Raw genomic sequence first — 288,358 nt, 5'->3', positions numbered from 1 at the left:
CTCCTGAGAACAGAGGAAAAGGAGCACTGACTCCAACACTACTTAAGGGAAAAATAAGATTTACACCCACCGGCCTTGGCCTTATCCTCGCACAGCCAGAGCTGGCTCGTCAGGAGAACGGAGATGGGGCAGGATGGGCACCCAGGGGCAGGGTTACAAAAGGATGGTTCTTCCTAGAAGAGGCCATTTCCGTGGAATGTTAGGGATGAGAACTAATTGTGTGCCTAGAAATATCTAATTTTGTTTTTCCAAGGTCCATGCTTTTAGCATGAAACCTCTACTGCAGAGTGATGAAAATGGACCCAAGAGTCTGTCAGATGTGGGTTCATCAGAAGGTTACCAGCTTTTTCATTACTTAATATTTCCCAGGATAGGAAGAAATTTCCACTCAACTCTCTAAGAGGGAAGTCACTAGAGAAAGAGTTCCACTTTCTTTCTGCCCATCACTCACCTTTCTAGAGGAGGGGAGTGAGGTATGTGATGTGGAAGTTTGCAGGAAGTGCCTTTGGTATACAAGGAGTAGCCCATTCGGGCCTTGGGGCACCTGGCTCGTAAACTTAGAGGCACATGCTCTCCCGTGGTGGTGCTCGAGAGCCATGTGAGAGCTGCTAAATTCAACAGTGGGGTGGAGTCTTAGGACCCCCACAGTGGCCAGACATCTAACCTATAGTCTCCAATCAGCTTTATGTGGAATCAAGTTGGCATTTTGAATGCTGTCTTTCTCCCGTTCTTATTCCTCAATGACTTTTGAATGCTAGAAGGGAGAGGAAGTTGCACATCGATCCCCTCCTTCCCAACAGATATGTTACCTTGGCCCCCCACACACCCTCTCCAGGTCTCTGTTTCCCTGTCCGTAAAATGGGAATAACACTGCCTGTCATCAAAGTGTTGTGGAAAATAAATGAAACAGCATATGAAAACCATAGCACCGAATAGAATTTTAGTACCTTCCTCACCCCACTTTAGAAAAACAACATTTATAATCACATCCCACGATGTTCTTGCTCTCTTCTTCTTACCCAATTCCATTTCACTCCCTATCTTATATTCCCTATTCTAATTCAAGGAATCACTTTCCATCCAGGTGCCACAGATGGAAATTCATGCTGCTGACACTTAGACCCGTATCTCCAGCCCAGAGCTCTCCTCCAGGCTCCCAACTTGTATCTCTTCAAGGATACGCCAGGGACACCCCAAATGTAACATGTAATAGAAATCATCATATCCTTCCAACCAGGCCCCTAACCTGTGCTTTCTCGGCCACCTAAGCACCAAGGACACTGAGCTACGAAGCCAGCTCCAGATTCCCCCTTCTTACCTCTTTGGCCCTGGGTCACATCTTTGGCCGTTCCCATCTAGACTCATTCAAGGACCCCTTCTCCCTCCATCTGTCACACACAGTAGAAAGCTCTACCTCAAAGACTGGCAGAAGTGTTCCCATCACTTGTCATCTTCCCGGGCAGGCTGCCCATTTCCAGAGGCAGGACTGGTGCCTCCTGCTTCTCTGTGTCAGATGTGTTTCCTGCACAGACCCAGGCATACAGAAGCACCTTGACAGTGTTAGTTCAATTGAAAATGGATGGGTCCAACCTCTGTTCCTTATTTTCTCCCATGCAGAAATAACCTTATTTTAGTAGGAGCAGTCAAGAGTTGTCAGAGAAGTGACATTAGACATTATTAATATTATGAAGAGAAAAATAATGTTTACCTGCTCCCGGTTATACCCTGCGCCTGTTTTTTCTAACCCAGTGTTCTAGCAGCCAGCTGGAATGTTTATTAGATAAAGACCCAAGTGTATCTGTCCAGGTTAAGGTCAATATGATAATAACCAGAGTTTCCAAACTCTTTTTGCAGCAATCCCCCAAAGAACAAATCACCTCTGATCCTAAAATGCAGTATTTGGAAGACCTAATCCTCTGTCTCCAGCTCAACCATGGCTCTGATGCTTCCAGATTATTCAACGCTTTCTGTTTGTGAGAAAAAAAAAAAAAAGTGTGCATTCCCCTATCTGATTAAACTATGAAATGCCTCTCCTATCTGACACTTGTCCCATGTGCCCTCTGCATACTTTCCCATCTCCAGCTCACAGAGGTCTTGTTGAGTCTCAAGAGTAAGTCAAAGAATGTTGGCATGATTTAAAAAGAAAAAGAAAAAGAATTCTGACAGCTTCTTGATGCTTATTAGCATGAAAAACAATGATGTAGCATCAGCCTGGGAAATAAAAAGGAGCTGACACACCAGCATGCTGGCCTGGCCCCATGTGTATTTGAGGTAGAATCTGCCTTTTATTTCATTGTCAGGGTCTCATTAGAGGAAGTGCCTCCCTCTTCTCAAAAAGGACTTCTTCCCAAGGTGTGGGCCAGTTTCATTGCCATTCATTTTGCCACTTCGAAGGATACCCTTTTGTTTCCACGGGACTATTGGCAAGTCCAGGCTCGTGTGAAAGCAACAATGGTGACACTGGTGGTGACCCCTCACATCTGCTCGGAATCCAGCTGTCCACCTCTTCTCTCCCTGAACACGAGCTGGACAATCCTGACCGTGGCTCTCATCAAAGAAAGAAGCAGCGGTGGTGGCTGAATACCCCAGAACCTGGCACTCCAGGTAGGGTAACCCAGAAGTACATGTCCTACCCTGGCATCCAGAGCTCCTCAGGAGTGAGTTCCCACTGTCAGAAGGAACTTTCACGGCAACAAACATTTTGCTGGAGCCCTTCCCTTCCCTGTTTTACTTCACTCCTTCTTTGCTGGTGTTTCCTGGAATTATTTTAAGTAAATGACCAGCTTTCAGGGTCAGCTTCTGGAGGAGTTGAATGAAGACCAGCCTCTGAGCTGACGTGGACGAGGGTCTCGCATCCGAGCCCCTCTCCGGAGATCTGCCTTCCAACGAGCAAGACCTTGGTCACCTCAGCTTCTGGTCAGCACTTTATCCTGCAGGCTTACTCCAGGCATGGGATGGTTTCTCTTGCCTTGAGGTGCAGAGTTTGGAGCTGAGGAAGGGGACAATCTATAAAGCAATGATGTATGCACATGCCAAATCCAATACTCGTAACCAAAGCACCAGCATCCATTGGGAGTGAAGGGAGGAGGGATCATGACACCTCAAACTCAACGGCCCACCGGCATCTCATCCCACAATACTCACTGAGTACCTTCTACGTGCCGAGGGTGGCGCTAGCGACGTTCTGTCACATACAACATTCCTCTACATGAACCTTCCCACTACCATCTTCTTTTTTTAGTGTAAAATCATAATTTAAAAAATAATAGAAGAAAAGCAATACTCCACACTCTTCCAATGAAATGCAGGCAATGAACTGAGAGGGGGCCCTCTCCCTTGGAGAAGCTGTGAGGAGCAGAGCACGCCCCTGGACCTCCCAAAAGGCCTCCTGGTACCTGCCCTGTGAACTCAATGCCATTGGCATGGGAACAGCCTGTCTCTAAAACTCTGAGATGCCTCCAGCTCAGTGACATGAGGATATTACCCAACAGGCCACAAAGGTGACTCCGAGTCAACTCACCACCCTGATGGCACTGAAAAGAAACAGTATCTAGAAGACGCTAGAACTAAGCAAAGGATGAAGGAGGTTCTCATCCTGCTGCGGTTCCTCAGCTCGGGCGTGCTTCCTCCACCACGGGGTGCTGTGTGCCCACTGCCTAGACTCTCCTACTGTCCCCCCGTCTAGTCTACTATCCTCCTGCTTATTCCTCAGATCTCAACTCTTTGCCGCTCTTTCAAGGATGTTTCCTATACTCTCAAGACCAAATGCTACTCCCTCTTTATAAAAGTCTCTAGCTCTCCAGGCCTCGTTTTATACCATCTGTCATAGCTGAGAACTTGCATCTCGTCCACGTGGCTGTCTTTTCTGGGAGCTTCTTGAAAGTGGGAACCATGTCTCTTTCTGCTCACCATGGAATTCCCAGTATCTAGTCCAGGGTCTGACCCATAACTGGCCTCAGCCACAGTCACTGTGGAATTAATGCAAAACTACTGTTTTCCTCCACACCAGGTGGACTGCTGAGCTAGACCAGGTGCATTCCTAACTCAGGGTCCTTACTGGGTACCCTGTAGAACACTAGCTCCAGGTTTTACATGGAAAGAAAAACAGCGTCTCCTGAACCTGGATTAAATAAATCCAGAAATGGAAGTTTTAACAAAATTGTTCAGGTTTCTGTACCTCTCAGAGCACTTAAGATACTCGTGTGTGGTGGTGGCTGTTAAGATGGGACTACATTAGGAAAAATGCCCCATCCTGTCTTCTCTGGCTCCACCAGCCCCATGCTGCTGGCCCCGTGTGCTAGCCCATGCATTTCTATTACCTGTGTCAAAGCACCTAGCTCGGTGTGGGCAGGAAACAAGTGTTCATCAGTGCTGAAGGAAAGGATGGTGGCAGACAGATTGCGTGGGAACAGACACAGTCTACGCTTTGTAAAGCCAAAATCTTATACAACTTGGGAGACTACTATGAGAAAAAGAATACAGAAAGAGCTTAACGTCGTGACTTTTACAACAATAGATTATTATGTGAATACAGAACTAGAAACCTGCTTTGAGATCACACTCGAGCTTCTTGACCATCTCTGTTCACTGGCAGGGTATTCCCACAGGTGGGAGCTCAGTGTGCTCAAGCTTACGGCCGTCTGAGGTAAGGGTCATGTGTTTGTCCCCGCTCTGTGTCCACTGCTTCCTTCACAACCAGCATTTTTTATCTGAGCAACATCCTAGCACACAGTAGGCACTCAGTCAATGGCTGATTGATGATGAATTGGAAGGAAGGAAAGCAGGAAGGAAAGAATCTGAGAATGAGAGTCACCTGGGTCTCTAACCATCTCATTTTACTTGTGAGAAAACCATGATCGTAGACTTTTCTTCTACTGAACCAAGATGATAATACATCTTATAACAAATCAGTGATGGAGATAAAAATGCCTGTAGCTTCTGGACCCCAGTTTAAAATAGTCCATTCAATCATTCAACATGTACTAAGCACAAAAACTCACTCAAAATCACTGTTCTCGTGGCTAATACAAGACAATTTCCACTAGGCCACACTGTCTTTATGTATTTAGTTTTATGTCTCTTCAAAAAAATAAAAGGACAAATTTCCTGGGCTTCTTGAATGAAGATTAAAACCATTTTTTACCTCATTATGGCACTGAGGACTTTCAGCCTTTATTCCCTCAAGTGGTCTCACTTAGTATAAGAATGGACATTGAGCAGAGCTGAAGAGGGCACCGATATTACATGAACTTGACTCTGGTTGTCACAGCTCTGCCCTATCCCAGCTGTGTGACCCCAGATCTCTGCTTCCTTTCCTCTAACATACAAATACGTCTTATAATTATGTGAAGAGCAAACAGGATGCTGTATTTTAATTCCCTGGCATATAGCAGACATCTAGTCAATGTTGGTGGGAGGTACGTTTGAAGATTTCAGACCCAGATAAAGAATGTTCAAACAAAAACAAAGAATCAAAGGAGAATTTAGAGTTGAGCTTGCCCAACAGAATTGCTTTATGGAGGCTCTGAAACCAGGGAAGCATGGAGACCCATCCAGAGCAACATGACCGGCCAAAGCCCCTCTGCTCCTTGAACCTGGAGCTTGCGTTCCCAGCCAAGAGGTTTTGGTTGATGTCAGATTGGATTGTACCACGAAGGGTGGTCTAAGGAATCTGGGTTTTGTCCTCCTGACAATGGAGACCTATCAAAGGTTTCCGAGAGGAGACATGATGAATTGCCAATCAGTGTTTGACATCAAAAGTGTGTAATTATTGGCAAGGACCAGACTGGGAGACCCTGTCCTCCAGATGAGAGTTTGCATTTGTCTAGTGAGTTCTATTTCTAAATTTAATAAACCATGAAAACTTTGACTTCCAACAGACACCTTAAAATAATCACAGAGTCCACAAAAATGCTAAGAGATGCACAAATTCAGTTTCCACATGCCTGCCCCAGTCCCAGCAGGGTCCTGAGTTTCTGAAAGCACTTGGTATGCATTGAGCTGATCAAAAAACATCAGGGAAAACATATTTCATCTGTGGACATCATTTTTCTTTGGTACAGAGTCACTTTCACTGCTGACCAAAAAAAAAAAAGAAAAGAAAAAGAAAAAGGAAAAAAGTACCCCAAATAAAAAGAAAAAAAAAAATGAAAAGCAAAGTCTTCCTATCAAAGGCATATTGATTTTTTTTTCATTTACAAAAAATCAACCAGGACTGTCTATTAAAAATAGAATGTCTAAGGGCTGGAACTTATGTTGCACCAGGAACCCAAACTTTCTGCTGACTTCAAGGAAGCTTTCCTCATTAGAACAAAAGCAGAAGAGGCCAAAAGAGGGCTACAAAATTGAATCCCAAACTCAGCCTTTCAAAACCTTGCTTTCTTATTCTATCCCCACGCTACGCAAAGTTTGGAGTTGAAATATCACACAGGAGGTATCAAAGGGCTTTATAAGAAGTGCCATGTTGTGAGGGAAGGCAAGGCAGTTTGGGTCCCTATTGTGTCACAGGCCCTTCCCCCACAGAGGCAGTCGGGGAGGAGCCAGAACCAAGGGCAGTATTTACCATGTGCTTCAGATTACAGTCTACTCTAAGTCAAGAATTTTGGCCACCGGTGACAGAGTTCTAAGCCCAACTAGCAAGTTGCAATAAAGAGAATTTATTGACTCATGCAACTGGCAATTCCTGGGACAAAGCTGCCTTCAGGCATAGCTATATATAAGGGCTCAAATAATGACAGTAGCACTCCATCTTTCTGTCCACTTATGTTCATCCCTGGTTCCCTTTGTTAACCAGCTTTATTTTCTTACTACAGCCAAGCTTTCTCCACATGGGACAAAACAATCACCAGCAGCCCCAGGCCTACATGTTTCTAACCCCTGACTCAAAAGAAAAAGACAGCTCTTCATCTATTACCAATATGGAAAAGTCTAGAGAAGATCTCTAACTGGCTGAAAATCACTGGACTCTTCGAATCCCCTGGAAGTGTGAGGTATCACCAAAATTGCATGAAGGGGACAGGATACCCCAAACTGTGAGATATTGACAAGAAGTTGTCACTAGATCCTTTATACACACATGCATACAAGCCAACATTACACAATTCCAACATCCCCCAAATTAAATATTCTAAGTGATAAAACATGGAGCATTTGATTAAATAAAGTCAGCTAAATCACAATTATATCGTTCTGCTGTAGAAGAAACATCACCGATTTTCATCAAATAAGAAATCAAATCAAATATGAATTGTTCTGTCTTGCAGAGAGATAGGTCATCTCTATATCAGATTGAGCATTGCTCATTACGGTGCCTTGGTTTGTGTGAGCTTGGATGTGACTGGAATATTGAGGCATCGTGATGTCATGACATTTCTGCCCAACCCCCAAAGCTCTTTCAAGCTGTATCATCAGAGGACCATATGAAGTTAGCACTGAATGATGCTTACCTCTCATTAACTGAGATCTATAAAGTTACCCGAAGTTCTGGGAGATAACTGTGTATGTTAAACCGACCCTTCTGAAAGCATGTTTATATTCTATGGGGCAAGTGCCCTCAAGATTATAAATTTTAAAAGGTTCAGTGACCGAACACATGCCATAACATTCTTTTACATAATAATAATCTGAAATAGTGGATAAAACTCTGTGAGAACTCTGTAGAGAAAAAGAATTGTTTAGCTCTTCCTAAAACCATGGTCTTTGTTTAGATTTTCCTACAAGCAAAGTCGGAAACATAAATTTGCACAAGTCGCTTGGAAGACGATCACAGGAAACAGGCGGGAAGGAAAGGCGAGACAGGGAAGGAGGAAAAGGCTCTAAATGATACATCACTGAGCTACTTACCTCTGTGTCACGTGAGGATTGATCGCCAGAGAGATCCTGTAAGGACTGGGCGGAATGCCCTCTGACTCGTCCCGCCAACTGCAGGAAGCTTATATTTATCCACCACTTCTGCTCCCCTATTGATTGAGGGTTGACCCCCAAAGCATTAATTTTCTCGCACCTCCAGGCACCTTCAGCAGGCCACGGGATATTAAAATCAATTTTTAACTCATTATGGCATTGAGACCTTTCACCTCTGTTTCCTTAAGTGGTTTCATTTAGTAAGACTCCTAATATTGGACACTGAGCATGAGCCAAAAAAGCAGAGGAGTAGCACAAGACATCACTGAATAAGCAGGACATAGGACCTCCAGCAAGCGTGGAACTGTGCACCGAGGCTGTGCTGAAATCAAAGCTGGGAAAGAAAATACAACACAGGAGATTTTTTTTATTTAATCGGCTTATGTATTTTCTCCCCAAACTTTTTTGAACATAAAACCTTTGTATGAAGCACCTTTTAACATCACACAGCTCCTTGGCAAAGTGTGAGAGAGAGACTTATTGTTTCAAGGCATTTAAGGACACTTCTGTCCAGGCTCTCGTGGACCACTGAGCTAACCGGGCACAGACTTTGGTGGCTGCACATGAGAGAGAATACAGCCTTTAGACAATTAGTCTAGAAAAGTTGTGACATAAACAAATAACGTCAAGAAGAGCAACAGAGAGTAACAACAACAAGCTCTGGGGACGGGGGAGTCACATTTGAAGAGTAGCCACATTAGACTATTTAAAATGTACAGTTTCCAACAACAAAAGAAATTAGGATGCATGCAAAGAACAGGAAAGGATGACCCACACCCAGGAAAGAAAACTGTCAATAAAACTGTCTCTGAAAGAGTATAGATATTGGATTCACTGGGTGAAGACTTTACATGACTATTTAAATCAGTTGTTACAAATGTGTTCAAAGACCTAAGTGAAGGTATGAGAACCATGTGTTCTCAAATAGGGAATATCAGTAAAGAGATAGAATTTATTTTTTAAAAAATAGACGTTCTGGAATTGAAAGGTAAACTAACTGGAATAAAAATTTCGCGAGAGCAGCTCAGTAATAGATTTGAGTTGACAGAGACTCAGCAAACTTGAAGACAGAGCCCTGGCTTCTACATTTCACAGCTTGTGCGAAAAGAGATATTTAAACAGATAATCTATAGTAAAAATAATAACAACATGATGCTAACGAGAAGTGGAGAGGGCAAAGATGTTCCTTGAAAGACAGGAATTCGGAGGTTGAAAGACAAGAAGAACAGGTCATCTGCACCGTCATTTGTTAAGTACTCACAAACTTTGCCTGAGTCTGTGTTGTGGTTCTGACAGGGCAACAAGAGGCTTTGGTGTAATGCGATGGAACAGGCCTCTTGCTAATCCTTCATGCATTTATTTAAGGCCCTAAGCCTTTCCCAATCAATTATTGCTGGACGATTATTTAATAGGATGCACACAGAAAGTATCTTGGCATCTGTGTCACTGCCCAGAGGGGTGGTCAAGATTCTGACGCCCACAAACGATGAACACAGGAAAGGCAGCCCCCTTCGGAGCCCTGAATAACCACCCTCCTTCTCTCTCCCTTTGCTGCCTTCACACGTCACTGTTCAGAGCCCCAGGCTCTGGCCCCAGCCTTACAGCCCATCGGGGAGGACGCTCAGAAGTTCTGAAGTTCCTCTGGCTCCCGGAACTGGGAGCCAGCTGCTACGAGAGCTTTAACTGATGCACTGAGCCCCTGGGATGCTGCCATGCTGCCTCCTCCTTCACCTCCAGCCCAATTCGAGTCAGCCACCTCCAAGGCCTCGGATAAAAGTACACCTCGGCCTCTGTGGGCCCTGAAACTCTGCCCCCAGGAGCTTCAGTTACTCTCCGTGCTTTCTCTTGAAAAATAAGAATTGCTTTTCTATAGTTCTATAGAGGCCGGAAATGAGGCAGCGCCAGTAGAAGCCGTTACCTTGAGGACCTGAGTAAGACATGAGTTTTCATGTCCAGAGAATGGCTCAATTCCGCAAAAGTGTTCTCTGGACCTGCGGAGAGCCAGGCCCGTGGGCAAGCTCAGGTAGGGAAGGAAGGATGAGCAGGGAGGCTCCCTGCCCTCAGGGGATGTGTAAAGTTGACTCTGGAAAGACATGCTGCTGAAAAACGGGGGACCAAAGAAGTGCTTTGACGGTCCCGAGCAAGTCGAGAATGTACTCTGGGTTTCCAGGTAAAAGCGGCCACCTCTTGAAAGCCTGCGAGAATGACAGTGAAGGAATGTATTAAGTGTAAACCTATGAAGGCAAGAGAGGTAAGAGAGATGGTAGCCGATGAGACGTGGCCACCAAATTTTAGACAACGGGAAGCAGACACACAGGACAGCAGACTCGGAGTCGGTGAGCTTAGGGAGAAGCCAACAGGAAGCAAGGCGCCGCAAGTCAGCAATACAATATCTAACCCTCCTCGTTTGATGAGAACCAACCCAAGTGGTAGGTCACGATGCGTCCAGCCAAGCATGTCACTCAGGATTTCTAGTGTCCCAGCCTCCCTCCGGGAGAGGTCTGACCTCTGAGCCTGAAGCAGAAGTCTTCTGAGGCTGCTCCTGAGAATTATTTTGCTTTCTTTATAAGGGGGAAGGTACATAGCTGGGACGATCTCAGCTGAATTCCAGGCAGTTGCTTTGTTTTCGTATCTCATTTGATCTCACTGCCTTTGATACCATTTCCTACCCCTTACACATGAGGAAATAGGCTCAGAGAGGGTAAGAAACTTGCTGGTCATACAGGCAGCCAGTTGTGGAGAAGGATTGACACCCAGCTCTGTCTTACTTTGCATCCCTGTTCTTTCTCCCACCCCCCAAGCCTGGTTTGCAACACCCTGAAGGCCATGGGGTGGGGGGGGGTAGAACTCAACCTGGGCATCCAGACCCTCCTATCTTCGTGGTATCGAGCAGTAGAGGTGTGGGTCCTGATGGTTCAGTAGCTCACTGATTAGGAAATGAGCCGCAGGGGCACCAACCTCCAGGTAATGGGGTAGAGCAGAAATCAAATGAATTTTCATCCAACCCTCTAAATTATCCCTTTCCCCTCTCAGGAGACTTAGCAATCAAAGACACGAAGCAAAGAGGAGCAGTGAGCTTGGAAAGGTCAGTGGTACTACAAAGCACCGCATCTTCCTCCATTAATGTCCTAATTGTTTTTATCACCCGGTTTTCACTCAAACGTCAAACTTAATCTCTGCCTTGCTCCTCTCCCGGGTCACAGATGTTTAATATTCCTGACTTAGACATAATGAACCTTTTTATGTCACTGTAATATTTAGTCTCTTTAAAACATGATTAGCTCCCTCCGTTGTGTCATGCAAGGATGACGAGAAATTTTGGAGATGGGATGCCATTAGGAAGATATTATTACCAAGCCGCGCTGAAAGGGAAATTAAGCCAGGTGACAAAGTTCAGCAGTGATAAACCACACTGCCAGTCTGGAGTTGATTGTCTGTGAAACTCAGGTTTAAAAAAAAAAGTAGAAGGTTGGGGTATTAAGGACTTTGAAAAGTTACAATTTTCTAATTTTGTGAAAGTCTGCTTCCCAAATGAATATATCTATTTAGAATTCTAAAGTACTAAGACGTTTTAAGGAGTATCTTTAGTCTACGTTCTTCTAAATTCTAGTCCCCTACCTTGAATGGCTCATTTGGCAAAAATAAATTGGTATCAACGAGTAGGGAACAGCTTGTAAGACGTCAATGAAAAGTGTAAAGTGCATTCTTACGTTTTTGTGCAAAAAGCGTAAGGATACATCAGTCATTTCTTTTTCTTATTCTTTTTTCTCAAAATACCTTATATTGTCCCATGCTCGTGAAAAAAAACAAAAACAAAAAACACATCATATCTTGTAAGCACCCCAACAGACCGTGCAAGCGAGGATTGATAAAAGTGAGCCAAACATCCTCCAGAGCTTTTCATGACGATTACTCAAATTCTAAACTTTGTATTCCAGACCTGCCACTTCAGTTTCTACCTAGGAATTCACTCTTAATTTTTGCCTCCCATTTTTCTATTCCATCAATGACTTCAGACTTGAGACATGCCAGGAAGAACTAGGACAATATCTGACATCCACCGTGAATGACAAGTAACAGTGAATGCTACAGTTAATGGGGGTCATAGCTATTGAGAGGAGTCAGTGAAGCATTTTTACAATTATCAAGATATAAACACCAGCCTCTGCTTTTTTGTCAATTTGCCAAAATAATAATAATAATAATTAAAATGCTAATAAGACTATTAGAAGGATGACTATTGAAGACATGGCATTAGTTAGATTTTGCCTTCACCATGGGACAAACAAACTGTCCAAATCTGGCCAATTGTACTTCTTAAATATTTTTTGTTAATCCATCTGCTCTCTATCTAGTAGGACTGAGCTCCCCATGAGCTCTCAGCTGGACTGCTTCTGTAGGAACCTCTGCACTTCTCTCTCTGCCCCCACAAGGCCCCGAGTTCCCTTGACGGCTTCATCGCCTTCCCAAGGTCTTCACCATGTTATTCAAAACCCTCCAGGAGCTGACCTCTTCCCCCACGCTTCCTCTCCCAAGGGGGAAGCTTTCTTCTTGGCTCTGAAAATCTTACTGCTGTGCATGCACTGACCTGCAGTTTGTGGGAGAGGAGGGCATGGAGTGTTAACGAGGGCAGTCTGGCCTCCTGGAGACACCGAACCTTTGGTTCCCTGATGACACGGTCTCTGAGAAACGTGTAGAAGGAATGCTCTTGAAAATATGGAATGGACTAGACTGTCATATTTCAACTGATTATTTTCTTCCTTTATATATCACAATGTAATAGGTTATTATACGTAGCAGTGTGTGTGTGTGTGTGTGTGTGTGAGATCAATTTATTGATTTCTATTTATTAATTTTGAATCATGCTATCTTATTGAATTATTTCACTATTTTTATTCATTTTTGGTTAATTGCTTTGAATTTTCCAGAGACATAATCATACTGTATTTAGCTAGTGATTGTTTCACCGCCTCCTTTCAAGCTTTTGTACATATAATTTCTGTATCTTACTAACACATCTGCTATAATGAGAAAATGTTGTAGAGAAGGCATCCTTGCCTTTTTCCTGAATTTAGTGGGAATGTTTTTAGTGCTTCCTCATTTATCCTGGAAATGCCTTGGGGGCAAAAGAGATATCATTTACCAAGTGAGGAAACTATGTGAATTCCTATTTTGTTAAGTTTTTTTTAAAGCTAAGGATGGATATTCAATTTTGCCTAATGCCTCTTCAGCATCTATGGAGATTACCATAAGTTGTTTCCTTGGATGTATCAATGTGATGAATTGCCTCATAACAAAGCACTCTTGATTATTGGAATAAATGCCATATAGTCATGCTATGCTTTTTTTTAATGTGCTGTTGAATTGTTTGTTAAAATTTTATTCAGGATTTTCTGTTATCATGTGCTATGACAATTTATCGCTGGAGGGTTTCAGCACATCCTGTGTGACTCCATTGGGAGAGGACTCTGGAAGCTTACACCTGGCTTCCTCTGGCTTGTCCCCACATGCCTTTTCCCTTTGCTGATTTTGCCTTCTGTCATTTTGCTGTAATAAATTACCATAAATGCTCTGGGGATCTCTGGCAAAAGGAAGGTTGAGTTGGGGATATATTCAATGGGAATTTGTTGATCTATATTTATGTGATTTGCTTTCACTGCCATTTATAGTTATGTTATTGCTAGCCATCCTGGTATAGGAGTAGCTTCCAGAAGTTTCCGTGCTCCCTCTATGTCCACTCACCTTGCAGAGCAACTTGAGGATGCAGCTTGATCCTGAGAGGAGTCTGTCCTCTAGTCCCTGGTACTAGGTGTCTGTGGCTGGTGGAAGAGAAACACGGCGAAATGTACACATCCAGAACCCCAATGGGGGGGAAGTCTTCCAGTCATCAACTGTGTACAATCATAAATCTGAGTCTCTTTGATATCTAATCAAAACAGTTTTTTCCTATCAGCTATATGCTCAAAACCTCAGCAGTTACAATTATAAAGGTACTGTAGGTGTTTTTCTTTTGTGGTGGGAATTATATGAAATAGAATTAATCACAATTCCTGTGTTTGTAGAGTAGAAGCTAGTATGGAACACTAAACAGCAAGTGAGTCTGCGTGAGAAGCTGTGTGTTTTATGCATCCCAAAATATTGGATTGCATCTAGCACATCCAGTGCATTTTGTCCCGAGGAAGTCTGCTGGTTCCAGATGAAAGAGAATGCAAGATTGTCAGTGACACAGCAAAACAGCTTGAAGAAGCAAGTAACGAACTCCTACACGTTCATCAGTAAATCAATAGGTGTAGAATAGGAATAATTGGATTACTCTTTACATAGCTCAATACAAAGTAGTGGCAGTTTTTAAAAGTATTAGAATTGCTCTTGTGTATGCCTTGATTTCAGATTAATTTTATACATTTTAAGAATTATTCATCAAAGCAACAATTCAAATTTGATGGGAAGTACCTTAATAGAAGTCAAGAAAAAAATTAAACACACCAAGACTGGCAGAATCTTTAAGATGTCCAAAACTCTCTTATTACATCACAACAGGAATTAAAAATCTGATGGCCAAAGCCATAAAGATGCGGGGAAGAGTCCTGGCAGTCAAAAGTATAAAAAGAAAATGACAATTAAAGTGATCACAAAGATTGTGAAAATCAGGCCATTCCCAAAGAGAAACCAAAGTCAGAAGGGAGATGAAAATAAAGGCAAAGTAAGACGCAATTTGTACAAGTGACAAAACTACGTGAAGGTCAACAGTAGCTGCACTGTGCTGCATTCATGACCTTCAATAAGTTCTGTGATCTTTCATGATGGCCTGTTATGATAAGCAGCATTTTTATTCATGTATCTAAGTAAAAACAACTTTTTTCCCCAATATCATGGCCACAGAGATAAGAAGAATCATATTACAAATAAAAAGAATCAAACAAAACATAAAATGGATATAAAAGCTATTTCTGAAACAAGTGTTTTTCAAAATAATTAACAACCAAACTGCTGAGATCTTGGGTGTCCTATATGATGTCATCTATATGTGTCCTATAGGGCTTAGTGCTGTTTGGGTTGTAAACTGTGTTCCATTAAGAGACCCATCAAATACACCAAGCACTAGATAACTACCCCATGATGGTAGACTCCACATTCGATGTGATAAACATTGCTCTGTGATGAATATTGTGTGCTACTCTTTCAGCAAAACCCCTCTGAGAAATTTTTAACTTTTTTGCCAACTGACAGCTATCTACGACTTGATTCAACAAAGTGCAACAGTTTTTGGACTATGGTAGCCTGTCCTTGAATGTCATTCATAGTCAATTGTATGAAAACATTGCTGCTATGGGGAACAAAGTCCTTCCCATGTAAACATAATGGCACAATACATGCCGTGAATCCCGTTAAGAAAAGGCCACCTCCACAATTCTGAGGTTGGTGACAGCTTTGGTAGCTGTCGATGACATTGAATGTTTTCTTTGCCGGCTTGGATTGTACATGTTATTTTATATGCACGTGCCAACTTAGATTTTTCTTGAAAGAATTTAAGGGTGATAAAATGGTCTGGCTGTTACAAAGCTATTCAAAACTTGCACATGGCTACAAAGTTGTTTAAAGATTCTAACATACATGTTTGAAGACTCATTGGAGAAACCTGAGCACAAAGAAAACATTTAAAAAACTATTCAAAAAGTTGACAGAGCTTCAATACATCATTTCAACTGTAATTTGAAAAGACCTTTTGGAATGTTTCAAATAAAACAAATAATAAATTACAGGCTCCTGAACTGCATGTTTATGAAGGATACATTCTTTTATTTTCTTTAAGTTTATTGTTAAGGAGATGAAAGGAAATTTAATTTAAAATGACAGGAAACAAAAGAAAAATATGAGGGGGAAAAAACTAATAGAAATTGATCTGACATTTAGAAGCAAATTATAGCAAAAATAATGTTTAGATCACACTAAATGTGGTAATTCATTAGAAGAAAGAGTGACTCATAGATATAATACATAGATTCCTGGTTTCTTTGAGATTTTGACCAGTCTGAAAAAGTGAATCATCTGAATGTATTGGGAAGATATTGAAATTTCTGGCTGATTTAAAACAAAATGCTGTCAACCATGGAGGTCATACAAAGCTCAAAATATATCACTCAAAGAGGAAGTCATGACAAGTTGGCTATTGAGTGTCAGTAATTCAAAGGTGATTTAATATTTAGTTGTTACACAAGAAAAGTAAAAGTGGTCTGAAAACTTACAGCTCATATATGGCAGAAATTGGCTAGAGTCTTTCCCAAAATTGATAACAGTCCTAAGTTTGTAGGGTTAGGGTTCTAAATGTCCTTTTCTAAACTATCAGTAAAAACTACTTTAATCCCCCATGCTAGAAGGACTGAATAAGCTTTCTATTGTCTCATTAGAAATGATTACAAAATTGTCCTCTGAGGAGGCCACAGAAGAGTATGGACCCAAAATCTTAGGGAAAATATGTTATAGATGTGTGTCTGGAAGTTAATTTTAAAATATTAGGTTTCTTCCTTGGATTTTGTGTGATTATTTTGAATTTTGTAGCTATTCAACCTTTATAATTTACCTTTTTTTCTCCTTCTAAGTAAATATTCATTTTAATCTAATTTTCTGTTCACAATCTTCTGTCCTTTTTCCTAAAGAGATCTCCCGAAGGCGTATAAATCTTCAGGCGTCACGAAACTTTAAGAGCAGTAGTAACATCTTATACATAAAAACAACAATTCAAGACCTGAGGAGAGCATTAGTGAAGACATGAATTTGGGATAAAAATATTGAGCCATCATTTAAACTTGAATGCATGACAAAAGGCCTCTCCCATTGCCCCATCATTCAGAATCCGGGCTGGCCTTGGTATTCCATTTGGCAGAAGACCAGTTTATAACTCTGAAACTCCATCTATTATTCTATAAAATGTGTATAATACATCTTAGTTTCATTACATGGTCGTTTCGATGAGCTCTGTTGGGTATAATGAAATTGCTAATTATTACCATGAGATTAAAATGAGATCATCTCTTCTGATGCTTCTTAACCTGAAGTCCCCAGGTAATATCTAAGAGCTATTCTATTTTCTATATTTCAAAATGTATACAGGATGTCATTCTTCATACATACTCATAGGCCTTTACTTAACCTGTGCAGTGTGTTATACAGCATCTGTGAGACCAATCTACATTGCTGAGGCCACATTATTTAGAGAAGGAGTTTTAGGCCATCCTTTAGGATCATCTCTGGCCTTTTTTAAATCTAGATAACATATTAGAGCGGGGCATGCTTTTTATAATAAGAAATTGACTGCAGAATAAATTACTGGTCTAATGAATGCCCTTCCTGACTTCTATTAGAGCCTTCTGGGGACAAAAGATAATGTGTTCACAGCTAATAAGGATACGCAAAGGAGCTACCACAACTCGTCTCCCATGGGCCCTAATGAGCCATGCCTCCCAGTATTCAAAACCCTTGCCTCTTGAATCTAAGTTGATCCTGTGTCTTTAACTAACAGAATGAGGAGGACACGATACTGAATGACTTCTGAGGCTGGGCCAGAAGGAACCTGGGTCTCTTGGAACATTCTTTCCCAGGGAAAGCAGCTTCCATGTAAGCAGTTTGATGTCCTTATTGCTGCCACGATGTGAGGAAGCTCAAGCAAGCCGAGAGAAGCTACAGGAAAGGGAGAGGACTGGCAGGTCTGCCCCCCAGGAAGTCTCTCCATCCCAAGCAAGGCTCTAGACATGGGTGAAGACACTAGCTTGGATGCCTAGCCCACTTGAGTCTTCAAGTGACTCCACCTCCAGCTGTCATCCAACTTCAACCATATGAAAGAAGCAAGAGTCACCCACTTAACGCCCTGTTTACCCAGTAATGAGAGATATTACTAAATTATCATTTTAAGTCACTAACATTTGGGGGGTTTTGTCACTCGGTATTAGATGTCTGACTGACTGACACAGGAGCCATGTTGGACATTACACATAGGAGCTAGGTTGCCATGATAAACTCCTTTTCTTTTGTCCTGGAGTGGGTCACATTTTGAGGGACTGAGGGCTAGGACTTCAATATACCTTACAGGGGGACACAATTCAACCCATAACAGTAGATAGTCAGGATTTTTGTGGCTACATTATAATGCCTGTCTCCTTAATAGGAAATGAAGCTAGAAAGATAAGTGTCTAATCCTGACAGGCAGAGCACACCAGGCTAAGGACTTTGGGCTTTATGGTCAGAGAAACACAATGTGGCTTTAAGCAGAAAAGTCGTGTGACCAGACCTGGCTTTAGACTGGACAACCACGTTGGCAGCACAAATTGGGATAATTCAAGATAGGAAGCTGGGGGTGGGCACCAGGGAAGAGGCTATTTCAAAAGTCAAGGTGAACCTCACACAATACATAAAAATTAATTTGACACGGTTCAAAAATTTAAATGTAAAAAGTAAAGCACTGAAGTTTCTAGAAGAAAATATAAGAGATTATCTTCATGACCTTTGGGTAGGCAAAGATTTCTTAAACACGTCACAAAAAGCTCTAGCCATAAAGAAAAGATTGATAAATTGGACTTCATTAAAATGAAGAACTTCTGTTCATCAAAAGGCATCATAAAGGGAGTGATAAAACAAGACATGGACTCGAAAAATATACTTGCCGTACATACATCTAAAAAAGGGCTCATATACAGAATATATGAATAACTCCTACAAATTAAAGACTGATGACTCAGATTTTTAAATGGACCAAACACACACACACACACACAAGTCTACTGGCAATAAATAACCAGTGTTGGTGATGATATGGAATAACCAGAATTCTCCTAGATTGCTGGTCGGAGTGTAAGTTTAGTTCAACCTCTTCAGAGAATTATTTGGCAAAATCAACTTCAGTTAAACATAGATATTGTATGACCTGGAAATTCTGCTCCTGGCTTTGAACCTAAGACAAAGGAAAACTTATTTTCACCAAAAGACAAGGCAAGAATGTTTATTAATCTCAATAAACATTATTGAGCATTAATCTCAATAACCAAAAGTTGGAAATTACTAGTTGTCCATTAAGAGTAGAACAGGTAAATCATCTGAGATATCAGATATATATCTTATATACTTTAACTTTATTTTGAAATTCAATATTATTTTATATTAATTTTAGGTGTACAACATAGGGCTTAGACCTTTATATAATTAAAGAAGTGATTCCCCTAACTAGTACCCATGTGACACCATATATAGTTATTGCAATATTATTGACTATATTCCTTATTCTATACACTACAACCCCATGACTACTTTGTAACAACCAATTTGTACGTCTTAAACCCTTCCCATTTTTCACTCACCCCAAACCCCTTCCCATCTGGCAACCATTAAAATGTCTTCTGTATCTATGAGCTTGTTTCTGTTTTGTTTGTTTATCTTGTTCTTTAGATTCAAACACACGTGAAATCACATTGGATCTGTCTTTCTCTGTCTGACATACTCCACTCAGCACAGTACCTTCCAGGACCATCCATGCTTCTACAGATGGCAAGAGCCCATTCTCTTCCATGGCCAAACTATATCCCACTGTACATATATACTACCTACACTTTATCCATTCTTCCATTGACAGTCACCCAGGCTGCCTCTATATCTTGGCGCCATTGTAAACAATGCTGCCGTGAACATATGGATGTACACGTCCCCTTGAAGTAGCATTTTGGGTTTCTTTGGATAAATACCCTGAGGTGGGATTACTGGGCCCTTCTTTGTCTCTTGTTATAGCCTTTGTTTTAAAGTCTATTTTATCTAGTATGAGTATTACTACCTCAGCTTTTTGTTTGTTTGTTTCTATTTTCATGAAATATCTTGTTCCCATCCCTTTCCTTGTAGTCTGTGTGCCTTTCCATCTGAAGTGAGTCTCTTGGCGGCAGCATTTGTGAGGGTCTTGTTTTCTTATCCATTCAGCCACGCTATCTTTTGATTGGATCATTTAATTAATTTACATTTAAAGTAATTGTGGATAGATATGTGGTTATTGCCATTTTATTATTCATATTTTTTTATATTTTTATTTTCTTTTCATCTTGAAGAAGCCCTATAACATTCTTTGTAATACTGGTTTGGTAATGATGAATTCCTTTTGCTTTTTCTTGCCTCAGAAGCTCTTTATCTGCTCTTTCATTCTAAACAATAGCTTTGATGGGTAGTGTAATCTTGATTGTACATCCTTACTTTTCATCACTCTGAATATTTCCTGCCAATCCCTTCTGGCCTGCAACGTTTCTGTTGAGAAATCAGCTGACAGTCTTATGGGAGCTCCCTTGTAGGTAACTAACTGCTTTTCTCTTGATGCTTTTAAGATTCTCTCTTTGTCTTTAACCTTGGCATTTTAATTAAGATGTGTCTTGGTGCGGGCCTGTTTGGGTTCATCTTGTTTGGGACTCTCTGCACTTCCTGGGCTTGTATGTCTATTTCCTTTGCCAGGTTAGGGACCTTTTCAGTCGTTATTTCTTCAAATAGGTTTTCAATTCCTTGCTCTCTCTCTTCTCCTTCTATGACGTGAATGTTCATATGCTTCATGTTGTCCCAGAGGCCCCGTAAACGAGCCTCATTTTTTTCCCAGTTTTGTTTGGGTGTTTCTGCCACCTTATCTTCTAAATTGTTGATTTGATCCTCTGCTTCATCTAATGTGCTGTCAATTGTCTCAACTGTGCCCATCCTCTCAGTTATTGTGGTCTTTATTTCTGAATTTTTTACATATTTTCTCTCTCCATTTTTCTTTTTTTCTCTCTCTTTGTTGAAGTTCTCCCTGAGATCATTGAGCAGCGTTTCAACTCTGCATGTGGTAGGTTTCTTGTCTCCGTTTTGTTTAGTTCTTTTTCTGGAGCTTTGTTCTGTTCTTTTATTTGGGGCATGTTTCTTTGTCTCCTCATTTTGGCTGCCTCCCTTTATTTGTTTCTATATAGGGCTGCTATGCCTCCCAGTCTTAGTAGAGTGGCCTTATGTAGTAGGTGTCCTGTGGGACCCAGTGGTGCAGTCTCCCTTGTCACCAGAGCTGGGTGCTTCAGGTGTATCCTTTGTGTGGGTTGTGTGTGCCCTCCTGTTGTAGTTGAGACTTGGTTGTTGTTTGCACATCAATGGGAGGGATTGACCCTCAGGTTGATTAGTTTTAAGGACTAGCTATGACTATAGTGGAGGAGCTGTGGTGCAAGGGCAGGGTTTATTTCACTGAGGCTCTGATGACTCCCCAGTTTGCCCTTTGGGCATGTCTTTCTTGGAGGCAGCTGGATGATGCTCTGACTTGGTTCAAAGCTGGCCACTGCAAAGGACCATAAAGCAATCTGCAGATGGCTGCCTCCCACACAGGGCTTGGAGGTGCCTCGAGAGGCGAATTGGCAAACTGAGGACAGCTGTTGCTAGTGCTGGGCTGCTCAGCCAAAGGTACAGGACATGCTGAAGCCAGATGCTGCTTGTTTGGGTTTTGTGAACTTTGAAAGATTTTACAGAAGTCCACAACATGAGCTGTGACAGATTGTTTGTATGGAAAAGCCACTGGAAGTGGCTTGCATGTGCCTGAAAGTTGGGTGGGGCATGGTCTCCTATAATCACTACAGTGGGGCAGATGCAAGGTGATAGCCAGTTTGATGGAGACTCAAATATGGGGTCTACATCTTCATGCGTCTGCACGCAGAGAAGGGGTTGGGGCTCAAAAAAGAAAGAGTGACTTTCACCAGCTCCTCTGTCCAGGACAAAGCTGCCCCTCCAGCCTTTACCCTGAAACCAGACAACTCAGTTCCTCCCCGTATGTCCCTGGCACCTTTCAAGCCACTGCCCCAGCACTGGAGCTCAGAGCAGGTGAGTTAATCAGTAAGCGTGGGCCTTTTAAGAGGAGCGCCCGGGAGTGCAGCCATCCTCTGTCTCACTCAGCCACGATCTCTGCTGGTTTTCACAGTGTGGGGACAGAGCCCCAGAGAGCAGTTTCCAGGCTCTCGGCCTCACGTGGAGGGGTGCTGGCTCGGGTAGTAGATGGCCGTCAGCTGTAACCATTGAGCTATTGGCCACTAATATAACTGTCGCAGCTACGTTGGGGAGTCAAGGAGAGTCGAGGGAAGTCAGAGAGTCGGTCAGTTGGCAGAAAAGCGGACAGCAGGTCGCACGTTGTGTGAATCCAGCCTCCAGTGAGACTATAGTGATATGACTCCCCTACCTATGGCTCCGTGGGTGTTCCTTTTTGGCCTATCCATGTCCTGCGTTCTTATGTGGAGAGGGGGAACTGAGACCCTGCATGACACCCTGCATGACACACGGTTAGAAGTTATAGGGATTTCTCTCCCTGGCACTGAAGCCCTGGGCTGGGGAGCCTGTATGGGGCTAGAACCCCTCGCTCCTCAAGGGGGCTCTCTGCACCTGAGATATCCCTTCTGATTTTTAAAGGTCACACGCGGGTGTGGGACCAGCCCGTTCTGTGTTTCTGCCCCTCCTCCCAGTCTCGGGGTGTCTTCTGTATGTCTGTAGTGGTTGGGCTTCGGTTCAGCTAGACTTCAGGTGATTCTCAGCGATGGTTGTTCTGTCGTTCAGGTGTAATTGATGTGGTGCTGAGAGGAGGTGAGCACAGCATTTACCTACTCTGCCATCTTGACCAGAAAAATCTTACATGTATTTATTAGTGGATGCTACAGGCTAAATATGTGTATCCCTCTGCGATTCATATGTTACAATCTAGTCCTCGGTGTGAAGTTATTAAAAGGTGGGGCTGTTGGCAGGTGGTTAAGTCATGAGGGTGGAGCCTTCATGAATGGAATTAGTGCCCTTATAAAAGACACCCCAGACAGCTCCCTTGCCCCTTCCACCACATGGGGTCACAGTGAGAAGACGGCCATCTGTGAACCAGGAAGTGGTCTTTCTCCAGACCCCAAATCTGCTGCTATCTTGGTCTTGGACTTCTTAGAGTCAGCAACAGCAAGGAATACATTTCTGTTGTTTATAAGCCTCCCAGTCTATGTTATTTTGTTAGAACAGCCCAAAAGAACTAAGACAGTTTTAGTAATGGGGGAAAAAAAAAACACACATCTGCTAAACACAACAAATTGGATTTATCACACAGACATAATAGTGAAAAGAAAAACAACCAAACACAAAAGAGTGCATACTGTATGATTCCATTTGGAAGCAGTTTAAGAACAGATGAAAGTAACCTGCATTGATGTGATTAGTATAATTGAGACTTGGTGATGGATAGGCCACAGGGAGCTGCTGGGGTGCTGGAGATCAATGTCTTCATCTGGAGGTGAAGCAGGTCTGTAGACATATGTGTATAAAAATTTACCAAGGGAACACGTGGAGCTTGTGCACGGTCCTACATACAAGTAATTACCCAATGAGGGAGAGATAAAGCCCAGGTGAGCCGGGCTGAGAGTGTAAGGGGACTGGGGGTGGAGAGCAGGGCCACCTAACCACTCCTGGGGAGATGGGGGAAGCATGAATGGAAACCAGCCAGATGGAAAATAGTAGAGATGGGATAAGAGGCCCCTCTTAGTCCTAACTATGAGGGTACAGGAGGAAAGGGAGTGAGTTCCAAAGAAGCGGGACCTTCACCTGGGCCCTCCGTGATGGGCTGGGCTCTGCTGGGTGTGAACTGGTGGTCAGACAAGGAACCTGGTCCTGGAGAGTGAAGCCCTGGACATAGTCGTCGTGAAGTTGGAGCCATCACAGCCCATCACGCCCACCCCGGGGAGGTTGTTCTTTTTGCCCATTAGAATCTTTCTAGCTTTTTGTGATAAGGGTCAGAAGTTAAAAAGAGAGAGAGAGAGAGAAAGAGAAAGGAAAAAGAAATCACAGTGTCTATTTGGCAAAGAGGTGACAGAGAGGGCCCCGGAGCAGAAAAATAGCTACTATAGTGAAATCTTCCTCCTAGACAGGAAAATGTGGGGGTGGGGGGCATAGGGGCAATTGTATGGAAAACACACAATGCTGCAATCTTTCAGGAGAAACGCTCTCTGAATCTGAAACCCACTTTATCACAACTGTCAAAACAGACTCAGGCAGTACATAATTTATAACCCTGGGGTGGCAGCCGGGGGGAAGAAGCCTAAAAGATTGGTTTATTTTTCTTATTAATATTTATTGGCTAAGGAACAGCTCTTCCCCCACTAGACCAGACTGTGGGTTTAATTTGAAGCAGACACATTTGATTTGCATTTCTCTACCTCCCTGACTGGTCCTCGGGGCTGACTGGAGGAGACAGGTGGGTGACACCTCCTTCCTCACTCCTGGCCACACTACAGTGGAGACTGAGATCGAGAGAAGGAGAAGACTTGGGCCCTGCTGACCGAGCTTGTCCACGACAGGACACAGACAGGTGGATGGAGAGTCCTATGCCAGCAGGAAAAACGTCCCCAACAGAGCCCTAGGAAGAGGCACAGAAGCCTGAGAGAGCCCAGGGCCCATAGGCAAGGGACCAAGTGGCTAAGCTACATGGTGAAGGGCTGGCAGGACGTAGGGAACGATGGAGGAAGCATGCTCCCTTCAGGGGGAAGGAATACCTGACGAACTGTCTCCCTTTAGGAACAATTAATCAAATTGAAAAAACAAAAACAAACAAAAACAAACAAACAAAAAAAATCACCAAATCTCTCCCATTGATATTGAGGTAAAATGAGGAAGGGAGGTGACAGGAACAATTGTTGACGTCGTTAGCTCTTTTCTAGAGAGCTCAATGTTGAGCCAGGAGTTAGGAGGATTTGGACTACTGGGTCTACAATAGCATCTCTGTAAGATGGGAGGGGTGGGGGGCTCTTTCCAGCTTCCTACTGACGTATGAATGCATTGGTGACGGCGGGGCATGAAATGAGGACGCAAACTGTAAGATGCAAACTCTGTGCCTCACCTGAAGCAGCCTGCACAGAGCAGTGTCCCTCCCCCCTGCATCCCGAGAGGTGACGAGGGCAGGTGTTGCTGTCCTGCCCATCATAGGAGAAACAAAGAAGTCTGGAGAGGGAGCCATTGCGCAGGTTTCACTCCACACACGGTCTGGACCTGGCCCCCAGGCTCCTGACTCCAAATTCAGTGTTTCCCCCCCAACATTTCCGGTGCCATTTCAGCCCCAAACCTGGTCATGAACCCCGGCTTTGCAGAGAAAGGGAAGGGCTGAGGAAAAGGAGGGCAGGGAGGAAGGGGTAAGGAGGGGAGTGGACGGCGGTGGGCGATGGGCAATCAGAGCCTAGTCGGCTGGGGGTCCATCCGGGCACTATCTTGGCCAGCTGCGTGTGTTTGGACAAGGGACAGAACCTCCGTGAGACTGTGTTCAAACCTGTGGCAAGAGAATCATACCCATTGCACCAAGAGTTCATGAGGTTAAGTGAAGTCACAACAAGCACGACTCAGCACGTCTTATGTGCCAGGAACCAAGTGGAACCCTGTTCCAGCCTTATTTTATTCACTCTCTAGGCCATCCTGCAAAGCAGATTTTATTATGCCCATTTTCCCGATGAGAAGACTGAGGCCCAGAGTGGGTGTGAAACCTGCCTGAAGCTAGTGGCACAGTGTCTAGACGCTAATGGGGATACTCGCCCTCTCTTTAAAGAAGTAGGGGTGAAAATCAAACCAGTCCCAACCCGAGAGAGAGAGAGAGAGAGAGAGAGAGAGAGAGAGAGAGAGAGAGAGACGTTCCCTCAAACGAGCCCTGGCCCCGCGAACCTGGTTAGAACCCTCTTTCTCAGAGGATTCCTTCTCAGCTCACATTACTTTCCTTTCCTTTTTAATTGTTTTCTTTGTTGGGAGTCAAAATGCCTAGTGGGAAGGCTCCTGCTTTTAGGTGTGGTTTTTGAGAAGAGCTTTTAGCCATTGTATTAAAAGTCTTTTCTGGGAAAACTCACTCCCAGAGAAAAGTCTTCCTCTGGAGTAAGAGAATTACAGGGTGGTAAATGCATTCTGATCTCAGCAGCTCCGAGAAACAGTAGAGCCTGTCAGTTCCCAGGCCTTAATAAACCTGCCTGCCCAGCCCCGGGACGCACTACTGTGGCTGTGCACTGAGAAGCTTTCCCCAGTGGAAATTCCCACAGGAAGACCCCGAAACAAATGCTCAGGGATTAGGGTCAGGCCTGGGGTCCAGGCTGGAGAGAGGGGGGCGTGCAAAGGAGAGCTGGAGAGGTACAGGGGGAGGGGGAGGGAGACGGGGGGATGGGGGTTACCTTTACGATGACACACCCACTGTCCTGGGTTGAATTGTGTCCCCAAAAGAGATATGTCCAAGTCTTAACCCATAGCACCTGTGTTTGTGCTTTCACCTTATGTGAAAATGAGGTCTTTGCAGATGTCACTGAGGATGTTGAGATGCGGGGGGAGGCCTGTGAAGTGGGGGGCTGCACCTGGAGTGATGTGTATACCGGCCAAGGACGCTGGCAGCCAGCGGAAGCGAGAGAGCCACCTGGCGCTCAAAGCACCTCCTGGAGCCAGCCCGGTGGCACCGTGACTCTGGCCTGCTGGCCTCCAGACCTGTGTGCTCTCTCTTTGCAGAGCCCGTGCTGATACACCACGGCAGCTCCAGACAGAAGTTAGCCAAGGCTGAGAACATGGTTCAGAAAAAGACAGTGGTGGGATGGAGCCCCTTAGAAGTGGTCAGGAAGAGAGACGAGGAAGAAGGGAACACACCACGGGCCTAGTCCTGGCCAGTAGCCACGTCTTCATTTTGATGATTGGCTCCAGCCCTGAACCAGTTTTGAAACCACTCCAGCTCTCCTTTCTGGCTCCCTGAAGGGCAAAGGCTGAGCCAGAGAGCCAGAGAATATAGGCTGGAGTCAGGGTCACCCAGTGCAGGCGACCAGCTCTTGGAGTTGGGGAGGGGGTGTTCCTTAGGGGAAATTCAGTCTGAAACTACCGAGGTGACAGGAGATGCCAAGAGAGAAGTAGAAGTACGCTCTTCTCAGGCCTAAGCACAGACAACTCTCACTGGGCTGCAGGCCTGGCCATGGGACACAGACCATCTTGCTCCAAGTTGTGAGTTTGCTCATGACCCAGCCCCTGGATGGTCCAGAAAACAGACCAGGCTCCACTAGGAGGTAATTCATCACCAAAGTGGGGGGCCTGGGAGCGACCAGGGACTGCAGGAGAGGAGGCCGCCTACAGGGGCACACGGGCAAATAAGACAGAAAGTGGTCTCAGCAGCTGCAAACCCAGGCCAGGTGGACACTAGCCGGGTGCCCAGCCGCTCACGTTTTTCTCCCTCTCCGAAGTTCTCTTCCCACAGCCTGACCAGGTCCCCGCTCTGCCCTGTGACCCGCCTCCCCATCCTCCTCCCCTCCCGCCTCCTCCAGCCACAATGCTGACTGTCCTTCTGGGGTCCGATGTCTGGGACCAGGATGAGGTGTGCCTGTTGGCCAGAGCTCTCAGGCCAGGTGACCTCCTAGGACACTGGACTCCTAGGATGGCTGAGGTAAGGTTAGGTCCAACCTGTAACATACAGAACAGCCAGGTCACACGGACACAAAGAACAGGTACATTTTCCTGCCACCTCCTGCAACTGCTTTTCTCAGGAGGAAGTGGGACGATGGCATCACCGTGAGGCATCATGACTTCATAATACAGCGATCATTCATTCGTGTGCATGGGCTTATTGAGCACCTACTGTGTGCCAGGAACTGTGTCCAGGACACAGTGATAAAGGCAGTCCCCAGGGTGCTCATGGACTCATGAGAGAAACACACATTTAACAAATCAGCCCCCAAACATAAAACTACCACCTGAGGAGTGTTGTCTTAGTGTCAATGCCTCCAAAAGTAGACCTGAGACAAGGATTTGGGTGCACAGATCGTACGTGGGAGGTAGCCCCAGGAAGCAGAGGAAGGAGAGTGAGGCAGGGGATAAAAGGAGGAAAGGACGACGAGGGACATACAAAGTCATGGTAATTATGCCTTTGGGGCTCACGAAAGGTTTCAGAGGAGTGTTGCACTTTCAGGTAGTAATCGTGGGATAAACCTGTATAGTGAGGTGACAGGGATACTAGTAAGATGAGAAAAAGAGACAGAGAAATTCCCCTGAAAACCGTGGTCCAGGTTCATGTCTACATGTTTTTATCCGTAAGTGTACGAGTGCTACAGATACAAATGACTTCACATTTTGCTGACTCTCAAGTCCAAAGTAAATCATTCTGTTGCTTAACATTGGTCACCAGACAAGTAAACTATAGAGGGTGAAATATAAAAATATATTTTTATACCCTACAGGCAGGTTGAAACTGAGGTAGAACAAAGGAAAATGTAGCCCCTGTGTATAAAAAAGCCAAAACAAATTAAAGCAATAAATCTGGAACAATGACAGAAGGGAACTTAATAAGACTTTCCAACGAAAGTACATTTTGAACACACACACACACACACAAACACACACACACACACACACCCCTCCACCACCATCACCACCATCCCCATCACTACCATCACCACTCCTCCAGAAGAAAAGAGTAGCCTGATGACAAGCTGAGTCAGAATTAGAGGAGTTGGAACATTGCTTTTGATTTTCCTGATTGTCTTATTCTGTCCAAGTCATGAAATAATACATGGGTTGATTTTCTGACCTGTAAAATGTAGATAATAATGACGGCTTTGTGACTGTACCAGACTAGAAAATAAATTAGGAACCCCACTGGAAAAATAGAAATTCTTTATAAATACAAAATGTCTCCAGCAGTACCATAATCATTTTTTGTTAGGATTGAAATCTGATAAAAGCAACAATAATAATATAATAATAGTTAACACTTATTAACCAATTTCTCTAAGGACAATAACAAACATTTTATGGGTAAAGATAATGAGGTTCCAAAATACTGTGACTTGTCAGGGTCAGGGCCACCACATACAGTTGTAGAAGTTGTGCACTGCACAACTCTAAGGATGCCATTTACATGTGTTATTGTCACAGTTTGAGATACTTTCTCAGCAGAGAGCAGTCAGAAGTCTTGAGCAACAGGCAGAATCTTCGTATTCTCACAAAGATGCAGCACAGAGGGCTGGGCAGGAGTTCTATTTAGTTCTCCCTGACTCCAAAATGTATGTTCATCCCATGGATTTGAAACTTAAAAAAGCAAGAAATGACATGGAATCTTGATAACATAAAACGAAACAGTTTTCCCTGTCGCACCTTTTCTTTCTTCACTGCACCCTCCACCCCCAGCTGTCCCCAGGTGGGGCCGCCCTGTGCATTAGCCTGGATTGCTGGGACTGGGGAGAGGTCAGGGTTCTCCCTGCCCAGCACCCCACCATGGACGGGGTGACAACAGATGCTAGCAACAGCCATTTGGGGGGAGCTTGGAGGACAATCATGCATGAAAAACCAGTCCAAGGGGTCACTGGTTGATAACAGTGCAGAGCGGTGGGGCTCTAAGCAAGGATTCGATGGGGGCTGAAACCCAGTCCACCCTCCACCCACCAAGCCACACACCGTGATGGGGAAATGCATCTGACCAACAACAAGGAACCCTTCTCCTAATTCACGAAAAGGCACCCTAGATGTAGCTCGGTGCTGGAAGGGAATGGAGGGAGAACGAGGGCAGGAGAGAAGAGAGGGACCCCGTATTCATTTGAAAAGCCTGGCCTGGTGGTTAATGCCTGGGCTGTGTGGTCAGACTGTCAGGGGCCAAATCCTGGCCCCACCACCTTCCAACCACATGGCCTTGGCAGCTACTGACCTCTGTGACTCGGTTTCCTTCTCGGTAAAGGGGGATGATAACAGCTCCTGCCTCGGGGTCACTGTGTGGTTTGTGTGAGTTTGCAGGACAATGTGCTCAGAGACAGCTTGCCTGCGCTCCACAACAGTCTGCTGTTGTGACGGAAGTGTGCTGGACCCCGGCCCCCACTGATGACAAAGACAGGTGCCGGGAGGCAGGCTCATACACACAGCTGGACCTGGCCGGCTGCAGGAGCTGTGATGAAAGCCCAAGAAGCCCGGTCAGCCAGGAGCCAGGGCCTCAGGACACAGTGGCTCAGGCGATTCCCGAAGAAGACAAGCAGATGATGGGAGTGGTGTTTAACTCCTGTGCTCTGCAAGGTGGGAGGCAACGGCCTGTACTCGCCAACACTGTGAGCCAGCCCCAAATATCCAATAAAAGGAAAGAACCCCGCTCGGTCACTTGGTAACTTTGGTAAGATAAGTCAGAAGGGCGAAATGATTTTTCTAAGAGTCCATTAAAAGGATCAGACAACCACCAGGATGAGTTTTCCTGCCATGCCCCCCACCCAGCATGGGTTGCCCACACTGCAAATGCAAATTATTAGTTGCCATTTGAGTAGTCTTAATTATCTGGATCCATTGGAAACCGTGTCAGTGATTTGAAACCAAGAGGTCGATAGCTCCAATCAACGTGGGGCCATTAAGGCACAGCTCTCAGCAGATACGGCCACAGCTCCCCACGCACAGCTCCCGAGGCCTGAGGCGCCTGCATTCTCTGAAAAGAAACCAGAAAACTCTTCACGTTGGACAGTGTGGTCACTGACGAGGCCGCAACCACAGCTGTCAGGAGGATACAAAATTAGATGAAGATCTTTCATTTCAGATGGTTGGAAAATGTGTGCCTGTATTCCGTTTAGAAAACTTATTTATTTTCAAACTGAGCCAAACCTGGGGCAGGGAGGCGGGGAGGGGTCTTCTCTCTGTTTAACCCTGTAGTCAAGTTGGATTCCAAAGAGCCTCAGCTGGGAGGACACAACCCGCGCTCCACTCCTGATGCTGCATTGCTTTGCGGGGTGAGGACTGGATCCGGAGGCACAGCTGACATCCCCCTTGGTTGTCCTAATATGACTCAGACTTAGCACGGCCAAGCTCGTCTATGTGCTGTCCCCCCCGGTCTCAGAAAGTAGCACCCCACTGTGGGTGTTATCAACAATGAAAACAGTGGCACATAGAAGAAGCTCAACACGTGATACTGAGTGAGTGAACAAATGGACGATACAGGAGACGTTACGAATCTCTCGGAGGCGCCCTTCTCATCTGTAATGAAATGCAACTAATATATTCATTATCTCCAGGAGTTGTTTAGTGATTGGCCCAAAATATGTGGAAATCTTAGCACAGGGCCTGACACCCCTCGGGCCTGCTCCTTCTGCCAGTGGACACAGGTGGTAGCCATCTGCGCTCTGGGAGAGTGGGGCTGAGTGTTTTCCAGGCAAAGAAGCAGCAGGGCACTGAGAGTGCCAGAGTCACTCACGCAAGTTTACAACCAGCCAAGAATCCTGTAGAGACAGAACTGGGGGCTCTCGTGGAAAAGAAGTCGCCAGAAAAGTATTAAGTTTCCAGACTGTATGTAAGAGACCCACATGGACAGCTAGTGATGCCAAAAAATAAGAAGGCACTGCAGCTGGCAGTGAGTCAGGAATCTACTTATTGGCCAGATGCAACGTGGGGGCTGGGGTCCCAGCCACTACATCCTCATTCCAGGTAGCAGGAAGGAAAATGGGGAAAGACAGAAGCACTTCTGGAAGACTGTTCAATAACTTCTGCTTGTATATCTCATTGGCCAAACTTAGTCACATGGCCAAACCCAACTGTAGGCTGGGAGAGAAATGGAACATTTAACAGGTCATTGCTCCTTTTAACAAAATGGGAGTTTTATTGTTTTGTTGAGAGGGAAGAACCGGAGAATAGACGTGGGAAGGTGACCAGCAGACTCTGCCACAAGTGGTTTCTGCCTAGACAGCCATCAATATCCCCCCTGTGGTGGGCCAGTGATGCCCGGATCTGAGTGGTCGACCAGAAGGAAGGGAGGCACAGACACAGGACCAGTCAGGGCAGGTAGGAGTGGCTGTGCATCTGGGCTGACCTGGGCCTCCAAGGACTCCGGGAGGGTCTGAGCTACAGGTTGATGGCGGACAGGAGACTCACTGTGTGGCAGCTATACCCTGCTGGCTGGCCCATCCTATTAGAAGCAGGATGTAGGGGGTGGGGGCCAAGAGACACGTCTGGGAGGTCTAGGTCCCAAACGAGAGAGCTACATTCGGGGCAGGGCTCCAGCCCCACAGTTGGGGGACTTGGACCTTGCCAGGCGCCAGGAAGGGCATCTGCCCTCTGCCCCGACTGCGTGGGGTAAGCGTGGGCTCTGTGAATGAAGTGCCAGGGTGTGGAGAGCAGCACGGAGTTAATTTGCCATTATTTTCAACAAAATAGAGAACTTTTCATTTTATTTTTAGAACTTTTTAAATCTTTCTTTCCCCTCAATTTTAAAAGAAGCTAATCACAAGCACTGATAAGTGACGTAGCTGCTAATTTTTTAAGAAACCCAAGATCCAGCAACTGGAATGGACATCAGTAGGATATTCCCTTTTCAGGCTGGTCACTGAGTCCAGCTGGCTGTCCCCCTGTGGGGACAGAGTCCCAGAGAGCAGTTTCCAGGCTTTCGGCCTCACATGGAAAGGTGCTGGCTACTGGTTGGCCGTAACCAGTTAGCCAATTGGCCACTAATATAACTACCGTAGTAGCTATGCTGGCAAGGGGATTGGTTGGTTGGCAGAGAAGCGGATAGCAGATTGTGGATTGGGTGGATCCTACTTCCTTCCTGTGTCTAGCCCAGCCACCAGCGAGACTGGGGCGCAAGAAGTTCCCTCGTTGGGGTACAGGCAGATGTTTGTTTTTGTGTCTCCAACCCAGCCGCCAGCGAGAATATAGTGGTATGACTTCCCTGTCTATGGCTCCGTGGGTGTTCCTTTTTGGCCTCACCATATCCTGCGTTCTTATGTGGGGAGCAGGACCAGAGAACCCGTATGACACCCCCTTCATACCTTAGAGCTCAGCCCCTGCTCCCATCTTTACTGCTCTGCTCAGTCTGGCCCTTGTCTCTTGGGCCCTGGACCCTCCCACTTGCCTTCCAACTGCTGTTCCTATTTTCTTCTCCCTCTCCCTCCAGACCATCTTCTAGCAACTGCCAGGAGTGACGGTCCTAAAACTGTGGTCCTGGAGCCAGAAGCATTGTCCTGGGTAGAAACGTAGAACCTCAGGCCCATCTGGACCTACAGAGTTACTATCTGAATTGTCACACTGTCCCCGGGGATTCCCATGTATAATACAATAAGGTCTGAGAAGCACTGTTCTAATTGCCCCCCAAGCACACCATATCTCTGTGGCATCAAAGGGTGTGTGGGGACAGAGTTCCAGAGAGCAGTTTCCAGGCTCTCAGCCTCACATGGAAAGGTGCTGGCTCGGGTAGTAGATGGCCATCAGCTGTAACCAGTTAGCCAATTAGACACTGATATAACTGCCGTGGCTATAATGGTTGGTTGGTTGGCAGAGAAGTGGACAGCAGCCTGTGGATCGTGTGGCTCCTACTTCATGTGTCTCGCCCGGCCGCCAGTGAGACTGGGGTGTAGGAAGCCCCTTGTTGGGGTACTGGCGGATGTTTGCTTTTATGTCTCGAACAGCTGCCAGTGAGAATATAGTGGTATGAACCCCCGATCCACGGCTCTGTTGGTGTTCCTTTTTGGCCTCCTGCATTCTGGTGCGGGGAGTGGGACCAGAGACCCCACCTGACAGGGTGGCACCCAGCATCTTCTCACGACCCTGAAAGACACTGAGTCCCTCTTAGCCCTGCCACCCACCTGTCCGACTCATCTCCTTAGAACCTTCCACTCCACATATAGTGAGTTACTCACCATCCCCCAGAGGCTGTTGTCGCATATCTCCACATCTGGCCCTTTCATTCCTTCAGCTATATTAATTCATTCTTTCCAGTAAGATGCACTAATGCAGGGGATCCGGGCACTCGTCCTCATGGAGCTGCCAGCCTCCATAAGGAAGACACTAAGCTTAAACATCCCTGGCCTAATTGTGCACTGATTAATTCCACCTGTGCCAGACTGCCTTGCTGGAGTAGTTCTGGCTGATGAGAGATCACACGGGGGGCCTAACCTAACAGACCACTCTAAGGGTAGAAAGACAGGCCAGGCAGAGGGACGGTGTGTGAGGCCATGACGGAAGCAGTCCAGAGCTCCCAGAATGAATGACGCAGCACAGAGCAGCCCCACAAGGCTCTAGACCAGGGGTGTCCAAACTTTTTTCAACATTTTTCACCAAGGGCCATGTGCGGTAAAACACACAAACAGCCGGGCCACTCACTCGAGGTGAAGTACGTATTGCCTCACCTGGTTTATTTAAGTAAACTAAATATATTTTTGGAATTTGCTGTGGGCCGATTAACAATGGATTGCGGGCCACAGTTGGCCCGTGGGCCGCAGTTTGGACACCGCTGGTCCAAACCACCCCAGAGGCCATGGTAAGGAAGTGGCGGTGGAGAGACTGTATGCATCACTGCCTCAGTTTTCCCATCTTTGGGATGACCGGGCTGAGCTTCCTAACTTGCCTTTCCCCTGGAGAATGTCATGACTCTGCAGGACTCGCAGAGGAGGCTCCGAATGCCTTGGAGGGACCCCAGGTTTCCCTACGGCGACTACAAAAGAGCAGCCATTGCAGCCTGTCAGTTGGGTGAAAATATGGCCATATGTATGAAATGGATTTACTACCAGAGAAAGGGGCATTAATCCAACTGCAAATTCCCTCTGCTGGGACACGAGGCGGTAAATTTCAGCTTGCGGGCAGCGGCTCTGATTCGGCGTGAAATATGGTGCTTATGTTGTTTATGTGTGTGTGAGTTTTAATAAAGGGAACTCTTTTTCAGATTCTTAATTGACTATCACATTTCCCCATCTAAAAACTGTAGCAGATGATGAGATTGTAAAAACGTGCAGTAAACACATGCTTTGCCCTGCCCTTATTGACACTTCAAACCACAGACTTTGCTGAGGGAGCCTTTTCGTCTGTGGCCCGGACAGTCCCATGTTTTTGAGTATCATGAGGAAATGAAACCCACCAGGATAATTTATTGAACACCTATGAAATGCAAGGTGGCTTTTTAAGAACAGGAATAATAATATTATCGTGGCTATCATTTATTGACCACCCACCATGTCCTGGGAACTTGCTAGCGCTCTCTCTCCTGTAAATTCTGAAATACCCCTGAAAGGCAGGCTGTCATTATCCCCATGTTTCTGTCGCTGAGGAGACCAGTGTCTTGTCCATGGTTATTCAGGAAGACAGTGAGCCAAGTGGGAGCCCAGCCCCATGGGTTTTCCAGCACGTCATGTTCATTAGACACAGGTGGCCAAGATTGACACATGTCCTCATGCTTGCAAGTGGGAAGTCCCCCACTCCACTCCCTCAGCTAAACCTGCACCCCACACTCCCCACTTTCATGGATTGCAGGGAAAATTTGATAAGACCCCCAAGCACCAGCTGTTCCCTGATCCAGTTCTCTAACCCTGGACCTTACGGCAAATGTCCCCCCAGAACAAAGTCAATTTCAAAGGGCGTTTTCCTGGCGCCGAAAGGGTTTCCCCCTTTGAGCAGTCAGTTCAGCCCCAGTCTCGTTCATGTCCTTAATACTTGTTGAGCACCTGCTGTATGCCACACGATGCCCTCAGCACTGGGGAGACAATGGCGTTTCTCTTATAGTCTAGTGAGAGGGAAGGAAGTGAGCCAAGGCAAGAGAGGGGTGTCCTTCACCCACACTTCCCCCGCGCTCCAGCCCCAGCTGGCAGCCATGTCCAGTGTACTTCCTTGGAGAGCCTGTGGCTGAGATGGGCAGGAGTGGGGTTGGCCAGCAAGTGCTGGGCACACGCTGCTGCGTACACCCACGAGCTATCTTTCCCTCCCTTCTTCTTGTCCAGAAAACCTGCCTCCGAGGGAGAGAGAGAGAGAGAGAGAGAGAGAGAGAGAGAGAGAGAGACAGAGAGAGAGAGGCTGGAATGGCCGATCCTCATTTTCCCAGACTCCCCTGCAGCTAAGAATGGTCATGTAATCCGATTCCAGCCAATGAAAGTGAAGGGGAAACGCAATGAGGGGCTTCTGAGAATCATTCTCTCTTTTAACCAGATAGAGAATCACAGGAAGAAAGCGCCAGCCTGGTCTCCATCTTATCTTGAGTTTTATTTTGTTATGTGAGGAGGTTAGCCATCCTGTGACGTGGAGGAAACTTCATGACACACTGAGGAGATGGCGTGGAAAGAAAGAAAGAACCCGGGCACTTGATGGCATCATTAAGTCGTCTCCCCATCTGTAAAAATAAGAGTGGAGGCTGTAAATGGATGGTATAGAAGCCCAAGAAACCTAGACACCAGGCAACAACGGAAAACGGCCAAGTAAACCATCACCGTTTCTGTACAGAAGCGAGCAGGTGGCTTTTTCGGAGTGGAGACTATGTCCATAGCACCTACCGTGTTTCCCCCAAAATAAGACCAGGTCTTATATTAAGGTTTGCTCCAAAAGATGCATTAGGGCTTATGTTCAGGGGATGTCATCCTGAAAAATCATGCTAGGGCTTATTTTCCAGTTAGGTCTTATTTTCGGGGAAACACGGTAGCGCGATACTGGCCGGTATCACCCGCTCGGCAACGCTCCTTCTGTCCCTGAAGTTTCATTTTTGTCTTAAGTGTCCACAGACAGCCCCAACCCAGGACGCTGGGTGTGATCTCAAAACAGATCCCAAACACTGGATCCTGCCTGCGCGCAAGCTAGCACATTCCCCAGCGGCTTCTAGGATTTAAGAAGGAAAGAAAACAAGAAAACCCACCCTGACGTGCTTTCCTTCAGCAGCGAGCGAACAAGGACTGAATCAAGCAATCCATCAAGGAGGAAATGAGGACACGAAAGGAGGGAATTGAAAATGAAGCTGAGACTGACAAGAAAGTAGATGAAGTATGAAAAGAAGCTCTCTTTTTTATGCATTTATACATGAGAACATCAAAAATACCACATGTGACAGAGGCCATATTTCCATTTGCAGCAGGAACTGAAGGACTAAAAGTCAGGGATGGAGGTGGCAGTGGCAGAAGCCCTGGGCCACTCTGAGGTCTGTGTGTTTTTTCCTTGTTTTGCCAAGCCAGCGAGCTGCTTCCAGCGCACAGGTCTGATCTACCCTTTTCAGGCCTAAAGATGGCTGTGAAGTCTCCATCATCCTGGGGACCAGAAATGGCCCCTTTCCCTGGAATCCTGAACTCTCTGGGGTCTGACCTTGGCCTCCTGCCCCCACTGCCTGTTCCTGGCTCTGCTCCGTCAGTACCAACCCACTCACTTCCACCCTGCTTTATGCCTCTGTGCCTCTACCCATGTGGTCATTTCTTCATGCACACAACAGGCATTTATTGAGTGCCTTCTGTATACCTGGTACAGAAGCCAGGAATGATACACAGAGAAGAATTATACTCATGCCAAGCTTTGAAAAGTTGCTGAGCCCAGAAGGGAAGAAGAATACATAAAGAGATCATTAAAAAGCAATGTGCAAAAGGCAACTTTCATGTTTGGAAGGGGAGCCCGTGTGAGGTGTGAGAGTCCAAAGCGGTGAAGAGGACACTCAGGCATGGGGAGGGCCAGCATGAAACCCAGGTGGGGGAGGAGGGCAGCTGCGTGGAGGGGTGGCCTCATGGAGAAGCCCAAGCCTCAGCAGGCACAGGAGGGCTTCAGTTGGGGGAGAGGGTGGAAATGGACAAGAGAAACTTCACATATGAGAGGACTGATCAAATAAGTAAATGTACTAAGGAGGATGGAAGCCAGCTTTCTCACTGTGGGAGAAGGACTCACAAATACAGAAAGGGTGAAAGCTAACATGTTTCCCCGAAAATAAGACCTAAGCGGAAAATAAGCCCTAGCATGATTTTTCAGGATAACATCCCCTGAACATAAACCCTAATGCGTCTTTTGGAGCAAACATTAATGTAAGCCCTGGTCTTATTTTTGGGGAAACACAGTACGATAAACTCTCTGATATTGGATCAGAAATGGACATATCAGCATAAACTTGGGGTTGTCAATACAGACAGACAGATACAGAAATAAGTGTAGATGTAAATGTCTGAGGAGTGCCTGGTGGCCACGCTGCACTGGTGTCAAGCACACTCTCCCCTAGATCTTGGCTTCTAGGCACCATTCTCTTCTCAGAGGAACCAGGCCTTCCTGAGAAAAGGCGAGGCGCTTGTTTTGAATGCGACCTCCCCACTAAATGCTTATCACTTGAAGGGGGAAGTCATTACAGTGCAGAAGCTCAAGCCATCCCATCTTACTCAAGTGTTCAGAGTGATGGGACGAGCACATTGTCACTTCTGTGATATCCCTGCCAAAGGTGCGTGGCCAGGACCCAACCTTCGGAAGACATCAGCCCGAAGTGAGGGGTACTTACAAGAGAACTGGCCTGACATTTCCAGAAGGTCAAGGCCATCAAAGTTGGGGAAAGACTCAGATTTGAGTCCCCTGAGTGCCCCGTGGGGCCTCTTGAAGCACCGTGGCCTGCCCTTCCCTCCATTCATGTCCAACCACCTCTCCGAAGCCAGTGAGACAGAGAATTTAATATTACTGGGGTCACCTCGTCCCCACCTAACATAAGGTTACCAGAGGAACAAGAGAAATGAAAGAGGCCAGCAAGGAAAATAAATACTGGGCCCTAAGACTTGTTGATTGTCAAATGATTGACGTTTGCGGAGAACTAGAACAATGGCGATTGGCTAATTGATCTCTTGACAAGGGTTAAGGAACAGCGTCACTACCTGAAGCAACAACTGCAGAGTTCGTTAGTCCTGGGAGGGAAAAGCGAGATTCTGCTCCCAAGAAAGTGAACCGTGTGCTTATGCAGATCGATACGATTATGTCTTCTGTCCAGAGCCCCAGGCAGCAGCAGCACGGCGGGCAGGTGTGGGTCTAAGCTCGGGGCTCAGGTTTCTGAGTTGTCATCAGGACCCTTACTGGCTGCGTAGCCTGGGGCAAGTTCTTGTTTTCTCTGAGCCCAGTTTTCTCCTCCATGCAATGGATTTACACAACACAAATATACAGGGTAGTGAAAGTGTGAAATCAGACGTACCTCAATGATCACAGCGAGGGCTCAGTGAGGACTGGCCTCCAGGATGGCCCCGCTCCCCAAGGAGGTGCGGGAGCACCAGGGAGGGCTGAGGAGCCTGGGTGTTCGGACCTGCTGCCCAGCTGGTCCCCTGTCTGCACCACCAGCAGCTGGGCAACATTTGGCGCACTGTCCATCAGGCTAATGATATAATGGCCACAGGAGCTGCCGCAGAGAAAAATGACCTGAGAGTTTGCAGGAGTCGGCACGGGCTCACTGCTCCCAGAGTGCAGGTGCAGTCAGCCAAGCACGCAGGGACAAGGCCAGAGGCACAGCAGCAGGTGGCCCACCTGGGCGAAGGCGCCTGCAGAGCACAGATCCTGCTCGTGGAGTGCATCTGCTGCCATGTCTCCTTTCAGAGGGACCGTGCCTTGGCCACCTCTGTCTGTGCCCGACCACTGTCCCGCCGGTGGCCAGCATGGGGTACCCAGGAGCCCTCACAGCCGATCAGAGTCCCCCACCTACTCCTGCCACACTGCGGACACCTCCCTAGTGACAGACACCTTACAGGCGCTCTACAACCAGCATGTCATTGAACCAACGAGAGCCTTCAGACCCTGGAAACTGCCCCCAGTGTAGTGCCACCAGCCAGGGTCATCCTTCATCATTACAGTCCGGTCACCCTGCCCTCAGAGGCCCTGCCCTGGAAGCTTCCAAAAGGAGCCAGACTCTAGACTCCGAGACGGATTCTGTGGCCTTGCCTGTTCCTTCTAATCAGAAAAGGGCTGTGTGACACTGAGTCTGCTCGTCCTAAAACACACAGGGCTTTTTGAAAGGTGTGCAGGTGATGATGAATTGGGGCCTGAGCCCAGACTAATCAAGCCCATGCATCTTCATAACCTGGGATGGAGCAGCGGCCACAGAGAGAATGGGGCCCAGTCCATCTGCTCCGCACTGAGCACACGGCTGGGCCAGTGGTGAGTGGCACCTGGGCAGAGCTGGTGGCCGAGGCCTGTCCCCCCACCCCACCCCCTCAGTGCATGAGAAGCCAGAGGAGTGGGACCATGGCACATCAGGAGGGGTCAGGAACCTGCATGTGGATCTGGGCTCCCCGACTTACCAACTCTGTGACCTCAGTGTTCTCACAGATAAAAAACGGATTGCCTGGGCCCCATCCCAGACCTGCTGAATCAGAACCTGCAAGGTGGAGCCCAAGCATGAGTATTTGGCTGCACAACTGATCCTGCTGTGGGGCCGTGACTGAGAAACCCAGGTTGGAGCTTTGGATGGAGGTTCACTTGCCTCAGAGCTAATGAGTTCCCCGTCACCAGGTGTGTGCAAGCAAAGGTAGACCATTTTCAGTGCTGTTTTAGGAGGAGGAGTAGGAGAGGGGTGGCACTCTCACAGTGACGGTTAGATAGGATGGTCACTCCTCAGGGTGACGGGTTATAGTCAAAGGTGGGTGATAGACCCTGCACCCCACATGTGGTGGGCGGGACTGCTGATTGGCAAGCAGTCCCGGCCTTCCAGAGCCAGAGAGCTCCCTGGCTGCTCCCCAACGGAGAGCCCTTCATCCCGTCTTCATTGCCTCCTAATGGTCCCCACAGATTTCCTTCAGCTGTGGCTTGAGTCCCATGGGGGAGGCTCCTCCCACAGCAGTAGGAGAAGCCCAGCTCAGGGGCAGCTCCTCTCGCCAGGTTCCCATCACCCCTCCGCTCCCTCGCACCCCACATACACTGGGGCATTTCCTGGTCACACGGGAGCTGTGCACGTGGGCCCTGGCCATTCTGACAGCTCCCCAGTGAGCAGCACCCAGGACACAGAGGAAGAGCCTCAGCCAGGTCCTCAACGCCCTTTCCCAGCCTTTCCCGGGGCTGCCTGTGCCCGTGGGAGGGGGCTGTCTACGTGGCCCGTCACCAAACTGAAGAGCCACTCGGACAAGTGCTGCCACCTGTTCTCACTAAAAACCCTTCACTGGCCTCTGATAACGAGCCACGGTGATGCTCTTCAAGTTGTTGTCAATCATTTTAACAAAGAAAAAAAGAAAGAGACGCACAAGCCTTGCCGTGTAAACTATGACCCGTCACAGCGTCCCGGGGGCACGTGCTCCCCACAGCTGGTCGTCACAGGGATGAGAACCGTTGCACTGGACATTTCACGTGCAACATGTCACCTCGCCCTCCCGTCATCCATGACAGGAAGGAGGGGCCGCAGACACGCCGATGAGTGACAGCCAGAGCTGGGGCCATGGGGCTGGGTGGGTGCAGTGTCCCTTCGGCTCCCCTCCACGAGCCAAGGCATGAGTGATATGTCTGCTCTCGCTTTACCTCCCAGGTACCTGGGAGCTAAATTAACAGCTCAGAGGCACAAGCGACTTCGGCCTGTAACATGTACTTTTTCTGCTGCTTGTAAATGATCTTTATTTTGTGTGGGATTTTTTTTTGGGGGGGGGCTCCTTTTGTGTGTGTTTTAATATTGTAAGACTCCTCAAATCCTTTCCGAGGGGTAGACAGAATATAAATGATAAATGAGTAAACACATAAATAAGTAAAGAGGACACAACTGTCTTTTCCACAGCAGTTTCTCATTCCCTCGTGGGTGTTTGTCACCCAAGGCAAAGACGCGTTAAGTGGGCCCCGACCATAACCCGTGAGGACCTCGCTCACCCAGCGTGAATGAAGCACCTACTATGTGCTGGTGCATGCTGGGCCCTGAGGGTACACAGTGAGGAGGGAGGGTTCTCCTGGGGAGGCAGCTTGCTCCTGGCCCTGGGAAGGGAGGGGCTACCATTCAGAATGAGCTCTCCCCTGAAGTGCGTGCACCTGGGGAGTTATTGCTAACTGGCCCCCAAGTGGGTCTCTTCTGGTGGAAGGCCTAGAAGTGGCTGGGAACCCAAGATGCCCAGATCCATGCTCCACACACCTCCTCCATTTGCCCATCAAGGAGTCCAAGGGAACCAGATGGAGACAGACACAACCAACAGCCGGGCCTCCAGCTCCCCAGCCCAGGACCTGAACCTCGTGAGCTGGACGGGATTAGCTAGAATTTGAAAGACATCATTGCTAAGCAGACATAAAGGGCCACGATAGGGTCGCACCCTCCGTTCTCACAGCTGTTCAAGTGAGTGGGGCAGGGTGAGGAGGCCACCTTCTCTCAAGTAGGAGTGGGGCTGTCAAGACAGGGTTTAAGGACCCCAATGCCGACAAGGGCAGGCAGGGCACGGGGGAGACTGTGGCTTACAACCCTTACTTTCTCACAGGAAGGAGCCATACCACCTCAGACTTCACCCCAATCCCAGGGCGGTGCTCTCTGTGTCTTTGGCCTTGACCAAGGGGGAGTTCTGAGCGCCCCCTGGAGTTTTATCTTTCAATGGCATTCAGTTTGGCAACAGTGAAATCCTAATTCCAAAGCTGAGCCCTGAGGGATCCTCTACCTCTAAGCAGGGCACCTCATGATAGAATCTTCCAGAAAATGGGGAGGCCTCTCTCTGAGCTCACTCTGGAGGAAGGAGCCCCTGTGGTCACCAAGCCTAAAAGTCATTAGACTTCGTATGCGGGGGCCTCTGAGTTTGGCGGGTCCAACGATTTCCCGGCTCTCTTCCTGCAGCCTGGGTTTGCCAGGGATGAGCCGACGAGGGCGTCCTAGGTGAGACCCAGGGCATGAACTTAACCAGCTCAGTTCCGTTTCACCAGGTGTTCATGCAGGTAAGATTTCATTTGGAGAAAATGTTGTAAGCCTGCTGGCCGTGTGCAATCCACCATGAGACATAGGAATCCAGCACCTGCCTGAATTCCTGGGTGGTTGAGGAGCTAAGGTAAGACCCCATCTTGCCCATTCAAGAGCAGAGACAACGGAGAACTTAGAAGTCACTTGGGTGGACATCAAGATGGCACCTTCTATTGCTTGTAGCGGAGGCTACATGCTGTTGGTCATGCAATAGTCTTTCTCTCCTTCTTCCTCCGTATCATTATTTCATGCAGGCTACGTGCTCTGTTAAAAGACTACATTTTCCAGCTCCCTGACAGCCAGGATTGATCAAACTGCTAAGTATTGGCCAAGAAGATAGAAACAAAAATGCTGTGTCCAATTTCAAGAAGGTTGAGAAAGAAACAGAGTCACCTGGGATCGATTACCGTGTTGTCCTTCCTTTTGCATCCTGTTGCCAGCATGGAATGTGGATGCAATGGCTAGAACTCCAGTAGCCCTCTTAGCCTGTGAGGTGACTCTTAAGTTGAAAGCTTATGTTGAGGTGGAGAACAGGAAGCCTAGGAGCCTAGGAGCCCTCTAGAGTCGTTATCCAGTGCTACATTATCTGACTGATTTGCAGACATCTTTTCTGTGAGAGAGAAACAAACTCCTATCCTGTTTAAATCACAGTTGTTTGGGGTTTTCTTTTATATGCGACTGAATTGGTTCCTCGATAAGCTTGATAAAAGGAGCATGTAAAAGAACTTGCCAAGACTTTTGCCTCCCTGATGATCCAAGTCTAGAAGTTGAGACAGCCCCTTGTCTCCCAAGGGAAAGTTGGGTTTTGCAGCAATGGAATATATTCTCAGACCATCGCCTCCCTGTTGTCCTGCCTCGAGATGGAAGAAAAAAGTGAAGGTCCCAATGTGCACAGCCTCCTAACAGATGAGTCCCCGGCTGAAGAAGTCCAGGGGAGCCCCTTCTTATAAGAATTATAGGAGGGAGGAAAGTGTTCCATCCCAAGACAGGCCCCACTGCCTCCTGGGAAACTGATTCATTCAGTCGTCATCGGAGGACTCTTTCCTCATCACACTGAGCTGGAAAATCTCCTTTCTGGGGATTGATGCTGTGGGCGTGAGTTCTGCCTGGATCCAAAGCCTAATCTCTCTTTGAAGGGTCTGAGGATGCTTCAAAACAAATGGAGAGCCGCGAAGGTAGCATTTCCTGATGAAATACAGTAGTACCTCGGTTTTCAAACATCTCCGTTGATGGACATTTTGGTTTACGAACACCTTAAACCTGGAAGTAAATGCTTCGGTTTTCGAATACGCCTCGGAAGTCGAACATGTCACACGGCTTCCGCTGAGTGCAAGATCCTGAGGCCTAGCTGTCGGCTGTTTTCCAACGTTCCAGAACTCGAACGGTCTTCCAGAATGGATTACCTTCGAAAACCGAGGTACGACTGTATAGGACATCCAGCTAAATCTGAGTTTCAGATAAACAATGAATTATTTTTTAGATTAAAATATATCCCAAATATTGCAGAGGACATACTTGTATTTGAAGACTTATTTGCTGCCTACCTGAAATACCAATGGAACAGGGTGTCCTGTATTTTTATTTGCTAAATCTGGCAATCCTAGCCTAAAGGCACCAAATTTTCAGACAGTCAGATGGGCGCACTCCAAAAAGGGTGTGCTGAGAAGAGAAATGCAGAAGCGGCTTACCTGTGACTTCAACCTGTGATGCTCTCCTCTGTCCTTGCCAAGCTCCTCTGAGCCGATTTGAACCCAGCCTTGCGCAGGACTCTAGTCCACACCAATCCAGTGTGGACGGTCGCCCCCCACTTCCCAAGCCTGCACCCTCCATCGTGGGGGTGTCCTTGCTTTGGGAACCAGGAGGGCTTGAGCAGTATAGAGGCCATTGAGCAGTATTGAGCAGTATAGCAGCTTAGAGGGTGGACAGAGCAGTGCTCTGGAAACCCCAGGGAACGGTCATATCCTGGCCCCACCCACCCCACTGGGGAAGGGCCAGCCTGCCCGCCTCTCCTCACCTCTATGCCCATGTCATGTGTTAGGAGCCGCACAATACACTGCCCCTGGCTTCACAACAGTCACTGTGCAGGGAGGAGGTGGAAGGGCAGGCAGGGGCCGGGGTGGTGAGTGACCTGTGCTCAGGGCAAGGGGACGGAGCCCGGTGAGGGAGGCCAGCCTGGGAGCCTCTGAGCAGGTTGCCTACTTAGAGAAACACCCCCTGTCACTTTGTGGAGGCGGGGGAGAGGGGAAGGACACTGCTTTGGCCACAGGGAAGCCATGCTCCTCTGGTCAGAGCTTCCCAGGCTCTGGGTGGTGGCAGGATCTGGGGCTTTCTGGACTGACCACTGCAGATAAATGTCCCTCTGCATTGTTGGAAACACACCCTGGGCTCCATCTGCTGCCCCCTGCCCCGGGCTGGGCTCTGGGAACCGTGCTGAGCCACGAGGGCTGAGGAAATGGATCAGGGGAGAACCTTGGCCTCGTGTGCTTATGTAGGTCCTTGCTTCTCTCTCCTTCCTGAACACCCTTTAGACGATTTACCACACAGCCTCGGGGTGGGAGGGCAGGAGAAGAACAAGGTAGGACTCGTGGTAGAGCTCTGAGCTGCACCCCCATAGGCCACTTGCTCCCCCTTCCACAAGACAGTCAGCTGCTTCTAAAATGTGGATCTCAGGATGCTGCTTCCCTCATCTAAACCCCAGTGCCCCAGGGTCAAGTTCTAGTGCCTTGGCAAGGCAGCATAGAAGGTGCTTCTGCACTTCTCCACAGGGCCTTACCCACCTCCTGCTTCATCTCCAGCTCCTGCAGCTACACAGACCTGCTCGAGTCTCCAGCACCTACTGCCTATTTCTCCCGATCACACTCAGCTCATGCTGCCCTTTGCCTGGGTTTCCCTTCCTTCTTCTTATGGTCAATATGCCCCAACCACAAAATGAAGCTGAGGTGTTGCCTCTCCAGGAAGTCTTCCTGGCCCCACCTTCCTGCCTTCTGCCCCTGACACTCCCTCCTGCCTTTGTTCCCAGGTTGACGGGGTGCTCCTGTGTGTTCTCCCTGAAGGATGTCTCTTGTGGATATTTGAGCTTTGCAATTACCTCAGTCCCTTTTTGCCTTGGCTGCTGGGATACTCAGGGGCCCATTTTCGGCCTCATGGAACACGTATGCTCTCCAATCTCACCTCCTTCTGGCTGTATCTCGGTTCCTCAACCCCACTTGCTCCTTCCCCACATTTCCTCATCTTTAAAAAAAGATGGATCTTTTTTAAAAAAGAAGGATCCTTTTATCCTTCTGTAGAGCACACACGCATCGCAGGAAACCATCCCCAAATCCTTTTATGGGAAATGAGACAAAGCACGGAAATAAGCAAACAGAAATGATAAAAATCTACCAACTTTTAAGAATTCAATTACAAAACTAATAGGAGCAATACATTTTACCTGAGAGGCCAAGAGATGGAGAGTCTCCTCTACAGAATGCAAAATGTTGTTGGTATTTAAGGGAAATGAAAAATAAATGGCCCTGGCTTCTTCCTACCTCCCACCTCCTGCTGAGTTTTCTCTTAAGTCACCTTAGAAATCTACCAGAAAATGGAAAATGAGGTCGTGTCATTCACCCAGAGCCTCCCAACTCGTTGGCAGAGCCAGGAAATTGAAAGCAGGTTGGCCTCACTCCAAAACCTGAGCTTTTGGGATCACACCCAGGGACCCCCAAGTTGTCTTAGACGTGTGTTAGTTTCCCGTTGCTGCCTTAACAAATTGCCACAAACGTAGTGGCTAAACACATCACAGATTTATTATTCGAACGTTCTGAAGGATAGACATTCAGTTCTGGTCCCGCTGGGCTGAAGCCAGGGGTCCACAGCGCTGCGTTTCTCTCTGGAGGCTCCAGGGGTCAATTCCTTTCCCGCCTTGTCCAGCTTCTAGAGGCCACGTTCCGTGGCTCATGGCCCCTTCCTCCATGTTCAGAGTACATCACTGCATCCATCCTCGCATCTCCTCTCTCTGATGTTGAGCTTTCTGCCTCCCTCTTTAAAAGGACTCGTGATTACATTAGGCCCACCTGGGTCATAATACAGGGTAATGGCCCCATTTCAAGGCCCTTCACTTAATCACACCTACAAAGGCTCTTTTGCCATGGAGGGTAAGGTATTCACAGGTTCTGGGGATGAGGGTATGGAAATATTGGGGGGGGGGGGACGTTATTCTGTTCACGACAGCTTGGATTCCCCCAAAAGCAGACCCTAAGATGCGGATTTGGTACAAACATAGCCAGTCCTCCAATAACATCATTTCATTCTATGTCGTTTTGTTATAACATCAATGAGATGCCCTACGAATGTAATTCCTATGTAGAGCCATTAGCCTGTGGTAAAACTGGCTGCGTTATATATAGTTTTGCTTAAAGTCACAGAACCTGTGGCCCGACGTGGTGATGACTTCCTGTAGTTTGTTTGGGAGGTGACTCAGGAAGCACAGGGAGAGAATGGGACAGGGTGTGCTATTGAGCGGTCACTGCCAGGGGCATCGGGGGCCCAATCCCCTGACTCCTCTGAGAAACTAGGGAAAACACACCTCCAAATTTTCACACCGGGAAGCAAGGAGGTTGGTGAGTCTACCCAGCAAATGCCATCCCTCTCTGTCTGAGGATCGCTCCTGGGGTACACACTTGAGGTACAGAAAGCCTTGGTCCTGGAGGCAGGAGGCCACCCACGTCTAAGGGAATAGTTCACAGAAGCCCTTGTGGCTCTGGTGGCTGAAGGAACAACAGATGGGGCACTGACAGTGTCCGTGTTTCCGAGATTCACGATGGGGAAACTGAGGCTGGAGAGGTTCAGTGACTGTTGTTAGAGGTTGTGGAAGTGGAGCAAGAAGGACGTGGAATGCAGGGAGGAGGGGGGCGTGGGAGTCACTGGTCCCTGCAGAGTGGGGTGGAATCACCCCAACTGAACCGGACACCCCACCTTCCCTGCCGCTTCACACCCACCCCCCTCACTGCAGCTGGAAGCACAATGGTCTCTTCTAGGGCAGAAAAGGCACATCTGTCCTTAAGCACCTTGACCCAGAGCTGGCCCGTGTCACTGCCCCTTGTCATCAATGAGAGCCAGATGCCAGGAGCCGGGACACGTGTCCTATCGGGATCAGGAGGGGTCCTTCAAGGTGGAGTCAGAGAGGCCTGCAATCCCAGGTGTGCCCCTCGCCTGCCCAAATCTCAGGTAGGTCGGCCTCGAAGAGGGTCAGGTCCCTCAGGGGTCAAGCAGGGACACTGAGGGTCAGAGTGTACACCACTATCCCAGGGCCCAGCACAGCACCTGTCCAGCACTTGTGGCCACTTCCCTGGCTTGGTGTGACCCTTTTCAACATGCTTGACTAGCAGAGACCAGCTGACCCCTCTTTCATACCTTTTTAGTTGCATTTACCGCAAATTTAATAAAACTGAGCAAACAACTATTGTGCAGTGAATACCCTGGAAACAGCCCCAGAAAAGAGGGTGAAGCCTGGGTTATCACTCCGTAACTCCCACAGACTGGCTTTCTTGCAGCTCTGTGCTCAAGGCTGGCTGTGGAGACAGAGGGAGGCCAGCCCCAGTGCCCCTCCAGCCTCTCCTCCCCTCCCTCACAGTCCCCAGGATGGCCCGATCTGGGCAGTAAGGCGTCTATTTACAAAGCAGGTCACAAACAGAGTGCTGCCATCTAAAAATAGAAAGTCATTACAGAGCAGATGAGTGTCTGCACTAGTCCTGGGAGGGCTGTCACAGCTCCTGCTTTCCTTCTTTTGCCCCTTTCTGCTTCTCTGCACGCCAGCTGGGCCCCTCCCCCCACTGCCCAGAGGCCCTTTGAGGTGGGCCAGCACTTCCTTCCTCCTGGCCCCCGCTCAGCCTGAGCCTGCTCCCGCAGGGACCTGGGCCAGCTGTACCCAGGCTTCCCTGGGATTCTTTCAACAAACCCCAGGAGACTGGTGCTGTCACTCCAGTTTGTCAACTGAAGAAGCTGAGGCTCATAGTACTGTGGGATTGTCCCCAAACCACAAAGCCAGGTGGTGGTAGAGCTCAGAGGAGCGGCAGTCTGTCTGGGGGGGTGGGGGGGGCTGTGTGTGTCCACACAGCGTTGCCCATCGTGTCCATGACGAGCGTCATCTCTGAAGACAAGTGCCACATGTCCTGGCACCTTGAAGTGACACATCTTCCCGTCCCTCTCCCAGGAAGCCAGCCTATGGAGACCTGCTCCCCCCAGGTGGCTCTGACCCTCTGGGTTGCTCCCCTGTGCAGCTGTGGCCCCACCCTCACAGAGAGGACAGCGCCTGGTGTGTTGACGCCCTGGAATGTGCCCTTAGGTCTGGGGTGAGCTGAGCACAGCAGTGTCCGGATCTAATTACACTGCGGTCCCAACCCTTACTCATCCTTTCACAGCTCTGCCTCTTCCCAGCCTCTTCCCCTTCTTCCCTGGGATCTGAGGACCTACTGTGTTCTAGAAACATCCCACTGTAGGCACTACAACCCTGGGTTCAGAGGTAAAATGACTCCGCTGGGACAGTCTAGGCAGTGGCTGGTCTGATGCCACTCGTAGGTCTCCGAGTCCGTTCGCACTGCTGCCCCTTTGGTGTGTCCAGGCCGGGCAGGGATACAAGGTCCTATTTTTCTCAGAGAAGCCTCTTGTCACCCCCAACATGTTCTGGGAACCAGCCTCCAAGAGGGCCCACGAGATCCCTGCCTTCTGGTACTCACACGCTGTGTCGTCATCTCCCACACTGTCCCAGGGCTGGTGTTTGACCAGTAACTGTGGAGGAAGCACTGTGATTCCTTCTGGAATTAGGATATGAGTCTATGGCTCCGTCTCGTGTGTGCTCTCTCACTCACTGACTGTCCCTCTGGGACTGCTTGCTCTGGGGGAGGCCAGAGGTCACGCTCGTGAGGATGCTCGGGCAGCCTATGGAGACCTCTGGCCAACGGCCCCATGAGTGAATCTGTGACAGACACACAGAATCCCCAGCCCCGTGGAGCCTGGAGATGAATGAGGCTCCAGCTGACAGCCTGCACCCTTGTGAGACACTGTGAGCCAGAATGCGTCCAGATTCCTAACCCTCAGGAAATGTGTGACACCGTAGATGTCTGTTCTTTCAAACTGCTAAGTTCTGGGACCATTTGTTATGCAGCAAGTGCTAACAAATCCACGGAGGTACCCACTCTCGTTAGCACAGCTCTGACTCCAAAGGCTGCGCCTTTGGAGAGCTGTATCATGCAGTCCACGGGCCAAAATAAGGAGCAGTCTGGGAAGAGCATTTGGGGCTAGGGCAGAGCAACGGGAACAGCCACGTGGGGCAGGCTGCGTGGGACGTGCCGACACATACTTTTGGGAGTATAAAGGCAGACTTTTGGGTCTAAAGGCAGTTAGGTGGGTGCAGAAGTGGGCGTCGGGAAGAGGTCAGAGTTAGAGAGCCAGTGCAGGGTGGGCAGTGAGTGAAAACTCTAGAATCCCCACTGAGCAAGAGCACAGACAAGGAACTGTTAGCTTCTGCACAAGAGCATCCGTTTGCCAGAGCTTGCCACCGATCGATGCAAAAGCACCTGGCCTGGGTCACTTTGCAGATTTTAGTCACACGGAGGGCAGAAGCCTCAGATTACCAGGAAGTAGAACACTTTTCGGCAAGGTAGCAACTGTAATTTTGACAACTCCATGAAGACAACCCTTTAAAAAGCAGCCTTAGGGTCTAATAAAGTTAAATGCACATTGGGAAAGCCATCAGCTGTTATTTTTAAAACCACAGGAAGTCGTTCAGCTCCTTTAAAATCAAATGCTAGAATGGTTATTTCAGCCTGCCAGGGTTGAAAAGCTGATGCTAACAAGACAGAAGTAAGGAGGAACCCGGGTGTCTGAGATGGACCAAAATGAGCTCAGCCGGAGAAAAGGAAAGTTGCGTTTCTGTTGAGTTGTTCTGAACAACTCCGTTTTTGCTTTCTCCCCAAACCCAAGGAGTTACCTTGCCGACATCACTGAGCGCTCGCTATGGGTAGGGTTGTGGGCAGAGCTACAGTCCCCTAAGATGAAGTCTGCCCTGGGGGCCAGGGTCAGGTGGGTTTCCTGGGTGATGGTCTGTCTCCTCCCACCAGAATGTAAGCTCCTGGAGGCGGGGACTCCCTCTGCTTTGTCCTGTGCTCACTCCAGAATACTTAGGACAGAGCCCAGCATCTGAAATCTCCATTCATGGGTTTAATGGATTCAGTAACACGGGCAGTAACACAAGAGGCGAAAGTTAAGGTCGTGAGACAGGGATCAGAAGTCGCAAAGTTGGAATCTATGGCATTTTACTTCCAGGCTTATGACTTGTGAGTTGAAAAGGCTGTAAGCAAAAAGGGAGCTCAAATTCTTTTCTGTTGACAACAGTCTGGTATACGCGTATGTTCGAGTTCCCATTTGTTTAAAATGAATTCCAAACAGAAGGGCACACTGAGCTGACCTCATCTGCACCCACCTTCCCACATGCGTGCTCCATGGGCTCGGGGGTCACACCTTCCCCCAACCCCCGCCGGCTCAGGGCAGTGCCATTCTGCCCTCTCCCCAACACACAGGTTTTGTTCCCTGCACTTCTGAGACGGAGAAGTGTGTGTGTGACAAACGTAAAGGTACAGACTGCAGGAGTAGAAAACCATGTTTTCAGGATGCACCACGAGAGGATGAGGAAAAGTGAACCTATTAGAAGCTGTTCTGTGCTTAACACAATGTTCCCACCACGCACACTGTAGAAAGCGGATGCCTTTGAGGTAAGAAAGTGACAATTTAACAATGCACGAGACTGTTCTTGAAATTCCAAGACTAGGAAACATGTTGTGTGCGCTCCTAGCAGAAGGAATAAAACATATCCTCCCGGGGCGCACTGAATTAAAATCACAATGCTCCAGTAAAGGAAGACGAGAGAATGAACAGAATAATAACACTTCCACAGGGATTATGACCTTTCTGTTCCATAACAAATTACACAGAGGCATGAAAACCAGCTTCCTCTTCTGGCTGTACCACTCTGCTCCCCACAGAAGCCTTTATAATTAACCTTGCACATGCAAGAATACGTGGCATAACACTTTCTTATTTATTGGTCCATAACTGAGACAGATAAATCATTCTCAATCCAAAACACGCATAGAGTCTTGACTTCCTGCAGTGAGTTGCAGCCATGCACGCTTATCAAATGTGCAAATTTAGAGCTGCGCTGAAATCACCGGATGTTGTTTTCCTTGGTTAATAGTAAAGAAAAAGAGATTTGAAGGGGCAGCCTTTATTACGTAATACACAAAGCATTGGGGGTTTTTATTAGGAGACAACAAAATAAGATTGATTTTCTCTTTTTTTTTTTTCGTTTAATAGGCTTTTCAAATTAAAAAGCATACCATTTTATAAAGCATTTCACAGAACACAAAATTGTGCAAAAAAAAAAAAATACTAAGATGATTTTCAAGTTCCCAAGTGAATTCATTTACTGACTAGGCACGTTGGTGAGTTGACTATTCTTAAGCAGTCCATTATTAGAGAAAAGTTCCTGAAAGAGAGGAAAATGAAATATATTTGTACACATCAAGAAACGAATACTTAAGCTCTGTTGGGAATGGCAGGATTTAGGCAGAGGAAGCAGGCAAGTGGAAGTTCAATAGGAATAAGGACATTACGGGACACAATGCAAACGAGAACTGTAGAACTTAAGGACATAAAATACTTGTGTTCTGTAAGGCAGATGAATGATTAAAATAGTATGGTGGTCAAAACTGGACCTATTATGGCATTTATTGGACATGGACCTTCAAATATTACAACGTGAAATGAGTTCCGATGGATACACCCCGGCACAACCCCGCATTCTTGTCTTCTGAGAAGAGGCTCAACTGCTGGATATATTTATTTTTATTTTTTCTAAGACCTAACGATGTACTTTGATGTGCTATATGAGGCTGGACAATTAAGTTCGTGAACTCATCCTAGGAAAAGTGATACATAACTCATTGCTGAGTATCACTACAGTCACCTTCAAAGTCCTCCCCTTGGGAAGCTATGCACCGACGCCAGTGCCTAGTCCACCCTTCAAAGCAATTTTGGAACTCTTTCTCTGGAATGGCCATCAGAGCTGTCATCGTATTACCCTTGATGTCCTGAATGTCATCAGAATGTCTTCCTTTCAGTATTTCCTTTCTCTTCAGATAAAGAAAGAAGTCACTGGAGCCCAGATCAGGTGAGTAGGGAGGGTGTTCCAATACAGTTATTTGTTTACTGGCTAAAAACTCCCTCACAGGCAGTGCTGTGTGAGCTGGTGTATTGTCGTGATTCAAGAGCCATGAATTGTTGGTGAAAAGTTCAGGTCATTTCCATCTAACTTTTTCACGCAGCCTTTTCAGCACTTCCAAATAGTAAACTTGCTTACCTGTTTGTCCAGCTGGTACAAATTCATGATGAATAATCCCTCTGATATCAAAAAAGATTAGCGACATCGTTGCAACAAGTTCCCAAACTTAATTGTCAGACCTCATATACAACAAAACTGTTTTTCTAAACCCAAGTGGCAATCAGAAGGAAAAGAAAAACAAAACCCAACCACAGTGGAGATGTGGCCATCACCACGCTTACTTCTCACAGCTCTGGTCACACATGCTTGTCTCCAGGAGACCTGACAACACAAAGTGCGACCTGAAGCAATCAGTACACCGTTCGCATCTGCGTGTGACCCAGCCCCTTCCTGCCTCTCCAGATACCCGCACCTCATGTCCCAGCAACTGCTCATGTGTCCCCAAACACACGATGAGTTTGCATGCCTTTTGTCAACGCGGGCTCCCACCGGCATCAATCAGCCTGTTACATCCGACTTTTTTCTCCTCCCTGCTTCAAACCTCAACTTAACTGTAAAACCCAGTCAGGTTTCTTCTGTGTGGAACCTTTCCCTCCTAGCCGTCCCTCAGACAGAGTTCAATCACCTGTCCTTCACCGAGCCTTGTATTATGCACAGGGGCAAGCACAGTGAGCCTTGGTGCCACCTGCACAAAGCGTCAGTGTGCAGGGATGAATCAGATGCAAGCTATTATTTGAAAGGCAAATACTTTGGAAAGGTAAATGTCTAATAGAGTAAATCTATTGATCAGGGCTTTTTTTTAAGTAGTCAAGGAATATTTCTTGAATGGGTTGATGCCCCAGTGCTGTAAGGTATATGCAGTGGGACGAACTTATTTCTGACCTTGGAGGTGCTTCTGGGGGATGGAGGACGGCCACAAGACATCAAGGACAGTTCAGAATCAGTTGTTTGCCAATCTAGTGCTACCGTGTTTCCCCGAAAATAAGACCTAGTGGAATTATCAGCTCTAATGTGTCTTTTGGAGCAAAACTTAATATAAGACCTGGTCTTATTTTACTATAAGACCTGGTATAATATAATATAATATAATATAATATAATATAATATAATATAATATAATATAATATAATATAATATAATAATATAAAATACATATAATACTGGGTCCTATATTAATTTTTGCTCCAAAAGATGCATTAGAGCTGATGGTCTGACTAGGTCTTATTTTCGGGGAAACACGGTATCAGCCAGTACTTTCAGAGTGAAGGAAAAACAAGGTCCTTTTGGCATAAGGAGAGAGGGAAGACTTTGAAGAACTGGCAGGCTCTGGATGGCGAGAGAGGAGGAAAAGGCGGTCAGACACTGTGGAATGAGGTGCCCGCTGGGGTCCTGTTTCCTCAGAGACCAGGGCCCCCTCAAGGGCAGGTCCCGTCTCCTTGGCCCCGGTTCCTCCACCGTGCTTAGCACAATGCCTGCCAAGTGAGGGGCCAGCCCTCAGATCATACCTGCTAATGCAAACTGGCTCCAGAGGGGAGAGGAGACCAATCGGAGTTTGAGGAAAGCTTATGGGATTTGTATCACTTAGCTGTCCCTTAAGACACAGCCGAGTGCCCTGGAGAGGTCTGTACTGGACCCCACGCACCCATGCTGCCACATTCATTTGTGCAGGGGTGTAGCCTACCCCATGCCAGCCTCTGTGTGGTGTAAAGGCATTTTACACCCACTTTGAGCAGATGAATTTACTGTGGGGGCCTAAGTGCTAACGGCTGTACAGAGCAATGAAGACACACAGCGTGTAGGGTTCAACTTTCCTTCAGAAAAGCATGTTAAGATACACCATTAGCGTTATGGGGACCAACATAGTAATATCTATTGAAAAATGCAATGTCTCAATACATCTACTTTACAAATTTATTCTGCACATATTTACACAAATGTGTTCAATAACTGAGATCCAAGGCTATGCTTCCTAGCATTGTCTTTACTGAGTGAAAAGTATCAGAAGCCAGCTACATGCCTATCAACAGTTGTTCAAATTAGGGTTCATTCACATAAATATTATTCAGCCAATAAAAAGGTAGATTTATAGTGAAGATAGACAATGAACTCTAAGATATACTCTAAAGAGACTGGAAAACCATGTAACGTTTTGTAACTGAAAATAGTAATAATTAGAATAAAAATGGTAATAATTAATCATTAGTCTGTGGTCTGCCTATGCGTAGATGATTTCTAGAAAAATATACAAAACCAATACAAACAGCTGCCTCTGGGTGGTGGCTGGGGACGGGTGGGAATTTAGACCAACACTGCATTGTGTTCTCTTCTGGAAGTTTGGATTTTGTACCAAGCACATGTATAACCTACTAAATAAAGGACATATTTTGGTTTTCTTCTTTTTTTGTTTTTCCATCTCTGTTAACTATTCCTAACACTGCCTGTTAGGAGCCATATCGATTACAACGACAATGTCATTCTTTCATATTCATTGACTTGCTAAACCTTTACCCTAACAAACACTGTGCCAAGAGATGGGACGAGATGATGAAGAGGTTAGCGCCCCTGTATTTGAAGGCTATTGGATCAATAACCCATGTAAACAGAGGTTTGTGTAAAGCTCTTGTTGAAACACAGACTGAAAAAGGCTCTATCTGTGTGTCGGGAGTGGGGTAGGGCCAGCTTCAAGGTGAAGAGGAGACTGCACTTGGCAGTGGACTCACTGTACTCCAGCTTCTTAGCAGGACCCCGAGAGCCTTCATTCGATGCCCTGGCCTACCCTGAATTACCCTGTTTCCCTGAAAATAAGACCTCGTCAGACAATCAGCTCTATCTAATGTGTCTGTTGGAGCAAAAATTAATATAAGACCCGGTCTTATTTTAGTATAAGACCGGGTCTAATATAATATAATATAACATAACATAATATAATACTGGGTCTTATATTAATTTTTGCTCCAAAAGACATTAGAGCTGATTGTCTGGCCAGGTCTTATTTTCGGGGAAACATAGTACCTAATATAACTGAAGCTTCTCCACGACCATGTTTTCTTATAATTCCAAATATTTATACAAAGCAACCAATAAGAGCAAACACCTCTATTTGTGTCAGGCAGGCTTCTAATCTTCAGAGCAATCCTGAGGGAGATATCATTGTGCCCATTTTATGCATGGGGAATCTGCAGTGTAGACTGCAGTTCAGAGAGGGTAAGTAACTCACCCAAGGTTACAGAGCTGATGAATGACGGAGCTGGGATATGAATGCTTCCAAGAAAATCCTCCCTGTGTGGTTATCTTCTGCTCTCTCTAATGGCCCTGCTGGCACCTTCAGCTGCCACTAACCACCCCGCCTGGCATACATGTCTCTCTTCCATGAGTCTATGTCTGTCAGAGCCCTAGCGGTGCCTTCCCTGCCCATTTCCCCAGGAGACTGTGGTACCTTCAAGGACGAGACTCGGTCATTCATCACACATTTCTATTGCCTGCAGCACAGCTGAAGCTCAGTCAGTGTACGTGAATGAATACTGGTACTGATTCAACTCAGAACCTTGAATATAAGATTTGGAACCTACATACAAAGACTCACCAGGAAGGAATCTGGGCAGGGGTGGGGCAGAGGGGGTGGAAACGAGTCGGAAGCCCCTTAAACACCAAAGACTCTGGGTTAACGTGGATGGTTCCAATCTTGGCTCTACCAGTTACAAACTAAGTGATTTCACCTCTTGAAGCTTAAGTGTCATCCTCTGTAAATGGAGGTGACACTTACCTTCTTATAGTTGCGAGGATTCAACGAAATCATGTGTAGAAAGCGATAAGCGCATGTTTGGTCATAATGACAACTTGTAACCACGGTGAGTCACATAATATCAATACGAAAAGAGGAAGTATACACTAAGCATACTCTTTCAGAGAGCACAGTGGGACGATGGTTCGAGTTGACTGGAGGAGACACCATGGAAGAGGGCACTGAGCCAGGCCCTGGCAGACAGGCAAGGTTTCCAGGGCCAAGGACACAGGACAGCAGTACTGGTCTGTCAGCTCCTCACCTCCGTCAGACTTGAATCACGTGAATGTAAGGCCCATGTCTTATACATCTACGCATCCTCCCTGCCTCCTTTGCGTCCAGCAGAGAACTCACGCTCAGGAAATGTTGTCAAGTGAGAAAACGTAAATTTCAAGGGGGCAGACACGGGCGAGGGGAAAGCTGTGGGAACGACGCAATATGCTCCTAGGGACAGAAGATCGCTTGTCCTGACGGTCTCCCTGCTGAAACAGAAAAACGTAAGGCTTGGCAGAGCAGAGGGCAGCTGAGGGAAGCCCTTGGAAGCCAACGAGGAGAATTCCTGTTCACTAGTGTTCCTGGTGGTTCCTGCGAGCTTTCGGGCTCACCACCCCTTTTTATACTCCAATGAAGCTAGGGAGGCTTTTGAAAAATGAAAATAAACATAAAATTGCACAATTCCTATGAGTGAGCTCTAAAGACCACCTGGGAATTGACCTTCTAGGTACCAATCCTTAATTTCTGATTTAAGAAACCTACATTTATTTATTATTCAACATACCAATTCCTAAATGCATATATATATATACATATAAATGCATATATATATATATATGTATATATATATATGAAAGAAAGAAAATAGTGAAAATTTTCAATACTGTTTCCCCGAAAATAAGACCTAGCCAATCAGCTCTAATGTGTCTTTTGAAGTAAAAATTAATATAAGACCAGCCTAATGTAATATAATATAATGTAATATAATATAATATACCGGGTCTTATTTTACTATAATATAAGTCCCAGTCTAATATAATATAGTATGTATAATATAATACCGGGTCTTATATTAATTTTTGCTCCAAAAGATGCCATTAGAACTGATTGTCCAGCTAGGTCTTATTTTGAAACGGAATAACATCACACATTGAAAAAAATATTAAATGCCACAGTCCCTTTCTGTGCAAGAAAAGAAGCAAAAACAAAAATCAAAAACAAAAAACCCCCCCAAAAAACAAAAGGCAATGAACTTATTTCAGTCTATCACAGGGAAGATAACTATTTTCTTCCTCACAGTAGTTTAAATGTTTCAGGCTAATTTTGGCTATTATGAAAAAAGGAAAGCTCATATTTCCTATACATATTAAATATACGTATTCAACTTCGACAATTCAACTTCACATTATTGGATCACTTTCCAGGTTACAAAAGGCTCTGGCAATATTATCTCACTTAATTCTTAAGAACAACTACATGAGATAAGCTTCACTCTTTGTGCTGATGTGCAAAGTGAGACTTGCCCAAAATCACTCAGTAAGGAGCACAGCTCAAGTACAAATACTCTAAAAAGCAAGACTCTGGAATGTCATGTCCAAAGCAGTGTTTCTGAGGGAATAAAGAGAGGGGAAAAAAAAAAACTGTCTGAAAAGTGAGACTAAATGAATGATACCTTTCCTTCACAGATACCTAGATTTAAAAAAAAAAAAATATAGAATAATTTTATAAAACACATCTCATAATATTTATCTTATAAAAGTAATACTTTGTTTTCCAAATTTCAGAAAGGATAGAAAATCACACACACACATAAAATCATACTTCCACAAGCCTAAGATAATTGCTGTAAAAAATTTCCCGCATACCCGTGTAATTTCTTGCCCGTGAAGATACAGAGTATACAGTCCATTTAAAAAAAATAAAATGGGGGTCATATTACATACACATTAGGTTTGGTAAACTACTCTTTTCCTTAATGATTTGCAAATTTTTTCCATGTTGTTGACTAGACTGTTAGATTTTTTATAGAAGCAAGTAATCCAGTATTTAAATATTGTGATGACCTGAGCCTCCCACCTCTGCAGCTTAAACAAAGCTGACTGGATCTGACTTGTTTACATTCAGGAAGCTTCTTTTCTGACTGGAGGAGTTAATTTGCCATAATCACAAGTGCTGGTAATAGGAACCAGCATGGGACGTTTTCCACCCGACTTTAGATAAGCATGAAATTGCCTTCATCTTCCATAACACATCAAAATAATTGGCGCAAAGGCACTTCCTTACCTGTGTCTGCTCCAGGGACACACCAGCTCCTTCAGCTTTCCAAGACGGCTGCCATTTCCTACCAAAAGAAAAGACCTGTTTACTCAACGAGAAGGCACTCCCTCAAGAAATAAAAATTAAACATTTTACATAATCTACAATTAAAAAAAAACACCTTAAAGCCAAACGATTAAAGAATAACTTTATTAAATAGTTGTCAGTTTTAAGACGTGCCCTCAATTACTAACCAAATAACGTATTACCAACAACTAGTTATGAGGTTTTACATTTGTTTAATAGGGAATAATTGGCCCCAATTAAACTGACTAAACTAAGGCTTTTTAGATGACTGAAACAAATTAAACTTTTTAAAATGAGAATTTAGGTGATCTTAAAACCTTTCTAAAATGGATAATGAAACTTGCTAAGTTGTAATCTCCCTGGTTTTATTAGTTATATTAAGATAAATTAAGTGAGATTAAAATCTTATTTGATTTATTTACCTTTGAAAATGAAGACCGTTTAAGGGTTACACATCCTCAGCCTTGGCGAGTGCGACCTCAATTAGTCAGAATGTCTTTTAAAGCTTTGTGCTTATTGCTTCCAGCATGGAGCGAGGTGTTCATTAAGGTACCAAAATTCTCATAAAAAATCCAAAGTTGCACTAGTGAAAAAACGCTCAACAAGATGAAAACTGATCACATCTTTTTCAGAAAACTCAGTCGTTATTTTAAAACCAGTTTTTAAACAAGATTGGGTTTTGCGTCGTTTTAACGTGCCACTCAAGCAGGTTGATACCATTTGGACTCTTTAAACAGCATTTAAATCTACGGTGAGTATATAATGGTACATTTAATTTTATACCATTTTTAAAATAAGTTGTACAATGTTTAGTGTGACCCTTTTATGACAAGCATTGTTAAATGAATTCTTTCCCTGTTTACAACTATTTATGAAGGCCTTTTTAAATAAGAAAAACATGAAATTGTTAGCTCACACACACGAAATTTCTTTCAAAAGTTTATTTAGTATCAAGCAAGAAGAAACTTTGCTTAACACTACAGAACATTTCAAGACTTGAGTTACAAAAGAATACCACATTATTTGCACTTGTAATTGGCTTCTCTTTTTACGCATGTTGGCAAGAGAAAAAAAAACTAGCATATGGCTGAAAGATAAAATAACTAAATTCTATGGAAACCTTTAAAATGAAAGGTGAGGCTTATGTTAAAGGATGGATTAACATATTTAGTAAACCTATTTTTTGTTTGTTTGTTTGTTTAACACTAGTTAATCAAAGTTATTTTTTTTTCCTTTTGATGACCTATTTTTTCATATACAGACTGGAAATAACAAAAGTTTACATATCTTTTTTTTTTTTCTGCCCAAGTTGATGTTTCAACAAAGTAGTTTTAAGTTCCATCCATTCAGATTTTAAGCATTTGGATTTATTTAAAAAGGGATTGTTCGTAGAAAAAAATTACTTTGAACAGTACACAGGACGGGTGGAGATTGGCTATGTCACAACGACAGTACAATCAGTATCGGCCGTACGGCTGCTCTCTGTAGACGCCCTTGGCGGTCCTGGCTGAAGGTGCCTTGTGTCTTGAGCTAGTCCACTCCTCTTGCCCTAAAATCATAAGATGAATCACAATGAGATCATTGCCAGGGTTCCCACTGGTGCCATTTTTCAGAATCTAACTTAGCCCTGAACCAGCGGTAGATTTCATATTGAAGATACATAGCTTGGATGTACTGGGGAAAAAAAAAAACACAAGGAAATTTACTTTAAAACAAATTACAAAGACAATGGGAAATGGTCATCTCATTCGCACAATCGACATGGGAAAAAAAATGATTTTTTTGTATCTTAAACGGCAGCCAACTTCCTGAGAACTTTCCTTTTGGCCATTCATTTGACAAAAGCTCACAAGGTCATGTAGCACATGGAACTGTCTTTTGCTAAACATTAAGGCATTTACAAATGGAAAAGAGAATGGAAAAGAATCACTTAGATTTCTTCTAACAGCAAAAGCAAAGAAAACACAGATACAAATTTGTGAAGGCAAAAAGAGAAAAACAAGAGAGCAAAATGGGAACGGGAAGATTGGGGAAGAGAAATGCGGCGTTGTCTAGGTCCTTTCCTAGAAACGCTAGGTCAGAGTTGTAGTGGGTGGAAATTTATACCTCAATAGCAATTCGCGAATAAGAAAGAAAATTAATGACATACTGTCACCCACGTTTCACTCATAACACTAAATCCACACCGGACAATGGCGTTCATAACCAAGGGCATTCTATCATCTTTATGTCCTGAAATTAAAACAGGTTCAACCTCAGGACTTCCAAGTGATGGAAGGGCTGTGACAACAAGCAGTTAACACCTCTGCTGCAACACACAGCAATTTGAAAGTCATGTGTCCACAGAGACCAATTTAAAAAAGCTGCGAAGGAAAAATGCTTAAAATGACCTCTTCTTTTGACACAAACATGCAATCAGCGTCATCCCCTCACACTAACGTGCATCAATTTAAGTGTGCAGCAGTCAACAAACCAACTAGCTTCTCTTAAGTGTCTGCTTTGAATAACAACAACAACAAAATCCACAGTGTGGTCATCACAGCTTGGGGCAGGTGACATAACAAAATGCACTTCAAAAGGAACACTGGCAAATGGTTTTTCAGTTATGTTCAGAGAAATGTCATAACATCCATTAACCAGAATCCTGATTCACTTGCACGGGATCTGCTTTGCAATTGATTGAAGCATCCTGTCCTCTGAGCTCCTTGCCCCGCGGCAAAAGAGCTTCTTGCAGTCATTATGTTGCTGCCACCAATTCTTTTAATTAAACCCGTCATCCTTCTGCATACTGAGACTTTGCACATGGATTCCTCACTGAACTGAGAAGGGCTGGGCGGTCTCCCCGTAAGCCATGGAGACCTTGCCACCTTCCCCCGGGCTTAGTGCTTATGTAACCTTTATGGGATGTCACCCACTGTAATGTTTTTAGAGGATCTGAGATTGGTGAGGAATTAAAAGATAAAGGTGGGGGTGAGAGAATCACTTTAGATCTGGCGTCTCAATTGCTTCATTTTCCTTTCCTGCCGAGAAGCAGACACTTCAAAAAGACCCATGCTATCAAGTGGATGCAGTTTGGCAAATGATTCTATAAATGAGAAAATCAGCACACGGCAATCAACTCAAACAGAAAACCGAGGTTCCGAATCTGAATTCCTGCAATTTTCTGTGTCTTTAGTCCTCTTTAAACAGTAAATTTAAATCTTAAGGGAGCTTCTGAAAATAGCTAGATAGGCACAGATGACCTGAATGGAAGCTGCTGCATCAGTCTGAGCGTCTGTATGAATTCCCCTCAATTACGGAGCGGAGGTGCTTCCACAGGCACTTCCCCTGGGTTGACAGACCACGCCGGCCTCTCACTCACCGTAGGAATCGTACGTCTCTTCACTGAGTCCATGGCCATAATCATAGTAATCAGCACCACTGTAGTGAATGAAACAAAACACATCAAGGAAACACGTGAGCGCATGGGGCAGCATTACTGGGCCGTGAGTTTAAATCACACGCACGGAAGTATCTATAGCTTAAAGAAAACTAATACAGGGCAGGGCTAAAAACTGACCGGAGTCCCCACCGAGTTGACAAGTCTCTAACACAGAGGCCGGACTTCAGGGCCCCTTTCTTAGCCCCCCCCAACTTTAATACTTAATAAGTGTGTTGACGCCTTAACCACAGCAACCGGCCAGGCAGCATAGAGAGGAGCCTACTGTGTGCATGGGGGACACGACGATGGTACCTGTCCTGGAAGGACTGAGTCTGGAGCACAGACAGATGTGCAGGGTCCAATGGCAGCACCCTGTGCCAAGAACGAAAGCTGGGCTCCTGCAGGGAACTGTGGGAGCGGAGAGGGGAGGACAACCATAGCTTCTCTCCAACAGATGGAACGCTTCCGGGAGGCCAGGACTGTATTTCCTCTTCTGCCCTCACCTCCCAGAAAACGCCATGCTGTACGAACTGCGGGCCCTTCCCTTTGTAACACAGTAACAAGCACCAAGATGAAATGCTTCGTTTGCTCCGCACTAGCACATCAGCATCAGGAAGGGGCTGCCACACTGGACTCGGCGTCCATGAGGATGTGTCACAGGACAGAGGGCGAAAGGCTCCCCGCGGCCCAGTCCCGGCCAGCACCCTCTCGGTCTGTGAGCTCTGCAAGGTGCATGCATCCTTGAAATACCCGGGAAAAGGGGCCTGGGACCAGGGCCATTCTGCAGACAACGCAGAACAGGCTACGTACACACAGCGTATTTGAATTAGGCATAAGTGTTCGCAGGAACAAATCTGTGGAAAATCTAGATTACTGAAGCATAGCTGATGTAATTAGTTTGTGATGCTATTTTGAACGTCGAAAGAAGAGCTTCCATTCACCCGCTCAGGCCTTCCCATCGCCACGTGACCTTATTTTGTAGGGAAATGTGTTACCTTGGATTGTCATGGATATAAACATTCTCAACTTCATGCAATCAAGTCAGGGGTTCCAATCGAAATGGAAACTGATCTAGCTCAGCTGTTTAACACCTGAGGGAGTCGCCATGTGAACAATAAGAGCCACGCCGCGAGTGTCGCTGTCTGCCGGCGGCCGAGACCCCACGCAGCCATCACAATAGGCCTGAGGTTAGTCAAACTGTCATCCCATTTTACAGAGGAGGACGCTGCAGATCAGAAAAGCTAGGACGGCACCGAAAGCCTCACAGAGAATAGCATAAGGTGACACACTTGTGGGTTCAGCCCACCCCTGGCTCTCTTTCCCAGTTTCCTTCTCAGGTAAACGACAGCAGACTAATCACCAACTCCAACGACTAAGCACAGAACAACAATTCCTATGAGAGAGAGGCAGGCAATGGGATCTGTTCCTTTTTCCTCGAGCGTGTGGGGATGGGTCTTCACATCTGCTACTCCTTCTGCCAGAAATGTTCTCTCCTCTCCTTTCAAGCTACCTCCCATTTAGTCTTCAGCCTAAATGCTGCTTCCTCAGAGAGTGTTCCCTGTGTCCCGGGGCTGGGCCAGCTCCCATAACGTCACACTTTCCTCCTTTCTTAGCCCTCTGCTGACTGTCACACAAACATGAACTGAGTGACTGGGTCCCTCGAGAAGCGGCACGTCCCTCACGCTGGTGTGTCATGCTGGCTTCTTGGAGAATGTGATGCTTGAGCAATGTTCTGAAAGACGGGGACGGGGGCGCTAACCTGGGGAGGGGAGAAGGAATGGGCAGAGCCTAGGGCAGAGCCTCAAGGACCTCCAGGAGGAGGGAACGGTGTATGCGAGGCACAGACGCAGGAGACGGGCTGAAAAACTTGGGTGTCTACAAATACGCCCATCGAATACAGTTAATAAGTATTGATAAAGTGCCTGGACTAGAATATTCCTCAGCACAAAATGCTCCCTTCGTGTGCTATCTATAGGCCAGATCTGGTTATCTTGGTTTAATCTCGTCCTCACTGTGAACTAACTACTAACTACGTGTATGCATGCTGGTTATGACGTGGGCTTCCTGACGTGGAGATAAGACATAAGCTGTCTAGAATGCGCTGTGTTAAGCTCCACGGGCTCCTTTAAACGCTGCCGGGAGCAGAACAGTCACTCCCACAGCTGACCGACTACACAAAGGGGCAGTGGGCCATGTTTCCAAGGAGGCACATGCAGCCACATGGTGTTTTTTTTTTTAAAAAAAGTCTTCAGTTTGAGAACTGGCATTCCTAGAGAACCTGGAAGAAAGGAAGGGAGGGTGAGAGGAATGGAACCTTTGTGAGCTAGCCCCCTGCCGTGCGCATAGCTTCTCTATGTGCTCCATCTCACTTAACCTACATCAAATCTCTGCTTTTACTAATGAGGCAGCTGAGGCTCAGTGCGGGTGAGCCACCTGCCCAGGGTCACACAGCTTGTAAGTGGCGGTGTCTCAACTCAAAGCTCGGGATGCGACCATTGCTGCGTGCTGAAAACCTGTGCCAGAGGCGGACTGTGCAGGCATGGAAGGAAGGTCGCCTTCCACGGCGGCGCCCGCTGTACTCTGACCTGTCCTGCTGCTCCCTCTCTCTTCCCGAACATCCTACTTGCTCTGCCTGGGGCTTCCATGGCCCCTCGTCATGCTCAGAAACAGAGGTCAGGGTCCACACGAAACCCCCTGCCACATGATCATGACAAGTGATAACTGCTCCAATTCCCTCTCTGGTCTCAAATTCCTCCCTTCCCATTCTGTAGTCCTAATTTTCTCTCAAGACATAACATACATTTATGAGGAGAAAAGAAGAGGGACTAGCTGAAAAAGGTGCAGAGAAATTTTCATATTCAAAAAAAAAAAATCCAGCAAAAATAAGCACAACGAAAGAAACAACATGGCTTTCCTACGTCTTAAGGTTTTACAGCTTTAAATATGTGAATTGCTATTAAAATCGATTATCTTTCTCATCTTGAGGATGGAAATTTAGAAACAAGCCTTTTGATAAAACATCAGTGTCAAATATTGGTCAAGACATCTGAGTCTAAACTTGGTTGACCTTGGGAGAGCCGTCCGCTCACGGAGTCCTGTTGGCTTATCTGTCAGATCCTGGGCCAGTCAGACGCTGCTCTCGGACCCCGGGGCCTAATGCTCTCAACGGCTCGTCCCCAGCTTCTTCTCATTTTGTTGAAAATAAACTCGCTAATGCTTTTTAGAAACTCAGCACTAAATTAAATGAATTTCAGTCTTCTTTCCAAAGGTCAGCAGTTACATCGTGATGGCTGCTTAGACAAATAAAAACCTGATGTTCTTGAGAATTTTATCTTTGTTGCACAGATAAAATGAGAGTAACCTCTTCATAAAACTGAAAATAATTTCCTGTACTGAGACGGGTCCGCACTGTTGAACGTGGGGCTGTCCAGGACAGGCATGGAGACTAATCACCAGAAGAGTTGAACAACTTGCTTTCTGCCCAAACGCAGTCCCCTTTACTAAATGAACTGAGCGGTAATGAACATCAGTATAGATGGCAAATTTGTCTGTGAAGTGCTCCAACAGAGTTCAGCCTAAAAAAAAACTGGGGTGAAGAACACTGTCCAATGAACAGGAGGATAAAAGGCAGCAGAATTTGGTCCAGCAGCGGTTTGGTGATAAGACAATCTTAGTTCTGACAAGTGAAAACTTTAAACTGACATTTTCTATCATTTCACCCAGTTTCTGATTATTTCTTGCAAGACTGTCATCAAGCCGAGAAGCTGGGAGCAGCTGAGCCCCCATTGTCATACCTGTCAGTCCCGTCTGAATTGCTTTCACAGCATTTCATTTCGGGTACCTCAAATGTCTATTAACCAAAGACGTGTCCTATTTCCCAAGGATAAACTGCAAACCCAACATATGGCAAAGGGAAAACACACTACGAAACTCTCCATTGATGGATACAACCTTTAATATTAACAATAGGCCGGATACTCCTCATCTCCATCAGAGGGGCTCCAGGGAAGCCCCTCCCACCGTAGATCAGGAGCAGGCATCTCTCACTGGCATGAGGGTCCCCCAGGCCTTCTTCCATCCTTCTTCCTGTTTCAACCCATGTCAGGGGTTGAAGGAGTCTACACGTTCAGCATGATTCCTGATTTTCCCAGAGGTCCTCGATTCCATCAACCAGAGTCAATATCCCCCAGGACCAGGCTTAAGGAGCAAACTAACACTGGGACTGAGTCCAAGTCCATCGCTAGGCCTTCTACCCTCCATCAACAGGGCTTTAAGAGGACGGCAACAACTCAGAGTCCCCAGATGACACTGTCTCTAGGAACAGGATTTAAGAAGGAACTCTGGGCATTTATCTATCCCCTATCCCTCCAATCTCTCCAAGCCTCTCCACAGATTTCTACCTGGAAGTCACCAGAACTAGCGTCATTAGGCTCTTTGCTTATATTACGTCCATCTCAGGAAGCTCTCAATTTCTCCGTTACGCTTCATCCCCAACACTTGTAAAATTCTGCCCACCTCAGCTCCCACCCGTCTCAGCAAGTCTTAGACTATGTGCTCTGGAATTTATGGCTCATCACTGGCAAAACCCCTATATATTCTCAACCTCATCTCTGGGCAGTCTCTTACCTGCTTCCTCGATGGGAACTTGGTTCTCCTTAAATGACGACTCTTTCCCACAGCCCTCTCCGGTTTTTTTCTCTACCTCCCACAGCCCCTGTACGATGGGGCCTAGGGGAAGGGTGAGTACTCTCTTTGCTAACCCCTTTCTCCCCCAATCTACACACACCACTGCCACTATCAGACCACGGTGCTTCATTCTTCTGTACTAACACCCAGCTTTGAATCTCCCACCAGAATCACCGTCCTAAGTCTAGGTGATCAGGATGTGGGAAGACTATCCTGCCCACAAGCTACTCTCTCAATTCCCTGGGCAACGCTCGTTCACTGATCTCACCTCTAGTCTCCTTCAGCCATTAACTTCCGTGTCACACCCTACATCTTGCCATCATCGACAACTTAAATTTCCCCACCTTGCTTCAGTTTTATACATCCCACTCCATGATTTCCTCTCTAGTTTCACTCCTCACCTCTAGTAGTATGCTGACTATCCTTTCAAATAATTACAGTCATCCCCACTACTCTTCCTAAATTTTTCATCCCTTGTCAAGATAACCAGTGAATTCCAAGTTGCTAAACTGAATGGTCAGTTCTCAGTCCTCATGTTCTGTGACTCATCAGTAGTCTCTGACATAGCCAATCACTGCCTGTTCCATGATGTTCTGTGCTGCCTTGGCTTCCAGGATATTATACACCACGGTTTCCTTCCTACATCCTTGGCTACGCCTTACCAGTCAACCCGCCAGTTCCTCCTCTTCCTCAGACCTCTGAAAGTTGGAATGTTCCAGAGTTCAGTCCTTGGTCCTCTTTCCTTCTTTGTGTTCCCAAACTCCCTTGGCGATTTTATCTAGTCTCTTGGCTTTATAGATATACAATCTAAACAGCAAAAGCTCCCGACTGCATAGCCCCAGTCTGAGGCTCTCTCCAAAAGTCTACATTTCATGTACTAACCGCCTCTTTAGCATCTCCACTTTGATGTCTACCACACATCTCAAATTTAACAAGGCCAAAACGACACTGAACCTCTCATCCGAACCTACATCAGCTCCCCTCAAGCTTTCCTGCATCTCAGTTGGCAGTAATTTTGTCTGGTTTGCTCAGGTCAAAAAGTTTGGAGTCCCTCTTTTCACTGGCTAGTTCCTTTGCCTACAACACTCTTACTTCCAAATAGCTGTGTGGCTAACTCATCGAGTCTTTGCTCAAACGATGGCATGTCAACAAGGTCGACTGAAATTACAAATGCAATCTCCCTTGTCCTGGCAACCCGGACCATCTTCTGTGCTCTATTTTTTCCTGTAACATTATCCATCTTCTAACATACTCTATAGTTACTTATTATACTTATTGTCTATGGCCTCTCAGTGGAATGAGAACGTAAGCTCCACAAGGGAGGAATTTGGGTTTGTTTTATCCAATGATATACCTTGCACTCCCTTAGCACAATGCCTAGTACATAGTAGGTACTCAGTAAATATTTGTTAAATACACTAAATGAATGAATTACAAAAAACTTATTGAAAAACTGAGTAAAGACAAAGTGTTATCAGTGGGTAAAGGCAAACATGGGGCTATTCCTCCCACCTTACCCTCCATCAAATTCTAAAGGAGCAAGACGGAAGGACGGAAAGGCACTTACATATTTTGAATGTTGAATACGCTTGAAACAATAGTTAAATGAAGTCCTAAGCCTAAGTGTGCTCATGTACTCAGCAAACATTTTTGAGCACTTACTATGGGAAAGATACCATTCTGAACACTGGAGATACAGAAATGAATGAGATGTGACCTGTGCTCTCATGAAGCTACCACAGCTGGACACGTCAATTTCAACAGACCAGGTGACAAGTGTGAGTGTAGGACTGTGCAGAATACCTTGGGGTCAGAACCTAACTTTACTGGGAGGGTAGAGGAAGGTAAGGAGGAGGGTAGCACATGAATGGCCGAGGGACTGGAAGAGGAAGGAAGGAATGATACACGAGTGGGGGTCAGACTGCAAGTAGTGCATTAACTCTTGAAGAAGGGCAATTACTCTGCTAGTTCACCTGGTATACACATGGCACGACTAGCAAGGATGGATGGATGGATGGATGGCTGGCTGGCTGGCTGGCTGGATGGATGGATGGATGGATGGATGGCTGGCTGGATGGATGGAGACAGATGTAAAGCTACATACAGTATGTGTGTATATTTTTTTCATTTAAATTCATGATGACCTGATACATTAGGTGTTATTCTATCTCCTTTATATACAAGAAAATTGAAGCTCTGGAAGGTCAACTAAACTGTCAAAGGATGAACTTGACGTGTCAGTCAGGTCTGTGTGATGTCACAATCGATGCTTCCTCCCACACTATGCTGCCTCCTCTTACCTGTGACTCTAAGGAGTTGGGGTTTATCCTGTCAGTGAGAAAGTTACACCCGTCTGTTCACTCATAGCACTAATGTTCTCCTCATCTGCTGTTACGTTCACATGTGTTTGCACACTTGCTATGCCCTTTGGGTGTGAATGACAACTTGTGTTTTTCTTGAACTTCTGAGTGTTTTTCTTCTTCTTTTTTAAAAGTGCTCTCTCCTCCTACCCCCTCCCCCCTTAATTCTCTTTGTTTTCCATTCTGGTAACCCCAGCTTGGTTACTTTTGATGTACTGGGCTCTGTCTTCTGAATATCTCCATTTTTCTACCATATTTGATAGCTCTTCATGCGTTGGTGCTATTGAGCCATTTATGGACTTTTTGATTCTCAATTCCTTAACTCATTCGGTCTTTATGGGTTTATGGATGTGATGTCTTCTTGTCCATATGACAAATTATTTATTTTATAATCACCTTCTAGTCTTTGAGTTTGTTCTCTCAAGTTAGTTTTTCAGTGTGTTGAATCTGTTTCTTGAATTCTTAGTAAATTTTGGATATATGTTCAATTTGAGATCCTCAGTCTGCTGCTCTGTGAGTGCTACCCCTTGTTTAAAACAGCTTTCTTCAGGTGGTTGTGGAAAAGGGATAGAATATCGGGTGGGATATGCAAGTAATGTGTCTCCTGTGTTTGGGGCTTCCCCTCTGGGTGGTACTATCTGAGGTTTGGCTTCGCATGGTTACAGCTTTACTCTGGGAGTAAACATTGCTGAGTGAGCCCTAACGGGTTAGAGGCTAGACCAGCCGAGCTGGGTTATGACATAAATACCCCAAGTCTCAGCGTGCTCCTTGCTTACAGCCATGGGTGGAGGGGTTCGGTCTCCCCTAAACCACTGTCCCACTACAGTACCCTTCTAACTGAGGTTTTGTTTGTTTTTTCATAGATCTGGTTTCACTTGCTTCCTCTTTCTCGGGAAACTTTCAAAACTTTTTGCTGTCATGTTATGGGATTTTAAGAAGGGCAGTAGGTGACGCAGATGTTTTGAGTTCATTTTCTTGATTCAATCTTCTTTTCTTCTTTTAAGTCCTTTTTAGTTTACACTGCATTTAGACAATCTTTTAATCCTCAAAACCCGTCTGAAGTTGACATGTTGTTTAATTTCACAGGTAAGAAAAATAAGGCCAGGATTTGGGAACTATGTCTAATTAATATTTGTCTCTATAGTAATTATTCCTGGCACACAGTAGCATTCCAAAAACAAAGCAATAAAAGAAAGAGCAATAGGAACCCAAGGACTGAGTGCTCATGACTCAATGGATAGTTGTAATAACAATGCTTTGTTGCAATGGCTGTGACAATTGTTTTGGGGGCAGGGGTAGTGAATCCATAAGTTAAATTCGTAACTTCTATGCTGTTTGAATTTAACATAAAAAGGGTTGACATTTTTCCTGATTATTTTGGCTCATTCCTTTAAGAAAAATCTTATCTGTAATCATTATGATAAAAATGAATATTTTAGCAAACATTGAACAAATTCTTATTATATGACAGGAAAAATTGAAGGACTGAACACCCATAACCCAGATAATAGCTCCATACTGGCTTTCTACTCAGGAGGCTTTAATGCTTATATAACCATTAAAATTTTTTTATAGATAAAGCAGAATAAATGAAAAGCAATATTTAAAATGACACATTGGGACTACTCTTATTTTCCCATTATCATAGATAGCTGAAAGATGAAATTGCTTCAGGGTAATTGGCTAAAAAAAAAAAAAAATTCCAATCTGCTTTCAATAAGTCTTACTTATCTAATAGTTCTTTCAAAACATTTAATAATATTTCTGCAGGAAGATACTGAATAGTAAGTTTCAGGATCAGGATGGACGAGTTGGACGGAAGAAGAGTTACAAAGTCTCATCATCTGACCACGCTTTGCTTCACTGTGGTCCCTCCTTGATATTTGTTCACTAGAGCTCCTACTAGGAGTTATTCTTCTAACTGTGCTGTTATCATGTCATCTGGGAAAAGAGATGGTGACAACTTCATTCACTCCCGTCTTCTGTGTTTTCTAAGTGTGTTCAGACTAAATGTAGAGTTGTCAATAATCATTTACCCCCCTCCACCCAGGCATTCCACAGTTAAACAGGACAGCTCTGACGTGTGGAGGCAGGGGAGCCGCCTCTCTTCGGAGGCACACTGGGCATTCGAAGTGCCTACTGTGTGGCAGGCACACAGTTAGGAGATTTATGCCCCCGAGGAGCTCACCGTGTGAACTGCCATTCATTTGCTGGGAAGGCTGCGGGAGGTTCAGAACGTGTTAGGTAACTTGCTTTATTCTCCTCTGTGGCTGGATGCATCTCTACTCCATCTCTCTCCCTCAGAGCATTGATACATACGCCTCTTCAAAAGGCCCAGAGCAGTGGTTTTCAGTCCCCGAGACACTACAGAGCATGCACCAAGTCAAACTATTTTCATGATAATAATAAGACGTCATTCGTCTGTTTCTCTGTGCTGACCTTTGTACCAAATGTGGTGGGTAAAACTGTTAGAGCTTAGCAAGAATCAAGGCAGTAGCACCAAATCACACTAGTAAGGTTTTGGGTTTTCTGTTTGTTTGTTTTTTTAGGTAGTTTCTTTTAAAAATGTCCTTGATGAAGTAGTACAAATCACTTATTTTAATCAATCTCAGTTATGAAGCATCACCGTTAAATGACTCTGGATGATGAAATCACAAGTACGCTGGCAGCAGCCCTGTGGCCGCTGCAGTATTAATGGGGGCCTCAGGGGAAGTATCTGGGCAACCACTGATGCGGGGGCCCACCTAGCTGCTTTTTTCACAGAGCATCGTTTTTACTGGAAAGATTGAACGGCAGACAAACTATGGTTATTTGGACTCAGATATTTGGCAGATGTTTTCTCAAAAATGAATGAAGTGAACCTGTCACTTGAAGAAAAACAACTGACAGTATGTTCCCAATGACAAAATTCAAGGTTTCAAGTATGAACTAGAATTTTGGAACACTAGTGTTTACCACTGTAAACTGACAGCAAGCCAATACTTACAGACTTCTGTGTTCAGCCTGGTGGTGATAACAAATATGATGTTTTAACATTACATAATGAAACGTGTCGCAGCATGGTAAAAATATGCCTAACTTGGTGAACCCATATTTTTCCAATAACCCATGCATGATATTACAAAATCCATCGAGTGTAACAAAGACCAAGTGATTTTAACGTAACGGAGTATGAAAACTTTACTGATATGATATGATTTCAGATCTACACTGCAACTAACCTTTAAGAAACTACCACGTGCCAAGTTTTGGTGGAGTTTCAAAGAATATCCACAATTATGTGCAAGGCTATCAAAATGTTTTCCCCTTTTCTCACTACATATTTTTTCATTTCAAATACTTCAACGAAAACAACCTATCACATCAGACTGAATGCAGAAGCAGATATAAGAATCCAGCTGCTATTAAGCCAGACATTAAAGAGATTTGCAAAAATATAAAACCATGCCACAATTCTTACTAATTATTTTTTGTTTATGAAAACAGTGATTTCCCATAAAAATAAATTATTTATATTAACATGTAATGGGTTGATTATATATTTCATGATTAATACATATTTTTAAATATTCTCTTTTAATTTTGAATATGGCAAGTATCAACAGTTATCAACCAGATAAGAGTGAAGCACTCTGGCCCTCACTCATTTTTGAAGCTGTAAAAAGGAGTCGTGAGACTAAAAACTTGAACCATGGGCGTAGGACGCTTGGCCGCAGCACGTCTGAGGAGGGCAGAGCCAGTACTACGCACTCGCCTGAACAATGATTCTTTCATCTGGAAAACTGTCTCCTTGTCCATTTGGTGATGAGAGAGGACGCGCTCGCTCACAGAGTCAGCCCGGGGGACAGAGCCCAATGTCACAACTGCTTAGCCTCACACCTCACACTATTCTGTCATTAAAAACCCATCTTCTGGGTCAGATAAGCAAAAAATAAAAGGGAGAAAGAGAAACTTATTGGAAACAAGACAAATATGTAGATTCCCCTGAAGCTATGAGGAACAGTTTTAACATGGGAATAGCTTCAATTCCCTCAAACACTATGCCATTTTCTAGCGCCAAGAATGTAAGAAAACAGAAACATATACTTAGATTTGAATAACTTTCTTTAAGAATTAAAAATTATATACATTTGCCAATAATTGGAATATTTAAAAATTCAATTTAAAGGGCCAGATACAGTTTAGTCAGAGAATCCCTCTCTCTGAGAAGAGAGAAAGGTTCGATAATTCTGACAGCTCGCAAAAACTGAAGGTCTGATTTTGGGTTTACAGACCTTTCAGAGTCGATACTGGGAACCTGACCACTAGACAGTCCCTTGCTGAGGAGAACAAGGTTCACAGGGGACGGAAAACAGGCAAATTTAAAATTTATGTTCCAATGTTTCTTAAGCTCGGAAATAAGATTTGGTTAAAAAGAGTAAGTGAAAAACAGGGCTTAAAACAATTTGGGGCTTTATCCTTGGTCCCAATTCAAATAAGAGTTAACAAAAGTTTCAGCTTACACGGAATCCTATTTTAAGAGATGTGTCCACGTCAAGTACAGACACCATAAAAACAGTCTTAAAATTGCAATTGAAAATTCGTCTCCCACTTTATTTTCAGGGTCGAACAGGATTTTAAAATGATAGACTGGAAAGTAAAAAGAATCAATGAAACTGTTATATTTAAATATTTCATAATCATCTTCTTTTGTAAAACACAGGCTATTAAAATCAGAATTTTACTATGACATTAATAATAGTTTATATTTCTATAGATTTTACACGAGAAATACATTCACTTAACTTAATGAAAGTCTTGTCTTTGTTCTAGCTGCCCATTTCCGTCTGCCATTCATGTGCAATCTGAAGCCCACTTGCTCTAAGTGCAAAGGCCTGACTACACAGCACAGAGAGAACTGTGGACTCAGTGAGTCTGGGCTCCACCACTTCCAACTGTTGTAGCCATTTACCGAACCAAACAGTATGAGTCAAGCATTTCATGCATTCATTCACTCAGGTGCTCATTCATTCACTCATCCATTCATTCACTCATGCGTTCATTCATTCATTCATTCATATATTTATTCACTCATGGATATAATTTACTGAAAAATATTTAAGAAACAAAACAAATTCACTACCTTCATAAAACTTGTATTGTAATGGCAGAGACAGACAATGAACTGTTTATATCTAAATACTTGGTAAGAAGGAGGACTGAGAAGGAGAAGAGCAGCTGAGAGAGACTGAAAGAAGCAGAATAAAGTTGTCATCTTATAACCTAGTCAGAGAACCCTCTCTAATAAGGTGCCATACAGGCTGAGACTGGAGCTGTAGAGACACTCTGAGGGAACAGTATTCTGGGTGGAGGGACTGTCACAGGCCCAAGTCCAAAGGTGGGGACATTCTTGCCCGTTTGTGGATCAGAAAGGCAGTGCAGCTGGAGCAGAGGGGACGAGCAGGAGGTGGCAGTGAGAAGGCAGAGGTGGACCACGTAGGGTCACAAGGCCATTGAAAGGCTTTGGCTTCTTGTTTGTTAGTTTTTCTGCTGAGTAAAATGGGGAGTTACTAGATGCTTCCATGGCTCCAAGGAAAAAAGAGTGCTGCCACTTACTGAGAGGGGCAGAATATGGGGCAGAAAGAGCTCTCTGGGCAGGGAGCGATCAGGAGTTCAGTGGGGGACGTGTTAGGTTTGAGAGGCCTCTTAGCAAGGCGTCTGGGAGGAGAAATCCAGAAGTCAGGGGAGAGGGCTGAACTGGAGACACAGAGCTGGAGTCATCATCACATAAAAGATACTTATGACCATGGGACGGCATGAGATCACTCAGAGAATACGCACAGATGGAGAGAGCTCAGTTTTTTGGGTTAAAGGTTGACATCAGTTCTTTTCATTTGCTTTCTTTTTTAATTAAACTTATTTGGCTGACATTGATTAGCAAAATTATATAGGTTTCAAGTGTATAATTCTGTAATATGTCATGTATATATTGCTTTGTATGATCACCACGCAGAATTAGTTCTCCTTCCATCACCAGATATTTGACCTCCTTTACCCTCTTCTTACCCTCTGGAAACCACTAAACTATTGTCTGTGTCTATGAGTTTTTGTTTCTTTGTTTGTTTGTCTCGTTTATTTGTTGATTTCAGTTTTATATCCCACATATGAGTGAAGTCATACGGTTCTTGACTTTTTCTGACTTATTTCACTTAGCATGATAATCTCAAAATCCATATGTGTTGCTGCAAATGGCAGGATTTCATCTTTTCTTATGGCAGAGTAGCAGTCCTTTGTGTGTATGTACCATCTTCTTTATCCAACTATCTCACTTTGTTTTGAATCCTGTTCTTCCATTTACGAGCAGTGCAGTCTGGGGCAGGCAGCTTAATCTTTTTGAGTTCCAGCTTGTAGAAATGTCTGACACATAAACAGTGCTCAATAAAAACACTGAAAGAAGGAATGAATGAAGTATCTGGCGATAGTTACCGCTCAGTAAGTGTCAATTGCAGATGTGTCTTCTATGATAAGGTGATAGTGAATGAGTAATTATTAAATTAGTTCACATACACAAAAGGCTTTTCACTCGCCTGCCACTTAGTACAAAATAAAGGGTGATAATTAGTCTTAACCCTATTGTTGTCATTAAGTTTGCAAAGCCTCATTTCAGATGTAACAATTACTCTGCCAAATAAAAAGGTTTTAAATTCTAACATAAGTTTGCCAGAGAGTCAGAGACACAGTTTGCCATTTACAGCTGGTCTCTTGCCTCTCTACTGTGACAGACTTCTAATTTGACCTCACTACACAGTACAGGAACTTACTGGTACTTTGCTTGCACCAAAGGGAAGAAACTGACCTTGAGAGGTCACTGACCCAGCCCCTGGCCTTCAGGCTAAATTGTCTTCATTATCTGAGAGAGATGATTCTCTCTCCACTTTCAAAGACTTCCAGGAATGAAGCCTGAATCACCTGTCACAGTAACACACCTGAGCAGGCCTGCCAGCAAGTTCTTGTTTCATGTTTGACCTTAAGCTCTCGTGAGACACTCAGATTCCTTTTTGTCTTATTCTGTTCTGCACGGAGTTTGACAGTGAAAAAGGTCACACAGGGAGCAGGAGCGGGGATGTGCCCTGGGAGCCCTGGGCAGGCCTAATGCCAAGGAAGACCCACTGCACCCACTCCTACCTGGGGCTGGGCCTGGGCACACAGACATTCACACGAAGATGCCCGTGAACCCCAGGGCCCAGATACCACCTTCTTCATTCAGCATCTATTCAACAGACATTTATGGAACACCTACTACGTGCTGGGCATGGGTGATGCCACAGTGAACAAGATCTGGTCTTTGTGATAAAACATGGTGAGTTCAGTGTGCAATTTAGACACACACAAACAGGCCAAGGGAGCAGGGTGGAACTGGGAAGCCAGAGTTCTGGGGGACACAGAGCTGGGGTGACTGGGAAGCTTCCTGGAAGAAGAAAAGTCTAAACTCACACCTGAGAGAAGATCCAGACACAAAGGAAGGAAAGACGCAATCCAAGCACAAGAACAATACTCAGTCTGCCTTGCTGATGAGAGAGCAGAGCAGCGAGCGATTCAGAGACATCAAGCAGTTCCTCTAAAGTCAAGTGGCTAGAACGCCATGGCGTCAGGACAGACATCCAGGTGCTCTGACTTCTAAGAGTAGATTCTTTCCACACCACATGCTTTTCACTATGATCTCATCTGACTATCAATCACGACATTCTCAAAGGATTAGGAAAGGTGTTTGGGTACTTTTTCAAAAAGCCATGTAGTTCAGGGAGATAAAACGAGAGGACTGGAAGTAAGATATCCCATAGTCAAAAGAAAATGCCAGAGGAGGAACTGTTCTGTTGGTTACACGGCTGTACACATATGCACACACTCACTGAACTATACACTTCAGGTGGGTGTGAATTTATGCTCTTTGCTGTGTGTACATTATATCTCAGAAAATAATTTATATATTAAAGGGGAAGACACAATGTTGCCTATTTAGCATGTACTTTCCCTTTCTTTCTTATCAAAAGACTCCTTGTAAGAGTGAGGTGCTAGAGATAGTGTATCAATACAAAAAACGCCACCTCTCAGCCACTTCTGCAGATGAAGTCACCAGAAAGACAGGAGCAAAAGCTTCTGGGAGTAAAGCTTCCAGGAAATTTCCCAACAGAAGGAGGACCGCCCCCAGGAGGTGTGGCTTTTTACTCTTCTCCCTTCTTCCTGCTGAACCCCCGCTTGGCGGCTGGAACTACAACAGCCACCTAGAGACTAAGACAAGCCCTATGATACAAAGCGAGGGGTTAAGGATGGTGAGAAAGAAAGGAAGAGGCATGGGTCCTTAGTAACCATAAGGAATTGTCACTTTGTCTGTAGCTGCTTACATTCTTACGTAAGAAAAAAATGAACCTCTAAATTTTTTTTTTTTTTAATTTATGGTTGATTGAGACCTTATCCTAGTCCTAAAAGACAGAAGACTGGATTCTGAAATAAAGGATGCTGAGTAGCTCGGTTTTTCTGATGCAGAGACATCCAACTATGCCTCCTTATTTTAACAGAAAACACCTCTGTTGTGTTACTCCTTTCTATCAAAAAGTTCCTGAAGAGGTTACAGAGGGTTCTACCGAATTAAAAACTTAGATTTCTGATTAGATTCCAAGGAAAAGGAAAGAGTAAAAAGAAGAGTTTTATTTCCGCGTCTCTTTCGTTCACTCTGTGCCCCTTTCCCTTCCTCTGACACACCTGAGTCTCTCACGCCAAGAAGTCTCAGTGATGCTCGGTGTGTCAGTTTCACAGCAACAACCTGACACTGGTGCTGTGATGTGTGTGCAGTGCCAAGTTTACTTTCTTGATATGCTCACACTTTCACTTCTCAGTGGGTTTCTCATCTTATTGTAATCAGTTGAGAAGACAGCATAGAGTTAATAGTTAAGAACCAGGCTTTGGAGTCAAACAAACATATTATCAGAATCTAGGCTCCCGCATTTGCTTTACGTGTAAGTGGAGGCAAAATTAATTCAATTTTTCTGTAAAATAGTTTCAAAAATAAAATTTCCATAGAATGCTGTGAGGTTTTTAAACAAGATAATGTTACCTGCATATATTAAGCTCTTATTCAAGAACAGCTGTTATCAATATTATTAAAGCAGAGGTTCTTTCTAAATAAGTGATATTTTTCCCAGAGTGCTTAATTTGATGTTGTATTTGATGCTATTTTTGCTTAGCAAGAGTGATACAAGTCTAACATAAAATGCAACGATAACTAATAGCTTCCTTCTATTTGCCACTACTCTGCAATTTTATAATTTTATTTAACTTTCGGGAAGCTAAGTACTATTTTGTCCGTTCACTTTATTAACTAAACATACGGTTTCATAAGGTTTGCGGTTGGCTTGCTCAAGGTCACACAATAAATGACAGAGCTGGATTCAGAGTGAGACCTGACTTTGGACTCAAGCTTCAGTATTTCTATTGTGGCTGTTAATTTCAACATCAAATTAATTTCTCAGAAACACTGACATTTAGAACTAAGATTTCTTAGCAAGAAACACAGGGAACAGATCTATTTTTTTATAACTTCACTTTTCTGGCAAAAGATGATTTATGAATTACATATACCATCAATAGACATCCCAAGAGATTTTAATGAAAATTCTTTGCATAAAGCATCAAAACTACATGTTAGAATGTGACAGGACAACATTGTCACCACAGACCGGGGTTACAGGGAAGCGCTGAGAGTAAGAAAAGGGTCCCCAAGTGAGGAGGAGGCTGGGAAAGCTGCTGAGAAGTAATTTTGAAAGAATAAAATATGTACCCACAAGTTTAAAAAATCTAAGATGATTCTGGAACCGAGAACAGAATAAAGGTTGGGTTCATGACCGATTTATTTGTATTTCCCTCTGTGAGACCAGGTCCGACGATGCCTCGTGCCAAGGCAGGCCGTTTTCTGGTACTGGGGTCTCTGGCTCTTCCAACAGCATCCGGCATGGTCTATCAATATTTATGAGCAGTTCCCAGTGTTTTGGGAGGTCATTTGTGAATGGGATTTGTTCGTGGGACCTTGAACTTGTTTTTGCAACCAATACTTCCATCTGCTATACTGAGGAATCTTTGGGGGGAGATTTCTCATAGGTACATTTGACAGTTGGCCTCCAAAGTCACTATCTATTCCCCTTTAAGAAAATGTGAATGTGATGTGCAATGGTTGTGCGTGTGAAATATTTGTGTATGTGAGACTGGGAGGAACCTCATTTGACTTTTTATGGGACTGTCAGCAACCATGTGAGGCAGTGTTAAGCTAGCAAATGGTTTTCAGTATTTTTGGAAAATCTGGTCGCACATTAACTTGTATCAATCTGCATATCAAATTATTCAGTCTCATTCTTCAAAGATGTAGAATTAAAATACTTTAAACTACAATACCCACAGCAATTGTATTTAAATTCAAAGTCAACCTCAAGAAATTCAGATAGGAATAACTACTTTGTTTTAAAATTACTGATGTGAAGTAAAATTGCACCTCTCCATAGTTATTCAGTAAATATTAATTGAGTATTTTCTATATTTGGGCACTGTGCTAGGAACTGGGGGACATGACAGTGAAGAAATTTAAAGAAAAAGACACTGATCAGAGAATTACTTCGCTATAAAATTGAAGTTATGAAGGGAAATTGCTTGGTATTATGAGAGAAAATAATTATAGCACATTTGAAAAAAAAAATCACTCCAGCTGCAGTATGGAGAAGTGATAGGTCAGAGGTCACAAGTGGGGGTGGGGCGAGCAGCAAGAGGGCTACTGCTTCTCCAGAAGCAAAATGACGTTAGCTTGGATCGTGGTGGCCAGGGGTACGAGACCATCTTGGTCTCTGAGGGCCAAGAAATCTAGAAAAACTCCTGAGCCTGCTATTCAGTTCCACCACAAAATGGCCTCTCTGGTCTTTCTCGGGACACTTCGTGTCCCCTCCTTGGGCTGGATTCCAGGCCTCAGCCTCACAAGGAACTAGTTATTCCCAGCACGTACCAAGTCATTTCCCTTCACAGGGCCCTTCACACAGCATTTGTTCCCTTCTCCTCCTCTGGTTTGCTTGGTAACATGCTCATCTACTATTTAGTGACACTGGAAGCAGATAACTTCTAAACAATAATTCACGCATTAGATTGGATGCACTTTTTAAGAAGTTTTCTTTATCCACTCATCTACTGAAGGATACTTTGGTTGTTTCCATGTCTTGGCCACCATAAATAAGGAAATAAGGCCATTTGTGATAACATGGATGGATCTTGAAATTATCATGCTAAACGAAATAAGTCAGACAGAAAAAGTCAAGAACCATATGGCTTCACTCATAAGTGGGATATAAAACTGAGAGCAACAAAGGAACAAGACAAACAAAGAAACAAAAACTCATAGAGACTACAGTTTAGTGGTTACCAGAGGCTAAGGGGGGAGGGGAGTGGTCGAAAGGGAAAAGGGGGTCAAAAGGGGGTGGTAGATGAGGGTAAAGGGGTTCAAATATATGGTGATGGAAGGAGAACTGACTGGGGTGGTGAACACACAATAAATTAAAAAAAAAGAAAGAAAGAAAGAAAGAAAGCTACTCTGAAGACTGTTACATAAAGATTTTCCTGGATACATATTCTCATTTCTCTTGTATAAAATTATTAGGGGTGGAATTACTGGTTTCTAAAGTAGATATACGTTTAACTTTTAAAGAGACTGCCGGATTTCCCATAGTTGTGCCATTGTAAACATGTCTGAGTTCTAGTTGCCTTAGGACTTTGTCAACATTTGGAGCCACTGGTGCAGGAGGGGAATGGTATCCCGCTGAGGTTTCAGTATGCATCTGCATGTCCTTTATGACCAGTGACTTTGAACCCTTCAAATATTCTTCCTGCCTATTTGAATATATACTTGAATGAACTTTCTGATCTAGGTTTTTGCCTATTGTAAAAACTGGGTTGCTTATATTTTTCTTATTGAGTTGCACAGTTTCTTTATGTAGTTTAGATAAACTCTTTCCTCAGATATACGTGCTATAAATGGTTTGCCTGACTGGCTTATCCATTTCTTTTCAATGATGTCCTTTGATTAAGAGATGTTTTAAATTTTGATACAGTCAAATTTAGAAGTTTTTTCTTCTGTGATTTGTGTTTATTTCAATTTTTCCTGCTAGGAGCTTTATAAATTTAACTTTCAATCTGAAGTTATAAACCATCTCAAATTAACACTGGTAAATAATGAGAGGTGTGGATGGTTTGGGGGTGGGGGGAGGATCAAAGCTATCCCCACAGACACTTGTATCTAATTGTTACAGCATTACTTACTGAAAAGACAATTCTTTACTCACTGAATCGCTTTCATGCCCTTGAAAGCAATTATGTGTAGGTCTATTTCTGGATATTCATTGATCTATCATAGATCCTTTCACATGACCACAGTGTCTTCATTACAGTGGTTTTATAAATCTGGAAGTCAGTAGAATATTCCAAAATGTTCTTCATTATTAAGATTGTTTTGGCTATTCTATGTTCTCTGACATAAAATATATTTTAGAACCAGATTGTCATTTTGTACAAAAAAAAAGAAAAAAGAAAAGAAAGCCTGCAGGGCTCTTGATTGGAATTAGACTAAATTTACAGATAATTTTGGGAAGAATCGACAACTTTATCAATATTGAATCTCCCAATGCACAGACACGGGGCATCTGCATTCAGATCGGTATTCACGACTTTCTACAAGCAATGTTTCACTAACAGTGGCCAGTCTAGAGGTCTTGAACATTTTTTGTTAAAATTATCCCGAAGAATCCTCACACATCACTGGTGGGAATTGAAAATGGTAAAGCCACACTGAAAAACTGTGGAGCAGTTTCTTACAAAGTTAAGCATAAAGTTACCATTGGATCCAGCAATCCCACTTCTAGATATCTACCCAAGGGGGATGAGAACAAGTCCACACAAAGACCTGCACGTAAACATTCACAGCGGCACTATTCACAGCAGCTAAGAAGTGAAAACAACCCCAGTTACCCACCACCTAGGACATGTGTAAACCAAATGGGGTATACCCACCAATGCAATACCATCCAGCAATAAAAAGGAATGAAATACTAATGAATGCTACACTGTGGATGTATTTCAAAAACGTTCTGCGAAGTGAAAAATATCTGATGTAAAATACAGTTTAATTACCTGTATATGAAATGTCCAGAAAAGGGAAATCTATAAAAATGAAAATGAGACTGATGGTTCCCTAGGGCTGGGACAAGGAAAGGGTACCATTGTGACGGGTAGGAGGAAACTGAATAGAATGATGAAAATACTCCAAAATGGGATCCTTCGAATATTCATTTAAAGAGTGAATTTTATGGCATGTAAGATATATATCAGTAAGTGGTTTGAAAATGATCTAAGTATTTTATATTTTTAATGCTCTTTCTAAGACATTATCTTCCAATTGTTAATGTATAAAAATACATGATTTGTAGACTGACTGTATTACAACTGAGGAACTAACATCAGTTTGAGTGTTTTTTTTTTTTTTAGTGAACCCTTTAGGAGTTTTGATTATATAATTATGTCATCTGTGAATAAAGATAGTTTTACTTCTTCCTTTTCAATCTGTATGCCTATGATTCATTTTTACTTGCCTTACTGCATTGAATAGGTTTTTTGGTACAAAGCTGAATGTGAGTGTGAGCAAATTTGTCTATTCCCAGTCTTAGCAGGAAGGCATTAAATGTTTCAATTAAGTATGATGTTAGAGTGTGTGTGTGTGTGTGTGTGTGTGTGCGCGCGCGCGCTAAATTTTGTCAAATTTTTTCCTGCATTTATAGAAGTGATAATTTTTCTCCATTACTTATTTAATGTGAATTATATTGATTTATTTTCTTACGTTATATAAATCTTGCATTGCTGAGATAAACTCTACTTGGTCATGATACATTAATCCTTTTATACATTATTATTTTTGGTTGGCTAATATAAGTTGGTAAAAGAATTTGCATCTGTGTCATGAAGGATCTTGGTCTGTAGTTTTTCTCTCGTAATGTCCTTCTCTAGTTTGGGTGTGAGGGTTACTGTAGCCACATTAAAGGCAATGGGGAGTGATCTCATCTTGACTTTGTGTGATACTGTTATTATTTCTTCCTTAAAGGTCTGACAGGATTCATTAGGAAAGCCATTTGAGCCTAGAGTTTTATTTCTGGGAAAGGTTTTTTACGGATATTTCCATTTCATTAATGGATACCAGACAATACGAGTTTTCTAGTCCTTCGTGTGTAAATTTTCACAAATTAGGTTTTTGAAAAGTATTTGTCCACTTTTTCTGAGTTGTAAAATACATTGGAATAAAGTTGGTCATCCTCTCGCTATCCTTTTCTTGTGACCAGAATCTGGAGCAATGTTCCCACTTTAATTCCTAATCGTAATTTCAGTTTTTCTAGTTCTTTTTTCTCACTCGATCAGTCATACTCAGTTTATCAATTTTAACAATTTGATCAAAGAACCAACATTTGCTTCACTGATTTTCTTCATTGTCAGTTTTCAATCTCATTAATTTCTAGTCTTATCTTTATTCTTTCCTTTTTTCTACTACCTTCGGTTTAATTTGTTCTTCCTTGGTAGCTCTTAGGATGACATGTGATTGATTTTACAGCTTCTTTTTTAAATTCCTTTTACTCCTTGCCTTTTTTCCCTCTGTGTGTGTGTGTGCATGTTTGGATCATTTCTCTTCAAGTTCTCTTATAATTTCCTCTATCTTGTACAATCTACTAATAAGCCCACTGAAATAATTATTCATCTCTAATATTGTAATTTTTCATTTCTAGAATTTCTACTTGGCTCTTTCTTCAGTTTCCATCTGCCGAATTCCTATTTGTTCACCCACTTTCTTGATGCTTTGCACAATATCCTTTAGCCTACTTATCAGATACATTTTTAAGATCCTGTCTGACAGTTCTAATATCTGGGCTCTCTGTTCCCTTTGACTATTTACTCTCTTGACTCTGGGTCATATTTTCTTATCTCATAACTTTTTATTAAATGATGGATGCTTATGAAGAAGAACAGAGAGAATAAGATAAATAAGATTTACATATGCAAAGAACTTATCTCTTCTTGTGTCAAGTTCTATTGCTGCATTAGTTTTCTATTTCTGTTGTAACAAATTACTACAAATTTAGCAACTCAAATAACACACATTTCTTATGCTGTATTCTATAGGATAGAAGTCTCACTGGGTTAAAATTGAGGTATTGGCAGGACCGCATTCCTTTCTGGAGGCTCTAGGGGAGAAGCTGTTTCCTGGCCCTTTCCAGTTTCTAGAGGAGCCCACATTCTCTTGCGTGTGACCCCCTTCCTCCACCTTCCACGCCGGCAACAACTGCATCTTTCAGTGCCTTCCTTTCATTGCTACATACACTTCTGACTGCCTCCTGTGTGATTTTTTTAAAGGGCGCTTGTGATTACCATGGGCCCGCCCAGATACTCTAGGATAATCACCCCACATCAAGGTTCTTTATTGAATCACATCTGTAAAGTCCGTTTTGCCATGTAAGGGAATATATGCACAGGTTCTGGGGATTACGTTGTAGATATTTTCGAGAACCATATTTTGCCTACCAAAGATGCTTATAGAACAAGTATCCGTGTGTCTAGGCAAAAGTCTTCTCCTGCTAACTTCATAGTATTAAGTTTGCAAGCTCCTTTAATCATACTGGGATAAATTTTAGATAGGAAGAAGTTATGACAACACATTCTTGAAAAGTTAAAATGTTCTGTTCCAAATTATTCAAAAATATTTTATTCCAGGGCACCCAGTTGGCTCAGTGGTTGGAGCGCGGTGCTCATAACACCAAGGTCGCCGGTTCAATTCCCACATGGGCCAGTGAGCTGTGCCCTCCACAACTAGATTGAAAACAATGACCTGACTTGGAGTTGAGCTGCATCCCCCACAATTAGACTGAAAATAACGACTTGACATGGAGCTGATGGGCCTGGAAAAACACACTGTTCCTCAATATTACCCAATAACAATTTTTAAAAATATATTCCAAAGAGAAATATGAAGTTTTCTATTAGAAGAATTTGAAATTATAAATTCAAATGGAAGGAAACTGTAACTTTAAGGATGCCAGAATACATGAGACTGCCATCAGACGGCTTCTGCACAGACCACTGCTCCCACAGATATCCCCGTAGGCAAACTCCAAGCTTAACCATCTACTGCGTTTCCCCAAAAATAAACCTAGCTGGACAATCAGCTCTAACACTAATCTCTAATCTTTTGGAGCAACAATTAACATAAGACCCGGTTTTATGTTATACAAGACCCAGTCTTATATTAAAATAAGACCGGGTCTTATGTTAATTGTTGCTCCAAAAGATGCGTTAGAGATGACAGTCCGGCTAGGTCTTATTTTCAGGGAAACAACGGTATTTGCTCCATGAAGCTGAATGTGACTGTCATGTTTAGTTATGACTACCACTAGAATTTAAGCACTACGAGGGCAGAGATCTGTATCCTTTCTGTTCACCAATACTTATCAAGTACCTAGGACAGTTCTTGATATACAGTAGGTACTCAATGTTTGCTGAACAAGTCAATGAAGACATTACAGAAATGCCAATAATTTATTTCTTTGGGAAACAAACATTTACTTAGCAACTATCTGATGCTAGGCACTGTGAAAAGTGCTTCTTATATAACACCTCATTTGTATACTAATTACTAATCAAGAACAGCAGTTCTCAACCATGGCTGCCCATCCAAAGGGTCTGCAGAGTTTAAAATTTTTTCAGGTAGCTGCGCTACATCAAGACCCAGATTAAAATAATCAGCAAGCAGGAGACTGAGGGGAGCACCTACTTTTTTCCCCCCTCTCTTTTTAATGCTGTGTAAACGACTTCCATGCTGCCAGAATTGAGAACCATGTCCATTATCACATCAGACTTTTAGGGGCACCAGACTTCTTACGACGTTCCCGATAAAGAAACTTTTAAAACAGATGCAGACTTCTTAAGTGCAATTAATTTAACTGAGAAACACAGACAGATCACTTTTCTGTTCAGTCCTGTACTAGGTGCTGGAGGTATAAAGATGGTGGCAAAAGAGACCCGGGCATTGAGGGGCTCTCGGTGTGAAGAGGAGACAGTGTCTCAGTAGTCCAGGAGGTACTACTGGAGAATAGAGGCAAAAAGAGAGAATTCTGGCACCACAGAAGATTGGCTCAGCACTTGACAGAACATGTAAGGAGTGGGATGTGAGGTGAGGAGACCGGGAAAGCCTCATGAAGGAAGTCACTACTGATTACCGACTCAGGGAGCGGCTGTGCTGATGCAAGCCGTCTGGCAAGGAGGAAAATGTAAAGAAAAGCCAACAATCCTATTTGCACCATTTTGGAAAAGTCTTCCGTAAAAAACTGCATGTCATTTTTTTATAGAAGTATGCCAAATAACGGCATGCCTTTAAAAAGTATATGTGAAGAAAATAATTGAAGGAGCCATGGGAAATTTGATGACACTAAATTTACTCTCATAGTTCATGCTATGAGATCTATTTAATGTGTAATTGAGTAAATTATAAATGAACCACAACTGGACAATTCAATAGAAGTTTAGACGGTAGGAGAAGGTGACTGGACATGAGGCCAGGTCGAGAGAGGTTTCGCTAATGTGATGGTTTCTAACAGACAGAACGGTTCTGTATTAATCCTTTAACTCATTCTATTTCAACGTGAATTGTTATACTTGGTAGGATTACAAACTGCCAAGGCTGAACACTACCCCCGACTCTCAAAAATCCCCTTGTTTTTTAATTTGCCGGACATGCTCTCATCCCTCTGTAATCACATTTTCCTTGATCAGAAACTTGGAACCATCCAAGGAGAAGCACTGCAGTTGTATAACATATGGGATGTAACCATATGTTACATATGTCTTTTCAAAATTTAAAAAATTTGAATCTGTGACACTGAGCCCCAAGGGTTTTAGGTAAAGGGTTACAGAACTTTAATGGGTGCTGATGGCAGCGCTTACCATGCGCCAGGCACGGTTCAAAGTGCTTTCCATATAGTCACTCAGTTAACTTGAGGACAACTCTGTGAGGTAGTCACTGTGATCAGTACCCCCAAAAGCCCAGGTTAAATAACTCGACTGCATTCACACTACTAGCAAACAGCCGAGCGATGACTTAAAGCCAGGCCGTCTGGCTCAGTCAAGGAAAACCCACTTCATTCTCTCTCACTGAGCTGTGATTAGCCTTATCCAACGTACTGTTTCATCTATATTACTTTGGCCAAGTTGATACGCATAGATTTTTTTGTTTGTTTCATATCTAAAATGTCTTATGTCTTTCCCTAAATTTGCTGGGAACCGCCTATCCTTTGTATATTTACACTGTCAAATACTCATTCACTATATACTGTGTTTCCCCGAAAATAAGACTGGATCTTATGTTAATTTTGTATTATATTTATATTATATGTATATATATATATTTATATTATATTAAAGTTTCTCGCGGCCGTACGTAAGGTCAGAACAGGAGGTACAGACAAGCAGTGATGCACAGAGCTCAGGTGGCCGGGGTTCACATGCTGGCTCTCGCACTTCCTCTCCGTGGACCTCCGGAAAGTTCCAAAATAACTGTGCCTCAATGTCCTCGTCTATGAAACGGATAACAATAGGGAGGTACCGTTATAAGGCTGTCAAATGCTGAGAACAGCATGTGGCACCCAGGACATGTGACCTTAGTTAAATTTCTTGATCTTCTACTGCGGAACTTACACCTGCTGTCTCATATAATCATACTCACAAGTCAAATAGCTCTGCCATCGTTTTACAGACGACAAAAGAAGAATCAGAGAAGTGAAGTAACTTGGCCCAAATCATACAGCTGAGGAAGTGATGGAGCTGGGATTCAAATCTAGGGCTGTGGGGTTTCACAGCCCACAGTCTTTTCATTAAATCATGCCACCTAATTTTAAGAGTTGGTAATTATACAAAAAGAATGTCATTTTCTTTCACTAAAAAGAGTGCAGGATTTGTTAAGAAAATTCTTCTAAACATCAATAAAGATACATTTTAAGAATTTATGAAACAGAGAAAAAAACACACAAGGAGATTCATGGAATAGATCTTTACCTAACAGACCTTACGATTCTGTATAAAGATTTAAAACGGGGGGTCTGATAGTCAACACATCCACTTTTCTGGAACCCTGTCACATACTGTATGTTTTAGTAACGAGCTGCGTGGCCTGGTACGTTCAGTGCGGCATCTGTCACCGCTCTGAATGGCTGATCATAACACTGCTGCAGTCTTCTCCATGCTATTAAGCAGATGGCAGCACTAAGTCTAAATGATGTAGTACAAGTCCCTGGCGGACTTTGTTTGCACATACAGCCATTATTCTGCAATTCCTTAGTGATAAATCTCGCGTACTCTCAAGAACATTAAAGAGTGAGCTGACAGTGGCATGCTTCCGCCGTGCCGTGTGCTTCCACACAGGCGGAAAGCATGCGTGAAGGTGTCACGTGGTGACGACGGGTGTCTGGTACTCTACATGTACAGGAATAGGTTTTGTTTCTTACCGTATGCTTTCAAGTTAAGCAAAAGGGCATGGACCCTAAAGAGAACTGGGTGTCAGGCCTGACTTATTAGCTTTGTGACGCTGATCAAGCTCACATTCTTTGAGCATCGGTTTCCGTCTTTGTGAAGTTAAGGACTGACAACCTTACAGAGGTTCGTGGCAATTACGTGGATCGGTAACCACGATATCATCTAACGGAGTAGTAGCTGGGACCTGATAAGTACCCAGTAGATATTTTATTCCTTCCAAGTTTATTAACTTAATGAACCCTTTTTTTCCTATTAGTTTAATGCTAAGGAATTTCCTGATGAAACTATAAAACTTCTTCGCTTATTTCCAATACAGTCGAGGGACCAAGTTTGGTAGGAGGGTGCTGCAAGTCAGGGTGAAGCCCAGACACGGTTCACAGATTCACTGTGTCAGCTTTTGGTTTCCACCGTGACACACAACGGCTGATTCACGTACTAGAGAAACAGACGCCAGGCGCAGTGGCGGCCCAACCTCAGCCCTTCAGGACCCACATGCAGGACTTCTACCACCTGGGCACCCCACCTGCCTGGTTGTGACTTAACGTCACTCTGTACTGATTGTAACTGGAATGCATTCATTGTAACTGAGTTACAGCCATAATATTCATACAATTGTGTGCTGGATATGCTAACTTTTACAATAACTTTAAAAACGCAACATTACTACTGTAAAAAGTCAGCCCTTGTGCCACCCGAAACCATGCTGTGAAACAGCAGTGACAGGTGTGCTCTCTGAAAAACAATGCATACTGCAAAGAGAATGGACTGGGACCAGCAGTGTCACTGAGTGTGTGACTGACTAGGGCACTCGCTGGACCTCTCTGTGTCTGTTTTCTCAGGAGTAAAATGGAGATAATCCGCCTCTTAAGGTGAAAATTAAGACGAGAGGGTGTGTGTGTACATGCCCGTACCCCATACATATCTATCCTAATGCAACAAACACACAACAGTAGACGGTCAACAACGACAATTATCGTCAGAGGTACTTGTTGTGCATGTTAAAGCTTCAGCCTCGGTTCTTCCTTCCTTTTTCCCTTTTAGGTTGGAGCTTCACCTTTTTGCTATAACCCTCACCTTTCTTCTTCTTCTTCTTCTTCTTTTTTTTGGGTCAGTGTTTACGTAACACTGTATTGGAAGTATGTGTATGTCGATACTTTATAGTATTTGTGCTAAGAGGTTCCTGCAGCAAGTAGCCAAAAACTAGGTAAAAGTATATTTGACCACAATTTTAATTAAGGCATGGTTAAGAAACTCTTAATCCAGGCCAAACCTTTACTACTTTTTGAATTCCAAAACCACCAGCCCTAGTACAACACAGTAGTATCTTCCAAGAGATAGTCGTACTGATGTTTAAAGAGTTACATCTTAAATGGAACAAGAGGCCATTGTTTCCAAAGTGAAAATTCCAAATTATGTTCAGCCCGTGGTAGGTCGGCTCTTCAGAAGACATTATTGGACATATAATGCATATAATTATTGCCGACAGAAGGAACAGCAAACCACAGAACAGGCATTTGGCAACATTAATTTTTGTCTCGTTGCTTTCCTTGGAATTGGCACTTGAAAACACCCCAAGAATACTCACAGCTTCTGACAGCTTCCATTACTCTGCCTATTGGGGTCAAGAGGCTTAGGTATTGCTTTGTCACAAAAACAAATTAATGATTTTATATATACAATGGATTATTACTCCACCATACCATGAAATACTACCATTTGCGACAACATGGATGGATCTCGAGATTATTATGCGAAGTGAAATAAGTCACAAAAAATTGAGAACTATATGATTTCCCTCACATATGGGATATAAAACTGACAGCAACAAACAAACAAACAAGACTCATAGACACAGACAACAGTATGGTGGTTACCAAAGGGTAAGGGGGGGAAGGGGTGGTAAAAGAGGGTACTGGGGGGGTCAAATATATGGTGATGGAAGGAGAACTGACTCTTGGTGGTGAACACACAATGTGATATAGAGATGATGTATTATAGAATTGTACACTTGAAACCTATATAATGTTACTCACCAATGTCACCCCAATAAATTTAATAAAAAATTTTAAAAATTTCTTAGCTGGACAACGGTTTTTATTAGAGTGGTGCAAAATTGCGGTTTAAAAGGTTAAAAATAATTGCAAAAACCGCAATTACTTTTGCACCCACCTAATAGAGTCTGACAAAGCCTCGGCTCGGCTCAAGCACTTTGCAGCTGTGCATTCTTAACCATCACAACCCTCAATTTCCATACAAGGAAAACTCAGAATGTGTGGCCATTATGGAAAGAGGAGAGAGTCTGTATAAAGAACACAGGCAGCCATTATTCCTAATTCCTTTTCAGGCAATTTTAAGTGTTTTCCTGAAAATCATAGCGATTTTGGAGGACGAAATTAAATATGTACTTGAAAGTACAGTCAAACCACAAAGTGCTATGGGAAATTAGTATGTCAATATCAAACCCATCTAGAAACTAAGTATTTTCCCCACATAATCATCCACTTACGCTCAGGGGGCTATCAGCACATTTTTGAAATCTTTTTTGTTCTTTCTTTATTATCACTACAGGAATCAAATATTTCTTTGGAGAACTTACAGCTATTCAGAAACACAGACCACAACATTATGATATTTTAAATAAAAATTATATGTAAGGTGTAAACATGATGATTTGACATGGTTATTACCATCAAGCTCACTGCCTTCTCCTCACAGTTACCTGTTTGTGTGTGATGAGAGCACCTTAAACCTACTCTCTCAGCAAATTTCTAGAAGTCAATGCACTATTATACTAACTATAGTCATCATACTGTGAGCTGTGATTGCTAGTAGAATGATAAACAAGGCGGCAAATGAAAATTAATTCCACATAGTTTAGAATGAGATGAATATGTTTACAATGAATTTCCAGGAGTCAAAACCATGATTTCTAAGAAGGCTCAAGTCATGTCAGGGGAGGGGCAGGTCCCTGAGGGCGGAGGCCATTTATCACTTGCTCTTTCTTACTCCCGAGAGCTAGTCAGGAGCTGAGTGTCCACAGGAATTAATCAATAACTATTCTGAGCCCGTGTCTATTAGGAAAATTCCAATATTGTAAAGAATAGTTCCTATTTCTCTGCACAGGCACCGCGTTGACAGCTTGTTCCTCCGTAAATGTGTGAAGTTAGATAAACAACGCTTTGTTTTACACTACAATACCAGCACTATGGAGGTCATTACAAAAATCGATGGGGAAATGAACTATGCCAAATTCTCTATCAGTCTGCAGGGATTCTCACTGGTACTCTAATGTTAACACAGGGTGTATGAAAATTGGGAGAAAAAAAATCCTAAATTGAAAAGCCTCCTGAGAGAGTCCATGGTCTCCGCAACATTTTCATAAAATGATTATGGTTTACGAAGTTTACTAGTCGTTACAAGGAACCTGTCACACACAGCAGATGGTAACTACCCAACAGCCAGCCACACCACCTACTGTCTTGTTCTATTTTCTTTTCAAGGGGGTCTGGCTAATCCAAGTTCATGGAGACTATCGACACTGACCATCTCTGCGGGGAGAACGTCCCCCGCCTCTCTCTTCCCATCCTCCCTGTAAATCGTTTCCTCACACAGTCCTTCCCGATTTACCAGTTCCTGAAAGGAGAAGCAGAAGTAATTTAGAGCTGCAGGGCAGAGGGTGGGAACGAGGGTTTTCTCAGTGCTGACTCCCTTAAATAATGTGCTAACTGCCTCACATAAGCCATCTCAGGTAGTTCCCTGCAGAGAAGACCTGGGGGATGACACACCTCCCCCACCTGATTCACAATGACTGCGGGCTTTCCCATCTCATTCAACCTTCGGGTCGACCCTCTAAAGAAAAAGCTAGGTTACACATTTTACAAACTGAAGCTTAGAAAGGCAAAACAGCCTGCCCAAAGTCACCTAACCAGTACACGTTAAAGGTGGGACCCAAACACAGGTCTGGTCAGACCTGTAACCACTATGGCCCAGGTCACCAAGCGTTTCTGATGACACATGTCCATCAGAAAGAGAACCGTTTTTGAGCTTGTAATTGTAATTGTTTATGTATAAGGTATACTATATAGTATTAAGTTATATCCTACACACATCACGAGATATCAAAACAGAAATTTAAAAAGGATGCTCACCACTGACGCTCTCTCGTTTTCTTTCTGTGTCTAGTGTGTTGACTTGCCTACCCGAGGGCGTGTGTGCCCTGATCCGAGACACTACATAGCCAGGCTTCTAACTCTGCGCTTCCCCAGACAAATTTGTAAGTTAAAGGTCTGTAATAGCTACATACATTTTAAAAAAGTAAGAAGAAAGAGGTGATATTCATTGTAATAAGATGTGTGTTTTAGATTCTTTATTTCATACTAAGTTTGGACTCGACACATTGCAAGTGTTCAACGGCCACATGGGCAGGGGGCTGCCACAGTGGACAGCGCAGTTTTAACTTCTGCTCAGGCCTCCTTCTACTACATCAAGATGTGTCAAAGAACATTCTCAGAGCAGCTTTGTAACATTAAAAAAAAATACCAAGTAAAGAATTCTGCAGTAATACAGAACTATATGAGGTCTGACAATTCAGTTCGTGAACTCATCCTAGAAAAAGTGCTACATACCTCATTGCTGAATATCACTATGGTCACCTTCGAAGCACCTCCCTTGGGAAGCTATGCACTGATCCCAGCACCTAGTCCACCCTTCAAAGCAATTTTGGAACTCTTTTTCTTGAATGGCAATCAGAACTGTCATCATATTACCCTTAATGTCCTAAATGTCATCAAAATGTCTTCCTTTCAATATTCCCTTTATCTTCGGGTAAAGAAAGAAGTCATTGGGGGCCATCAGGTGGGTAGGGAGGGTGTTCCAATACAGTTATTTGTTTACTGGCTAAAAACTCCCTCACAGACAGTGCCGTGTGAGCTGGAGCATTGTTGTGAGGCAAGAGCCATGAATTGTTGGTGAAAAGTTCAGGTCGTCTAACTTTTTCACGCAGACTTTGCAGCACTTCCAAATAGAAAACTTGGTTAACTGTTTGTCCAGCTGGTAATTATTCATAATGAGTAATCCCTCTGAGATCAAAAAAGGTTAGCAACATCATTGCAACAAAGTTTGTGAACTTAATTGTCAGAACTCGTATAACGACAGCATAGAACGTACTTTCAAATTTTGAATTGAGAGAACTATTGAAGTATGGAATTAATTTTGTAAGACCTGAAATGTGAAAATCATGGAATTTTAGACTGCAGAACAATACGTGTTACATGGTATGATCAATTAGCGACGATTAAGGCTCCTCGAGTATAGTGGCAGTAAATGCTATTTGCTGGAAGAATCTAATGTAAAATTGGAGAAACCAAGTTCTTGATTTCGTTCGTCTCAGTGTACAACACCAATAGGCAGCACAGATTACGTTCTTAGGTTTAATTAAGGTAGGCCAGGTCTGCTAAGGCGACACACACCCAGTTCAGATGGAAGCATGATTCCTAAGGGATTCGAAAGCATCTCCAAGTACCAGGTTTTTGAATACTGTAAACAGCACATACTAATAGGAATTAGTTGTAGCAACTGAAATAAAAAAACATTACAAAAGGGGCGCTGAAAGAGGATGGAGCAGGGCACAAAGAGGGTGCTTTGGACTAAGATGGACTTGAACGCTGCTCAGCCTTCCGAGTTTGCATAAGCGATGTAACCTCTCTGAACCTGTATACGAGGGACTGGCATGCTTAAACTTGACTTTTGCAATATTTCAGGGCATGCTGAGAGGAAAGAGAATTTATATGAAGTCCCTGAAGTGGCACCAAGCACACAGGAAAGACACACTACCTGCAGACGACGGTGACTGTGATTTCCTTGCTAATTCCCACTATTTAATCCTAGGGATGATTTGAATATTTGCTGCCCTAACCGGTTTATACTAGATTTCTAATTCTGAGAATATGGTGTTGTGCATCAACCAATGCTAGAAGTGTGCATGTTACGAGCTGAATTGTGGTCCCTCCCGTATGCTGACGCACTAAGCCCCAGCACCTCAGGATGTGACTTCATTTGGAGACAGGCCTTAAAGGGGGATTAAGTTAAAATGAGGCCTTGTGTGGGCCCTGATCCAATCTGCCTGGCGTCCTTATAAGCAAAGACACGTGGATACACAGAGACAGCAGGGATGCGTGCACATGAGGACACACAGCAGGGGCCCCGCGCACCTGCAAGTCCAGGAGAGGCCAAGAGAAACCTGCCAACACCTTGATCTTGAACTTCCAACCTCTATAACCGTGAGAAGAAATTTCTTTGTTTGCGCCACCAGCCTGTGGTATTCTGTCATGGCAACGCCAGCTAACTAACAGTGTTTAACACCATTTCCTCCCACGACTCCACAATGGAGCTGCTTCACTTGTATTTACAACGGAGCAGCCGCGAGCGCTGTGGAGGACGACACGCGCAGTCACCCAGACCGGGGATACACGTTTGGCTCCTTCGCTTCTAAGTTGCATGATCTTAGACAAATTACCTCATTTTTGTGAACCACCGTGTTCTTTTTCTTTAAAAGGACTGATGTCTATTTCACAGGTCATGAGAATTAAATAAATATTCAGAATTCCTAGCAGTGGTTTCTATGTTTGCCAACGTGGGCAATTTTCATACTCTCTCTACTCATTCAGTAAAATGAGTTGTAGCATTGAAAAGCTCACTTCAAAGAAGGTAAGTTGGCTGTCATACAAGATGTTTCTGTAAGTGAGTCTCCCCTGACATTTATAGGGCTTACAATTTATAATGTATCAACCTCTAAATTGGTCTCTGCCTCTAGGTTCACATCCGTCATCTACCTCCATACTGCCATCTAGTTCATTTCTCTGAATCCAAGTCGAAACATGCCATGCCCTTGCATGTAACTCTTCGATGGCTCCCTGATGCTGCCCCAGGTCCCTCCCTGAGTTGGCAACTTGTGCTCATGCCTACATCTCTCTCCTGTGCATCACACCCTTGATTTCTACAACACAACGTGGAATTCTCAGACAACACTTACTGTTCCGTGCACAAAGCTACCAACAAAAACGACCAGTTGAGAGGCAGCCTTTAAAGACCATGTAATTGTTACAAGTTATATAAGAAAAAAAAAAATGACACGAGCAACATGAAAATAAAATTTTATATCTCTGTCAACCTCAGTATGAGAGTTAACACGTAAAAGCATCTGCTCAAAGCTTGCCTGGTATTGTCTGAGTTCAAAAGTGAATTTATGTTTCATCAAAATAACTACATAGTCCATCTTTTTTATGCTTCATAAGCCAATATTTTATTTGGTGTACGCCTATCTTTGTCCTCCACTAAGAAGTAAACATAAAGCAAGAGGTTTATAGGCTTTTAGGAAAACATTCTGAACAGAATAAACACTGATTTCATATACCAATGAACATCAAGGTGTATTATCAGAAGCAGTAACTATAAAACTCTCTTTTGCCTCTGAGAACACATTTATTTCTGGGTAAATATTTATTTACAAAATGAATGGGAACTAACTCATTATTCACGAATAGGAATTGGAAGTTGTTAGCAAACAGGAGCATTGCAGCTCCTGTGTAGGAAAAGGAAATCTCCTACGAATACGATACAAAACTTTTGGAGTTTTCTTCCCCAGGTACTGACAGCGTAAGATATTTACACATTTCAGATGGGATTTTGGACCTTAGGACCTGAAGGACCACAAACTTTTAGACATTATTTCCCCTCAGAACATACTGAACACTTAAATTGTAAGAGCAAATAAAATTGCAATTTTTATTTCCCAAGCCTTATTAAACCTACAGTGAATCTGGGAAGAGTAATACATGCTACTTGGTAGAACAGACAGTGTTGCTACAATTAAAGAAAACAAACAGCAAAGCAGACCAAGTCCAATTCCCCTCACTAGCTGATTATCATTATTCTTTTCCCAGAGTATATAAATACGGAAGGGCACAAATGTCTGTCATGGGGTCTGGTCATAAAGATTGACTCTTACCTTTGGGCTGGGGTGCTATAGCTGTTATCATAGGAATCGTAACTCTGTTCATCATAAGCAGTGCCATATCCATCATCATAGTCCTAAAATATAACAGAAGAATAAAAACATTCAGAGAAGTTTCTAGAAAGAAAGAAGCATTCTTGTTTTAGTGAATCTTTATTAATTCAGCTAGCACTTAACTATGTATCTAATTATAGTGTAAAGAAAAACATAAGAGTGACATCAGTGAAAATGATGGAGTAAGAACCTCCAAAAGCAAAATGCAAAGAGAAACTAGCAAAAACTGTCAGAATCAACATTTTTACAGTTCTGGAAATTAACCAACGGCTTGCAGAGATCTAGGGAGCATTTATTTAATAAAAAAAGAAAGAAAGAAAGAAAGAAAGGCAGAATACTGGTATGAACAGCAAGCTTTGCGATGTTTTAACTTGTTCTATTCTCACCGCTCAGTCCCAGGTGTGCATGAACCTTGAAATCCAACATCCACAATCACTATGGAAACCAGCAAACTAGAGGCCACTGGAAGGGGCAGAAAAGGGTGAGGCCATATAAAAACCCCACTCCCAGAGGGATGTCTTCATTTGACCTGACTTGGAGCTCATCCCGTGCAAAACCCTTTTTCTCTAGGGGTAGTTGAAAAAAATAATCAGAGGCAATTATTTACGATTTCTGCTACCTGAGGTAGTGGGGAAAAAAAAAACTAGAGCAAACAACAGGCTAATAAGAAAAAGTAGGGGAATGAGATGTCTATATGGCCTTTGAAAAGCTCTGACACGTTCCTGGGAATCTAAAAGAGTATGTGCGTGCACAGTGTCAGGTACATGCCCAGGAGACCTGAGAAGGCCCTGAGCTCTTTCGCTCGGCTGACCTGGAGGTTCAGTACAAGAAGGAAAGGCAAACCTAAGGCAGAGTTAGTTGTAGTTGACTGGCTCCAATAGACACCCATAGGCTCTAGACCAGGGGTGTCCAAACTTTTTTCAACATTTTTCACCAAGGGCCATATGCGGTAAAGTACACAAACAGCCGGGCCACTCACTCGAGGTGAAGTACGTATTGCCTCACCTGGTTTATTTAAGTACACTAAATATATTTTTGGAATTTGCTGCAGGCCAATAAAAAATGGATCGCGGGCCGCAGTTGGCCCACAGGCCGCAGTTTGGACACCCCTGGTCTGGACAAAGACTAGGATCTTCCCTGTCCAATCTTTAGCTGATCACTAAAGTAACAGAGAGGAGATGCTTAAGTGGCAACACGTGATAAATACAGACTTTACAAAATTAGTTTGAAAAAGTCACTGAACCAAAATGAAAAGAAAACAGAAATCCTGGGGAAAAAGGAGAATCTGGTTTTCACAGTTGACATACTATATGAAGCATCCTGTTTTAAACAACAACAGCAACAACAACAAAAAAGTGGCATGCAAAGAAAAATGAAAGTATGATCCATACACAAGGAAAAAAGGAATCGATAGCAGCTACCCATTAGGAATCTGAGACATTGGACTTACTAGGCAAAGTCTTTAAATCAATTATTTGAAATATGTTCAAGGAACTCAAGGATAACCTGTGTCTAAAGAACTAATGAAAAGTATGAGAACAATGCCTTACCAAATAAAGGATATTAATATAGGCATAGAAAATACTTTTTTTTAAATACAAAGAAATTCTTGAATTTCAAAGTTAAAAATTAAAAATCTACCAGAGAGCTCCAATAGCAGATATAACTAGATAGAAGAAAGAATCAGTGCTCCTGAAGATAGGAAAATTGATTATCCAGTCTGAGGAAGAGGGGGAAAAAAGAAGAAAATGAACAGCGTTTCAGAGACTCGTGGGACACCATTAAACATGAACATATACGTAATCAGATACCCACAAGGAGGGGAGAGAAAGGAGCAGAAAGATTATTTGAAGAAATAATGGCTAAAATCTTCCCAAAATCTTCCCAAATATGATGAAAAACTTTAATCTACACATCCAAGAAGCTCCACAAATCCAAGTAGGATAAACTCAAAGAAGCCCACATGGAGCTACAACATCTGCAAAATGTTGAAAGATAAAGAGAAAAAAAACAGCAAGAGAGAAAACACTTATCATTTGCAACAGATTCTCAATAAGACCAAAAGCTGATTTCTCAAGAGAGACCACGAAGGCCAGAGGACAATGGGATTCAATATTCCAAATGTCAGAATAAAAAGACTGTCAACTAAGGATTCTATATCCAGCAAAGTATCCTTCAAAAATGGAAAAAATATGATATTCCCAGGTAAACAAAAATGGACAGAATACATCAATAGCAGATATGTGCTACAAGAAATACTAAAAGGAGTTCTTCAGGTGAAGTAAAAGGTCATTAGACAGTAACTTGAATCTACATGAAAAAATAATGAACAGTGATACAGGTAGCTACTTAGGTAAATATAAAAGACAGAATAAATGTATTTTCTGTTGTAACTCTTTTTTCCTCCTATTTTACTTAAAAGACAACTGCATGAAGAAATAATTATAAATCTGTGTTGATGGGCACAGAATGTATAAAACTGTAATTTGTACAACAGTAACAACACAAAGGTAGGAAGGGGGTGAGAATGGACTTATAGAGAAGCAAAAATTTTGTGTACTGTTGACATTAACTTGTATAAATCTGCAAAAGACCAATATAAGCTAATATATAAATTGCAAGCTCCAGGGTAGGCTAAGAAAATATTTTATAATATAAAAAATGTAGAAAAAGAAATGACAATGGAATTAAAGCGGTCCAGTGAAAAATATCTGTTTACCACAAAAGGAGGTAGAAAGGTATAAAAAAGACATTAAGACATACAGAAAACAAATAGCAAAATGACAGATGTAAGTCCTACCTTATCAGTAATTATACCAAATATAAATCGATTAAACATACCAATTAAAAGGCAGAAATTGGCATCATGTTAAAAAAACATGATCCAACCATATGCTATCTACAAGACACACTTTAGATTCAAAGATAAAAAATAAGCTGAAAGAAAAAGGATAGAAGAAGATATACCATGGAAATACCAATCAAAAGAGAACTACCAGAGCTATACTAGTATCAGACAAACTAGACTTAAGATAAAAATTGATACCTGAGAAAAAAGGACATTTATTTACAGTAATAAAAGGGCCAATCTGTCAAGAAGATAAAATCATTATATAAATGTATGCCTATGTATAAACATTTATAACAACAGAGCTCAACATGCATGCAGCAAAAACTGAACTAAACGGAGAAATAGATAATTCAACAATAATATTTAGGGACTTCAAAGTCACACTTCCAATAATAATAATAAAAAACAAAACTAAAAAACATCAAAAAATAGAAGATTTAAACAACAATACTAACCAATTACACCTAAGAGACATTTACAAAATACTCTACCCAACAAAAGTAAGAATACATATTCTTCTCAATTACACATGGAACATTCTTCAGGATAGAACATATATCTATCTTCCCAACTCAAAATTTACTTCAAAGCTAAGTGATCAAAACAGTGAGGTACTAGCAGAGAGATACAGATCTAGAAAACCAGAACTGAGAATACAGAAATAAATCCTTACATTCATGGTCAATTGACTTTCAACAAGGATTCCAAGACAATTCAGTGGTAGACTGAAAAATCTTGTCAGTATATGTTGTGGGAATAAACGGATATCTACATGCAAAGGGATGAAGTTGGACTGTTACCTCACACCATATACACAAATTGGTACAAAATGCATCATACATCTAAGTATACAAGCTAAAATTACAAAACTCTAAGAAGAAAACATAGGTGCAAATCTTTGTGATCTTGGATTAGTTATTAGTTTCTTAGATATGCCAGCAAAAGCACAAACCACTAAAGAAAATATAGATTAAGTGGATTTCATCGAAATTTAAAACTTATGCATCAAAGGACACTAGTAAAAGACAATCCATAGGATGGGAGAAAACATTTGCAAATCACATATCTGATAATGGTCTAGTATTCAGGACATTTAAAGAACTCTTACAACTCAACAATAAAAAGGAAACCCAACAAGAGCAAAAGCCATCCTCCTACTTCTCCTGCAGACAGACTTCAAACTGAGTATGCTCTGCAGTTATGATAACACACACGCTATGGTTATTTTAAAAGTAGTGTAGAATTCAAAAAAAGTCCAGAAAAATAATCACTCTAGAAGAGCACATAGGTATGTTACTCAATGACATTTACATCTGTGGAAGTGTGAATCCTGCCCTAACACTGATTTCTCAGTTTCTGGGGTTAGTCGATTACATAGTGACTTTGGACTTACTGGTATTTAATATTTAAATGAGCTCAGAAATCACATCTAAGTATCTTGGAACATCAGTATTATCGATGCTAATCCATTTAATAATTACCACCAGACCTCTTGAAGTAAAGAAATGTGGTTAAGGGGTAAGAGAAAAGATCTAGACTTAGATGGGCTTCCATAATTCACAATCAGTGATTTTAGGCAGGCCCACTCACGTATCAGAATCTGCTTCTTTACCTGTAAAATGTGACTCCTTGTAAGTATCCTGAAGGGATGAGAAACGACATATACACATGTGTGTGTGTTTCCCAGCAAAATGGCTGACATTAAGAACTTTATGAAAGATAGCTTATATTATTAACTATTACAGTAAAACATTACCCACACACCTTCCTCCTAGATCTCTAAAATGATACACAACGAGGAACATCAAAAGCCATCACATGCAAAGGTATGAGCCCAGTGACTAGTTTCAATGTAATTACCTGATCCTCTTTTTTAAAGGGCACCTACTCAATTTTAGAGTACAATTTATTTGACTTAGGAGCACACAAGTATCTAAATAAGAAGTTAGACTGTGATGCTTTCAGTTTTGTAAAACAAATATTAATATGAAGAAATAGCACTGTCTTTGTAGGATTAAAGCTTATACAATTTATGAATGATGACCTCATTTTTTAAAATGATTTTTCACAAAGAAGAAACTGGGTATTTGTTGAAGAGCTATGTATTCAGTACTTGGGACACAAGACAGGACAGAATATAAAATGAATACTCATTAAATAGGGGCAGAGGAAGAATAAAAGTCAAGAACAGTTAGAATACAATATGCAAGCCACTGGGTTTCTCGCCGTTAACTAAAGGCGGTAACTAATTTGGTCTTCCAACGACTAATGCAAGGTCGGAGAAAGCTGTCAGACAAGATACAAATGAAAAAACAACCAAATAAAATTGAGATGATTTTAGTTATAAGTAGCATAATGCAGATATCACTAATAATTCTAGAAAATTAAGAAATTAAAGGAGCCACTGTTCCTAATGAAATAAGTAAACTTATTAAATTATAATAATTTAATAAAACAATAATTTTATTTTAATAAATTTTGTTAATTTTAATTTATAAATAATAATTGTATTTTATTTTAATAAAATAGTAATTTAATAATTTACACTGTGCCTGGCACACTGCTAGATCTCACAGATGGAGAAGGAGCGTCACAGCCTCGTGGCCTGAGGTGGCGTGGCAGGTGACACACAACTACAGGGAGAATGGTAATGACCAGGTCAAGTGCTGTGGCAAAGGTGGGCCTTCCAGGGGCATGGGATCGCCCGATAAGGGAAGGAAAAGCAGAGGGAAACTTCCCAGAAGTATCCATGTTAGATCTTAGTTTCATAAGCAGAGAAAAGCAAAAGCAGCTGGGAAAAATTCATCAAAGACAAAAATTAGGCAGAATGCACAGCAAGTTCAAAATGATGGCGCAGAGACCTGAGAATGCATCTCATCCCAGGAAGCACACAGCTTACTGGGGGTACACTGCTGGGTGCAAAGGGAGGACGGGGGAGCAATGACCCTGAGAAACCTGCAAACCAGATCCTGGATGACCCAGGTGAGGACGTGGATTTGGATTTAATTGGCATGGTCCACTCCGCGCTTTAGAACTTGTCTGGGGAACTGCGTCTGGAACAGAGAGGGTGAACCTGGAGGGTTAAACCTGCACCTAGGTCACTGCACTGCCTGTTCTTACCAGATGTGGGGCTCATGGTTTCTTCAGTAATTTGTGAGTGGCTTAAAAAGAATATGACTTTACGAAGCTACCAAGTGAAGAATCCTAGTTCTATGCTTATTTAAAGGAATCAAAATTGTAAATGACTGGAACTTTCTTAAATAACTGAAATGTTTTTAAGTACTATACTATTTTAACTCTACACTTAGATATGTCACTCATCCCTTGCTCGATTATTCTGTCAGATGTTACAATGCTAGCAATTTGAATTTTCAAATTGGTTAGGTTACTGAATTATTGACTTCCATATTTTTACATTAAAGATTTTAAAAGACTGAATTTGCAATTCTCACAGGATTTCCTTCACGATGATTTCACAGTTGGATTTGGTTTTGGAGGTGTACCCCTTCTTATCACAAGCATTATTTGTTCAATGGACAACACTTGAAGAATATATGGAAGAGGAAAATTGCGACAGGAGAAAAGGAGGAAAAGAGGAGCGTGACTGCAAATACATGTATAAGTTTCTGGGAGGAAATTCTTGTTGATCATCTGCTATTTTATTTCCAGGTAGGAGAAGAGGTTATTGGCTGAGAACAATGGGGGGAGTTAACTAGTAAGGGACTCAACAGATGGTTAACATGAAGGTTAGAGAGTGGCAAAGCTAGGTAAGGGCCTCTGAACACAAGGCTTTTCTGGCTGAGGGCAGGTGATCTGGGAGTTAGCAGCCCTCTTTTGTTTTTTTCCCCTTAACGCTCTTATCTGCCAGCATTCCCAACTACTGGTTGTTTTTCTTCTTCACATAATTTGACATTATGAAATTACTCTTTAGATTTTCCTGTGGCTAGAGAAGAAACTTTATAAACATAGTAACTGCATTATTTGCTACAAGTTAACATACAACTGAGTGGACTCCTAAGCCTAGTAAAGAAGAGGATGCTAGAGACTTAGTTCAAACACAGAGCGGAGCTTAGGATGCGAGTTTGCCAGAACCCGGGCCGCGAGCTCACCACCTCACTACCAGCGGGGCGGAGACGTTGAACGATTTTCTTCACACTTGAAATCTCTGGGTGTTTTCTCACATTTCTATATTTTCTCCCAGGGAATTCTACTTTGAGACATGGCCCCAGGGTACATGCCGGCCTCGCTTTTCTGCCCTGTGGCCTGTGCCTCAAATGCAACGATTATTTCAGGTCATGCGCTGCTCCCTACAAGTCTCTGTGCCGACACATACGGAACACAAATGCGTCTCCTCTTCTGGGACACACACAGGACCAGAGTGTATCATCCACCGCTATGCCAGCCCTGGACCTAAGCCACACACCTTGGATGCTGTACAGAAACGACTGGCATGACGAAGAGCATGGACTGTGCCACACTTATTCTTTTACACACTTCGTCACAGTGCCTGGGCACAGGGGGGACGAATCCACGTTCGTTCGATTGCTGGGCTGAAAGCCTCCAGAGGAAAAGCTTGCCACATCCCGCTTCCACTGTCCTGCTGTCACCTGCCCTGAGTGTGGGTAGCTCGTCTGGACACCTCCACAGCCATTCCTCAGAGGACCCCACGTGAGGAGACTGGGCAGTAGAAACTGGTTCATTCTAAGCAACCCACTCGGTTTCCTCTGGAAGAAGCCTGATAGGCCTCCCTTATGTTATTAAAATGCCCAGCAAAGATGTCATTATCCCCTCTGTTGCACTTTTAAAACAGGATCCTTACCTGTGAGTGAGGCGGTGGTGGATATACACATCGCCAATAAAATGCTAAGAAACCGTTTCTACACAAACCTCTGAAGGCACCTTTGTCTGCACCGTCAATGCCGCCAGCTTCGCCAGCCACTGTCCTTCCGCATGGACAGTACATCTCTATTTTTTAGCTCCTCAATCTCTGTCATATCTGCCCTTCCTCTACAGTCCCAAGGTGAGCGCATTACATTCACTCCGACATTCTCAGCCAGACTAGCACCCTCTCCTGACTCACTCCCCTGGCTTCTTACTAGTTCCTCATGGGAGCTTCCTCCCCAGTTATCCACTAAAGTGCACTTCTGAGCACCTTGCTGCCCTGCTTGCACACCTCTGCTGTCCACAACTCTCTGGGTTCCTAGGGGATAAGAGCACAGCCCTAAACCTCTCAGTCTTGCCCTTTGCAAGGTACCTGGGGACACTGCACCGCATGCTTCAGCATCCTGCTAGGGGCCATGAAGCAGCTTCTGATGCAGGCTGGAATTTCTCCACACATGTTCCCTGTGACCTCACCTTTTAGGTCTTCACCAGAAGACTTCAGGCTCAATTATCACGCCCTCCTTTGAGCTTCCGTAACAACTGATAACTTGCATCCACGGTGCCTGCAGTTACTTCCCCAGCTGCTTTCCCTAAGGGTGGGACCAGGCCTTGCCCTCTTGGATGCTCAATGCCTGGCACACAGGAGGCATGCAGTAATGTTTGCTGAATGGATGAATGCATGAATAGATGACAGAACTAATTAAAGAATAAGCGGCAGGAAACAGAGCATAGCTTCTTTAAGATGAATGCTAATCAATGAGACATCGTAGAATAAAATGCAGTATTTATTAAAACAGTACACGTTTTGATAATGAGACCTCACCTGAATTCTTTTGTCAAACATTACTTATCCGTCTTACGTTCCCCGCCCTCAGCAAGAAATTTCCCTTTAGAACCCTGCATATTCTGTTTCTGAAAGCCAGAGCAACGTTGTTAAGAACAATGAACAAAGATGCACAAGAAATAAATGTACTACATTAATACACATTCCTGCCTCATTAAAAAACACTTGCTAATTCATCACGCTACACCTCTGAGTTTTTGGTCTTTGATAAAGAAGATGTCTAAATCGAATTTAAGTGACAGGGTGACCTGGACACTTGAAAGACACTGGGGCTTCAGTAAGGGGAACCATTCTAACACAGGTAGAGAGTCTTCAATGGCCATTCCCGACCTACAAGCTCCAACCAACACATGGCCAAATACCAAAGAAATCTTGCTTTGAAAAGAAGAGATTTTCCAGAATAAAGGAAGCAGCATGACCTATTTAATTCTATTTCTGTCACAAGTAAAATCAAGCATAACATTTAAGCTGAGAAGAACCATTTTAAACAAACAGAAGAATTTACAAAAGACAGTGATTTTACAAAATAATGTTTCAGTTTTAGGTCCTTTTAAAAAGAGACAGTTACCCTACATAAACACCTCACTTTAATTAGGGTGCTATCTGGTCATTTCAAAATGCAAAAAGTTTTCATATATAACACTGTGTTAAAAGTTTACTTAAATCTAGTCTTAGAATGACTGTTTTGAGTTTATAAAACAAAGAGATTAGCTAAAAACAGGCTTTAGAGAAATTCATTTTTGGCTGGGGTTTGGAGTAATAACATCTTTGTCAAGTTCATCACCAAGGACACGAACACATCACAAGTTATTTTCTAATTAAAGACAAAACCACAGTATTACTGATCATTCTAAATAAAAATCATTTCCATAAGCACTTAAATAAAACATCATTAATTCAACAATCAAATCACACCCCCAGGTGTTTACTGATGGCTGTGACGAATACATTTGTGTCAGTCTTTGGATTCTGATGCCTGCGTTCAAATTCCAGCTCTGCCTCTTAGCAGCTGTGTGGCTTTGGGGAAGTCACCTAACCTCCTTGAACCCCCATTTGATAATATGCCAATGGGAATTATAATCCACATCTGGCTACTATTCCCAATGGTTGTGGGCAAATTAAGCGAAACAATGTATGAAAGCTGTTGTCTGGCACAGTTCTTGCCCAATAAAGACAGTTTCATTTTATTTAAAGATCTAGTCCATTTAACACTTTCATGCTATTAGGCCAGAGAAACACTCAGAGCTACTCAGGCTTTTGTCTTTTGTAGAATGTGATACATTCTTAAAACTGTCTAAACTGCAATGTCTGCATTTCCATGGTCGGCAAATACCGGTATTAACTACTGTGGTTTTTAGATACAGAAACGGCCGACCAAGGTTAGCGTTGATCCCATCCACATCCAAACACAGCTTTTAAAAACACGTCTGTGTCAATTATTCATAGAATGCCTTTTCTCTCTCAGTTTGTATCTGCGATAGAATTAGATTTGTTTGGATTTGACAAGGTGTTCAAAAATATAATAAAGGAAAATAAAATAACACACAAGTTAACCCAGAAACCCCACAAACAAGGGAAGGGAAAACTGTAAACAGAAAATAAAATTTAACCAACAATCCCACAAAGATGGGGAAAAGGGGGGATACGTAAATTTTATGAAGCCCATGTTATGTACATCACGCTAAATATTTTTCCATCAATTTTTCCACCTCCCCTGGGAAAGAAGCATGTTGAACACGGACTTTGTGCCAGGCACTCACTGTTCTAAGCAGATACATATGGAATAAACAGTGTTGTCCTCATGGGGCTGACATTCCAGTGGGGAAGCAGAAGGACAAACCAATCACATAGAAATACAGTCTGTAACACAGTCGGAGCGTGGGGGGCTTGAGATCTTAGAGTGGCCAGAGGGGTCCTTAGAGAAAAGAGACTGCACACAAACGTGAAAGGGCTGGCTGTATACATTTCGGAGGAGGGCATTTCAGGCAGGACGCACAGCAAGTACAAAGGTCATGAGAGGAGAGGTGACGGGAGGGAGCCAGCAAGAGAAGCACAGGAGCCAGATGACATGGGGCTTTGGGACTTAAGGGAAACGAGGTGGCTACTGGAGACCTCTGTGCCTCATGGGATTTCTCTGTTGCCCAGGTTTCTGTCTTTCTGCTTCACTGATCTAATTTCCAGTACACTAGCTCTTCCTTTATCGGTGTCTAATCTGCTGTTAAAACCATTTATTTAGTTCTTTTTTATATTTTTCAGTTCTAGAATACCTATGTTTTCTGCATTTTCCAGTTCTCTGTTTAAATCATCAAGCTTATCTTATCTGCTTAATCATCAATCTTATCCTTGACTATAACGAGCTTAGTTCAAGTTTGTCTGCTATCTGAATGTGTGGTCTGTTTCTACAGTTTTCTTAATTTCTTCTTATGGTGCCTCCTCGCATGCCTACAATTTTTGACTGAGTACTTGCAATTATAGAAGGAAAATTCCAGAAATAATTTAAGACCTATGCTGACACATTTCTCCAGGGAGAATTTATATTTGCTTTTCATCATATGTTTGATCTTTTTAGTCAAACAAAAAATAATGCACAGGAAGGTCCAAACCCTAAGTGCACAGCTTAGGGTATTTTCACCAAGTAAGCACAGCTCTGTAACCAGAACCCAGAACAAGAAAGGGACCATCAGCGGTCCCCCGGGAGCTCCCCTTTGGTGTCCTCCCCAAAGTACCCACTGGTCTGACTTCCAACAGGATCGGTGACACTTCCTTCCTTTTGAGCTTTCTATAAATGTGATCAGAGTAGCACCCACTTCACTTGATTACGCTGTGACTCGTCCGTGTCTCCTAAGAGTCCGCCCCTGTCAGTGCTTGAACATGTTAGTCTGTCTGATCAAACGACAACTTGCTTACGTACCGTACCCACTCTGGGGCCGGAAGACAGCGTGCTTCTCCCTAGTTTTGCCTGCATGGCCCTCCCGTGAGCCTTTTGGTGCAGCTGTACACGCACCTCTGTTGAGTAGTTCCCAGGAGCAGAATCGCTGGGGTGTGGCGGAGGCATGTGCTCAGCTTTAACAGGTGGCACCAAACATTTTTCCCGAAGTAGCTGTGCCAACTAACATTCCCGCAACAGCAGATGAGAATTCCGACTGAACCCCATTCCAGCAGCACTTGAATTTATACTTTTAATTTTAATCATTCTGGTGGGTGTGCACAGGACTGGGTGTTATGCTCTTCCTGTAGTAAAATCTGGAGCACTGTTAACAAGAGTCTGTTCTGAAAGAGCCACACTGGTAAACTGCAGAGTCAGGCTTCTGAGTCAACTATTAACATACTTCTGTGTCACTTTTTACATGCCAGGCACTATGTTAAAAAATACTTCCCATATGCTAATTTATCTAAACTTTATAACAAACTCATGTGATAAACCCTAATTATTTCCATTTACAGGTTAGGAGCTGAGACCAAGAGCAGTTAAGCAACTTACCTAAGGTCACACAGCAACTAAAGGCACAGTGAGGATCTGAAACCAGTCAGCCTGGCTCCTGACTTTGCTTGTAACCAGTGTGATATGTCGCCTGTCCCTATACACCTGAGAGTCCGGCCCTGCAGTGTAGTGGACTCCCCAGGATAACGCCACGCTGTGCGGACACGGCCAGATGGCCAGCGACCGGCCACTTACTCCACTGCCTCAGTCCTCACCCAGCCTGATACTGCTTTAGCCCTGACCTCAAGTATCTTTCAAGATTCCATGTCCTGTTATGTACCTCACACTCTGTTCTACCTATAAGCAAAGCGAACAGAATCAAAATAAAAGTATAAAGATGATAATATGCCGTGTCAATGACACACCACCCACAAACCTCGTCCGGCCGCCCCTGCACACACGGACACCGCCCCTATGTCAACGCCTGTACATATCACTGCAGTCTCCACGGAGAACCTTCCAGCTCCTCCTGCCTGAGTCCGCTAGGCCCCTCCCCTGTTTGGTTTAAACGCTGTCTCCTCTAGAAAGTCTTTCCACATCCCATCAAGCACTTAGCCTTTGTCCTTCCTGATTATTCTGTATATAAGTCAACTGCAGGTGTTCTTACTCTGAATAGTACTTGTGTTTTGTTTCCATATCAAGAAATCAAACATTGGTTACTTATTATATGCTGGACCCTGTGGATAAAAAGGCATGGCCCCTATCATCAATAATTTCAAATGTCATGGGAAACAAGGCAAATGAAGGAGTGATCAGGTTGCACTAAGTCCCCTAAACAGGCATGTGCACCCAGATCCCGATAACAGAGAAGGACCACCTGAAATACACAGGGGATTACGGAAGGACCCAGAGTGGGGACGGTGAGTATTCTTTCCGAGGCTCTGCTCTGTTTGAAGGCAATGGCTGAGTTCTATGAATGCTCATTAAATGCTCGAGGAAAACGCCAAAAATACTACGGCAGGTTCTCGTAGGAAAGAAATCCATTAGAAGAGAGAATTACCATCGGTTCTCAAGTTCCCCTCCCTGCCTCAGGCTCATTCGCCTGAGGGATATGACATGTCTGTCACATTGGCTCAGACATAACCACCTAGCTCAGCCACCTTGCATGGGCAGGCCTACTCAGGAAGGCAGTTTGCTTCCCCAGCTTTAATAACAGGGACTCGGAGACCTCCACTCCCTTAATAAACCACTTTGCTTGGTTATTTTGTTTAAAGTAAGGCGAAGGGACACACACACACACACACACACACACACACACACACAGAGAGAAAAACTCCATATTCATAAATTTAAAATCTGAAATTATTTCCTCAAGTTTTACATTTCTAAAGTAGGTCAATCTTTCAAGCATCTAGAAAAGAGAATGACTTGTGAAGCGCCTGATAGACATTTCAAGGAAATTGCACACGGCACTTATTTTTGCTTCTGGTAAAATGGATGTAAAAAATTATAGAACCTTCATCTTTTTATCTAAAATAAAAAGGTGTCCCTAGGCTTTTCAATTCATATTTAAAATGCATTTTCATAAATAACCTTTCCACAATCTGTACTCTGTTTTAATTTAATTTCTCACTATGGAAAACAAGATAATTGAAGCAGTTTAGAGATTAGTTAACTGTCAAAAAATTATGCCAGTAGTCGCTGTGTTGGGAAATTCTGCCATCAGTACGGCCCTTATCTGCACTAAATCCCCAAACTCGTCATGTAATTAAAACTTCAGGTGAGCTCTCAAAAGGAGAAGTATGACTTCACTGAATCTTTAAGCGACATCTAGATTGAAGAATTGCACGTCCATTTAAAAAACATATTTGGTTTTCCCTAAAGGCCATCCCTGATGTTCCTAGTTGTCAGAATTTCAGAAGAGTTCATTCTTATGCCAAAGGAGGAAGTGGTGGTCCCTGTACCGCCATGTTACAGACGAGGATACCACTTAGAGCAACAGTAGCATCGCTTTTACAGCAAGTTTCATTTTTTGTAGCTTTACTGAGCCATGATGCAAAAGAACAGGCAGAAAAGACATGCAGAACCCAAGGTTTAGATTTCTGCTCCTGTTCTAAATTATCTCTTTGACTCTTCGAAACTGGATTAAGTTAAGCAATGGTGGCTGTCCTATGAGGAAATACCCTACAGTAGTTGCAGAAGGATTGGTAAAACCAGTCACCCTTAATCATGTGCCTCTTGCTCTAAGTTTGTATGTATAGCAGCCTCTATGTCTGAAGTGATTAAATAATTGTTCCCATTCATTTGTCAGTTTCTCCGTTTGCAAATACAGGGTTTTGAATTTGTTGAAACTGACTTGTCCTTGTAACACTGGGTCTTGGTTAAGAACATGGGGCCTGGAGCCAGATCCATGGGATCCGGGCTTTGAACGCTAGCTCTGCCTCAGTCAGCCACGTGACTCTGAAAAGTGTACTGATCTCACGGTGTTACTTTCAAGTTGTAATAGATCTGTGTAAAGAGCTGAGAAAAGTGTTTGTGAGGAAGTCCCCAGGTCACAAATTTTTAGGTCACAAAGCACCACCAAACTTCTAAAGAAAGACTCAAAACACTTCTAAAAGTCAACACTGAAATAAATTTGAGCTATGCATACATTGAAGGAAGATTCATAAAAACAAGTAAGAGAATGCGTTTCCATTCCCCTCATTCCAGTTCAAGGTCACGGTGGACGGTGCCTGACCCGGCAGCTCAGGGTGCAAGGGGGGCTCCCGTCCTGGAGAGGACGTCCTTCCATAGCAGGGGTCATACACCCACACACCCACACACACTCAGACCGGGAACAGTTAGACACAATTCACCTCACGTGCACATCTTTGGGGGGTGGGGGGACATTCGAGCACCCCAGGAAAACCCACCCAATGTAGGGAGGATGTGCAATCCCACAGACAGTGGCCCCGGACAGATTTTTTTTTTTTCTTTCCATGAACATTAAAAGGAAATGACCTTGAACAAAAAAACATTATTCGAAGACCTGTTGTAACTGAAAAAGCTTTCATATTCTGATGAACTTGTATGACTTCATCTAGAATGCCCTAACACTTGTACTTATGTTTAAAGGTGATTAAATCATCAGCTCAGCCTCAAAAGCTTAGAATCATTACACAACATTATGATATCAAGGGATATTAGTGAATGGTAAATACTCCTATGAATAGATGGCTGATGCAGTCATAATTAAATGAGTTAGAAAATAATATGATTCGAATTTCTAAGACAATTTGAGTTCACACATCTTGAATAGTAAGTGCGCATTTTTTAAATAAATAGCATTTTTTAAAACAGTTTTCAAAACTTGTTAGAATTCAAAAGATTCACACCCAATCATTTTAGCTTGTTTCCTCTCATTAAAATGTTTGTTTTATTTATTCTGTGACTTTCTTTTTAATATCAAGGTTTCAACTTGATGAAAATAAAGTTTCTTATTAGAAAAATCATTTTTAGGCTGATAGGGGAAACTGAGTAAGTTTCAGAAAACCTCAATCCATTATCACGTTTTCAAGTTGGAAATGAGACTAGGACAACATATGGTCTAACCCACTGATGTGTCAGGTAAAGTGCCATTATCTCCGTTTTGCTCATTTAGAAATTAAGGCCCAAACAGGTTAAATAATTTACACAAAAAAGAAATAGGTGGTGATATTGACAAGAAGTGGGATCAGAAACCACGTATTATGCCTCTCAGAATAATACTCTCTTTACTAATTTGTATTGCCTTTCATATTTATTAGGTCCCTGAATGAGCCATATTATGTCTGCGAAACTTGGCTGAAGATCCCTAATATTATTTCAATACGGTTAACAACAGTGCACATGAAACATGGAAGGACAGAATTAGTTAGGCCACCCTCCGCATGTTTATGTAGTATCTCCAAAATGTCAGGCCCTGTGAGAGGCGCTGGGAAAACTAAGAATTAAGTAAAAAGAGACATAGTTCCTGCCCTAAAGGAATCCACAGTCCACTGGGGACAAAGACAAGTGAGTGGACGTAGAGGTAGGTACCAAGTGTGCCAAAGATGCAACTAGCCATGCCTGATTTGGGCCAGGAAGGCTTCCCGCTGAAAGGATCGATGGTAGAAAGAGCTGGCGTGGACAAAACAAAAGAGGCATTTGAAGAGAACCAACAGCACGTGTAAAGGGACACGGGGTTCACTCCCTGGTGTGTTTAAGGAACTGCAATCGGTGCTGATGGAATGTAGAGTGATAAAGTGTGGAGACGGAGGCTCAGGAGACGGCAGAACAGTCATGAAGATCTTCAGAGGTCACGTAGAAGAATCTCAACTTTACCCTGAAGAGACTGAGATCCTTCTAAAAGTCCACACTGAGTTCTTCTGTTCTGGGGCTCAAGGGGGTGGGGACAGTAGCATTATCAGACATTAGACACCAGAATGTGAATAATACACTATTTAAGGGAAGGAACCCGGGCTAAAGTCTGACTAAAAGTAGAAGTGTGACTAAGTAGGCTATGGCAATTTTCTGTATGTCTGCCCATCCATCCATCCATCCACCCATCCATCCATCCACGCATCCATCCATCCATTCATCTAAACAACCTGTACTTATTAAATGACTACTGTATGATAAGTGGTAGGAATGAAAGTAAACACAGATTTAAAGTTAGGGAGGCGTCAGACACAAAAACAAATATACAAACAAATAACTGCAAACTGCGACAAGTACAGGGGCTATGAGGATATGATCAGAGCCACAACTTGAACACTGGGAGGTGGGTGAGAATGTTTCCTGAGGACAAGCATCATAACTGCTGCAGTTACAATGCAGCTGAAGTGGAGATGCAACTTACTTATGAAGCAGTGAGAAGATGTGGGCTACTGTTTGAATACATGGAATGAAGATGAATGACTGAGACCCTGGGAGCCTGGGATGTGGCAGTCCCATTCACCTTAAGGGAGAGAATGAGGCCCTCTGTGCCGGCTTGATCCACAGCTTTCACAGGCCCGCAGGGCATTTAGGGAGAGATGAACACAGGAAGGTGATACCAGAGAGCTCAGACAGGGATTTAGATCTCATAGTTATTAACATATGTTAGGTGAAATGATGAAAACGAACACGATTTTTCAGAGATAGCAAATAAAACTACCATACTGACTGAGGAGCATGCATCTATTCAGATTGCATGGGCTTTTAGTGTGTGGAGTCGAAAGCAATTTATCAAATACGGTTTTACTTTTGAAATTCATATGTAAATTGGGCTCTGCCAGGAAGCATCAAACATGTCTTTCTGTGTAATTACACCAACATTTTGAATTGTTAAAGTGCTCTCATTGACTGCAGCCTGGGTTACACTGACTAATTTGTCAGTTACTTAATTATTTGTTCATAAAGTAATGAATCGATGTCATTTTGGGAAAGAGGTACTTCTTGTTCTCAAAAAAGAAATGAAAAGTACTATAATTATGTCTAATTTTTCTAAGATAAAAATGGAAAAGGTCCCGATTTGTACTCAAATGGTTGAAAACACATCACTATCTCTTTTCATTTTTGGAAGGAAGCTCATCATGCTGAATTGCTTTGTTTTCTTAGAGTTATTCTTAAAAGATAAGAATTCATGGAAAGAACGAGTAGGTCTCACCAAGGGTGAGCCTATTCTACTCAAATAGCTACTGCGTATGTCGTATGTCCCCTTATAATAACGATCTTCTCAGAATGAAAAAGATTCATTTACTAACTGGGGTTCTTCTCCATGACACACACACAGAGAATATTGTGCGACAGTGACTCGAGGAAGACAGCTGGCTCAGACGACGTCATAAATGATCACACACCTTTACAACTCACCTCGAGAAAAATTAGCCAAATTTCAAGAGGCACGTTTTGACAAGAAAATACCTGCAAATTATCAGGCTTTCTCACTTGAGCTAAGAAAGTACATTCTTACAATGAACATACAACAACAATTTACTAAAAATAATTTTAATGTATACCATTAATTTTATTCTTGGGCCTAAAACTATATTAGAATACTTTCATTTTAATGCACACAATCTGAAGAATATTGAGTACCTTAAGGACTGAAATATGTTACTTTCTCAAAAAAATGCAGGAGTTGTGGCAGGATTTAAAAGAATAGGATTTATCCCATTTTTTTTGTTTAAATAGGCAACTGATATGATTTCTTTTCATTTCTCATTCTGGAAATAATGGCCTCAGGTACTAAATGTTAAAGGAAAGCTAAAATGAAAAGTAAATCGAATTGGTTCTATATAACCAAACAACTTCTACAGAAATAAAACCTTTATCACTATGAATGTATTTCAAGATCTTTAAAAATTATATTTCTGAGTTCCAAAGGAATGACAAGTCTTTTTAAAAGACAGAGATGCTCTGAAATCCTTAAAATAGTGAAAATACTATTTTTATTTTTGCCAATAAATGTGATATTAGTGCTCTGTTTATTATATTGTTTAAATCTTAACCTCATCCCATTCTTCTTAACCGTTCTCAATTTCCACTTACCCACTGAAGGTAGCTTGAAAGCAGAGAATTATTGAATCGCCAGGGACCTGAGAGGTTACTTAACGCAGAGCGCTGCTACCTGCCAGCGCTCCTGACGAGGGCAATACCTGCTGCGTTCTCTCCAAGGATAGAGAGCTTATCATCCCAGCTAGCAGAGCACTGGGGATTTTGTTGTTTTTAATAAAGCACTGTTTGTTCAAGAGAGAACACAGGCCTGGAATTTTGAATCTCCCGTCTGCTCCTTCTTCATCACCCATGAGACTTTAGGCAAGACACTGACTTCCCCAGCCCTCAGCTGCAATGGTACAGTAGGATCATGATACCTGTTGTACCATGTGGCTGGGAGAACGTGACGTAACATAGAGGAGAGGGCCTTGTGGAGAGGAGCTTCTCATGCAATAGTATGTCCTTCTCAACAGTCCATTCGTATACTGAGATGAGACTGACAACCGGTTTCTCTGTGTCCTTCGGGAGCTGCACAGGATCAGTCTTTGATCTCTGTAACAACCTGAAACTGCCCTTGGAGCGCTAGCAGGCAAGGCAAACTAAGGCAAGACACTTTTTCAAATGCCAACTATCCTACTTCTTCCCACCGGACGGTTCCAGTAATGATGGCTTGGAAAAGATGCAGGGTGACCTTCACCAGTAAAACTGACCCAGTCTCCGTGCAGGGAGGTCCAGTCCAGGAAACATTCACTAGATGCTTACAATGTGCCAATCACGATGCCAGTGGCTAGAGATGAATGAGGAGACATAGTGCTTTTCCCTAGAAGTTTCTAATCTAAGAACCAGATATATACTAATGCAATCATAACTAATGATTGCACTACACAGATACATGCTAATAATTAAGTTATACATTAATGTTACGTGAGAGCATTCATTCATTCACTCAGCAAATATTTACCAAAGACCTACTATGTACCACACAGTATGCTAGGTGCTAATCTAAAGGCAAACGGGGAGAGGTTGTCCCTACTCTCATAGAGTTTAGAACCTAATTTATGATTATTCCAGTTCAATGGAATAATTATTTTAGTATATTTTAAGAAGACCAACATCAGCTTTCCCGCCTGTCACATGAATGGACACCCATTTTTTGAGTTTCGGATCCTAGGCTTTCTAAGTTAGATATCTTATAGAGCAACCACCTGACCAAAAATCCTAGAAACAAGCAAGCAAATACATCCTTTTTTAAAAGTTTGGGTTTTCCCCTTCCTAGGCAGAGTAATCTTCAGGATTCCAAACAGTTAGGACCAATGGCCAGTGACTGGGGATATGCCAGAGACTGCAGAGCTGTGTTAGAGGGGCTAGAAGTAGGAAATTCAATTCAAGTTGGGTGAGTGGAGACAGGTGAGGTCAAAAGCGCCTACCTGAGAGGCAGAGCTACTGAGGGTGAACAGCGGAGGACGGTGAGGGGGCTTGTCTCCTCCTCCTGCCAGCTGCCATCCCATCAAGGTTTGTTAGGCCGTGTTGAACTACTGAGGCTTTCCCTGTAACTGTGTAGAGGGCTGACAAAATGCTCGGCCAAGCAGGGAATATCCGTTCTTGGCTATTAATTTTAATAAATGTTCCCAGACATATCATACACAAAATTAAGAGGGAAAATTACAGCACCTGTGATCTCAACTCTTCATGACAGTACTTCAGCTTGGGTAAGGGGACGATGTATCCACGACAGCATTGTGACTGTCCCACCTAAAGCATACTCAGAAAGCAAATGATCATTTTGTGTGTGCGAGCGTTGTTGTCCTAGTTGATGAAACTGCCACACTGCTGCCAAATTAAAATGAAGATGGCAAAAGCGGCCATCTGTGTTTGAAGGCAACGCTGATGAGGCAGGAGTGCTGACCTGTGTTGGAACTGCGGCCACAGTGATGAGTAGCACCTGGAAGAGCGCCAGGTGTGAGCGTGGAACTCACATAATGAAGGCTACGTTTCTCCTTCAGAGCTTTCAAACCTGTCGGCTCCAGAAAGGACACAGGCCTTCCCCATGGCCGCCATCCACTACCCATTGCAATGGGCGGGAAAGGGAGTAAATTAACTCAACACAATTCGTGTGAATCAATTGTTTTAATGCCTTTCCCATCGTTTATCAATAAAAATCAGAGCTACAAATAGAAAAACCAAGTGCCTTGAATTTCCTTTACTTCCCGGACTTTAACCTTTCCAGAATTTTTTGTGTTCATCTAACTGCATGCTAGCCTCACTAAAACATACACACTGAGAAAGAGAACATGTGTGTCATGTTCACATGGTGGGAATTCAGTCAGGCTTTGTTGAGTGGAAATTTAAAGGAATGCATGGAAAGAAGGCAATAAAAAGCTCTTTCTGAAACAGGTGGATATGAAGCCACGGAAGTTAAATGACCCGATCAGACCCTATTGAGGCACAGCATGGCCTCGATCCACGCCACCCACACCCCCTTTCTGATAATTATGGCGACATCATCCAGCCATGTCTTCATTAATTAATCCAAACGTAAGAGAATTCCAAGTACGATGGGGTGGAAGTAAACAGACACTGGGCCTGCCTAAAAGGAATCCAGCAACATTTCCTTTGCTTCCCAGTCCTGCTGGTATTAAGAGACTCGGCATTTGTGGAAGAGCTTAAAGCATGACTACTACTGTCCGTTTGGTACCAACATTAATACATGGAAACACCTCCAACTGTAAGGAATGCAAGAGAAGAGCTAGAGGCCACATCCTTCCCCAACTGCATAGCAAAATGATGAAAGTGAGCTATTATGAGATTTGTTAAGTACAGTTCACCGAGCTCCCAGTATGCACTCTCTGCCAAGACTAAAGAGATCAAAACTATCCATCCTCGTCCTTCCAGAGGTCACAGTCTAGGTGGGGGAGAGAGAGGTGCATGACTGTGGCAATCCTCAATAGGTCAGCTATTATCTCCCCTGAATTTCCTAGTCAAAGCTGACCTCGGTTGAGAAGACGCGTAGGAGAGAGTCAGATGAAGAGAGAAGAGCACAGTAGGCAGAGAAAGCAGCATGCCCAAAGGTCTGGAAGCCTGAGAGGACACAGCAGAATCAAGGAATTACAAAGAGCTCAGTTTGTCCAGGACAAAGACTTTGATTTTCCCAGTGGCTGCAGGTGAAGCAGAAGAGGCCATCTGAGGCCCAGGTGATGTCTGAAACCGTCTGGATACTGTGCAGAGAGGTGCTAAGCACCTAGCAAGAGGCCTTCACTGAAGTAACACATGAAAAACTATTGGTGCCTGCATTTTAGCCCTGTCACTGCTTCCCTTTCTTTGATAAAAGTCATGTCCTCTTTCTTCAATACTTTCAATTACCAACACAAAACATCTATCCGATATTAACGTTCTTCCTTTATGGGAAACTAGTAAGAATCCGAGGCGGGTTGTACTCTTATTAAAAAATCCCTTTTCCCTTCAACGCTCCCACCCCCCTCAGTTTTCACTGTTATATTTCCTTTCTCTTACGTTAAGTAAGTCTATGAGCCATATCAAAGAATTATTGAATGGTAAAATGAAAAGCTGATTTGCATTCATTTTAAAAATTGTGAACTTTTTGTTTTCTTCACTGAAAAGATTTTTCCACTAAGACTCCATATTCAGCAGCAGAGCTTGAGAGGAAAAAACACTTCAGGGTAAAAATAGCTTGGTATAGGTAGGCAATTATTTTTTAAATGATTGAATTACTAACAGGCAATCTGGAGGGAGTATGAAAGAACGTTACATTAAAATCCTATAAGGGCGGGATAACATGTCTCCTTGATCCTAATCTTGAACCTTCCCACCGTCCAAATTCATCTTTCATATCTTAGATTTAAGCTATTTGATGGAAGAGGCTGTTTCTTTTTCATTTTTTTGTACTTCTAGTGCCAGGTACTTATTTAGTACTCAATAAAGGCTGCTGAACTAAGGTGGATTCAGGAACTAAGCAAGGTAAGAGGGGATACTTGGTTACAACACCCAGGGGTATATCTGGATTGGGTCAATCAGATCACCAAAGTCGATGCCTGGGACCTTCACTTACATAATCTCCATAGGCCTCTGGTGTTGGGGGTGGCGGCGGAGGTCTGTATCCAGTTGGGGGGACTCCTCTTGCTCTGGGAGTAAGAAGTCCTCTTCCCCGACTCACTGGCCCTCGGGTGGAAAGCACGCCCCTGGATGTTGGCGTCCCTCTTGGTACCCCAACTCCAATTGGCCGGGCTGTGACTCCTCCCCTTCCCCTGCAAGCAAGAGGGTCAAATTAGCGATATTCATCATCTTTTCTAACACTCCATTGTTCACATACATTTATACCTCAGAAAAATAAATGTTCCATATTTCTGTAAAAAAAAATAATAATAATAAGGAACCCATACACAAAGTAAAAACTAAAGCAAAAGAAAAAATAGGTATCCACCAAAAAAAAAAAAAAGTGAAGTCATTTAGGCAGCTAGTCCAGCAACGATAAGTATGGTCACATCAGAGAAGCCCCAAGACGAGTTCCTGGCTAGGACATGGAGTAGGAAGCTGGGAAGGTGCCAGGCCGGGTCACATCCAACTTTCACTCCGACACAGTGAAGTGGGCCTTATTTTGCTCGTCTATGAACAAGGAAACTGAGGAACAAGAGCGACCTTAAAACTGTCTGAGAACACATAGCTGGCACAGCCAGGAGCCAAAGTACACGCCACCACTCCGTGAGAGAATCAAATACATTTTACAGGACAGATCTATGATCCAGTAATGGAAAACACCATTCTTAATTTAAACAAACAAAATGTTTTCTATCCATGTATTTCTAACATAAAACAGACTCCAAGACAGAGAGGAAGGAAGCAGGCAGCTCTATCAAGAATGGCTCAAGTTAAGAAACAAGCTGGAGAAAATGTGTAAGTCCTATGAAAAAATGAGGGCAGAAAATGCAGCTATACCAGAGAACAAAGGCTCAGCCTGATCCATCTCCCATGGACAATGTCCTCTAAATAAGGTCAGCTGCAGCAGATAACATGCTGCCTACATATCAGTTATCTCCCTCTTCTTTAGTTTAATCAGGACAGCAGATACACAGCAAAAAAAGTCGATTTCCAAAAACAAGAGAAAATTAACAAACTAAAAGCTGGTTCTCTGAAAATAGCAATAAAATTGATAAACCTTTAGGCAGGCTAAAAAAGAAAAGAAAAATCAAATGAAAGAGGGGTCATCACTACTGATCTCAAGGACATTAAAGGATAATGAAGGAAGATGACGAACAACTCTAGACTCACAAACCTGTTAACTTAGATGAACTGGACTAAGCCTTTGAAATACAGAAATGACCAAATCTCACACAAGGAGAATTAAGCTATCTGAATAAATATGTTTATAAAAGAAATGTAGTCAATAATTAATAATCTTCCAAAAAAGAAAGCACTGGGCCCAAATGGTTTCACTGGTGAATTCTGTTGAATGTTACAGGAAGAAGTGATATCCGGTCTCCACAATTTCTTCTAGACAATACAATCAGAGAGATCACTTCCTAACTCATTCTGTGAGGCTGGTCATTGGAAGAGCCTCCTGAAAATTATTTCTACATTACTAGTCCCAGACTGGGACTCACCTGGGCCAGCGGGGAGGACAGATGTGATGGCCTTGGCTTGGCCTTGACCCCTGATGGACACCTGTTGTAGGAGATGCCTCCCAAGATCTTTTTTTCCCTAAGTCTCCCTCTGGGAGTCACAGCTTGCCGAGGGATTGAGCGGCACAGGGCAGCCTGTGGAGGGCGCCATGGAGTTGGCATAGCTGCCCTCTGGCCTCCACAGGATGAGACCTGTGGTCCAAGGGCCACCAAGAACAAGGACCCCTAATAACCACGGTAGATGACGACATTATTAAATTTTTAAAAAGAACTATTAATCAACATCTCTCATAAACACAGATGCAAGAACTCTTCAAAAATAGTAGCACATTGAATCCATCCATGTTTAAACAAGTACATGCCATGACCAAACGGGGCTTACTTCAGATTTCAACATTAGAAAATCAACGTAATCCACCACATCAACAAGGCGTAAGAAGAAAAATAATGTGATCATACAATGGAGAAAAAGCATTTGACAAATTCAAAACCATTCCTGATAACTCTCAGCAAACTAGAAATAGAGGGAAATTTCACCAAGTTGAAAAAGAACACCTACAAAAATAAGAACACCGACAGCTAATATCCTGAATGGTGAGAAACCGAATGTTTTCCCCTTAAGACTGAATGAAGATGAGGCAAGGCTGACTACTCTAACTACTTCTATTCAAATTGTACTGGATGTTCCACCGAATTCAGTAAGACAAGAAAAGGAAATAAAACTTAAAAGATCGTGGAGGAAGAAAAATTTTGTTTGCAGGTGACATCATTTCTACGTAAAACTTCCCAAAGAATCAACCATAACAAAACAACGAACAAAACATTCCTAGAATAAGCACAGAAAGCAAGGTCTTGGAATACAAAGTTAATAAGTCAACTGCTTTCCTATATAATAGCAATGAACAATTGGAATTTGAAATTAAAACACGGTAACACTACTCACTTTGGCAGCACATATACTAAAATTAGAGTGATACACAGATTAGCATGGTCCCTGCTCCAGGATGACATGCAAATTTGTGAAGTGTTTCATACGTTCCTGTGCATGTGTGGGGGCACGGGGTTCATGGGAAATCTCTGTACCTTCCTCTCAATTTTGGTGTGAACCTAAAATTTCTCTAAAAAAAATTAAGTCTTTTCAAAGAATACGCACAACAACTTTTACTGAAACAACTAAAGAAATGTTTTGGTACAAATCTAAGAAAATATGTACAGAAACTCTATGTAAAAAAAAGTACAAAACTGATTAAACAAATCAAAGGAGAAATATTCCATGCTCATGATTTTAAGTGTCAATATTGTTAAGTTGCCAATTCTACCAAACTTGATGTATAGACTCAATGCAACCCAAATCAAAATCGTAGCAAGCCATTTTATAGATGGACAAACATAGTCTAAAAAATACATAAAAAGGTAAAAGACCCAGAAGAGACAATACAATAGTGAAGAAGAAAAATGTTGGAGAACTCAGAATATCTGATTTCAAGACTTACTTTAAAGCTACAGTAATCAAGACAGTGAGTACTAGTGAAAGACTGGACACACAAATCAATGGAACAAAATAGAGAGCCCAGAAATTGATCCACAGAAATATAGTCAAGTGATCTCTGACAAAGGAGCAAAGACAATTCAATGGAGAAATGATAGTCTTTTCAACAGACGGAGCTGGAATAAATGATATCCGTATGCAAAAAAAAAAAAAAAAAAAAAAGGAAGAAAGATATGAAGAACCTAGATATAGAACTCACATCTTTCACAAAAGTTAACTCAAAAGTGGATTTTAGACCTAAATGTAAAATGTAAAACTTACAGAAGAAAATATAAGAGAAATCTACGTGACCTTGAAAAGTTGGATTTTATTAAAACTAAAGACTTCTACACTGAGAAGAACACTGTTAAGAGACGCAAGAGATAAAGAGACATGCCACAAAAAAGGAGAACGTTTGCAAAACACGTTGTGATAAAATGGCTTCTATCCAAAATATACAAAGAACTTTTAAAACTCAATAATAACACAAACCTAATTAAAAACGGGCAACAGATTTGAACAGACAGCGCACCAACGAAGACACACAGGTGACAAATAATCAAATGAGAAGATGCTCAACATCATTTGTCACTAGGGAAATGCAAATTAAAACATACTTATTAGAATGACTAAAATCAAAACTAACAAAATATACCAATCAATAGAAGAAATAGGTGGAGAAATAGGTATTCTCATTCATTGCCAGTAGACATGCAAAATTGCACAGCCACTTCTGAAACTGTTTGGCAGTTTCTTACAGAGCTGAACATGGTTTTACCATAAAATCCAGCAACTGTATTCCTAGGTAGTTAACCAATGACTTCAAAACTTACTTCCACTCAAAAACCTGCACATAAATGTTTACAGCAGCTTTAATAGCAGCTAAAGTAATCCTTCCATAGGTGAATGGACAAGCAAGCTGAGGGACATCCATACAATGGAATATTACTCAGCAATGAAAAGAAATGGGTTAACAATCCACGAAACAATGTGGATCAGTCTAAACGCATGCTTCTAAGGGAAAGAAGCTGGTCTGAAAAGGCTACAAACTGTGGAACCCCAATTACATGACATATAAGACAAGAAAAAAAACGACAGAGATGTGTTAAAAAAAACAAAAACCTGTGATTGACAAAAGTTCAGGGGAGAAGGGAAAGTTGAATAGATGAAGCAGTAGGAATATTTTAGGGTGACAAAATTGAAATGGTGGCTACATTACACATAGCATTTGTCAAAACCCACAGAATTTTTAAAACACAAAGAGTGAACTTGAATGTATGCAAACTAAAAAAATATACATTGTTTAGGAAATTGAGGTCTCCTAGGATGAAATGCTAAATGTGACAAAACATTTCAACTACGTTAAAAAATGTATAAAACAACTTTACTGAAGGAGTTGGGAGGAAAAGTAAGTAAATTTAGGGATGAGTGAAGTTTGTAAGACTAAAGGCCAACACACCCGTACGTAAGCATTGTTCTAGTTGATACTGTTATTTCCCATAGAGAGGGGTGAGGGTGCAAGCGAACGATTCTGACAGCACTACACGTGTATGCTGCGACTGAATCACCAATGGATGGCGGTTGGTGGGAGCCACACCTCTCATGCTGGAGCGAAGGTCATTGATAAGCAAGGGGAAGAGGCCAGAATAATCAATATGGTGATGGATGGAACTAGAGACATCAATACAAACTCATGATTAGTTTACTATAGTTGCAGATGGTTAAACATAGAAATATGCATAGACATGTCATTATACATGGGTTAGTGTACACTCATATCCATATATGTCTTTGCTCTGTTAAAGGAGGGGGCCTCGAAGCCAGAACACGCCAGGAGTAACAAGCAGAACTAGGACCCAGTTCTCGGTTTCTAACATTGTTCCCCAACAGGAGGAACCAGGGTTCCTTGGAGAAATGGCTGATTCTAGGAATAGAGTAGAAAACATACAAGATAGTACTGGAGCAACTTGTAGTGCCAGAAAATAGGAAAGTACTTAAAAACTTAAAAACAAATTATGGGGGCATGTGAATCGAGCAAAGTGGCCACAGAAAGAACTCCCAATGGCCAAAGCTGAAACACTCTGAACAATTCATATCGGATTTTAACCCAATGCAGAAAATACATATCCATGAGCCCATCCTGATACATATAAATGAGCGAATTAATAAATGAGAGAGAAGAGAAAAATCTTCCAAAGAGTGTATGTAGACATTCCATCCTGGGTGGGGAAGTAACTTTACAGCGGTGAAACCTGACAAATACTGACCCCAGTCAGGCTACCAAGGTAATAGCAACAGTGATGAGTCATGTGGCTAATGTGATGTCGATATCATGTGATGAAAATGACATTTTGAGTTCCTCAAGCACATAACCTCAGGCTAATCATGACAAAAATATTGGAGAAATCCCAAATGACGGACATCTTATAAAAAAAACTGACTAGCACTTCTCAAAACTGTCAAGATCATCAAAAAGAAGCAAAATCTAATAAGACTTTCACCCTTAGATAACTTGTTTTATTCCTTTTAGGAGAATTACAAATCAAGATTTTTGTGTTTTGTTTTTTTTCATGCAAGCCCATAAAAATTGGTACAAAAAACATGGTGGTCAAAACCAAGAACACAGGGTCAGATCTGAATTCAACTCCTGGCTGTGCCTACAGCTTAACTTCTGCCTTCCTCCCAACAGTCAAACTAATCAAAAGTCTGAACTTTCCAAGCCAGTCTTCTCAGTTGTGAAATGGGATATAGAACCCACTTCTTAGTGTTATTGTGAAGGAAAAAAAAATGACATAGGCTATATCAAGTGTTTCTCACATTTCCTACTCTATGCAAATCAACAATTTATACAAATTCCCATCACTCTGAACTGTACTGTCTTATTCATCCTTTTAACCTCCAGTATGTATCTAGAAAAATCTTCAATGTGATTAGAGGAATAAAGTAGTTTCCACTGATAGTGCATCTAACTCATTTGTGACATTTCAGTTCATCTATATATATTCAAACTCATTAAGGCCCCTGCTTCCTTATCTATATCCCACCGGGGCCATCCAAGGTGCTACATGGGCCACAAAATAGTCAATAGGTCCTTTGAATATATAAACTTACGTGTTTCATCAAATTGAAAAACATACATTTATATATTCAAGAAGCTCACAGTTCTTTCCATCATCCTCCACATTGTTAGATTATGTGATCAAAGGAATCATACTAAGGTATCTGCTGTAGAATTTTAGACAAGTCGTATAGATAGCTCCTGACACTTACCTATAAAAGCTCCTTTGACGATTCATTTTTAAGTGTTTGAAATTCCACGGGAATGGTGTTGATCAGGCGTGTTAGTGTGGCTGTAAAACGGGGCTAATGAAATCTAGCTCTTGCAAAATAGCTGTGAGGTTTGCACACAGGATATAAACACACCTAAGCTAGAACAGGCACTAGGTATGTGGTAATTATTATGTAGACTTCTTCGATGCTGCCCTGATACCTTCCTTTCGGCTGCTTGCTGAAGAATGAGGACAGACAGCAGACAGAAGGTACAGCTCACATCAGTCCTCACGTTATACATGTAGCAACAGCACATTTATGTGTATTTTATACATTTAGCACCAGTAACGCAGTCGCGTAGAGTAAGAGTGCACGTATACTGGGATCGATGGGAGGTCTGCGTCTGAAGCAATAACGGCCTGAGGGGTCATTTATTTTCCCTAGAGAATCCCTAATGCATCTGACAACTTTTCTTCATCTCTGTGTTTTTCAGAGAGTGGAGCTTCATCATTTTGAGACTTTTTTCTTGCCAGAGGCTGACAGGTGAATGAGAGTCTCAACAAAAGGAAAAGGCAAACCCAGCCCAAAGTTATAATCCCTCAGAACACACGTAAGAAACTGTCAGAGTGGATGAAGACCGAAACTTCGGAACAGATGTCTCTGGCAGCTCCTGCTCCCAGCACCTGTAGGGACCATGTGAAATGTGGTTCTAGGGCAGTGCTTCTCACACTTCCCTATGTATCCTCACCATTTGGGGACCTTGTAAGGGGCCGAGTCTGAGTCAGAGGTGTTTGTGTGTAGCGGGAGACTGAGATTCTGCATTTCCAACAAGCTCTCAAGTGCTGTTGTTGGTGGTTTAGACCCAGAGGTTACAGACTTGCTATGCAACCTGTTGCTTATCTCTTTTCTTTATTCTGGGAACCATCCAATATTCAGTGTAATTTTTTAAAAATTAGTGAGCAACTGTTTACACTACACAGAGTATAAAATAGAACCAAGGCAATTTGTTTTCTCTCTAACAACTTACAAAGTAGTGAGTAGTGAAACCGTTGACACTATAAGACAGTGTGCGAGAAAGTACAATCTCTTATAAAGCACAAGAGACTCCTCTTTTCATCCAGTGAACTTTTATTCGTCATGGACTTATGGTTCTAGCTGATAGCATACTTTTTACTTTTTTTTAAACTCAAAAACAAAAATAGCAAAATCTTTATCATTCTAACTATCAGCCCTATTTCTTCCTTTAGGGACTGTGAAGCACAAGTCTTCCTCTCTGACAACAATGAAACTGATAACAAAGGAGTTTAAGAGAGATGTGTGATTGGCATAAGGTCCTATATATATCAAGAGACTGATCCAATACCTGCACTATAAGAATTCAACTTTGAGTGTAGGATCACTTTGAGTGATCTGTAAATGAATCACGACACTGTTTGGACTTGAAATGGGACATTAAAAAAATTAAGTAGAGTTTGGATGAGTTCAATTTTCTACCTCTGTGTAATAGATGAGGAAACTGTGGCTTAGGAGGGAAGTTCCCTGAGGCCATACAGTCAGAGCCAGGCTGACTCTTGACCCTCTGATGTTGCCACGGTGTCACACCCTAATTTCAAGCCATAAACAGTCCCCACCCTTTCTGCGGTTGAGCCTCTCTACCTGTGATGACCTCCCTCTGGCATCATTTCTCACCTTCATCCTAAGCCCGTTCATACCCACGGACCGCACTCACATCTATTTGCACCCTTGTTTCTATTTCCGTTTCCCTTTAGGAAATAGGGGACCTTCTCATACCCCAGGTCCCCTATTTAAACCATTCAGTCATAATTACTGATTTCTCTGAATTTCCCTCTAAAACTCCTTGACATCAGGATGATCAATGACTTACGCATCTCTGCAACTTCAATTCCTGTCACAGAATGAGCTCAAGGAAAATGTGCGATATTAAATGACTTAACATCAGAATTAGGCTGATGGATTTTCAAGAGGAAACAAAACATTCAAACTTCTGAAATCCCAGGGTGTGGTGGGGAGAGATTCCCACTGCATCTGTCTCAGCTTCTTGGTGGGTCTTGTCTAATACTAGACGAGGAAGAAATCGGCTGGCATGCCGGGTGTCAAAAACTTTCCCCTAGCTGGCACTGCAGTCTACAGAAGGGCCTGGTACATGTGTCCAGCTTTATGCTGCACTTGACATTGTACATCTAAGTGCTTCTCTTATTTGTCCATCTCTGGCTGGCATTTAAATTACAAGTTCCGGTCAGAAGCTCTCACACCATCTGCAACATTATTTGCCTCGGTTGTTGTCTTCCTAAAGCCTATTAAGGTGCTTTTAAAACAAACCACATATTTTTCTCCTTTTGTCTCCCCTTAACCGACTCCAATGTGGCCGCTCGCTAATACACCATCCATGAGCACTGGGTAAAGAGTAACTGGATGCTGAATGCTGAGGACTGGGGACCTCAAGGCAAGAAAAGCAGAGAAGCTCATTTCCCAGGGAAGCCCTCCAGTATTCTGCCCGCGGCATGGGGCGTACGTGCCAGGTATCAGCACCTAGGTTTTCAGGAAAGGCACGTGCTGCTGACACAGAATGAGAAAGAAGCACAGGAGGCCGACGGTTCTGATGGTTTAGGAGGTAGAACGTCCTGAGAAGGTGAGTCTGGGAGGGAGTCACACAATTTAAATAGCATCCCAATAAAATGCTTTTTAATTGGAAATTTGTCTAGTAGGAGAAGAAATATGTTATCGTTCTCCTATATCCACCTTCACCTTAATAAAGAAAAAAAAGATCTTTCAATATAGCTGGGTGAAACACCGAGGGTGCCAAATATATATATATATATATATGCACATTTTAAGAGACTTAACACTTCGGTCAACGTTGCTCAAGCAGTAGTTCGCCATCATAAGAAGTGTCTGGACACTGATGGAAACCACTTTGAGCACCTCTTGTCATTGCAAAAGTCAAACGTGACTTAATATTCATCTTTTGTTATCGGTGTATATTGAGTATGGCAATTTTAATAGTTTTCCTTTCTTAAAATGTGTACACAGTTTTTTGGCACCCTCTGTATTTATGGCCCATATACTAACTATTCAGTTTTCCTGATAACATTTCTCATAACTTCACACACTCTGAAGGAAAATATTTCAGTCCCAGAAACAACCGCTGGCATCTATGCTATCATTCATAATGCATTTCAAAGAGAGTAAGTACCACGTGCAAATCAATGTGGAGGAGGAAAGGAGGGTGCCAGGGTCCCATGTTCTCCCATGTAGTGCCCAACAGGCAAAGTTAACTGTGGCTTCTCATTGTCTCTCACAGCACAAGCTGAAATACCAGTTTCACAAAGATGTGACATCATGAAACTCAGCAGGGCACAATCTAATGTTGAAACTATAAATGACTACCTCCCACTGACAGTTCCTGCAAGTCCCATGAAATGTGAACCTGTCTCAGGGCAACCCTGTGAGTTTGCTGCAGCACCCCAGCACCTTGGCACAGTGTGGGAAGTGCGATCATAAGATCCAACATGTGGGATAGTCCAAGAAAGAGAAGCGAGAAAGGGCAGGCAAACTATGTAAAGAAACAGTAGCTAAAAATGCCCCCAGTTGGATGAAAGCTGATAAAAGGCCTTGAGTGAGTGGGCCGGCCTAACGTCCTAAGCTAAAACAAAACCACCACATTCAGCACCCAATTCTGGTGAAGACGCATTTATTTACTACTTCGAAAGGCAGATTTTATCTGCTATGTTCACTTTTCTTCCTGCTGCTTCTGGTGTCAAACTCAGGGACAGAGGATGACCCGCTATGTGGGAGAAAGGGCCAGAGAAAGGCCAGGGGACAAATGACACAGAACGAGCCAGCTGTTTTGAAAGGAGCACCCTTGAGGGTTCAAAACTGTCTGGCCCAGATCAGAGCAGCAGGTAAAGCATGGGGGGAAGACCTACTGAGAGAAACAAAACAAAACAAAACGTGAGTTTCCTGGAGTGGCCTCAAGTCCACATCTGTTGCTTCCCTAATTCCCTGTCTGCTGGGGCCTGTGGAAGGAGTTAGGGAGACGACGAGTCACAGCAGTGCTGTCTGGAAGCACTACACAGGGCAGACTGGAAGGATAGAAACGTCCTCGGCTCCTAAATAAAAAATAAAAAAAATAAAAAAATAAACAAACAAACAAACAAAAAAGTCTAAGTTTAGTTCCCTCATTTGACACTGAAAAGATTTTATTGAGGCTGTTATTATGCAGGATTTAGTTTTAGCAGAAAGGTATCCTGAAGGGGTAACAGTGGGGGACATTTGTGAAGATTCCAGGAATAACTTGTTCCTCTGTGAAATTCCAAAGTGGTGACATCCTTGTGACCACAAAGCTAATTCAATCATGTGACAGAAAAGAACTACATTAACAAAAAATACCGTAAATGGTCAACACTGGATCAGAAAGAGCCTCAAGGATCTGCTATTGTACTGCATTCACTCAACAGTTTTTACTGAGTGATTACTGTATGTCAGGTACTGGGGACGCGTACGCGGGCCTTCATGAGTTTACGTTATAATGAGGAGAAAACAGTGAAAAAGTGAACAAATAACAAAGGTAAATTCAGTTTGATGAGTGCTACAAAGTAATGAAGACAGAGTGTTGTGGACCAGTCCTGGACTAGGAGATGTCTGCTTTCAACAGAGCCGTCAGGAAAGGTGCCTGTGTGTCCAGAGAAAGCAGGGCTGAGAGGGTACCACTTAGCTAGATGACTAGAGACCAGGCATTCCCAGGAGAAGGAAGAGTGACACAAAGGATGTGGGAAGAAATGGGCTCTGCCTGTTTAAGGACAGAAAGCCTTTGGACCAGGCTGGCTGGAGTGCTGAAAATGGCAAGGTAGAAAGTCAGAAAGTGGTAGACAGTGCCAGGTGGCGGAAGCGTGTGTCAGGAAGTGTGGGTTTTCTTCTAGCTGCAAAGGAAACTACAAATGATTACCTTACACTGAAGGATTGTAGGCAGGGAGAAGATAAAATCTAATTTAATTTTAAAAGATCATTAAGATTGTAAATAAAAACTGGAAGAGTGGTACGGATTAGATTAGGAAGGATGGAAGAGGTGATTAAAGAAAACCACTAATACACTGATAGAGCTGTCTGACTATAAATGGAGGAAACATTAAAATTGTTGTCACGGTACCCTACTCTAACAACAAAATAAGTCAATTAATCACGCCTACCTGGTTATTGTTTGAGTTGGTACACCTCTTGTACGTAAGGTGGATTTCCCTCGGACAACCGGTACATCTGCATTTTCTGAACCACCATTCAAATATGTTAATTCCTGGAGCTGTGCTTGCCTGATTTCATCATTATAGTCCTACAGAGAAGACGGAAGATGGCGTAATTCATCTCATGTCAAAAATACAAAAGTATTTAGAACAAGAAGCAAACTCTTTTAATAGAAATAAAAAGGGTTATGACAATAGTTTAATTCGTAAAACAAGATTTGAGTTTGTTAAAACAAAAACGTTATCAATAAATTATTGTAAAAAGGAGAAAAAAACACAGTATTTTTTCCCCAAAACTAAAATTTTCTATAATCAGCCATAACTCCTTTCCCCGGGCATGATTTTTCCAAGTGAAACATTTATAATAAAATTAAAATACCATATAACAGAAATATGGGCATTGCTATTTACAACTCAGTTAGTAGTTACTGAATATCTATGATGTGCCACGTAACAGAAAAAAGAGAGGAGCCAGCCATGGTCTCTATAACCAAAGAACTCACGATCTAACAAAGGAAGAAGACACACACACACCACGACAGATTGACTGAAATCAAGAACCATGTGGTCACATTATTTCTGTACATTTCTATTTGGCTAACGACACAAGTAAGGAATTCAACATTTACAAAACTGAATACATCATCTCATCCAAATAGCCAACTGAGAAACTCTGGAAGTTATCTTTGAGTCCTCCCCATTCCTTATACCCCATCTTTCTGCTTGAGTCAAGAAAGATGTGTAATGAATAAATAAAAGTGTGATGCTTTGTGATAAAAGGAAAGTTTAGGTCTAAATGTTCAAAAAGGAAAGTCATCTAACTCAGCTGTGGGGAGTACAAGAAGTGTCTGTACAAGAAGTGTCATCTAAGGATGAGTGAACTAATAACTAGAGGAGGGGCAGCAAAGTATTCCAGACCGCGGGAAAAGCATGTAATAAGACCAAAGAAATGGTGTGCCCGGGGAAAAAGAAAGGAGTGCTACATGGTTGAATTACAAAAACAATTTGAGGTGGGGATTGGGGCTTCAAAGTGGAGGTAAAGCCAAGGTCAAATCATGCAAAGCCTTTAGTCATTTTAAATACAACGTGAAATGTTCAAAATTAAGGGCACTAAAAAGCATTTCATTGTTTTAAAGAGGGGAGTTGCATATTTAGGTTTGTGTTTTGGAAAGATCACTCTAGCATTAGTGTACCTGGATAACAGACTGGAAGCAGAGATCGATAAAGCACCACACCCCAAAACACACACTTCTCAAGTGCACACGGAATATTCTCTAGGCTAGACCACACGCTGGGCCCTAACACAAGCCTCAAAAATGTTTCAAGTACCAAAATCAAACAAAGGACATTCTTTGACCACAATGGAATGAATTAGAAATCCATTAAAGAAGGAAATCAGGGAAGTTCATAAATACGTAGAAATGAAAGCTTTCAGTTTTGTTGATCTTAACTAGCTTTTGATTTCATTGATTCTTCTCTATTTTCTGTTCTCTATTTCACTTATTTCTGGTCTAATGTTTATTATTATTTTTCTTCTTGCTTTGTTTTTTTTCCCTAAAGATGAAAGTTTTGGTTATGCATTTGAAATCCTTTATTTTTTTTTTTAAATATAGGCATTTAAAACTATACATTTTCCTCTAAGCACTGACCAACATGCATCCTGGAAATACTGGTGTGTTGCGTATCCATTTTAATTCATCTCAGGGCATTTTCTGATTTTCCGTGTGGATTTCTATTTTGATCTAATGATTAGTTTGATTATGTTCTTTCATTTCTACATACTTATGAATTTCCCAGATTCTGATTCATATCCTTTTGTTGAAATAAGCCATAATCATAGAGTATAATAGAATTTCTGAGTCCTGTGAGTCCTTTTAGAGAATTGTTAGGCTTGAAGGTGGCTGTGGGAACCCCTAGCCCCAAAATTTATTTGTACACGAAGGCCAGCAATGAGCAGGATTGCTGGGGGCGAGACATTGCTAGAGCGAGGCAAGGGCTCAGGAATGGCTGTGAACACGAACATAACATTAACAGCAGGAGGACAAAGGCTACACGAAGGGGACCAAAAAGTGTACAGGACCCTGAGCAGGATAAGGAAGCAATCGTATTCTGAAAGCCACAGGAAATCAGTGTTGCATTCATTCTGTCAAGCAGCCAAGTCCTAATTCCATGGGATTCACTAACAATAAAGGCATTACTGATTTCAGAAATAGTAATTTTGGCAAAAGAAGGGTGGTTCTGGAATGCATTTCTGTGGGATGAAGAGTAACTGTGAGTAAGTCGCAGACACAGTAAAGGCAGGCAGCTTCTTCCAAAGATGCAGAGAGAAGGGCTGGAGTTTGAGAGAGAAAAGGGTGATTTTATGACAGAAGAAACATAAGCATATCTGCGTTTGAATAAAAGATTTAGGAGAGACATTTTCCCCGAGTTATTTACAATTAAAAATATGAAATAAGTTTAGTAAATTCATTTTAAAAATACACTGTCTCTTCCTTACTTTTCAAAAGCAGAATGCAAAAACATGACTTGAAGCTTGCTAGTAGAGTAAGAAAAATAATAGAAACACCAATCACGAATGACGCTAAAATCCTAATGACCCAACACTCGCAGAGTAGGAGGAAGGAAAGGAAAATGAAGAGAACTTCAAGTCACTAGGATCAGCAGGAAAGGCTCAAGATGAGGAGTCTAGGTTTGACTGTAAATATAGATTCTTTCTCTAACTTATTTAGGGTATTGTGACCTCAGAAGAGTCATCTGAATCTCTCACTCTTTCAGCCTATTACTCCAATGTTCCTTGCAGCATTATTTACGGTGGCCAAGACATGGAAACAACCAAAGTGTCCTTCGATAGATGATTGGATAAAGAAGATGTGGCACATATATACAATGGAATACGAGTCTGCCATAAGAAAAGATGAAATAGTGCCATTTGCAACAACATGGATGAACCTTGAGATTATCATGCTAAGCAAAATAAGTCAGACAGAAAAAGTCGAGGACCATATGTGGGTTTGTGTGGGACATAAAACTGAAAGTGACAAAAGAACAAGACAAACAAATAAAGGAACAACAACTCATAAACACAGACAACAGTTTAGTTGTTAGTAGATGGTAAGGGGGGGAGGGAAATGGGAGAAGAGGGAAAAAGAGGTCAAATATATGGTGATGGAAGGAGAACTGACTCTGGGAGGTGAGCACATAATGCGATATATAGATGATGTGTTATAGAATTGTACACTTGAAACCTTTGCAGTTTTGTTGACTATTGTCACCCAAATAAATTTCAATTAAAAAAACAAAACAAAACCAAAAACTGATACATATGTTCCCTACCATTTTACTAAAAAAATGTGTGAAGATTAATAGGTTATTTGTAAAGCACATTCCAAATAAAATGTGCTACATAAATGCCAAATATCTGCCCTGTTGCAAAGTGGTAGGAGGTGTGACACAAAATTGTATGCAGTTCAAAACAGATTCATGGGAAAATAATTGAACTGAGGCCCTATTCAAAAATTCACAGAGAGCACTACTGAGTTTGTGTTGGAGAACAATGGATTCATGAGGTGATTTTAGTGTCACCAATGGGTTTAGGGCTCGGAGTCCCACAACTTGGACAAGTGACTGTGGTCTTCAATGTTCTTAGCCATGTACCCTCAGCAGTAGTATTCAGTCTCTTTAAAAATCTGTCACCTCAGACATAAAGAAGGAATAATGCCAAGTAATTCACAGGGACACGGTGAGGTCTACTTGCAATGGCGTCCATGAAGCTTTTCACTAGATAACGTGCTACGCAAGTGACAATTCCTGATCAGAATGATCAAGGATTAAAATAAAGGAAAGACTTTAAAGTACAAATGAACTATCAGGAAAAGCTGTACTAACAGGAATGAGGAACTTCTTGATTTCTTCCAAGGCATGCCCCATCCGGGCATACGCTTCCGCTGGCGGGGCAAAAACCTCAATGAGAACATGGAGGTCATCATTGAGGTGGAAGTACTTTGCTTCTCCACTTTTCCTCAACTCTTCTTCCTGCAGAAAGCAAAGCCATGTTTAAGAATGTGTCGTTATAAGAAGAGGAAAAGAAAAGAGAAACTACCCCAGCTTATCTGGCATTTGGTTGTCACAGAAGAGTCAATCAACAGCAAACGCCACCTAAGGAAGAAAGTTTAAAATATAAATCTGATCCCGCAACTCCCAGGCCTTTATGAAAACTCAAAGGCTTCCTGCTGCCTCTGGCCTGGGCGTCTAGCCATCTGCCCTCTGCCCTTCGCTCTGGCTCCCTTTCCTCCTCGGAGTCTCCCTCGCTCAGCCCCCCCAAAAGTGCTGCACAGACCTCTTGGAGTCTCGGACTGGCTAAGCCACCAAGCTCCCTTCCGCACTGGTTTGCTGCGTGCCTGCAGTGCTATTAGAAAGTACTTACCCCCAATCTAAAATAGCTAAAGGACCTCATTGGTTACTTGCCCATTTTCCATTTTGTCTCACTGAGGTGATCAGCGTGGAACTCACACCATGACTGTGTCATTCCGTGCTGTATTCCACTAGTCTAGCCAAGCACGTGGTACAGAGCAGGTGCTCAACAGACACTTATTGAATAAATGACTAAACATCATTCATTCACTTCTATGTTGGTTTGCTACTCATATATCATTCAAAAAGCATTTCTACGTGCCAGGCACTAGACTCTATCTGAGGATAAAACAATGAACAATATGAATGACAGACTTTACTGCATGATTTTACATAATTATGATAAGCATTTTCAACTTTTTTGTTGTTGTCTATACCATGAAATTCAGGGGGGGAATTAGGAGGAAAAAACACCCAGATAATTAAAGGACGACTGATTTTGCTCCATTATCTTTTCCTAGCTAGCTTCCATTAGGGCGGCAGTTACCGAATCTGGGTCTTTGAACAGTCTTAGTTTCCAACATTAAAATCAGACAGATTAAGATGAGTGGGGACCTACATCTAAAGTGATGTCCAAAAGGTACGGACTCTTCCTCACCTCTCCAGAAACACCTACCTCATGAGGGAGAAGCCCAGAACTCCTGGCAACACCGTTTAATTCCAGCATTGGCCTAACGACCAAGGAGGCATAAAAACCTCTGACTTCACCCTTTAAGGCTTCAACTTTTGTTACTTAACTAATTTGAATTCTTACAAAGAAAAGAGGTATCAACATGACGAGGGAATGGGATTCTGAGTCAGATACACCTGAATCTCATCTATGCTGATCACCAGGTGTGTGAGTTTAGACAGATTATATGTAATCAAACATTTCATTTGCAAAATCAGTTGGGTGTTATTAAAGCAGGGCCAGTGAGAAGACGAAAGGACCAGCTTTATGTACACGCCCAGCAAAAGAGATAGTGGATATACCGTCCAGTACACTGCCGTACACTTGGTAGGCACTCAATAAATGCTAGTTTCCTTCACATGTATGGAAAGTGGGTCAGAAAGTGACAGAAAACAAGAAAAATAATTAGAGATGGAACAAATATATGCTACCGTAATATCCTATGCAGTTTCTTTGAAATTTGTCTTGAGTATAGAAAGTACCATTCTTTTTGCCAACTGTAGACCATTCATTGTTCTCATCAGAACATTTTCAATCATTTGGTCTGATACTCTGCCTTTTATAGCTGAAGCTTTATAAACTGGATTCTATGCACAGGAGTTCATCTTTTTTTTTTTTTTTTCCCAGTTCATCTTTGAAAGCATGGACTACTGAAACAGTTCTTATCTTTTTCTAATATGTATCAAAATAATAATTTTAATGAGATCATAATTGTTGATTCCTAGTCAAGCATTTTCATTTCTATCACAAACTTAGGACAGAACAGGGAGGCTTTCTTCTCAAAACCACAGGTGTGACACGATTCCACAGAGGGAGTCGTTGTTCCCAGTCCATTTCATGGTGAATGAGGAGAGGCGACGTGGTGTGTGGGGAAGAACACAGACTTTGACGTCCGGCATTCAAATCTGAAATCCAACCCGGACTGTATAACTTTGGGCAGGTTAATTCCTCCTCACCTGGCAGGGGTGATTTTAAATGGTGGTAACAGAACAGCACCTACTGCTCACAGGGCTGTCGTAGTGAGAAAGGAGTTACTGTAACAGTAATTAGGAGAGATTAGTGATAAAGGAATTATAATAATAAAGACAGAAAAAGTCTTTAGGTTTATGTCTGACATATAATAAGCACTCGGTAAATGATGAATACAGCCATAATGATCATAATAATGATAATTACTATTAAACAACGATAGTATTGATTCTTCGAGTACTCTGTAACATAGAGGATGTAGGTGAAACGCGCAGCATGATGTTTGGCACAAATTGAGGACTCAACAAACCATAGCACTCTGGTGCTTATTACGCCATGTAAACAGCTAGCACACATCAGTCATGACTCCCATAATTTTATCAGTGTAGCAAATACAAGAAGAAAGTGAATTATGTTCACATTGGACTTTAAATAGTGAACACTTTGAAAACCTAAAAGGATGAGATTTTAATACAAAGTAATGGAATCTCTTTAGAAATAAGCACATTATTAACTCAGAATTTCTGTAGACAAACATTAAACTAGTAAAAAGGCTCAAATGTAGTCAGGCAGTGAGGGTCTGATTACAGCACAGCAGATGGGACACCAGTAGTACCTGCGGAAGGCCATCCGGGGGCGGGGCTTCTGGGGTCTGCTCCACTGACAGTGGGTTCAGTGGACTGTAACCCCCAGTGTACGCTATTCCCCCAGTTCCTGGTTGTCTTGATGGAAGATAAATGATCAGCCACTTGGAATCCCCACAGCGATTCACTGACTGATGTGGGCCAGGACATAGAAATGAGCGCATCAGTGACTGGGTGGTAAGCGGTCTCGGAAAGAGGCCCACGTGTGTACGAACAGGGTGCCCCAGGTAACGCGAAGCAGACACTCAGGGACCAGGTAGCCAAGAGGACCGACTGTAGCAGATCCAAAGCACCTCATTCCCCAGCCACCTCTGTTACTCAGGGGACTCATCAACAAAGTGCCCGTGGTGATGCGGAGAGAGCTTACGCGTTACTTCCCAATAGACTTCTCTCAAAAAGGATGACTGGCTACTGCCACGACTGAGTGTCCCATGTGCCACAGCAGAGAACTACCACCAGCCCTTGAAATGACAACGTGATTGATCTGGAAGGACCACCAAGCGCTGATAGCAAGCTGACAATATTTAGGTTCCCTTTCTTTATACGGACAGCCGGGCACTTGCTGTTACTTGGACATGTCATCCAGGTAACGACAGGCCTTCCCCACTTCCTGCTCTCCTGTAAAACTGTCTGGGGATGCCCTGATCCCTGCCACCAAGTGACACCAAACATGCTTCCGACTGACCAACTCCATTAACAACAAGCAAACTAAGCAGCACAATGTCCGTGAGTTTCATCGGTCGTGTCAGGTACCCCATCACCTGACGGCCTTATCGAAGACGTCATCAAAATATGGGGAAGGGTGGGAGGCTCTCCTACAAGATACACATCATTTCTGACCAACTGACCAACATAAGGCTGCATTTTCTCCGACTACCAGAACAGATGAGGCAGGGAATCAAAGTGACATCATTTGAGACAGCAATGCTTAGTGCTAATCTAGCCGTGAATTAGAACCATTTCAAACACCGATTGAAAATTCATTTTAAGGCTCCACCCCAAATAGGTTGGGGACTGGGAATCTGTATTTTTAAACAGCATCCCATGTGAGTCTAATACAAAGCCATGTTTTAACCAAATAATATTATGAACCTCACTAATTAACCCGGAAAAATACACTTAAGTTCTCTGAATCTGTTTTCCTACATATAAAAATTTCTTTTAAAATTATGTTTATCTCCCATCATTTTTCCAATGATAATACAGAGCAATGCATGTAAAACGTCTCACATGGTGCCTGAGTCACAGTGGCTGCTGTTCAATAAACAAATAATGGCTACTTTTATTATGAAAGCTATTACTTAGATAGACTATTTTTTTATTTTTATATATTTGTATATTTTTTTGTGAGGAGGCTGAATTTTGTCTAAATAACTTTCTTCTCTGACACAATCATTGTTCAACATTTCACGGTGCGTGATCATTAAATGTAAATTTGGTTCTTAGTAATACAAATCTTTTAGCAATAAAAGAACAACAAAGTGATAACAGAGAACAACATAAGTGACAACACATTATGAAATGTGAAAATTTCCCTCAGAATTGGCATATTTAAGAAAGTGATCAATAAAAATAAACTCAGTAATTTCAGCTTATTAAAAAAGGAAGCAGTTAATGCGAATACATCCAAGTAGAACAACTATGTGTAAGCAATTATTAAAAAATTCCCAATCAATTTTAACTTGATACAATACATAGAATATCAAATGAAGGGCAGAAAGGGCAAATGCAAGTATGTACTTTATACATTCAACTATGTGAAACACAGGCATAGAAAAAGACCTCAAGGAACTACTCTAAAATGCAGACAATGATGGTAAGACTACAGATAGCTTTTATTTCTTTTCATGATAATTTCGGTATCACTGAACTTTCTGCAAGGTAAAACATATTGCTTCTAGAATCAAAGCCACGGGTACTACTATTTTATTTAATAAACGAATGTAATAGTTATAGATGTAGATTTAAAATACTACCCATTCTGAAATTGGCCAGAGTGCCCCAATTTTCTAAACAGTATCATAAATCCATCATTTTATACTATAATTTGAGATTCTAGTTAGCTTTTATGCAATATGTATTAATAAAATGGGTGATCTAAAAGTACATCATGTAATGACTGAAAAAGTAGCCACTGCCAACAGCATTACCTTTGCCTTGTCTCTCATGGACCCTTTTCCAAGGATGGACATTTTTGTCAAGGTTTCTTCTTGTAAACGCTTCAGAGAATTGCCACGAGGACCCAAAAGTTTCCCCACAAAGTTGAACTAGGAAAAACAAACAGACCAACCAGATTTGTAACATTCATATCTGAAAGTCATTTCTTAACCTTGAGTATTAGGAAACACTGTAGCATACACTACACATCATTGATTAATGACAAATAGTTAAGTTCCTGCTACATGAACCACAAACCATAATAAAAACAAGGCTAAAAATTGCAAAGTTTTTTTTAAAAAAGATATTTATACCAATCACTTCAGTGATGGCTATATTTCAGCTGTAAATGTGGTTAACTTCCTTGACAATTTCCATACAATCAATACCAACCATGAACAGTGCCAGGATTAGAATCCAGGTGAGAAAAACGACATAGAGTGTCCTGCACTGTGCACTCGCCCGGTCATCACGGAGTGTCTGGGTTCTTCTATGGGGTCAGCACTTAAGCCTTGGATGGTCAACCAATGAGCACTGACCTAGATGAGTTCTTACACATTCAGTGGCTGACAAAAGCTTTCCAGCAAAATCCCATCTATTTTCTTCTAAAGAACTAGCTACGGGAACGTGGATACTTTATTCAGCTTAGATGCTCAGGGTTCTTTATTTAACAAGCAGAGCAGAAGTGAATTAATTAAGAGTATGGACTCTGAGGCTAGACAGCCATGGATTTAAAACCTGGCTTTTTCATTGTTCAGCTGGTAACCCCCGGCAGGTTATCTAACCTCTCCACACTTCAGCATCCTCATCTAAAAAATGGGAATGAGAAATGACTATATGACTACCCTCCTGGGGCTGCTCTGAGGATTAAATGGGCCCATATAAATCAATAATTTAGAACGATGTTTGGCACAAAATAGAAACTCAATAAATGTATCTTGAAGGAGAAAATTATTATTAGAAATTTCACACAACTTTTAAAAGCCTTACTATAATTAAGGTAAACCGAGAATACTTCTTGCTATCAAATAGAAAGACAGTCTTGTTTATTACACAAACTGTTCTCCGAGGCAAAATTCTTGATTACAAACTTGTAAAGTTGCTGTTTTGACACCAGCTATCTTTCATGATCTATGCCACCACTGATGTGTTGTTGCTGTTTTTAAGAGAAAAATGTTCTTATTTGTCTAACCTATGATAATTGAAGTAATTTTCCTGAAATATGTACTTTAAAAAAAAATCAAATTTTTTTTTCCTTGCCCACTTTTAATTTTATTGGTCTTCGACAAGACTCAAGTATATATTTTTAACCTTCACATAAAATTATATTTTTGCTTTTGAAAATTTAATTTCAAGTAAATTACTTTTAAAAATATGAAAGGAATACACAGTTGAAAATGCCAAATACTACTACAAGGTGGGGGAAAAATAATCAGCGTCTCAGCCCACCCACCCCTGCCTTTTTCTTGTTCCCCATTTCCTCTCCTTCATCATTTTGGAATTTCTATTTGGATATCGGACCCCCTGAGTTGGGTCTCTAAGCATGTCTTATTTTTCTTCTCTTTTTCTTTCATCTTCTCTTTCTACTTTCTGGGAGCTTTGATTACATTAAGCATCCATAGCTGTTGATTCTTTCATTTCTGCTACCAGCTGTTTAACTACTAGTAGTATTTTCTTATCTTTATTCATTTTAATGGCCTTTTAAAAAACATATGGAAGCAATATAAGTTTTTATATTTCTGAGGATACTTACTAATGATAATGGCCTTTACCCCCCATGTTTGAGACTTGGTCCCTTTCTACAGCAGTGGGCATTCCTCAGACGACTGGTAATCCTCTGCTACATGTTCTTAAAAATTTAGACTGAGGCTTTGAAATGCTGACCGGAAGTTCTGCTTTCATACATAGGATGTAACAATCGGATCTGACAACTCGCTACAATATGGCAGCCCAGTTTTTCCATCAATACCTGCTCAAACCCCAGGATCCGTATTTCTTTTCTCTTGGGCGAGGAGGCATTTTCCGGAAGAGGAATTCCCAGTCTCCTAAGAGGAGGGAGAAGGCTGGCTGCCAGGATTCTGAAAACCCCTCAGAAAGCACACACACCTTTATTTATAAAGGAAGTAATTCCCTCATCTAGTGTGGCATCGCACTGCAGCCCTCGGCTGTATCTACCTGGATCTCAGAGCCGGAGGCTTCTCTGATTCGGCCTCTGCAGGAATCCTTTAGTCTGTTGCGAGGTTAAGAAAGGCAGCCGCCTGGTTGTATCAGCTGGGAACAGCATCCGGTAGGTGGTCTTAACTACTTCCCACACAACCTTTCATCCAAGTCCCCTCTTTTCAGTTCTACCCGGTAAACCCACCTTCTTAGCAAATTCCCGAGTCTCCCCAAGGTCTCCCCACACTAACGAGCACAGTCCTGGTTGACTGTCTCTCCCCCTTTAAGCTCAGGACGCGGCTTTCTCTGATTTCCTATGGCATCACCATTGACCCATTTATTTTGCAGCTACCAAAATTTTACTGACATCATATGCCTATTGTTATCTCACACGCTCATTCTTAGCTTCATGGATTTGTGCCTTTTAAATTCATTTGTATTCATTTTAGAGGGTATCAAGGATAGCATAAAAATGAATTTACGTGGTCAAACAGGCACATTTACATAATATCTTTAATAGTTACACATTCCCCCAATTAATAACTCTTAAGAGACCTTAGAAGTCATCCAGTCCAAACGTCCTATTTTATTCTGAGGAAACTGAAGTCCACAGAGTGATATGATTTACTCAAGGTCACTTGACAAAATCTAAAAACACAGGATTCTATATAAGAAAGAAGAAGATTTTATGTAATTTGAAATGCTTTTAGTTTCCTTTCTCCATTTCACTTCTCTTAGTATTTTGTTCACAAAAAGCATATGAAATACTTTGACAATCGGAAGCCCTTTTAATGCCCTTCTTTGGCCAACCATGTGTCACATGTTAGTTGTATCTCCCTAGTCAAGTGAACCCTCATGAGTCTGGCCCTCATGTACAGCACAGGGATCCTGCTACCTATTGGGGGTGCCTGTCGTATCAATTAAATACAAAAATGCATAAAAATCACCTACCAGAGCAGCCCGTCGACTGTGCAAACTCTAGGCCAAATTAGTAAATAACACATCGATCGACTTGACTATTGTGGAGATATATAATTTTGTGAGAGCAATACCCAGGGTTTACCGAGAACTGACTCCCTTCATCCATGAGGCTCCCAAGGGAGTCACCACACTGAGACAACACAACCATGCCCAGGGCCCCAGGCTGGTCAGGGGGTTGAACTTCGCCTGGAAGTCAGGAGAGCCTGAGGTTTAGAACTGAGCATGGGGACAACCGAATGCCCTCAGAGCTGACTCAGCAGTGGCAGTGTGGTCCAGGGGTCGGGTCCTCAAAGGCAGATCGCATCACCTCCCTGCGGGGGAGGGGGGTCATGTGGAAATATGAAGCATGTTTGGTGGTCACATGATTGTGGGTCCCTCCTGGCACTTGGTGGGCAAAAGCCTAGGGTGTCACTCGTCAACAACGGATGGGACTGCCCTTCACAGTGCAGAAGTGTTCTGTAAAATACCAGGTGTGCCCCGTTAGGAAACCCTTGTAAGAAGAGGGGCCAGAGACTTTCGTTACTATTTCTCAGGCTTAAAGTCCTTTTCCTGTCCTCTCAGTTTTCAAGTTCGGTTCCTCCATGGATTCTATAGCACTCCCTAGTGGCCGGTACTTGCAACAAGAAAAGGCCTATGGAACGCATGAGCTGAGTAGATATTTTGGACTCTAGGTGATATAAAAAATAAGTGGCTTAGGCAGCACAGTTCTCTGAGGTGCCACCAGTTCTGTGAGATGCTGACGGTCCACTCGCTGTGGAGTTGCTGAGGGGGTGTCTCAGGCACTTCCCTTCCCCTCCCTGCCGCGTGCCAGCAGCGTGTCCAGTCCTCAACGTCACTGAATATACCACGATGCGGCTTATAAGAGTCAGTAAGTCCACTGCAGGGTTATCATGAAGATGAAACAGATAAAGTGCTGAGCACAGCGGCAATGCTGCATTTCACCTGAGCCATCAGCTCTGGAAACACCATAAGAAATCCTCACACCCTTTGGCATTCTTGGAAAGGGCTTCCTGCAAAGAACTAATCTTCCCCATGTGACTCGGGTAAAGCCTGCAAGGAGGCCAGCCAGAGGCCCTCCAAATTCCCATTCTTTGCTCCAATAAAGATCAGCTGACCTGTTTGTCCCCACTATCCATCACAAGGTACCCCTTAACCTGACTTGATCAAACTTTAGTTACGTTTCTCCCTGCCTCAGTGACACCTGCAACCTGGGTCAGCATGCAACTCTCCGGAAAGGCACCTGTTTCCAGGGACCAGCCTCGGGGTAAAACATTCTCCGGTTCACTGTCCCATCATGCCACCTCCACCCGTTCCTCCCACTTCCCCACACCTTTCTGGCCTTGTTCACATTTCCCCATGAAAGAAAAGCCCTTTGCTGTGTGACCTCGGCCACTGCGAGAGCTCACGTGCAGAGGCAGCCTCCTGTCGCAACAGCTGCTCTCCCTGCTCTTCCCATAACCCTTTCAAATAGAGTCTCTCTTGACTTAAGTCAGGACTTGGTTTTTATTCGATAACTGTGTTTGCAAGATAGATAGTAAGAACTTCATACATTTTAACTTTCATTTTTATTCATCATTCACGTGTGCATAAATTTGCATAGAAGGTGAAAGTGTTATTTGTAAGACTAATGATTTTTCTCCAGATGCCAATTATCGTATTACAAATATATTACATTACAAATGTTACTATTGTAAATAGAAAACTTTCAAATGATTATGAAGACAGTAAAGCAACATAAAATAAGTATATTTGAGTTTCACTGCATAATGTGTAAGATCCAATAACTACGTTCTTTGTTGGTAAAGACCCAGTGCCTTCTGAACTAGCTGCGTGTAATTGATCTAAACTATATTTGTGACATGACACTGTTCCTTGGGGAACAATTAGAGTTAAGCTGTCATTTCATAAACAACTAAGCGTCCGGAACATGGCACTGTCTCCATTAAAAGGTTTCCCTTAATTGGGTGCTCACCAAGAAGTTGGTCAGCCTAACAAAGAGACGTTCGGTTGACCGCTAACTCACACCAAAACTGAACTTGTAACCTCTTCCTCCGTAGTTTCGAATGTTACTCATCCAAACCATCTCAGCCCAGCCATGGCACTGCCATCCATGCCGGGACTCCAGCAGAAAGCTGACATCCATTCCATGGGGGCAGTGATGAGGCCTTTCTTACCCACTGCTCCAACACCTGTGCACAGAGGGCCTTTAGTAAATGTTCAATGAATTCCATCCTAACAATTTTCTCTCCTAAATATCTCACAGACTTTTCTCCGGTCCCCCCCTCCAACTGTAGTCCAAGGCCATCCTCATCTCTCACCTAGTCCTCTGCAGAAGGCTACCTCTTTCCATCAGCAGAGAGGTCTTAACACAAAGGTGACCTTGTAACATCTAAACTACAACTGTCCAGCCGTCTGAGAATAACCTGCTGTGAAAGGCCCACTCTGATCCAGCCCTTGCCCCCATCTCCAGCCTCGCCACTCTCTCCTGCTTCCGATTTTATGATTCTGGACTTAGTTAAGTTTTTCAAAACCGCCATGTTTCAAGAACTACCCATTTGAGCTCAGACGCAGAGCAAGGAAAAATGATACCCCTCTCACTCTTAAAACAAAAAGAAAGCTGGACGGAATGCAAGTTAATGCTGAAGTCCCAGGGCCAACACTAAGCACACACCTGGTGAGGGCGCAGGCACCTGCAGAGAAACAGACTGCTTCCTGGGGCTGGCTAGCACGAAGCCTTGGAAGGCCCAGAACTAAGAGAGGTGGCCCCTTCAGAAAGGCTTTTTCTGCAGGAATCAAACGCACCTCCCACCCCCAGGTGCTCACACAGAAGGTCCAGGAAGAGTCCTGAAATCCCTGCTTTGCCAGGTGCAGGAGGCGGGCAGGAAAGCAGCCACCACTGAAACCTGCCCAGATCGACCCCCATCTCCCTTTCTGAACAAAAGCCTGCAGGAGGGAGGGAAACAAAACCACTCTGCTCTGCTTTTTAAATACTGACAAAATGAACGCAGCATGTACTTAGTTCTGCGTCTAGCCCTCGGTCCCACTACAACAGTGAGGGAGGTGCACGCACGGTCCAGGTGCCGGGTGGAAAACAGAAACCAACAATGACCAGTGCCTGCGGAGTTTTACGCTTTACTAATAAGAGCCAGATGACAAACAGGTAAAACATACAGGATAACTGATGTCTGATCACTGCAGCAAGCATCCAGTGAGGGGGACAGAAAGTGACAACGCAGAGCATGGCTATTCACAGAGGGGGTGGGCAGCGGCAGGCAAGTTTGGCCTCTGTGATGGTTACCCGTGAGCTGTGTCCTCTGCCAGGATCTGGAATCGGACAATTTCTTGCAATGTGAACAGTGAGTGCAAAAGCCCTCAGGCACCAAGGAGCTTCTGAGGAAAAGGCAGCTGGCCAGCCAGACTCTGGGAAGGACATTACGTCAGGTCAGAAGAGACAGACGCCTCCATTTGGGCCGCACAGGACATCATCCATATTTGGATTTAAGTCTGAGTTAATTTACACTGAAAAAGAACAAACTCAAAGGTACAAAGGACACGCAGGGCCAGGCCCTTCTCATCAGTCTAACAGGCCCAGTGGGTTTCTCCTCCAGGCACTGCCCTCCAGTCTCTGTGCTTCTCCTGCTTTCTCTTGTTGCGCGAACCAAGCGGTATTTTAAGCCATTTCCTTTCATGTTGGGTTCCTGAGAATCAGAGGGAATGTGAATATGTTACTCTGAAATCTTCCTCCACGTCTTAATCCCCTTCTCCATTCTTAATACACTGCATGGCACGCAGTAATGCTCAAAAAAAAAAAAAAAAAAAAGAAAGAAAGAAAGAAAGAAAGAAAGAAAGGAAGAAAGAAAAAGAAAAAAAAATGTAGTGAATCAACAAAAGCAAAAGAATAAATTACTCAACTGTGGGTCCAGGGACCTGGTGTCCTGTCTATTGTTGCTTTATTTTGAGACAGCCACAGCTGTATCAGCAGTATCATAAAATATAAAACACTCTCTGGCACAAGAGGAAAAGAATTTCAAAGCATGAAGTCCTTTCACTGGTGGAGTCCCCATGCTCAGAAGGGTTACGGTGACTTCCTCAATTATCACACGGACTGCTTAATATTCCTTTTATATTAGTTATTTTTCCTTTCAATGCACTTTATGATTTCATAGACAAAATCAAATCCTGGGATAAATCTCATACTTGCTAAAAGCAATTCCCTTTGGTCCATTATGGTCCCTTCTCGTTCTCATTGCCCCCCCCCCCCCCCGCCAAACCCTAAAACCCTAGCCTGCAGCCAACATAGACATGTTACATCATTTTCACACAGCCCCCTCCTCCACTTGGCAATTAGAAAATTAGAGCTAGGCTTGAATGCTATCTTGGTTAACTAGGGCTGCATAACACACTAACCCAAAACTTACGGTCCTGGATAATAACCATTTAATTTATTTGCTCACAATTCAGCAATTTGAGCCCTGGGGGGAATTCCACATGGCAACAGCCAGATGGCCTGGGGCTGCAGGTCCCACTTCAGAGATGGCACATGCCCATGTCTCTTAAGTTGGAGGCGGCTGTCAGCTGGGACCTCAGTTCTTGCTGGTTTCATTGATTCTCTTGCCCCTGGGTATCCGGGGCTTCCTCCTGCCATGGCTGGCCTCAGGGTGATAGGGTGTTTGCATGGCATGGCTTCTGAGATCAGCAAAGCAGAAACTGCCAGTCCTCCCGAAAGCTCGGGCCTGGCACCTTGTCAGCCCTGCTGCACGCTCTCAGTTAAGGGGCGGCAGGGTCCGGACACACTCCAGGGAAGGGCACTTCACACACATGAATGCACGAGGAAGTGGTCACTGGGGACGTGGGGGGCATAATATAATTGTCTACTGCAGACAAAAACGACAAGCAACCGTTTTCAAAAGATTACGTTTCAACAGCCTCAAACATCACAGTCTTTTCTAGTCCCAGCTATCTACCTGCCTGGCTTCTCTCCCCCACATGGAGGCAGGCACCGAGATCTGGGGGCAGAGACCCCCACTTATCCGTCAGTGTACCTCAACAGCTGCCTACAACAGCACCTAGCTTTCACAGGCAAGCGAGGCTTCATGCATCAAAAAGTGAATGACAAAAGCCAACCAAAATCATCTCAGTCACTAGCTAAGATGTCAATTAAAACAAAGCCTCAAATCTGCGACACAGGCACAGAGGAAGGAAGCAGATTTCGGATATCTGGGCTCTCACTGGTCAACAGCATCTTGTACTTGAGCACCTCATAAAAGCTAACTGTTTATCAAAAATGCTTAAAAAGACATCTGAGAAAGACTGTAAAACAATGCAGTTCTGTATGAGATAAACAATGAAAACGTATCTCTATCAAGGTTTCTGAAATAGGATGTGAGAAACAAAAGAGAGGAAAAAAAGAATTAAAAAGAAATATGTTTCGATACAGTATGAAGTTGAGAGCATGTATCTTAAGAGCTAAGAAACTGTCAGGAAGAAGGGATGGGTTAGAGGCAAGCAGCTCCCCCAGCGCACCCCACGGTGATGGCAAACGGGACGGCTCCCTGGAGGTTATGATGGCCAATGTCCCAGGACCTGAGATTAGGCCGTGAGGAAGCATCCCCACGCTCAGGCGCTCACTCGCATCGTGTGTACATAACATGTATACATAAACTATCACACGTGTGTCTATATGTATGTGCGTTATGTGTGTTTGCAGGTGTACATTGATTTTAAAATTCTACACCCGTCCTATCACTGGTTAATATTTGAATATTTACTTAGGGGGAGAAATCCATCATTGACAATACCACATGTACAGACACAGGTGCAGCTGGGGAACATTATTCATCTTGCCACCCCCGACTGGACCACGGTCGCTCTTCCCGGGTTAGGAGGCTGAGCCGGCCCCGGGCCCAAGGAAGGGGCAGCCCCGCGGAGTTCTCGCTCATGTCCACGGCGTTTGTAGCAGACCTTCAGTGCAGTTGCTTTGGGTAAGTTTCACGAAAAGTAGGTAATGTAATCTGTGACCCCATAACCTGGCACGTGCAACAGCTATGTGCCCCCAAAATACTGAGAGCCAATGAGTCATTAAAACCTGGTGACACCTTCCGCATTGTGAATTCCCCTTTATTTAAGGACACTGTCGCAACGTGCTCACAACTGCATGGCACTTACGTGAACCCCGTAAAGGTACTAGCGTTAATCAACGTACTAAATATTGATAAAGTTTAGTTTCTTGAATAAGCACAGGCTGTGGGGCCAGATTTCTGGGATGCAAATGCCTGTTTCTTAATAATTGCGTAGACCTCGAAGCAAGTTATTTAACTTCTCTGTTCTTTAGTTTGTTCATACGTGAACAGGACATAACCATGCCCTCCTCCAAAAGTTCTAAAGATTAAATAAATTAATACACATAAGGTGCTTAGAATGGTGCCTGACACGCAGAACAGCACATGCTACATGTACACATTGAAATAGACGTTCCAGCATATTCTTCTAGCACCCGGATGTACTGTTGTGCATACATCCGTCTTTGGAAAACATCCACCAAGCATTTGCTTTCTAGACTTGACTGGGGAGAAATAATTAAACTTTCAAGGAATGGCTTTGGTTTATAATCTGCACACTCATCTAACGCCTGCCCAAGGGCAAAAATGTGAAGGTCTGTTTGACCTTCTCTGGAAAGGAAAGGCCAGATCACTACTTTTCTCAGCTCCATGGGACATTTCAGGTTCCAGTAATTTCACCACTAACACAGTGATTAGTTGAATAAATCCACCATTTTAGTTGCTATTCGGAATACCGATGTCATGTGAATGACAGCAATGTCACAAATGCCAAACCCCAAGCAGCAGTAAACCTAAGAGCAGGCTTGGGTCCATGGCATTCACACGAAATGGAACAGCCTCCTTAGAAATAAGACACCTGTTTCCTGGGTAGTTGGTGATTGAATCAACCTCTGGGTAAGTGACAATAATTTTTATGCTTCTGACAGTCACCTCTAAAAATAACAATCACTTTTACGTGGCACATTGAATTTCCCAGGAATAAAAGTCATTCCAAAAAGTCATTTAAATCAATCGTTCCTACTTCAGAAAAATAAAAGATCTTTTGTAACGCAGAAGACCTTCTCCTGTATATTCTAATTGTTTATTTATCTCTATGTCGTAAGTTTTTCAGGGCTCCTGCCTGGCTGTATAAAATGCTAAGGCCCAAGTATAGCACCGAAGCCTTTCCAGGCTCGTCACCACCGTTCCAGTGAATGCTACCAACTGCTATTCCTCATAATGACATCGTGCCTAGCCCAATAATTACTCTTCCTTTCCCCTGATCTCTGCTTGTTCACAGCCTGCACTTACTCTTAAGGACTAAATTTAATTCCACCTATAATTCTTTTACCAGAAATAACTCTCCCTCCCACCCTTAACTTTGTGTGGAGTCCCTCCACCTCTCTTGTGTTAATCCAGTCTGCACTCCATATGATTTAGTGAAATTTACTGTTTCTCCTGTTGGGTTATGAATCCCCCTTGAGAGTCATTAGGACACATATTTGATTCATCATTTTCCCTACATAACGGCTTCTCAATAAATACTTGTGGAATTGAAGTTTATTTTACCCCAAATCAAATGGCACTAGTCAACACAGTTTTTATTGATTTTCTTACCTGCAGAAATTATTGCAACATATTAAAACTACAGATAAAAGACTATTATCTAAATTTAGTAGGATGTCAACCACAAATCAGTAAGTATTATTAGTAGTGGTGGAGATTATTTGGTGTTGGTCCATTGATTGTAATTTACCATAGTATCTACTTCTAAATGGTAAACAGCCCAATTTATTGAGATATTAGCAACTCTAAAAATCAATGAAGTATACAGTAACTTTTCCAGGAGATGGTATGAGCAAAATAAATGCACACAGGCATACACAAGTAATAAACTATCTGAAAGAATCTGCCTTATGCACTTTCTAGCTCTATTTGCTCAAGGTTGGATTATATTCTTGCAAGGTGGGGAGGGGTAGATGGCAAAACAAATAAAACAAGCAACGTAGCCCATATAGAAATGAGTTTGAAATTGTTAACTAGAAAATCCCAGACTGCAACAGCTTGGCCGCAAGTGTGGAGAACAGAATTGGGGATCTGAAACTGAGGCAGGAAACTAAACTGGATAAGAGGCTGTTACGGTGGCCCGGGTGAGGGATGACAGCAGTCTACATGAAGGGGTGGCCACGGAATGCAGAGAGAGAGATGGATGAACATTTAGGAATAGAAGTAACCAAATGTATAAATCATAGCAGCTGCACAATGCAGGAGAAGCCAGAAGACAAAAATGAGGCACAGGTTTCAGACGTGGGCACTTAGGGCACACACCGTGCATCAGCCACCGAAATAAGGAACCCAGGCAAAGGGCCAGGTTTGCCAGGAGAGGAGGGATGAGGTCACTGATGGGCACATCAAAGCGTAGATGTGGGTGGGCTGCCCTCGGGGCGGTGCCAGCAGGCAGAGCTGGGCGTAACACAAGTGGGGAAGCTCCTAACCCTGACTTCCTCCCCTTCCGTAACTATGCTTCTCAGGACCAATGTGTGTTACGTGTCCCTTGTTTCATGGAATTAGGTCAATAACTTGTTTTGATAACAGTTCATAGTTTGGTCCATTGTATGAATTTCCGCTGTTCTATTCCACTAGGCTGGGCGTCCTAGAAGAGAAGAATTAAGTTTTAATCCTTTATTCCCTATGTCTAGTGTCAGTATAGTCATGCAGTTTTTATTGATCCAACTTGGTGGTCCTCCAGGGGACCAGTAATTGGTCCAGTAATATTCAAGATATCTAAGCCGGCAATATGTTCAAGGCACTAAAAATGTTTTTACTTTTTGGCTCAGAAACACACTTACGGATCTATCTTTCATCACCCCTCAGAAACTAAGCGGTAATGTGATAAAAGATTTATATATAACAATATTTATCACAGACTTTAATTTCCAAATTCACTGCTCTATGACCAAAGCACATATACAGTACCACTTCTAGTCTTCTGAAAGAAATGAGATTGTGGGGGGGGTCTATACATACCCAAATTTTATAATTATTCATTTGGGGAAATAAAATAGCAGTAATAACAACAAAACCCCCCAAAACAACATGAGTAAATTATTTCAGGAACCCCTCAATATATGCCTGGCTGTTTTTGGAGTCCCCTTAAGAAATCTAAGTTCAAGTGCTACTTTTTGCGTCCAAAATCAGCATGTTTAAGAGAATAAGGAAAAATCACAGCATAAGATGTGAAATCCTTTCACAGTATTTTGAATGTTGTCGTATTTGCAAATACCAACCTAATGTAATGACAGAGGGACTGTGTGACACAGGATCCCGAGAGCCAGAGAAGACCTCTGAGAACAGAACCAAAGTAACTTCTGAAGATGTGTTCCTCTCCTTTGCACTCATCATTTCATTTCCCTCCTCTTTCCATAAGTGATGGCAGAGGATGACCCAGAAGGCAGGCTGTGCGCTGTGCACAATGGGCCCATACGCTTTCCTCGGGTCCTGTGATTCTGAGTGGACTTTCTACCTCATCACAGGGTCCCACGATTTAATGAACACCAGGAGGGACACGCATAGTGACCTATAATAAACACATGTATCTTCAAGGAGTTATATATATATACCAGGCTTCCTTGACGTCAACAAGTTTCAAAATACTCACCAGACAGCCATGTTAATTTTGGTAATGGCACTTATATATGTTTTTTAAAAACTGACATATAACTACATCAGCACTTTATATCTACAGGTAAACTGTCAATTGAACGCGAAAAATAAAAATTATTTTCACATAAATCCTCTGGAAAAAATACTACATGCCTCTGAAAATAAATTAGGAATCGCAGAAAAGGCCATTTGTAACATACTGATATGACTGTCAAATAGTTACTACTTGAGGAAAATTTTAAAGTTGTGATGATGTCTATGGAATAGGCTTCTGCCTAAGCAGTAAATTCATGGGTTTTGAACGGTCTGCAACACACTACAAGGGAAAAATGCAAGCCAAGTTTGAAGTTTTCCCTGAGCTTTAAATCACATTCCAGGCAAGACATGTTTTATAAGTTCTCTCTCTCCAAGACCCTTAATCGAAGAGCGTCTGTGGGACAGCAAATATATATAAATTTAAAATATGCACATAATAGGAAAACACTTAATGTAAGAAACCATGTTGATTAATATAAGGTTACTAAAAATAGTATGTACACATTAGAATGCTTAGAGATGAAAAACAATGACCAAATTAAGAAATTCAATAAATCTAATCTAAACCTATAGAATTTAACTCAGTACAATAAATCTTAAAACAAACAAAAAAAAACATAACTACAGTAGAAAAATATCTCATAAATGAACTTTCTCAGGCATATTTTTCCCTCAAAATAGAAATCATTTTTTATCCTAATTATAAAAGTTACACTCAGTTATTGCTGAAACAATAAAGTACAGAAACATGTAAAGTAGGGGGAAAAAAGACATAATCCTACCCTCCAGAAAATGACTGCTGTTAAGATTCTCGTTTGTTTTGTTTTTTTCCCCCCAAATAATCGTCTAACTGGGATCCTATCTGTTCTACACGTTGGTTTTTCTATTTTATTTAATGATACAAAATAGACATTTTACCACAGCAGTAGAGCATGTGTGTATAACGACACAGAGACCAAATTGATTGAATTTCCTATTACAACTTCCTTTCTACTGGTGCAGAAGCATTCCTCACCCTCGCCGGAGTATACACACGGCGTGGCCTCTCCTGACACAGTTCCCAGCCATTAAACACAAGCTCTGAAATAGCTCAAATACCACTTCCTACTCCAGGTTCACAGCCCCACTGGCCAACCCTACCCCTTTCCTCTGCGCCCTTATCACTTTGTAAATCCTCATAAAACTCTGCACATCTTATTGAAATGAACCTGTTTAGCCAAACAAGATGGCCCCTAATTTCTCAAATGCTCTCTGTCCCACACACACCGCTGCCCTGTCATGACCATGTTGACCTCACCCTGTCTTGCTTCTGACCCTTCCCCAGTTAGCTCCTTCAAGAAGGCCACCTCGGGAAAGCCTTCCTCCTCCTCTTGTCTTCTTAGAGCACTCTAGCATCGAACCTCGCACGCTGCAGTACACACATTACTTTATTCCTCTGCAGGCCCCACAAAACTGAGAGCTTCTTAGGACGAAACAACTTGTCTTCATCACTTTTGTTTTCCCAGCACAATACCGAGCTCAGAGAAGTCCCTCAATAAATGTGAGGTATATAGTGGATGGATAGATTCACGGATGAATGAACCAGTGAATGAAAAAAGATGAATGAATATTCAACCTAAACCACAAGGTGTCTACAGGACCTCAAAGACAGAGCACCTCGTTCCAACACTGAGTTGGCATTGATATTAACTCCATTGTATCTAGTCACTGCTCAGGGCCAAGGAAAATGGTGGAGAACAATGTCCACAGCTTCAAATCTTTTTTTCAAAAAAACCATAAAACAGTGTTTACTTTGAGTCTCACACTTTACAAGCTCAGACGTACAACTCAAGAGAGTGAATATACTTTAGGTTTGAATGCTAAAACACTCGTTCAATGGTGTGCCATTCATAGAGTGCTGAAAGAAGAAAAGAGCAATTATTCAATTAATGGCGATCATTTTATCGGATGCAGTTTCACAAACAGCACTCTGTCTCGCCCCAGAAGCTGAAAGAAGACAGTCAGCATCAATCCACATCAAGCTCTGCCCTCTGCCCACTACTATTCCCAGGGCCAAGCATTGCCAGCTTCTTCCGCTCAGTCTATTAACTGACACCAGCATGAAAGCTTTTTCTTAGAACTGATGGAAGTGCTATATTAGCCTTTTATACAAGGCTGGCTTGAAACTTGCATGCTCAATTATGCTAAACAGAAATATCCTTTTTCAGCATTCGGAAAGCAGTAGATTTCTAAGTAGCATCCTCCAGACATTATAAGTACTTGAAATGGACTCTGTTCTGTTAGACACAGAAATTTTAATTTGTCTTCCCCTACTCTCATCACAGCTGACATTGAAAAACAATATTTGAGATTTTATTTCACATACTTACACACAATAGGCTATTAATTATAGATTAATCATGTACTAGATTATGAACTATTTGAAGACGGGCAGGGTCTGCTCATATTTCCATCTGCTGCATATTGAGCATACAGTGTACTGAGGTTTCCATAAGCCATCCTTTGTTTAGTAGTGACTCTACAAAATGTTCACAACATAGTTTTCTGTTACTAAAAAAGTATATCCTGAATTCTGCAAGTATGGATGAGTAAGCTTCTAACACGCTGAGTGTCTATAGATAGCAATTATGAACTCTTAAACTCTGAACAAAATATAAAAACCAAGCCTATGGAGAATTACCAAAAACAAGGAGACTCTGGAAGGGAGTCAAGACTTGGAAAAAGGCAATGACCTGGGTGAATTTGCTGATTTTAGAGCTTTTTGCCTGAGTAGCAGAGTTGGGGAAACCATAGTGCTGAAATGTAAGGAAGGAATACTAGGAAAGACAAAGTTAGAGTTGGGAGCACAAAATTTTGTGAGTAAAATCTGCCAAAATCTCTGGCTGACCTTTGAATCAGGTATGCCAAAAAATACATGCAAAAGTCAAACTAAGAACTGAACTGAGACCTATAAACAACAGACAAAGTATACAGTCTGAATGCAAAAATATCAACATTCCTCAGAGAAACAGAACGGAACCCAGAGTTTCTACAATATAACACTCACAATGTCTAGTACACAACTCAAAATTACTCAACAGACAAAAAATTGGAAAATGACTCATTATCAAGATAAAGGATTATCAATTCAGGTCAAATCTAAGGTGATTAAGATTTTAGAATTAGAGGCTTAAAGCATCTATTTTAACTTTGGCCAATGACATGATACCTGCAACGAATAAAAAATAGAAAGTTCCAGCAGAGAAAAAAATATTTTTTTACTTCACATACACATATTTATACATAAATCAAATACAAATTCTTCAACAGATCATTGTAACACCAGATAGAAAATTTTTATCTGATGGGCTTAACAGAGAATAAAGACAGCATAAGAAAGATTCAATAAAGTTAAGATACAGCAGTAGAAATTATCCAATCTGAAAAATAAGGGGAGAAAAATCCAACAACTAATAACAAAAGTGAACCGAGCCATCGGAACCTTTTTGAGAGTATCAAAAGGTTGAACATATGTGTAACCGAAGTCTCAAAAGATGGGGAGAGATACGGTCAAAAAAAGCATCTGAAAAAGCAATAGCGGAAATATTATGATGACGTGGACAAATCCCTTGCAAAACACATACAGACAAAAATTTCAAAGAAGATGAAATAGAAAATCTAATTAGTGACATGTCAATTAAACACACTGAACTCATTATCAAATCCCAGGCCCTGATAGCATCACTGGTGAATTCTACAAATGTTGAAGAAGAAATGGCACCAAACTGACACAAATTCCTTGAAAGATAAAACAGGAAAGAAACACTCTGTTCACTTTATGAAACTAACACGTAACACTAACACCAAAATCTGACAAAGGTATTACAGCCAGCATTACGCATGAACATAGATGCATCTGAATCAAAAAACATATAAGAATAATAATAATACGTCATTACCAAGTAGGGTTTAATCCAGGAATCCAAAGTTGGCTTAATTTAGACAAATCAATTAATAACATTCACTGTATTAACAGTATAAAGGAGTAACACCCTGTGTTTATTTCAACAGATAAAACAGCATTTAATAAACATCACCAGCCCATCAGGATCAAAGCAGCAAAACGGAAATAGAAGAGAAATTCCTCTACCTAACAAAGGACAGGGCATCTACAAAAAAATCCTACGGCTCTTACCACTCCTGATGGTAAAATACTGAATGTTTTACCACATGGATTGGGAACGAGGGAAGAATGCCTAACCTCTCCACTTGTATTTGAGTTTTATACTTAACATTTCTGTCAATACAGTAATGCAGGCTAAATAAATAAAAAGCATAGAAATTGGAATGGAAGAAGTAAACTATTTATGCAGATGATATGATTATGTGCATAGCGTATCCTAGAGATTATAAAACAACTTACTAGAACAAGTGAATTTAGCAAGGTAGCAGAATACAAGGTCAACGCACAGAATTTTATACTAGAAGAAAAAACGGGAAAAAAATTAAAATATTCATTTTACAGCAGTGTTGAAAACAAAATACTTAGGAATAAGTTTGTCAGAAGACAAATAAGACCTTTACCCTGAAAAGCACAAAATGTTGCTGATAGAAACTTAAAATCTAAATAGATGGAAAGATATACCATGTTCAAGGAAGGGAAGACTCAATATTGTTACGATGTCAAATCTCCCTAAATTGATCAAAAGATTCAATGCAATGGCAATCATAATCTGGGCAGAATGTTTTGGGAAAATGAATAAAATGATTCTTAAATTTATATGGAATTGCAAAGGACCTGTATCAAAGAAATCCTGAGAAAGAAGGATAAAGTTGAAGGTACTACATTGCTTAACTTCACGTTTTACTGTAAAAAGCTACAGGAATAAAGACAGTACTATACCAGCATAAGGATCCATAAAAGTATTGATCAAGTGCAATGAAAGGGAAAGTGCAGCAATAGACCCTTACTTGCATAGTCATCTGATTTTCATCAAAGGTGCCGGCACAATCAGTGAGAAGGAAACATCTTTCAACAAATGGTACTGGAAAAACTGAATATTCGTATGGAGAAAACAAAAATAAATTTTGACCCTCTATCTCAGAACACACACAAAAATTATTTTGAGATGCATCATAGACCTAAAAGTAAAAATTGTAACGATAAAGCTTTTAGACGAAACACAGAAGACTAATTTTATATCTTATAAAGGACTCTAACATTTCCTTGAGGTTGGCAAAGGTTTCTTAATTGGTAAAAAGTAGTAATCATAAAAGAAAAACCTGATACATTAGACATCATCAAACGTAAAATCTTCTGCTTATCATAGACTCTGTTAAGAAAATAGTAGGCAAGCCATAGACCAGGGGTGTCCAACCATTTTTCAACGTTTTTCACCAAGGGCCACAGGCCGTAAAATACACAAACAGCCGGGCCACTCACTCGAGGTGAAGTACATATTGCCTCACCTGGTTTATTTAAGTAAACTAAATATACTTTTGGAATTTGCTGCAGGCCAATTAACAATGGATCATGGGCCGCAGTTGGCCCGCGGGCCACAGTTTGGACACCCCTGCCATAGACTGAGGCGAATATTCACAAAACATATCTTTCACAAAAGATTTGTATCCAGGGTATACAAAAAAGTTTCTACAACTCAATGATAAGAAGACATAAAACCCATTTAGAAACATGCAGAAGATCTAAAAAGACACTTCACAACAGAAGACTAATGGCCAAGAAGTACATGAAAAAGGACACAAAGTCCTTAATCATCAGGAAAATGCAAATTAACACCACAGGAAATACCAATACACTAGCAGAGTGGCTAAAATTAAAGAGACTGACGACATCAAACAATGATGAAAACATGGACCAAGCACAACTCGCACGCACTGTTCTGGGAAACGTCACAAGGTACAGCCACTTTGGGGAAATCATATGGCAATTTCTTGTAAAACTAAATACACAGCAATTGAAATCCTAGGTATTTACTCAGAAGAAATGAAAACATGGTCGCGCAATGACCTGTTCGAAAATATTCACAGCAATTTAACTTATAATAACCCAAAACTGCCAGGCAATGTATACATTGTGGTTTATTCAGGTAATGGATTATTACTCAGCAATCAAAAGACATGAACTACTGATACATGCAACAGTATGCATGGATCATGTAGATGGACACTCAAAAGACAGAAAAAAGAAAAATAAGGTAAAAGAAGTATCAATTCAGGCCAAACCTCAGATGACCACGATTTTAAAATTAGAGGCTTTAAAGACCCTTTTGTAATTGTGCTCCGTGACACAAAATAATATGTGCAATGAATGAAAAACACGACTCTTTATGTAGAATAATTAGGCGAAATAATATTTTGAACATGTATGTGCTAAACCCTATGCTAAGCATTTAACATAGAAAATCTTATTTAATTCTTAATCCAATCTCTCTTACAAATGAAGAGCCTAAAGAAGAAAGAAGTTAAAAATGTTGTCCAAAGTCACACTGCTAGTATGATTTGTAAGCACAACTTTTTATTTTTTCATTTTTTATTAGTTTCAGGTGTACAAAACAATGCAGTCGGCATGTACACACCCCTCACAAAGTGCTAACCCCTCCCCCAATCTACTACCCCCCTGATATCCTATACAGCTGTTACAATTCCATTGACTCTATTCCCTATGCTGTACTCCACATCCTGTGACTACATATGTACTAAATTATAGTTGACATCGTAAGCATAACTTTTTAGGGCTCCATAACTCACACTAAAGTCAAACAGAAAAAACAGAATCACTAACTAAGCTTTCAATTAACTGTAAAAGTCTGGGTGTTGCGGGGGGAGCTGCCCTAAGGCAAAACACCTCAAGAAAATAGCCAGGGAATATAGACGAAACAGTTACTCCCCTGTGACTAAGCCGGCACACCTGCAGGGGAGACCTCCCTGTCTTACCTTAGGAAACTGTTTCACGGGAATTAACACTTTCTGTCCCAGCTTCATGTTCTTATTGATCACCACATCGATGTACTTTTCTTCGTCCTTTCCTTCTCCTTTTTGAAACTTTTCTATTTCTGTGGAGGGAAAAAAAGAAAAAAAAGATAACCATGCAGTGTATGACTTAACAACTCTAGAGGTTGGGAGTTTTCGGTAGCTCTATTATGGCATGAAATCAAATAGAGAAAACGTGGACTACTAGACTGCGACAATGTTGTCAAGGAATGACATATTTCCCATTTCATCGATAATTCTTCACCAGTACAGTGGGGGAAATGCATGTACCATGTCTCTACAAAGTCAAGTCTCAAGTGCCCATCCTAATGGCAGGGAATGAACGAGCCAACACACACACAAGAACATAAAAATAAGTCCCTGGGGCCTTCTGGAATCCTCGAGAAAGGCTGACCAAAGAGCAAAGAAAAGGCGGAATGGATTCGCAGCTCGGTGTTACAAGGCACTGGCATCTCTATTCAGCACCCTGCCTTGCTCTCCACGGCTTATCCCATCAAGAACGGATGCTTCAGGATGCCAGTAAAAGCGCGAGATGACCTCCCAACCACATCTTCCCTCCTCACAAGTGACAGGGTCAACCATAGGCTCATCCATGTCTCGGCTAATGCACTTTTCTCTACCTGTGACATTATTTTGATGATTTCAATTGCATACGTCTCTAAGATTCAACCACATTAAATGCCACTCTTTATGTGCGACTGTCCCTCTCCTCGATGGGGTCAGCAGGCATGGGAGAATCCATCCCTGCCACCCCGAGACTCACACAGCACTTACGCACAACTCTACTGGAACTCTGCTACACAATGCTTGTGTCGCCAGCACATTTATACTGAAATCCTAACCCCCAACGCTATGGGATTAAGAGACAGGACTTGAGGAAGGTAATTGGATCATAAAATTGGAGCCCTCCCGATGGGATTACTGCCCTTGTAAAGGAGACCCCACAGAGCATTTTCACCCCTTCTGCCATGTGAGGCTACAGCAAGCAGACTGCCATCCATGAACCAGGAAGTGGGCCCTCACCTGACACCAAGTCTACAGGTATATTGGCCTTGGGCTTCCAGCCTCCAGAACTGCGAGAAATACATTTCTGTTGTCTATAAACCACGCAGTTTATGGCATTCTGTTACAGCCCTGAGTGGGCTAAGATACTCTCTCACCGGAACATCAATTGTTCTCTTAGGTAACATCTGTTTCTTCATTCAGAAAACATCTACTAAGCACCTACTATGTGCAAGTTCCAGATCTTGGAAAACATTAGTATACTGTTCCCTCACATTATTGCCCATAGCATTTGGCTGTACAAGACGTAAACAAATAGGTGACTGAATGAATGCCTGCATGGACTGATCCCTCCATAGCCTGACCACAAGATACCTGAGCTCTGAGGAAAAGAGTGAAGACATAAAATGGAGTTGCTACGGTCAAGCTGCTAAATTACTAAAATCAGGTAGGCTGAGGCATGAAAAAATGACTCCATTCTTGTTTTAACTAGCCTGAGAACTTACACTCTTGAATTCTCCAGTTATGCCTGAAAGATGATAGATGGATACATAGACAGACACATAGATGCTAATAGGTATACAGAGATATACAGATATATGAATCCCATAGATAATAACCCTCTGCTAATAAATGGCAAAGGTAGGATTTACCCCCAGGTTTGTCTGACCCCCCCGTTTGGGTTATTTTTTTGTTTTTTTTAAATGTCACATCAGACAGAAAATAAGATTTCCATAGCATCTTAGGATAAATGGAGAGTATGTTTAAAGCTGGAGGCTTCTGACGTTGGGCTTCAGTCACCACTGAAGAATTGGGTGGGCTTTGGTGTCTCTTTTCCATCCACTGACCCCCTCATTATGCTCATTAGCTCTGACTCCCCAACCTTCTTTGCTATATTCAAATGTGAGCCTGATTTCTTTCCCCTGTAGTGATCATCTTGACATATATCATAATAGTGCTGAAAAAAGTCTTACTTACCAAGTGCCAAAATAATTTTTTTTCTTTAACAATGCATGGTTGAAAGTCAGTATATAGGTAGGATGTAATGAAAAATATATTTTAGGTCTTTATCCCCAGTTCCTGGAACAGAGCTCCTAAAACCTTTGGGATTTCCTGAGTGATAGGAGTCCCTTTTGTTATTCATAATAAGCCCCTTTGAACCACATCCCAGTTTATGTTCACTCCTGGAGAAGTGGGGGTCTGGTTGCCAGAAAAATCAACCATGTGATTAGAAGGTTGCAACTTTCAGCACCTGGTACTTCCACCTATCTCTGGGAAGAGGAGAAGCTACATATGGAGTTCAAATCATCAGTGAATAATGATTTAATCAACTATACCCACACAATGAAACTCCATACAAAACTTAAAAAGCAGAGTTGAAATAGCTTCTGGAAATACCTTTAGCATAGTTAGAAGATTCAACAAAATTTGGTATACTGAAACTTCCTAGAAAAAAAGAAAGAAATTTTAATGAACGTATATGTTTGTCAAAATTTAACTACCTATTTTCTTTTCAAGTAACGAGCATTTTATGATATTTGAGAACTTATAACACATGCACAATTTAATACTCGATTCCATAACCAGAATTCAAGATGTTATTCCTTGCATCAGTGACATTTAACATTTGAAGTAACACGTACAGTCATAAAGGTAAGACTTAAAAAATTAGAAAAAAATCTGTACTTTACCATATATTAAAGTTTCAGCTATGCTTATGATTTTTAAAGGGGAAAATAGAAATTAAAAGAAACTATATAAAAAAAGCGAATTTCCTTTCTAGATAAACAGTCAACTTTGCAAATCGTACGTTCTAAAATACCTTTTTGTTACCTAAGTGCACTTTGAATTATGCTGAAATATAAGATTTATTTATTTATTTACTTATTTATTTATTTTTTAAGCCTGAAGTCATATTAAATGTAGGTGGGTCTTCCTTCGTGCACTGGCCCTAACACACCACAGGAACTGGAAGGAGTCCCAAATTCTGTCGCTGGAGTCAAACAGAGCTGGTTTCAATCATGGCCTTTTTGCCCTCTAGCTGTAAAATTCAAAACTGGTCAAAACTTTTATTTTTCTAGGTGCTGTTCAATCGACAATTTTGTATTTTCTACTTGACTGAGGATTTTAAGTAGTTTGATGTTTCCATGAATTGCAATAAATGGCAATGCAAAAACAGGGGGAACTGTACGGTATGACCTATGAAATCTGGAAATAGGTTTCTAATTTTTATGCCTGTCTCTAACAGGGAGTTTCCTCTTCCAAAACCCACAGCTCTGACCTTCCCTAGGGAAGGGGGAAGGCACCTGACACCCCCCAAGGTGGATATAACCCTTTAGCTAATGGGGTTAGCTAATGAAAGCCAACCTGAGAAAAACTCTAATCAGATTCTCAAGGGCAAACACATGGGGAACTGGACTCACTAATGCCCAGATTATGTTTGTTACCAGACAGTTTAATGTACCAACCCCATCCCTCAGCTCAGAAATAATAAGCAAATGGGTGGTCAGGTTTTAGATACTGAAGGGGATCAAAACACTATGTTTCCAAACCATGGACACCAAATTCCTCTCAGCCCAAAAATCTAGTGTCAGTTGCAATGTCTTTTTTGGCTTTTGTTTTTCCCTTTCTTTTTTGTTTTTGCCTTAGCCCACTACAGAGCCTTCTAAGAAAAGGCCACTTACCTTTTTAGCCTACTGACTATATTAAAATCTACTAATGTTCAAAAGGCAGCCAAATAATCTTTGGATTTAATTGAGTTAAATTTCCAACATAAAAAATTTTAATGTGTCAATTTTCATTAAACCTGCTAAAATTCTCTGACAAAATCGAGCACATCTAGACTGATATTTTTCCTTTGTCCGAGCCATACCATTTCTGCGAATTTACCCAACAGATGAAGTACCCAGATAGATGTGAAATACGTACAAAGTTACCCGTTTACAACATGGTCTTTAACAGCAAAACGCTGGGAATCTCTAAATGCCCATCACCCACACAGTAAGAGAGCACTTTACGGGATCAGGAAACCATGGTCTGATAGAAAAAGGTCTCCACCAAATACACTGTTTCATTCACACACATACACAGTGTTAAACAGTATAAGAACATATATTCATATTCACTTGAATATGCACAGAAAATATCTCCCTAATTACATATACGAAACTAATAACAGTGGTTATCTAACTGGCATGGGGGGGAATACAGTGGATATGAAACAGGAATAGAAGAATTTTCACTGTCTCTCTCTTTACGTTGTTTTAAGTTTTTGAACTATGTGAATATTTTACCCTTTAAATTTACAAAAAATTCAATTTTTAAACAGTTACGAAGATTTTTTTTTTTTTTTGAAATGGAATACAATAAAAATGAGTGCATGCTTACATTCTGCATCTTGGCTGAAAAACCCAGAGCTTTATTCTCTCTTGATCATCCATTTTAAGTTCATTACACTATTCTTTCACCGAAACTGAGAGGGGAATTTACCTGCACTGGCTTACCTCACTCGAAGCAACAGATGTGTTTCTAAAAATTCCATGTGAAATGGTTTATTTTGAGAATGCAGTAATATTTTAAATGCAATAGGGTTCACTTGGCGGGGAAGGGAGGACTAGAATCTATCCAAAAATCTATTATTGTGTTATGATACATTGAAGAAATCCTACTAGGTGCTGGGACTAAAATATAGGGGATTTGGGGCATATAAACAGACAAATTTAATACACTGTACACAGTGCTACAGAAAAGGGACTAATAGCTTTGGAATTTAGAAAATGATTCAAAAAGCTGGCAAATACGTGCTGAATTCTGGAAGGGTAGGGAATGAAGTTTGCCAGGCAAAGAAATAAGGAACTAATTCTGCAGTGAAGTAACCCTGTGGAACACGAGTTCACATTCATTCCTCTGATGAGACTGTACAGCTGATACATGGGGTTTTATTAAGATGTCATAACCGATTTGTTTTCCTTTTCCCTTTTAACCATACACAATGAAATAAATCAGACAAGTAATGATGGCAAATCCTGCGATCACAGAGTCAGTCAGTGAACAAGCGTAGACATGAGCTCCCATTGGGTCGTCAACAGGTTTGACGCTTTCTCTACATAGGACCTGACCCTAAGTCCTAGGTTCTAGCAGAAAGACTGAACAGTTTCAAGGTGATAGGTGAGAAAGACCTGGTTCTCTTTGGCCAATGTAGAGAAGAAATGAGGACAAAAACACGAAAAGGCAGGCCAGGTTCTTAATGTCAAAACTGAGATACTAAGTTCAGTAAGGTACTACCAGGAAGGTAACCCAGAGCCACGAGCAGGAGCATGACGTGACGAGGGAGAACCTTAAGGAAAGGCAGTCTGGCAGCCGAGCAGGAAAGGAGATGGACAGAAAGTAGAGAGAGAAAGCGGATTAAAACACAGCTGGATAATAAAACAATCCAGATGAACAACCAGCGAGGCACTAAGCTAGAGGGTTGATCTATATTTGAAACGGACAGAAGATGGATGAGAAAGCTATAAGGACGCTAGCCCGTCACATACGTATGAAGAGAAAGTTTCGGCTACTGCTGATACCCACGCACAGGGACACACCTACGTTCCTCTCCCTCCTTCACTCTCCATCCCATAACCCTGACCTTTCATAGGCTCAAAACCACCATCCTCACCTGCCTGAGGCTTGTGAACTCGTTCTCCAAGATCAAACACATCTGTGGATTTTTTGCTTAGCAATCAATATCCTTCCTTCTCCTTGGTGTCTCTTCCTAAATTTCACTTCCTAGAAAGGCTGTCTTTGCATCCCCAGACTAACTAATCAAAAACCACAGCATTCTACATAGTATGATACTCACCACAGGTGTAACTTCCTACTTAATGTCTGTCTTCTCCAACTGATGGTTAGTTACCCCCTTTAATTCCTTTGCCAGTGCCTGACACGTGGTAAGGGCTCCACAAGCACATGCTGGAAGAACGAACGATGGAAACTACTCACCGTCACCAACAACACACATGCACATGCGTTAACTTTTTCTGTAGTATTTTCACTGCTTTAACTCCCATGATCCTGACGATATTCCAGGAAGGCTCAGCATTATTCACATTCCACATGTGAAACAAGTTAGAAAATATCTTTCTAAAAGTCACACAATTAGCAAACTACATTACCAAGAGTCCAACTCGGGACTCCAATTCCAACACATTCCCAACTTCCCCAGCACTTTCCACCGAAACTCAGAATACGTTGTCTGACTAACAACCCCATCAAGCCTGCACTACACCGTGCTTCTGTAAGGGAAAACAAACGTCCTGTACAAAACAGGTCCAGGAAAGAATGTATTAAGGAGTCAGTGAATCCCTAACTGAGCCTATAAGGAATGTATCCTTTAGTATCAGAAACTGTCAGCTGGGAACCCTGATACTCTGCCGCTCGGCCTATTCCTGGAGCTTCTATGAAAGGAATTAAAAGGGGGTAACTAACAAACAGTCTGCTCTTTCCCTGGGCGAATGATCCAAGGAAGGGGATTCCGGAAGGAGACAGGTGGTATTCAAACTGGGTAATCTGAAAGGAGTTTAATGAAGCGCCTAGATATAAAGGTATGGAGAGCCTAAAACAATAGCAACAAAGAATGGTAAACTGCTCTGGGGTTACTTAGAAAGGGAGAGGTCACGGCCCCAAGGCCTGAAGAATGAAGACACAGGAATGGTGAAGCAAGGGTGCGTGGCCTGGAGAGAGGTCACAGACATCCCCAGAGGGAAGGAGCCAGTCTGTGGTGTCCTAACGGAGGAAGCAAACAGAAGGAGCACTGATCTCACGTATCCCCTCCTGCCCACCTTCCGCTGGTGACCCCACTGGGTAGGCACTGATCCACCTGGAAGCCAGGGGGTGAGAGTGTCTGCTGATCCATTCCTGGAGTCCTCCTTGTCAGCTCCTGGGCTCAGGGCAGCGTAGAGAGGGTAGAAAGAGGAGCCGGCAAGGTAAAACGCAGCTCTGCAGCCCTGCGCCTTTGGTAACCTAATTCTTTTTTTTCCAAGGTTTTTTATTAAAATATAGGTAACATACAATGTTATATGAGTTTCAGGCATATACCATAGTTATTCACCATTTATAGACCTAAAGAAGTGATCACCATGATAAGTCCAGCAACTTATCCGACCATCTGACACGGTACCATGCTATCACAATATTATTGACTATATTCCCCATGTTGTATATTACAGCCCCATGACTTGTAGACTGATTTTTCTTTTTAAAGAGTTTCTGATGCCTCCTTTACATCCAGGAGCTTCCCTTGGAGCTTATCTCCTATGATATTACACAGCAAAATACTGAAAAGTAATGCAATTGTGTTAGAGACCACTTATTACACCAGTACTAAGTAAGTACTATTTTTATTTTGTTGACAATGATTCACCAAGTATAGGACTGCGTGTTTGACTTCAGATCTCTATGTATTCTAATAAATCTATGCTCTCTCACCTCCACTTTGCAAAGTGAGACCCTGAAGATGCAGATGGCAGCAGCTTGCCAAAGCTCAGGCAGGTAGTACTAAGCAGTCAAGATTCACACAGAACTGTATCAACATCAAAGCCCATCTCATTAGCTGTTCAGAGCTATTTAATAAAAATGCATAAAAGGGATAGAAAAGGATAACTGAATACTGCCAATCAGCCTGCACAATAAAGTACCAGGGTGGACAGTGACACAGTAAACAGAGCCCCCCTTCTCGGGGTACCTTGACTCTGTACAAACTTATTAAAGCACAGGACTTAGCCTGGATCCATAATGAAATGAGAAGCCCATGTCAGAATGGTAATACCTACATGCTCAACATTCAGAAATCTATCTCAAAATAATACAACAGCCCAGTTGGAGGATTTAAATTGATTTTAAAAGATATATAAATAGTGTTCACAGCCATTGTAAATTCTATTTGACAGATTACTAAAATGTTACTGCGGCTGCTGGTCCGAAAAGAAATTTTTTAACCTCTAACATGACAAATGTTTTCACTAAGGAATTATTTTATTTAAGCAATCCAAACCTAACTGAACACCTATTAGATTCAAACCAGAGCTGAATACACTAAAACCTGTCCAGACTAGATTGATTCATACAGCTCATGATCTTGCAAATAATCTTCCATAAACAGAAATAAATGGCACAGCAGAACAGAGATGCATATCATTGTCTAATAAGGACAAATAAACTCATCATAAATACACACAAATGTACCATCTAGGAAGCAAGAACAGGCAATACTCTAAATATTAAAAATGCTTGCAAGTGAACTATTTTTATAAAGGCAGAGCAAATATTTGTGCACAAAATATCCTAACTATATATACAACACATAAGATTAAAACATACACACAAGGAAATGACAGTCAAATTCCTTCAGGAAGGAAGAAGGGTTGATAAAGAGGGAAAGGAGAAGGAAGGCATTAATTCTACCCATCATGGATAATTAACAGAATTTTAACAATAATACTGACAGCTGGAGTTTATTTACTATCTTCCAGGTATCTCATCCCTGTAACTGCAGCCAAGTGGATAACGTTCAGAAGGAAATAGCTGCTTAGAGACATCCGGTGACTTGGCTGAGGTCCCACAGCCCCAGCTTCAGGATTCTAACCCCAGGTTATCTGACTCCTAAATCCACTCCCTCCATTGTCTTAGTATTACTATAGTAAAGGGATTTGATTTTGAGTGGGGGAAAAAAGATGCTTTGGATCATTATTTCATTTGGGGGAAACTAACCAAGTTATTGCAAGTTTCAAAAAGATGTTTGTCAAAGTTCTTCAAAAACTGTACCACATTATGCAAATATAGGTCATCATTTTCTTCATACAATGCCTAATTTGTGATGACTTATTTACATGTATGACATCTCATTGTAGAATGAATTTTAAGAATTTGTGAAAGCAAAATGATTCTAGAGAATAAAATCCAGATAATAAAAAAAATTTGAGCGCTACTCAGAATAACTATAAAAATTTTGTCAAATTCTTTAAAAAAAAAAAAAGTGCTTCTAGTGTGCTGGTACCTTAATTTCTCCTTAAATATGCCATTCACCAAACAAAAGGCATTATGGCAGAAAAAGAAACACAAGAATAAGACATGATTGTTCACTGCCTCAATGAAATGAAAGTGTACCGTGTTTCCCTGAAATAAGACCTAGCCAGACCATCAGCTTTAATGTGTCTTTTGGAGCAAAAACTAATATAAGACCCGGTCTTATATTCCATTATATTATGATTGATTTTTAGCTCGACTTGCTCCTTAGGTGTTACATTTCTAACTTTCCGGCCTGCCCTCATCTAGGACTCCCTTTTTATTTTCTCCTTACCCTGGGCTCCCAAACCCAGGACACGCCTCTGTCCACAGGCCCAGATTCTGTTCTTGAGACCTCGCCAGCCAAAGAGGCATTTCCTTGCTTGGCTCTCCCTCTCCCTCTCTGCCCTCCCATGACACACCCTCTTCCCTGGCCAGGATAATGGCTGCAGCAGCGAGATCTGGGGCTTTAGTTGGCTTCAAGTATAATACAAGTCATAAGTCCCACAGATGCTAGAAAAGCACATACTTTTGTGTAATTCGTTAGAAGTATAACAAATACCATGAGCTGAAGTAGCCCCATTACACTTGAAACAGACCAGATCCATTTCAGGCATCACATTAAGGACAACACAAACTTAGTTCCTCCAGAGGAGGCAAACCAGAATGCAGAAAGATTTTGAGGCCCTCTCCTGGGACACAGACAACCTGGGGGAGATGAGTTCATTGTGAGAATATCTATCATTATTATATTATATTAAATTATATTATATATACTATATATGTTATAATATAATATATTATAATATATTACATTTAATATATTATAATACATATAATACAATAATATTATAATAGGTAATATAATATATTAGTAACATATATTATATTATATAAGACCAGGTCTTATATTAATTTTTGCTCCAAGACGCATTAGAACTGATGGTCCGGCTAGGTCTTAGTTTCGGGGAAACACGGTATCATTTAAACCAAGGGAATTGAGCAAAGATCTTGAGAAACGAGTAGGTTACTAAATTTTAGTACAAAATTCTAACAATTTTCAAAATAAACTCTAGTTGCAAAATATTTTTTTTTATAATTTTAAAACCATAAAGACCAAATAATGGAAATCAGAGATGAAATGTTCCTTAAAAGGAGTAGAAGGACTTTAGCAAGTTGAATATTTACCAGCCTATGCCAGACACTCTACAGGAGGCTTTCCACACATTCGGTCCTCAGAAATTCTCAAGAGTGTTACGAAAGGAACTGTCATCCCCCTTTTTCCTTATCCCTAACAAGTGGCAGGGCTAAAGTTTGATTTTGAGATTGTCTGACACTCAAGGGTTTTGCTTCTCCAAAATACCAAACAACTGGCTTCAAAACAAAACAAAACCTTCCAGCTCAACAGGCAACCCTAACAGATTAAATTCCACTTCCAATAAATCAATAGAATTTTATAGGACTAATCAGTCACCTGCCTTCACTGAACGTCTGCTATTTACTGAGGAATGTAGCAGAAGCAAAGGAGGAAGTATAATAAATGTACAGCAATGCAAACTACTTTCCAGCCAGCTGTCAGGCACAATGGTGAAGACGACCAACCATCATGCAGGCTCAGGCTCACCTACCCTGACCAGTCCTAACGGTGACTACTGGTAAATTCCTCTGGTAGTAAGGAAAGTTCTGAAACCAGTTGAAACTGGTTGCAAAGAACGCCTCCGCTTCTACATAAATCACCCAAAAAAAGACAGGCAGGAAGACAGACCTAGCCGACAGAGAAAATGAGGCTAGGAGTTCTTGCCTTTCTAGACAGACCAATCAATCCCTTGGCTATTCGAAAAACTCAAGGTTATTCTTAACAAAACCCAAGGCATTTGTCAAATGAAGATTTGGTGAACCCAAAAACTAAAGAAAGAAAACAGTACCTTAGGTTAATTCAAGATAAGAATGACTTGAGTAACTATTGGAAGGTAGGCTGAGAATAACTACTAAAGATTGAAAGAAGAAAAATCGAATTTTTAGTTATACCTGCCTAAGAGTTAAACCACATTTCTCACTTTTAATTGCAAACATGATTAAGCATACAGCAAAAGACCAGCTATCTTAAACAATTATCAGACTCCAGAGGTCACCAATTAGAACCCTGCAAGGATTTGAATTAAAAAAAGTTTTAAGATTAGTTGAAGTAATGATCCAAGACAGAGATTAGTTTTGGGTAGACTGCACTCGTTATAAAACCCACTTCCTTTGTGTGAAGATTCAATGTCTTTCTCATTTATCCCGCTGGCATTATCACACCTTGAGATAGAAATACGACTGTACTAATGATATTCTATAACAACCATATAATACGAGCATTTTGCTCTGATAAGATTACCAATGAATATTTTCTATTGGTTAGGTATACAATAATACATGGTCAGTGTGACAGACCATTCCAAATGATTTCAAAGCAGGATACAATCATGCTCTGGCTATATATTTATAGGTCAGTTCCATAACCATAATCAGTCATTACATAGCAAAGAGTCAGAGTAATCAGGGAAAATAATCCTAAAGACAGTAAAGCACATTTTTCATATCATGATTATCTAGAGGGTCACTTTTATACAAAGAATCTAAAAATAAATAGCATGATCAAGGATTGCAACTAGATCCCAAAGAACAGATCTACTCTGTTGCTGCTTAAAAGGCCTATCGACAAAACCGTAAGAGATATGCTAGAATAATAAACGTGGCTTAAAAAAACAAATATGCAACTTAATATTAGTACAAACCATACACAATGCCTAAAAATTCCATATTTCCCTCATAACTCAATGTTCTTCTAAGCTACCTGAAAACTGCCAAATAAGCATAAAGCACTTTTTTAAAAAACAAAATACAATTACAACAGAAACGTATATTTTGTCACTCAGATTTAATCATCATAGAAAGTTAAGACACTGACAGAAAACAATCTGAACACACTTTAATAATCACAGCCTTTGAGGACAGGAAACATCTCAACACATACAATTACTGAAAATGAGGACAACTTCCCATCTATTGAAAGCGAGGAAGAGTTACCCATCCCAGGTCACTGTACATATTGCTTCTCCTTCTGAGTCAATGTCCACAGTGGACATTCCCACTGGGGTTTTCTGAACGGGATCTGTCAACTTAGGTACAGAGTTTCACATTCTAGGTCGAGCTGTACATTAAAATCATCCAGGGATCTTACAAAAAAGTAACTGCACGAAGGCCAGGCAATAGCATGCGTTTGTCTTCATTTTGTCCTTCGATCATAAAGTAGTTACTTAAACAATTATGCACTCTAGTGGATTCCACTTGTCAGATCTGCTGACAACGGGCTGATCTCCTCTGAGGCTGAATGTACCGATGACGTGTTACTTGACAGAACTGTGCCACGTGGGCAAATGAGACCCAGTCAAAGGATAAATACAGAGCTTTACTTTGACCAAAACTAATGAAAAGTATCTTAAAGGGTTGATGTCTGAGTGTCTTCTCCTCGCTTGTCTTAACATACTCATAGGAGGTAGGATAATTTGTCGTTCAATTCTACGAACGAGTAACAAACCCAGATGAGAACACTAAGACTAATCACATGGCCTGGAACCCAGAGAAGTGTCCCCTTAGACCAGTTTCCAGAAATCACCAATTTTTACAGCAACAATGGTTGCTGGCCCGCCGAGGAGCCCAACACAGAGAGAGATGCAGTATGTCTGAAGTGTAGCTATTCATGGAGGCTGGAGGCCAGGGAAGATGATTGGGGTAAAAAAAATGTCTAGCAAGGTTCTGTAAGGGAGGAGATACTGGGGGAGAAAGCTAACAAGCAGTCTAAGAAAACCAGCCGAAAAATCTTATCCTAAAGGATGAATGATTCAGAAGAGAATAAAACTCGTATGCAAATACTTTTGTATGTCATAAAAAACCCAGATTCAATTTTGCCAGTAAAAAGGCCAATGACAGAATGAGGACTAAAAGGTAAAGATTCTAGAGAAAGGAGTTCCCACTCAAATGACGGAGCTAAAGATGCCAACAACAGCATTTTCCAAAGATGGAGCGAGCTCCCTTAAAGAGCGTTTCCGTTCATCTGTAGCGTCCTGTGCAGAGCAGGATGGCCTCAGGTGGCAGAATGTTACAGTGAGCGCCTATATACATAAAACCATGTTATTCACCACCACACCCCCAGGACCGAGCTCAGCACCACGGATATATATGCCATGCATTCAGAAATTATTTGTTGAGTGAAGGATGATATTCTTCATGGAAAGGCACAATAAGACTTGGTAGACTTTTAAGAATACCCAAGGTTTCAATTAACTAAAGCAGAAGTCATCTCTCTCTCATTTCCACAAACAGACCATCCATGCCAGTTACTAAGCTATTGTTTCTCAGCCCCATACATGCTGGGCAGGCTTCTGCAAGCCATGCATCCCCTCTGCCGGTGGGTCCCTAATGGCTTCTGCACAGGGGAGCATTGGGAGACTGATGGTGGCTTGCTCCTCCCCATTTTGTGTCCGGTCCCTGGCAGCAAACCAAACTGGGGTTCCCACATTCTGGCAGTGACAGTGACCTCCCCCCCACGCCCAGACCCACACTCACTGCACCTCCACAGCAAGCCAGGACCCCTCCCCAGAGCCCCGAGCCCCTCCCCGAGCATGCATGCTAACAGGCCTTGGTCCCAGCTCCATGGAGAATGTCCTGTAGGTCCCTTCCCTGTTCCTTCAGCCCTGAGGGCGATGGCTCCTACTGTTACTGTCTGTGTCACTTCCTAGTCCCCATTGGCTTCTTCAGTCCCCCAGCACCCGTGTAACACATTCTTTATACGACGTCCCCTGCTAACAACTGGTGTGATCTCCTCTCCCTGACTCGCCCGACTGACCGGCCACCTTGGCAATCCCCTGGAAGTCAAGTGGAAAGTACCTGGGAACCAACAGGCTGCAAGTGGTAAGCACCGTGAACCGGGTACCAGGCTAGGCCTCAGGGAGGGAGCCCACGGGTCCCAGCCACAAACAGGGCAGCAAAGGGCACAGGGGGGCATGGGTGTGGCGGGGTGGGGGGGCGAGCTTGACCTCTGCTAGGGAGCCTCTGGCAGGTCACTTAGCCCCACTGAGCCCTCATTTCTTCCTGTGTAAAAATGGGGGAAAGCCCAGGCTGTGTGACTCAGCCCAGACTCGGGGTTGGGAGCCTCGAAACTAATGGCATCGGCCACTTCTGATTTGATTTTTCTAGTGCAATGTTGCTTGGAAACCCAAATAATTACAGAGTGTTAGAGCCATGATTTATGAATGGTCATAAGGCTTGAAGGCAAAGGGCAGGCCAGCTTTCCTGGGCAGACAGAGTCTCTGACCTGCTGAGTGTACTGTCTGGCTTCCTCAGTCCCAGCGGTGCTTGGGTAGTGGGGAGGGGTACCTGGAGCAAGGCTGCAGCGCTGTGCCTGGGGCAGCCCACCCCACCGGGACATGTCAGAACCATCACCATCAGACTGTACAAAAAACGCACCTATGAAATGACATTAGCATAGGCGCTTGCTATACAATGGAACCATAATGAATATCCCGGAGGCTGAATTGCCTGAGCTAAATTTCTGATTTCCCCTGTGAAAAGGACAGGAAGACAATATAATCTGGGAACAGGCAACCACAGGTGATGTTTACCTTGAGAAGCATACCGACCAACCAGCATTCTAATTTGAGTAGCACAGAGTAACTGTCTATGAATATATAACCATTCAACGCATTATTCAGAGGGAAAGTGTTTATCATCTTAAAACATTTGCTATTCCAAGAACTAATTAAGTTTACAAACTGTGTTGTGAATACCAGAAGGCAGTAAATGTACAAATCATATTGTTAATTATGCCTCTGACAAAGAAAGTGCATTACAGGTATTACATGCAAATACCACAGCCAGCCAAGTCCTTTAAATTCCATGATCTCAAGCTTGGGAACAAATGAAGCCAAAACAGAAGCATAAAATGAATGTAAAATTGAGTTGCTTAGAGGAAAATTCAAAAATAGCCCTAAGTGAATGCTTAACTGGGTTATTTGGTCACCTGTTTTCGCTCATGGCACTCCCAGAACAGCATATTAACCTATAGCCTCCAGACAAGCACAACTGTCTAGCTTTTTGACACCGGCAATACGAGAGTATAAATTAATGATAACATGGTAAGAAGAGTTTAATTAGTGAGATGTGCAGTAATGGAAACTAATAAAAACATGGGTTCAAATTCCAGCCCAGCTCTTACTTAGAGCATGATGCTAGAGAACAAAAAGCAGGTCAGAGGCCTCTCAGCCCCCGTGACTAACAATTAGGCATATTGATACCAACTCCTAGCTGTAGGATTAATGAGAGACCTCAAGTGCCAAGCCTCGATATTTCTGCATATTAATGCAAGCAGAGGCACATAATGAAGAGAAGGCTAATACAAATTTAATGACAATTTTAAATATTAATGTAATTAGAATTAAAGATAAAGATCACCAAAAGTCATAGTATAATAACTCCTGATCCTCTTGAGGTTAGAAAAATGATCAGCTGTGGCAGAGCCACCCATGGAAGGACCCGGGTGTGGTTCAACTAGGACAGTTGGAGCATCAAGTGGGAGGTTCTCAGATGCTTCTGTCCTAACTCACCCCTTGACAATGGTTTATGTGGGTAAGTTCTTAGGTTGGTGCAAAAGTAATCGTGGTTTTTGCAATTATTTTTAACCTTTTAACCACAATTACTTTTGCACCGACCTAATACTTATCCTCTCTGAAACTCGGGTGCATTACCCGACCTCACTTAGCGGAAGTGGAATCACTTGAGACCCTGCAGAAGAAATCGTTCACAGTCTGAAGGAGGTACCCAAACATCAGCGGAGCCACAGCAAGTGCCCCAACACGGCTCCCATCTGGGAGGTAGGAGACGCCGTCCAGGCAGCAGACAGAAGCCTCAGAACCACACGTCACTACCTACGAGGAGCCTGACCGGCTGCAGTGACCTGGGAACCATGGGCGGGGCTTTGGCGAGCTCTCCAGGCTCAGGGCTTCTGAGGAAAAACATGTCTGCTTCCCTCCAAAGAGCAGTGAAGGCAGTTCACTGGATAAAGGAGAGTTTCCCTTTATTCCGAGAACAGCTAGCAGACTGTGCAGATGCACGATCTCCCCAGAAAACTGCTTCTGGAATGATCTCTGAGGCAAACACCAAATTGGACAGTGTGTCATTACAGTACATACAGGTACGTTTCCACGGCACTGTGTGTCCTCTAGGGTATTCCTATCCCAGCCGTACATCTCACAGTCACGCCACGTGTGCACAAGGACTACCCAGAAGCAGCCAAGACCACCGAGACCAATACTGATCAGTAGAACTCTCTGTGCTGATGGAAATACCTGCGCCATCAATGCAGCAGCCACGTGCCCCATGGCTTCTGAGCATCTGAAATGTGGCTGGTGTGACGGAAGATCTCAATGTTTCGTTTTATTTCATTTTAATTAATTAATAAGATTGAAAATTAAATGGCTTCAAGTGGCTAGAAGCTACCACCTCACAGATCTAGAATACAGCCAAAAACTAAGAAAAGAAGTGAAAGGGCATGGGACCAGCAGAAAGAGATGCCCTGAAGCTCAAACACTTATTTTTTCATTCAACAACAATTCCCTGAGTGCCTAAGACATGCTGTCCACGCTCCCTGACACAGTGATGGCTCTGAGCAGGAGTTTCACGGGCCAGACAGCCACACATGGGCTCTGGAGACAGTCAACCTGGGTTCAGTAAATGGTGGGTGCGTTACTGCCTGATACAATGACACTGACCCGGTTCTCAAGAAATACACACACTTCAGGAAAGACTGCACGTGGGTGCTCACAATGCAAAGCATATATTTTAAGCACTTTAAGAAACGTACAAATGCAGTATTATGAAATTTAAAGGAGGCAGTGAACACTTCTCGATCAAAAACTCAAGGGGAACTTTAAAATAAGTGCATTTTAGCTGAGGCTAAATGAATGGGCTTGGATATTTGTATGGGAGCAACTCAGACAAAGCTTCTAGACATACCCATGGGAGTGTCTGCAAAGAATACAGAGCAACAGTGTGCAAAAGCATAAGGTACACGTGGGAGGACCTGGTGACAAGGCTGAAAAGGTGGGCAGACTGGAGAAGGCTGGAAGGACTCGCTAAATCAGCAGTCCTGTGCGACAGGCCTGGAACGCCCAGGCAGGGGGCACCCGGGACAGGGAGACTCACGACGCAGGACAGCCCTGCCCCGGCCTCTTCTCTTGCGTTGCAGTTGGTGGTAAGGTGAAACTGCTTTAATAAACCAAGATGCCACAGAAGGCTACCCAGGAATTAAATATATGATCCAGAAAGTGGTTCCTGAGACCCCCCATGGGCCCTTGTAACTACCCACATCAGAAGAGTGAAGCGATATGAAGTTCAGTCACGTCAAGTGTGCAAGGTGCGCTGGGAAGAATTTCAATGAAAAGACTCACGTTCTACGTTCAGTCTCAGGCCAGAGGCTGAAGACATCAAACGGTGATGAATTACTACACAATAGCACCCCAAAATGTCTTCGTGTGAGCACAAGGTCATTTTACTCTGAGACGAAAAATAGGACATTAAAGGAAATTCTGTTATATGATATTTCTGAAAGAATAAAAACATTCCTACAATACAACTTTTCTGCGAGACAGGAAAAGGACTGATGAGCTACATTTTTGGACAACTGGTAAAACAGATATAAATCTTCCTGAAGGATGGGTACAAATGTATGATTTCCTATTTATTTCCCCCTAATCTACTTCCATCTCAGATCTGTTGAATTTTTTCCCATTTCCTTCAGATGCATTCAGATCTCTTACACATTCTCGATACCTTTTAAGTTTCTCGCTCAATAGCTACATTTGATTTTTCTGGAAATAATTTTTACAACTGATAGAAATGATATATTAAGACAAAAAATTTTGCTGAAAACAAGCACCAGGTCGTGGCTGATATTTTATGTGGACCTTTAAGAGTCTAAATGTCAGGGCATCACGCCCTTATACACGCTCATGAGTCAGCTATCAGGTGTGTGTGCAGAGGCCCTCAATTCTAAGAAAGAAAACAGTACAAAATAAAGGAAAAGGGACTCAGAATTCAGCCAGTGCTGCTTTTGTTTCTGTTTGTCTTATAAATTAAACACCTGTCTGGCCATAAGCTATGCTGGATACAGTTGTAGGAGAGAAGCAGATAGGAGTTAGCATTTATTGAGTACCTACTGAATAGCAGGCAAATAAATGCATTCATCCTTTAGGCACTTTTAAACATGCTGTCTTAATTCTTCTTCCAGGGAGGTCAACAAACACAGGACGGTCTCTGCTGGCAAGAGGTACTGAACCCACCTCTGGTTAAAAGTCTGTGTTTTGGGTACAGGCACCGTATTCCATTTCTCAGGGGGAATATTCAATCCAAATGCCATATACTTAATATCAGCCCCACTAATTCCTGGCGAATCACTGACTCACCGCTACTCTGTCACCTGTACCATAACTGCACCCATCTGTCTTAATCACAGCCAAACGCCTACACTCAGGATAGGGCCTTGCTTATAGCAAGTATTCAACGAAAAAATGAATACCAAAAAAAAAAAAGCCTCAAACAATCATAAAATCTGAGTTCCCTGATGGCTTTTGCCATGAACTAGTTAAGTGACTTTGACCAATGATATAAGTTTTCCATTTCTTCTAGGACCTATTTCCTGAGCTCTTTACTTCTTCCCACCCCAGCCAAGGCCTATAATTGGGAACTAACTGCCTTTTAAGAAGAGTGTGGGGTGACTTCTGTTTCCTGTCCAAACAATTCCTCTTCAGATTGGCCTTTCTTCCTGCCCATTTCAAAACCGACTTCTAGAATCTTCCATCAACCCATGAGGTCCTCAAATCCTTCTGACAAATTCAAGTTTTGTTGGTTACTCAGGGTCCGTTTCTATTCTTTGGAAACAAAGGACTGTGAGTAACACGGTGTGAAATGCAGTCTCTGCCACATAGTAAGTGTCCTAATATTACCTCTTTTCAGCTAACCTTTTACTTAAAAAAGAAAAAAGAAAAAAAAAAAAAAAAAACGGAAAAAAAAAGGATTATAACCAATCTACTACCAGATCCTCAACAATAAACTGCATTTCTCCCGCTGGCTACTGTACTACTTCTCACTGAACTGTTATCTCTTCTTGAAATCCTTTGTCCATGTTTTTAGGACTAAGTCTGACCTACCTTGGAGGCTGAACTGATTTTCCTCAATTAAGCAAAGAGGCAGAATCATTAAATGTGAAAACCTATTAAAAAAAAATCCTGAGGGAATTGCAGGCATTCTATAGTAGTTTTAACTCCACCACAAAACTAACAAAGGTAAACTTTATTTTCAATGTAACAAATATTTTAACTTTGTGACAGTGTAAGAGAGAGAAAAACTCCAACACGGGAGGAGACCATATGAAAGGAAACTGTTTAAAAATATTTCTCACTGCTACCTAATATACAAAGTCTGCCTGATGAAATAGAAATCCAAAGTCCCCTCCCCTGGATAAAAACTCAGGAAGAGAAAGGAAGATAAATGAGTTTAAAAGACTTAGACGTATCGCCTCTCGGCCTTTTGGCTAAGATCAAGTGAAAAGACTTGGATGTTTCCTAAAGTAAAAATTAATAATTTTTTAAAATGCAATGAAAGTAAAAAACTAAGACTGCGTGGATATTGTGTCAGAACAAAAACATGACTTGTGCCTAAATCCTATATCTAAGATTTTGTATCTTCAAAAGAGGAAATTATAATGAAAGACAAGGTCCCAGGTAAGAGTTTCAGCTCCCGTTTTGTATACGTAAAGGGGCTCATACACACAGAGACAGTGCATCCATTAGCTTTAACAGCATCAAGGTGGATCAGAAGAACGACTGATTTAAAAACAGGCAGAAGTGGATTTTAAATTACATGTCCAACACTTAGAAGCTGGGTGACTTTGGTCAAATCTCTGATATGCTATGTCTTTATTGGCAAAATGTAGCAATGACATCTAATATACACGACTGTTGTAAGCAACTAAAACAGAAAATAAATATGAGCAATGCCTCACGGCCGGTAGGTACTTGCATTACCTTTTAATACTGTCATTGCAGTTCATCTGTGTACTTCTGAGTGACACCCCCACCGCCAAGAAGACACTGAAAATGCCACGCTTCCCATCCACAACTGAAATCGCCAGTGGTCTGTGCTAGCGCCCCCTTTTACATGCACCACCAGGTGGCTGCCCACTGCTGCAGGCACCAAAACGGACCTGTGCTTATAGGGCAAGAGAACTAGTAAAGCAAGCCCATTCTAAGCGTAAGCACAATGTATTAGGTCTGCCCCAAAGTTACAACGATCTCCAGTGCTGTCCCGGACAGAGGACCCAGGGGCGCTAGAGACACTGCATTGACGGCAGGTACACAAGTGTCACTGCCGGTCTCCGCCCCACTCCAGACTGTGAGCCTGAAGGCAGGTTTATGTCTTTCTGACGTCCGCATCCTCTACACCTCAGAGTAAATGCTCAATATACTTTAGACGAACAAATGGAAAAATGATTAACGTACGTGTACTGATTATATTCAAAAAGCAGAAGAAGTAAACAGCGAACTTTTACCCATTACTTCCAAATCATTGCCATTCATCTCCTTATTGAATACCTTTTACCTGGCAGGGACTACGCTGGCTGCAGAGTTCTGCCAGAAACAGGAGAGGAAGTTTTGGAGATCGAGACACTTAAAGTAGAGAAGGGAAGGCAGGCATTGGAAGATAATCAGAGCGAAGGGTGCTGAGCGTTCTGACAGGCGGGCACACAGGCTACGGAAGACAGTAGCAGAAGGCTCCCACCGCCGAGTCAGAGACGAGATCCGCAGGCTAAGACCTGTTGAAAAGTTTTCCACACAAGCACTGTGTGCTCGGGTCTGGCTGCTACAAGACCACTCTGGCTGCCCCAGGGAGTAGGAGTGCCGGCTAAGGAGCAAGTCAGCAGGTGACTGGTTCTGGGACACTTCTCAATCATGACTAAAAGCTCTTATTTATCATCCTCCCCGCCCCCTTCCACATCCCCGAAGAGTGGTGTATGCACTCAGGCTTCAAACTCCCGGAGCAATGCAAGATGGGGAGGACATACCCGGTTTTTCTGTCTGAGTTTGTGATCATCTGGAAGCCCACTCACTCATATAGAGCCATGCGACATCCTTAAAGGAACACACCAGAATAGGAACCAAACCACAAACCACAGGGCAGCGTAAAGAAAGGAAAGGGAGTCACATCCAGCCATGGCGATTTAGTGCAACAGGACAAGAATGCTTTCTTCCTCCCCTTTATCATCACATATAAATAAATCATCGGCTGGTGACCCAATTATTAACAGAATAATAATATATTTTGAGAAGTCAGATGGAATAGTACTAAAAGAATAACCAATTTCAAGCCTTACGACCTCAGATAAGTTATTTATCCCTCCAGTTAGACATTCCTCACGTGTCAATGGAGAAAAACCTACTTACTTCTCACTGTTGAAAAAATAAGTTTAATGCATAAGGGGCTGCTGCGAAGCACTGTATCTGACAGAGAGCAGACATCAATCGACGACTGCTGCTCTTACATACACTGACATTAAAGCATGCTGTCCATTCCTGCTGTTGGATCCCTTTATTTGTATGGACTTGACCTAGTAACCGTACGAGTCACGGGTGTTCACTCCCCCGCCCAAGAAAGGAGCTCTCGGGTACGCTGCTTCCTATAGTAACGGGCCGCAAGAGATGCTTCCTTTAAAGGTGATAAGGTGGAATTCACGCAGCAAGTCAACGTTTATAAACCCAAAAGCCTGCACAACAGCCATGAAAATGCAGCGATCAACAAGGGAGAGTTGCCGCTAAGGTCATGAGGTCATGCCTGCTGGGGTGGGAGCCTTCTGGATGCCCACTGATGCCAGCCTCCAAATGGCACCCAGAGCTCAGTCTGGGACTGAGGGAGGAATAACCAAGCTGAAGGTGCCCCTGTGCTCCGGAGACCCGTATGACGTGTAAAATGGTGAGACCTTGTTTGCACTTATCACAAATAATACAAATGGCGGCCACTTAGTGCTCTCCCCACAGGCACAGATGGGAGTGGAATTCATGTTTGCTTGAATCTGGACCCCCTCCGGTGACTGACCCCACCCACAGAACACAGCAGAGTGGCCCTCTGGGACTTCCAAGTCCAGGTCATAAGAAGCACTTCAGGTCCTGCCCGCGCCTCCTGAAATGCTCCCTCTTGGGTCACTCCCTCTGGGAGCCCTGCCCCTGGGCTCTACGAAGCCCAAACATGACGAGGCTGTGGCTGGGCTAGATGGCCGCAGCTGCAGCTAAGCTCCCAGCTGAGCTCCCCGCCGCCACCAGCCGGCATCGCCTGCTGCCTGCGGGAGGGAGCCACCCGGACACCAGCCCACACGAGCCTTCAGATAAGTGCAGCCCGGCCACCATCTGACCGCCCCTGCAGAGACCACGTGAGAACCACCCGGCTGACTCGACTCAGCACCCAGTACTGCGCGAGTTAACAACACACGGTTTTAAACCACTTCAAAGGTGGGGTCGTCTGTTACACAGCAACAGATAACATATATAGGAGACATACAGCAGAGTCTGCCGATCTATAGTACAGGAGTCTTCCCAAGGCAGGCGACTGGCCTCGGGATCAACTAGCCTCCCAAGTTCATCCCGGCGGTTACTTTTTTAAAACCCTGGTACTTGTTTTGAAGAAATGGTTCTGAAGAGTTTCCTTCATTTCACTGACCTATCTGGATCAGCTTTGTCTTTTTCTGCAGGACCTTTCCATTGCCCTGCAGTTTTCCTCCAATTTCTGCTCTCAGGTGCCACACCCATTTTTGTATTTCTACCGACGTATGTATCCACAGTGAGCCGGGCACCTGGGCTCTGTCCCCAACCTGCACAGACCATCTGCATGGAAGGAACACTTTTCTCCATAGCACATATTTACATCTCAAAAGTTTACAAATAAAGTCTTCCACATTTTTCCATTTTATTTTACCCTGCAGCATTTTGGGGTGAACAAGCAAAACGCCATTATCTCCACTTTAAAGACAAGGGGGTAGAAGCTCAGCTCAAAGCAGGGAAGTCATGTATCTGAGGTCACAAGCTCTCCACCTCCAGACACTCACGCAGGAGTGAAGGGAGGGTGAGCATTTCCTTGCAGTAACATTCCCTGGACCAGACCACTGCATTTAACAGAGTGGTCAAGCTCCTACAGCAACAGCTACAAACCCAACGGCAGACCACATATGTCAAAAGTAAGGAACATTTGGTAGACATGTCCGTTTTCAGAGCTGTGCAAGTCATCAAAACAGTCCTTGGCCTTGGACTCCCAGGCATTTCCCCTTCATACAGACATCCAAATACACAGTTCTCCCACCCAAGTAGGAACCCCAATCTTCCCCAGATACAAGGGGTCACTTGTGATGCCTCTGAAGGGAACATGATAAGTGCTCTTTAACTTCGAAACGTTAAAACGCTTCCGCACGTGTCATACAAATGTCCGTAATAAAAATTAACCCTCACAATAAACCTTTTTCAACCTCATGTTGCCCAAGGTCATGCAACGAGTACGTTGCACAGTCAGAAAAGAACTGCCATAAACAAGCAGAGTGCACAAGAAGCGCTCTGAGCGTCAGTGGCTGGAAAACCACAAGAAGCAAGCACTGTAAACAGTGGCAGCGATGTGGAGAACTCAGACAGCGGCTGGGGCCTTAAATACAGACAGCATGAAGCCGAAAAGACAGCGGTGGGGAGTCCAGAGAAGGAACCGCAAGGGTGTCACCATCACATGCCGGGGAGTCAGTGCGTCCGCCGGTCCCTACACCTGCCTGCTACCTGACCAGCGTGGGGAGAGTCGCGGTGGGCAATAAAACAAACACAGTCCCTGACCGCTTGGGGATTACAGTCTAGCCAGGGAGACAGACTTTGTAAAGGGGTTGGGCAGGGAGGGGTAGACGGAATTACCACAGAATATAAGAAGAAGTCCTTTAACTGCGTTACTAGCTGTAATGCGATCATGATCATTTTAAAACATTAACCATCATAACAGGAGCTGCTTCCGTCCACTGGCTGGGCAGCCCACTCTCTGCAGGAACTTTATGGGGCCTCTACACAGGTATCTCCTTTAATTGTCAGCACACTGGAGAACACTCAAAGAAGCTAAGTAACTGACCTAATACACAGCTAACAATCAGCGCGGCTGGGTTTTTTACCCAGGATGAGCAGGGCAAAATCACTCAACCACTTCCACTCAGAAGACGGTTCCTAAGCACGAGGAGGAAGCGCCCACAGGCCGAGTCGAGCCCATGTCGTCCCACTAAGTGACCTGCCATGCACAGTCAGACCACAATGCTGCCCAGGGGCCTCAATGGAACATGGGCTCTTTCTACGCTCCTGGCGACGGCCAGACTCCCACTTACAGGCAAAATCACTCTATGGCTCAGCAGCCCTGCTTCCTCGTTTGCTCTGTTTCTCTCTACGGTTGAGGAAGGCGTCGTTTTTCAAAAGGATGCTTGGCAGGGGCCTGACACTTGATATCCTTAACTTTCCCTAATCTCCAAATGCTGAATCCAAATAATTTAATCCTTTTTTGAAGTGTTTTTCCTAATAAGCTGAATTTAGAATGGGTCTCCCAACTACTTGTCTCTGCCAGGCTGCAGGATCCATTCCCAATAAGAGAATATTTTCATAGCTCAGTGAGTGAGAGAAACACGATCCCTCCTACAAGCCATCATGTACCTAATGAAGCTGAATATCTGAGAGTTTGGCAATAACAATTAAAAGATCTGAAAAATTCACTCCCCCCTTAGTTCTGTTTTTGAGATCAAAATGGTAAAAGCATGATCAGTATTAGCAAGTGTACAAGTCAATCAAATACATATAATTATATAAATATATATCTTTATATAAAACTATGTTAATAAAAACATATATTACATATAAATACATGTATTTATTTTTTCTGTGTGACAAGGTCCACCAACGCTAAAACAATCCTTTAAGCCTAACATTTAAGGGTAATAAACATTCTTCCAATTACTGTTAGGGCAGCATCCATATTCCATCGATCAATACAGATACTCAGATGCAATTGAGTTCTTCTGCCTCGTTCTGTCTGCCTTCCTTGCAGTAACCCTGCACCCAGAATTCCTCACCATTCCAGAATCTACTGCAGTCTGTCAGGGCTCTGTGACTTTATATGTGCTGTTAGCTTTCCCTCTCTTCTCCTTCAATCCCATTTAGGCTTTAAATCCAGTCTCCATTATACCATTCCTGTGAATGCAGCTATTCCAACCGTCCCTAGGAGTTACGCTCTTCCAGTACTCGGGCCACACTTGATAGTGTGACAGTGGGTAACACTTTATTTTCGTCATGTCTCTTTCATACCTATGTACATCATGAAAGCAGAGTACTGTCTGTATTCCCTGGTCTCCTCTATCCAGGTCTAGGAAGTATCTAATACCACAGGTATTTAGTAAGTTCACTTATTGTACAAACATTTGAAACCCGCTATGTGCTAGGAAATCAACAACGAGCAGGAGGAGACACAACACATGCCCTCTTGGACCATTTACTGTAGTTAATGTTGAATACACTAGCCAACACTGACAGATGATGTCAAATATAAATATACTGAGACATTGCATGTAAATATTTAAATGATTTAAAATGTTGAAACCTTAAAGAGAAACATAAAGGAAAGAATATAGGAAGAATCGTTCCTCCCACAGGTCTAAAGATTCAAGGTGAAAATACTAGAGAGAAGGAAAAAAAAATCATATTATCCAAACGGATTAACTCAAACCATCCTCTTCTACAAAGAGAGAGAAAATAAAAGAATCAAATTGCAATTTCATCAGAGATGCTTTTGACAACAAGATTTGTGTGCAGTATGATTCATGTTTGATCAGATCTGATAACAGTATTTCTGCAAATCACTTTCTGCCACAATAAGCATGCCCATTTATAATGAATATACACCAAATAAGAATGGGTTTTGTTACATAGGTAAACATCAGTTTTATTCAAATTGTGTTCATATATTGAAAACATCAGGGAGACAATACACAAGAGGAACATATCTAAATATGCACAAATTACATATAAATAACTATTAATATTTCTTTCTAACGGAGCTCAGAAAGTCATTCAACTGCACTGGAAAGACCTGGGTTTGAATGTGTTTCTGCCACTTACTTGCCTACCACATAACCCGATGCAAGTTATTTAACCTGTTTTTAAAAATGGAGATAACATCCACCCCACCTACTAGCAAACCTCTAATTTCTGGGAGGAGCCTAAACTTCCCCACTTTCCCCTTCACCCACAAACAGGAGTTCAGGTAAGGACCTAGGGCAAAGGGACTTCTTGTAGACAAAATGAGACTATCACCCATTTAATAACCATTTATCCAAAATGTCCACTGAACATTTTCTAGGTGCCAAGCACCGCTCTGACTGTTGGGTATCAGAGAGAATAACACAAAGACCCTGCCCTCATTGAGCTTATATTCTGCAGAAGGATGATGCTTTAGAGAGAAAAGTAAAGGATTATAAATGGTACTGAAGAGGTACTTGGGCTCACCAACCACTGTTACACTGACCTTTTCTTCTGCTCTGCTTCTCAAACCATGAGGTCACATGTGACGATGGGCCCAGGAGGCCTCTGGACTGTATCGCCACCCTTGGAAAGTTAAGTGGGAACCAAAATGGGGTGCACAAGCCACATTTCTCGGGAATGTCACTCTTTCCTCTCTAGGCCCGGCAGGGTCCAGGGCTGCTTGACTGCTTAGCACAGGTCAAGAACAAAGACACCAGGTAGGCCTCAGAAGCCAAGGCCTTTGGTAGTAATAAAAGGATCCTTGGCTGGTATATCTTTGTAAATTATTTATTTTGAAGGCCTAGGCAAATGAACAAATATAGAAACCAGGATGTCAATCAATTCTGTGTACCTTACAGTGCTATTAAGAGTCTCAAGTGAAGTAACAAGTGAAAATCTTTGGTAAAAGCATTGAAAGTGATTTGCAAATGCCATCATCACTGCCATCATAATCATCACCATCATCACCATCACCACCATCATCACCACCATCACCATCATCATCACCATCGCCATCATCACCACCACCATTATCACCACTGCCACCATCACATCACCATCATCCCACCACCACCATCACATCACCATAACAATCCACCATCACATCGTCATCATCACCATCACCATCATCACCATCATCACCATCACCACCATCACCATCACCATCATCATCATCACCATCACCACCATCACCACCATCACCATCATCACCATAACCACCATCACCATCACCATCATGACCATCATGACCATCATCATCACCATCACCACCATCATCACCATCACCATCACCATCATCACCATCACCATCACCATCATCACCATCACACCATCACCATCATCATCACCATCACCATCATCATCACCATCATCACCATCATCACCACCACCATCACCATCACCACCACCATCACCATCATCACCATCACCATCACCTTCTCCATCATTATTTAGTTGTATCTGTGCTTGATTATGCCAATGGAAAATCACTGAAATTAACTTCACCAAAAAAGATGAAGCTACCATATGAAATCTTACAAAAAATTTAATTTCTTGCAATAGGCAAAAGCAAGAGTTTAGATGAGAACATGGTATTGACCACTAAGTAGGTACCTAAACAGAACGTGAATCCCTCTAATCTCCATGTGAACTAGCCATCAGATCATCTGATGTGACAACAGGAACCCATTCCCGTCATTCACACTGCAGACTTTCGTATCACTAAACCTCTGCTCCTCTGGCTGAAATGCCCTTGTCCACCTGGTAAACAGCTGGCAAACTCTTACTCATCCTGCAAGGTCCAAAGTAAGACGTACCACCTCCATAGTTTTCCTTGTCCCATCCAGTCTAATTCATTGTTCTCTTTCAGTGCTCCCATGGCACTTTCAGCATCCATTCATCCAGTATCTTTTATTGAACACACACCACACGTTGGTCCTGTTACAGGTGCTGGGGGTACAGCAGTGAGCAGACAGCATGCTGCTTACCTGGATTCACACTCCAGTAGGGAAGGATGGGTGGTACATGGATCATATACCAGACAGCAAAGGAGAGCTCTGAACAGAACTGAGCTGGGTAAGGAGCAGAACCGAGAGTGTGGAGGGCATGCTGCATGCACAGCGTGTGCCACACTCTATACAGTCCCACTGGAAACCTAGGAGACTGTAGTTTCTTAGGTCAGGGACTGCGTCGCATTCATCTTCACCCACCCCCAGCCGTTAGCACAGCACCTGACAAATCCAAACAGCAAAATAATAACAGCTAACACTAACAGAACATAACTACCTACCAGGTAATGAATGCTTTACATACGTTAGCATATTTCATCTTCAAAGCAACCCTTTGCGGTAGTATTTTTACTGTAGTCAACATTTTGCCTCCACTGAGAAAATTTAGGGAGTGAGGGGTTAAACTACTTGCCCCAGGGCATCCAGCTAGCAAGCAGGAGTGACAGGACGAATGTAAATCAAAGCAATCTGACTCCAGAGACCTCAGTCTTAATCACTATCCAATACTGTCTTCCAAAATACGGAACACTCAAAGTCATCTTACATCAGACCGAACTGGAATTGTACATCTGTGTTTCTACAGTGTGGGTAAAAATATCCCGTCCTGACCCAGAAACAGAGTGGCAGCAGCCCTGGATAGGGAGCGCCAATGAGGAGGTCTCTGCTGGGTTCAAAGGCTGCAGGTCTCCGCCTCAGGGATGAGACAGGAGCCCAGCTCTCAGGACAGCAGGTGAGCACCGGGACCCAGGGCGGTGGCAGCCAGGCACCGGAACAGGATGCCTGCACAGCAAGGTACACTGACGGATAAAGGAAAAGTTCAAAGTCATGTAAATTCAGAGCTTGAATCTGATCACACACTTTATACTATTTTGTTCCAAAGACTAATTAGCTTCCAAGACATTAAAGTACAGAAAACGCCCTCCTCTCTGTCCCCCAGCAGCCATGACAACGGGGTTTCACTGCACCACAGTCTGACAGCAATTACCAGCCAGTGTGGGAGCTGCGACCACAAACACCTGCACTAATGGCAGCTGAAGGGGTGGACTCGCCACAATCCATCACGCTTTGGGTTTGGGTGCGGTACAACGACGCAACCATAATAATTACTGGTTGAGAAGATGGTGTTCCAGGCAGGTCCAACCATTGTACCACATGTTAGTGTGGGGAGGCGAAGGGTCCATAAAATATAATCAGCAACTTTCAAACATGAGCCAGGTGCAAAGAGGATTTAATCAGTAAACACAACAACTCAAAAGAGGGAAGTCACCAGTGCTGAGCTTTCTTGTTGATGGGTAGGGGATACAGAGAAAGCCAGGGAGGGGAAGAGAGGGAGAAAACCAAGGGTGTCTAGAAATGCTATGAGAGAAGGAAAAAATGTCATCCCCAAACATAAGCACACGGACACAAAGCCACACCTGTTATTTAATGCACAAAATTCTTGTCTCCGTGTTCTGATCGGAAGAGCCTTAGGAAAGCGAAAGGAATAAACATTGATGGGGCACCAACTCTCCACAAATATTTCTTTTACTGCCCAACCTCCCCGTTCACCTCACTGTAACCCAGGCAGTGTTAGCCCATTTTACAGATGAGGAAAGTGATCCAGAGCTGCATGGACTTGCTCAGGGCCTCACAGCTAACGGCTTACCTGGAGAGCCCTCTGATATCTACTCCGCCACACCACGTGTCCACACAATCCGAATCTCAACTAGCAGGCTTTTGCCAGGGCCTAACGCCACTTCTCACCCATTCCAACACACCACACACACACACACACACACACACACACAAAGGGGGAGGGAGGAGAGAGAGAAAGAGAGAGAAGAGAACAAGGTGCACTGGAGGACTCTGGAAGCCTCAGGACAACCAGGCATTATAACAGAGAATTCCCCTTGCAGAAATGGGCCTGGTACCCGAGAGCTCACTTCTACCTCCCCCTCGTCTCTGTATTACGCCGTATAAATCCAACCAGTTCCTCCTTCCCAGGGCAGCCTGTGAAGTGCTTTGTAATTTGATTACAGGCTGTAGATGCAAATCCAAATGCTGCAGTTGCTAGTTAATTTTCTCTAGTCTCTGGACAACTTCAGCCACTGTAAGTTCACACAATCCAACCAGCAACTCTGAACTTGTATAGTAATATCAGGTTGGTGCAAAGGTCATTGCGGTTTCAAAAGTCAAAACAATTGCAAAAAACCGCAACGACTTTTGCACCAACCTAATGTAATACTCAATGACATTATAACATCTTTTTTTCTTAACTTGGTAAAAACCGTCAGGAGACCAGACAAATGTGCTCTTCCAAGAGCTTCTCCAGTTCTGAAAAAAACATTTGTTCTGGCAGCGTGGCCTTTCCTGTTTGGATCATGATGCCGAGTGTCAGAGAACATGCTCTCTGCCCAGCTGCGACGTCAAGGAACGACAAACCCCACCTGAAAGGGACCGTACAGCAGACTGGGAAACGGAACCCAAGTACCCAGTTTTCTGGTTCAGTACATTACGCACCTATTACCAAGCACTCAGAATCGGTGACCTGCTGAGCGTCCACCAAATCAATGCTTTCTACTTGGTCTCTCCCAGAACAGCCACACCTACGCAGAGACAACACAAATGATCCTAAACAGACATTAGCTCACAAGGTGATCTCGAAGGCCCACCTACGCGCATTCACATAAGCTGCTGGCAGAAGCCAACCTGCCCATGTGGGTGAGAGGGCCCTCAGGTGTGCATGAACTGGGACCGATCATCCAACTTCTGGGAGACGGCCCTACAGGGATTAACTGAAGGGGTTCCCTGCAGCTCACTGAGTAAACACTTACTGAAAACCTACTGTGTCCCTGCCTGCGAGGAGCTCTTACCCCCCGTGTGTTGTGTGTGTGTGTGTGTGTGTGTGTGTGGTGTGTGTGTGTGTGTGTAGGGCACCTGGGGAAGAAGGAGACTGCAATCGAGGGTGATAAAGGCTACAGCAGAGATACACACAGTGCTCTGAGAGATCAGAAAAGGACAGACAGAGGATCCAATCCAGAAACCGAGAGTGGCCGGATAAGTGGTTTCCTCTAGGCGGTAAAACCTCAGCTGAATCCCTAAGAATACACATGAGTTAATCACATAAGAGAGAGAAGGGTGTTTGCGTTTTTTTAAAAAAGCAAAACAACAGAACAAAAACAAAACACAGCACAGAGAATGCCTTACAGGAAAGAGCGTGTGGTTCTCATGAATCAGACAAGAAACCCAGTGTGGTTATAACCTCAGGACCAAAGAGGGAGCGACAGGAATGACAGTAGCCAGGTAAGGAAGGCAGAGAACACCATCCTGAGAAACACGATTTCAGCTTGAGGAAACGATGTACTTACTACTAAAAAGCTGTAAGCAAAGGAATGACTTGACTGGATTCGCATCTTTAGAAAGACCTGCATTTTGCACTGCTTACTTTATAAAATACACATCTTGAAGAGAAGAGAACACTGGTGGCAAAGAAACAAATTCAGACTATTGGGCAGACACGGACATAGTGTGAGGACACAGGCTGGACAAATCGCGACTGTTAACCGCACACACTGGCAATGCTCGTTAGTGCAGAACCCGCGAGGTACGTGATGACAGGTGTCCCGTGGAGTAGCACACAGCCATGAAGAACCGTGTCTGCCCTTTGCCCTCCTCCCGCTCGATTCTGCACTCTCTCCCTGGGGGATCCCATCCTTGACCATGGCTTCAAATACAAGGGGATGCATTTTTAGTGAAAGCACGTGTCTGGAAAGACTACATATAACCCTGAACTGCCTAACTCAAAAACTTTTCAACCTGCACTGTTCACACCTCACACGATCTTTCTAAAACACACAGCTAACCACGTCATTCTCCTGCCACCTCCTTCGGTTGTGCTCCAGGAGCCTAAAATACGTTCACGCTCCTTAGCTATCTGTAGCCGCCCCCCATGCCCTGACCCCTGCCTACCCCTCTAGCCCCACTTCTCAATACAGTCCTGCTTTTACCTTACACTCCAGACAGACGGACAGGAGGTGCTTTCACGTCTATCACTCATTCAACAAGCACTGAGTGCCTACTGTGTGTCAGACACAATTCTGTGCACTGGAGCTTCAGCAGGAAGGGAATGAAAGCCCCAGGTCTCAGAAGCTGGCATCTGGTTATATATAGTCTCCAGGTAGTCCTTGAACCTTCCCAACAAGTCTGGGAAGTAGGTAGGATTGTGCCCGTCGTCACAACTAAAGCCCTGGAGTTTAGAGAAGTGAAGGTGTGTGGCAGATCCGAAAAATCTTCAATGGCAGAGGGAGACCCTCAGGTCTGAGTCCCAGACCCAAGGCCTGTGCCCATGTGGCCAGGTGCACAGGCCCGGCACGCCTGCCTGAGAAATGGCAGGTCGCTCCCTAAAACCAGGAGCTGGAAACTCAATCTTCCTTCACGAAAGCATCCTGAGGTTGGGAATGCATTGCTCTAACCCACAGAACAAGAACCAGGGTGGACTGTCTGCTTATTGGACAAACATTTACTGAGGACCTGCTGTCTCCTTGGCCCTGTGCTGGGCGCTGCAGAAGAAATCCAAGGCAGGCCAGATTTCCTGTCTGCAGGAACTGGGATTCTAGGGGGAGAAATGACTCCCAGCAAATCATTATCGTCAACAGTGTGATCAATAGTGACGGACGCAGGAGGATGGGCTGCAGGAAGTGCGGGGAACACAGAGGGTAGGACACAGGGACTCAACTCATCACACAGTGGGCGCCAGGCAGAGTCCCGCAGTCTGCAGGTGCCCCCGACCTAACGCTGGGGAAGGAGACTCCGCGACGTGCGCTGGCTCACTCTGCAGCCCAGGACGTCCCTGGGAGCACACCAGGAGTCACACCTGGGCACCTCTTCCGGATGATGCAGCAGCCCCACGCGGGGCCATGGTACCCTGTATGCTGGTCTTCATCACGGCACTTCCCACCCCGAGCAGAAATGCCTTTTAATGGGCTGCTTTCCCACTGAGCTGAAAACCCTCTAAGCAGAAATCAGGCATTACCCAGCTCGGTTGTCCCAGCACTTGGCCCGGCCCGAGAACAGGATCCTCACTGAATGGAACTGAACACGCTCCTGTCCAGCGGGAAAGACCATGGAGAAATACACACCCTGACAGTCTTCTCTAAAGGCTTTCCCCCCAGAAGTCTAGAGAGCGATTTCCTGAAAGGGTCTAAAAGTCTGAAATCTGACTCGTTGATTCGCTATTCCTATGCCATACTGTTGACTCCCAAGCCTAAAAATGACTTCCGGCTCTGCATCCTTCATTGGAAGTCATGTGGTGCTCTAACAAAGACTGGGGAGCCAAGACTTCACGGACAATTTGCTAAATAAATGCTTCAATAAGAATTATGAGGATCGGCTCCAGGCCGAGTGTTTTGTGCGGGGCTCTAGGAGAAGGAAAGCGGTGTGTTGGCCTCAAGAACTTTGGAGCAAGAGGTAACAAACCTCTTGACAACAACAATACTCCAGGCATTTACACAGATCCTCTCGTGACCATTCCATAGATGAAACCCTGAAGCTCATACAGCTATTAACAAAGTAACACATCCATTGATCCATTCAAGGAGCTAGAAGAAAGTACAAGACAGAATATAATGAACAGGCTGTTAAATTCGGTGGCTTTTTTTTTTCTTGTCCCCTTGTGCTTCTCAATCATTGTAGACCATGTAAATACAGGGCAGGGACTGATGGCTCCCTATTTGCTCTGGATTGACGCTATAGTAAATGACGGACCATGTGTCAATAAGTGGAGAAATTCCTTTCTCCTCCATGTGTGTTTCCGAGGGAGTCAGAGACAGACAGACACCGAAGTGTAATTTCCTTATCACAGTACTTTTCATACTTAACAACAAAGCCATAAACAGTAAAACTCTGTAACCAATGCACACCTTACAGGCACCACAGGACCTGGAGGGTAAAAAGCTGGGTGGGTAAGGAGGCAGCCCGTTCCATCTCCCTTTACTGCCGGAGGAGGACTGCCCACAGAATGCTGGCCTCTCTCTAACACATAACTTGAAAACCACTCGTTTGGCTTCTAGACAAAGGACCGAGCGAAACTCCGTGCAGCTTCTGACAGACGATCAGATGGCCGGCCTGCTTCCACACAGGAAAACTGCTCAGCAACAAGTTTACAATTGATGAATTTGGGGAATAAAAAAAAATGTAAGCAATCAAAGTCGGATTTGCTTCCAAGTCATCGGAGCCGCTTGAAATCGGCTCTGCATGCACCTGTGCTTCAGCTTCTGCTCTTTGCGGTGATCACTCAGGCGCCTGGTCTGTTTCAGCATCCAAGGTGACCTTGGTCACAGCCACGTGCCTCACCAACAGGTGAGGTGCTTCCTGTGAGAACAGGCTCACTCCCTGACAAAACCCATTTCCCACTGCCGTAATGAAGTCCTTTTTTAAGTAAATCAGAGCAATACATTACACTAAAAATACTGTGAGAAAACAAATCTATTCTGAGACACTAAAAGGAGTATAATTTTGAGATTGTTCACCCAGTCGATTGGTACGGGAGTGGGGCCTCTCAACCGAGACCACATGGAGTGAGTTATGCTGGCCCAGCGCAGGGGCCGTGCTGATGGCAGCACGTGACGGCTCCGTCTTGATCAAGAAAAAGGTAGCCATTTTATCACAAGAAAACACTCTCAGGAGCTTTATGAAATTATTTTGTCTCGGCATCACTTTGTATATGTGTATGTCATGCTTTTAAAGGGCTCTTGACTTGCCAATAAGGACCTCAACAAATCGACAAGTCACAAGAAGTCAATACCTAAAAGATCCACTTAAGAGAAATGAATGGTCTGCAGTAGAAAACAGCTAACAGTTGTCATTAAGTCATTCATCCAAATAACTGTGATTGTGTCCCAGTGTGGGAGGCATTGGGGGGCAGAGCGAAGGCCTGGTCCCTGCGCTCCAGAAGCTGAGGGCAGGGCAGGGCAGGCAAGACTGGCTGTTTCTAAACAGTTCTTTGGGGCTGATCATTCGTTTACATAGTATGTGGAGCTGCTTTCTGGCTACAACAGTACAGCTGAGTAGAATGTACAGCCCACAAAATATTTACTATTGGACCTTTCATTTAAAAAAAAAAAAGGCTGGCCTCAGCTTAAGAGTTAACACGAAAACAGGGGCCACACAACACGGACATCCAGTCATGTCCCAGCTCTGTGAGGAAAGGACCTCCCAGAAGTGACACACAGCAGCCCACCTCCTGGTTTCTAAATGCCATTCCATCCTGAAAGAAACCAGGCACCTGGAAGAAATGGCTGATTGCAGGACTGGGCAAAGCCAGCACAGGATGGGCCTGGAACAAAATCTGTTAGAAAGTAAAAAGAACTCTAAAGCACATAGTGTAAGTGTGCCAAGAGGACCCCAGACCCAGGGTGAAGGGGCTCCCAATGGACAAACCTGGACAACTTCAGCATCAACTTCTCTAATGACAGTAAAGGATTATAACAAATAATGAATTAAAGAAGAATCCCTGAACTTATACAGACAGGTGGTAGGTAGCAGGAGGGAGGGAGGGAGAGAAGAAGCAGGAAAGAAGAAAAAAAAAATGAAAATGCTCCTTTTTCAGTAGAATGTCAAACACTAAATGTAGACAGAATGACTGAGGTGGAAAATTACCATTTTACAACCATCATGTAATGACTAACTCAGGGTAAGAATGTTAATGGATACTAAAATGTGTGGGGGAAAGTGTAATGAGGAACAGAGTATTTACATAGTACCAAGGTATCTCCCCACAAAAGTATGAATTTATTACAAAAGGAAAATGGTAACTTTACAGTGGAAATAACCATCACCCCCTTAATAACTAAGCGATCAAATGAATCACCAGTCACGGAACAAAGTGACACTGAGGCCGTGTGCCTCCCGATGGATGCACAGAGAACGACACACCGACTGCTTAGTGGGATTCCTGCCAAAAAGGGAGCGGAACAGAATTTAGGGAAAACATTAGACAACCCAAATGGAACGGCATTCTACAAAAAACTGGCCTGTGTAATATTCATAACTGCATGTCAAGAAAGGCAAAGGGGTACAGAGGCAACTCTTCCCAACGAAGAGACTGAAGACACCTGACCACCAAGTGCAATGTGTGCCCTTGAACTGGACCCTACAAAGACAAGGCTGGAACAACGGGCACAATTAGCAAGTGCACTGTGCATTAGGTAACACTACCGAAACAATCATGAGTTTGCTAATTTTGACCCTTGCTGTCTATAATTACAGTATGTAAGAGAAGGCTCTTATTCTTAGAAAATATACATCAAGACATTTAAGCATTTAGGAGTAAGGGGAGGTAATACACACACACACCTTCTCTCAAATGAGTCATGAAAACACACACGTGCACAGAAAGAATGGTCGAGCAATTGGAGAATCCAGACACATGGGCATACAGGGGCTCTTAGCTCTGTTCTTTTAGCTCTTCTCTGAGTTTAAACATTTTCCAAATAAGTACTTTAATGGAAGAAGAAATAAAGGTCTTAAAATGGGAGAGGCGGGGGAGCCGGGAGCTGGAAAGGGGAAGACAGAAAAACAAATAACCACAATACACCATGACAAGTAGGAATATGAAGATGTTACGGAAACATACGGGAGACTGGAATTACAATCTGGAGGGATTAGAAGTTAAACATCCCTACCCAAGTCCTTTCCCCCGCCTGCAAGGATTTCTGCATTCAGCTAATTCCTCTTTGAACAGACTCAAGAAAGCCCTTCCTGGTCCTGAGATAAGCCAGGGGTCATTCTCCGAGCCCCTGAAAACTCGAGGCATTCTTCTCTTAGCACACGGTTACAACTGCTCCCTCCGTCTGTTTATCTCCCACACTGGATCACAAATTCCTTGATAAAAGAGGATGCCAGTGATGATGACGACACAGGCAACCATTTACCCAGGACTCAGTCCGTGCCAGGCATGACACGAAGTAACTCTTCACACGTATCTCATTTGAACGCCACAAAAACTACACAGGGGCTTGTCTTTTAATTACCATTTTGTGGACATGGAAACTGAGGCTCAGAGGTGTTCATATACCCAACATCACATTGCAAAGAAGTGGCAGAACTGAGATGTGAACTCAAGTTCACCCGACATGAAATGTGTGTCCCTAACTACTCTTTTATTTTATTATTTTTTTTTTTGGCAATAGTCAATCTAATTTCAGTCTCATTTTTAGATTACTGTGGCTTGCACATGGTAGGTAAACAAAAGGTGAGAGGGAGTTTTCTAAGTATTTTGCTTCTCTTTACATTCACTGACGACACCCAAATCGAAAACAAGGGATGAAGGAGGTCCAAGGTGGTAGGAGAAAGCCAGCTCTAAAAAATAAAAAATAAAAAATAAAATAAAAAAGCCCAGCAGATAATATACTGCACTGATAGATAACCAAGAGCTAATGTATGAAATTCAAATATAAAAGATAACATACGAGGAAGAGAAACATAAATGTGTAATAATCTCATATTAAAGATGACAATGATATTCTATATGTTAAAAACTTATAGTGAAACAAAACAAATATAATCACGGTCATTTCCCCCCAAGACAACCTAAGAGGCAGGCGTTACCACCACATGTAGATAAGGGAACACGGGCTCAGAGAAGTAGCTGGCCCCGAACACACAGTTCAATTAAGCAGTGCACATACTCAACAAATATTAATTCAATAAATGAATGAAATGAAGAGACACCTCAATATAAATGTGTAGAGTCTTACGGACTCAATCCCGTATTCAGCCCTGCTAAAATGACTACAAACGGAAGCATGGCTCTGTCCACAATTTCTCCCAGGCTTTGTACCTGGTCCTCATCAAGTCTCTTCACCCACCCGAGTCAATGGACAATGGAAGGCAGGAGGAAGCAGGACCACGGTAGCTTTTGTGACTGTTGTTCGCTTCCTCACATAAATCAGAGAACTGACTTACATGAGGCCTGACAACTAAGTTCGCTAACTCATTCTAGAAAAAGTGCTACATACCTCATTGCTGAATATCACTACGGTCACCTAGTCCACCCATCAGAGCAACTTTGGAACTCTTTTTCTGGAATGGCCATCAGAGCTGTCGTAGTATTACCCTTGATGCGAATGTCATCAACATGTCTTTCTTTCAATATTCCCTTTATCTTCGGGTAAAGAAAGAAGTCACTGGGGGCCAGATCAGGTGGGTAGGGAGGGTGTTCCAATACAGTTATTTGTTTACTGGCTAAAAACTCCCTCACAGGCAGTGCCGTGTGAGCTGGTGCCTTATCGTGATGCAAAAGCCACCATGAATTGGCGAAAAATTCACATCGTTTAACTTTTTCTCGCAGCCTTTTCAGCACTTCCAAACAGTAAACTTGGTTAACTGTTTGTCCAGTTGGTACAAATTCATAATGAATGATCCCTCTGATATCAAAAAAGGTTAGCAACATCATTGCAACAAGTTCGCCAACTTACTTGTCAGACCGTCATATGCCAATGCAAATAATTGTCAGGATTATAATCTTCCCCAACAAAATACACAGATTACAACAGCCGGTTGCCAGAAGTCAGACTATCCTAACACTTTCCTTAGGAAAAGTTTTGCAATTCAATGCTTTTGGAATATTTTTTCCTTAGGGCACAGTCAGCCCTATCCCGTTAGCTACATGACCCTGAACAAGTTTTACCTCCCTCTAACCTCCACCTCTCTATCTGTAGTATGAGAACAACAAAGCAATGTCACGGGGCGGTCACCATGATTAAAGGATGCAAAATGTGAAAAAGAACCTAGCCACAGTGCCTGGCACGCCTTCGACACTCAAGAAATGATGGCTACAAAACCAAAACGAGTCAAGATTTTCTGCAAATACTCATCAAAGAGTATTCCTCTTAAAATATCAGAACTATGAAAAATTAATATCACTGCATGAAAATCAAAAGCAATGCAAGCTTGTGGATTGATCAAGACCAACATTGGTTCAGGAGTAGCTAGCTAGCTAGCAGTGTGGACAGAGGATAACCTAGCTATGCGGAGCGCCATCTAGTGGACAAAGAGCAGAGTACAAACGGCGTAAATCCTGAAATAGATGAAGAACAAGGAAAAACCTCGAGAATGAAAAGTGCCCCTTCTTCTCTCCCTTATAATTTCTCCATGGGAGCTGGAACCAACAGTGACCCCAAATGTAAGATTCACATCAAAAAGAGAGATCAGAAAGGGTATTCTAGCAGTAGAGGCTGACTGCTGACTGCAAAATTATGGAAATGTAAAAAAATTATGGAAATTTAAAGCTTACCAATGCAGAGTAAAATATCTTGTGCTTGTGGAGAGAGGCTGCTGGATGTCCAGACATGCTTTAAGATGCGCAGTCGTAAAACTGTTTGTGGAAGCTTCATTTGTTAATGTAAGCTTCAGGTGCTGCATCTTGAATAGCATAATAAAAATCAGTCAGAGCTGCAGCTAACTCTATACACGATATTAACGAAAAAAAGCTTCCTAAAGAATGAGTTTGTCCTTCAATAGTTCCAGGATTGGAAAACCAAAATCATTCTAGTAACGTAAAATTACTCCCAAGAAATGAAAGTAGACGATTTATGAATTAAAGTCTGGAAAGTGACGCTAATACACACACATCTGTCTCAGGCCATTCTGTAAAGAGAGCAGGTAATGTTTATTAAGCACCCAGTGTTTACAGACGTACAGTGTGTTAGACTCTGTACTTATCTCACATGTAAAACAACCCTACAAAGGAGGTATAAGGTCCCCAATTTTACAGATGGGGAAACTGAGGCTCTGAGAAATGGACCGATACACGATTACAGACTAGATAGTTGTCACTCCCTATCGTCACATGGCCCTTTCTGCACCCGCTCGTCACTTAAGTAAGGCTGTTTGCCGTGTAAGTGCCATCCACCAGACTTTCATGCTGTGTTTGGTCACCAAGCTTCTTCCCCATTTTGTCATACCACCGTCTGTGCCCCTCTGTGCAGTATGCAGACTGCCCTGGTCACAGGTCACCTGTCCAATACCAGGCAATTAATTGTAAGAGCTGCATATCAGAGAATTTCCACGAAGTCAAACACGAAAATGCAGCCACCCTGAAAGCTTCCACCTCTACCTACGGCTCACAGGTGAAGTGTGCAATGTCCTGGAGGTGGGCAGGTAAGAGTCTGAATCCTGGCTTTCCACTTATTAGCAGTCTGACCTTAGGCAAATTATTTGACCTTCTTGTCCTCAGTTTTCTCACCTGTAAAATAAGGTAAAATGGTTTACTCTTTTAAGACTATTAGAAGAATTAAATGAAATAATCAACATAAAGCATCTAACCCCGAAAACGCTCTTGATAAATGGTAACTACTATTATTAGCAATTGCAAGTTAAGTAGTTTATTCAAATACACCTGCCACTTCAGAGAGTCAACACCTCTCTCTGTGTTTTGTATGCTCTTACTACTCTTTTTTAAGCCTATTTTTAGAAGAGTGAGAATTGTGAAACATACCATACATTGACTATAAATCCCTGATTTCATACTTTCAGCCAATCATTTCTGTGATAACCAGAGCAGTAAAATACAAAGAGCTCGGTGCCTCTACGAAGACAGACCGCTAACAGGAATCTGACTTATTAACTTTCTAAACAGCCCATTTTCCTATTTCCTCCTTGACCACTGAAATGTACACAGTTAAAACTCCTTGCCTTGAATGCTTGCTCAAGACTGAGAAGTATTGCTGGAGAGCACAGGGAAAAGGTGAGCTTGCATTTCTGGTAAAACGCATTTTCGGGACCTCTTTTAAAAACCCATCATCACCCGTGGAAATTCCTACCCAGCTTCTGCTACAATGGACCTTTCATTCTGAACGAACGGCAATGTCCATTTCTGTCCTGTGATCTCTTTTCTTAGTGTACCCGTCAAAGTGTGGCAGGCTTGGCTGGAAACTTCAGCCTGACTGCTCAGAGCTGCACACCTGACGGGCAAGTCACCTTCCCTTTGTGAGCCTGAGAGACCTCATTTGAAAAAGCAAAGGAGGCAGGCGGGGGGACTAAAACCCCCTACCTGGCCAGATCATGGGGTGGGGTGGGGGGTAGAAATAATGCACAAGATGCACGTGGTCTAGAAGAGGCCCCGAACTTGGCAGCTTTTAGTATAATCATTACCCCCAACGCCAAGGAACACTCTCCGTCTGTTTTTTCTGGTAAAAAAAATAAAAATGCAAAGCATTCTATCTTCACTCAGTAGGAATGATGGCAACAAGCCAAAGGGCCTTGTGACATCCAATGGCGGCTGGCATCTGCTCTGCCACCTCATTTGCCCCTCTGGCTTTGGGTATCTGCCTGGCTCCTGAGATAGCAGACCAAGTCCTTCAGGTAAGAAGGCTTATCTGGCTTGTGACAATGGCCTCTGAATTTCTGGGTTTGATCTGTCATAAGCAATCCCATTAGGAGTTTAGGGAAGGAGAGCTAATTGTATTAGAGTTCACTGGCTTGATAAGTTCTTCCAGAAAGAACGAAAGTAAATAAACATCTTATTTACAGCAGATCTGACATCATCTTCGCATTAGCTCCCGAGAAAGGCCACGACTGTTCCACCACAGGTAAAGAACATGGGATGTCCTCCTGCTGGTTTAACACTGCCTCTCACTCGGAACAAGCTCTCGTTTGTATATTTGGGAGCTGTTAGAGACTTCCGCCCCACCCCCAATCTGAGTGCTCTAACCTGGTAACGAGCTAGGCTCTTTCCGACTGTTGGACTCCAAATACATGTATTCCTCTTCCTTTATGATAATTAAAACATAATACTGAAAGGATGGTGGGAGTCGAGGATCGGAGTTCGAAAGGGCTACATACCAAGAATTATGAGAGGTGAGGGAGGCACAAAGAGATGTAAGACCCGGCCCTGCCTCCAAGAAGCTCTCTCCCAGGAGGACAGACATCCGAGCACCCCAGAAGGACGGGCACCACACCATCAGAGGGAAACTGGCTGCTGGGAGACTAGAAACTGGACAATAGAGCCCATGGCGGGGAGAAAAGTGGTCAGAGGAGATACCTTAAGAAGGAAGTATAACATTGGATGCTATGAAACTTCTCTTTTAATTCCAACACAGGCTAGAGAGAAAAGAACACACAGCACACACGAGGCCTGCATTTTCATTCTCCTTCTGTCATTAACGGGCTGTCCCATCCCAGTCCTGACCTTTTAACCCTCCGAGGGTCAGTATGACATGAAGAAAGAACAATGGCTTGAACCTCCACCTGGACATTTTACAAGAATGTCACCTTGTAAGTCACTTTAGTTGTTGGCGCCTCGGTGTCTACAACTAAAAAATTACGCTAATAACCTCTACATTTCTGGTCTGTTACCAGTATTGACTTTACAGACATGACCAGGCAGAGAAGCGGCTCGAAAATGTTCCTAGGCTGACTTAGTTAAATCTGAACCATCGAGTAACTAAATATTTCAAAGGAGAGTTGAAGGATAATGAGACATTCCTTAGGAAAGAAAAGGGCGTCTATACACTTAAAACTCACTCTCTAACACACCGGCGCGCACGAGTTTCTCTGGAACAGAGACCATGTTTTCCCCACCCACCTGAGGACTCAGCGCTGAGACCTGGCAGGTAGGGTCTCTAAAGTTGGTAACTAATGTCCAGATCCGAAACACTGTAACTCACAGACCACTTTGAATTGTAACACACTAGAGAAAATTTAGAAACAGTTTCTCTAAAATGTGAGTCATCACATCCATTCCCCCATCAAAACCAAAAGCTGGTAACACTAAGAAATACAATTACAATCTAAATAACCACACCCTCCTCTGGATAAAAGCAGAGAATCTCACATTATAGTGTGAAGGTACCCCACCGTAATATAATTCTGCAATTTTCAGTCTCATTCGTCTCTCTTACTTTATACATCTGACAACAGTCAAGCAAATTAGAAATATTTTCCAAAAGGAGTTCCCCAAAAGGGAAACTTGAAGCCATCAGGTTTTGTTGAACAGAGGTACACGTTGGACAAAGTGACGATCCTCACATTATACATTTTTACCCCTCACGTATAACCTGAGTAATGCTAAGAGTCCTAATATTAGAGAAATTGATGTAATATGAGTATTACATTTTAAAAGACCAACAACAACAACAACAAAAACTTTATCAATTGGAGACAAATGGACCTTCCTCTTGTAACCGACCACTAAATACAACTTGGCCAGTGAACCAGCCACCAATCCATATATTATATCAGATAATTAAAAATACAGGGTTATGTAATCTTATTTAATGGTTACTTGGCTTGTACTGAAAACCATCCAAAGCAATACCAGAGTGCTGATTAAATTATAATGCGTAAGACATTTCTAAAGATGGTTTTTTAGTAGGAGTCAGCACATCCCTACTAGCAAATATAATATGAAACATGGAACGGTACTTTCATCTCCATTAACCTCCTTGGCAAGAAACTACAATGTCAATTCACTCACTCCATAAGCACTTGTGCATGGGGGGCTGGGGATATACCAAAGCCTATTTTCTTTGATTTGATTTCACATCAAGTAAACATTACCCATTACTTTTGGTAAAGAAACAAAAGTATTCAATATTTCAGGGGTGGAGGGAAGGAGAACCAGTTATCCTGAGAAAATAAAAATGAAAGTCAGCAACTAATGCCCACCATAAAACTCAAGCCTGGAAACCTATAAAACGCCCACCTATATGAGTGTGGGAGCCTGTGCCCATGTCACACCACAGCTCAAGTTCTTATTTACAGATTATTAGAAAAAAAGTAATTCAGCTAGGATGTTGATCGACGTGAACAAATACTTATTTTTTTAATAGTGGCAACACCTCATTGATAAACTGTTTCATTATCATAATGTGTTGATTACTAAAGTAATACAGTGGTCACAGGAGGGCTTTAATTCAAAAGTGCCTTGTTGGCCTGAGCATTAAAATCCTGTAGGCTACATCTACCAGGAATGGTTACTTCAGCAAGGAAGACGTCTGGAGAAACACACGAAGAAACTTATTTAGAAAATCAAGTCACCCAGAAGCAAGCATATTAATTACCTGGTTTCTGCACGGTTTTAATTGGCACGTGCAAAGTGTTTTGTTCCACCTTTTGGGGGAGTCACAGGTAGCGATAACAGACCTGAGTCCAAAGGCAATCCATGTCAGTTGCCCCCAGCTTGCATAGCTGAGTCCAAGCTCTCTCCCCTGAGAAATGGAGACATCCATGTGAGCCTCCCAAAGATACAAGCATGAGAACAGAACAGGATAGCAGGCGCCTTAAGGAGCCTTGGAAACTTTAAAATACTATGCAGACATAAGGTAGTGTTAGCATTTGGACCTGCCACCCATTCCACAATACAATGAAGATTCACATTGCAGAACCATCATCTCTGTACAAGTTAGCGCAGGAATATCAACTCTAGTATCGAGATTCAGAGTAACCTCTAAAATAAAACCAGTTTCCTTTAGAGGCAAAGAGTCAAAAATATAGCTAAGAATAAAAACGCTTTCCTCAAGTCAATAATATAAGATGGTTACCAGATTTAAAATCAAAGCTTCCTAATAACCATCCAAATTCAGATTTAAGACACTTTTAGAAATGCACTTGTAATTTTCGAGTTATATAACAGCGTCATTAATATTTTAAACGATAGGACTTTGCATCCTAGATATCAGCCTCTGACTTAAGGGAAAAACGTTTCAGTCTGAAATAATCTAAATTGACATTAATAAGAGCACATGAGTAGCACTTTTATTCCTTCACATAAGGAAGGAGTGAGAAATGTACTTCTTACAAAAATTACATTTTTGATGGAAAAGTAAGGTAATCAGGTTTAACATCTAAAAAAACATTAAATAGCAATACTGTCCAATATCTATTTCAAATAACCAGAGGCCATTAACACTAGTAAAAACACAGAAACCAAAAGAACTTTAAATGTATTAGCAACACAATACTATGGCACACACAAAAAATCTGACTTTTGAAATAACTCATTAAACTTTTAGTTAAACTGTTTCCTTAACTGAGTACAACGTAAGTTTGATTCAGCTTCTCTATGAAGAAAAATTCACTCGATTCTACAGTCCAGAATACTTCTAATGCCACTCATCTCACACAATGTACAAAGAAATTTCTTTCACAGAGATGACAGCCCAGCAGGCAACAAAAGATCTATGTAAATCATAAAGAGCAAGAAGTACAAACCTAACTGTAGGACTGTTCAGAAGGGCATGGGAATAAAATTTAAGAATACATATCCATTACCTTTCCACAAGCCCGTTTTAGTAAAGCAAGCAAGATGAGCCTAAAATTAAAACAAAATGGGAAAGCGCTCTATACTGATGCCTGCTGAACAATTCAAATATCATGCTTCAATTCTTGGAGACAGTGAGTCTCTCCACCACCATCAGTCTGAGGAACTGGTTGTAATCGGCAAACGTCGGAGATTGCTGTTTTAAAATATAGATATCTATGTACAAATAGAATATGTCTGCCTCATTGTTCACTTTCGACAGTGAAAGAGCCAGGGTCAGCGTTAAGACCAGCAGACCCGATTCATCTCGGGGACGACAAACTGTCACTGCACAGAGTGAGCCATGCAAAAGGTAACACGTCTGACCGGATAATGTTTCTGCCATAACCCAGAAGAAAAGCAGACAAGTGGGCCCAAACCCATCGTTATCTGCAACGTGAATTCCAGACACAGGAGGAGAAGAGGTCTGCTCCCGGGAAAGAAGACTTCATTTACCTTCCATCCCAGAAGATTATTCAGGAAGCTGGAGGATGAACAAGCCAGTGGACGCTGTCCCAGGCAGGCACGCCTCCATTCAGCCCTGTGTGCCCCTGTCCTGTAATTCCCAGGACTGTTCAAACCCTGAGCTGGCTGGACTAGTGCTAAAATGGTATGGGCAGCAGACTCCTTGGCCAGTGTTCTGAACCCTGAGCCAGCCACCAATGAGGGTCGCCCACTCAGCTCTTCCCAAAATGAGGACAGGCAAGCCAAAAAGGGGCACTTGTGTCACCTCTTCTCCCCTATGGATCCCTGCAACAGCCAGCCTGCGAGGCTTGGCATGACTTGTGCACCCCCCAGGGAGGGCAGACCGCCCCACCAGGGCTGCTAGAGCCTGGGCATGGAAGAAATACAGACATGAGAGCGGGAACTGGGCTCAGCCACTAGGGCAGCTGGGTCCTGCCCTCCCGGGCTTGGGGTCTGCCCGCAAACCTCCTCCAGGGTCCTCAAACTCTCACTAACAACCCAGCACCTGTTCCCTTTGCATCTTCTGCATTTGGTCTCCTCAAATCCTTCCATTTTCATCCAGCTCTTTCTCCAGTTCTTTAGACTAACCACACTAGTTTCCAGAGCTACCTCCCGATCTTCCCCTCCGATGAGATAATACAACCCCCGCCCCACAAAGTCCCCAGATGTTCGCTGTCCCCCACCCAGAAGTTTCCCTTGGGTGTCCTCCAGTCCCCAAGGATTGCCTTCAAGTGTCATCCCAATGCCCCAGGCTTCTCCTTCCCAAGTCTCCCAAATTCACATCTCTGGCTTTCCCCAGGTGTCCCATATCTCCCAGGTCCCCACCCAAATGCCCCCCCCCCCGATTGCTACCTGGGGCCCTCCTCTCCTCCCCGAGGTCTATTTCCAGCCATCCTCATAGTTCTGCCTCCCAAGCCCGCCGCATCCTACCCGGTGCCGACCCTCCCGTCTCCGAGCCCCCTGGCCGCCACTTCCCGGCCCCCATGGCCTCGGGCGTCAGTTAACGACCGGCGGCGCACACCCTCACCTTGGTTCACCAGCCGCAGAGCGTGTGTGAAGGAGGGGTCCAGGGAGTCCTTCTCCGCCATCAGCTCCGGCAGGTACTTCTCCTCCATGCTCGCGGGCCGCCCGGGCCCCGGACGCGGACTCGACGCGGGCGGGCAGCGGCGGCCCCGCAACTCGCGACCGCGCCCGCGCCCCAGCGGCGCGGAACCCGGGCTGGTCGCCGCGGCCGCGCCAAGCCCGGCGGTCGGCCTGGCGGAGGCGGCACGGGGTGGGAACCGACCGCGCCGCCCGGGTCCCCGGGAGGGGGGGCCGCCCGCTGAGTGCCCCGCGCTGGCGGCCGCGCCTCCCGGATGCGGCCCCCCGCTCCCCAGCAGAGGGCAGCGGGCGCGGGCGGGCTCCAAGCGGGCCCGCGGGCGGACCGGCGGCGCGCTCAGCTAGCCTCCCGCAGTCCCGGGCGAGCCCCGCCAGCCGCCGCCGGCGCCCCGCTCCGCCGCGACCCGCACTCCGCTCTCCCTCCCCGCGCTCTTAGCCGCCGCGCCGGGCCGTGCCCCTCCCATCCCACCCGTCCCCCCCCGCCCTCCTTCGCCGCCTCCCTCCTCTCCTTCTCTTTATCCCCCCCCCTTCTCCCCCTTTTCTCCTCCTCCTCCTTACCTGCCTCTCCTACTTCGCTCTTTCCGCTTTATTTTCTTCCTTTCTTCCTCCCCCCTTTCCGCGCTCTCCTCCAGCCCTGGGGACGTTGGGAGAGCCCCGCGATGCTGTTACAGCATTGCCAGGGGCAGAGACCGACAAACTGAGGCCCAGAGAGGTCAAGCGGCCGGTCCAAGGTCACCCAGCGAGCAACCCCGGTGGGAGAGCTGTGCAGTGGTACCCGCGGGTCAGGGGTCAGAATGGGGGAGAAGAAGGGAGGGGAGCGCAAGCTCGCCCCAGCGCGCGCAGGGGAAAGGCAGCCGGGCGAACCGCCCTGCTCTTTAAGGCTCCCAGGACTTGCCTAACTTATTTCGCTTTGCTGTCCCCTCCTGTTTGCAAGGAAAAAACGCAGGCTCGCGGTCCCCGCTGGGCGCCGGGCTGTGAGCGCCTTCCCCAGACCCTCGCTGGCAGGTCGATTACATAAAAAAGCGCGTGTCCTTCAGGGCGTCTTTGTCATCCCGAGTTGCCATCGGGTTGTCATTCTCTTCGTCCATAAGGCGGCTGTGCCTGGATTGGGGACGCCACAGCGCATCCCCTCGCGGGGAGAGTCCCTGGGAAGCACGTGGATGCTGGTGTGCTCTGTCCCTCGCCTCCCCCTCTCTCAGGCCGTCTTCAGACTTCCTGAGCTTGTGGAGTAACCATCCCCCAGGAGGCCAAGGAGCCTGTCCTGCTTTCCCCTACCAAACCCCCACATCAAGTCCTGGCTTCAATGTCACCTTCCCTGGACAGCCTTCCAAGGTTCCCACGGACCCCCCCCCCCCCGCCCCTCCGGCCCCAGCCAGCAAAGCTGGTCAGAGCTCTATGCACCCACCAGGGCTGGTAAGCCCTCATTTACAGAAAGCTGTCATTCTGTTTTCATCAGACCATGGGCATCTCACCGCAGGGGCTGGAATTTTGTTTTGCAGGGAGGATCTTCAGCACCTGTGCGTTGGGGCAGGAATGGGGGCACCAGAAATGTCTGCTGGAAGAATAAGCCAGTGGCATGCCACTCCTCTGGCAAGCTGCGGGGGGCTGAGCCGTCCTCCCAGTCCCCCAGGCAACCCAATGATGCAAATAGAGACCACTCTTCAACCACAGATGCTGAGAGTGGAGATCAAGGAGCTCTGAGCTGCTCTGAGTCTCAGTCCCCAGTGCCCAACTGCCCTCACTCTCAGACACCCCACGCCCTGCTCCACCCCTAGACTGACCTGGCTCCCACCTAAGGTGCCATTTCAGAGTCCCCCGTAAGAATTTTCTCTCTGTCGTCTTTGGTCTAAACGTGCAAGAGGCAGTCAAATCGGAAGGTTAAATGTGTGGCCTCTGGGACAGACAGCCTGAATGTGAAATCATGGCTCTGCTGCTCACTAGCTGTGTATCTTGGGCAAATTACTTTTCTGTGCCTCGGTTTCCTCATCTGAAAGTGGGGATGATAGTAGAACCCCTTTCATAAGAGAATCATGAAAATGGAACACATCAACGCGCAATGAAATCCCCCAAACAGTTTCCAGCACATTGGAAATGCTTGGTGGTCTTTGTTGGGTTCCTCAGCTCCCACCCTTCCCCCCCCCACCCCCCACATGACTGCTTTCCAGGTCTCTCGAACCTCTCCTTCCCCTGGGTTGAAGCTTCCAGGGCATTTAGCAAACCCTACCCCTTGGGGTCCTCCCTGCTGGACAGTCTGCGTTGCCCCAGCAGACTGATGAAAGGCCTGGAACAACATGACTCTTTCTGACATGGGGCCGAGCGGAGCTGCTTGGACAGCAACATGGATGGCTGCAGTTCCAGCTCCTCTCTGACTCCCTGTACGACCTCAGCTATTTAACCTGTCTGAGCTTTGGAGACACATCTTCAAAACCAGGGTTATGCCAGCAGTCCTGGAGGGCAGTTGGAAGGATTTGTGGGGAAACGTTTTCCCCTGTCACTTCAGAATGGAAGGCATATACCTCTGGCTTATATGCCTACAACACAGGAATTACATTCTAGGATTTGAGTTTCTGACAGCACCTTGTAAAGAGAGGAAGAGGACAGTGTCTGGGACGTGGATGAGCCCCAGGAGACGAGAATGGGGACCAGATGCTCAGGTGAACCCCTCTCCACTTGATCTTACACTCTCCTTTCCATTCGGAACTTCGGTCCCAGTGACGGTCCAAACCTTGAGTAATCACTGTTTTAATTAAACATTTACTAAGTGCCAGGCATGATGCCAGGGGCTTTCATTCACGATTTTCAGTTTTCTCCACACCTTGTAGGGAAGGTATTATTCATCACCACTTACCCATGAGGACACCGAGGCTCAGAGCAGTGTGATACTTTACTTAAGGCCCACAGCTGTCAGCAAGGGATCCCAGGCCCACGGACTCGCCTCCTGAGTTCTGCCCTCCCAGGTAGCAATCTGACACTGGTGACTGGCTCCATCCCCCGCCTTCATCTAAACAGTTGGCAGAGACGTCTCGCCAACAGCTGGGGAGGAGGGCTGTGCACCAGAACATCGACAGCAAAGGCACTGAATCCTCTGCTCTCCCCTCCTTGTCACAGAACCTTCCAAGAGGGCAGGTACCCAGCACCATGAGCGCCCATGTGGGCCCCCCAGGGAGGAAGGAGATGAATGTCTCTGTGAGATGCTCAGGCAATGTCCCCACCCACCAACCTGGCTGAGCTGCTGACTGGCGGCACCTCTGCGCCTTCCTGCAGACTCTCTGATTTTCATGCCATGGCCATCCTGTGAGCCCTTTGAAGATGAGCAAATCGGGTTGGGGAAAGGCGGTCGTTTTCCTACAAGCAGCACCTCCACTCAGGTCTTCTGACTTCCAGACCAGAGGCACATACCAGTACTCACTGAGCACAAACCACGTGCAGGGGCTGCCCTGGGTACGTACAAGGGGCGAGCTATGGACAACACAGGCTTCTTCACAGCCACTCCTGCCCAGGACCACTGGGCCACTGCATGGTTTGCACCTGCCCTGGATGGGAGGTCCTCAGCTGCAATAAGAAAGTGGCTGCCCTTCCTCCTGAGAACCACAGGCCAGGGATTCAACTCAAACCCCAGAGGCAGAGGACACTTCCCAAAGCAACCTCACTCGGTGTCACGCAGCTCTCTCAGGAACCACTCTGCCGCACAGCAAGTCCCTTAGCCCCAGCCCAGTACCACCATGACACTGTCTGTCAGAATCCCCACCTGTCTCCTCTCACCACCCGCCCTGCCCGGAAGAGAGGACAAACGCATGCCTTCCCCCCCCCGCCTTCGTGACACCAACTACAGTAGGTCAGACCCTCCTGCAAAAACTCAGTGTCATCAGAATATACCAACATGGAGGGGGTGTGTCTCTGAGGCAGTTGTCATGTTTGTACAAATTGCTGCTCACATTACAAGCTTCCTATTCCTTTTGTTTAGAAAGGAGAGCCCCACCCCAGTTACCCCAGACCCTGCAGTGTCATGGGGGCTAAAGTGCCAATCTGACTGGACCGAGGGCCCGAGAGAGCTCTGCTTGGCCCCCGGTTCTCCTACTCCCTAGCTATGTGATCTTGAGTCAGCTACTTGATGTTTCTGAGCGTGGAGAGAGAAAATACCTGCCTCCCACGGTCATTGCCAGGTTTAAACTGAAGCGTTGAGCTAGCTCATCATCGGCCCCAAGTGACTGCATGTAAAGCTTCTGACTCTCCCTGCCCCCTCTGGGCTGCACACATTGTTTGCGCTCCTTTTCACACTTAGCACAACAGGGTCTGGGCGTCTGTGGACCCCACTGCCTCCAGAATGTTTTCAGAGCCTGCTCACCTCCACAGCCCCAGTGCCCAGCCAGGCAGTCAGTGAACAGCAAGCATCCAGCACTCGTTCAAGCCCATTTCTCCCAAACTGCTGTCCCCCAATAGCACTGCTTCCCAGGAACCAGAGACAAATGAGTTTGTCATGTAAGACAAGCACAAAAAGATGGCACAGCCTGACCTGGAAATTAGTCATTTCTGTGTCAGGGAGAAAGATACCAAGAGGTTCACGCTGATGCCTGGCTCCAGTCAGTGACAGCAGGAAATGCGTGTTCCAACCTTGAGTCTGACTAGAAAGGCTTCACACGTGGAAGAGGACACAGAGAAACGCTTCAAAGTCGGGAGCCTTCACTGAGGACCAGTTGGTCTGTTAGCAGTTCTCTTCTGTTTCACTCAACCAACCTCCAAACACCTCCTGCATTCAACATATGGAAGGAAATACAGCTGGAAGGAAGCACAGAGATCAGCTCGCTCACAAGTCACTAGTTTTTAGAGGTGAAGAAACTGTTGCTCAAGACACTTAAGTGACCCACAGGTAATAACTGTGTAATTGCATTTGTGTGCGTGCCCACGTGCACACACACACAGACACACACACACACACACACACACTCCTCCCATGTCTAAGGATGGATGGAAGCGGACCTTTCAGCCCAGTCACTCACATACCTGAAGGCACCTATCCTGTCTCTGTATCCATGTTCCCTACAAGTTTATTCCCTTGTCTCGTTATTAAGGATGGAAACTCCAGCCAACTCATCTTTCACCAAGAAGGGAGCCATCCTGGCACTAGCAGCTAATAAAACCACAGATATTGCGCATACACCCCCTTGTGGCCACGTGTGGAAATGCATGCCCCCAAAAGTTCATGTTGAACCAGACTGATAACCACTTGGGTTGGACCTGGTTGCCACCAAAAGGGAATCTCAATTACGATTTCAACTCTTTCCCAGGAGAGAGGATCGTGAAGTATTATCTTAGGTGAGAGAGAATGAAAAAGGCAGAAAGTGAATAAAAGGGGAAAAAGGAAGAATGTGAGGGAGGGAGGAAAACACAAAAAGAACAAAAGAAAAGGAAGAGAAAGAAAAATACATATAGAGTAGGAAGACAGAGCAAGAGAATAAGGAAAGCATAAAGGAGGGGGCTGCTTCTCTATGCTAAGGCTTTCTCTATTTCAAAGACAAACACTCAAGATAACAGTAATGGTAAATAATAAGAACTGACAGGCCCATGGTTGGCTGGCCATGCTGTAGCAATCGTGTGGGTACAGGTAAGCCAGGGCGGATGGGGGACAGGGAACCCAGAGTTGACCCCATGACTTGGTAATCCTTCCAGAACCTAAATCTTGCTGGATCTCTATTTCTGAGCTTGTAAAAGGATAGCTAACAGCAGTTGTTCTCTTCCTATTTTATTGAGGAAATGCTGGAAAGTGCTCTGAGTTCCCAGATGTAACCATCATTGAAATGTGTTTTATTATTTTCCTATATGCAGCAGCCCTCCATCCTCTGCTTCCCAGACTAAAAGGTGATATGCGACGCTGGGCTGCCAAAAGACTTGATATATTTCAACAATGCATCAAGTTGTCATGACCTCTGGTGCTTTGTAAGATGCTGTGATTTGAAAGGTGCTGTTGCAACGTAAAACATGATTGCCACAGCAGTAGGGAGGTCCGTGCCCATCTCCTCACCCCGTTATTCTTGTCAGGATGCACGGAGGCACAAAACAATTCCGCCCACATTAGCAGCATGCTTTACAATAAAACTGCACATGTCTGAGTTTGGCAGAACGGTCGCAAACAAAATAGTTTTGGAAGTGTCAAGTTACCGTAGTGTCCAAACAGCTACCCCGGGGGTGATGGCATTTTTAGAGTCCACTGCAAATGTAAACACATCCAGGTCCCATGTAAAAATGCCAGCTTGTGTTTTTCTGGAGTTAGACAATGAAGAGATCATCTTAACAGAAATGGCTGTGAAAGAAGCATGGACCTGAAATGGAAGTTGTGTGCTCACGTACAGTGAGTTCCATGAGGAGACAGTTCTTCTCCAAACAAAAGGAACTTTTGTCGGTAACCCATCTGTGGTCTTCCTGTGTCTCCATGGATTTCCTTCTTTGGGTTCTGTATAACAGGACACTAGCCTGCCCACACCCTGAGCCCTCAGCACTACCCTGTCTGGATTTATACCGGGCGACACATCACACCTCACAGTCCCGTGCTTGTTGGTGACGGGATGGTGTAGAGTCCCAGGGACACTCAGGTATTCTTGATGGATGGGTCCAGCCACAGATGGCAGCTGGTACGTGGGAAAGTTCCCACTTCCTCTGCCAAATCTTATCCTTTAAATCAATTATCTCCAGTCGTCCAAGCCACACTCTGCTGGTAATAGGTCTGCAAGGCTGCAGCAACTTACACACACAAACGATCGGTGCTCAGTTCTACGTGTTACGTTTCCCGGGAGCACATGCTGCCTGAAGCACAAGCTGAAGCGCCAAATAGCTGTGGGCCTGCCCCTGATCAGCTGGGTGCTTTGTGCAAAGCGGCCTCTTCCGGCCTTTCTCTCCCCACCTATGGAATGAAGGCAACACCACTCCCCACAAACGGGTCCTTTAAGAGCCCCATGAGATAAACAGACGTAAAACATGAAGCACTGAGCCCACAGAATGGGCGGGGCAGCCACAGACCACAGGCATGTGTGAGCTGCATGTGTGATTTTAAATTTTCTGGTAGCCACATTAACAAGGTGAAAAGAGACAGGTGAAGTTCATTTTAGCAAGATTGCTTATTTAACCCTGTATATCCAGAATACGTCAACCTGTCATCAATAACTTAAAAATATTAATAACATAGTTTACATTCCCTCTCTCTCTTTTTTTTAATATGGAGTCTTTGAAATCTGATATGTGTGTTTTGTACCCACAGCCCATCTCAATCCGGATGCCAAAACTTTAACGGTTCAAGTAAAATGTGGTCCTACCCAAATTATAAAACGACAAAGTTGCATCTAATGGAAAAAAAGCTTACACTGCTTCCATTTTTTAGATATAAATCAATTGATTAAAATTAAACACATTAAAATGGTTCTTCACTAATGCTAGCCCCAATTCAAGTGCCCACTAGCCACATGGGGCTAGTGGCTATGGTATCGGGCCGTACAGTGACAGAATATGTCCCCAGCTGTCAATGACTTCCCAAACAGTTGTCTCCTGGTCCTACCCCACATGGAGTCCAAAACAGGCTGCCCAGGGCTGGTGCCGTGGCTACAGGATGTCACCAGAGTGACAGGCTCCTTCAATCTTGCTGCTTCATCAACCTTAGAGTGACAGAAAAGGTCCTCCCCATTCCACACTGGGCATCCGACCTCACTCCAGGTAGGTCGGAGAAAGGTGAGAGGGGAGGGGTTAAAGGGGAAAAGCTCATCACTGGCTTGGTCTGCTCACTTCTGAGGGCGTTTGCTTGGAAGCCCCATCTAATGGCTTCTGCTTAAGTGTCATGGAGCAGAGCTGAATCGTGCACGGTCACCCTTATCTGCACCAGGCAGAGCCCCCTTCTTCTTACAGGCACAAAAGATGTTTCTTTGGGTTCAGCTACAGCTTGGAGATCTTTCTTGGGATGCTGACTTCCATTGTCTGGTCTCCTTACTCTGTCCCTGCTCGTCATGGTGCAGGGACAGATGTACTACCAAGGTCAAAATCACCCATCACAGTGACAACCTTGTTTGTTCTTGGAGAGTGGCTTAAAGTCTAAGCCTCCCTTTCATCATACAATGGGGCAATCACAGCGACACTTGCTAGGCCACTTGTGAGGATGAACTGAGCTAATGCATGCAGACACATAGAAAGGGCTCAAAAACTTTTTATTCTGAGTTTTCTTTTCTCATGCTGGAGTGCTTGTTGTGTTTTCTTTTGTCCACCCCATTTGTTAATACATTGCTCAGAATCCTGTCAGGAAACAAATGATGCACTGAAAAGGAGTCATGACAGGGTTTCATGAAGAGACTATTTACAAGGTATGTGTGAGGCAAAGGGAAACAAAAGGAACCGAAGCAGTCTGGGGCAAGAGTGGGAAGCCTTGCCAGTCTGAAGAGGCAAGGGGGAGAGCAGGCCGAGAACCTGCCCGAGACGAAGGGTAGGGGAAGACTTGCAACAGCGGCTGTGGCTGCAGGTAGAGAACGCAGCCCCTGCCAAACAGCGGAGTGACACAGAGCGAGCCAGGGCACTACACACCTTGACTCTTCCACCTCCCATCTCCATGTCCATGGGCTGAGTCCAAACAGAAGCCAGAGGTTGGGGAAGCCCAATTGATGCGATTCCTAGAGGTCAACCTCCCAGGGTAGAGAACGGTGTTGAAAGGGATGGGGAGAGGGTCCAGTGGGCAACAGAAGAATGACCAAACCCCTTTGCAATGCACTAGAAGAAAGGATTTCACCTCAAATGTGTGGAGCAGACCTACTGGGTTTCCACTGTGGTTAATTCTGTTTTCTGCGTGGGGTGTCTGGGATCCCCGTTCAGGTTACATGTACGCATGGCTTCTGGTTCAGAGTCTGGTCCATCATGTTGACTCCACAAGTTCTGGAGTCACTTACTCAGAATTTCACATCAGGCTTCTCCCACTCACTAGCCAGTGACCCAGCACAAGCTAAGAGGGCACCTTGAATCACGCTTTCTAATCTGTATCACGGGAGGACCCACGCTTGTCCCACTGCCTAGTTGCGACCGTCTGAAATGCCACATGTTCTCTATGCCTTTGCTACTCTGTGGAAGCTGAAGACACAGCGGCTGAGAGCGCAGGTTCTAGAGATAGAATGTACGGATTCAGACCTCAGCTCTGCCACTTTAAACCCCGTGTCCTTGGACTAGGTCCTCAACTGTTTAGTGTCTCAGAATTCTCCTCCACAAAAGGAGGAAAATTGTCCCCACCACACAAGGCTGTTGCGAGAATTAAATGATCTGTTCCATGAAACATGATCAGAACACTGTGCAGCACTTGCCAATAGCCTGTGATAAGTAAAGCATCGAGATGCAGACTATGTGCTCCCTCCATCATGAACGAACTCCCGGCCTCATCCTTCCAGCAACAGAAGCACAAGGAAGATCAGCACCAAGAGCGTGGACAGCGCCCTCGCGGGACTGAGACGAAGGAGGGCGGAACTTCTTCCTTTACCCTGCAAAGGTAGTAACAGAGGCGATTGTTTTGGGCATCTCAGCAGGAAAAAAATTTATAACAAGGCTTATGAGAGGTGGATCCCTGTCCCCAGGAAAAGCAACATCAGCACAGAAGCCACCACCCCACGCTTCTGCCCAGGAAATACCTAGACTTAGTTCATGTATAGGGCTGCTAAGTACAGTGGTTAAGATCATAACATAATCTAAAAAGCCAGCTTCTCTCTAGCTGTGTGACCTTGGGCTAGTTACTCAACCGCTCTGAGCCTCAGTTTCCTCACTTGTAAAAATGGGATTATACCCTGAAATCTATGTAACTTTACTAACAATTGTCACCCCAATAAACTTTAATTTAAAAAAATGGAATTATATAGTAGCACCTACATTGTTGAGTTGTTATGAGGATGAAATTAGTTAATATTTGAAAGTACTTAGAACAGGGCCAGACATATAACAGGTATTTTATATATGTTTCTTGAATAAATAGAATCATCTTGGTCCCATAAATAAATTCTGACCAGTCAATTTCTTCAGTGTTGGCTACTGACTGGTCTGAGACATTGCCCTCCCTTGGGACTGAGAGCAAATCGAAACTGTGTTTATCTGTCCATGAAAAAAAAGAAAATGCTTAAGTCAGCAAAATCGAGAGGTCCATTCACAGACACAAGTCATTGAGCTCCGCTGTTCAGCATGCTACAGCCTAAGAATGATTTTTTCCCCCTTTTGAACAAAAGAAAGCTCTGCCAATACTTCCCCATCACCAACAACAGAACTAGCAGATGGAAAATGAAATCTTTACTCCTTCCCTTACTAGCTCGTATGTGTGACTTGGTCAAGTCATTTCCCCTTTCTTAGAGCCTCCATTTTCTCATCTGTGAAATGGGGATAATAATTTCTACGGAAAATATCCCTTCAGGCACACAATAGTTACTTAGTAAATGGAAGTGGTTTCCTTCTACGTTTTGTCTTTAAAAGTCTATGGACAACGAGGAAGTCTGGGAGACAGCCTTGGAAGGCTGTATTTCACAGGTGGCATCTGTTACTTAAGCTTTAAGGAATTTGAAACCAATGTGCAACAGTTTGTCTTTTTGTTTTTTGGTTTTTTTTAACTAAGTAATACACAGTGATGCTTCTTGCCTGTGCCAATCAAAAGGAGGCTCTGTTGTTTTACTTTGAATGAAAGAAGGGGGGAGACCTCAGAAGCGTGATGGAAAGAACATAGACTTTGGAACCAGCTTTTCAACTCCAAGATGTGTGATAGTCTTTAGCAAGTGACTTAAATTGTCTCTTTTCTTTCTTTCTTTTTTAATATTAAAGTGTTTTTTAATTTCTGAAGAGTCAAAACCACTGACTTAAGTTCTCTTAGCTCAGGTTCCTCAATTGTAGATATCTACCTTTCAGAAATATTGAGATTGATTAATATTACACACGTAAATTGGCTGGCACACTAGGTAGGGGCTCAGTAAATGGTAACTGTTACAGTAAATTGATGTCCCTCTTCAAATAAAATTAAGCTTCTCATCAAATCAAACCAAAAAAAAAAAATCCACAGAAATCGCCTCTTTCGCTGATGGTTTATTTGCTAGATTTCCTAAAATGTAAGGAAGGACAGAATATTATGCTCCAAGAAATAATGCCACTTCTGCTGAAGAAGCTAAGTTGTAATGACACGAGGACAATTCACGTCAAGGAAAGTCCATGCAGATGCTTAATGCTAAGAAGTTGCATCTCAAGAGGTCTTTAAAATTAACTGAGAATCTGAGGCTGTGTGGGCACCGGCTGTGTTAGACATTGAACAGTTTCTCCACGATGTCAACTTTGCTTTTATGACAGGACCCTCGGATTAGCCTAAGAGCCCTTATACCAAATGAATCTCTGAGTAAAGGACTTTTGTGGCCTTATTTTGCATGTGCGTCTTTGACTTTCATAAAATAGTTGTCTCTTGTCTTCCAAACAGCTTTAATTTTCTTCTTCTTCCCGCAGCCCCCTGGTCTCATTCTCCGTCAGTGTCCTCTCTCATTGAGCAACCTCTCCATTATTCCACAGACCTGGATACCACCACCCTCTCCTTCAGCCCCACCGTGACTCTGCCAGAATTCCTATTGATTTCCATCCTAAACATCTCAAAGCCCCCACTTCTGTCTCCTTTCCCTGTCTTCTCCACAGTCGTCTGCCCTCTGGGTTCCCTCTTGTCCACGATCTTCACTGAACCCAGACTCATCTCAAACGACGCATGCCTGCTCCTTTCTTCCTCACTGGGAACCTGTCCATGGTCTCCACTGCCACTGGTTCAGATCAAGGCTAAAATCCTTCATCCAGCCAACAAGACCAGTTCCATTTGGCCCTGCCCACTTTGCCAGTCGCTTCTCACTCCAGCCAAACTGATCTTGGGGCTTGGGGAAATGTACCATAAATGCATTGAATGGGTGCTCCGGAACCTCCAATGGTCCCCTTTGCTCTGGCATCGAAGTTTAACATTCCTCTGACTCGGACTACTAACCCATTTACTCATTTTTTTGTCTTTTTGTTTGTTTGGTTTTTACCCCTTTTCTATCACTTCCTCTCCTCCTCTTGGCACTCAGAGCCCAACAGCTCTTCCGTGGCTGGCCTGTCTCCATGGGGTGAAAGAGGTGGTTTAAGTTCTGGTCCTTCCACCACAACTTCATGGTGGTGAAGTAGGAAAGAATCCACTGACCTTTTACAACCTCAATCCAGCAGCCTATCACACACACACACACCACACACCACACCACACACACACACTCACTCACTGCTCCCAAACTATAGCACCTAAGCCAGTACCTGGACTGTCAATCAATAAATCCTTGTGGTCAGAGACACAGCAGCTGTTTCTAAACACAATTCATCACCAGCTGATAACCCTTTTGTGTTATTTGTCTGTGGTATTCATTTCCTTATTGACTCAGTGTTTAGTGAGTGTATGTATATAACGTGTCAGTTACTTTTTCCGGCTTGGGAACAGGGTCCCTGCCCTCAGAAGGCCTAGGGTCTAGAAGAAAAGACAGACATGCCACCTTCCAGCGCTGTGACCGTGAGTCGGTTAAGTAACCTCCCTGTGTCCCAGTTCCATTATCATCTATAAGATGAAAATATTAATGTCACCTGCACAGTGTTGTTAATGAAATAACATAGCGTATGTCAATTGCTCGAGCTGACTTTGTAAGACTGACATGAGATGCGATGAGATCATCTAAGAAAAGGGCTTGACTACGATCCGGCTAATACATGTATTCAAGAAATGACAGCTTTGTACCATTCCAACGTGAACAGGGAGTGGGAATTGCGCATTGTAACCAGTTCTCCAAAGGGAAAAGGACTCCTGCTGTGGTAAAGAATGACGCAGGGGACGCACCTGGTGGAGTGGTCAGGGGACAGCCCTCCGAAGAGGTAAGTGTGAGGACATAAAGGGGTCAGTAACGAGCATCACAGAGGCAGGGCGTGCCAGGCTGAGTGGAAGGCCAGAACCCACACGGGTCTTCTAGCCACGCGGACCTGGTCCACATGGCTTCTCTGCCACTCCCTGAGTCTCAGGGGAGTCACATCCCCCGTCTGAGGCTCAGCTTTCAATTCTGCAGAATGAAAATCGCAGTGTCCATAATGAAGAGAATGAAGGGAAGCCCAAGGAAGAAGCTACTGTCCGTGCAGAAGATTTTCAGTAACATGGAAGTGACCACACAGAGAGGTTCATGCAAAGCCGGCAGGTAGCAAGTACCATGGTGTCCCTGCTCCCCTATGCTAAGTAGCTTCCAAAATTAATAACTGCCCCCTGTTCACATAACCAGTAAGTCAGGTTTCAAAGCCACGCTAACCTAACTGCAAACGCTGGGTCCCTCCCTTTTCACCGCTCTGTCAAATCCAGAATCATCATGGAGCTAACATGTGGGTGGAACACTTATTCTAACCCAGGCCTTTTTCATGAATTTTCTCTTTAGTCCTCATAGTATTTCAGTAAAGAGGATTCTATCCTTTCCCCCTCGTTTTACAGGGGAGAGGGAACATAAGGATGTGGCCGCGTGTCCAGCGTGTCCAGGAGGAGGTGGCCCAGATGTCCTCAGCCTGTCCTCAGGCCCCTGCCCCATGCATGGACTTCCTTGGGGGTGGAGGGATTCTCCTGTGTTCTCAGGATCCCTCCATCTGTCAGGCTCAATCCTACTCTTGGTTAGTGTTCACCTCTTTCAGGAAGGTTCTGGATTGTTCCAGGCCATAGTGATCTGAACTGATCTGGATAAAAACAGGACCTCGGCCAACTTTAGTCCTAGATCCCCTCTTGCTATTTTGTGACCGATTTACCTTTTCAAGAGGCTGAACGTGTGCCTGCCTCTTTCCCTCATTTTCTTCCTTCTTGTCTTCTCTCCATCCTTCCTCCTCTTCCATTCTTTTTCCTTTCCTCTCCTTTTGTGCACTGCGCAGGTCTGGGAACGTGCTAAATCTGCAGGTCCTGACAACACTGGCCAAGAGGGATGGGAAACCGAGGAGAAAAAGTGATTGCAGTGATCCTGCCATGAGTGAACTGCGTTATGTCTTCCCAGCTGGAAGTGCTGTCTGAATAATCTCTGAATTAAGACAGCACTTTTCTTGAGGAAGCCATATTTTCTGAACGAAGAATTAGGACACATTCTGAGAAGGAAGTTGAGGAGATGTGAAAAGGCCAACACATTGGAATTGTTAGGATTGGGGTGGTAGTTGAAATTAGATTTTTTTTGCAGAGTCTACCAAAGGATATTATCATTCCTATTTCACAGATAAAGAGATTGAGGCCAAAGGTCATTCGGCTTCTAAGCCACTGGAGACGCTGAACTAAATGGTGACACTCTTTTCTCCTGAAAATCATCACTATATGTGTTTATATCTTGTCTTCCCAGGTCCATTGCAAGCCTCCCATGGTCTACGTAACTGATCATTTGAGCTTCGGTCTGCATATGACTTATCCCTGTCATATTTCAGGCTCCATCTCATACTCTGAACCTCTGCTGTCAAAATATTCATCTCATGATAATGAAATTGCCTATGTCCATGTCCCTGGCCCCCAGGGCTGTGAGCTGCATGACACCTTGTCTGTTTCACGAGTGTTCTACATTGCAAAGGCTCATGTTTCCTGTTCCCCAACCGTCCTCCCTCCTAGGGCTCCCCAGTTCATACCGGAGAACTCATCCTGATGACACACCCTTCCTGGACCGGGCAGGTGCCCGTCCACTGGACTCCAAGCACCGGGCTTCTTCATGGTATGGCAGCCAGCTGGGCACCCATCTCGCCTGGGGGCTGTGTTTTCCTGAGGCCGTAGGTGCTCAATTTTAGCTGGAGAGATGAACAAATGACTCATCTCTGTGGCAGCTATGAATTTGTAACAAGTTATTCCATATAATCAGTTTAGAAAAATACATTTTAATATGTGCTACTTAAGCCATCTGCATACATTTCATATCCAACACATTCATACTGGGCTGCTTTGTTCTGAGATGTGGTAGTTTCTGGTTAGAGAAAATAAAAATTTTTAAAAACACTGGTTATAGAGAACCAGGTTCAGCATTTAGGGGAAAAAATGTCTAAAACTATTATTTGGAGAATTATTTAGAGACATTATCTAGAGAATTTGGAGGAGGGGAGGGCTTCAGATATTGAACATGCTTTTCCTCTCCTAATGAAAAGCATCAAGTTTCTGGGTTTTAGCAGCTAAGAGTGTGAAAAAAAGTGTTAAATTACTTAATAGTTTGTCACATATCAGGTCTAAAAAGCCAATTACATGAAATTTAAAAAAAAAAATCCACATCCATTTCAATAAAATTGAAATCTATATGAACCAAAAAAACTCCTGTGCATTTTTGTTGTTGGTGTTGGTTTTATTCCCGTAACTGGTATTCACAAAATCCAGGTTATGGTCTCTACCTCCAGGAGGATCAGACTATGTTCCAGTTGTTCACTCATTTATCCACTCAGCAAATGGCTGAGCGCCGCGTGCAGGGCACTGGGGGCAACAGCGAGGTGGCTGTGGCCTCAGGGGGTGATGGCGTCTGCTCCTTCCCTGGGGAAGACATATATTAAACAAATATGCTCAGACACCAATATGGAAATTACAAATGGCGACACATGCTGTGAATGAAGAACAGTGGGCGGGTGGTCAGGAAAGTGACAGGCTAGACTAGGTCACTTTGTGCTGAGTTTTACAGGTGCAGAGATGGAGTCCTAGCGTTTAAAAGTCTTGTCGAAGGCCAAGGACAGACTTGAGGCAGAACTCAGGTCTGCCAAACTCAGAACTCCGAACTCTGTCCAAAGCCCGAGTTTTCTCCACTAGCTCAATGTGTGCAGGTCACAGCATTGCCACGCATAGTTGGTTCATCTTTACGAAAGTGGAATAAGGCTCACTTATCGCTAAGGTCTTTCTACCTTTCTATCTCTCACAGTCTGATCTTATTTGATTAAATCTGCTCAAACAGACACCCTTTGAATATTTCTTTCTGTTTTCTGATTCTGTTATGAATCATTGACGAAAACCAATTATAGTAATTCCACTAGGGGAATTATTATCACCCCCCTACTTTTTAAAATGTTTCTCGTAATGTCTGAAAACTGCTTTCTTCTTACATAATTTAACTCTGAAATGGAACTATGTGTTAACATGTACAGACACAAAAAGATTGAAAATCCACGGGGGTGAAATTGGGAGGAAAGAGAATATATCCAGATAATCCAGGCTTGTTTTAATAGCCGTGTAATCAGAATCTATATGCAAAAGACATTTTCTGAAATAGTCCAAAATAATCTATATTTCATTAGATGGTAGTGTCAATTGAACAAAGTCTTGTCACAGAATATGTTCACTGCAATTTGCAATTAATTAAGCAAAGGGACAAATTATATTTAAAGATCTGTCGAAAGGATATCAACACCATTATTTTTCTAATACAAAGTACTTTTCCCATAATGCATCTGACCCCCTCTTTTTTCCCTCCTTAGTACTTGATTACAAAGAAATTCTTTAAATAGGCAGAGTCCTCATCACAGAAATTTAGTTATGTATGGAATGTGTCACAGGTCCCCAAATACTGTGTTCTCTGAGATTTCACCACGTGGTTTTTCTTTCTAGCCAAGGCTTTGCTTAAAATTGAACAGAAATTCTCGGTGGAAGCAACACATTTTCTATCTCTTCCTCCCTCTCTTCTTCCTTTCCTTTCATCCCTTCATTCTTCAGTCCCTATCTCCCTCTGCCCTGAAATACTAAAAGATCTCAACATTTCTGGTTGAAGTAGGACTAGGGACCAGTGGCAACCTCGCCCGTCTCTTGTCTACTCAGAGCCAGCAAAGCACCTGTAGGCTCAGGATGACTCTGGGACCCCCAGTCACCCAGACAATAGGACAGCCATGGCAGTGGGTGTTTTCCTCACCCCTGCATGTTACATGGAACAGTGCCTGATGCCCTCCGATGGCTCCAACAATGAAGCCAACTGAACTGAATTAAATCGAGACCGGCTGGCTGAGAATTAGGGAACTTGAATCTGGTTCTACCATGCTCTGCTGGCCAACGAGGAAATATTAATTCAAGTGGGAATAAGGTTTTTCTTTTCGTGGTCGATGAAAAGTGTTGGGGACACATGGGTTCAAATCCTGACTTTGATTCAGGGTGGTGGTGGGACTTTAGGCAAATCATCTAACTCTCATCGCCGCCGTTTCTTCATCTTAAAAGAAGGATAATAATACTTCATTGGAATCCTGGGAGGATCATAGATAAGACCATAATCGGGTCTCCTCCGGGGTCGGACCCATGGTAGGTGTCTAAGGCATGATTGCAATCAGTGAGAGTATTGTCACTGCCACCACGTGGAGCATAGAGTAGTAATGTGAGACTTGGCATTAATCTCTACCACCTTTGCAAATAAACAAAATCCCACCAGCATATGTGTTACGCAACTGCTCCAGCTGCATGTGTTTGCTACTACCATGTTTTCCTGAAAATAAGACCAACCCCGAAAATAAGCCCCAGTTAAGATCATCAGCCAGACGGACGCATTTAGTATGTTATGACGATGTTCCAGAAGAAGATGATATGACTGTATTTGAATAAATGTAGATTGTTGTACATGAAAAAAATAAGACATCTCCTGAAAATACACCCTAATGTGTCTTTTGGAGCAAAAATTAATATAAGACCCGGTCTTATTTTCAGGGAAATACGGTATGTAGGATACAAGGAAGGACTCAGGGCTCCAGACCTTGGGAAGTAACGATTACATTTGAACAGACCCTTTAATCCATCTCATTACTCGGTAACAAATTGGGCCAGCTACAAGCTGCCCTGGATGCAATGCAAAGAAGGCCTTACCCAGTTATTCAATGTCCTACCTTCTCTGTCTGCAACACTGGAGAAGAAATAAAAACAATAGCTTCCTTTTCTTCATGGCCCATTGCCAAACGAGAAAGGCCAAGAAACTCACCACCTAGCTTCCCATTTTCTTACAGCTGTAAAATCTACCGTCAAGGTGATTGCAGCTTTGTGCAAAATACTGGCTGAATTAGGGAGCAAAGCTTTCTGCAAATCCACTGTGTTTTTAAATGCCTACGTTAAGAAAATGAATGAGTGAGTAGATAGACTACATAATTATGGCCTTTTCTTCTTCATTTTCAAGTCCACAGGCTCATCACTCATCAATTACCCATCCAGCTAACATTAATTAAGCACCTCCTATGTGTCAGGCACCATGCAAGGTGCTTTACCAAAATATTACCAATCCATACACCAAACCTGTAAGATAGTTATAATTATTCCCATTGCACAAATGGTGAAACTGAGGAATAAGTGTTTAAAATGTGTTTACACCATTAGTAAGAGACAGAGCCCAGTTACAATTCCAAACCAGTACTCGTGTAAATAACAACTGTCATATTTATTATGAAGAATAAGGGAATAGCCGTCTAAAACTTCAGCTTCTGTGGTTTTTCTCATTTCATTTTGATGATGAGTCCTTTTTCCTGTTGCACAGGCCGAACACCTGTTTCCTCTTAGAAGCTACACCCAATCCATTGAAAAATCATGTTGTCTTTTCCTCCAAAATCAATCCAGAATTGACCATATCTCACGACCATCTCTGGACTCGCAGCGAACTACTGCGCGGCTCCACAAACTGGGCACCAGAGTGCATTCTCATCCCTGCCACCAGGGGGAGCGTTTGTAAACAGGCGCCACATTGGTCCATGTCTCTGGGAGTCAAGAAAACAGACCTGACTAGGCCTACATGGTCCTTCCAGACAGGGCCCTCCATTTCCTCCCTGGTACCCACTCCTACCATCCCACGCCCTGCTCACTGCACTCCAGCCACAGCCTCTGCTGTCCGTACTCTCCTGCCCCTGGCATTTGCACAAGAAACCTTGATTATATATGTAGCTTACTTTTTTGTTGTACTATTCAATGTCTTTCCTCCCCCTCCAGAATGAGATTAGCATTTTTCATCTTCTCTGTTCTCTGTTGTATTCCTGTGCTGGTCACATAGTAGGTGCTCAATAAACATATGTTGAATAAAGGTCAGCTTGGGGTGCTGTCCAAAGGCATCGAGATGTTATTATGGCCAAGACATTCAGGAAAATCTGAATCTCAATCCAGACCATAGACATCTTTCCCAGTGACATCTATTAGGAAGATGTATGCACAAGAAACAATCCAAAGCAAAAACTAATGTAACGTGCTATTGCCAGCTGACCTGAGCTCCAACCCCCAAAGGGGCTCTCTGGTAAGATGGGCTAGGCCAGGTGGCCTCAAGTGGGGACTTAGAGGTCTCTACCAACCCCCAAATCAGATTTCCAATCTTATCACCCTTGACTATCACCTGGAAGTCAAGGAAAGGGGCTTCTTACTACTTCTACTGTGTAAGAGAAGAGAGGCTGAGAGGATCCCATTCAGTAGGGAAGAGAGAGAAGACAGAGGGCCACACTAACGTCCTGCCCTCTAGGGGGCAGTGAATCAACAACGTGGAATCGGACCATTCCAGACCTTCTCCCTGAAAGAGGGGTGGGGCAGAACAGAGACCCCACCCCTCCTTTGGTCCCGGACGCCATACTTTGTGCACACTATTTTTACTGCTTTGGGATACATTATGGAAATCTAACCATTTTCCTGTGTCACTAAAAACTATATAAGCATCATGTGAAGCAGCTGTTGAATATTCCATCCTACGGGGTCAGAGGCAGAGGGGCGCCTCCTTATAACACTGATTCCCTTGGTCCATCACCCCTCATTAGGTTACCTGCTTCTCAAAATAGATGCTGGCTCACATCCATCTCTGTGTTCCCAGCGTCTATTATAGTGCCTGCTGGCACCAAGGGACTAACAAATGTTTGTTGAATGAACAAATTAATGGAGATGTTTTTGCATATAAAACATGATATGTTGCTTAAAAATTCAATTTGTGCGCAGCTTTACAGATGCGCATCTGTTTGAATAGCTGGTTATTTTAATTACATTCCGCTTTTTCTGTGTGGCATTTATGAAGTGGACGGTGGCAGTAATATAATTAAACTAATCAGTGTCGAAAGCTAGATAGGCGTATCCAAGGTAGACGTGGAGCCTCGCTTCTGTGATATGGTTACCGCTATTCAGGACAGATTAAGAGATGGCATGGTCCAATGAGACAATCAGGTTCCTCGGACAAACCCTCAAGTTTGAATCCTAGCTCTGTCCCTCGCTAATTCTGTGAACTCGGACAAGAATCAAATTCTTCTTCTGTTACATGAGAAAAGTAATACCCACTGGCTAGGATGTGAGGTTTATGAGTGATGGTGTCCGTATGTAAGTGGCATATTCAGTAGGATTACTCTAATTTCAGGTGATGTCATCCTTGAATCCAAACCTTTAAGCAACATGAATTGGAGGTGAAGACAGGTAAGTTGCTTTAGGCAGCAGCTCCCGAGCACCATGAATAACGGGAGACCTGACTCTCCTTGGCTTGAATCCAAACCCCAGGACCCAGTGTTCATCTAGATTCAATATGAAGTCTGATCTCAAACACTGAAACAATGTTTCGTATGGGCCCATCATGCCACTGAGTTCTGCCATAATCTGTTTTCAGATCTGCTGAAGTTTTCTTTCTGATTTTATCAGCAATTATTTCAAATGAAATCGGCACCAGACAATCGGATTACTGAATCGTTGACTCTCACATCCTGGTCGATGGTGAAAAGCAAATGAAATTTTTGCCAGTTACGTGTCAACAACTCCATGTTGCCAGGGAAAAGAAGCTTTGTCCCAAAGAGATGGAGTGGGGAAGGATCTGAACGGATGAGAAGCCTGGATTCGAGCTCCGGCTACAAGCATCGCTTGTAAGACAGGACTTGAGAGTTTTTACAAACCAGCTCCATCGTGTTTTCACAGTACATACTCATCTCGATCAAACTCCCCATCATTAACAATAATTTATGCTCAGATTCTCAATGTCAGTCCTTTAAGACAACATTTTAGCATGCCTTATTTTCCACACAATTCTTCAAGGAGCATAAGTCAAATGAAGGGGACGGACGTTAGGGTCAGACAGAGAAACAGATTTAATTCTCACTCCAGCACAAAGTTGCTTTATCTGAAGATAGAAATTATAAGACATCCTGGTAAACTTGTTATGAAAAGTAAGAGAGAGAGTAATATATAGGAACAGCTCAGTCAGCGCCCAGTCCCTCTTTTACAGAGGCAGCTCATCTATCATATTTAGTCAATGTGCTAAATAATATTTTTGTTGGATCCTAGATGGGATAGGATGCATTATTTTTCTCAATTATTTGCTTTTTTCCCCTGTTAGAAGATAATACGTCCTCACTATTGCCTGGATGTTTGAATATGAAAACACATGGAATGAACCTGAATTCAATCTGTAGCAGTGAATAAATCATCGTTAACTCACAGAGGTTTGGCGGTAGGGGGTTTGTTTGTTAACACAGCAAACACTGACTAATACACAATGCGCTTGGGGTAGAAAATTGAAGGAGACAGACACTGTTTCCTGCCTCACGGAAGTTGCAACCCGAGGAGAAACACAGCTATTACGCAAGTACTTACAATAAATTGGTCAAGGCTCCCTGAGAGGCAGGGGAGGGGCTACGGGAGTTTATAGCAGGAGACCTCAGCCCACGTATGGGGTCAGTAGCCACAAATGAGGCTGCAGGCCTACACGGTTTCTTGTCTAAGAGCTGGGGGGTGGTAGGTAAAAGAATAGCCTCTCAAAGATACCCAGTCCCCCAGAATCTGTGACTGCATATGTTATAAAGCAAGGAGATTGCCAATAGAATTAAGATTGATAATTAGCATACCTTACAAGAAAGAAATCATCCTGGATTGTCCGGGGGGCCCAAAGCAATGATAGGGTCCTTTGACGTGGAAGAGGTGGGGCCAAGTGTGACTGTCAGAGTGAGAGAAAGATTGGAAGATGCTAGGATGCTGGCGTTGAAGATGAGGGAAGTGGCCAGAAGCCAAGGAATGCAGCTGCTCTCGAAGCTATAAAGACAAGGGACTGGATTCTCCCCTCCAGCCTCTACAGAGGGACGCAGTCCTGCTGACACTTTGATTTTTGCCCGGTGGGACCCATTTCAGACTCCTGACCCTCCGGCACTGTAAGATAATAAGTTTGCATTGTTTTAAGCCACTAGGTTTGTGGTAATGAAACTCCTACAGCTCTCTGGGTCTCCAGAGCCTTCTGCTCCTGTGGAATTACTTCCTACCTCCTCTTCCCTGTGCTCTCATTTTCCCTGAGCCCCTCCAGAATGAGCATTTTCATTCCCCTTCAACACCAACGCCACAGGGGTCAGAGGAGCCACGCGGGTCCAACCCATCGGCTCATGTGCAGTTTCTGCTCGTGGAGCCCCGGGAGATTCACTGGGTGTGGGAGGAGCAAGGACAGCAGAAGTCACCTAGTCCCTCCCTTCGTGTGACAGGTGGGGGACTAAAGTTGAAAGAACGGGGGAAACTTGCCTGAAGTGCAGAGCAGAGGGGAACTTGACTAGACGCCAGTCTCCCGACACCCGATGAGAGCGCCTTCTTCTGGAAGCGACACAAACCAGGTTCATGCCCAGGGGCAGCTCACTCTGCAAAGCCAGTCAAGGTGCAATGTGACAGTGAGTCCCTGAAGAGGACAGGGGGATGGGGGACAGGGCGGGGACGATTCAGACACTGCCTTCCTCTGTCTGAAGGGTGGCGGGTGGCAGATAAATGGCTTCAGAGCCCTGGAAATGTGGCACACATCTTTTGCAAAGGAACTCCAGCAGAGACTGGTAGGGTGCCACCCAGAGGGAGGAGCCTTGCCCGAGCGAGCTGGCAGCAAGGTCCCTTCCAACCCTGAGCTCCCTGCCTTGGTGAACAGTGGTGTGGGAAGGTCACACTCCCCAACAGCACCCGTGAAGCTTAGACTTGTCTCTTCCCCTGAACCTCCCCACCCTCCCTTTTGCCAAACCAGCAGGAGCAGCTTTCAATGTCTTGCTTTGTCACTCTGGTCTTTGTACCTTTCCCCCTCCATTCCAGGCTGTTGGGAGATAAATTCGTCTTACTTCAAAATGCCCGACACTCCCTCAGTGGCTGTTGGGTGAAAGGCACCTCACAGGGCTGAGCTCATTTGTGAGCAGCCCTCTGTGAGCTTCAGATCCAGCTGGCAGGGCAGCAGCCAGACCCTCCTGCAGCTTCCCGTCACCCTGCCGCCCCACTCCCTACCTTTCTCTTTATAGAAAAAAGGCTCACTGTGGCCCAGTTACTGTGGGGCTGGGACAAAACTCTGATCATTGTACCTGGGCTCCAAAAGCTTGTTTCCCCGCCTCTGAAGATCCTCAAATCAGCCTGGAGACCTCTGTTGTGTTTCCGCCAGGGACCAGGCAGTGTTTAGGACCTGGAGGGTTTCACAGAGAACGTGAAATTAGCGTCCACCTCCACCCTTCAGGGGCCCTGGCCAACTCCCCCTTCCCCCCAAATACCTGTAATGCATTTACCATCTTTGACTTACCTCTGGAAAATAACAATTCTGGCCTTACGATCTTGTTTTTCTCTAAGAGAAGTTCTTTTCTGGGGTAGAAGGAGGGAGCTGGTGGTGATAATGGCACATGTGGTACTCCCCAGAAGCCACAGCAAATTTCAATACAGAGTGCCCTCGCTTTTCACTCTCCATGGAGGACCCAACTTGGAAAGAAGGTCGCTGTCCCCACTTTATTTCAGTGTGCGTGTTTGCTGTTTCGTGCTGGGGCCTTTCCTGATGTGTAATTTTCCTCCCTCTCTTCCTGTGTTGCCTGCAGGAGAGAAATGAAGACACAGACAGGAGGACACAGCAGGGCCCCCATTCCTCCTTATTCCAAAACAAAGTCTCTGGTGGGAGGGGAGATCTTTTCAGATTTGTCAATGGCAACTGAAAAAAAAGTCTCAGTGGGTCAGGAGGCATGCGAATAGGATTCAGGAGTAAAAAAGAAGAAAATGATTTTTTTCTCTCAGATGTTTGGAATAATAAATAAATCAATAAATAAACAAACAACAAATAAATAACTTGGGCTTCCTAGTTTTTTGTGTTTTTTTTTTAATGTAAGACAGGAGGTGGGGGAGGGGTGAAGTTACCTGAGACCTGGATATTTTAAATTTTATTTAGAAATTACATTTTGTTTTAGGACACTGTTCTTTTCAAGGTATTATCCCAGACAATTATAACATAGCCATCTTTCCTGCTTCCTTAAGATCACACGGGGGTGGGAGGGTTTCCATCTTCATACTAGGCCTCAGTTTATGCTGTTTCTTTAGTCTCAGTGGGAAGGTGGAGGCACAGAGGTTGTTGAATGAATGTCTTGGTACTGGCAATATTGGTTCACATGTGTACAAGAACTGTCCATTTTCTAAAGGAGGAAAGTGAGGCTCAGAGAGGGTAAACACCTCACCCAGGCTGAAACCCTGAATGAATGAATGAATGAATGAATGAACTGGGTCTAAGCATGCTCTGTCCAGTGTGCACGTCAGCACTTCCTCCAGAATCACAGCTGCCCTGGCTCGGTCTACTGAGAACCTCCTCACAGCCGCCCAGCAGCTCCAGGCTCACTTCTCTAACTGCCTTTCACAACAGTAATCCAAGCTTAACAGGTTTACAAGGAAACTCTTGATTCTCTCTCCCTGATCATCTCTGAGTCCAAAATAGACGCTCCCCCAGTGCTACAGTTATTTACTGCTGTGGAACAAACTATCTCGAAATTTAATGCTGTAAAACAGCTATCATTTTATTATATCTTATGATTTGGGGCTCAGGAATTCGAGCAGGACTCAGCTGAGGGACGCTGCTCTTCCATGTGTCTTTGAACTCCATCACTAGTCGGCGTTCAGTTGGCAGATCTGGAGGGCCCGTCATATGTCCGGTGCTTGGTGGGCATAGCTGGAAGCCTGAGTTCAACGGGACTGTTGGCTGGAGTGTATCCATACGTGATCTATCCAGGATGGTGGTCTCAAGACAGTCAAACTTCCTACATGGCCATTGCGATGGTCTCCTCACATAGATTCCCCAAAGGGTTGAGTCGAATTCCCCCTCCTTGAATATGGGCTGGCTTTAGTGCCTTGCTTCTAATGAATGGAAGTGATGCTGTGTGACATCTGGGGCTAGGTGAGACAAGGTGATACAGGTTTTACTTGACTCACTCTCTCAGGAAGGGCCTTGAAGTCCTGAGCCAATACATACTAGCCTCGCAACTCTGATGCTGTCATGCTAGAGAGAACAGGTAGATTACACAGAGTTAGGGATATCCCAAGGGCCTGGCTGCTCCAGTCCCCGGATGTCTTTTTCCAGCCAAGTCTCCCCATCTGTGAGGGAGAGAAGCTTCAGGTCAGTCCAGCCGCTAACCTTTGACTCACCAGCATGGCCAAGTGGAAACGAGCATTATGAGCTTTCTTCACACTGTCTTGTAAAATTTCTTCAGGATCCATGAGCGTAATGAGTGGCTGCTTTTTAACACCACACAAATTTTGTGCAACTTGTTTTGCAGCCATAATAATTGGAATAGTAGCAATCCAGGGACCTAAGAGTGTGTGTGCACCAATTAAGAAGAAGGTCACTTCCTGTTCTTCTATAGCCTGGCCTGGGACATCATATCCACATCTGCTATACTCTTTTGCTCATTCCAGGGGAGGACATTCCAGGGGAGAGGACATAGAAGTCATTTCTTGAAGGCAGGGGGGTACAATTTGCAGCCATATTTTAATAATCCTCCACAGTGTTCATCATCTTGACAAATGACAGCTGCTTCTATACCCAGCTGTTCAAGCCAAAAACCTGGAACTCATTCTTCATCCCTCCCTCTTCCTCACCTCCATATCCAACCCACCAGCAATCAGCAAATCTGGGTGAGTCTTCCTCCAAAATATTTGCAAATCCCTCTCTCTCTCTCTCCTCTCTCCTCCTCTCCTCCTCTCTCCCTCTCTCCTCTCTCTCTCTCCCTCTCTCTCTCTCTCTCTCCTCTCTCTCTCTCTCTCTCTCTCTCGCCCTCTCCCCGCCTACTGCACTAGTCAGAGCCATCACCATCTCTTGCATGGGGTATGTCCACAGCTTCTGGACAGAACCTCTGTTCCTCCCTTGTTCCTATACAATATCCTCCACATATCACCAGAGGGATCTTTAAAAAAATATGTATGAATTGGATGCTATCAGACTTTCAGTGTCTTTCCACTGTAGCTACAAGGATGTGTTGCCTCTGTTCCTTGCTTACATCTCTGATCCCATGTCATGTCCCCTCTCCTCCTCCACCTCCTGATGTTCATGACAAGCTCTTTCCCACCCCAGGGCCATTTTGCATATTGTTTCTTTGCCAGGAATCCTTTTCTTTTCTTTCTTTCTTTCTTTTTCTTTTTCTTTTTTTTCCCTTCTAGGTTCTTTGTGTGTCTGTCTCCTTCTTGCCCTTTAGGTTCAGGGCTTAAATGTCACCATCTTAGTAAGACCTGCCCTCAGCACACTAGCTGCTAAGAATGTCAACCTCCCCTTCCCATAATTCTCTCCCTCAGCATCTTGTTCTTGCTGTTGTTTATGTAGTCGGACTGAAATGTACACGCGACAAGTCGAAGTGCAAAAATGGGAGCTTAACTTTTTTTTTCTCTGTCGATGATTTCATCTTGCTCTAGAGCCCTCCTTGTTCCAGCTGTTGGAGACAGTAATGGGTAGTGGGTGGTAGGGAGAATATAAATTCAGTCTCTTCCTAACTAAAACATCTAAAACAGCCTATTTCGGTTAAATTCAGTCTCTCTTGGGAAAATACCCATCCATTCTAAGTCCAAACTCTCTCAGAACTATTCCTCTCCATGTTTCATTATTCTCCTCTCACCATTCATTTCCCCAGATACTGTCTAGGTGCGCAGGGACACTTTTGTCTTCTCCTATATTGGAAGAAGGTAGCCTCTTTGTACTTCCTGACCTGATGTGGCTGCTGTGGTGTGGTCAGTTTGGTCCAATACCCGGGTCACCAATGTGTGTGTCCTACTGTCCTCTTCATAGATTCCAGTTTCCTTTTAAAAGAATAGGGACAAATGAGATTCACATCTCAAAGGCTACAGGGCACTTTAAAAAAATCACCTTTTTTCTTTTCTTTCTTTTTAACTTCCTCTCTTGACTTCTATTCTCCCACTTTCTTCTTGACAGAATCAGGGAGAACCAGCTGAAAGCTTCATCTGCAGGTTGACACTGGAGGAGGATGACTGACAGATAACTGACACTCTCCAAGGCTTATTTCAAGGGTAGCAAAGGACAAAGACTGTTCAGAAATTAAGGTCATACTTGTGGATGCAATAGTGTCCTACTAGAAAGGAGGGTGGGGCAGTGCCTCAGTCACCGGGAGAGCTGGAAACAGGACAGAGCTAGGGGGTTTGGGACGTGGGCTGTGCCTGTAAGGATGAAGCAGAATCTAATGTACATGGTGCCCAGGATGAGTATGGGGGGCCGGGGGGGCTCCTACTCTCTCAAGATGAACAGGACACCAGATTTGGGCTGCTTTCTGTGGGAGTGGGTTGGGATTACCCCACAGAGACCAGAGCCAGTGTCCAGCGCACAAGTAGAGTAAAGGACACTCTGCAGCTGAAAGCAGCATTCCGAGAGAGGAAAGTCAGACCTTAGACAGCAGGAAGGTAGTAGAGAGGGCAGGCAAGAGGGGTTCAGAGATCAGCTTAGTGGTGGGGCTGGGAGAGTGGCCTCACACCTTACTGAGTTCAGGGTCATTCTTTGGGCCGTAACTGGGGACCTTCTTGTAGGTGAAGGGGGTGGCCTCACTCACTCTCACCCTTTTCTGCATTTTTTTTTTTTTTTTTTACTGAGTAAAGGCTTTAAAAGTACTTAAACTCTGAGTACTGTAACAACAACAGGAACGGTTCATATTATTATCTTGTTTTCTCCAAAGTGGAACAAGGAGAGAGCCAGACCCTCAGGAAAGGAAGCTGGTTTCCAGTTGTTAAAGAACTTCTTCCTGGATCCTTCAAAGAAAAGAATCACATCTTAAGATCTGAGAAAAGCCAGACACAAAACTGACTGTTGGAAAGCCAGAGCCGTGAGAGGAGGCAGCTCAGCCCCGCTGCGGGAGGGGAAATTACATGTTGAAGAAATGGTGGGAGTTGCAGAATATCAGAGCTCAAAAGGACCTACAAGGTGACCTGTGCCCCAAGTTTTCAACTGAATCCCCCAGAGCAAGGGTGACATGGGGCTGCCTGGTGCGGTGGCTCTGGCTATCTCTCAGACCTTGTTTCTATCACAACCTAAACATGTCCACTTCTACATGTTTTAACTATTTAGAAATTTAGCCTTATTTATTAGGGAGTGTTTCTTTTTTAAAAAATTATATTTGTTGGTTGACATTAGTTAATAAATTATATAGGCTTCAAGTGTACAATTCTATAATACGTGATCTATATATCGCATTGTGTGTTCACCACCCAGAGTCAGTTCTCCTTCTGTCACCATATATTTGACCCCCTTTACTCTCTTCTATTACCTCCGTTCCCTCTTACCCTCTGGTAACCACTAAACCGTTATCTGTGTCTGTGAGCTTTTATTTGTTTGTCTTGTTCGTATGCTGCTTTCAGTTTTATATCCCACATATGAGTGAAATCGACTTTTGCATTCTTTGCATTGGATTTCTGCATAAGATTGTGCTTGAAAAGTGGGGTCTGCTGTTGCTGCATGAAACTTGCTAAGCACTGCTCTGCTCCGATCCGCCTGTGTGCAGGGGAGGAAAGGAAGCCCTCCCTCAAGAGAGCAACCCACCCCAAAGCACACAGCTGGTTTGAGGCAGAAAAGGGACTTGAACCTGGCACCGGCCCATAGTACCCAGAACAGAATAACGCCACGAGTCCACTCCAGTAAGAATCTGTTTCCCCCTTTGGCAATGGAGGTGTTTCCTGAGTCAGAGCAAGTCACCAGAGCCAGGAAGGACTTGCCACCCCATCTCCGCTGGGTGCCATATCTGATTAGCAGCTCCAGGACAGGACCTGGCTGCTTCAATTGTTCATTATCTCAGCTAAGGAAGGCTTGACAGGGAGAGAAAAACACCTCTTCATACATTTGCATCAAAATGCACTCCAGCCTTGTACCCCAGATCTGCCTTTGTCAGCCCAGCAGCTCCATTACCAACTTTCTAGAAACCTGGCAGTCCCACACCTCATTGCACATGCCCACCTAGGCTCTGTAACATTTTCTAGGCTGGTGACATTCAGAGAAGTGAGGCAAGAACAACGTGCCACTTGGGCCACAGGTGAGCCTTTCATTTCTCATCTTTGCTAGTGACCCACTTTAGGTGTGGGTGAAGGTCGGGTGAGGGAGGGGCTGCCAAGCAAGATGTCGGGTGCTGCCCCAGGCATTCCCCACACATCTCTCATCCGATCCTCCTGATGACCCTGGGAAGCGAGTATCTATTAGAATAGGTGAGCCTCTGCTATAGGAATGCGTAAACCTTGAAATCTCAGCAGCTTCTCACAATGCAAGTTTATGGGTCATGCAAATCCTGGCTGGACTGCAAAGCAGACGCATTGCAGGGTCTTCAGTCTCTTGGCTGTAGCTAAGTCTCTCCTAGTACAGCCAATATCAAATTCACCTTGCTACCTCTAGGATGATTCTTTCCTCCTTAGTTAGGGTCGAGAAAACAGAAGATACTCTTAGTTTTCCTATTAATGAAACTTTTACTCTAGTTCATAAAAAATAATACAGTGGCCCCATGATGCCAAGGGAACCTAGATTACAAAGCATCCTACACTGTGAATGAAATTAAAGAATATCCCACTGGAATTCCTCTCTTTTTCTTACTGAGGAGAGATTAGAAGTCTCATTTCACCCCACCACAAATATAGCTGTTTCATGAAAAATAACAATACTGATTTCATTCATGACATGTTAAGAGGGTGAGAAAGAAATACTTGAAAAACAAATATGTGGTTTAGTAGGTTTGGTAAAACTTTTATTATTAGCTATAAATAATCAGGTTTAATGAAGCAATCCAGCTCCTACAAAAGTATAAGTGATCATTAAAACAGCAGACAAACAGTCCTGCTCACAGAAGGCCTGATGGAATGAAAACAGTAATTATGACGCCAAAAATATTGTTAAGTGTTAAAATTGACACCAGGAAAATGAAACACTTTGCTTAATTTTTGATAACATTACATGTTGAGACATGACATGCCTGGTATTTCGATTGACACAAAACCGTGTTTTTCTGCTCAAACACGTTTCATACTTTCACACTCGGCTTTGCAATATGATTGCCTGAAGTTTGGCCTCGCTCCAGCTGATTGCAGAATACCACGGGTCCAAGTTACAGTACATTACCTAACTCAAGAATTTTGTTTTGCTGCTGTTCTTCCTTTTAAATGCAAGTCTAATAGTGTGATTTGGAATACCAATCTAAAAATGTCAGCTCTCTTCCCAACACAATCCCCATGCTTAGGGGCAGAAAGCATAACTCAGGACCCACGAAGAGCTGGGGGACCGTGTTTTACACAGCGCTCAGCTGACATCTGACCCTGTGCAAGCAATATGTAAAGTGAGACCATTTGACATTTTGTCTGATATTTTTGGACAATCGAAACATTGCCTAGGAATGGTTTGCAATTTCAGGTTTAACACACTCCCTGTAATATATGCAGGTTTCTACAAACAAAAGACACCCCACAGATTTCAGCAGGTCATCAGTCTGCAAGAGCCCTCTGCTCAGAGCGCTGAGATCAGCACCATTGGAACAAAGCAGCCTGTCCTTTTAAGAAAAATCCCTCTATAGAAAGGCTGTAATTTCCCTTTTACAAAGGAACCTTTTTCCAAGCACGTAAAGTGACAGTTTGTTCAGGGTGACGTCCGCTTTCATTCTACCAAGGTTGTATCTGATTACAATATAAGACAGATGAAGGGGACACCGTTCTGGGCAAAGAAGGAAAAAAGTTTAGTCTTGGGTCACTTGCAAACATGGTTCTTCTCTTTTATGGGCAATGTTTTCAAGAACTTTCTGGGGTGCTTCTCCTGTGTCACCCTGAAAAGATCAGTCTGGGCTATATTTTCAGGTGCTTGTATGTGCCTATTGGACGTTGGCCCCCAGGGGTGAATGCTGGGCTGGGAGGGTGATCTCCTCCCGGAAAACAAGGAAGCAGAACAGGAGCTCAGCACACACAGGGCCTGCACCACCTCCTTCCATCTCTAGGTCATTTGGTCATGGGAGCCTGAATTGGCCCGCCGTTTAAATCCTACCAGAGTTGATGTGATTTCTGAAGGGGCTCCACAGACGATAAAGAAAAGTGCCTTTGTGTTCACTGGAGACTGAGAACCGTGGTGGGAAAGAGTTCAACAGAGCTGGCTTTTAAAACCTGGCTGCACTGCTTGCTCACACTTGTAAGCATTCTGTGTTATTTGCACTCGTTTTCGCTCATCAGCTCGCTAAGCCTCACTTTCATTCGATGCCGCACAGGGTCGTCAAGAGCTAAATGAGATGACATACGTCATTCTCTGGTCACAGCGACCAGGGCATAGTACAGGTTCAAGAAATGTCAGGGGTGATGACTATTCATAGTGACAGTACTTTGAAGAAGCAGAAAAAGCCCTGGACGCTCTCGCCTCCCTGAGAACTGCGGGAGGAAGATAGTTTCGTGTAATAGAAATGGCACGGACGTGGGACTCACACTGGTATCCTGTTCCCGGTTCTGCGACCTTAGCCAGATCCCTTTATCTTTCTGTCATCGAGTTTCCCACGTATTGCAATGGAGATACTACCATCTCCTTCTACTGCCAGGGCCATAGGATGATCCATAAACACTGCATGAATGCAGGGGTGAGGTAACACACGCAAAGCACTTGCTTTAAAAATGTCACATCTCAATGGGTAACTCTGCTCCCCTCAGCTCTACCTGGAAAGTACAGCCCAGCCCCACTGATACACCTTTGTCCAAACCCTCAGCCCCCGCTGGGAGCAGTGAACACCCCCAGATGTCCCCGTACTCAACACTGCCATTCCTTCCCTGCCGGCAGTCTGCAGGTGTCTTCCTAAAAGATGGAGTAAATCATGCTGCCCGCCTGCTGGAACCTTCCAACAAGTCACCACTGATCTCAGAGTGAGTCCGTGGTCCCGCCCTGGCCAGGTCGCCGGCTGCCCACCCAACCTCGTCTTCTGCGGCCCTTCCCTCCACTCACCCCGACCGACAGCATCATCATCCTTGCTGTTCCTCTGGCAAATCAAGGACTTGGCTGTCCCCTCTGCCTGGTCCTTTCTTTACCCAGATCTTTCCTGGCTCCCCTTTTTTGTAATTTTACCTTTTTTCTGGTCTGTGTCCTTCACCAGACTAAACCTCTCTGAGATCAGGTGCCCTGTGTGTACCAGCCACCCTTGTGTCACCAGAGCCTAGCACAGGTCCCGGACTATAGGGGCTTCATGCTGGCTTAATGCATGTGGGTTTGTTCTCATGTGCCAGATATGGGTTAAGGGGTCCGAGATTCAGAGAAGAATGGCTCTTCTGTTCTCAAAACAGAGAGATATTAAAAAAAGGAATAAGCTTAGAATATTATGGGAGGACAAAGGAAAGACAAAGGCATCCTAATAAAATGGGGTGATGGTAGGGTGGGGGCAGAGTCTTCCCAGGGTGGCCAAAAAGACCTGAGTCCCAAAGATCACGTCCCAAATCACAGTGCCTCCTCAAACTGCCGTAGCAGGTCCAAATGGATCACACGTGACAGGGCTCTGTAAACAAATGCTTGAGACTAGTTATCACTGTTGCTAGTAACCTCGCTATCAGGCTGTACATCCGCCCTTGCTCCTCTGAGCTCAGAGCCTGTCAGGAAGGTTTGTTGCAAACACCGAACCTTCAGACTCTAACCTCAAGCCTCTCCATTCACGAGGAGACTGTCGGTGGTGGGTACAAAGAGCGGAGGAGCTAGCCGTGGGCACAGCCCTGGGAAATAGCTGCTGTTTGTCCAAGACGGAGGATTCCCACCGTCTGAGCACTCCAGTCCCTCACAGTGTCGGCAGGGGAGATGCTGGTGAGAGGTTCTCAAGGAAAAACACAAGAAGAACTGCTGTTAAAAAATATTGTGACACGTTATATGGAGCACTGAGGGATATTCCTGAGTTTCTCAAGAGTGAGGCAATCGTTCCCACTGTCATAAAAGTGCCTTGGCAAGCAAGGACGGTACATGTAATAAAAGCAGGGGAAATGTTGTCTGAGCTCATGAAGGAGGAGGGCGATTGTGTAGTTACAGTCCTTCATAAAATCTGTCAACACAGGAGAAGGAGAGAAATTGAGTCAGCCGACGATGCCTCCATCACGCCTGCTAACCTAGACAAGATCGGTCGGCTGAAAAACAACAGGGCCGTGTCATTATTCTAGTGAATACAGGTGGGCTTTGGGGGAGTGGCCTGTCATTTTATATTCATCACAAGACATATCCCAAGAGTAGAAATCTTACTGGACTAGGGTCAAGAGACCTGGGCTCTGGGTCTACTTTTTCCTGAGTCACTGTGTGGCCTGAGATAGGCACTCAAGGTATTAGTTAGATAATTAACTCGAGGTGCTGTAACAAATAACTCCCTAATGTTGGTATCTTAACACATTAAATGTTTATATCTCTCTGGCATCGCCATGCAGTGTGGGTCAGCAGCGGGCTCTGCTCCACGTAGTCATTCAGGGACCCAGGCTAATGGACGTACTGCCATTTTTTAGCACATGATTCTCAACATCACCCTAGGTATTAACCTCCAACCTGGAGGTGGGAAAGAGAGAAAGGGTGTGGAGAACCACAGGGGACACTAGGGGTCTGGGAACTTGTAAACTAAAATGATACATTATCTCTTCTCCCTGATGTACCGTGGAGGGGCAGGGACAGGGATTCCACAGTAGAACCTGCCATTCACGAAAGGAGAGCAAAGAAGGCACATCATAGTTGCTGATCCAAAGTAAGGTGGGGATCCTGCAGTGCAGGCATTGTGAGGCTCCCTGGCCCTAGCACAGGGGTCGTCCCTGGATTTTCATTCTGCTCTTTGGGCAGAACTACAGCGCCCATTTCCCTCAGTGGTCCTGGCTTTAGCCTCTGGGGGATTTTTCCTTGCTCATTCTCTTCCAGGACGACATCTGAAGTAGGTGTTGGGTAGAAGCTCTCCTGGGAAGCTGTACAGATTTTGGGGCCGGCTGTTTGCTTATGGAAGGTCAGAGGACCAAGAGTTGCTTTGAGTCTCAAGTCATCCAGGATCTTTTTAGTCTGAAATTGCAGTTTCTTGGGTAATATAGTTCTCCTAAAACCTTAGTAGACTTTTGATCTTTTTGCTTCCAGTCAATTCTGTGAGCCAATAGCCATACCCAAAAACGTTTCCTGGATATAGTTTTCATATCGACTTTATTTCTTTGCTTCCTCACCTCCATGCCTTTCTCTCTCAACTGTATGGTATGTGACTGTGCCAGGGTTAAGTGGGAAGACCACATTCTTAATCAGATCTCTGTTGCAAGGTTTGTTTGCTTATTTAAATAAAAACTTCCTAAATTTTATTTTCTACCATCTGGAGTCTAGAATCAGTCAGTTTTTCTGCTACTTCAAGGGTCCACATTTCTGGATTCTCTCTATTCCCTTCCATTCTTGCTAATAAGCTAGCTAATGGCCCCCTGGGTGCATCTTGTTTTTGTAATGCCTTGTCACACAGCCAGTATTTGCCAAACACGCCCAGTATTCGATTTTCCACCGGAGATGAGGCCATTACCACCTTCAGATCGAACTTGAACTCACATCAGATGTCCTGTTTCTTGGATCCATCCCTGTACTGAATACCGATATGCTTCTGAATATACTAAAGAGGATGTGTTTCAGGAAAAGAGAAATCCCTCCAGGTCTTCTGAGCAGGAAGGGATTTAGTATAGGCAATTAGAATCTTGCTTAGTCATTGTAAGTGCAGGGGAGGAAAGGTCAAGAGGAAAGGTCAAGGAATCCACTGAACCCTCATCCAACCCCTCAGAGGGGGAATTAGACGTTAAATTATAACTGTGTTTACTTATTTAAAATGAGGATGCAAATTACATAAGCAGAAGTTCTGGAATACCCTGAGATTGTACAGCTGGGCAACCTAGTATGATCTGGTGGTTACCAGAGGCTGCAGGGAAGAAGAAATGGGGAGATTTTGTTAAATGGGTGTAGAGTTTAAGTTTTGGAAAATAAAAAAAATTAGGAGATAAATATTGGTGATTGTTGCACACGAATGTGACTGTATACTTAAGACTGGTTAAAATGCTAACTTTTATGTTATGTATATTTTACCACAATTTTTTTTTTTAAAAAATGGACAAAAGATCTCAACAGATATCTCACCAAAGAAGATATACAGATGGCAAACACACATGTGGAAGGATGATCAATGCCATTTATTATTAGGGAATTTCAAATTCAATCAACAGATGCTACTACATACCTATTAGAGTGGTTAAAATCCAATAAAAACCTAACAATACCAAGTTCTGGCAGCAAGCATACCTACCACCCAGAGCTTGGTTGCTAATACCATTCTCCAACAAAAGAACCACGATTCCTTGGAGAAATAGATGATTCTAAGACAGCGGCACAAAATATGCAAAATGAACCTTATAATGTCAGAAAGTAAGGAAGTGTTAAAAAAAAAAAAAAGCCACATTGATGGAGGAGAATCTATCAATGAGACACAAGAGCCAAACAAAAGAACTCCAAATAGACAAAGCAGGAACAATTCAAGCAAAAAAATTAAAGTACTACTGGATTATAACCCAAAATATAAAGTAAATATTTATGGGTCCATACTGATATAAATAAATAGTTGAATAAATTAATAAGTGGGGGAGAATAGACAAGTTTTCAGTGCAGAAGAATTCCCAATAATTGATATAGATAAATAATTTTGTGCCCCTACTCCTTAAGTGTGGGTTGTGCCTAGGTGACTGTCTTCTTAAAAGGACAATATGGAAAGGGGACAGAAAAGAGTAACTTTTCAGTGGCGAAACCTTACAAGTACTATCTCGGCCAGCGGGTTAAGTTGACCTCGACAGTCATGAGTCATGTTGATTTCATGTACTCTTGATACAATCTGATGAATATGGACCTTTTCCTCTCTGGATTTCCACCCCAAAATCAATACCCCTAGTCTGACCATGAGAAAAATATCAAATTGCAGTTAAAAGACATTCTACAAAATACCTCAACAGCACACATCAAAACTGTCATGGTCATCAAAAGCAAGAAAGTGTCACAGCCAAGAGAAGTCTAAGGGGCCATGAAGACTAAGAGTGATGTGATGTCCTAGGTGGGATTCTAGAAGAGAAAAAGGTCACTAGGTAAGGACTAAGGGAATATTAATAAAGTATGGACTTTACTTAATGATAATGTTACAATATTGCTTTAATTGTAATAATGAACTATACTCTTGTGAGATATTAGTACTGGGGGAAATCAGGTGTGGGGTGTATGGGAATTCTCTGTATTTCTTTACAATTTTTCTATAAATCTAAAACTCTAAATTTAGAAGTTCAATTAAAAAGTGACAAAAATAGCTTATGTTTCAACACAATAATGTTGAAGTGATAAAATTATTGGAATAAATGATTATAAATATTTTTATCAAGAATATATAAACAACCTTTTTTTTTAATCATTAAGAAAGTCAAGAAGTATAATAGAAAATGGGCTAAGTCACGGAAGAAACATATATGGCCAATAAACATGGAAAAATACTTAACTTCTCCAAATACTAAAGAAATTCAAATAAAAATACATTAACATTTTTCACTTCCTAGTTTGGCAAAGATTAAATACTAATAATCCTGAGCCAAGGAGATGTGTGGTGATGAGAACTTTCATACAATGTTGATGGGAAATAAACTGGCAAAGACTTTTTAAAAGGAAATTTGACAATAGCTATCAAAATTTAAAATGTATGCTTGGCCCAAGAGTCCTACTGCGCTGAAAAATCCAAAATGAATATTCATTCTTGGTCTCACAAGCATGTTCATGCTAGGATATTAGCTAGAAATTTCTTTTTAACATTGAGAAGTGGAAACAACCTACATGCCCACTAAAATGGAAGTGATCAAACAATTCTCAGCACATTGAAGAAAAACTGTCTATCCATTCACAAAGGGTTAGGCACTGCGTGGACCTATTCCTAAGAAATATTTTAAGAGAAAACAGCAGTTTGCACAACCATGATTATGTTATTTTCTCCTGTGTGTGTATACACAGATTCATATGTGTTTAAGGGCTTAGAAAAAGAACCGGTGGAACATGCATACAACAATAGGTCAGATGCATCTTTTTTGCAGGGGGAAGGATAAGCGGGACTTTCTTGCCTTTTTCTATATATTCTGGTATTTCTGGAATTTTTTCCCAGTGAAAATGTACTCATATGTTTTGTGATATTAAGGAAAAAAGTAAACTACCGTAGAAGGAAGGATGGAAGGCGGGCCAGGTCATCGTGCATTTCATCCTCTTTGAACAGTCATCCCAGAGACTCTCCTTCAATCAGCCCTTTCCAGCCAAGGTTTTACAAGTCATAAAGGTCTGAAGCACAATTGACTTTTGTTATTATGGTTTACCAGAACGGTTGACAATTCAGCTTCAAAAGTATATTTCAGAGACCAATAGTGACACTTATTTAAAAAGACAACATCTCCCCAGATCTGGAGATTTGTGTATATGGGAGCTCGCACACCACACATGACACACCTCAATGTGCTGCTGGCAATGGTAACACAAACCACAATGGAGTGTCAGATTTCAGAAAAGCCCCAATTATCAGAAGGTTGTTTTTGAGGCAAGTTCTGTATGTGCACACACAGGTTTGTTCTGTTTTGTTGCTGACGTTGTTACATAGGCTTTCTGCTGTTACAGCTCATTGTATTAACAGGTATTCTTCTAAGGGGCTGTGCTGGATGTATCAGTCAGCGAATGCTGCATAATAAACCTTCCCGGAACGCGGTGGCTTAAAACAACACGCATTTCATTTTCTCATGAGCCTGTGGATTAGCTGGGCAGTGGTGCTGAGCTGAGCCAGGTGCACGGACTCCGGCATGAGTCTTCCATCAGGTGACAAGTCATCTGGAGACTTTATGTCGAGGATAGAGTAGCCAGATTTAGCAAATAAAAATACAGGATGCTCAGATAAGTTTGAATTTCAGATAAGCAACAAATAATTTTCCATATAAGTTATGTCCCACACAATTATTTGTCCCACGCAGCCCGAATCTACCACGTCCTCAGGTAGACTGACTGGCAATCTTCCTGTTTCTCGCATCCCGCCAGAAAGCTGGCTGTAAAGTAAAACTCTGCATAAAGACTTCCAACTTCCCGGTGGACACAGTAAGTCACACGGCTGAGCTCATCGTGGGAATGGGAGGGAGCCACGAGTTACAAGGCAAAGCTCACGGGTTCAGGGAGGTCATTTAATAGAGCCATTGAAGTGACATGCACAAGAGACTCCTGGAAACTGCATCCAAGGATTCACAAAATCATAGCAAAGAACGAGTCCACCTCTGAATATCAGGCAGCTCTAAAGAATGAGCCTTTTGTACCGAGCCCAGTGCCTGCTACGGAGTCAGGAACACATAAATGTGTATGACTTGCGCTTCAGGCTGAGTCTAAATGGGATCTGTTTTTGGATCAAATTGTTTTTCGAGACACTCCTTAAAGAAACACCCAGGAGTAAATGGCAGCTCCCTAGGTGCTGAGATGGGTGTACAAAGGGGGGTAGACTGAAGTGTCAGCTCTTAGTACCCAAAGGGGATCCCCACCTCCAGCCACTTGCAAACAGGTTTTGCCATTAACAGACTGCATATTCTTTGCAAGTCATATGACATCTCAGGGAATTAGTTTTACTCTGTAAAATGAGGTGCATGGATAGGACCAGAGGCTTCCCAACTTTTGTTCATTGCAATCACAGTCTTTGACAAATGCTTGCATGGAAGGACACTCCATGCCAGGGTATTAAAGCAGCATTCTGCTTAGACTAAGTGAACATGGAGAAGACGTGATGGGCTCCATCATGATCCTCAAAGCACACCTGGAAGTTTGTGGACCAGATGGTGTCTCTATTCCCTTAGAATATCGTGAATTATAGAACTGACATACTAGAAGGGACTCTGATCTGACAGTATGTCCTAAAAAATTCTCCTGGTCTGTGGGGAGATGAGAAAGAAGGGCAAAAGCAGAATAGTTGTTGTGAATGGCACTCTCAACCCTGGAGTTGTGCAGTGCACAACCTGGGCAATTGTTCACAGCAGTCCTGAATGGGCTGTGCATTTGTCTAAGGTCCCCACCTTGCCTGTTTTACAGGGAGTGTCCTTGATCTGATGTTGAGTTCTTCCTCCTTGTGGGGGAGAGGCGGCGGTGGTGATGGTGGTTTGAGGGAATGCTGTAATACCCTTTCTTTGTGATATTATATGGTAGTTTTAAATTTTATTTTTATGTTCTCACTTTGCAAAACACAAAATTAACCACTCTCTGCTTATCTTCAAAATATTCTTCAAATTTTTACTGGTACATCAAATTCCAAAGTTTGGGAGCCCCTGGGTCGGATGTAGTCTCCTCCCTGCACTCAGCATCCCTGCTGTAGGGCAATCAGGCTCAGCAGCTTCCTAGGCATAGACAGTGAGCTAATTCTACCCGTTATGATGAACAGAAACCAGCCTGGTTCTTGACTGCACTTCAGAACCAATCGGAGAAGGGGTGGGATACATTTATCGTAAAAAGATCTTGACCCTGAATGGGGGAGAGCCTTGATTCTGATTCTAGCCTAAGTAGGTCACACAACTGGCCCTCAGCATACAAGTTAAACAGCAAGAAAAAGACCAGCCACTGCTGACTCACAAGCATCTGCTGAGGTTCAAAGATACTGATGAATTGAAACTAATGCCCACTGAAAGCAAAGCATCCTAGAAATGTAAGTTAGGACCCGATTGTCAAAAACAGCAATGATGATAACGTTGAGATCGTCACTCTTTGGGTCCTGCCTTCAGACTCCAGGGTCGCCTGCTGCGGGAAGCCCCTGGGGAGCGGCTCTCTGCTGACCGTGAGCAGGGTCTGTGATCGGGCCATGTCTGCCTCTGAGACCCACTCTGCGCCCTTGGCTGTCCCCCTTCAAAGTCAAATGTTAATATGCCTGGCTCCTTTGTGCTCCTCGTTAATAGAAGTCCTCGTCTTTCAGCAGTGGCCTTCTCTGCTGTCATCGGAAAGGGACATGTGGGGACGTTTCGCATTACTTCAAGTGACAGCCTAGAAGCGCGTCCCTCCCCTCACTGGCCTTGGATTCACTTTCTGGTGAGAACAGCTCTGCACGTGAGCATCAGACATTGCCCCTTATAGCTCCCTCCTCCATCACACAGCCCTGGGACATAAAAACGTTGCAAACAAATAAAAGAACCAAATGGCGATAGTGACAAAGGCCGATTACCGTGTCCCAAGCTCAGTGCTAAGGGTCTGCATTAACTTCTTTCATTTTACATCATTACCCCTGCTTTACAGATGAGGAAATGAGATACCCTGAGATCAAGTTCAGATGCTAAAAAGCGCCCTTGAGTCCAACAGTGGGGACTTCACCCACTAACTATATTATGATGCCTCATAAAAAAAAAAAAAAAAAAAGGTGAAGGATCCTGAAATGGATCAAGTGTACATGTCCTCTCGATCCTCCTGGCCCTGCCTCATCACGTCTCACTGTGCCCTGAACGCACTTACCTGCTTCACCCGGGGTCTCTGCGTGTGCTTTTCCCTTTGTCTGGAGAATACCTGTTCAATTTCGCCTGGATACATTCTAATCACCCTCAGGGCTCAGCTCAAAGGTCCCTTCCTCCAGGCAGCTTCCGTGAACACTTCCTCCTCTGAGTTCCCACAGCCTCCTGAGCTTTGTGTTTCATGCCTTCCCACAGTACTCTGTCTTTGTCTGGGGGCATGTTGTCACGACTAGACTCTAGAGCCAGACTCCCTGAAATTGAATCCTGGCTCTGCAGCTTGCTGGCTGTGTGACCTTGCGGAGTTGACCTAAACCTCTTTACCTCTGTTTATTTTTAAATCTGTAAGATGGAGCTGATGATGTTGTACGGATTAAATAAATCCATTTCAGTAAAGCACTTAGAACAGTGCCTGGCACACAGTAAGGATTTTACACCTAAACTCCAAATGCCTGTAGACCTGGGACCACATCTTATTTTCAAATCCCTACTGCTGATATAGTGCCTGGCATATAGTAGGTGCTCAGTAAACATTGGTAGACCGAATGAATATGTGAGCAAACAACTCTAGGAAGAAGGCACAGGCACACCTAATGGACCAGAAAAAGTTCCTCCCAAGGATAGAAGAGGGATGCAGAGTAAAAATGTCCCAGTTGAGTCCCAAGCTTGGGGGGTGGGGTGGGAAGAGCAGCGGCACTGCTGTGGAAGAAGTAATAATAATACACATTCGTACAATCCTGGGGGCAGAAAGGAATGGGCGTTGAAGACCAACCCGGTGTGGGAAGAACACAGGGCTGCTCCACTGTCGCCAGCTGGGTGGCCGTAGGCCAGCTATGACTTCCTGCACACTCAAGTGCCCCCATCTGCCAAGTGGGGGATAGGACCTGACAGTTGATATGGACTGATTATTTGTCTCCCCCAAATTCACAAGTTGAAAGCTTAACCGACAATGTGATGGTATTTGGAGGTGGGCCTTTGGGAGGTGAGTAGGTCGTGGGGGCAGAGCCCTGGTCTGATGGGATTAACACCCAAGGAAAGGCCAAGTGAGCAGAAGGCAAGCAGGAGGAGGTCCACGAGCCAGGCAGAGAGTCCTCACTAGAACCCGATCATGCTGGCACCCTGATTACACACTTCCGGCCTCCAGAACTGTGAGAAAATACATTTTGGTTGTGTAAGCCCCCAGTCCATGGTAATCTGTTATGCCCGAGTGGGCTAAAGAAGCAGTCCAGCCTCTCTTGTCTTTCTATAACTTGCTTTATTCTCTCAGCAGCATGCTCGGAGACGTGCCTGCGTCCCCACTTGTCTGTCAGGACGTTTGCTTTATCTTCTGTGTGGTATTTCATTGACACGGTCCCTTATGGAAGGACAGGTAGCGAGTTTCCTAGACGTTCGCTTTCCCAAAGCCCGTAACAGTGAACCTGTGCGTGCACGTCTTCTCTGCCCACACTGAGTGTCCGAGGGGATGGCGGGGAAAGGCTTATGCACACACTCTATTAGAGGTGGCCCAGGGGCTCTGCAAAGCCGGTCACACCAATTTATACTCCCGAGCCAGGAGGTGTGGAGGACATCTCTGCACACCGATCTTCCGTGAATTTATCATCTCCTCCCTTCCGCATAACTGTCATGCATGCTGGGAGGAGGCACAGCACCCTGGGACCTCGCAAGGATGCAGCTGTACGTTAAGAGTGATGCTGTTTGCCCGAGCCCAGAGAAGGACAGTTTCTGAAGGACAGTCGTGACGAACAAAAACACCTTTGTGGCAGGCTCTGCCGGTAACCAATCCACTGTTACTCTGCTGGGCAGGTCCTCACCTTTCCGTGCCTCGGCAAGTCAGCCAGTTTTTGTTTTAACTGAGCACTGGGAGCTGTATGAGGTGGAAGGGGTTGGAAACCAGTTGATGACACTGTCACCGAATCCCTCTGACGTGCCAGCCATTGCAGAACGCCGGTGGGCGCACAGATGAGACCATCTCCGCATAATTCCTCCCAGTAGGACTCATAGATCAGTTCGATTAATTCTAGAGGTTGATGGTTGCTGATTGGTCGCTCAGAGAAGCCATCAGAAACTCCGGGCTCCTTTGCCTCTCCATTCCACCATCAGTCTTTTCATGTTCGTGCCTGGCACTCCATGGTTGCAACGTGGAGGGGACAGTTCCAGTCATCGGCATATTTAAGGCAATAGAAGGGGAGCAGAAGAAATTCCAAATGCTGATGTTCCTTTTCTGAGGAAAGCAAAGCTTTTTCAAAAACCCCTCGCAGTCTTCCCCTTACATCGTACTGGCCGGCACACCTCATTGTCACTCCTAGCTAGAAGGGAGTCTGGGGGTGTAGCTGGCACTCCAGTCTCCACAATGGAAGGTGGTGAGGGAAAATGGGGTGGGGTGGGAACAGCCATGGGGCTAATCAGACTACAATGCCTGCTATATAAGCTCTAATAGCATCTGAGCTTTTTCTCTGCCGCATTTGGAGATGATTTGTGTTAATTTTTAAATACTAGACACTCAGCCTCCACATTCACACACTTGCAAGCACAGTGCGACCAAAATTAGGTGGTTAACGAATGTCTTCTGTGAGTTACGGCACCTTTCTGCGATCTTCCTACTCAGATCCCATGACCCACTCACTCCTTCCCTGTACTTCTCATTAGCTCCCCCTTATGGCTACCTCCCAAATGCACCCATCACTCTCCCACTGGCCCTCTACTTACTCCAGTCTACCCCCACCCCCAGGACAATCACCTGTGACCCTTTGATGGCGAGGTGGGGTGGACTGTGGCTGGTCTAGCCAGACACCCTGAAGAGCTGGAAAGGAGACTTGCTCTGTCTGAGCTTGGCTGGGTCCAGAGGAAGCTGGGAGAGGTGCAGTCTGGAGTTTGGGGGAGCACAGACTCAAAATGATTTTTTTGGAGATCGGGAGAGGGAGCTGTCAGAATTGAGGATCTAGCCTGTGATTGCACCGTCATGAGTTTAGGTTTAAATACAGAAGCTGGTCAACGACTGGCTAGAGGTTTGGGGCAAGAACACTGTTTCTACTTTGCAGGCCAGTGATTGTTGGAGCAAGTGGGGAATCAACCTGGGGTAGAGGCCAGAAACAGTCCAGAGGGCACTGGATGTGGACTCTGCTCTGTGGGGCTTACGATAAATGACAAAAAGACTAACCAGTGATAACAGTGCAAGGAGGGCCACGATGGCAACCCCAGTGTGCTCCAGCACCCATGGGAGCACGATCCTTTGGCAATCACTGGTATTGATCCTTGGACAGAGGGACCAGGAAGTGCAGGGCCCTGGAAACTTGGGGACCAGAAGCTGTGTAACAAGTAGAATTCAAGGTGAGGAGCCCCCACTGTCAGTGTGCTTCTCCAGCTCTTCTGTCTTGGAATATGCTGAGTATCCTGTCATGCACTATCCTGACCTGCACTGCCATCTCTGTTCAGAGACATTAGAATTGTGGTAAAGCCTCAGTGAGACAGTGTAGCGCAGATATTGACAAGCTGATCACTCTCTTCCCTCCATGTGAAGACACATCAAGAAGACAGCTATCTGCAAACCAAGAAGAGGACCCTCACCAGACACTGAATCTGCTGGCACCTTGACCTTGGACTTTGCAGCCACCAGAACTGTGAGAAAGAAATGTCTGTTGTTTAAGCCCCCAAGTCTCTGGTACTTTTGTCATAGCAGCCCAAAGTGACTAATACAGACGCTATAATACACAGACACTAGCAAGTGCTGGTGAGGATGTGGAAAAATTGGAACCCTCATACATTGCTGGTGGGAATGCAAAATGGTGCATTCACTTTGTAAAACAGTTTGGCGGTTCTTCAAATAGTTAAACATAGAGTTAGCATATGACTCAGCAATGGTACTCTTACTTATATAATCAAAAGAATTGAAAACAAGTACATGAATGTTCACGGCAGTATTGTCCATAATAGCCCCAAAGTGGAAACGACCCAATCGATGAATGGATAAACAAATGCGCTACATCCATACAGAAACATTATATTCAGCCATAGAACGGAATGAGTAATGGTATCATATAGATAAACTTCATAAATGTTATACTAATTAAAAGAAGCCAGACACAGAAGGCCACAGAGTTTATGATTCCATTTATACATCCTGCCTCAAATAGGTAAATATATAGAGCTCTTAAGCAGATTAGTGATTGTCAGAGGCTGGGGAGGAGAAATTGGGACTGACTGCTAATAGGAGGTAACAAGTTTCTTAAAGAGGGGTGGAAATGCTCTAGAATTAGTTAGTGGTGATGGCTGCACAAGTCTCTGAATATACTAAAAGCCAGTGAATTGTACGTTTTGAAAGGATGAATTTCATGGCATGTAAATTATATCTTAATAATGACAATTATAATAATAAGGATAATGTAGGACAGAGTTTCCTTAAATCCTGGCTTTGGTAAACTTTCAATGTTTCAAAATAATTGTTTTTTTTTCCAAATGTTGCTAATTAAGATGTTAAATTAATAAAATAAAATAAAAACCTCTCTATTTCCACCATAATTTTTTTGAAGTGATTTCCTACATCAGAAAATGGAAAGGACATACATTTAAAATAAAACTCAATTCTTTACATCGACTACACTTGATTAGCTTTATGAAAAACACACGGCATCCATTCATTCCTTCCAAAAATGCTGATGGAGAATTTCGCCTCCCTCTGGCACTGCACTTGACTTTGGCAGGCCAATCGTCAGCAGGAACCCACAGGTACAATGTCTGACCCTCATCAGCTCTGATTGGCAGGGACCCCCTGTGCCTTGCCAGCTGGGGCATATTTTGACACTTACCCTTCACGCTGGGTGTTCAGAGGTGAACAAAATAAACATGGTCCTTTCCTCATGGAAAAGACAGGCTTCTAGGGAGACATACACATCATTCTATCGTTAAGATTTTGGTAAGCGCTCTGAGAAATAGGAACAATGGAGGTTGCACTTACGGTGGTAAGAAGAGAGAGCTCTCAGATGCCTTCTTTTCCTCATTTCACCTCGGACAGGTGACAACTGTCCGATCTGCACTGGTCCGGATCTGGGAAACAGTAGGGTAGGTGAAAAGGCGCCATGAAAAACGTGCGAAGTGACAAGTGTTAGATGAGAATGTAGGGTTTCAACTGAAGTTGTTTGCACTAAAACGCCGAGGCGTCTGTTTGTCCCGTGCCGCCTGCAGTGAAATCCTTCCACCTAAGGAGCCAATCTGTTGGGAACAGTTGGATGAGAAGGTACGATCTGTGAGCTTGTTACGCTTCTTGCCACTCTCTCAGGGAAACCAAGGGACCTTGCCTAGCAGGCGTCACTTCTCTCGTCCTGCATCTTCCAGGCAGATGAGGTGTTCCTCCAGGAGACCACGGGAAGACGGCGAGGAAGGAGCGCCGACAGATCGCCTCCCCAACCCCAAGAACATTGGGGGCGTCCACTGCTCTACCAGCGAGTTTTCTTTCCTGTCAGCCCCTCTCTTGACTACAGCGACCTGAGCTCTCCTCTGATGGCCAGTGAGCCTGGGCTGGGCCTGGGTTAACCAGCTCAAAGGAAAATTAGCTTTCTCTGAGCTGGGGCCCTGGCCGAGGGTTGCTCCCTGAGCCAAGGAGAAAGCCAAGAGCTGCGCAGGTGAACCAACGTCGAGTCTGCAAGGCAAGCTGGTCTCAGTTTTGTTCCGCGCAGAAGGCCTCCGCTCTTTAGGTGGGAGGGTCAAAGGCTGAATCAAGAAATGGGAAGTGGATGGATCTCATCCTCATTTTACAGAGGATTAAGTAAAGTAACCCTCTACCCAGTAATCCTTGTGGACCTGATATAAGTCAGCAAAAACACTGGTTGTCACTCAAAAAAACATCAAATACAAATAACCAAACTTGATCCTTTGTCCAAATTAAAAAGGCAATTCTTTAGGCCTCAGGGTGGGTAAACTATAGCCCTTGGACCAAAGCCGACTCACAGCCAGTTTTGTAAAGGGTGCTATGGAGACCCAGCACACCCACTCACACATGCAGTATCTACGGCACAGACCATATGGCTTGCAAAGCCTGAAATATTTACTATCTGGCCTTTCATAGCGCAAGTTTGCCAACTCCTGCTCTAGGCCTTTGGTGCACTTAGGTTTATCTGCCCAGATATGTTGCATTCATTCATGCAACACATGCTAGTTGAAAGCTTACTATGGAATGTGCTTGGGGCTGGGAAGGGAGCGCTAGAAGAGGCAGTTTTTGCCTTCAGAGAGGTCTTGGTTATTGCTAGCTAGGTGGTGATGACCATGAAAATGGTAAGCAGAGCAGGCTGCGGCACCAAGCTCCCAAGTGGACACCTAGGCCAGGTGGGTGTGGTGGGAGGTGTGGGTGGGCTTTGTGGATGGTGGATGATTCCCGAGAATAAGCAGCAGGCCTGCCTCTTTACCCCTCAGTTGGGCCTGGTCCTGGACTGGAGTTCAAAGGTCACGAGACATTCACACCACAACAGTAACCCTCCCCAGCATTGACCTTTATGAGCTAAAAGTTCCTCTGTCTCCTCTTGTTCTCATAAACTTTGTACATGCCCAAAAGCAGGACATGTGGAGAGGAAGGGAGAAAGGGGGGGAAAAATCCATATTTAGTATTTAATTTCTTTATCTCCTGGATTTTGTATATTATTATGAGATTTTTAATTAAAAGCTTATCTCAGATTCAATTTCTCTATTAAATGGCATAGAGGGAGATGGGAAGGATGAAAAAGATGACTTATGTTTACGAAGATACGGGTTTCATTAACTATTCCCTTTTCAGCTAAAAGGGTAACACATCACACATGAGCCTGCAGTGCAAGGCCCTGGCCCTCAGGATTCTGGCCGCTTCCTAAGGAGAGGTCAGTGTGCAAATGAAAGGAGTAGGACTGGTAAGTACTTTGAAAGAAAAGAAGGAAATCCTCAGCACTGCTGCCCGCCTGTGAGCCCCGCTGGGGTGACCGCCGGGTCGCCCTGCCCCATCTGCCATCCTGGGTCCTGCCCTCCTGTATGTGTGAGGCCGCCTGGGGGTTCCCACTGGAGCTCTAGCCCATCCCATACTGGGGTGGAACCTCTCACTCACCTAGGTTTTCACTGGACATGTCTCTACTGGGTACTTAACTCTGGAAGCACCGACCTTTCTGGGTCACTGCCTTTCTGAAAAGAGGGTCAACCCACCTTCATATTCTGCAGGAAGAACATCTCCGCAGGGACTGGCCCCAGATTCAGTGGCCCGTGGCCATTCCTGGGCCCTCTCACTAAGCAGATGTCAGCCTTCCCTTCCACAACAGCCGGGTGAGACGCTGAGGACATCTCCCTCTATGGCACAGAGTCCCCTCTGTGTCCTAACTGTGGAGGTGTCCCCTCTGATTTCAGGTTTGCTCTTTACAGAGAAAGCCAAGTCCTCCCTAGAGGTGCCACCCGCTTCTCATATGCCTTGGCCTTGTGCTGTGTCTGCCAGCAGGACAATTCCATCAGAACAGAATTGTCCAAACGCCATGCACGACGCTCAGCCGGTGAGCGTGTTCTCGGATTGCCTGACTCTGCTGTACTATGTGTGCGACGTTGGCGATCTATTAGGGGTTAATGGCAGGTTCTCTTACAGCCGGAGATGGTGGTCAGGATCACATGTCATCTCTGAATCTCCAGGGTCTTAGTCCCTGACAGTCAGTGAGACAATGATCACACAGACCCCATATACACATACCACAGAACAAATGAGAAATGTTAAATTCTAATATACACAAAGAATGAAACCTTTCTCTAGGAAATACAAGTTGCAGACACTCAGCTCTGCTCATGATACAAGCAGCTTTTCATGAAGAGTCAGCGAGTTTCCAGGATCCAGAGCAACTTACAATTCTCAACTGGAGAAGAAGGTCTTTGCTCTAAGTGTGCGTAGATATGGGCAGCAAGAAAGGAAGGGGTGAGTTTGAAGGGCAGCGCTCCTCTTTTCCTACCTGAAAGGGGATATTCCTACGACAAAAGTTCAGACTGCTCCGAAGGTGAATTCAGTTGTCCGCCTTTTCTAACAGAGAGGGTTTCTCAAAGCTTTGAAATAAGAGACTTCAAAGACCTTCGGATGATGATTTAGTTGAAGATCAATAAATAGACAGATGTCTCTTCTCCCGACCCTTATACCACAGCCTCTGTGACATGGGGCTTCCTCCCGCCACCAGCCTAAAAGCGGGAGTTCCACTCTGCCAGGTGGAAGGAGGCAGGTGGAGGTTGGGCTTCCCCTGCCTCGGTCAGTTCAGGTGCCGTAACAGAATATCATAGACTGGGGGGCTTAAGCAACAAATACCTATTTCTCACTGTTCCAGAGGCTGGAGTCTGAGCTCAGGGTACCGGTATGGTCGGCTTAGGGAATGCCTCTTCCTGGCTTACCGATGAGCACCTGCTTTTGTGTCCCCACATGGTGTGGGGAGAGAGAGAGCACTGGCTGCTCTCTTTCATCCTCTTACAAGAGCCCCAGTTCCCTCATATCAACTTAATTGCCTCCCAAAGACCCCACCACCAAATACCATTGCACTGGGGATTAGGGCTTCAACATAGGGATTTTAGGGGGACACAAGCACCCCTACTTGATATTACTCAGGGGATCTCTCTCTCTCTCTCTCTCTCTCTCTCTCTCTTTCTCTCTCTCTCTCTCTCTCTCTTTCTCTCTCTCTCTCCCATCCCATTCTCTTTCTCTCTGTATATGTATGTAACCACGTCTGTGAAGGCGAGCAAACTGAATATAAATTTCATCAAGCATCCAGATGTTTTCAGAAATCTGTCATCGCATTCTTGATTGAAAGACATTTTCGCCTAACACCTGGTCTTCGTTGCTGTATGCACTCAGGGTAAGACAAACCACATGTGTAGAACTGGGAGGGAACATTTTGGTTCTAACCCATTGAGCCAATTCAAGATTCTCTGCTACATAGAAAGCGTCAGACCCCTTTGTGTCCTGGTCATGTGCTCCTGCCCTCATCCCTCGTCCCGGCCCCGGGCAGGGGGATGGTGCCATACAGAATGAATGCCCCTCCTGCTGGTGCTTCTGTCAACTCACGTCATGCATCTTTCTCATGGATTCTGATGCCCTGGTGCTGGGGTGATTCTACTCAGTGAGCTCCCCAACCTGGAAATGCAGGGGTGTCAATGCCCAGAGGCGCAACTCTCCACAGTGGGGGATCCTATTTCTCCTGGTTGGTCTTTGGGTGAGAAGGGATATTCTGGGCACCCTTCAGAAGTGCCCAGGCAGGACGCAGCCACAGATGCCCACAGCAGCAGGCCCAATAGCTCACTCTTATGTTGGCTTTTCCTCGAGAAAATTGAAGGCGCTGAAACATTAAATAATTATCTAATTGTAGTAGTAAAAGTACCAGGATTCAAACTCAGGGTCTCCTTTTCGTGCAGTGTTCTTCCTTCTGTGCCTTTAGCAAAAACCAATATTATTAATATATTAATAAGATTAATATTAGTGCTCCCAACACCCCATTACTGAGCATGTGCCAGCCGTGAAGCCCAGCGCTTTCTGTATGTCATTACTCTAATTCTCATATGAACCCCATGAGGAGAAGTGTATTACACCATTTGAAAGATTAAGTACACAGGTGGGAAGATGCTTGCAAAACTAGAATGTAGAGAGTCTGGGACTCAGGTCTGTTTGTCTGCAGAATCTTGCATATTTTACTTTTCATCCAGAAAGTCTTTTTTAATTTACTGATTACAGTTTGACCATTACCGAGATCCACTATGGGACACTGCTGCTCTTCTCCTACTACAAACAATTGTTTCATTGTTTATTGCATTTACACACGTGGGTTATAATCACAGTGTGTTTACTACATGTCAGGCCCTTTGTTTTGTGTTTCCCTGAAGTATTCTTTTACTCCATGGCAGCTCTAAGAGATAAGTTCTATGATGAGCCAAATTTAACAGATGCAAAAAACTGAAATTCAGGGTGTTTGAGTCACTTGCCCAAGGTCATCTCGGAATCCAAACCATAGCTCTTCGTCCACTGTTTTGCACTGCCCCGTTCAGAAGTTGCTCACATTGAAAGGAACCCCAACAATGGAGTCTCTGGGTCAAGAGCGGAAGACCAGATCCAGGAATATGATCACCGTGGAGTACACAAAGGATGCGGCTACGACTTATCCATTTGCATATGACAGACTGTGCTTTCTGTGTCATCACTGTGCCACTCCCGCTTCCATCCGATGCTCTGTCTCCACCCCTTCCATTTCCCTGTGTCCCATTGTTTGGGTCCACACTAGCAGGGATTGTTCCCGAGAGCACCTGGTTGGTGAATTTTATTATGTAGATAGTAGTAGTTGGAGTTGACATTATTAGAAGAGAAACATATTTTCTAGATGGAGCACTTTTCTGATGGTTGATCAAAGAGAATTACAGAATTGTGAAAATAAGACCTCTGGCCATTTCACCGTGTTGACAAGTTTTCAGGCACGATTGATGGCTCTGTCTGGACCCAGCACATACACGCGCCAATCCTGTAAATTCTTTTATAGCCCATATATCTTGATTAAATCACAGACACTATTGATAGACGTGGCAAGCAAACAGCAAGCACAAAGGCTCGGTGAACGGAGCACGCCCAGGGAAGTCATTTGAGCTGACGTAAGTGAATTAGGCAGATGTCTCACGACAGGGAGTGTCCCTGATGGGCCATCCTGCCTGGAAACTAAAACACGGGTCTGGGAACTTCCAGAGGCCTCAGAAGACTTGCGAGGCAAGTGGAACTGCATGGTTCAAGGAGTGCCAGGGGGACGCTCAGCTCCAACGTGTCCCCCATTCACTCTGGCTCTCGGGCCTCTATGCACCAAACAGCCATGGAGAGCCCACCCTGTACTTGATTCTGTACGAGGCCTGGCGGGCTGCACAGCTGGAGAAGCAAAGACCAAACCTGGTCGTATCACAGGGACACGATAGAGATGCTGGTAGAGAAACCTGGCAAGCTTTGCTCAGGTGATGAGCAAAGTGCCTTGAAGAATAACCAGGATTGAACAAAGAGAGAGGGGTGGAAGGGCGTTCCAGGTGGAGGGAACCGCATGCAAGGCTTGGGGAACGTGAGTGTCCTGGATGAGGCTGAGACAGGAAGGCAGGAGCGAGGTCGTATGGGCTGGGGGGTATCCCAAGAAATGGGAACTTTGTGAAACAGGACTGCCTTTTTTAACCTCCTTTATACCCACAAACATTAAAACGGCATGTCCACCTCTAAGGCTGTTGGAAATTGCAAGATAAATTATGCATTGTTACTAAAATAAAATGGAAGCAACAGTGCGAGGCATGGTTTTGATTTCAGACATTGTTTTGGAAACAATTGTTTTGAGACCCACTGAGGGTTTTGAGCAGAAACAGATGTGCACGGTAGGGCTCTCTGAACGGGACTGGAGGAAGCTCCTGCCGTCAGCCATCCAGCCCAAAACGACTGTGCTGATTGGATCCCTCCACGTTCGTATGTGGAAACCTAACGCCTAATGTGACAGTGTTAGGAGGTGGGGCCTGTGGGAGGGGATTAGGCCATGAGGGTGGAGGTCTCATGAATGGGAGGAGTGTCCTTATAAAAGAGACTTCAGAGAGCTCCCTCGCCCCTTCTACCACATGGGGACAGAGTGAGAAGATGGCCACCTATGAACCAAACAGTGGATCTTCCCTCACCAGACACCGAAGCTGCTGGAGCCATTATCTTGGGCTTCTCAGCCTGCAGAACGGTGAGAAATGAATGTTTCCGGTTTATAACCTCCCCAGTTTGTGGCGTTTTTGTTATAGCAGCTGGAACAGACTAAGACATTACAGCAACAAAAGAGACAGAAATGAGAGAAGCTGGCTTGGTGAGGCTGGTGGGGACAGAGTGCCTGAGCTGAGACTACCACACATCAAGGTCTGATCTCAGGTTAGCTCCATCCTTAAACTTCTTAGATGCTCCCTTTTAAAACGGAGTTTACACAGAGCTCCTCCAGTCATAGACGGGACTGATGGGCACTAAACAAATCACAGTGAAAACCAAATACCCACTGATTCAGATATACGAGAAAACTTGCTTCCAGTCCAGGAATCCAGACGACAGGTAGAGTTGTGGGTCCTGGCCTTTTTTCCTTTCTCTCTCCAGGAAGAAGATGATCACTGGAAAATAAATTATTCTCAGGAATTTGTTTGCTGGACATTCATCCATTCAGCCAATGTTTATTGCAGAGGGAACTGTGTAGTGTGTGTGTGTGTGTGTGTGTGTGTGTGACATAGCATACACCAGGATAGTAAAAGCAGAACACTTGCATTATAGTTAGCCGTGGTCGAGTGGGGGAGACAAACACGTCACTAGGAACCGAGTACCAGAAAGCAGTGTTAGAATACAAGGAGGCTCTAGCAGGCCAGAGAAGAAGGCAATCCCTGCGCCTGTTTTCTAGAAACCGTATTTCTCTTGGGAATTGGTCACAGCTGATTTCTGGTACAACCCTTGGCAAGAAGTGGTAGTGTTTTCAAATGAAGTCCTTAATGAAAATCCAATAGCAAGGGATTTCCAGTGAAGCAGATAATAGGGGACACGTATGCTCGATGACCAAGTGTGTTCCTCAGCACCGCTGCCTGTATCAGTCTGCCAGGGCTGCAGTTACAAAATATCACAAACTGCGCAGTTTAAACAATAGAAGTGCATTTCCTCACAGTTCTGGAGGAGAGAAGTCTATGCGGGTGGCAAATCGGGTTTCTTCTGAGGCTTCTCTCCTTGGCTTGGCGATGTGTTCTCACATGACCTTTCCTCCGGGTATGTCTGTGTCCTAGCTTCTTCTTACAAAGACACTAGTCACATTGGATCAGGGCCCACCCCAGTGACCTCATTTAATTTTAATTACTTTTGAAGCTCCTATCTCCAAATACAGCCACCTTCTGAGGTACCAGGGTTAGAAATTCAACGTATGAATTTGGTGGGGGGGCCGGGGAGGGGACACACAGTTCGAGCTCTTCCAAGAGCCATCCTGTGTGCATGCTGAAGCTGAAGATGGGGAAATATGACAGCAGGATCACTGCTCTGACGGGACCAGAATCAGGACGTGTGTGAAAAGACAAGCAAAGCAGTGATATAAAACTTCCTGTAAAGGGGTGCTGCTCAGGGTGCCGTGATTGACAGCTGTGTAGACCATGAGCGGGTTTAATGCTGTGTCGTCCTGCGTCATGGCTGCCGTAGCCTGGAATCCGGGGGACTGGCTGTGGGAGGAGGTGCAGCTTCAGAGGCAGCAGGATCCCCACGTTGACCTTGGGCAATCTCGTTAAGTCGTGACTCTTAGTCAGTTATTGTTGTAAGATGCCTGTAATTTCAGTGTTGTAGTCACGTCACCTCCCTGGACAATGGGCAGAAACTATCAAGGCAGGCGGAGACCACAGGGATGCCTGTGCCAGTTGAGTTGTCGTCTTATTAAGTGAACATGAAGTAAACTGAAAACTAGAGTTTTTTTACATACTTCTTCTAAGTTCTACCTGCTCTAGGCTTTACAATCATATTCTGGGACTCACTTTCTCTTCCATCTTTTCCTTTCTTCCGGAACCTACTATGGACAGGCATTAGGATAAGCAACCTTCTAGCATTTACAACATCTTCAATGGGATACTATTCAGCTTCTTATTTCTATATTCCTTGATGCAGAACAATGGGCATATTTGCTTTCCTATAACTCTCAGCCATTGGTCCTTGTTCTGCCACATGAGAAACTGGAGTCCAGAGTGTTACCATATCACCACCCTGCAGAACGTGAAGTAAAATGTCATGTTCTGCTAGCATCGTTGCACAGATCCTTCCTTCCAAGGCCTCCTGCCCCTTCCTCCTCCCTCCCGACCATCCTTTCTTCATTTTTCTATCAGTCCTTTCTCAAATATTGACTCAACCAAGCAGAGTCGGTGCCAGAAATTCACACTGCAATGTCTAATAACATTTCATTAAACCAGAAGTCCATGAGGGCGGGAACCAAGTCTAGCTTGTTTGCCACTATCCCCAGAGACCAGTACAGCGCCTGACCCATAAAGGGCCTTAGTCAATATCCTTTCATGGGAGACAGGAAAGAAGACAGGCAGGCAGGTGATGTCTGCCCTCAGAGAGCTTCCTATATGGTAAGGAAACGGAATGGGAACGGTCAACTTCTATGCAGTTAAAGTGAGGGTTGTATCCGGGATAGCAGCGCACTGTGGAATGGACACTGAAATCTGCCTGGGAGGTAAGAAAGGGCTTTGCACACGAGGTCACTCTTGGACTGATTTGATGGATAACTGAAGGTTTGCCAGAAGGAAAAGTGGGATTTCAGCAACAGAGGTAAACGTACAGAAACAGAGGCTTGCGACGACATCAAATAACAAGGGAACCACTCGCCCTTCAGTGTTACCTGCCTGGCACACTCCAGAGGCCCCAGACACCAGACGTACGGAGGGCCAGTTGTCAAGTTGAGTTGTTTTGATTCCAAAGGCAGGAGAGGATCAAGACAAAGCAAGTTGAAGCCCCACTAGACTGTGATCTGTTAATGACTTGTTATTCGCGATTCTTCCATTTACAGAAGCCCAGTCAACCACACAGCTACTGAGAAACGCATCATAGAGCAGCAAGTGAAAAAATAATTGCATGTTCCTGAAACTGCTTGGTGGTTATCGCTGAAATATCAGATCATTCCAATGAATTACTCGGTAATGTAACTTTTCTTTTTTAATTTCACGATAATGTTCCAATTTACAAGTCACAAAACTCCTGACATCCCTGTGGTCCCAGCAGAGGGGATATTTTAAGGAGTTTTGACAATATAATTATGGTTATTAGGTGGATATTTGTTTCTCATCAACTAAATAATAACACCTTGTGCCGAAAATCTAGGATTCTTGGAAGAATCTCAAAGCGCTTTACTGACAGCATTATTTTTCGGGGGGGAGGGGATCTCAAAGGACCCCAGGTGTAGGTGCTCACATCCCAGGTCGAGGGTGAAGTCAGTGGTGGGCAAAGGAGATCCTGGGCCTGAGTGTAGCACTGAGGTGGAGCAGGTGGTGAGATTCTATCAGCGTCACCTCGCTAAAGGGCCTGGCGGCTGGGGGGCAGGTCCCAGGATCAGAGACACTCAGGCATGACATTCTGGCTCCAAAAAGGTCAGGATTTGGGCCCCTACTATTTCTGGGAGGCCAGTCCCTAGAGCCTGACTCCAGTATACCAGCGAGGTAAGTCCCCATAAGAGTGCCGTGTCCCAAGACCTGAGTTTGGGGCACAAGTGAATGCCTGATATGTCTGTCACGTGGGCAGTAAAACAAACAAACAAACAAACAAAATAACTCCTATTTAAAGTGCATAGCTCCATTAGCAATTAAAGTAACATTAAATAAAAGTAACTTCTAATTTCCGACTGAACACTGAACACCTATTGAATAAACAGCAACAAACAAAGGTTGTCCAGAATGGAAAGAAACACAATCTTACACTGCTCGATTATCCTGGAGAAAGGCGATATGCACCCAGATCTGTAAGACTATTTTCTTTGGTTTATGTCGCTTGGGATTGCTTCAAATGAAATTAAATCAATAAAGGTCTGAGTACATTGCTTGGCACTTAGTAGGCCAGCAAGGAAACTATGTGTTCTTTCCTTGGGGTAATGCCTAAGCTTGGTCTTCCTAGAAAAACAGCTGAGGCACAGCCTGGGGGCAAATGGTTTGTGGGGGATACGAATACCAGAATAGTGAGAGGCAGGTGTTTGAAAATGTAAGTTTTGTTATTATTCAGGGATGGTGAGGCCAACAGATGAGGAGATGGTTGCCATGGTTTGCTACTCACAGTTCCCAAGAAGGTGGGGGAAGGGGGGACCACACCATGCAATGTAGGGCTGGTCAGGATACAGAAGGAATGGGGGGACGTGGGGACAGGAGTCTTTATTGTGGTTTCTATGGGAAGGAGCAGGTGAGGTATGGTATGCAGGTTTAGGATTGGCTACTTTGAATAATTTCCCTGGGCTCTGGGGCATCAGGGCTGTCTTTGCTTGTCTGGCACCTGGCCCTGGGGTGATTCCGGCAGGTGGATAATGGACTTGAGTATAAGAATCCAACAGAGTGAAGAAGGTGGTGGGTGTGGGCTCAGGATTGGTTCGTTTGCATATGAAAGACGTGTTCACTACAGATGAGTCATTTACTTGTATGTCTAGAAATTGGCCGACCATCCAGGGTCAACAAGCTCCCAGATGTCAAAGCATCAGAAACACATGGTTAATAATACAGCAAGAACGTGGGAAATAAGGTAAGAAAGATGGAGAGGGAAGTGCAAAGTGGCACATTACTGAGGCAGCTATATTTTCACAAAAAAAATGCAGCTGGATTGATTTTCAGACACTGCAGATGGGAACCGCTTACTGGGGTGGGAAAAAGAAGGATTCCTTTGCTAGCACTGTCCCATCTCCCATCACTCCTTCTGTAAGGGCTACCCACTGGGTAGCAAGTTCCCTGCAGTCCAGTCACATCACAGAGGCACCACGGGTGGAGGGCAAGAGGCTGAAAGACAGGAAACACATGACATCTGCTCCGGGTCTAAATGCCCCAAATGAAAAAGAAGCTGCTGTGGGTTGAATTGTTATTCCCCCAAAATTCATATGTCGAAGTGCAACCCCCAGTACCTCAGAATGTGACCACATTGGGAGATGGGGTCTCTAAAGAGGTCATTATGTTAAAGGGGGGACCTTAATGTGACTGGTGTCCTTCTGAGAGGAGATTAGGACAGTAACGGGTACAGAGGGAAGAGACAGGAAGGAGACGGCCATCTTCAAGCCAAGGAGAGAGGGCTCAGAAGAAACCGATCTTGCCAACACCTTGACCTTGGACTTCCAGGTTCCAAAGCTATGAGAAAATCAGTTTCTGTTGTTTAAGCCTCCCAGTCTATGGGACTTTGTTATGGCAGCCCTAGCAAACTAAGACAGAAGCCATTGTACAAAGTTGTTCACAAGCTATGCAATTTACAACAGCAGACTTTGGCAAGGATAACCACAGAGAAAATTTGGTTCAGCAAACTAATGAACCAATATACAGCCATTAAAATAAAAATTCTCTAGAGGAAATACACAATTGCATGCACTCAGTGATGGTGAGTAAAGCAGACAGAAGGGAGAATAAAAACTACATGCTGATTACAACTAGATAAAATAGAAATTTATATGTTCACAAAGAATAGGGACGATTTTGGAATGATGGAGAGTAATTTTTTTTGCCTACAATTTTTTAAAATTTGACTAACTATATAGTACTACAATTAAATAAATATACATTATTCTCATTTAAAAAGTTTTTTCTTGGATCCTTTTTCTCCACATAATTTACACAGGAGAAAACTCTGCTGGATTGTCACATAAACTTACTGGGTCTCCCTTGCTCATGTGAAAAATAAAACGTTGGTGTGTTGAGAAGGATTCAGAGGCTCTATCTAGATTTAGCAGGCCAACAATTTTCTGTGAGCACCATAAGAGGGGGAAATGGCAGCACATATCTGCTCCAGGTGGTTTCCTAAGGCCTGTTCAGATTTTACTCAGTGATTCTAGGATAACATCAGTGAGTCTTCTCAGGTTAGAGGACAATTGAGTCCGATGCTGCATTTTGGCTACGTAAATAAAGAGAGGGCGTTTCCAGTGTGTGTCACAGACTGGCATGCACCCTTGCTCTAAGGCAGAGTCGGGCCCTGGTCCTTGGATCAGCCACCTTGACGGCCAGAATAAATAACCTGCAGACTTTTCATTAACTGGACTTTCCTCCTCATTCAGATTTAGATTTTTCCTCTCTCCCGGATTAGTACATCTGTCACCAGGCTTCGGTTGTTTCCTGGTTAACCTTATTCAGCTTAGCTCACATTCCCTAAACAAAAGTCAATCATGTAAAAACGAACGAACATGCAGAGCTGAAATCTCACACCTAACTCTCCCGTAAAGGTGTTTCGTGAGTTATGTGAAACCATCAGTCATCAGCGCAACCATTGCTGTAGCCTCTGCTGTTTGCAAAGCATTTCGCCATGTGTCTGATCCTCATGCATCAACCTCCGAGAAAGGCGGGTACAGTCAACTCATCATTCCCAATGTACAGAGGGCTTTGTGAGTCCCCTGGGATCACAAAACTGCATTCTTTAACTGGGCTTGACTATGGCTGACTCCAGCCCAGTATTAGACCCGGTGAGTTCCTTATGAAGTTTAGAATTGACCGGGTTCACACTCAGAGGGAAGCATCCGGTCTTATGCCTGTTTGGGCATTCCTTCATTGATTCAGAAACTCTACAGGGCATCTCCTATGCCTTCAGTCTGGAGGCGTTGCGGGACTAGGGCTTCATCAGGAAGTGAGACCTTTCACTGCCGAACCTGATGCAGTTCTGGGTCAAGAAGGACAAGAAGGTCCCCTGCCTGGGAAGGATGTCGGCGCCCTTGCTGTGGAGAGGTGAGGACTGAGATGGTGGGTGCGGCTGAGGCGGCTCTGCCAGCTCACAGTGCCGCCGAGTGTTTAGCAGAGTTGTCTGGAGTTCAGGTAGAGATCAGAGTCTCACCCTCTGGTTTCACTGTGGCTCTAAGAGAAGGGCTTTCCCCAACGTGCCCCGTTTGTGAATGACAGACACAGGACCCATCCCAGGGCTCTGACACGAGGCTGTCACATGCTTACATGCCCTTGTGGGCGTCTCTCATCCCTGTGAGGTTCCTTTGTACAGGTGTGAATGTTGAGGCTCAGAGAGCGCGAACCTTTGCCGAGGGCATACCTCGGGAAGTGGCACAGCCAAGATGGGAACCTGCAGCTTTCAGCTTCAAAGCCTGCCCCCCCCCCCCACCATGCGGGCCTGACAGCAACATCACCGTTTGTTAAAGCGAGGATGGACGTGAAAAACCTAGAATGGGAGAATTCATTAATTTGGAGAAATGGGACCTAGGGAAGTAACGTCCCTCATTAACCCCTCCCTCCCCTCCGTCCCTCCCTTTCTCACTCACGTCTTTCCCTCTCTCCCTCCCTGCATTTACTGAACATCTGCCCTGGGGTAGGAGGATAAAAAAGACACTGCCCCTGGCCCAAGGAGCTCACATCTAGCAGAGGAACTAAGACACAGGCACACACACAGTAGCTTTTGGGCAGATACGGTCAGCGCCATGAGAGAGAGGGGGAAGGAAATGGGATGGGCGGCTGTCTGCTCCAGGAAAATCCTGCCCCATTTGGGAATCAGTGGGAAGCGGGAAACGAAATTGAGTCCTGGATCTACAGGTAGCCAGGTCACAGTCTCAGCGTTTCACCTGTTGTGACTTAACTACATCTCTTTATCTCTCTGAGCTTTAGTCACTGAAAAAAAAATATCTTTTGAGCATTTATTGTATATCAGGCAGTGAGCAAGACAGAGGTAATCCATCGGACAGGAAAGACAAGTGCGAGAAGGTTACAGTGCCTGCTTTCTGAAGTCCTAGGAGGGCAGACCTCATCTGGGGATGAGGAAGGTTCTCGGTGGTGTGTGTGCTGAGACCCGAGGATCCCTGAGGTCAGGTCGGGGTGGGACAGGGAAGGTGGCTGGTAGTGGCCGAAGAAGGTTCAGGCAGATAGAAGACCCGAAGCCCAAGGAAACCCGGTCCATTCCGGGTACATTCAGGGACTGAAAGCAGCCTGCTGGCGGGGGCTTAGCGGACAGGCATTTGTAAAAGGGAACTAGTCGCTCGTCTCATGGAGCTAGGACATTATCTGAGAGCATGTGTGAAAGAAAGAACCTGTACACACTTTTAGCATTTATTGGATACTAACTGTGGGCATTATTTTTTTTCTCCACATTTCAATGAGAGTTCCTGGAGTGCGTGCTAATTAGAATAAAAGGTTAGGCTGTTGTAGCAAACAGACGCAATTACACACCTCAGTTTCTCTGTCACAGAGCAGTAGTGAGGTGAGCCGGCCAGGGGCACCGGGCGGCCCAGCCCACAGGTGTCTCAGGGGCCCTTCCAGTCGGTGGCTCCACCTTTCCTTAGCACACTGGTATCTGAGTGGCTGACTGTCACAGAGGGTCAACCAGTGAGAAGGGGCCCACGGCAGACACTGCAGCAGCATCTGATGGCCAGCAGTTTATGTGGGAGGCAAAGAAAACAATCGTGGGGAGTGGAGAAGGCAGACAGGGAAGGCAAGGCGGTGATACCGGGGAGTGTCGTGCACACATCATCAGTGTGCCTAGCACAGCTCCTCCCACGGGGAAGTCACCCCTCAGGCTCCTGAGGGACGCACCTGGGAGCTCTCACACTCCAGGGGAGGCCCAGGGCCGCTGGGGTTGATACACCAGCTCCCAACCGTCATCAGCTGGGAGCTACTCCCAGGCACACAGACTTTGTCTTCCATGTCAGCGACGAAGAGGGCTCCAGCACAAGAGATGTCCCTCGAGAAAAGAAATACAGATGCTGGCGGTTGGAAGTGAGACCAGGGCAGAGGTATGGGCAGGGCTCTGACAGCATGGGCCACACGGGGCACGTAGCAGGGCTGGCAAGAAAGGGGAGGCCGGAACCGTGGCCCCAGCTTTACGTCCCTGAGTGTGAGTCTAGGTCACAATGAACGCGCAATAAATGGTTACGGACTGAACGAGTAAATACATGGTTGATGAGCATATCACTATGTCCTGTGATGATTTACCTACTCTTAGGATGGAAGAGGGCGAACGTCTATAGCCATGGCCACAGCTACTTCTCTCTCTCTCTCACGTGTGCGCTCTCTCTCTCTTTCTCTCTATTTCTACCTCCATCTCTCTATCTCTACCTCTTTCTCTGTCTTTATCTCTATCTCTTTCTCTATGTCTTTCTCTATCTATCTGCATCTGCATCTGTATATATCTATACCTACGCTGAGACCTAGACTTATACCTGGATAGGCATATATAGGTCTAAACGTAGATAAATAAATAGATGAATGTCGATACATAGGCATCTCTGGAACTCTGTCAGGCACTATATGTATATTATTTAGTTTAATTTTCACAGCAGTATTGGGGAAAGTGAATTTCCCTGCCTTTACTAATGTGGAAACTGAGACAAAGCAGCTTCGCACATTAGTTAGAACACAGCGGCCAGCACAGCTTGGTGGGGCCACTAAGTGGGGGCTCTTCTGACAGCTTCTCTCCCCCCAACCCTTCCTGCAATAGCCAGACCACTGAGCGGATCAGAGTCCTGAGAAATTCTCTTGTGAAAATTCTCCACACCTGATATTGCTCCCAGAGACCTGGTGCAGTGAGGCTCACAACTGACTTGTCAACCTTGACAGACAGACAGCATTTGCTAAAATCCCAGCTGGAAGAAGAAAACAGGTTATATAATGTGCTGACTACATTTCTAAGCAGCCATCTAATTAAAATAGGTCAACAGCACAATTCTGATTAAAGAATGCAGTACGAAAAGTGTGTCTACTGGAATGAATCAAGAATAAATGAAGGGAATGAAGATTTATTGCAGAGAGAGAGAAACAAAGAGAGAGAGAGAGAGAGAGAGAGAGAGAGAGAGAGAGAGAGAGAGAAACTATTCAAAGAAGAAGGTCTGATGTTAGAGAGTTATTTGAAGCCATGGGTATCTGCTGGCATATTCATAAAAGGTTTTGACGATAAAAAAAAAATAGCATTACTTTTTCCTAAAGGTTGAAAGAGCAATTAAGAGGAAAGCAATTCCTATTTAGTAAAATGAAAGTACAAGATCCATTTCACATAAGACCCAGAGAAAGACGAGTCTGGTTTGTCATAGAGTCACATGGGTTGCGTGTTGGAAATTGAAGGCTCTTCTTGACCCCGAGAAAGGCTTTCCCCAGCGGAAGCAGGTGGGGATGGGCCAAGCCCTAAAGAAGCAGCACTGTAGGAGGGTTTGCCCAGGAGGCACGTTCACGTAGGCCATACAAGAGGATTCCCAAAATCCAAGTAGTGTTTATTGTCCACATCCCCTTTTCCAGACCTCATGCTAGATGCTTTCAAATGCATAGCTTCATTTACATAAATCATATTAACAACCCTATCAGGTAAGCATCATTATCCCAATTTTAAGTAAACTGAAGCTCAGAGAAGTTGGTGGTTATTTATGGTAGACTCCAAAGATTGCCACCTCTAAATCCTGAAACCTGTGCGTATCCCCCAATACGGCAGAAAAGGACTTTGAAACCGTGGTTAGTTAGGGATCTTGAGAAGGGGAGATTATCCTGGGTTATCGGGCTGGGCCTGAAATGTACTCATGAGGGTCCTTCTAAGAGGGACTCAGAGGGACATGTGACCACAGGAGAAGACGCTGTGAGGACTGAAGCAAGAGGCCACATGCTGGCTTTGAAAAGGGAGGAGGGGACCAGGAGCCGAGAGGTACGGGACTGTGCAGCTCTAGAAGCTGGAGGAGTCAGGACAACAGATGTCAGCCCTTCTGACTGATTCATACTTCTGACCTCCAGACCTGCACCAGAACCGAGGTGTCTTGTTTCAAACCACCGAGTTTGTGGTAATTTGTCACATCAGCCATCGGACACTAATACAAGTGTCTTATCCAAGGACACGCAGACAGGAAATAGGAGAGTAGAGCTTGGAGGCCAGGTCTTTGGATCCCAAATCTAGCTCTGCTCCTACGCCAGCTACTGCTTTCTCCCCTGTGCCCCTGTCACTGGCACCACGCAGATCTCCACACAGCTTCTGCTCTCTCACGGCGATTCCTGAGCTGTGTGTCAGAAATCCTGGGCCTCTTGGGACTGCCAGATGGCTCCGTTGGTTAGAGAGCAAGCTCTCAACAACAAGGTTGCCAGTTCGATTCCCGCATGGGATGGAGGGCTGTGCCCCCCACAACTAAAGATTGAAAACGGCAACTGGACTTGGAGCTGAGCTGTGTGCCCTCCACAACTAGATTGAAGGACAATGACTTGGAGCTGATGGGCCCTGGAGAAGCACACTGTCCCCCAATATTTCCCAACTAAAAATTAAAAAAAAAAAAAGAAATCCTGGGCCCCTTGAAATCAAATGCAGAGTCCCTGGGCCCGGAGACTAGAGAGGGGCCCTAAAAGTCCCTATTTTTTAAATAGGTGAATTTGAGGCAGCTTCGTGATCCAATTTGGAAATCATCGCCCTAGCACTTTTGTATTTCTAAAATGCATGTTATATACACATTAATAGAGCAACAACACAAAGGCAGCATGTATCTTCCTTTCGAACGCATGGGCACTTGGTAGGAGCTCAGGCTTTTGGAGAGACTACTGTGTGGGAGGCACGTGCTACCTAACTGCTTTCATGCCACTCCTGCAGGGGAGGCGCTGTTATCTGTCTAGTCCCAATGAAGAAACCAGGGCTCATTCAGGGGACTGGTGACAAAGTCAAACTCAATATAGGCTCCTCTGAGCTCTACTCGTCCCCATCCTTGGGCCTGTCCTAAGAGTCCAGTGTCAGCAAGAATCCCTCAAGTCTGTTTAGCCAGAATCTCCACCCTCAATATCTGGTCACCCTTGGTACCTGACCTCCTTTCTCGTCCTCAGCATCCCACAGGTAGTATCTGATCACCTGACCTGCCTCCAGCAAGAATCCTGTTAGGCTGATTAGCAAGAATTACCTTACTTCTCTTAGTAATTTCCATCCACTGTCTCCTGGCCCCTTTGGCTATAAAACCCCACTTTTCCTTATTACAGTCAGAGACGAGCCCAATCTCTCTCCCCTGCTGCAGACCTCCATCACGGTGGTCCCTAAAGCTACTGTTAGTCTTGAACAAAGTCTGCCCTTACCATTTTAACAAATGAATACTTTTTTGTTAACACTTGCTGTATTTGTTTCCTGTGGCTGCTGTAACAATGTATCACGAACTGGGGAGAGGAAAACAACAAAATGTATTGGCTCACGGTTCTGGAGGCTAGGAGTCCTGAATGGAGGTGTGAGTGGGGCCGTGCCCCTGCTGAAACCTCTAAGGGAGAAGCAAACCTTGCTTCTATAACACCGGTTGCCAGCAATCCTTGGCATTCCTTGGCTTGTAGATACACCCCTCTGATCTCTGCCTCTGTTGTCACATGGTCACCTTTTCCCTGTGTACATTTGTGTCTCTTCTCCATTTCTTATAAGGACACCAGCCATAGAATTGAAGGCCCATCCAGATTCAGCACGACTTCATCTTCATTTAACTAATTGCATTGGTGGCCACCTTATTTTCAAATAAGGTCATACCGAGGTACTGGGGTTTAGGACTTTGATGTATCTTTTGGGGGGACACAATTCAATGCATAACTCTTAGACCAACGCCATTTAGCTAGTAAATGGCAGTGATTGGGCTCAAATACACATCTCGCTCCCTTCACCAGATTTGAGGGAGTCTGCATATGAATAAGTGTGTGAATAAGGCTCATTGCTGAAAAGAATTGGGGAGGCACAGAAAAGGGAGTTCTTGCACTTCTAAGCCCCCAAGTACCTTCACTTGGCTCCACTGAGCTCAATCAGACAGAAGTCACATTCGCAACTCTTATCCCATTCCAGGCGGCTCAGACCGTTCATTTTCACTGCATTCAGCACAAAATTATTCTCCAATGTGCAGAAGAGGGGGCTTTTCATTGAAATGGATTGGTGTCTACCTGGGAGCTGTTATGTCTGCTGCCCTTTTGGATGATCTCTGCTGTAAATTAACTATTCCTATCGTTGGCCCATTTTTCTTCGATTGGGTTATTGGCATTTTTGTTATTCATTTGCAAAAATTCTTTCTATATTAACCTTTCCTATCCTGGGAGTTGCAAATATTTCCCCCAATCTATCATTTATTTTGACTTTGTTCTATACTCTCTTGTCAAGTCACCATTCCCCAAGCCCACTCAGTTTCCGAAAGACAGAGGTAGGAAACTCTCTCTGCACACAGAGCTCTGAGCAGACTTGCTCACTAACTTTGGGTGGAGGTAGACGTGGTCTGAGGAAAGGATACAGACCATGGTGAATGGCTGAACTGGGTGGTCAGAGACCTACAAGGAACATGGTCAGGAGCCTGAAGACAAAGAAGTCCAGGGGAGAGGCATGCAGATAGACTCATAGGAGTGGATACAAACGGCATTCGTCCTGTTTGTTCTGTCAGCATCACTCCCAGAAAAACCTCTTGGGCATTTCTTTTCCCCCACCAAAACTACAACTTTTGGCTCTGCTGGACTAGTGTCTCAGTTTCCAAGAGAAGGGTGTTTCTGCCAGGCAATCCATGAAAGGTTCTACAAAACCTAAAGTTCTGATTGCTCCCTGGTTCTGTGGGGCTCTGCATGCCTGCTGGTAGACCAGAAGGCAGAAAAAAAAGTTACTATACATCGAGGAGTACACAACCTGAGGTGCTGGGGCCAGTATTTACCATGGGAGCGCAGAGGTGTAAGTACCTCAGCACTTTCACTGAAGTGCTTCTTGGTGTTTCCATGCCCATCTGTAATGTGAACAGACAATTCATTAACCACGGCGTGACAAAGGTATTGTAACCAGGGGCTCAGATCCCTCAGTGAGGAAGCTCTGAGTTAACCCACTGGAAAAGCAACTTACACCAGCAGAAGTATTGGCCAGGCCGAGGACAACCTTGAATGAGTGGTACAGGTAAGAGAGGAGAAATATCCAGAACACCACCTTGCGGAGTCGGTGATAGAACAAAGTGGACCTAACATGCGGCAAGAGCGGCTCTGAGAGGGGCAAACGGTGCCCTGCAGCAGGTGCCGGCTCATATCCCCTTAGCTCAGAGGTCGCGTGAAGCTCTACGGACACCTCTCATCCATACAAAAACTTCTTCCTCTAGCCTCTGCACCTGTGCCCGAGAGCTGCCTTTGTTAGGCTCGAGCTGACGATAACCGTCAGGAAGTTAAAGTCCCCAGGGGCCACCGTCAAGTAGTGACAGGCAGGAGTCTGTAAGATGCGTCCTACCCATGCCCAGAGGAGCTCCAGCAGGCTGTGCCCGGAAGCCAGCTGCAGCAACATACGCTTTACTGCCTTCCTCCGTTCTGTCTCCCGATCGCATTCCATCGCTGCTTCCCTGGGCCTCCTTCCACGTAAACGACATGCTCCAAGTCCTCGTCTTAGGGTATGTTTGGGGGGTGGGGGGGTAGTCCCAGCTAAGACATGCAGCCAATGGACAATAGAGACTAGTTCATCTCCTATACAGGTGAGAGGCATTTATTCAAGTTCATTTATGATGTAGAAAGTAAAACAAATTGATTACCTTTCGGATGCTACCAAATTCCAAACCATAAACAGTATTGGAGAGGCTAAAAGAACAGAGAAGAGTGTGAGGTTCTGGAAGCAAATGAGATGAGATTTAATATAGATAAATGTAAGCTAATGCACCTGGGGAAAATCATAATCAGCATTAGTGTAAAGTGGAAACTGAAACTTGGGGAACAATCATGCCATCAAAAGGCGGGGTTAACGATGTCTAATGCATGGTGAATTGAGAAGTGTGCTCCTTAATAGAAAAACCAAGGTCACCGTCTTTCAGGGTGCAGATGAAATATGATCAGACATTGTCATGTCATTCTAGGACCTTTCCTGAGACAGAGCTAGAAATCAAAGCTGGGTTGGTCCAGGGGGTGTGGGGCAGCAAAGTTAGGCATGAGACATGGGATTCAATGGAGTCTGGGGGGACTTCTGTGACATGGGGCTGCGGTCAAAAGCTGCGGAAGCAGACCCCTTCAGACGGGACATGGTGATTAAGAGCAGAGGTCAGCAGCAGGCTCGCAACCAGGCAGGGTTCCGGGCAGCAGATACGTGGCACCTGGGATCTGAGGTCACTGGCTTGACACTGGAGTCTCCACTCACTGAGCATCAGAGGAATGAATCCCAGGCAGATGCTGACCTCCCTCCCCGAGGGGCGTCAGGGTCTGCAGGGAAGGTGCCTCAAGACACGGAGCCAACAGACAGGTACCGTGGACACAGCCAGGAGCTGTCATTCCATATGCTGCCTCGCGTCAGATGAGATTCTAGGCTGCGAGTAAGAGAACGCTGGACACAGCGGCTTACATACGTATGCACCTGGCGTTTTTCATGGAACGGGGTGTCGGGGGTTCCCTTTTGCTGGCACTGGAGAGGAAACAGGGATGCCATGTGTTTATTTCTCTTTCTTTTGATGAAAAAGTGTGTGTGTGCTGGGTAAAAGGAAGGACAAGAACCAATGCACAGAAATGTGTAAAAGAATCATGTGTGTAGCAGTCACTTTTAAGAAACTACCCAATGTATGTCCCCGTTTGCCTTGGTAATCGAAGCCCAGTTTGGTTTGGAAGCATGTGATTATTCATTTTTCACAGCATCCATTGCAGCTAGGAGTGGCCAGGTCACAGGTTTTGATCTAAGAAAATTAATCAGATGTCTTTCCTCTGGTAATGTTGTGCGTGTGTGTGCGTGTGTGCGTGTGTGTGTGTGTGTGTGTGTTCTCTAATGAGAGAGAAACACATGGCATCGCTATTTCCCCTACCCCTTCTTCCTGCTTTAAACAAGAGCACACCGCCTAACGCGGTGGCAGCCATCTGTGATCACGAAGAAAAGACCAAGATGAGCTCAGAGACCGGCGCCCTTCAGGTGTCACCTATTCAGACGGGCCTCCCTGCCCACCTTCACGTCCATAGACCCATCCCACTCCACTTTACCTCTTCCTTTGTTTACTTCCTTCATATAATTTATTTCAACCCCACTGATTCTAATCTTCAGTATACTCGTGCATGGTTTCTGTCTCCCATTAAAATACAGAGCGGGCCAAAAAGATGAATACACATTTCAAGAAAGGAAAAACTGTATTAAAATTGTCCTACTCGATATATACCAATAAGAAAACATGAATGCAAGTCACATTTGGTTTCTGCAATGACAAGAGGTGCTCAAAGTGGTTCCCATCAGAGTCCACACACTTCTGATGACGGCGAACTACTGCTTGAGCCACGTTGACCCAAGTGTCCACCAGGATACATTTTTTTGGCACCCCCGGTATATGCAGCACTTGAAGCCAGGGCTGGTACTAGGCCAGAGTAGAGGCTCAGTAAATATATGTTAAATACTCGAACCCCTAGAGGGCTGGAGCTCTCAGTCCTAAGGTCCGTCCTTCCTGGTTCAGCGCCCAGGATTAGGTGCCTTAGCTGGAAGCTGGGCTTTGATGTCTGCCTTTGCCAGTGCACAGCTGGGGACCTCTAGGTTTCTGTCCTAACAGTGAGGGCAGGGGGACCCGATCCCCTGAAGGGGTCTTTTTAACCAAGTAACAATACACGGGTCTCTAACATCTCTAGGTTTTTCTTCTGATTGCTGAGTTTTAAAAAGTTTAAAATTATGACGTCCCCATCAGTAATAAATTTTATATCATGACTCCCTGTGTGTACCTGGTCAGGAATTGTATGGTCTAACATTAAAAAAAAAAAAAATTGAAAAGCTAAGACGTTCTCAGGACCTATTAATGATTTGTAACATAAAGTTGGAGAAACTGTGAGTTAAGATTTTGTCCCATGTAATCCCCTATTAAACTATATCTTGCCTAGAAAAATATTTTCATTAATGCTAATAACCAGTATAATAATATATTATTACGTAACATATAAGATGCTATATAATAATATAATTAAAGAATTAATCTAACATGTATACAGCTCTTCAGAGCACACAGAATATCATTACACAGAGGACCTCATTTCTTTATGGTGTCAGCTCTTTAATGGAAATAAACCCAGTTCTCTTTTAAGAAAACTAGCCCAGAGGGCAAATAATAGACCTAAGACACCACTTTAAAAGCTAGTGCCAGAGCCAGGGCTCAAACCAGAATTTTAAATTTGTTCAGCCCTCTTTCTCCTCCTTATGTGCCAATTAAGTATGCTACTGATTCAGATGAATCATTTCTCTTCCTCTGGCTATCGTCTCTCTCTGCAGTAGCATCCGCTCCAGCTCAGCTCATTTCACAATAAGCTCTTAAGTTGGAACAGAGCCTCAGAAAGAACCAACAAATCCGTGTGGGCCTGTTGCAGATGAGCAGGAAGACCTGACAAAGCTTGTTACACGGAGTGCAAGCCAGGCTCTGTCACGCTCGGTTGTGTGGCCTTGAAAAAGTTAATTGACTTCTCTGGGCCTCAGTGTACTCATCTGTACATTGGGGATGATTCCAATTGCTCTGCCAACTTCAGGGGCTTGTTGTGAAAACGCTTGTGGAGATCCCTGGGCAGTTGAAGGCTCCAGATTTTTCCATGGCTCTTCCCTCTGCCAGGGATGCCTGCCCTTCCACTTGGCACACACTAGACACCCCCCAGACCCCATTCACATGTCTCCTCTGGGGCAGAACTAATCAGCCCCTTCTTGCACCCTGTGGCATGTTATTCTTCCTTTGATTCCAGCTCTTTCCACGTCCCAGTCATAGGTGCTTCTCACACGTGACAGAGTACTTGCATATAGCGGGTGGTCCGTGATTCACGTAGAAGCAGTATTCATCGGACTCTGCGTTCCAGACCTCGGTTGTGCTCTACGTAGTTGTTGAAGAGCGAGCTGAAATGCCTGGGCAGGTATCAGATTCCTCATCTATCAATCTGGGCAGGAATCGGAACACACTCTTCAGGGAGAGTGTTACATGATGGGGCTTCTCCTAGGGGTTTGGTGACTCTCGATGGGACCCATATGGATGGCGTCCCTGCGGGAAATGTCGCTCATCCCCACACAAGGCTGCATGAGGGATGGATTGTGGTATTACCAGGGGAATTCCGTCACCAGGTGGACTGCACACAGTGCGCTGCCCAGGGAGGCCACCATCTGGGGACACAGAAAGGGCAGGTGTTTTGCTGGTAAAAACCTACAAAACGCAGAGATGATTACTCTGATGCTGTTTCCTGAGAGGCAGGGATCACACTGCCGGCAGCGTGGAGGACTCGTTAGGCGACAGTAAGTGAAGCTGGGATAAGAATGAGGGCTCTGGAGTCAGAGCGGCCTGGGTTAGGGCCGGTCCATTCTCTCCCCTCCTTCTCCTTCCCTCCCTCCCCAACATTCATGAGTCCCTGCTCCATGCTGGTTATAAGTACCAAGTTCTTGCTCCTCATAGGGCTTACCCTCTAGGAGAAGAATTCAAATAACAGGTATGTAAGAAACAATACAATAACTCCAGATGGAGGTCACTACTATGAAGAAAGTAGGACAAGGGGGAAACAGACATGCAAAGCCGCGCTGTGTGTTGAGTCCCAGCTCTGTCCCTTACCAGCCATGTGCCCTTGGGCACATGTCTTCCCCTCTTTGCGTTCACAGAATAAGAATAAACATACACATGTCCAAGAGCGGTTGTGGAGATCACAAGGGATAATGTATATTATGTCAAGTGTACCGCGTGACAGGTCGGCACTATATCAACAGCCGTTATTAGTAAGATTAATGCAGATCAGTGTATCCATGAGATGAGGTTAGTCGTCCTGAGAAGATTATGCTTATGGAAGTTTACTTTTCAAACAGGATGGAGTCAGCCATGCAGACAGGGAGGAAGTATTTGCGACTCCCCTCCCCGCTGCCCTGCAAATGTCAGACTTCACTTTTGACTTCACTTAAAACACAGTAGGTTAAGGGGTCAGACACTTGCATAAAAACTTTCCTATTTTTTTCTTTTTCCCTTCCACATCATTGCTGTAGAATACTTCTGTTGCACTCCCCTGTTTTTCTTCTGTACATCCTTTCAAGGTATTAGCTAAGAATCCAGACCGCCTGGTATATAAAAGTTAAAGCAAAACAACATCTTTAAACGCCAGAGAAGCTGGTCTTGTTTCCAGAAAGTGCCAGGTGATCAGAAATACGTGGGATTTCATGTGGAAGTGCTGATTACATCTGAAATCTGAAACACGAGACCTAGGGCAAGGCTTCATGAGCCAGGAGAGGCCAGACCTGGCTTCTTGGAGGAGGCTGGAGACTTCCTCCTTCTGCCAACGGGGGTCTTGTTTCCACCAGCTTCTCCCACTGCCCAGGCTTTTACAGCCAACATGAAAGCATCTGCCTACCTCCCTCAGATGGTTAAATTATGAAATGTACTGAAAAGTACAGAGCATGCTAAAAAATAGAAAGCCCTGCATCCAGATATTTTCTTCATAAATTATTAAAAAGTAAAATAAATACAAAATGGAAGCCCCTCCATTCAATTCTCCTTTTCTCCCGAGGTAATCAGAATCCAAAACTTGTGCACAGATTATCAAACCTTGTTTTTCAGGTTTTGACTATACATATATAGCTCCATAAACAATACATATATTTGTTTTGTGTATAATAAAGCACTTTCATAGGTTTGTAGGGGTTTATACATGGCTCTTTTTGTAATTTTCTTTTCTCATTCACCATGATGTTGATGAAACGCCTTGTTCATTCATTTTAATTGTTGAGGGAGTAATTTCATTTCACAGGCACATCACAATTTATCCATTTATCTGTTGATGGATTGGAGTGTTCTTTTCTTTCTTTCATTCTTTCTTTTCACTTGTTGTTGCAAAGGATGCCGGCTTCTCCACCCTGGGCGTGAAGGCTGCTGCACTTGCCCAGTTCCCCGCAGGGCACTTTGACCAGTGGAGTAGCAGCTCTGTGCAGTGTCTCGCCTTCAACACTAGCAGATATTATCCAACCGCTTTCCTAAGTGATTTCCCCAAGTTACATCGCCCACAGTGATTATGAAAGTTCTCGTTTCTCCACAGTCTACAATTATTAGGTCGTTACTAGTCTGATGAGTGGGAAGCATATCTCCTTGTTTTATAGTTTCAATTTTCTGATTTCTGGTAGGGTGTGTCCTTTTCCAGATGCCCACTTGGCAAAGTCGCCCTGGTTGGGGTTTTATCACATGCCGCCAAACGTCATTGCTAAGGGAGGGGCATTTTTGACACGTTAACTGGCTTGCCAGGAAACACCTTGGGACTCAGAAAGAGGGAACTGGGGGAGGAAGTAAAGAAAAGAGGAGTGGGTATCTCAAAGGACAAACTACATCAGCTTCTCGGTTTTGCCCAGGGATCGAAGTAATCTTCTAATACAATTTAATACTTAATTGTCCTAAATCAAGCTTAACAAAACTGTGCCGCCCAAATTTGGATCATTTCTACTTCTCACCTGGGGCTCTTCCCAACCACTCTCCTCTATGTGGGATGCTCGAAGGAACTCTCTGAGCTCAGGCATCTTGCCCAAGACTTCTCGAGAGCCAGTCTGGACTTAGGGACCTCTATGCAATTCAATCATGAAAATATTTATCAAGTGCCTGCCACAAACAACACACTGTGTTTCCATCCAATGCAATGGATTCCCCTTCAAGGGCCAATTAACAAAGTGATTAGAGAAAGAACAGATGTGTCAGTACCCACCTTTCTTTCCCGAGGGTCCCCAAACTTCAAGAGGTGATAGTTTCTTCTCTGCTCCTCCCCAGCCAGAGCTGACCTTAAAGCCCCACCAGCTGAGTCACAGGAGAGGTCCCAGATGTAGCTTTCTGCCCTGACCACCTGGCCACATCTTTGCCTGAGGCCCCTTCAGGTGCCATCCTGCCTCTCTGCACGTCATCAGGAGAGCTCCTGCCATCGATTTCAACTGCATTTGGGCATTAAAAACACACAGATGGCATTGTGGTTCCAGGCTAATTGCAGCATATTTATCTGATAAGCGAATCTCATTATGTGCTCATCAAACGATTATGGAAACAAGGGATGGCTCCATTCTTGTGACTGTCAGGTCTGGTTAATAAAAATGGTGGCGGGGGAACCTAAAGAGAGGACAATCGCTAAGCTGAGAGCGGCCTTGGGACCAGGAGGCAGGAGGTAAAAAGGAAGGAGTACTTCCAGGCAATGGGTTAGGACGGCTCCAGGCCCGACTGACTGAATCTGCCCCAGAGAAGTTCTCGGTCTACTCAGGCCAGGTGCGAACCCACGACAGGGCAAAGAGTGCCTGCCAGTCTCTGGCCTGTCCTCCCCTTGCACTTGGCGTTCTGCGATAGTGACCGTGCTCAGATGGGCTTTGCTCTTGGGCCCTGGGGCACTGCACTGTGTTTGGAGTGGTTCCCATCGCTCCCTGGGCTTCTCCCCATGGGGCCCGAAACAATCTAGAGGGTAAGGACATAGGCTGAAGACAGACGACGCAGGTCCAATCCCAGGTCCACTAGCTATTAGCCATTGCCTTACACGGATGACCTGACCCCTCAGCTTGCATCATAGGAAAACAGGAATAGCAGAGGTATTTGATGCACGTGGCTCCCGGGAGGTCGTGATGAGATGCTGCTCGCAGAGCCCGTCTCACGGGGCCTGATGCCACACAAGCTCTCAGTCAATGTCGACTCCCTCACGGTCACAGCCGTGGAGCCAGTTTTTGCCAGGTAACTTCTTTGTGGACTGTAAGTTCCATGAGAGCAGAGACCCTGATCACAGAATATCCCAATACCACGCACATATGCTGCTTAATGAACTTGTGTTGAATGCGTACATTGGGATAGAGTCTGTGAGGCCAGTGAGGCAGGGTGAAAAAACACCCGGAGATTCAACAACAATATCACAGATTCTGTTGACGTCCTTAATTATCCGAGGAAACTGAGCCTCGGAGAGGTTGAATGGCACACGGAGGGTTTCATGGCTGGGGCCTGTTGGTTCTGAAGCTCATTCACTCATTTGTTTATTCATGGGTTCATCCACCTTTGGCATGTGCTCTGGTCTCTGTCTGCAGGCAGCCCTCTCCTAAAGGGGGTCCAGACCTCCACTGCACAATGTGACAAGTCCACGGGGGGCCGGGGAGGGGCATACATGATGTGACTGGAACACGGAGACTGAGGGGGAGGCTACAACATCTGGACATTTTATATAAATGGAATCAGACAACACGTGGCCTTTGTGAATGGCCTCTTTGATCTAGCAGAATGTTTTCAGGGACCATCCGTGGTGTGGCATGCATCAGTGTTTCATTCTTTTTTAGGATCGGATAATCGTCCATTGTGTGGAGAGACCACATTTACTTGTCTATTCATTCATCAGTTGGGTTCTTTCCACCTTTTCACTATTATGAACAACACTGCTACAAATAATGTGTGTATGAGTTTATGTGTCGGCATATTTTCATTTCTCTTGGGTATGCGTGTAGGAGCAAATTGCTGGGAAAAATATTAACTCTGTTTCTCTCTTGGAGGACCTGCCAGGCAGGTTCCCAAAGGGGCTGCACCATCGTGCTTTCTCTCCAGCAGTGTATGAAGATTCCGTTTTCTCCACATCCTTGCCAACACTTGTTATTATCTGACTTTCTGATCCAGGCATCCCAGCGAGTGAGAAGTGGCATCTCACTGAGGTGTTGGTCTGCACTTTCCCAAGGACTAATGACATCGAGCATCTTTTCACGTGCTTATTGACCATTTGTATGTCTTTGGAGAAAAGTTTACATAGGTCCTTTACCCATTGTTATTTGTCTTTACCCATTGTTATTTGGGTTATTTGTCTTTTCATCAGGGAACTGCAAGAGCTCTTTATATGCTTGATTTAATGTTCATTCAATTTGCTAATCAGTGAGGTTGGCCGTTTTCCACACATGCAATCACTGGTTACAGGAAGTGACGGGTTTAGACGGCAGCACGATGGGGAGCATATCTTAGGCAACACCAAGCAAAGATGTGTGTCGATGTGGGCATTACAGAGAAATACTCACTCAATGATTCCTTCATCTAAGAAAATGTGTGACCATATTTCCTCTTCCATTATGAACTACATTATGACAGGAAATAATGCGCATGACAGAAAGAGCCTCTGTCTTCATAAAACAGACCGCCTGGAGGGCTGAGATTAATAAACAATCAGTGCTTGTGAGTTGGGGGATGTGCCATGCTAGAAGCAAACAGGACACAGAGTTAGGCAACACTGCAGAGGGATCTCATTTCAAAAGTGAGCCAGGTTGGGTGCCCCAACGCTGAGCCCGAGAGGAGCATTTGTATTATGAAGCATTCTCAGGGGAACCTGGTGTTGGGGTGAGGAAATGGGTCAGTGGGACAGGGACAGGCAGGAAACCAAGCAAGTGAGTGAATTCAAGCAGTGTCCCAAGGAGGGGACAGTGGCTCACTCCACAGGGGGCTCAGGAGACAGTGTAGGGCAGAATTCCCTGTCTGCGGGGTGCTGGGGAACGGAGCGGCAACTCAGGGAGAGCAGTGAAAGAGAATAAGCAGGGACACCCTGACCCGCATCCTCCCACCCTGACCTGGGGCAGGAAGGGGCTGGAGGGGGGGCGGGGGGGAGTCTCCTGTGCCTCCTGGAGCTCTTGCAGAAAAGATTCTCAAGTGCATGGGTGCAACTGAACAGACACAGTTATAAATAAAGTGACAGATACCATAGCAACAGGGGAAGCAAAATAAAATACATCATCTTCTTGCAAAGGCCAGAACCTACGCTATATACACGACTGAGCGTCTCCTCGCTCTTCCCATGGCTTTCCTACACAAACATTTCAGACTTCACATGCAACAGGCCTGTCTCCTCAAAACGATACAGAATTTACACATATCTATTTCTGTGCTCAAGTGTTTAGTTATATAAAGTGTGCCTCTGGCACTGTATATACAGATATGTATTAGACTATAGAGGTACATATTATAAGTCTGCAAAGTACTAAGATATATGGATATAGGTTCTGGGGCAGAGTTCTCTTTTCCAAAGATGGCAATAGCAATACCTCCCAACCCATATGTTTGTCTGTAACGAGATTTTGACCCTCCTCTTTTTGACCCAGGGGGTCTTCTCCCGCTGAATCAGGACAGGCTTATTACTACTTCACGCAATAGAAAGTGAAGCTATGTGAGTCCCGTGGATAAGTTAGGAAAAGCCAGGCAGCTTCTACTGGTTTCTCTTGGGACACTGGCTCTAGGGGAAGCCAGCATCATGTAAAAAGTCCAGTCACCCTGAGGGGACCATGCTGAGAGACCGTGTACGGGGCCTCGATCAAGAGTCCCAGATGACCTTAGCTTTACAACCACACATGCCAAGGTGCCAGACACATGAGGGGAGCTATGTGGGATGTTTCAACCAGTCAAGTTCCGAGAATGACCCCAGGTGATGCTACCGAGAATAAAGCACCAGCTGAACCCTGTCCAAATTTGGGACCCACTGGATGTATGACACGAAATAAAATGGTTACGGTTAAAACCACTATGTTTGGGGTAGTGACACCTCACCGGATAACTGGAACAGGTACCCACAGAAATATCAAAATAGCCACCATTTGCCAAGCACCCAGCATGTGCCATGCCCTCTGCTTACTCGGGAGATTCAGCACCTCGTTTCATCCTCAAGTCAACACCATAACGGAAGAGGAGCAATCTCTACATTTTAGGTGAGGAAACTCAGGCTGGGGGCTTCAGGAACTTGTCCAAGGTCTCAGGCAAGAGCCGGAGTGGGAGCTGGGTCCCCTGGTGGTAGAGTCCTCACTCCTAACCATTCCTGAGATTTGATTGGCACGTCCTTTTAGCCTTTTCCTAAGCAGACTCATACTTTTTAAACATTTTTCAGAGAAATCGGATTCCATTATGCACACTCCTATGTAACGTGACATTTTCATTTAACATTTTTTCCGAGTCAATACGTACAGATCCATATTATCACTGTAATGGCCGAGGCCCAGGGTGTCAGGTAGGTTTACCCCAGTGCATTTAACCAACCCTCCTAGGCGTGGATATTTATGTTTGTTTGAGTTATGCCTTTAATGTTACAAATAATATTTTGGTGAGCTGCTTTGAACCTATGTCTTTGTGCCCTATTATAGTTATTTTCCTAGTACAAATTCCCACACATCAATAGATGGAGCTCTGTAAAGTTAGTGCTTAAATTTCTATAATCATATATATGGGTTCCTTCCTGTTTATCCTGGCCCTTGACGACATGGAGTTTCTCCATTGTTGTTGTTGTTGTGTGTGTGTGTGTGTGTGTGTGTGTGTTAACATAAATAGTATTGTAAAAAATTTACTGGGGTGACATCGGTTAATAAAATTCTATAGGTTTCATGTGTACAATTCTATAATACATCATGTATATATCACATTGTGTGTTCACCACCCAGAGTCAGTTCTCCTTCCGTCACCATATATTTGACCCCCTTTACCCTCTTCTACCATTCCCCCTCCCTCCTTACCATCTGGTAACCATTAAACTATTGTCTGTGTCTATGAGTTTTTGCTTGTTTGTTTTTCTTGTTCCATGGTTGTTGTCAGTTTTATATCCTACATATGAGTGAAGTCATACTGTTCTCGACTTTTTCTGTCTGATTTATTTCGCTCAGCATGATAATCTCAAGATCTGTCCATGTTGTAGCAAATGGCAGTGTTTCATCTTTTCTTGTGGCCGAGTAATATTCCATTGTACGTATGAACCACATCTTCTTCATTGTTTTTAATTTCTGCCATCAGCACCCTTTCAATGTTGGTTGAAACGTCCTGTGTGTTTGGTTTCAGTGTTAGAGTGGAGACCTCATCCTTTGTTCTTTGTAGTGTTAAAACTCACCTTTCAGGAAAGGCCTCAGGTGAAACGGGTACAGGTCTGAACTCCGAGTCAGAGTGAGATAGGGTTAAATCTCAGCTCTGCCTCCTTTTATTGTGGCCCTGGGACAAGTCATTTGACCTTTCTGAGCCAGTTTCCTTATCTGTAAAATGGGGATAAAATAGAAACTTCGCATAGGACTTGCATGAGGATTTTATAGGACGGTGCCAATAAAGCACGTAGCCTCATATATGACACAAAGCTAAATTATTATGTAATGTTATATCGTGTCGGAGGAATGCCGTTCAACCTTTCAGAGCATAGAGTTTCTCAAGTTGTAGGGATTAAATAAAAAGTGGTATCTGGGTGTAGAAGCAGGTGGGCCAAGCAGTGGCCCCCGAGTTGCACTTTCCCTGATGTCCATTCATAATTCCCGACACTCGCTAAGCCACCGTTGGGGTCCGAGGCGGCAATAGCACACGCCACCGCCTCAGTTTATAATTGCTTGCAAATTGGAAAATTACAAAATTATATGAGTTTTATTATGGAAACATCAGGGTGTGAGAATGGATACTGGTTGTGTGAGCATACCTGGGCTCCTGATCCATCTCCCTTTGAACTGAACTTGGCCACCCCCAACGGTAGGGCAGGTGGCACAAGGGCATGGGATGCCGGTGCCCCCTCCCTCAGTCTCCCTGGTTGGTTGAGTCTCTCTTCCTCTCTTGGAAAGGGAAACTGAGGCGCGGGAGGGCAGCTGGAAGTGGAAGCTTACGGTGACAGGTCTTTTTGACATTCACATTGAGACCTCCCCCACCCTGTCATGGGTGGATGCAGCAGCAGTCTAGGTCTCTGCAATCAGAAGTCATGACTGGGCGCGTGGATCAGTGTGGGAGCGACTGATTCTGAGGGTGTGGGCTGGCTGGTCCCCCCTGGCCAGCAGGGCCATTTTAAGGTCTAACCTTCATACATTGGTGCCTCTGTAACCCACATGGAACTGAGTCACTTTTCCTAGTTTCAGTCCTGGCTTACAGTCCTCACTGAGACACACAGTCAAAGAAGGAAAAATGTATTCCTCCCACTGTCGACTAAAAAGCCCCTCAATGGAAGCTCTGCCTAGAAGGCTCTCCTCGACCGGTGAGGATCGCCTCATTGGACTTGGCTAAGTCAGAGCCAGCCAGCAACACCTGAGGAGGACTCGCTAATGTCTGGGTCCAATGTTATGTAACAGTCATTCGAGCAGCCACCGTAGCAAATGCTCCAAACCACAGGTGGACACCCGGCAAACGGACAGCTTCCTGATTTCGCTGGCCATGGCAGAAGCAATGTCTCTGCAGTATTTTGGCTCCTAGTGACAATTCCATGCCCATCTCTGAAGGTTCCAGGCAAACCCTTTAATATATGGGATCTTAAGGTGCGCAAAAAATAACACCTGTGTATCCTCGGAGTTTGGAACAAATCAAGAAATGATACATAGGAGTCAGAGAAATGGAAATACAATATCGCATCGGTAATGGGACTGGCTGCTTGGAGATTGTGGTTTAGATGTGCGGCTACAACCTGAGCTTCCGACCCCCACACCTCCGCCACACTGAATGTGGTGGGCTGGATCTGCCAGCCTCTCCACTGCAGGGTGAGGCATCTGCTACTTCTCTGAGTTGGTCACGTGCAGAAAACACGGGTCTCCTGGGGCTGCCAGGAGGCTCAGTGGCTTCTCCCTTCCTGAGTGCCCTAGTGGAAGGGCTTGGGTTTGGGGGAGTTAGAAAGATGCCGCCAGTAGAAACTCAGAGAATGGGAGTAAGTGTTCCCAACTTCAGTCCCAAGTGACTGCTGTTCTGTCTTCAATGCTTTAGTTTATGCTGACTAGAACTCCAGTTTTATGCTCAGAACTCAGCTGAGTCACAAAGGAATGTTCCCCAAACCTCCAAAAAAATAGTAAGTTGAGCAACAGGCAGAGAAACAGAATTCAGGAAGTATATGTAAACTTTCTGACCTACCCACCTGGACTTGCGCTCAAACTGCGGGCCTCCTTTCTTGGGCTGTTTCTGCCAGGGAGGTGCGTGCACGCTGGCTCCAAAGCATCGGTACATCTGCCTGGGAACTCGAGAGGATGGAGAAACCTGGGGGGGAAGCAGTCATACAGAACAGGGTTAGAGGCCCAGAGCTCAGAGTCAGGGAGAGCTGGAGTGGGGTCTCATCAGGATGACAACCGGGGCGGAAGACGAGTGGGAGAAGGGGTTCAGCCTGATGACTCAAACGTCTGCTGTAGCAGAAGGCTTGCTTCCATTGGCCAGGACGGACTTCATAGTGGGTTTTTGGACTGGTTTAGAGAATCTTTGTTTTATAGATGAGAAAATGGAAACCTGTAGAGGTAAAGGAAGTTGGCCAAGGCCACACAGTGGCTGAGCTAGGTAGGATTTGAACCTTTGTCTCCTGACTCCTAAGGCCTCGCTCATTAGTAACAGGGTGCATCTTTTGACCAAATCTGGCAAAGCCCCCCTGACTCTTCCGTATCATTGCATCACACATTGAGGAGTAGGGGCAGCCTTGCTCTCCTGAAATGCCCCAAAATTCACGTGCAAATCATCTCCCAGCCAGACCCTGAGAAGCATTAGATGCTCTTAAAGAACACACACATATACACAAATACGCCCCTCTGTTTGTAGTAGGTAAGAATCCTTCTGGCATGAGCTAAAAGGGATAAACAAATATATGACAGAGAACGTCATCAGTAATGGGAAAACAAATCCTAAGTTGGATTGAAGAAGAACAAAATCTTAGAACGGAAAGCAAAACCACTTGAAGAAAATGTCATAAAAACAGCATCCGCCCACTGCTGGCTGTTTCCACTCTGCTTCCCTGTCAGCTCCGGCCAGCTGGTACCTCAGCTCCACCTGCCGCAGCTTCGAGGCCCTGTTTGCAATCTGGCAGATTCAGCACTCAGCCCCTCAGCCCTGCACCCAGGAGACTGTAAGTCCTCGACACAGCTCTTCCCTGAGGGACCCTCCTTGTCATTCTGTCTTCAGCTGAAATATCATGTCCTCTGAGTGGACATCACTGCTTGTCCAGAAACATTCTAGGACACTGTGTTCTCCAGAGTTTTTCTGGAGGGGGTTGCCTGGATGAAGTGGTAATCCCCAGGAGCTAACATAACCCCCCACCCCATGTCAGGTACTTTTTCATTCTGGACACTGGTGCTGCAATAGTATGAATGGGTTGATCTCACACCATTTTCACATACATCCTGATGGGCAGCCCCTGGCCCATGATGCACTGACATAGGCTTGGAACTGGATGAACATTTGTGCTCGTGAGTATTAACTGCTTCACTTCAACCCAGAGAGAGAGGCTCCACGTGGTCTGCTCCAACTGTGACCCCG

The 288,358-nt window shown here is 44.0% G+C and overlaps 1 protein-coding gene and 1 non-coding gene across 6 annotated transcripts; one reads left to right on the top strand and one right to left on the bottom strand.

The window, feature by feature from the left end:
- Window positions 1-51,533: 51,533 nt before the first annotated feature.
- KHDRBS3 (KH RNA binding domain containing, signal transduction associated 3) lies at window positions 51,534-207,078 on the bottom strand. 5 transcript variants are annotated; one of them, XR_004425026.1, is made up of 12 exons: window positions 206,922-207,078; window positions 162,339-162,386; window positions 159,882-160,000; window positions 140,067-140,183; window positions 135,109-135,255; window positions 131,173-131,312; window positions 119,601-119,796; window positions 97,001-97,083; window positions 62,270-62,328; window positions 60,312-60,457; window positions 58,849-58,906; window positions 51,534-51,995 (listed from the first exon to the last, which is right to left on the bottom strand). XR_004425026.1 is itself a non-coding variant. In XM_033126921.1 (10 exons), exons 1-10 carry the CDS (start codon window positions 207,007-207,009, stop codon window positions 60,366-60,368), a joined length of 1,089 nt encoding a protein of 362 aa, XP_032982812.1. In that variant the 5' UTR covers window positions 207,010-207,077; the 3' UTR covers window positions 60,197-60,365. The 5 variants fall into 5 exon arrangements, 4 of the variants coding, with proteins under 4 accessions (XP_032982815.1, XP_032982812.1, XP_032982813.1 ...); XM_033126921.1 differs by lacking the exons at window positions 51,534-51,995; window positions 58,849-58,906 and having other exon boundaries at window positions 60,197-60,457; window positions 206,922-207,077; XM_033126922.1 differs by lacking the exons at window positions 51,534-51,995; window positions 58,849-58,906; window positions 162,339-162,386 and adding an exon at window positions 199,424-199,551 and having other exon boundaries at window positions 60,197-60,457; window positions 206,922-207,059.
- On the top strand, window positions 122,103-122,206 carry LOC117034232 (U6 spliceosomal RNA). Its single transcript, XR_004425044.1, has one exon. It is a non-coding gene; the product is annotated as a U6 spliceosomal RNA (small nuclear RNA).
- Window positions 207,079-288,358: the final 81,280 nt, after the last annotated feature.

The sequence above is a fragment of the Rhinolophus ferrumequinum genome, chromosome 14, assembly GCF_004115265.2.
Source record: "Rhinolophus ferrumequinum isolate MPI-CBG mRhiFer1 chromosome 14, mRhiFer1_v1.p, whole genome shotgun sequence".
Lineage (NCBI taxonomy): Eukaryota > Metazoa > Chordata > Mammalia > Chiroptera > Rhinolophidae > Rhinolophus > Rhinolophus ferrumequinum.
Note: the sequence above shows the minus strand (reverse complement) of the source record. Positions and strands in the feature narration are given on the sequence as shown.

Coding starts and splice junctions, on each gene's coding strand:
- KHDRBS3 (XM_033126921.1), bottom strand. CDS start 207,009: ATGGAGGAGAAGTACCTGCCGGAGCTGATGGCGGAGAAGGACTCCCTG. Junction 119,797..131,172: donor CCAACTCAAACAATAACCAG/GTAGGCGTGATT, acceptor TCTTGCTTGCAG/GGGAAGGGGAGGAGTCACAG. Junction 60,458..62,269: donor AGAGACGTACGATTCCTACG/GTGAGTGAGAGG, acceptor TTATGATTTTAG/GGCAAGAGGAGTGGACTAGC.